General features: G+C 40.8%; 1 protein-coding gene and 1 long non-coding RNA gene across 2 annotated transcripts; one reads left to right on the forward strand and one right to left on the reverse strand.

Annotated features, from left to right (window-relative positions):
* Positions 1–12,422: 12,422 nt before the first annotated feature.
* On the reverse strand, positions 12,423–175,382 carry GADL1 (glutamate decarboxylase like 1). Its single transcript, XM_053668954.1, has 15 exons — positions 175,264–175,382; positions 146,746–146,918; positions 141,829–141,955; positions 139,493–139,583; positions 135,871–135,977; positions 135,027–135,142; positions 128,950–129,029; positions 128,773–128,827; positions 123,488–123,604; positions 118,639–118,703; positions 118,265–118,346; positions 87,617–87,816; positions 78,039–78,090; positions 63,775–63,864; positions 12,423–14,044 (listed from the first exon to the last, which is right to left on the reverse strand). Exons 1-15 carry the CDS (start codon positions 175,298–175,300, stop codon positions 13,871–13,873), a joined length of 1,566 nt encoding a protein of 521 aa, XP_053524929.1. The 5' UTR covers positions 175,301–175,382; the 3' UTR covers positions 12,423–13,870.
* Positions 110,113–118,639, forward strand: LOC128627999 (uncharacterized). The gene is made up of 4 exons (XR_008392304.1): positions 110,113–110,283; positions 111,729–111,783; positions 115,862–116,031; positions 118,560–118,639. It is a non-coding gene; the product is annotated as an uncharacterized LOC128627999 (long non-coding RNA).
* Positions 175,383–288,358: the final 112,976 nt, after the last annotated feature.

A 288,358-nucleotide genomic window follows, 5' to 3' on the forward strand; every position in this document is an offset into this window, starting at 1 on the left:
GGGCAAAAGAGGTCCTGACATAGCAGCTGGCTTCCCCTAAGGTGAGAGTATCAACAGAACCAGGGACTGACCGCGTGGGCATTTATTGCATAGTCTGAAAAGTCACATAATATCACTTCTCCCGTACTCTATTGGACCAAGCAATTTCAGGTGTCTCACATCCCTAGCCAGAGGATACAGTCTTCCACCTCCCAATGGGAGGAGTGACTACGAGTTTTGAGGTAATGCTTTAAAAGCCCCACAAATCCTTTACAGGGCATGGGTCTCTGTCCCTCATCTGTAAAATGGGACTACACTATTCCTGACACTCCTTTAGTAGACTTAAGTCTATGAAGCACTTTCTTTTAATTACCTTGATTTATTCATATCCATGTTGATATGACATTTTCTTCTTTTACATTATCAAATACTGTATTACATAAAGTTAGAAGAAAACAGAGAAAAAAGTTTCCATTTGAATAAACTTCCAATTCTTTTATATGTTTTTAGAGTTATTTTCTACATGTGTATGTTTATGTGTGGTGTCTTTGTGTTGATATGTGGTGTTTGGGTGTGTGTTTATGTGTGATGCTTGTGTGTGTGTGCTGTCTGTGTTCATCTGTGGTGTTTGTGTGTGGTGTGTATGTGGGATGCTGTATTTGTGAGTTTACTGATATCACCAAGTCACCATTTTGGAATCTTTTTCTCAGAACTAAACAAGTCGGACATTCTGGAATCTTATTTTAAAGAGGCATCAGTGGCCTCTACATAACAGTAAAATTTAATATTCTAATTCAATGGCAGTGGTTATTATCCTCAGGTTACAAATTCAGGTGTGCAAGAAATGTCACATGTCTAGGTTTTCTATAAATCTACTCAATTTTTATTCTGAACCTCTATCCTGCTGGGCTGGTGAGAAATTCAGCGCTTATTTTGGGAACCACCTTCCCAGTAACTCCTAAGGTTTTTACTGTTTTTCCAGGTTTTACACAGTGAGAAGGGGAAGGGGCTGGAGAGTTCTCAGCTCTCAGTGAAGCCTGATGCCCCCTGAGAGGCCCGTTATCCCACTTGCCAGGTTTGCTCAGGCCTCCCTCTCATCCACCACCTGCCTTGCTGGGGAGTTGGTATTATTCTTGGGAGAACCTGAGGGCCACAGGTCTAGTTTCATTTCCCAGTGCGCCATAGGCTACCCGCCATGCCCTCAGGTCTCTCCCTGCCTTAGAGAAGTCCGCAAGGGCCCCTCCTCTCCAGAGACCTCCTCAATTGCCACTTCTTTAAGTTCCAGGGATTCTCTGCCTCCCACCTTTTCCTTTGCCCAAGCTCTGTTCCTGCTCTTTTCTCAACAGATTTTGGTAGCTTATCACCTTGGACCCTGAATTATTAGCAACCAAATAACAAGTTCACTTAATCATTAAGCCTTCCCTGGAGAAGGAAGTATTTGCATTCCATCTTTCTAATGCTTGAGAGAAAGGGAAGAAGAACCAATTGATTATTTTCCCATAATAAGAGTGAATGCTCACATCCTGCCACAAAAGAATGCATCAGGCTTATTTATATGCATTGCATAGCCTCAAGTATAATAAAGGGAATCACACTTCCATCTGATAGTTTTCTTGAGTCTGTGTTCAACCATTTCCTAAATCTCCTAGGTCTGATGGGAGGACAGCTTCTTTCATGGCTGATAACACTGAAGAAATACCAAAAAGAACAAAATGGCAGACACAGAGCTTATTGTTGGGATAGGATAATGCAGGTCCATAATCCTTTATTTGCAATTTCAAATCAAAAAGCTAAAAAATATAAGTAAATATTCTCACTCATTTACTTTTTAAACCTGATATCAGACTATGTATAGTTGTTGCTTATCCCAATTAGGGTGAATATTTATGTTCTTTGGCAGAAATATTAATGTATTTAATTCTGGGGGTGCCACTACACCACACTGTAGGGTATCACAAAATATCCATCTTACTAGCTTTCTAAAAGTACCCCAAACATCTAGATTTCTAAGTCTATCTGACTATGGAGGTTTTGAATAGAATTTGGTATATATATATATATGTATACACACACACACACATACATATCAGTAAGTTTCTTGTTCATGCTATTCCTTCATACACCCGCTCAAGCTAGATCATGGGGAATCATCTAGTGTAACAATGATGGTTTCAAGGCAGGTTTGTGAAACCAGAAAAGAAGACAAGGCCTTTCTGAATTTCAAAAGCTTATGGTAGACTCAAAGCAAGGAGGAAGACATGTAGCATCAGAGCAAAGCTTAGTAGGTCCATGCCACTAAGTCTAGTCAAAATTCCCTGGTCAAAGGGAGATAAAGGGACAATGATGAAGAAAGATGTTTCTGGGGCTGGGACCAGTGTGCTGAAGACCTGGAGGAACCATGCAGATGGAAGGTGAGTCATAATCCAAAGAACACTGAGCTCTCATTAGAGTGGCACCTTAAATTGTCGGCCCACGGGTACAACGTGGATACTGAGTCAAAAACACTAGAGCTTCCAGGATCTACTCAAGTGAGCATTCCTTGTCTTCCGTGGCAAGGAATCACATCAACAGGTTCACACACTAGGCATCTGGTGAGAAGCTCTGCCCATAGAAGCTTATTGCCCTCTGAATTTCAACAGAAGGGGGCCCCAGTACCCCAAGAAGCTTTCCTCAGGCCTCATCTGTTGTGAATTAATCTAAGTCAAATCTGCCATCATAATTATCACACTCTGTTGGGAATCAGCAGCTTCCAGTGGTTAGGAGCTGGTTAAGGCTCCTGTTCTGCCCAACAACCTCATCAGCAGGTTTTACAGAAAGCAAGTTTCAGATGGCACAAAAGAAATCCCACCGATTGTTCTACGACCTGAGAAAAAATTCCAAATCTCTACATAGTGCTGTCACTATACTAAGAGACAAAGTCAGCAATATTCCAGAGGTGGAGGATGTAGCAATTCTGCAGATGAAATTCAGCAGGCAGAATCCTTCAAATCAGTACCCAGACACTGTTTTAGGAGCAGATGTCAAATACCATTCAGAAGGAAGCAGATTTCTGAGCCAAATGGATTCTTCTGTTCAAGTGAAGAGAGAAAAATGTTCATAACATTTCTAGCCTATTCATGTATCTTGAGCACCAGCAATTTCACCAATAAACACTATTTATTCAACCAGTATGGTAATAAAACATCTCCTGTTAATCAATAAAAATAGGTGAATACTTGAGTTAATAGATTCTACAGTGTGACTTTTGATTGTATATGAACTCATCAACCTCGGAATATGTTCTGAGATTGGGGCAGCCATCCATTGTAACCAACTGTATTACACTTACCATATACACACATGCATATTAAATGTCTATGCTAAAGTATGTAAAAGTGAAACAGACGCCAATTCACTACCTGAGGTCTTGTGTAGTAAGCCTCTTTCAACTGCCCAGGGTACTTGGGTGCCCTTCAAGGTGGAAGGTGGGGCACTGGATACCTGGAACAATAATGGTGGTGGTATTTAGCTGAAATTCTTTCAGTCGCTCAACCTCCACACTTGAACTTGTTTGGGACTGAATGGAATCAGCTGAAAATCTCTTCCAAACCAGGGAAGCAATATATTTTCTCCAGCTCTTCTGGGCAGGGGAACGTACTCTGCTTTGGGAATAGAACTGTATTCCCCGTGAACTACACTGAGTCACGATTCCCACCAGGTACGTCTCTGTCATTGGCACAAACAGTACAGAAAAAAAGCTGGTAACGCAGGCAACACCTGTGGGTCTGTTTCATGAGACGAGTGTTATGTGGACAGTGCAGATCCTGTGTTAGGAAATTATATCATTCACATACATGCATTGTATCAAGAAATTAAATCACTCGCAAGGCATAAATCTTCATTACAGATATTAAACATGATTTCTTGAAGGGCTAACCCTAAATTTAAACTCAAATAGTAACCATTCAAAATTTTAACTGTCAATAATACAGGGGTGATTAAATTACAGGCAGAGGATAATCACATAGACAAGTTATTATAGACTACTATGAGTGAGCTAATATTAAGTTGAAAAGAATCCTGGAAAGTATAAAAATTTTACCCTGTTTGAAAATATTTTATGTCTAACACATGTATCTATGATTGTTAACTTATCATTCTTGCATTGATCTCTGTTAAATTGTCTCCCATTTTCCATTTTTCAGCATTATGAATATTGCCACAATTAATATCTTTGTGTAAGTTGGTACTTGTACATTTTTTAAGACAGACAAGAAGTTGTGGATATTTTTATGGTTCTTGAATCACTGGCCAAATTCTTTCTCAGAAGGATTGTTTCTGTATTTATTCCCACCAACAATAACTGAGAACATGTACCTCACGGTGCACTCACCAGCTTTGCAAATTACCACTCTTGGTTAATTTAATATTCCATAATTATACATCATTATTGTTATTACTTGTATTTCCTTTGTTCATTAAAAGGTTAAATGTTCTCTCCACATATCTGTTTCAAAACTGTGGTTTTACTGCTGAGAATCATGTCATGTTCTTTACATGCTTATCTATTGCACCTAAATAATTTTATAAATAATATTTGCCCCTAACACTTTCCCAGCTTTTATTTGCCTTTAGTTCTTGTTAATGTGTACTTAATACATCCACATTTTAAAACAAAATTAAATCACCCTATTTCCTTATGAATTCTGTTCATATTCATAAAATAATTGTGTTTGCAAAGATCCAGTAAATATCCCATTCTATTTTCTTAAAGATTTTCTATGGCATTATTTTTTAAGACTTAATTATATATTCTCTCTACATGTATTCAGGTATATGGTGTGGGCTTGAGGAAGGTCATCTATCTGTTTTTTGTTTGGTAAACAGGTGCACCAATATCATTTAATGTGGGCAGGAGGGTGAGGGACTTTCTTCGTTTAGAATTGACTTGTGCTACTGCCTTAAGGACACAATCAATTTGTCCCTGAAATAGAAACTACTTCTGGACTGTTTGCTCCATTATCCAGATTTCTGCCAGATGATGTTACTTCTAGTTAATGTATATACTTTTCATTTCCAGATTTAAGAAATATGATAGCTCTTCGTGGCTGTTGTTTACTTGGCTTTTTTCATACATTTTTTTCAACCTAAGTTACTTTATTAGGAAAAAGATTAAAAGTTTGGCACATACATAGGCCTGTACCATATATTCAGAGGTAATAAATGTGTATCATCATGTTTAATTCAGAAATTAGCTTTTTTTGAAAAAGAAACCAAACATTACATGTCATTGCCATCTATGGAACTATACTTAGTTCCCAGTTCCTATGATTTTTCAGAGTCCACCCCTTTATGGCTTAAACGTGGATCCTTCCCACCTACACATGTAGCTACAATCTAGTGTTACCGTCTATGTTATATCCTTTTTACTTTATATAAATAGAACTCAGTATGTATTCTACTCCCCTCTTTTTGTTTTACTTAAGCTTATGCTCCTAGATCCATCTATGTAGATGTCTATCTAATTTATTCATATTAACTGCTAGGGAGTGTAAATCACATGCTAAAGTAATCAAACAAGGAGGCCATTAGACTAGATGGCGCCAAATGTCTAGGTTGTCTATTAGATCTAGAATGTGCTTGGCTCTTGTCATCCAGAGTAACTGTTGCTGTGTACATTTCCCTCCTTATTCAGAGTGCAAGAGTTATTTTGATGAAAAAGACAGAGAGAGATTTCAGAGGCAATTGCTCTTCAAATTAAGGAAGCCACCAGCACTCAGTCAAGCTCTTAGCGGGGTCCAAAGTCACCCAAACACACAGCTCCTATTCTTAATTCAGCACACTCTTTGATAAACATTCATTGGATCTTTCCTCATTTGGAAATAAGAACCAAAGACAATCCATGTAGATTGGACCAGATCCAAGGCTGGAAGCCATTCAGTTATTAGTAAACAACACTCAGCTAGAGGAGAACTACAGGTCAGCAACAGCAGAATGACTGCCGATCATTCGCTCCTAATGACCAGGCACCTGTTTGAAAATAGGAGTTAGCAAAGGAGCGACCCAGTTTTTCTTGTTTTTGTACGCAATGGCAATTTATCATTGTTAGCATATTTCAGTTTTCTGAGTTGTATTCCTTTCCTCTTGTTGGAAGTTACTTGCTTATCCAAAATCAGATTCACCCCCCTGCCTGCCAAACTAGCTCCCCTTCAATTTGCCCTGGTAATAGCAACCATTTTTCCATTTAGTCAGAATCAAAGACATCCACAAATACCTTCACTCAAAACAGTACATCCTGATTTGGCCCTTTAGAATAGTGCAATCCACATACACATCACATATGTTATGTTGCTGATTTGAAAAGATGAAACGCAAGCATCAGCTAGTATTCAGGTCGCTTACCTTTATAGCAACTTGATCTCATTTAGAAGTGAAATCTTCACAGCTCTAACTGCCAGGCTTTGAATACTGACTTAAACCTCCATCTCTGATATCTGGAATTTACTGTTTAGGTTTGGCCTCTCCTAGTGTTCAAGCCATGCTTTTCCCAAGGTATAGAGCATGCTGCTGCTGCTGGACCATTGCACTTGAGCTAAAATCTCCTACTCTCTTCCTGGCTTTAGAGAACTCACACCTGCTGCCAACACCTGGCTGGCATCTTCATCAAGCTGGCTCCATCCCTATAACCACTAGCCTCCAACCTATAAACCAACCTCCGTCTATCACCACACACACACACACACACAGGCCAGGAGAAGAGTCTTTACCTTAAATCTACATTTACAAGATCTTACAACACACACCAAAGCAGGGAGGTGACACAGTGCTACAGCATAAATATGCAGTTTTAAGCAGGTGAGTGGTTTTCCAGTGACTTAGCTAGCCACAGGAGGAATGGAACAGGCCCAAGTACCACATAATCTGATTAGGTGTAATCTCCAGGATCTGTTCTTTTTACCCTTCATTGCTCCCATCAGGAGAAGTGATGCAGAAATTCCTGCCCAGACTTTGTTTCGTGGCTACAACTATAATGGACATCACAGCCTGAAGACAGTGGAGAGTCCTAAACAGATCCTTACAATTTGCATAGCAGAACGGGAGGAACATGTGTGCTCTTATGTGGCAGACCAGCAAGTCTTTATAACACATATTTAAAACCTCTCTGGAAGTCATGCATCCGGGCCTCTCCCCTAAGGATGTGAGAAATACCAAAACTTACCCACAGGCTCCAGGAAAACAGTCATTAAAGACTATGTTGGGGCTGCTGGTCCTAGGATGAGAAAACTCCCCTCTACAAACATAAGTCCCAGAGGCCTTAGAGAAACATGTTTGGGTTCCTGAACACTCGATCTCATCATTCAGCTAAAATTTCAGTTCACGTGATGAGTTAGGTGTGCTTGGAAGACATTGTTTTAGATTCAGCACAGGTTCTTACAATTGGCTGTAGGGTCCTGTTACAAGAGCAGCAAGGGAAGGAGTCGGTAGGAGTCAAGCACCCATTTCTCATCCCCTCCCCACCCAGCCCAGTGCAAAGAGAAACTCCACCTGCAGATAGAGCCTCTGTGTTTTTATTAGGGCTCAATAAGCCTCTTGTCCCTTGGTCTCCAGCAGAATATGACCTACACAAAGAAACAGCAAAGCCTTCAAATAACAGAATAAAAATTGTTTGGAACTAACCATCCACAGGAGTCATAGTCTGAACTAAATGTGTCATACATTGTTATCAGCTACCAGTCAGAATTACAGAGTATTTTGAATATGACTCTACTCTAGGTAATGTTAGTGAAATGTTAACCAACCTACGACTTGTGATGACTTAAGGCAGTTATGGCTCTAGTCTTACCTTCTTGTGAGCAAATATTTAGAGATCAAAGTCAAACTACTCCAAAGATTTTTTTTCCTGTGACAAGTCAAATCAAAATTCATTTTTAAGGAGAAACACTTCTTTTTTTCTTCAGGGGCACATTTTCTAACCCGAACATTCAATACCATATTTTGTAGCTTATGTCTTCAAATTAAAGGTTACTTAGAGTTTTCTTTAAGACATGAGTTAGTTGTTTTACCTTTATGTATCCAAGTGTTTCCCTAAATAAAGAAGTTATCTCCAAAAACAAATTAATCTACCCTGCTGCCAACCTTCCTTATTTTCACAATTATTTATTCAGTGATGATTATGTGCTAAATCTCCCATGGATGTTGTATCTCAATTTTAAAAATACATGGAGAATATAATTTCAAAGGGCAATACATATATTTTAAGAAAACTATAGAGAACTTATATTAGTGCAGGGCCCCTTTGCATAGGTGCAGGGCAGGCAGAGAACCCATCTCTGAGGAATTGAGAGTCCGGCTGAAATATGAACAGTGAGCAGGTATTTAGTTGGGTGAGGGAGGAAATAGCATTCTAGAAAGAGGGAGTACTACGTCCCAAGGTTTTGACATGCGGGGTAAAGAGGCAGGGGGAGATCTGAAATAAGACTCATTTTTCTGACCCTCAGCAGGAGGGAGAGAACAGAACATAATCCTACGCTCTATGGGAGTTGTAAGGAGGCTGGGCCTTGGCAGCCACTTGCAGAATTTGATCTTCATCCTGACAATTGAAATCACTTGCCTCTGTATAGCTTACCTATCAGGCCTGAGATCACGTACATCAACATGATTTAACTGTTTGCTTCAGGAGATTCTCGTTCACAAAGTTAACACTGTAAATCAGTGAATAACTTTACTGTTTGCATTAGCAAGTTCCTGCCAACCAATTTATCCAGACAAACACTTGGCTCATCTCTCCTATCAAGATAAAAGAGTGCTCACCTGCAGAAACAGCTCGCTTATCACACAATTTACTAATCAGGGCCTGTGTCACGGTGCCCACCGATCCTCAACTATTACATGATGAACTGTGTCCCGGTCAGTTTGCCTCAAAAGACCTATCGTAAGCCCCCTGAGCACAGACCTGAGCCTGCAAGTGCCCTGCTCCAAGTTCGCCTTGTGAGACAGCATGAAGATTCTTTCAGGGCAATGCTCTCCCGAGCTCAGCAGGGCTCATTAGCATTGCTTGACCAGTAGGTTTTCTGATGGTCTTTTGCAAAGCTGGCAGTTGTCAATCCTGAGAGCAAAGAGAAAGTCCTTGAGAGTTTCTGAGGAAGTGAGAGATTGGATCAGTTCTGTGTTTTAATCTAATTGCAGTTTGGTGAGCGGAGTAGACAAAACCCAGAATCCTTCACATCACTGCATGGTGGCAGTAAGGAGGCTATTGCTATAGACCAGAGGAGAGGTGATAGCAGCTTAGAACTGGGACATGACGATGAAGATGGGCTGAGTGGTTGGACTGGAGATGTGTTTTGGAAGTAAATCCAACAAGGCCTACTAACAGATTAGACAGTGGGGGAGAGAAGGTAATAGAAGTGTCAAGCATAAGTTTTGGACTGTGCATTGTTAAACTAGATAGCAAATGACATCATTGACTGAGATGGAAGCATGGTTAAAGAAATGGGTTTGAAATCATATGTGGGGTTTGCAGTAGGAAAGCATGAGTTTGTTTTGGACAGGCTGTGTTTAAGGTGTCTTTGAGATACCCAAGTGGAAATGTCAGGTAAGCATTTGCAAATAGGTTGTGCAACTGTGAAAGGTCTGAGAAAGCAAGCAATGGTTAACTAGTCAGAAAATATTCTGACTTCCACTGTGGTCCCTGTTAAAATTTCTTAGTATTTCTGAATATTTCAACCCAAAGGCTCTTTATCCTGCTGCCCTCCAACTTCAATGACAAAAAGCCAACAAGAACATCTCTATATTCTGGTTTGGAAAAGGGGGTGTTGCAGTATGATATTGTTATTGTCCTCTGTGGCCAAGCTAGTTCTCAATTCTTTTCTTTGCTAAGTACCTGTGGGATGCCAGACATATTCAGATTGCTAGGATTAGTCCAAGTTGGCTCTTTCATCTCCATATAGTTATAGAAAAGAAGTTTAGCACTTAGGCTTCAGGGCAATGCAGATTTAGATTTCACTTTCAGATCCACCCCTCAGCAGTCTGACAACCTTGGAGAATCTTCTTACTAAACTATCTGAGCCTCAGGTTCCTCATTTGTAAAATGAGTATAATAACAACACCCACCTGATGAAGTTCTCGGAATAAAACCATGTAAATGTGTCAGCTGGCCTAGAACTTGGCATGAAGTATGGACTCAGTAAATGTTAGCTACTGTTACATTCATCCTCAGTTTTCTGCATCAGAGGATCCTCAAACTCACGGAAAGTGGCCATGAGAATTGTTACAGCCTCAGAATGACTGGGTTAAATAAACAGAAAATCTGTAGTCTTTTTCCACTTTTGGTCACTGTACTCACACTCTCCTTTTTTCTCCCATGGCATGGTCTTTTTATTTTAAGGGTATGGGTACCCAAGCTTTATTTGCTCAGTTGCATGCAGTTAAGGAGGAAGTGAAAAACAGGACTGAGAGGTCTCAATCTTCTTCACTTGTGACTAACCTGGGGTTTAGTCTAATTTAACCTGGGGTTTCCTTCGTGATGTTTGATGAGTTTTCTTCGAAGAGCTGGTCAAGAGTTCCCTTCACTGTATTGCTTCTATTAGACTGAATTCCCTAAAGCCAGGAGCTTCCTGAAAAGGGGGCTTTTTTTTATGTATCCAGTTGTATTAAGCAAGTTTCATCCAATTTTCCTTGAGTTAAACTGTACAGAACAAATCAAACCAGTTCTAAATGGTTGGAATGAATTTCCACAAGATCAAGGGCACTCAAATGGGATATGATCAGAGCAGACAGACATAAAATTGCCTCAAACTGTAATCATGTCAGTTGAAATGATATTAGATGAGTTGAGACCAATTTAAATGAAGAAGAATCAAACGGATCCTGAAGAGGTTAAAGTTAATCTAAATTTTTTGCATTCAAAATTAACTCTGAGCTAATGAGAGCAAGACCTTTCAAGTTGGATCAGTCTATCTCTCGATGGGGCAGTACTGGCCCTGCTCAGCTTGAACTGGACAGACTTGAACTAGGCTCCAAACAGTGAAAATGGAATCAAACTTTATCAGCCTACATTAATTGCTGAGCCATTGTCAGAGGGGAGGAGGGTTGAGGGGCTAGATGAAAGAAGGTGAAGGGATTCACAAAAAAGCATACATACATAACACATAGACACAGATGACAGTGTGGTGATGGCCAGAGGGAAAGGGGGGTGGGGTGGAGGTGGGCAAAGGGGGGGAAATGGGGACATTAAGAGACGTTGCTTGGGGCACTGGGTACACAATATGATGTGCAGATGATGAACTATACATTTATTGAGTTGTATCTTTTAAACCTGTACATTTTTTCAACTAATGTCACCCCAATAAACTCAATAAAAATAATAATAAAATAAAAAACTGTAAGTTGAATCACTCAGCACCTTCTTCAAACTTCCTAAAGTGTCGCCATTTAACTCTAAGTCCCCACCTGCAAAGCCCACCAGATATTTCTTTGTTTCCCTCTTACCCCATGGTTCCCTCTGCCTGAGCCAAGCTTACCTCATGTTGGTCCTTGAAGTATCATGATCGCAGCTCCTCAAGTCTTTAGCTCACCGCACCCTCCACCTGGAACACCCTTCCCCCAGACACCCACATGATTCTCCCCCTTACTTCCTTAGTCTCCATTCAAATGGTACCTTATGGAGAGACCTGCCTAACCCACTTTTCTCCAATAGCTCACCCACTCTCTCCTACTCTCTTTACTCTCTTTAATTTTTCTTCGAGACACTTATTATCACCTGACTCATTACACATTTACTTGTTGATTGGCTGCCCCAACTGGACTGAAAGCTCCGGAAGAGCCAGGACTTTTTCTGCTTTATTCACTGCATGTCCTCAGCTCCGAGATAACTGCCCAGAACACGGGAGCACAAGTATCCATGTGTTTAATGAGTGGGTGAGTTAAAATTAACCTTTTATCGAAAAGTTGTTCTTGTCCACTCAGTCAATACCTACTTGTGTTGTGTATCTTGACATTTTAAGAACAAAATGGAATTTTTAGACTACCTGGTAGCAGCTGTTTTGATTGATCAAGAACTTTTTTCTCTCAAAAAAGGCACAGCTGAAGCTGAGCTGTGGCTATTGAGTTTCCATGGCTTGCCTCGTAGAGGAAGAAAGATGAAACAACAGGCAAGTCCACACTTTGCTGCAACTGCTGTTTCCATTGAATCCAAGGTATTAACTCAAAATCTGCTTTCAACCGACTACTCTAAATGGCTAAAATGCCAACCGAGCCCAAATCACTTCTAAATTGTATTGATACAGTTTAGTAAAGAGGAAATGACAGGAAAAAAACAATACTAAGTATGTGCTAATGTTGCTTTTTATTTCATGAAACCCAAATGAATTCAAACATTACTTTCAGGAACATTTTATAAAGATATTAAAATAAAAGGCAATAAGAAATGCAAAACAAGTACACAAATACCTATCACCAGAAATTGAAGTAATTCTTTGACCAGTGGAGATATTAAAGAAACCACATACCCCAAAATGAAACTACAGAATAAAAGCAAAGAGTACATTATCTGATTTTTACTCTCCAAAATTTGAACAGCACAAGCCAGTGATGGATTATGAGAAGGATATCGAATGTACTAAGTCTAATATTTGAACACTTCAACCATTTGCCTTCTTAGTCAGAGTTCTAATTATATTCATAATTTCACGTAGTTGAACTCTGCAACCGCACCTCTAAATTGTGTTTGTCGTTTAGTCAAATAAGCTTCTTCCAGAATTCTAGGAGCAGGACAAGAGATAGAACTACTGTCACCTACCCCCAGGGGAAATGGAGGAGGTGTTTGAAAGGCCTTCCCAGATTCTCTGCTCAATGTGAATCACTTATTAGTCTACACCAATATTTCAAAGCTTAAGAAAGGGAATGTTGTATCATCGTGGACTTCATTCTGATTATTTTCAACAAGCAAAGTGCGAGCTAAGAAACGGCCCCCTCAAGCTCAAAGAGGTACATAAGTTAGAGACATATATGTCTAATATCTACGCTGAGCAGATGACACAGTGATCTTTGGACGTGAATTAAGATTATTGCTTTGATTTAAAGGACCATGCCACAAAGTGTTTGTCTTTTATCCTTATCTCTTAAGTAATCTAGAATAGATCATGGTTAATTTCAACTTTTGAGAATAAGCATTTACCCTGAATAAATCTTTATAAAGTAAGCATTGTGTGTAGCTTCTCTTTTGAACAGCAGCTTGGATATACTTCTGATGCATCTAAACATTTTTGCTCCCGATGCCACAGCTACATATATTTTCAAAGACTAGCTCAGGGACCACTGAAATATTAGATATGCCTTTGTTGGCAAAACATCAAAGTGACTATGCAGTCATTATAAAGTTTCACTAAACTACTAGTTCTCAGATCTTACCTTGCCTCAGGAGAACCTGGAGGGTTCCTTAAAACACAGGAAGAAGACTGGGTCCTACTGCCAGAGTTTCTGATTCAGGAGGTATGGGGCGGGGCTAAGGATCTGCATATTTAACAAGTTTCTCAGGTGAAGTGATGCTCACGCTGCTAGTCCAGGGACCTCACTTTAAGAAACTCTGCTTTAAACAATTAATTTATACATCATTTAGAGAGCAATGAAAGCTTAGATTCCAGGCACCACCTGGTACTTCTTAATCTCTTCAATTCTTTGTCCCAGGGACAATCTTTGAGAAATGCATCTTTCACTTCCTCTTTTATAGCAATTGTAATGCCCAAGCAGCTAGAGTCCTTAACACTATTCACTTAGCATTTTGGTTTTGCTGGGCCTGGATGGGGTATGTTTCCTATTTCTCACCAGAAGGGCTGGAATCCCCTAAGTGCCCCAGACTGGATCTGTTACCCTCTCTGGGACAGAACCCATGCCTCTGGGGGACCGAAAGCCATAGCTACATGTCTCTACCCAGCAGGTCTATCTCATCCAGGAGAAAGTCCATGTCTTCCTGGCTCACTTGAGGGCTGATCACAACCTGGCGGAAGAAGTTGACCTTCCCCCGGTGGGGCTGATAGCCCAGCATCAGGCTTCCCTTCTTCATCATTCTCTCCTTAATGGCTGGGGCCACCTGCATGGGTGGAGAGGATGGGCAGAGGTGAAAGACCGGAACACCAAGGCATCACAACTCATTTTACTCAGTCATCTGACGTTTACTGGGCCTCCGCTGGTGTGGGTCCCACTCTCATGTACACAACTAGATTGACATCAATAAAAATCTACTGAGACCTTATGACATAGGAGGACTGATGAAAGCTCTTTGAATATATGAATTCATTTACTCTTCACAATAACCCCATGGGGAGATACTACTACTTATATTTGCACTTATAGATGAGGAAGTGGAGGTGAGTAGATCACATGAATAGCCGAGGTCCCGTGCTCAGTAAATGAGAGAGTCAAGATTTAAAACCAGGCAGTCTCACCTAAGCCCCTACTCTGAAATCTAAACCATTCTGCAATGCTGCCTCATTAAAAACAAACCAGGTGTCCTCAGGGCTCACAGTCTCAAAGGTGTCAAATGCTGTCTGAACTAAAAAAAAAAAAAACACTCCAGTTCAGGCATCCTGAGAAAAAAAGAGTCATACATGGGGATAAAACCCACAAAATAACAGCCCTGCATTGATAGACTACCAAGATAAACACTAATAAATGTATTACGTGCAGGTCTATTTTGAAGACTGTTTATTAGTTTATTAATAGGACATATGTGAATATAAACACTCAAGTTACTAATAAGATTAGGAAGCCCGTACTTTAAACATTTCCAGCTAACATGAGAAGAATGGGCCTTGATAATCCATACACGCAAATTTCTCTAAAAGTTTCATATTTGAAGAAATTAGTCCACTTTAAGAACCACGGGAAAAATGAGTCCATTTTCAAATCAGCAGTATGACCACCCAAGAATGAGCTTATAACATGTAACATAGTGAAGTTCATTTCTGAAATGCCAACTTAAAAAAATTAAGAGTGAGCTCTTACTGGCTTGGAAATGCAAGCAAGGTTTTTCCATTTTCATTTTATTTTAATTCTAAAAGATTCTGAGCATATCCTCCTGAGTATGTGGAAGGGGAACATCATGAGTATCTGTTTTCATTTGCTCAGAAAGGTGAGACCCAGAAGGGAGAAAAGATATATAAATAATACTAGGCACCAAGTGTTTTATAATTGCTTAGGTGATAGGTATAAATGTCACTTCCCCCGAGCCCCTCTCCAAGTGTGACTATCCATACCTCTCTAGTCTTAAAACATACCTACATTTTGTCAGAAGAAATGCCAAACTATTTAATTTGACACTTGACATCATCTTGATCTATTTCAAAGCTGATGGAAAAATAGGTTTCTAGACCTCTGGAGACATGATGGGTTGGACTTAGCCACACAGCTTTCTCGATGGATGTTCAAGGATAATTTTAACTAAGCACATTATCCCTCATGTGCTAACCTTAGAACATAAATCTTGCAAAACATGGACTGCACTATGCCTACAACAGCAAAACAAACACCTATTAAGCACAATCACATTGGCATCCTAGCAAAATATTGGAGCTCTTTTAGTCTAACAGAACATGAAGAGAAACTGTTTTATGAGTGTAAAATAAAATAATTGTAGAGAACGATGAGGTCAGAGGTCAAGTTAGGGGAAAAAATGTGAACCATCATGTTCTATAACTACCTGGAAATGTGTCACAAGTTTTATTCCAAGCTTTTTAGATTAGAAAACCAGGATTAAATAAACAACATTGCCAGTCTTTTTGCAGAATTTAGTGACAAGTGTCCAGCAGATGCTGAAAAGTGGGGAGCTTGGTAGGTAACTCCGTATCTGTTGCAAACACTTGATTTTGAATGCTCCAAGCATCCGTTGAGTTTTCTTCCAAAGCGCTTTATGCAAGTATCACTCGTTATTAGGATTATAAAATCTAGTGAAATTAGATGTAAGCAAATGAAAGGTTATTGCAAAAAGAGAGTGCCTTTCATGAAAACTAAGTGGAATCCCTTGGAAAGGCTAGATAAAGGGGGGCTGCTAAACACCGCTGTAAGTCAGGTGTGGCAGGAGAACTGTAAATGCTTTATAAAAAAAATATTCAGAGTCCAGATGCCTTCTGTGCACAGATGACTCCACGGGTGTCGGTGCCCTCGTGCCACTTAGAGAAACCTGAGTTGGACATGACAGGTGATTTCTGAAGTGTATTTTCTGCAAGAACAGTGGAGAACCACTAATCATCAGATCTCTACTCAAGAAAAGCCTTGCTTGCTTTTCAAAAGCATGTGGAAATCTTCACTTCGTAGGGGAGGGTGGAGAAAAGCCTTTCCATTAGAAGGTGGAGGAATAAAGGCATGTGGAGGTGCTTTAAGTTAAAATGTCTAAGTGATGTACGTACCACATGCTTTTCTAGGACTATTTGCTTGAACTGACCAATCCTCACCTCCTTAGGTAGGAGGGTTTCTGGTGTGGGTGTGAATGGGTGTGTGTGCATGCACATATGTATGTGTACGTGCATGTATGTTCATGCACATGTGATTTAAACTTCTAACCCAACATTTGTTATTCACGGCTCTCAAAATCCTCGTTTTTGGTCAGAGAGCTGTGCAGCACTGTGGAGTGACTTAGGCTGCTAACTAAAGCACATTTCTTTCGGATTTAAAGAACAAGAGGCCTCTTGACATAAACTGAAGATACGGGAGAAAAACACAGTACTGCTCATGCTGCTCAGTATTAGGAAGATGTGCTTCACCAGGGACCAGTATCTGGCCAGGGAAATTCCAGACTATCCATTTTAGAGTTTACATATTTTGGTTCTGCAGATTGCTTTTTGGGAATAAAAATTCCCTTCTTTTTCTTCTCTCTCCTCTTCTAGTTACTCAGGGTAAAACTGGCTGTGGCCTACAGCCGATTTGAAATTTAAAACAGGCATGTTCTTGGCTCAGGTCTAATTTGCATTGTCTATTTCTGTTTGCTTTTCAATACCTCTATTCTTCCCCCAAATGATATTTTCATGCCTTATCTTTGGAAAGCATTAGAATTTTGATTCCAGCTCATCAACATGTCAGAGGCTTCCATGAGGCAATCTTCAAAATAAATCTGTTCAATTGCATTTCTTGTAAGCAAACCAGAAATATCTTCTGATGTGAGCAAGAAAGGTCAAAGTAAGATGGCCCCTCAATATTTCAGTACAAAGATATTTCTGATCTTCAAATTACTGTTGAGAGCATGGCATGAGAGTGTTCTTCCATGGGCAAAACAATGGCATAAGAACAAAACTTCTTGACCAAATTTTGTCACTGATGTTCAAAAATGATAAATAAATGACAATATCTACGTGACTTGGAGAACCGATTAAGTGAGGGTTTGACAACACCTCACATATTTTATGAATATAAAATTAATTTCTAGAGGTGACTACTCCTGGGCAAGAGGGGAAGGCCTTATTTGTCTATGAATACTTCATTGGGTAAAGAAAGCCATGAGCAACACCAAGGTTGATAATCACTAAAGCTCTGCCACAAATTAGACTGTGGTAGTAGTGCTGCTTGTTGTTAACAAATATTTTACCAGCCCCTTACAATTTGCAATCTGCCTTCACATGTCTGATCCCCATGAACTCAAATTAAAGCTTATTTGAACGGAACTCATGTTTCTGCAATCTAGGGATCCAGACCATTCTCATTAACTGCCAGTTCATCACCTTTGCACTTAAAAATACATCACCGTGGAGTGATAAAGCTCCAGGCACAACCCATTGCTGGGTAACCTGGATATTCTCTTTCACTGATCACAGCAGAGAAACAGCCCTAATCCCACAGGATGGAATCCTCATAGGGGAAAGAAAATATGCACAAACCAAATGTAAATATCCAAAGAGCATCCCTAAATGGAGCATGCATGGAGGAAAGCAATTTGGCAGGAGTGAGATTGCTTTCCGGCCCTCAATTATTTTACTGCTGGTTTTCCTTCAAATTGTAAATCAAGTTCTTTTCTCATGCCTCAGTGCACTGGTCCCTGCATCTTAAGTGGAGGGAGGTCTGGACATTTCTTTCTGGTTGCACAGGAACTTAATTGACATGTGTTCTGTAGGACTGCTGTTTCTGCCCCTTTAAATAATGTCCCAGCAATGATTTAGCCATTTAAACAGAATTTTGTTGTCACATCCCTGCAGGATGAAATAGCATTTGATATTTAAAAGTTGCTTAAACCCTAGGAAAAAAGATAAATGAAACAACTCTCTCATTCTGGCCAAGTATAGTAATTTGATAACAAATAACTGACCAGGTACCATAATCGCCTCTTTATGGAAATAAAATTGCAATGTCCATAAAATGACATCTCCTTCGAAAAAATGTGTTACATTCCTAATGTTAACAGCAATGCATTTTTTCAATATATAAAGTGTTTCTCAAACTGGGAGGAAGTTTCTTTTTTCTACTAAATTCCAGGTATACTTTTGAAATAAAATAAAAGTTACTCAATGAAAACAAATTACTAAATAAAAATAAAATGAAAAATACAAGCTCAAGTTTGTTCTTTTGTTTTAAAATTCAACAGTAAATTTACTGTGTTGTTAGAAATGTTTCTAATGGTAACTCTCGATTTCCATGCTTTTCTTACTGCACACTGGCATTGCCAAGTTCATGGGTCCACTTGGGGCTGGCGACCACACTTGAGCAGTGATGCTCTCTTGGAACTCTCTCAGCTCCTTGTTGTTGTACATCATTTCAGTCATGAATCGTCTTGTCACATCACACACTTATTTCTGCTTATTGGCATGTTCCTCATTCCATTTTGAGTGATGTTTTGTATCCCACCATGCCACCAAGCTGTAGTTTACCTAGACATTTTCTAGTTGTTAAATCTTGGAACTGCTTCGGTTATGATGGCATTTCAGTGAAACCATGGACCAGATCATGAAGCCTCCATGTCAGTTCTTCAAAGTCTAGTCCAGAGATTATGAGACTAAATGGTTCAAAATATCTGAGACTTTAGGATCTTCATACGACTCTTTCCACCCTTTGCTATGAAGGTGATATAGTCACATTTACCACCTGTAAATATGAGGTAGCACAGCATCCAGGGGGGGCTGAGAACATAAAGCCATATTTCAAGGAGGTGATCTTTGTGCAGAGATATGTGAGGGACAGTGACTACATAAGCTTCTTGTATGACTCTGGACAGAAATGCCATTCAGAGCTGCTAAAATATCCAAAGAGATCTGTGATTTGCTAAAATCTTCCCTAAACCATGAACCATGTTCCTTGAAATCCAGAGTTCAGAGCTATCATCTCGATTTCAGTTTAATTAATATACCAGTTTCTTAATCTTCCATTTTTCCAAGGAAGCAATGATTCTGTGAGGAATAGGGGGATAAAATAATAATAATTGGCAAATCTTGTGGGCAGATCATGGGGTGGGCAGGCAGAGGAAAAACTGAAGAGTAACTTATGAGAATTTTATTGTAATCAACGTTTTCTGAGATTATCTTACCTAACAGAGAGGTATATCAAATGCAAAAAATTATTTACAATAATTCTTCTATAGGAAAAGCCAATCAAAAGAGTGAATGAGTTGCTAATTTCTATATGCATTCACTAAAATTCATGCATATGTTCCTCTTCCATATTCTCTAAAACAGTGCTTCCAGCCATACCAAAGCTATTCATTGCAATACATGGTTAACCAAAATAAACACTGAGAAAGCAACAGAGTGGGGGCTAATGCAGCTGCTATACTTGAATGTTAGTTATGCTAGATCTGGGGTGGCAAACTTTCTTTTTCTGTAAAGCACCAAATAATAAATATTCTTGGCTTTGTAAGTCATACAGTCTCTGTTGCAAATACTTCAACTCAGCCATTATAGCACAGAAGCAGCCTTAGACAATCTACAAACAAATGAGCAGGACTATGTTCTAATAAAACTTTATTCAGGGAAAATGAAATTTAATATCATATGATTTTCACATGTCATAACATGTTAAACTGCTTTTGATTATTTTTAAACCACTTGAACTGTTACGACCATTCATGGCTTCCAGGCTGTCCATTGTACATAACTTACCAACTCCCTGGTTAAAATGGAAAAACATATTATGATATGTAAAATGTATCCTTTCAAAGAAAACAATACATAGAAAATTATGTTCATTTGGCTTCTTTCAGAAATTCTGCATTGAGCCAAGAAATGACAGAGTCTTTCTGACCCTCCTCCAGCAGAGCATGAAACCAGAGCCACAGATGGGTGAGCAGGGTCACCCCACGGCTTTCCTGCAACACTGCGATTCTCGAACAATCACAAAGCATAACTTGCTTTACACTTTCTTCCCCACTAATCTGGGCGCCAACTAAGCCCCATCCCCCATGTTAGCTTGGGGAAGGTTCTCCTGAGTAGAATATTAAAATCTAGCTCATGAAAGAGTTGGTGTGAAGTACTTACACTTTGCACCTGGCACCCCACCAAAACTGTTTCTGAGACTTGTAATAAGCTACATTACTCATTTCTCCATTAAGTTGCTTATTTTTTTGTAAAGTTGAGGGACATCTCAGACTTTATGAGGCCACATAGAGATATAATGTGAATCCAAGTGGGGCCAGAATTCAGGGTGTAAACAGACTCAAGAGCCAGAGCTTGAATGGAAGAATTACAGCCCAAGAGAACAATTAGTACCCTTAAGGTCCTCAGAGGACTGGAATGGGCTCCCCAGGTTCCTTCCTTCTGAGAAGGATGCTATGGTGGTCTAGGAATCGAAGACTTCTTTATCCTAGTGGGCTAAGGGGGCAGTCCACACAGGCTCAAGGCCAGTTAGCCCCTGAGAAAAGCTACCTTGGAGAGGGTGCCCAGTTCTGCAGACAGAGAAAATAGGACATCTGAGACAGGATGCAATTTCTTCATCTGTTCATTAATTTTCTCAGATATGCATCTCCATCAATAAAGCAATGCCATGCCCTTTCACTGAGCCAGTGACTGGAAGGTCAACAGAACAATCAAAAGGGATCACAAAGTCTAAACCTAGTTGTGCACATTTTCCTCTTAGCACCAATTTTTAAAGAAAGTATATTCTCCAGTGGAAAGGGGTATTTCACCAATTTCTGATTCTGAAAGAGCTCAACAATATGCCACATATAGGAACTTCCTAAAACATACATGAACATTTTTATCTTTGAACCAGTTTTCTGGGTTTCCTCTGACTGTAAATGACGAGCAGCTCTTCCGTTACACACGCAATGGGTTTTGAATTCAGCCAAACGAACAGACATCCTCCAGTTTGTAACCCCCGTCCCACCCCAGGGGTTGTTGGTTAAGGAGCAACCAGAAGAAGAAAACATTGCTTATGGTGTAGAGCAGTATAGTCCCAAGGAGAGAGTAATTTATTTACCCTTATATAAAAAGATTTGTGTGGCAATGGTTAGCTTTACCTCTTTAAAATGTAGTAAATGCGATCTCTTACTTGATTCAAAAGAAACAGTTGTTCCCTCACAGCACAGAAACCTTTCCTTTGTATTTCCGAATACATTTGAGTAATTTGTCTCTTGCCCCAAATGTGATGATATTCCATGTAGAATAGATGTTTGCCTTCCCAACACAATGTGCTTTTGTCGAAAACTGTTCTGAGTTCAGAGCCTGGAACAGCAATGAGACGGGCTGTGCCGGCTCACAGGGGGGAGAGATCAGCTCCCGCAGGGCAGCATGGAGCATGTGCACGGGTCCTACAGAGTTTGGCAATGCAAAGAGGGGGAAACTGTAGCCTCCTCAGCTCAGGTCCGGGTACCTTCTAAATCTCTATCTGCTTTTTCTCCCCTTCCTGATTTAGTCTGAGGTGAATGATCCCATTTTTCCGTCATCTCATCAAGTTACACATTTTCCTTTCGGAATAGGAATCGGTAAAGAATGCGGCCTTTTGTTGATAACTACTGGACAAGTGCAAAAGAGGCGGATATCCCATTGCTCTCTGCAAAAGGGATCACACTGGAATGCACTGCTTCTGGAGCAATTATCTGCTGATAAAGAACTTAGAATATTTTCTTAAAAATCGCAATTCAAGTGATATTACTGAATATGTTACTTCTCTTACTTTTTAAAGATTTTTGATCATAGAGCCTTAATAACCAAAGAGATACAAAAGTTTACAGCTGCTTTATTGAAAACAACAGAAAGGCCCTTCAACTAGTGAATGGATAAGTAAATGGTGGCATATCTCTACCATGGAACACTACTCAGCAATATGAGGGGGGACCCAAAAAAGCCTGGAATTATCTTCTGCAGGCAGGCCCCTTGTAGTACACACTTCTGCCGCTGGGTGAGTGTTCTAGGAACCCACCCGTATCAGTGTTCCAGCTGGTGGCATTGTGAGAGGCTGTGTTCAGCTTCAGTGAATTTGTTTGAAGACTCCACTCATTTGCTCATTTCATGATGGGTAATTTACAAGTGCACCTGCCAACACCGTGCTGAGTGGTCAGCAGTTTTTGACCAAAACCAGTATGATTCCCATGCCCCACCCTCTCTATTCACTCAAACTCTCCACAAGTGACTTTTTTTTTTGTTTTCCCAGATGAAAAAAGTCCTCAAAGGGAAACGTTTTGATGATGTGGAAGAGGTGAAACAAAGAACAGCAGACACACTAAAAGCCACCTGTACCAGCGAGTTCAAAAGCTGTTTTGAGCAGTGGGAAAAAAATGTCTCAATGGTTGTATTGCATCAAATGGAGAATACTTTGAAGGTCACTGAAGTGTAAATATGTAAGAATAAATATACATTTTTTGGAAAAAAAATCTGTTTTGGGGGGGGAGGGTTCTTTCTTCTTACCTGACTGGCTTCTTACTAAAGGCTACTTAACATATGATTCCATTTATTTGGCATTCTGGGAAGGGCAAAACAATGTGAAATTTTCTTTCATTATTTTTTCATATACGTTCTCAATCTCTTGCTCTTCTTCTCCTTCTGCCACCCCTATGATTCAGATGTTGGTAGGTTTAAAGTTGTCCCAGAGGTTCCTAAGCCTATCCTCATTTTTTAAATTCTTTTTTCTTTCTGCTGTTCTGATCAAATGCTTTTTCCTTCCTTGTGTTCCAAATCATTGGTTTGATTCTTGGCCTCATCCTCTACACTGTTGATTCCCTGTAGATTTTTCTTTATTTCACTTAGTGTGACCTTCATTTCTTCCTCTTTTGGGGGGGAAACTGTACTCAATGAGTTCTTTGAGCATCCTGATCACCAGTGTTTTGAACTCTGCATCCACTAGGTTGGTTATTTCCATTTGTTTAGTTTTTTTTTTTTCTGGAGTTTTATTCCATTCTTTCATTTGATCCCTATTTCTTAGTCTCCTCAATTTGGCAGCCTCCCTGTGTTTGTTTTTGTGTCTTAGGTAGAGCTGCTTTGACTCCCTGTCTCAGAAAAGGCACCCATCTGGAAGAACGTGGCTTCTGTAAATCCTTGGTCATTAGATTCACACACAGCTTGATTTTCTGACAGTTCTGGTTGTCATTTCTTTTGGGATACAGTTGTAACTCTCTCTGTGGTTACCAGAGGAGGTGAAGTATTTGTACCTATACCTCCATCTTGAATGGAGTATTAATTTCTTAAAATGAGTTTGTTCTTAATCAACTTACATTCATACCTGGTCTTCTATTACACGACTCCATTGTTATCTCTTGAGACATGAGCATTTCAAAGTGTTGTGAAAACATAAGTTGTAATTTATTGTTTCTCCCTAAAGCATCTTAATTGTATTTAAATAATTCTGAGAGGTTGTGAGTTAGCAGCTTTAGAAATTCAATCTTGTACCTCATGTATGCTACTTCTTTATTAATCTTCTGTATAAGTTCCAAGTTTTTTCCAACACTAACAAAGTAAACTTCTTTTCTCCTTTAAAAAGAAAGACAGTTGTTGATCATCCTGACAGTTTGGCTGGTGGCGGGATGGGAATGAGGCGAGAAGCTTTCCAGTGAAATATATCATGTGCAGTGATGTTTCCATTGTATGAAATATCTATGTGTTGTGTAATGTGTTGTGTTTGTAAGTAAGTGTAAGTACATGTCAGAATGCAGAAATATTTTATAAGTTAAAATTTACTTCTTTGGATACGTGAAAAGGTCATATACTGAAAAGGTCACTTGTCCCCATATTCATGAGCTTGTTCCAAAACTGGACAGTCTCCTTGTGTTGTTCAGCCACCTAAATTTTTATCAAAGGAACATTGATGAGCATGATTAGGTGTTTCCCAAATATGCCAGAAGATATAAATCACCAGGATTCAGGCCCCAAACCACAGCAACTTAATTTGAAGCTCAAGGAGATAGGCTTGCTGGTCTACATCCTTACCAGTCACCCTAAGTTTTTGTTATTGTGATGCAACTTTACAAACAGAAAGAATGACAGTCCCTTAACTAGGACTTTGGAAGGACTGATGGTGGGGTGGGAGGTGAGTGGCATTTTAGACAGGAAAAACAATTTCCAGGGAGGAGGGACATGGAGATTGTGACCCTCTCTTCTCAAATTGCCTATATTAATTTTACAGTAAAACAAACCAGTGACCTTCAAAGAAGACACTAGCCAACATTTCTGCTGATTATAAAACCTGATAAAGTGTTCAAAACACTCACCCATGGCTCAGGAAACAATAAACCTTTTTGTTTGGATGGCTCAAAGGTTCAATTTGCTTCTTTCAATATACAGGGTCTGGCACAAATAATGCCTTTTTTATTACAAAATCTTTTATTAAAAAATCATAAGCATGTAATTCTGTAACATAATATCACACTCAAGCACACCGTATGCCATTTTAGGTGAAATGTTCAAATTGCTGTCTATCTCATGCAAGATATTCATGTACCTTCCCAACCACACTCAAGGAACCTTTGCTTCTGTTGGATCCTTGTTTTCTGTTATTCCTTACCTGCCCAATTCTGCTCTTACTCCTTTACCCATTTCCCCCAACATCTGTCCTCCTATAATGCAGAAGTGACCTGCATTGGTATAAGCCTCCCAAGCTTTACTTATGTAAAATTGGTGCTCTATTGCCCATGAAATCATATGCAGATAAGACACTATTTCATCTTGGCAAAACATGGAGAAATAGGCTGTACTTTGACTGGACATACCTTTTCTCGAATATAGATTTTTAGCCTTATTTTCCTCCAAAAGATATCTCAAAATCCGGCATGCACAAAAAGACAAGTGCTCTAACTTAAAAGAACTGCCCTGTTTTACCCTTTCGGATGCAGAGAAGCAAAACCACAAAAACAAAGTTTCAAATCCCGGCAAGAAGAAAGAACACAGCTTCACATTTGGTGTTTACAACATAGAAATGCCAATGACAGCAATTCCAATAAACCTAATGCCGGCCATATATTCATGGCAGCTGAAATGAACAGTCATGAAAATAAACCAAACTGAACCGAAAGCTTTAGCTGAAGAATGGACACAATAAACATTTTACACACTCTATAAAACAAAAATTTAATGCTCAATTGTGTCATAGTCGCCATCTGAGCTCATAGTTCTTCAGTAACTGTTGTGGGCCAACTCCCAAATTTTAACCCAGGTTGGGAAATCCCTATATTGTTCCTTAATGTGACAGGTAATTGGAAATTTTCAGCTCTGGGCAGCACCCCCCTCTCTAGGGGCACGTGGAAAGGAGTCTAAGCGTTTTTGAGTTATTGCAATGACGTCAGGGTGCTATTCACATTTATGTCTGAAGGTCAAAGGTACCAAACATTTCGCAAGGCTTACAGTCATCCTGCCCAAGGGAGACTTCTGTTGCCCCAAAATGTCACCGTGCTCCTGTTGGAAAACACTAACCAGGATCCCCACGTGCTCAGAGAAACCTCCTGTACTTTGTTCTGACACTTTCGGATCTTTTCAGCATTTCTCATGAGTTATTACCCTTGCTTTGGTCCAGAAGGATTGACTAAATGTGTGGGTGAGCCAAGTAAATGGGATCCTCAGTGACAGACAGGACTGTGTTGTTGCTTCCCTTTGATCCTTTTTTGTTATTGTTTTACTTTTACTTCTCCACCTTCCCTGAGGTATGGCTGACCAATAGAAACGGTACACATGTACAGTGTACAATGTGATGTTTCGACAGGCGCACACATTGTGAAATGATTCCTCCAAGATTCTTAGCATATTCAGCGAGCATCTCTCAGTCTGAGAAGAGAACATGGGGCAATCCCAGGTTTCTGTCTAGGTCCTCTGGACAGTGGTCCAACATTTCTAAATGCCGCATCTGGCCAGTTTAGCAGGGACACAAGCTGGAGGCCCTTGAGGTGGTCCCAGCACGATGCCCACTGCAGTAGGTGCATCGGATTCCCTCGTTTTCAGCCTCCCAGGTGCCGCTCTCACAGCTCAGCCACACACTCTGAGAGAGAAGCATTCTAAAAAGAGTAAAAATCCTGATTCCTTTTCCCACAGGTTTTCTCAGGGTAACTTTCCAAAGAATCCTATTCCCTTCCACTCTTTTGGCAATGGGCAATTAGCAGCTGGAATTCTGTTTTTGGACTCATTCCATGCCAACAAGCCTCTCACAGCCCAGGAGACTCTTTGGAGCCTACACGCAAAACCCCAAAGGTGGCTCAGGCACAGGTGAGGGAGGTGGTCCTGGTGCTGGCGCAGCAATAATTTTAAGGTGCCGAAACTGCATACTAGGCTTGGGAGGCTTAGTTTCCTGAGTCGCAGAATTTGGGTTTTTATAGTAGATTCTGGGGCTCAGCAAAAAGGAAACGATCCCATGGTTTATGCTGCTCTGGCCTGAGAGGGCTTGCTCCACCCAGCCTGCCAAGGCATGTGCCTCAGTGAGGCCCACCAGCCCAGGCCCACCCTCCCGCCACTGCCTCCTGGCACCCACCGCCTTCATCCTTGCCTTGTTTATATTTTTTTTGCACTGGTTATTTTCTTTCAGGGCAAACTGAAGTTCAAATGGTCTTTCTTGCCCTTTGTGGGTTAAATACAGATTCTCATTGTCTACCTAACTGTTAGTTTGCATGCACGAAACCTACACCCACCTTTCCCTGTGGCTTTTCTTTAAACCCCTATTTACAGCAGTTTTCATGTCATTTCATATCGTTTCCCTGCTCTTCTTTATTTAGCTCCAGTGTACCCTAAAATGCCTGGTGTTGCAACCCCAGAGGCACAACCTGAGCTTTTAAAGCCACATATTTCATGTGGCTTGCTTCACTTTTTTTTTTACCCAAATCAAAGAGAGCTACCATGAGGATATTTAAAAATAATTATTGTTCCTGTATTACTCATAAAAATATTGAGAAAATGTTAAGCATCGAGTGTTCCTTGCTGAAATCTGTATAAACACTTGTAAAGAGTTTCTTTCTTTTTCTTTCCGTTTTTTAAATAATGAATACTGTTCATACTAAGATACAGTGTTTAGGTTCGCACATTTCAAGCAACTTAACAAAAGGAAATTATATATTCTTCCTTATATAATAAAGGATCCTGCAACGCTCTTTTACCTACCACCTAAAATTGGAAGCTGCCTTTTCCTCCAAGTCTTGGGGTCCCAATTGTGTTCCAGGGGCTACAGGCTACAGCTCACTGCAGAGCAGAGGGCGCTGCCCCGGGGTCAAAAGAGAGGCAAGGGAGGCGGGGCCTTTCTTGGCCTAAACCCAGCTGCACTTTACCTGTCCTTACACACTGCGGTTCGCCGTAGGAGTTTGACCAAAAGGGCTCTGCCATTTAGAAAGACCGTACTGAAATTAGATCGGCAATGTATTTAGTAGTATTGTTCAAGGTCTATCATTTTGGAATATCAGAAAAGCACTTTCCACATGGCCAGTCTAAAGGACGAGAGGGGCTCTGGTGGTCTGCCATTCTTGACCGAGCTAGAAAACCAGAGTCACAGAGAAGCAGGCTGCTTTGCTAAACTAATATGTTCAGTGTGATGACTCCACACACGCATATATTGTGAAACGGTTCCTCAAAGATTCTTGATGTGTTCAAAAAGTACAAGAGAAGAACATGGGTCAGCGTCAGCTTTCTCTCTAAGGTTTTAAGCTTCTTCTGGTGAAGAGTTAAGGATAAACCATGAATTGTCAAGTTATGTTCAAGTAGAGTAATAATAATAATAGATGTCCATTTTACAAACTGAACGGCAACTCTGCCATACCACTGTCCAACACAAGGGCTCTTTCACTTCTCGTGGGTGATCACTATTCCATTCCTGTGCTCCTCCACCAGGAAGGCCCCAGGGTTCCCACTTACCCACTGGTCATTTGAATGTGTTCCTTCTGTGACTCGCTTGCTCATGTGCTTTGCCAATTTTAAGTGATCATCTTTTTTTTTTTACTGATTTAGAAGGACCCTTTATGATTAAGAACATTATCTGATTGTTTTTTATGTTACAAGTTCTTCATCTGCTTTTAATTTTGTTTTTAGTTATTTCACGTACAGTTTTAATATTTACATAATCAGACCAATTAATTACATACATGTATTTTTTCAACATTGGTATTATACTGAGAAAGTGTTATCTACCCCAAGATTAAATAAACATTTGTTTCTTTCTGGTTTTATTTTGACACAAAACTTTTAATGCATTTGAATATTCTGTTTGTATCTGGCGTAGATTAGAGATACTCTCCCCATGGTCCACATTTAACCAGCAGTCTCAATGCCTTTGATGCAATGCACCTCTCTTTCCCCAGCAAGTATGGGGAACAGGTATGATTCCTATGAATACTTGGGCCTCACCCTTCTATCCTGTAAGGTTCATATGTCTATTCTTTGAGTAATCCAAGCTGATTTCTTTATTGTAGTCTAGAAAATATTAACGAGCTTGAGAGGGGAATTCCCTTATTAGCAGTCGTCCTGTTCAAAATGTTCTTACCTATTGGCACCCACTTATTCTCTTAGAAGGTATCTAGAAACACTGTGACAAGTTTTAAAAAACCTATTAATATGATTAGAATTATATTAAGCCTGTATTAATCAGGGAAAATTAATCTTCTCATCTCAAATTAATGGTGTTTTTCAGTTTCTAAATGAGGTGGCTTTTTAAAAAAAAATACAGCTGCTGTTTGACACTCCTCTCTCTTCTTTCAGAGAGAGGAGTGTCAAATACTATCCAATTCAGAATTGAATTGGATAGTATTTGTGGCAGGTTAATTAGCATTCAAATGCAGTGGACACCACGTGGCCTCCAGTGTGAGGTGAAGAGAGGTAGGGCGGTGTCCAACAGGTTTTCAGGAACACTCGCTTTTTGAGTCCAGTTGTCCTGAGCCCACCATGCTCTGGGATGAATCCCAGGCCACATGGAGAGGCCTCATGTGGGTGCTCTGGTTGGTAGTCCCAAAGGAGGTCCCAACCAAGGGCTGACATCAGCCAGCAAACATGTGAGTGAAGATGCACCGGGAAGATCTTGGTCCCGATCATTCCCAGACATGGCTTCGGATGTGCTCTCCCCACCGTACTGTCTGCATCTAACCCACAGTCCGTGAGCGGAACAAAATGGCTGTTCAAAGCTGCCACATTGGAAATAACTTGCAAAAGAGAAAATGTCACTGGAACGTTAGAGGTTTCAGTGGCCTTAAAACTTTACAGTTTTCTTCTATTGCTACTATTGTTTATTTAATTCTTGTTTACTTAATGCATTTTTTTTTTGCTGTTGTGGTGATGAACTTATTCTGACTAATAAGCTGCCTTCTGATATACATTTCAACTCTCTAGCTCCTAGTTGCTTCCTCTTTCTATAAGACAAAACCCTTTTTCAGATATTCAGTTTTATACATCTACTACAGAAAGTCTCCAAAAGTTTTTTTTTTATTTGATGTCCTTGGGTTTTACAGACACCCAATTACACAATCTAAAATGAACACATGTGGATCTTCCCCTCTTCAATATTTAAAGCTGATGTCTTTGTCTGGTCATCACATTCACTGGCTCTCCCAGAACAACATTAAATCACAGCACTACAGACAGAAGCTCCTAATTTGTTACTGAGTTTAATGAGAAGGCTCTTGGTGCTTAATAATATGCATATTCATCTTCCACATCACATAAGCAAACAAAAGCATAAACCCATGAGACAACCTCTGAGCCTTCACATTAATTTTGAAGGTCGTTCAACATGTGTACTTCAAAAAAAATGTGTGTGTTTTTCTTTCTTGCTCCATAATTTCAGATTCCTTTCTTGACTCACTTGCTCAGAGACAGATAGAAAGTGATGAAATTGCTTTTTAAAACTTGCTTTTGCTTAGCTTTTGAAATAATGAAGTTCTGCTGAATGGAGCACTAAAAATGGAAGCCGCGCAACAATGCCGTGCGCTCTGCTGGCCGGCTAATCCATCTCCTCAGACAGTTTTTCGAAGTCCAAAAATGCTCCTTAAATTAAGTTTTTCAACCTGTACGAGTGGATTATTGTGTGGCTTCTTGAAATAATCCTCTCAGCTTTTAGCACAGTGCTGACCCAGTTTGGGGAACTATCTTTAATATCTTGTTCTGCTTTGCTGACCTCGGGGCAGAATAGCCAGAAATATCTGCATTTAACAGACAACTTTCATCTTTGGGCTCACAAAAGGGTTCGCTTGCTTTAAAAAGGAAATTGAAACTTGTAGCGCAAGATGGCCTTTTGGGTGATTTTTACTTTCCATTTTAGAACCCCGACAAATACAAGGCAGAGATCTGGAATAGATGAAGTGCCTCAAAATAGTGCATAAATCAAAGCCGTTGACCAGACCTGCGTTTTACCTCTCTGCTGATTATTTGTCAAGTCATAGGCACTCGCCCCAGAAAGCAAAGCAGAAACACATGTGTGGCAGATGAGGTGAGGCTGGGTTGCCAGAACTAAACACAGAACAATAACCCACCCAGAGGAAGAGAGAGAGGGTGACGTGCTCACACAGACCAATAACTCCGAGATTTTATAACACACGCTGGTTACCTAAGTGCTAGTTAAGAGGATGGATGCCTTCTAGTGGGCAATGGGGGATTGATTGCAATGGCCTGTGGTAGATTCTGTTATTGTTCCCAATTATTCAAATGTGCTTCTTGTTGTAAGAGTGTGCGTCTGTGCCTCTGCCTGGTAACCTGCAGTGGCTCCCTATAGCAGGAGTGTCTGTCACCGTTCCATTGTCATGTGACCGATCTGAGAGTGAACTTGAAGAGCTGTTGTGTGTTTCTTCCGACCCTTTTCTGCTTTCCCTTCTCTGTGGGGGGTGCTGTGTCCCAGAGGCAGCTCCGCCTTCAGCCCAGGGGACAGGCCTGAAGACCAGAGGCAGGGCACAGCTGCTACTGACCCTCAGTAAACAGAAAATGTGATTAAAAAAAGTAAGCAAACCTTCATTATCATAAACCACTGAGACTGTGAGGGGAGAACAGGGCACTCGTTTGTCGCCATAGTATAACTAAGTAAAACCTAATTAATACGATACAAACTAAGGTGCATTCGGTTAGATCTGGGATGAGCTCAGCTTTAGAGCAACCTGGGGAACTCCTGTTAGTTCGCAAGCCTGACTTTAGTCTTCTGTGAGTTAGTGATGGAAGACTAAAGCCCTCAGCCCTCAGGATATCACGCACTTAGATTTTCATAGGCAAAGTCAAGGTGACAACTTGATGATATTAAACTATTAGTCAATGAGTATCTGTCGTCATAAAAGTGGCTTAGTCATACAGAGAGGTAGTATTGATCTCTAGCACAGGAACTGGCAAACATGTTCTTTAAAGGGCCAGATAGTAAGTATTTTAGACTTTGAAGGCCATACAATGTCTCTTGCAACTACTTGGGTTGTGAGTAAAACCACTATAGATAATAGAAAACATATGGGCATGGCTGTGTTCAATAAAACTTTATTTACAAAAACAGCCAATGAGCTGAACTTGGTCAGCAAGTGACTCCTGTGATAGCATAAGAAAACTTAAAAACATATACACACAAAAGAAAAAAAATCCTAAAAACATGCCTAATGATTTATAACCATGTTGATATTGTTTTAAGATTAAAAGTTACCCTGTAGACATTGAAGGGCATTGGATAATTTCTTGGTTTTCCCATATGCAAAATAGAGATAATAAAAGCCACTTCATAAGGTAGGAATAAATTAAGATGACATATAAAGTGCCGGTAAGAACAATTCTTGACATAATTGGCCACCCTTTTCTCTCTATAAATTAAATGCCACCAGAGAAAAATATGTCTAATTTTCTGCCTGATTTACCATTTTAAATTTACTTTCCGGTCCTCTTCTTGGAGTCCCAACATACTAATATATTGGTCCCTCCCTCTATTCTTTCCATTTACTCTTTGCCCAAATAAGACCGACATCATTAATGACCACTTAAAGTCTTTCCTGTTCATAAGATGGATTATCTGATGTGCCTCACATCTATCGTAGTTCCCTCATCAAAAAACCAAGGTAGGTATGAATACCTTCCTCCTGAAGTGGTATAAAAATAAAGATAGAAATATCCCTGTGCAAAATTTGTATATACGCTTAAGGGGACTTCTACTTTATTCACAGAGTAGAGGAGAATTTTAAGGCAAGCGAAATTCCTCTGAGTTGACAATATAGCCGTGTCCTTAAATGAACATGTAAAGAAGAGAGCAGAGAACAGAGAAGTGAGTGAGGGTTCACTTAACCCTAACATTAGAATGGTTCCAGTGGTGGGTGGAGACAGGAGCATTAGCACTGGGCCTTGGGCCACACTGTCCTGTGTTTCTGAAATGGGGAAAAATTGCTTTGGAATCATCTGGAGACACTTGTTAACATGACAGATTTTAGGACGTCCCTCATTGCAGATTTAGCATGCCTCCATTCTCTAAGAAGTTGGGTCTGGAAATAGAATATTTACCAAAGTTTTCTTACGATTCTGATATGAAGCCTTCAAGTAAGGGAACCACCTTGTTAAAGGAACACGAAGTTCGTGAGAGATGCAAACAGTCAGCGCCACTGGTACTTTCGTGAAGGCATAGGAAATAGCATCGGGGCGTATCCCGTCGGGCAATGAGGTGGCCAGGTGAGCTCACATTCCTTGCGAGGAGCTTCTTTCTCTTTCTACTCTGTACTTCCTTCTCAGCTGAAAACAGTATCTAATCCGGAGTCATCTGACTTTTCACACTCAAGACTCCAACACATAAAAATGAGGTATAATTTTAGGATGCAAGAAAAAAATGCCATTCAAATAATTGCTAATAAAATTGCCATCCATATATTTGGGAAAAAAAAGAGAATTGGATCTATCCCATGTACAAAAACCACTTACAATAAACTCTGTGTTGTATTTTGGTGCTCCTGAGGCCCAGCAATGCAGGGGAGTGAAAATAAAATAGTGTGAGTGTGAGTGTGAGCTTTAAAGGACAGCAGGGCACTAGGGGTACTAAAAACTCCCACAGTGGAAGGATGTAATTTAGGCCAGGAATCCTCCATTCTTCATCCTCACCGGCCCTTTCTGGTATCTTGTAAAATTACAGCAGCTATATAAGGACATCGCTACAACATGGCACCTTTCAGGTTCCTGCATTTTTCTCGTTGCCCCTCAGATGACTTTTATTATCAGAGGCCGGAGCTAAGCCTGGCACGTGAAGCATATTATCGGTTTGGATCGGGCTCTGTGCTGTTCATGTTGACAGGCAAATGATCACAAGTGGAACCAGGCCATTGTTCCCTCCCAGGGGTTTGAGCACCCAACTCATTAGGCTGTCGAAAAGTTTTTCCTTTGCCCTGGAGCTGCCTCCAGACCTCAGCATGTTATGAAAAAATTCAGTCTACTTGGCCACTGACAATAATATATTAGCTTCATATATAGCTGTCAAAATGAGGGCATGTTTAACTGTCTGAATAATCCAGCAGAAAGCAGAGGAGGGAGTGAGAAAACTGTGAAATTAAGTACAGTCTGAGACAAAACACACTTAATAATTCCAGTAAAGGATACATTTATGTCTATTCATACATCGCATTGGACAGCTTTACAGCATCCTCAAATCCAGTTTTTTTGAAAGACAATCTCCAGTATCTTTTGTGAATCAAATGCACTTTTTAATATTTTAAAACATTAATGTATCCTTTCCTTTGTAACAAGGACTCTGGACATGGCCATATCTAAGGGAACGTGGCCCAAGGATTTGCATATGGGGGCACAGGGTTTATACATTTCCACTGGCCTGTCATATTCTGTAATACTTTCTATTCATTACCCATCTGTCCACCCCACTCACTGAACTTGGGCTTCAGTGTCTGTCAGAACTGTGGCCTGTGGTTTGAACTGACGGTCTTCACCAGGAAGGTAAAATGAATTTGTTCCTGATTCACAGCACCAGCTGGTTCACTGGGGCCACTAATGATGGGTCTAGCAAAGCCTCCTGTCAATCACACACAAGTGCTTCCTGTCAAAACCACCCGTAAAATACTGACGAGTACGGCCTGCAAAATAAGTTTAACAATATGCAGACCTAATCACTCATTGCATAATGAAAGGTTCAGTCACTCTCGAAGCCAGAGAGAGGGAATTAGGTCAGTCACAGAGGGGTGGCTGGCTGTGCGTTCTCTCCTTCCAGGACCAAAGCAATGGCATAGAGACTATGGGTTGATTTGGAACACCATCTAGTGAAGGATTTGAGGAAGTGCATGAACACAGAAATACACCAAGTCGAATTCTGATTCAATGGATTAAACACTTTCTTTCAGACCATTTCAAATGGATCTGAAATAATGACAGTATTATTATATTTTTTTAAGTTAGGGCAAAACCAAAACAGAGTGATCAGTGTGTACCTACGTTCAGCAGATTGCATCGCCTGCTTCCTGGGACAGCCTGGCCAGGTTCCTCTCTCAGCACTTTCCCACTGACTGTAGGAAGGATGTCAGAAAGGGCCCGCGGAGCCAGCCCGATCAATAGGCAAGTTCTGCCCAAAAGCGAGCATCTGGGAAGGGCACCCAAGGCTCCGGGAAGAATGATACCAGGGCACCAGATTCTCAGACATGCATCTATCAGCCACGGTGATTTCACTTAAACAGTATACGTGTTGGAGGCCTTACTATCAAAAAGTTAAACGTTTTTCTGGAACTCAATAGCTTTTATTGTCAGAAAAACCAGTACCAACAGTACCTATTTCACGGTGTGCTGCCCAGGAAAAGCACTCGATAAATATGACGTTCAACAACTAGAGGCGGAGGCTAGAATTTTTAACCAGGGAAGAAGGTTGAATATAATTCAACCATTACACATTGAGTTATTCTGCACAAAACTGCGCCGTTCATTTCTCCCTTCCTTTGGAACATCTCAACTCCACATTTCAAAGTCAACTTCCCTCACCACATTGATCTATGTGCTCTTGGCATTGAATAAATGTTCTGTGGCTGTCTCTAAACTTCCCACAGTGGTGGGGGGAGGGAAAAGAAAGCAAAACCAGTAACAAAACCCCCAAGGTCAACATTGTGGTACTTTTGCTATAATCCACTATCAATAGTTTCTAAGGAATCTTCATTCATCTTAGTTTGACTTTCAGAAGAACCTCTCTTCCCCCTTCTTGCTGGCTTTGTCATTTCTAGCTATAGCTCAGGTTACACAGTGAGTAGGCCATTTGGGGCGTCACAGTTTCTGTGAGTAACTGAGTGTAGTAGTTACTCTACATGAAAGCAAGTGTCGCATTTGTGTTGCTCGTGTGGCTGGGTTCTCCTTTTTAGGGGGAGAAAGCAAGCCTCCCTCGGGTCTCCAAGCCTCAAAGAGAGGCCACGGGAAAGGCCTTCCATCATACCTTGGTCTTCCCTCTCCGATCAGGAGAAAAGAAGACCAGACAGAATGCTGGGCAGCCCCCTCTCTGTCTCCTTCTCACGCTTCCACTGCTTGACAAATGGCTAATTAATCATCACTGTCCGAATCCAGCCATGTACTGACTAATCCATGTTTATTTTTAAGACTAGGTAACTCAGGCACATTTCTTCAAGAAGCCACCATTTGAAACCAGTTGGACTTACTTTGAACTTAGAAAACAGAGGAGTTTTCGAACATTTTCACTGTTCTGTCCTTATAGTTATGTGTGGTCCTTTACCAGAGAGGGAGGGTTTTTCCCTTGCAATGAATTCTCAGTCTGTCGAGCAATAGCTGAAAAGCTCCTACAGGCAGGCGGGGTGCTGGGATGCTTCCACTCAGAGGTTTGGACTCCACAGCTCATCGTCACCTGCTCTCGCTCAGCACCTTATGCAAAGAAGCCACTGAGGCCCTCTAATGAGGGGAAAACACATCACCTCTCCGGGAGGGGCAAGAAAACAGGGAAACAGCTATGGTAAGAAACAATATGGGTTAAATATCATAACTGAAGAATGAAATGTGATGGAGATTTAAGACATGGTGTTGCTGTACAGCTAATCATCAGGGATAATGAGGAAAAATGCTCTGGGCAGGAGATTGTGTAGGTATAGGCAAGGATCCAGGGATTTTACTTTTACACGGTTAGTTGTGTGGTGTGTAGGCAACTCATTTTTAATCAGGCTAAGATACAGAAATTTGCACGTAACTCCCCCTCCCTCTCCTCCTCTTTCTTCTTCAAACCAAGAGCATTTTCATTTATCCCCACGTAACATCCCTCTTCCTCCTGCTATGACATGCTTTCACGAACAAGAAAGAAAGAGAGAGTTAAAATCACAACTAAAAGAGCAAATCACCGGGGATGCCGGTTCGCTCAGAGGAGTCCTGATTTATTTACATTCTTTCCTGGTGTAACTATTACTGGCATCCACTTCACTTTCAAAGGTGCCCTGAGTTGGGCAGTACATTTTCTGGCCACTAGACACATACAGACAGTCTACCTGATGGAGGCTACATAAGTGGCTGGAGCAGCACGAGAAGTGGGGGTGGCACGGGTGGGTCATCGAGTCATCAGCATCCCTGGCACCACAGGCACTGGGGGTCTCTGCTTAGGCTTCCAAAATGCCTGGTCTCCTGAGAGCCATGCAGTGTTCTAAAGGTGAGGCTGTAGGGAGTGCCACAGCAGCCACCACAAGGGGGCCATTTCTGTTTTCAAGTGATGGAAAAGCTTAGTGGATCAAAAACATATCTCCTCCTTCCTTCCCCCCGGTGCCAATTTTCTGCCACAATTGCTACAACTAATTGCCAATATTCACAACACACATACCCATCCATACAAGATGCACCTGCATGCATGTAATTTTTTGTGGTTTCACATTGCCTTTAAATTAGTATCTTCTTCAAACTAATTTATTTTCAGCTTGACTGTTTCACTTGTCTGACTTAGAGAGCTCATCTTTTAATTTGCAATGAACACCAGACCCTGGTAGATCCTATAATAAGTAAAACATTTTACATTTTACATATGTTTGGAAGACACAGGACGTCATCTGTACCACAAGATCAACATTTGTAGCAAATGTAAGAGGATGTGTGTTTTGGTGGAGAAAGAAGAGCTATTTCTTAGGCAAACTGAACATACCAAGCAAAACAGAAAAAAACGTACTCCAGATTTTGAATGGAGGTATCTGTGGAAAATAGGCCAATATGAAAACTTAAAGAGAAATTACTTGAGGGGTTATCTTCTCCCCTCCCCCAATCTACTTTTTTCTACTGTTGATCTGTGCTCTGAGAAACTCAGATTTCTGTTACACTGTCGCCCCCTAATGGTCTTACAATTTCACTGCTCACAGTTTTAGAGGAAAGCCCTTTGGAAACCTCTCCATAGGTTCTTGCCACAGCTTGCTTAGAGTAGGACAGAATGCCAAGGCTAAAACCTAGCTTTTTTTTTTTCACCTGCAACCAACTTTGCTTCCCTCTCTTTCCAACAAGTGAATGGCAAAGGGCAGTGAGGCCAAGGGTGAAAAATCAACAACTACAACAAGACCTGCCTGTGGCGGTCTGAATAACATAGGTGGAGGTTTGGAAATCAAACTCTGCATGTGGAAGGCTTCCCGACGCCTGCCCGCTGAAATCTCCTTCGTTACCACACTGGTTGGCGTCTCGCTCCACACACACGAAGGGACAGGACTGAGTTCTTCCTTGAGAAATGTGGGCAAAAGATGCAGCACCGGAATGGGCCTGCCTGTCAGGCTGTCTCAGGTCATTTCAGAGTTATTACCAAGGGGTTTTCAACGTGCACGGGGCCATATTCACACACTGAGGACCAGCCCAGGCTGGCACGAGACGAAGCTTACCTGACTTTCATTTCACACGTGCTGGGCCCAGCTCTGCCTCTCTGACTGTTCTAAGACGCTGTTTGAGCACAAAAGCCATATAAGCGGGGCACTTTGCAAGGCGGTATAGAAGTTTACGCCACAGCCAACCTCGGGTTTCCGATAAGGTCCTGCATCTAAATTACTCTAGTTACTGTAATTTATGATAGCCCCGGAGAGGAGGAAGACCTGGGACACTACTGGGCTCTTTAAAACACCAGAACCACTCAGACACCCAGTTTCAAAAATCGTAAGTAACTCCTTCTTTGTTAACCTCTTCCCCTGAAACATCTGATGGTAGCAGGAAAACAACTGTCAGCCCACAGTCCATGAAAGGATGGCAGTGGCGGAGGAGCTACTAAGAAACTCCCCCCATCTCTTAGCTCATGTGCTGGTGTCTAGAATGCGCCGGAGTCCAAAGATGTCTTTGTTCATGTTTGACAGACGTTAAAGACATGTGAAAACATGTGTCTACTCTATTTAACAGAGCAATTATTTCTTAAAGTCTCTGAAAACACGTGCTAAAATGCGTAGATGGAAACCACACTAGTGGACATGAATGACAACGCCCTGGTAGGACCCTCGAACTCAGCTGAGAACCGAGAACCCGCATTCTCACCAGTTGAGAAAACTCCATCAGCCACGCACACTTCAGTAGGAAATGTTAAGTATTTTCAGATTCCTACAGGAGAGCCACAATAGACATCTTCTTAAACCAACTTCTCTTTAAAAAGACCTGCCACCAACGATAGATAAATGCAATGTTTTCTCTTATTGGTGAGACAGTGATTTACTGCCTCTGTGATAGCAATCTGCTAAGCAACCTTGTGCAATAGCAACCACACTCTGAGGACTCGCTGGCGCCTGCAAACAAGTGGAAGGAAATCGCCTTCAGACCGTGAGTGGAGACAGTTCCAATTTACATGACGTGCTGTACACACAACATCATTTTTTCTCTGACATTTAGTCCTTTGATTTCGAAGCCCTTCTTCCAAGGAGGCTCTCTGAGTTCCAAATACATCTCTATACAGACCCGTGACAGGTTTGCGTACAGCATACACTTTGCTTACTTATCTTGCTTCATTGAGCAGTTTGGCTCATTGTTTATTTTTAAACTTTCTTATCTTTTAGGGAAAAGAGAGTAAAACAACACACACTTTCTCAGGAAGTCATGGTTCAATCTAAAAACAAGCCAAAGTACTTCTGATGAGGAAGGATGGTTTCTCCTAGAAGAACGATTCACAAGAAACCCTTTTCCCCCACCTACCACCACTGAGTTTATCCGACAAAATAAAAACCAACAGACTTTAAAGGGTAGCTCATTAGTCTTCCTCCTGGGGAGCACTTAAATTCACCCTCTGAACCCCATGTTTATTTACCTGAGGGATGCAGCTTCCAGGAGGTGACAGCTGACATTTGCGTAATAATTTGAGGAAAGCAATGTGAATTATTAGCCCAAATATGAACCGCGATAAAAAACAAACCATGAGAACCTCATTTGCCTCTAACCATTGACCCTGTAAGGACACATGTTCCTAGGCAACCTTTTGCTAATCCACAGACTGCAATTCAGCAGGCTAAGCTTCCTCGTACATTTTCATCCACTTCTGAGGCTCCTCACTCTGTGCCTTAATTTCAGTGGGCACCTCGAAAAGGGAACGAGGACCTTGACTGATCCGAGAAGAGAAAGCAATAGTTTAAAATGACATCACTCTTCTGTTAGAAACACACCAAAAGTCACAGCCCCCCACAGAACTTCCTGGGGGGGGGGGGCTTGAAGGCCACTTGTATCACCAATTTTATTCTCTATCCTCCACCCTCAAGTGGTAAATTCAAGTAGCGACACACAGGCTCTGGTGAAAAAGCTTCTGATTGATATGTGGCCTCCAGGTGAAAAGTCCCTTTTAATGAAAAGAGAACAGGAGGTACACTGGTTTGCATTTGAGGATGACCCCAGACTTTTTGTACTTCTTCCTGGGCGACAAGTCCAGTGTGGTGCCAGGAACAGACAGTCCACCGTTTATTTTTTATCAGGACATGCAAGACTTTGGGGGAACAAAGTACCCTTTTGTACAAATGATAAAATAGAAGTTATCAAGTAATATTATCTAACACGTTCCTTTAGGGAAGGGGCCTGGAGTGCGGTGTGACTGTGTTTTGAGAGTATCTCTAGCCACGACGATAAGCACTATAAAGCCTCAGACCTGCAGGGATACAGAGAGAGGTGGCTTGCTGGGAATTCCAGCGACAGACTGAACCTACAGGAATCTGGGAGCATCAAGGATGAAGTTCAGTGTCTGCAGCGAAGCTGACAGATGATAAAGACTGCATAATCTCAATGGCTAACTAGTTAAGCGTCACGGAGTAGAAGATATTTGACTGTAAATAAGCCAGGAATATGAAATTAAAAGGAAAAAAACCCTGCCTGTGAAATTATACTGCAGACATAAAATCTCAACTGCTTGAAAGCACCAGTATTTTAAAAGCCGTGGTTGATGGGGCAAATTAAGCAGTGAGATATTTACTATGTTTAACAGAGAAAAACTGGCAAATGCAGAAGATGTAATTACCCTGCATGTTTTTCTAAAAATGATTCTTAACTCTGTGCTATGAGGGAGCAATTCTGAAGGGCGCTGGTTTGTTTTTCTTTTCTTTTTTTCATTCCTTTCTAAATAAATAGTTTTTCATGTGCTTGAGACAAATTGAAAGGTTTTTATTTTCCAATAACTAATGAGATGGTCAAATATCAATTTAGCTCTTGGAAGACGATAACCACTATAAATAACTTTAAATTTCTGCATAGTGAAACTTTTAATAAGTCAAAAATTCCTCTAAGCTGGCACTAGAATAAATACGAAAATGATCAGTCACACATTAAAAAATGCCTTAGGCAAAGTTTACATGAGGATCACTCCTCCCCTTGGGGCAACCTTAGGCCTGTCTGAGGAGAGCTATCGCCGCTGCATTACTGTTACGATGGGAAGCTGTTAGGTGGTTTTGTTAGGGTGTGACAGTTGTAGGAAGTACATACTTGCCAAATGATGGTGATGCTGTAGTTATTTTATGTTTATCTGTATCCATACATTCATATAAATATATCTGTGTATGCACGTATGTATATGTGTACAGTATATTTATATGTTTCTCTATATCCCCCGTTAGATTATAAGCTCACTAAGAAAAGAGAGTCTTCCTAGAACACTGCCTGACATATTAAAAATGCTCAATAAATATCTATTAAATGAAGGAGTGAACAAAATAAAAGCATGAATGTCCAGGAACATATATTGTGATTGAAAATGATTTAAACATGTACCACAGTACTCTCTCTTTTCCTACAAAGAGAGTGAAAGTAAGCACCTGCATAGGTAACACTCATGTATATAAATAGGGCAAGTCAGCCTTAAATGGTCAATTCATTGGTGTGAGCCTGCCAGGAGTAGTGTGGAGGAGGGCTAGAGATCCTTTGGAGGAGAGCTCAGTCATCTAGCTGAGACTCTCCTAGTCCAGCGCACAGCAGCAAACACAGCCACAATCAACAAAGCTGCCTAGTTGAACCCCAGCTGACTGCAGGTGTGAGGGACAGCTCAGCCAAGATGAACAGAACCACCCAGATGACCTGTAAAGTCATGAGGAGTGATACAAATTCATTTTTTAAACTACTAGGTCTAGGGGTGGTTTCTTATGTGGCAATAGCTAACTGATACAGCATTACCAGGCCTACCACACAGACACCATGGCTTCGGTGCCAGACCACCACAATATTGCAATGAAATGAGTCACATGACATCTTCGGTTTCCCAGTACATATAAAACTTATGTTTAAACTATACTGTATTCTCTTAAATGTGCAAGAGCATTAGGTCTAAAAAACAATGTAAATACCTCGATTAAAAATATTTCATTGCTAAAAATAGCTAACCATCCTCTGAGCCCATTGGGAAAATCATGCCCATAGACTCTCTTGACTCAGGGTGGCCACGAACCTTCAACTTGTAAAAAACACAGTATCTGAAAAATGAAACAAAGTGAGGCACAATAAAATGAAGTCTGCCCGTAGTGTCCTACAAGTATATATAGTCCTTGGGAGTATGTCCAGAAAAGAGGACTAACATGGCCAGAGAACGTGTGGCTCTTACAAATCCGTGCCAAGCACACGTTTCAATTTTTCCCTTCAGCTTCCTTCAGTATTTCCAGGGTGGTTTTAACCACAATTCCTGGCTGACCTCAGGACTAAGGCTGAGAGCTTCTGATCTCAGCAGAAAGACTCTCCTTAGTTCACAGAACACCACGTGAACGGCATCTGCTTCCAAGATGCGATCTAAAAAGAAAATAAGAAATGGGCTCCTCGATCCTATCAAATCCCTCATTAAGTATGCAGCCTCAATCAAGAGCCAGACATGCAGGCAGGTCTCTTTTTAAATATAGCTTCTGAAATCAACCTACCCAGTCTGACATTTAAAAATCAGCTGATACAGGAAAGCAAGAATGGATTAGTTAGCAAAAACAGAAAAGTGAACAGATCAGAGGCTCAGGCATGAGAAGCCTCTAAACACCGTAAAGGCTCAGGAAAATCTGCACGGGAAGCGGAAAGGTAATTTAAAAAGAAACAAACGGGAAACCCATCAAATTCTTCTCTGTGATCAAGTATGACCTTGCTCACAGACCTGTGGCCACATCGAGCTACAGCTAATGCAAAGCCATCAGGGCACATTGCAAGGATAATTACTGGCCCATGTATAACTGTTTCCCTTTATTTCTGCCTTATTTGCATTTTGCTGATTTCCCAGGACTTAACCTCTCCTGCAGAGTATGCAAAAACATGGGATGGGGGCCTAGAACTCCAGTCATTCAAATATTTCTCCTAAATAATAGATCAGATTCAAAAAGTTAGGAGAACTCAAAGGAATTCTATCAGGCCTGCAAGTACAGTATCTTCCCACCTTCTGGATACCCAGCCTTCTTTCTTTCTTCTTTATTATATGAATACATCAGCACCAAAGATGCTCAAACTACCAGCAGGCCAGCAAAAACTGAGAAAAACATTCTGAGCTTAAGACGGGAAGCCCAGGCGCCCATAAATAATGACTGTAGATAACATATATTGAGTGACTCACTATGTACTGAGCACCCTGGTGTTCACCGATTATCTCAAATTTGTCTTCTCATAATTTCACAAGTCAGGTATGATTAAACCCATTTTATAGGTGAGGTCTGGAAAGATGCAATAACTTGTCCCCCAAAAAGTCTCATAGCTGGTTATTGGCAGAACCAACAGCAGAACTAAGTCTGGATGATACCGACAAACTCCCTTCACCACTACTTGAACCTCAAGCTTTGGCTCCATTGAACAATCTTCCCTTGTGAAAGTAATGCTTATATAACGTGTTACAATCTGACAAGTGTTACCCATTGCATCAGCCAAATGTTTCACCTTTCCCTGGATGGGGTTGCTGCAGCTCCCAGCGGAGCCTCTCCGAGGCTGAAGATTTTTCTCCAGGCCACTCCTTGCAGCTTCTCCCAGCTCTGCCTTTTGTCAGGTTGCTATTACCTACACTTTGCCTTTCATCCTTTTACCTCCCTTCCTTTTATCAGGAGCCATAGAGCCTAGACTTGGCAATTTCTGATCACATGGCTCTGCCAATAACTAACTAACTAACTGACTGACTAACACAAGATGCTGGGTAATAATAGAATCTACTTCACAGAGAAGAATAAAGAAGATTATATATATAGTAGCTTAGTACAGTGTAAGATAATATACTACTAAAAGCTTGAAAAGTGTTATTGGAAAATAAGTACAGGTCTTCTATGAACATACAAATTTGGTGGAGAGAGAAAGTTAAAGCTAGTCCTAGATTCTCATTACTGAGAAGAGGTCTCCACAGTGACTCCATTCAGGAGAACTCCATTGTATGTCTATCGTAAGTCTTCTTTATCTTTGTGTCTTTATAATTTATACTGTACTTTTTAAATAAACAGAATCCTATGCCATTCTTGCCATGAGGCGGTACTTTTTAAGACCTGGCCCAAATGTCACCCTGTTTATGAAGTCTTCCTTAAGATTCCTGTAGAAGACATTAGGAATTGATTCAGCATCAATCCGACCTCCTCCTTAATAAATACCCTCCCTATACATTTCCAAGACTCCCTTGCAGCTAAGGTGTCTGGTGTGATTGAGAATTAGCCAATTAGATGCACTTGCATAAGCCACAACTTTCAGAACTGACTTCAGTGAGAGAAGAGACATAATGATAGGAATCCGCTTTTGCCAGGCAGAGCACAGTGGAGGCAGCAGGTTCTAGTGCTGGCATCTCTTGTGGCAGATTCACAATTCAGCAGGCCACATAAGGCTGGGGCAGGAGCAGCAGCTCCCTAAGCCGTCCAATTCTGGGGCAGTGCTTTGAAATATCTGTCTTTTTAGTCCACCAATGATTAAATAAGTAATTACTGTAAATTCCTTTCTTCTTAAATTAGCCAGTATATTATACTCACTGCACTTGTTCCCCAAGCAATCACCTAGAAGAGGAATTCTTCTTGGCCTTCTTTCTGTGCTCATACTACTTTGTTCCTGCACATAATTCTTGTAACAATTGACTTTTTATTATAGTAACTTTCTGATATGTCTGTCTGTTCTTCAAATTGAAAGACACTTGATAGAAGATGTTGTGGAGTAATTTTCATCTTTGATTTTCCCTGTAGTACTTTGCATAATGCTTGGCACTAAGCATGTGCTAAATTGAAGAGAGACAGGTTCCTGGGCCAAAGACTGATTTGAGCTATCACTAGGTTTCATCATTCCATATCCTATCTCATGTTAAAGTATGCTTAAAGTGCTAGTTTAAAAAGTAACCACCTTCGTGGTAAATTAGGTAACTCTTCAGAAATAGTTATTCTTACTTTCTTGCTTCTATGGGATTAATACACTTCCCTGCTCCATTGATATTGACTTTGGCTACATAGCTTGACTGGGCTTGACTATAGTCTCCACTGTCTTTTAATGTTGGGTTTAGTTATGTAATATGCTTTGGCCAATCATATGTCAGCAGATGTGATATGATAGAGACCCCTGAAATGCTCTTGTGCACCTGGACTTGTGCTCTTGAGTTTCCGTCATTGCCATAAAAAGATGCCCCAGGTACTCTACTGCTTCAAGGAAGAGGATGAGAGACTGATGGAGTAGAGCCACCCGCTGCTGAGTCCAGCTGAAATTAGCCACTCATCTCCTTCTGTCCCTTCTCATCTGCAGATGCATGGGCAATAAATGCTTACTGTCTTATTTCGCTGAGATTTTGTGGTTGGGTGTTACATGGCATTATTGCAATAATTCATGTTCCTGGAAAGGCAAAAAAGAACACTCCATTTCAAACAAAGTTGGATGTATTAGAAAGAGAAGGTGTGTCTTGTGTTAATGTTTAATACTTTCCTCTAGCACAGCGCCTTCCCTTCACACCCATCTTCCTCATCTCCTGCATTTCCATTACAATATACATTGCTAGGACTCTAGCTACTTCTGACTTTACCCCTACTCTCCTTGTGCCTTATCAATAGATGCTACTCAAGAATTTTCTTTCCTCCATTAAGTCCTCTTCTCTCCTTTAAGCATCATTTTCAGGGACTCGTATTACTCTCTATGGAAACTCCCAAACTCTATCCCCAGTCTCAAAGTTTTCCTTAAGTCATAGGCACTAAGTTCTAGCTGCCAACAGACAGCTCTAGCTGGCAGTCCTCCAGTTGCCACCCCTCACATGGTGCTCCCCACACCACAGCCACTGGCTTCTTCAAACTTAGTCTTCCATTCCCTCTTTCTTTTTTTTGGCCATCTCCAGGTCCTCCATGTGCACAAATATTAGCACTAATAATTATCTTCCTCTCACCACACTACAAATTTAATAACTGCCAAATACACTGAAGGTAAATTAGATGCAGCTTTGATAAGCACTCAAGGGAGTATTTTAGGTTTGTGGAATTTGTAAGAACTACTATTTGAAATAATTTTGTAAAGGAAAGAATGACTTTGGTGATATGACTTTGTCCTCATGTATTGTTCTCCATTTTCAGAATTTTTACTACACATGCTTTTCTCAAATTAGGGGCAGGGCAGTGATTAACTGAAGATGAAGCCTCAGGTATACTAGTAAAAAATTGTGGAAATCAGGATTTTGGTGGAAAAAATCCTGGACATAGGGGAACAGAAGTAAGTCATTTCCACTACCAAGATTAAAGGCTGATATCTTGTAGTGTTCTATTCAAAAACCAATCACTAATAAAAATGTAAGCAATATTAACTCAGAAAAAAACAGAGATTAAAATTTATCATGTAGAACAAAGACCATAAAAATTTAGGGGCTTGATTTTTTTTCCATTCTAAAAGGATAATACAGTACAAGTTTTTATACAGGCATTTAACAAAACACTTCTGAATAGATGCTGGGTATAAATCTCATATTGGATGCCTTATTAATTGTTATACACAATTCCATCCTTCAAATCTGTCTGAATTTTTCTCTCACTGTATATTATTAACAGATCTGGATAATGAATAGCAATGAGAATTCTGGGCAAAGCCTTCAGAGAGAAGGCAGTGAGAGCCCATCAGAGCACCTTACCAAGTTGCTGACTTAAAATTGACTTGAAGAATATTTATTTGATGAATTCTAGCAAGGAATAATGACTGTTTACCAAGTCTATGTGGGGTTTACTGACAGAACAAGTGGCTAAGCCTTCTTCCAAGCAGTCAGTGTTAGGAACACACACACATTTTCACATTCCATTAAGCGCAGAATCTGGGGTTTTATATGTTTACTTTTACTGCATGATATATTTTAGCTCTTGCTCTAGCCATGTTTTTTCTGCAAATGGAAATTGGGTAAGCTTCCTTTCTGATTCTGTAGTTGACCCTTATTCTTTGCCCAAATAAGTATTTGAGTCTAGACCAAACTTCATCCATTTGAAAATATGGAGGCTTAGCAGATAGTGTGATATAAATGGTCTCTGGAATGAGATTTTCAGAGGTGTGTATGGCAGGGTGAGGGTGATCAGAGGGAAAATGATTCCACTAGACCAGCCTTAAGTCAAAAATTCTATTGAAACACTTATTCTATACTATAGCCACAATAGGGCACCTACCCTATTTGTGGGGCACCTACCCACACAGCAACTGGGGTAAAACCTAAGGGTAATATTTTTAAATGGCACAACACATCAATATGCTACATTTTACCATCATATATAATATGAAATTTATATGCATATATATATATATATATATATGTACCAGGTCTGTCCAGAAAGTATCCAGCATGCACTATGACAAATAGAGACATTTATTGAAGATACAAGATACAAGAAGCACTGTACATAGGAAAATGATGCCTCAATCCCCTTCAGAGTAGGCATCTTGGGACCTCACACAGTTCTCCCAGCATCTCTTTCACTGTTCCAAACACTTTGTAAAATCCTTTGTTGGAATCGCCATCAGCTGCCTCCCTAGCCCTGTTGTATTTTCCTGAATCTCATCAATGGTCTGAAATCTCTTCCCTTTCAAAGATGATTTTAGTTTTGGAAAAAGCCAGAAATTGCAGGGTGCCAAAACTGGGCTGTAGGAGGGCAGAGCTATCTGGGTGATTTGATGGTTTGTGAAAAAACCCTGCAGGAGATGTGATGCATGAGCGGGTGCATTGCCGTGATGAAGCTGCCAATCACCAGTTGCCCATAGCTACAGCTGTTTTAATCATATTGCATCTCTCAACCAATGAAGAACATTGAGGTATAGTACTGCTTGTTAACTGTTTGGTCTGGAGAGCTGTACTCGTGATGAACACCTTCCCAATCAAAAAACACAATTAACATGGTTTTGATCTTGCTGTGACTTTGCCAAGCCTTCATCAGCCATGAAGAACCAGGCAACTTCCACTGGGACAACTGGTTCTTCATTTCTGGATCATTGCTGTATACCCATGATTCATCTCCAGTTATAACCTTCCTGAGGAAATCTGGTTCATTGGTAGCAGTTTGAATCAATTCATTCACAGCTGCAGTATGATGTTCCTTCTGCTCTGGTGGCAGGAGTCATAGAATGAATTTTGCCACAACACATTTCATGCCAAGATCTGCAACAAAATCTCGGACACAGTAGTTTTTGGAATCCCCAGGTCAGCTTCTAGTTCTCGCACTGTCACTGATCTTTATGACTGCAATCCATACACATTCAACATTCTCAGGTGTTCTGCTTGTCGCCGGCCTTCCAGAACATGGATCACTTTCAACAGATTCTTGACCATCTTTGAAGCATTTGTGTCACACTTGTATTTGCACTGAACTTAGTGCATTGTCCCCAAAAGCCTTCTGATTCATCCAAATAGTTTCTGCAGAGGAATGTTCAGGCTTAATGCAAAATTTGATGCAAATTTGTTGCTCCACTCACTCAGTCATTTTGAATGTGACAGGCACACAGTGCACATGCTCAACTCAGTGACCCCACTGACTAGTACAGTGGAGTCATCACTGTTCACACATGCACATTCCAGTCCACTCTCCTTGACCACCAGGTGACATTGATGTTGCACAGACTGTTTTCATTATATTAACAATGGCTGGACTTTTTCCGGACAGACATCGTATGTGTGTGTAATATTTTGGGAAGATGGGGCCATAGAAGGAATGAGATTCTGAGAAAAAAGAAGCATCTAGAACTAAGTTACAAAGAAAAAGATGAGACCTTGAGCCCAGAGCTCTGGGAATCTGAAAGAAGCTGCAGAAGGAGACATAGCCCATGCCCTGACTGCCCCACTTAGGAACTTGTTATCTTATAGAGAAGGTGGCAGGAAGATGCTAAAACAGTGGAACAAAATGATTTAACAGCTTTTTATACGTGGCACTCTAACAGGCTGAAGAGAGAGTGATGGGCAGGAGGCAATGCTAGACGCAAGTAGATGGTTTGAGACAGTTCACGGCAGTGCTCTAGGTAAGAAAACACAAGTGAGGATGCACATGTAAAAGAGCTCCCCCTTCTACCAAGTACTTCCACATAAGGTTCCTTCAAAAGGCTATTTTCAAAGTTTTCGTGTGATTTTTCTGGATTGCCATTATTAGAAAGAATACACAACGCAAATCAGAGCTCTGTGATTCAACAAATTGACCTCTGAAATCAGAGATTACAAATTTAACAATATTCTATAAGCTTATAAACTTTTTTATTTAATATACTTTTTAGCCTCTGGTACCCATTAAAAATCAGTATATATATATATATAAATATGTGTATATACACACATTCAAATCATATATGCAGTTATATATGTGTGTGAATAAACATGTGTATTTTTATATATAAGTATACATATAAAATTTTAGTCAGATTTTGACCAGAAATTTTTTAATTATGTAACAATATTACTATACCTATAAAATGAAGATATGTGCAAGTATTAGAAAATACCTTTTCTGAAATGATGTAGAATATGGTTATCTATATTTAGAAAATATGGCTTTATAAATAAGTTCAATAATACAAAATACATTGACTTTTTTCTTTGTGAAAAAGTACCAAAATTTCATAGGGTATTTCTATTTAATTTTAAATTTCTGAATGAGGATACCAGACAATAAAATATTTTACTCAATATTAATTTTACAGTATAGAACAGAAAGTTTTAATATAACAACTATTGTATAGGAATATAAATTTATATTTAATACATAATTTTATATATTGTATTTATATTTAAGATGTTAATATTTATGTTTAATAAAATAAGTAGTAAAGTTATTATTTATTATTTAAACTATATCAAAACATTAATAAGAAATAAACTGCTTTAAGAAATTTTCAAAATTTAGTTCTCTTAAATGATAACTGAAAATATGAAGGGGAAAGAAATCTCTCACTGAGTTATAGTAAGAGGTTTTACACTCAAAGCATTTTCTTGTTATAACTGTGAGAAAATACACAGTAGAAACTCGCTTCGAAGATGTGGTTTGATAGATTCTGGTGATCAGAGTGCAACAAATCATAACTCAGCTCTGCAAAACTTTGGTTAGATTACATTACAGTGTGAGTGTAAGCAAAATAAAACTGCAGAACTACTATGCGATAAACTAAAAACCAAGTTGAGCTTTCTTTTATAAAAACCGAGGAGCAATTCAGTTTTAATTATGTATTTTATCTTTCCTGTTATCATTTGTAAAATCCCAGTCTCTAATTACAATCTCTCTAAGCCTGCTGACTTATAAAGTGTCTCTAATAAACTGTCCTTCATTAGAGAAATGACTCAACAAAAGTGTTGTACCACAAACACTCAGAAGAGTGTTGGCACATAGTAGATGCTCAATATGTATTTTTTGAATGAATGGGCAGATTCAAATGAGAATTCTGACTTCCTGAATGTCTTTTCATCCTCAAGCACTGTTGACTAATAGGGCAGACATGATTAGGTCCCAATTCACTAGCTACAATATTCTGGTTCACCCTAGTACAACCCGGACAATTGCCTCCACACAGGTTGTGGACTGAAAGACAGTCTCCATTCTGAACTAGGCAGGTGATACTGCAATTGACTAAAGCAAGCTCTGCTGCTCTGCTTACAGCATTTGAATTACCCTTCCCCCCCAAAAAAAGTGGGGTACTATCATTTCTAGGATGTCCTAGATGGGGGGCACTTTCGTAAGAAGTAGAGCATGATCACAGACTGACAGGATGAGAAGTCTGAACTAAAACCAAGAGAGGTTTGGCCATTTGAAGTCAAACTTCCACATTTTGACCTTTTACTTGTTGCCCTGCATTCTGAACTGGTGATGATCAGCCAACAGAACACAATTAGGCTGCAGTCTGCCACACCAACTCTGCTAGGTTTACACAAATCAGAGGTGGTGGTCTCTTCCACAGCAGAATTAGAGAGGCAATGAAAAGGTCCATGTCCCCTAAACTGTCTTCCTTACCTAGCTGCTCTCGTCCTGGGAACCCTCAACACAGATCACCACACATTAGATGTGATGGCTTTCAATCCTCCCTGCCCATCAAAACAGGCCGCACATCATAACCCCAGGGCTTCGCCCCAGACCAGTGGAATCACACTCTCGGGATGAGCAGTCACTTAAAACTTCCTTGGATGAATTAATGAGCAAAGAAGGTAGAAACGACCATGTCTCCAGGAAATCCCTATGTGCATGTAAGTTACCCAAAAGGTTAACATGTTAATGCATCCCTTTATTCATTGATTCACTCATTCAGGAACCATTAATTATGCATCTACTGTGTGACAGTAGCAAGGTGAGAAAATGCAAAGTAGTGAGAATATTAACAATCGCCCTCATTATTAAGCAGCACAGTTCCGGGGCTGGCTTCACGGGACTGCCGCCTGTGCAGGTGCGTGGGGCCCTGTGCTTAGAAGAGTCCCTTAGACATTTAGTGGAGCACTCTCCTGTCACCACTGAAATTCTTGATAACTTTGGACCACGGGGCTCTGCACTTTTATTTTGCACCAGGCTCCACACTAGCCAGGCTTGAAATATCGAAGCCCAAGTCTGGCTAAGCCCAGTGGGACACACTGGCCCACCTTCTTCATCTCCCCTCCATCAACAGGATCATTAATACAAAGGAGTGAATCTTTATGGATAACAGGGGCATTAGGGTAATTTTATCCCTGTGCTAAAATTCATCAGCTATTTCCTCTTATTGCCTGATCTTCTCTTCCATGCTTGCTGCCACCCACCCCCCACCTGACACACACACACACAAATGTTGCTTCTTATGGTAACTGCCAAGACAGGGTAGCAAAGCTGTCATAGGAGTACATGGAACAGGTACTCACATTCGAGTGTCTGGAAATGCTTCCTGGGCAAGCTGAGAGGTTGACAGCCTAATTTGAAGGTGGAGTCGGACACAAGAATACCCTATATAGGTTGAAAGCTGTACGTGGCTTAGAGAAGACAGGGCCATCTTCTTTAGGAAGGAAACAAATACATATCTTCGGTGCCTCTGGGGGGGGAAGTGCAGGCGAGGGAACCCATACTGAAGGCAGACGTGGAAGGACATGGAGCAAGACACCGGAGACCAAGGGAGCAATGGGAAGAAATGCAAGGAGGTGAAAGTACAAACATTCATCTCCATTATTAAACACTGATCAGGGCTGGCAACCTGTTTGATTTAATGCTCTGCTGTCACTGTCTTGAAATTCTTAATAATTCTTGAGAAAGGGCCCCACATCAGTACCCTGCAAAATGGCTTACATGCACTATCTTCTATACTCTGTGCAAATCCATAACAAATCACAGTGATTTAATGGATGAGACACAGGGTGGTGAGGTACTTTGCCAAAGTGATGTGCCCAGAAGAAGTGGTGAAGCCAGGAACCGAACCTGAACTTTTCTTATAAGAGAGTGTGCTTGAAGACAGTGGCAGGCTGGCTTTCCAAGTAAAGACAGGAGCAGGTGGCTCAGCTGGCCAGAGTTCAGGGGACAGGGCGAGGACTAGCTGGACACAGCCAGCAGCTGGGTGACCCTGAATCATGCAGTCCCTGAATGAGGATGGACTCTTCCCTTTAGGACAGAGGGAAACATGGAGCGACATGATCAAGGATGTATTTTAGGAAGTTTGTTATTGTAATAGTGGATGAGGTAATTTGGAGGAGAGCAAACAAAAAAAATATGAGAAAGACATTTGAGGCTCACAGAGCCCTTCAAACTTGAGGTAACAGGACGGATAATAATGAAACCTAATGCTTCATGAGTACTTACTCTGTACCTGATCCTCTACCTGGATTGTGCTATTCAATCCCCATCAAAACCCTCTAAAATAGGTACTTTTATTATCCCCACGTTATTGATAAAAAGAGGAGGCAAACAGAGTTTAAATAACTCTTTCATAGTTACACAGCCAGTGAACAGCAAAGGTGTTACTTATTTAAGTCCAGATCCAGAGATTTAGAGAAACTCTGATAAATATCTTAACAAGATGTCTTTTTTAAGTAAAAAAGTTCTGAAATATATATGAAAAAATTTAAAATATAATAGTAAAGAATGCTGTTTAAAAAACACCCAGAAGGATAGAGTTTTAGCAGCTCTAAGAATCAATTAGAAAGCAATTCCATTTGAAAACTTTTGGTCCTGGCACAAAACACAGAAACACAGATCAATAGAACAGATTGAAAAATCCAGAAATAGAATAAATAAAGTGTTTTTAAAAATATATAATGTAATAACACAAGCTTCTCATAATAAAAAATCTTAGGAGCAATTATTTAATAAATCAAATTATAATAACTGGCTAATAATTTAGGGACCCAATCAGGTTAGAGCTATGTCCTTACACTATACACAAAAATAACCCCCATATGGATTAAGGAGTTAAATAAAAAAAAAAAATTGAATTTACAGAAAACCAGCAGGAGATGGACTGGCATACTTATCAGATTTGTGAAAGCACAGTAACTTCAGCTTTGAAGCAGTGGAATAAATCATGAAGGAAAAAGCTGACAGATCTGAATACATAAAAAATTCAAAACTTTTGTACAATAAAAAAAAGAGCAAGACTGAAATAAAAAGGACATTATACTTAGGGCAATATTTGCATTCCACCTGACAAAAAGAGCTTTAAAACTCGAACTATCCTCATTCAAATTTATAAGGAAAACATCAGACCTCAAAATATAAATATGTAGGATATGGAAAAAATAATGAACACACAGAGGAGCACAACCAACAAAGAAAAAAAAATAAAAAGTTGTTCAGCTCGCCAACAATTAATACAAGTAAAGTAACCTTAAGATTTTTCACCTTTCTCAATAACATTTCCCCCCAACTGGCATCACCCAGCATTGCCACACTTGGATTGAAACCTGAATACTCATTCCTCACTGGCGGCCTTGGGAATGGATACAACCTTCTTAAAAATCAATAACATCCCACTACTTAGCCAGAGTCGGGCTGAAAACCACATTGGTTTTCATAATCGGTAATGACGTCCCGAACGCCTTATCCTCTGGAAGTAACGAAAGCACAGTGGATGTGAGCATGAAGATAGTCGCCCACTTTTGTCTGCAATGGTGAAATGCCAGACACGACAGGGGCGCCGAAAAGTAAGGGAATGACTTGATTACCCAACAACACAGACTAGTAGACAGGGGAAGACATTTTAAGGTTTTCTTTTCAGAAGTTGAATCCAAGGGGATGAAACCAGAAACAGAGGTAGCTTGAGGCGAAGCGATATTAAGAGAAAATCATGAAATATTCCCTTTAAGATTGTCAGAGCCCAAGTGTGTCCATCAGCTGAGGGGAGCACCGTGTCAGAGGTGAAAAATGAAAATGTGGGAAGGGGAGGGAGAGGGAAGGACAGAGAGGACAGAGGGGGAAGGGGAGGGAGAGAAGACAGTGGTGAGACCACAGTAGGGTGCAGCAGGCCCAGGCAGGTAAACACAAAAGATGCTGCTGTGGAGATGAGGGACATTCTCCTTCCGGAGTAAAGACAAAGAAAAGAGACAGAAACACGATTGGAGTGAAGACAAAGATCGATTTGATCCTCGAGAACTTCTTACTCAGGCAAATGTTTCTTAGTTTGACAGGGAATCCGGCAGCTCTGACACCAGTGGCGTTGTAATTCTGTAACATTTCATAACAGCATTTATTCGTCAGCATTTAGTGTGTCAATCCCCAGCTAGGACAGGAAAAATGAGCAAAAGTGCCACCAGGGGGCAGCTTTGGCACTGGGAAATGGACTGAGATCTGCAAAAACCACAAGTGCTTTCCTTCGGCACAGGGTTCGGTCTTTGTTGTGCAACAATAAATGCTGCATCCAGTCCAGAGCAATTGCCTTAATAGCTATGTTATGGGTATAAATTTTGCTCCATAAACTAAGGTGTGCAAGGACATGAAAGTATCTTATAACCTTTAAATAACATTAAATCCAACCTCAAGCCACTGTTCCCCTGAGGCCAGGTTAAGAGTCCGTCTGAGTCATTGTTATGGCTCTCCCAGCCCCAAAGCGCCTGGCGGAGGTTCTGGGAGTCTTGGCCAGCACTAACACTTAGGCCCAATATATGAAATGCTCATGATCCGAACCAACACGATCCCCTGATATGCCGTGACTGTGCCGTGTCCTTGCCTGTTAAGAATGGGCAGAGTCCCTTATCTGTAATATGCAAGCATGTGCACACACACACACACACACACATGTGTGTACATACAAACCTCCTTCTCTCAGCTCGTCTCCCCGCTGCCCTCAAACCCCTTGCCTCCCTCTCATCTTTGGCCAGCTGACGCTGTTAGGAAAACTGGGGAGACAGATGTCTTCAAGAGACATGCTCAGGAGAGGCACAGAGCCCAGAGGCCCTGTCTAATTCTAGGGATGAGAAAAGCAGAGAACACAAGAACGGAGTACTCCCCTATGTCCTAATGGTGTGGCCACATTTGCCACAGCATTAGAGTTCTTAAAATCTCCCTATTATAAGTCTGGCAGCACGGGATAGTGAGGGTTTTATTGAGGGGACCGAGCTAGATAACAAAGAACTCGGGCATCCCCTGCAGCTGGTAACAGGCCAGGGAATGACCATCATGGAGGAATAAGGACAAAAATGGGACACACTCTCATTTCCAGGAATGTCCTGTGGCACCTGAACAGAAACAGGTCATGGAGGACTGGAGAATTCAGGTCACCTGCAGATGTGGGTGACAAGGCCGGCTGGACTCCTGGCACGGAGCAAAGTGCACTGGGCTTGCGTCATAAACAGTAAACCCAAGGAGCAAACTGGCATTGGTGAAATGCAGACATTGTGGAACGCAGTTGTTTTCTTTGGCTTCAGTTCCTCAGTTTCCTTTGGTGCCATCTACAGTGGCCAGTGGACCACTCTGTCACCAGTGGGAGCAATAGCTGTGTCAGCTGCAGAAAGCCACACACATGACCTTCCTCTTTCTGAACCAGTCCTGTCCGGACCTCAGGCCCAGGAGCCCTGTGTCAGCCCACAGAGACACCTAGTTTCATTTTACCCAATTTTAATTTTCAATAGATACGCAGCTAGGCCAAGCTCAGAACTTCGTCCACAGTTTAAAAAAAAAAAAAAAGCCCAGCAGAAAAAAAGAGAAGGGAGTCTGTTAAAGTCGGGAGAGAACATTGAAAGAAAGAATAAAATAATTTTGTAATAAGGACATCTGTACTTATCTGCTTTTCCTGGGGCTTTGAAGTTGCTACCCACGACAATTTCTCTCTAAGTCCCTGAAAATGGTTAAAAACCAAAAAGCAATATAAAAAATAAATTAATTAATTAATTAATAACAACAACTCGGAATTTTTATGGTATGTGTCGAAATCATTGCTTAATAAAAGAAACTCATGAACGTTGCCGCTGTGCATGCAGATCTAACAAGAACACTACGGGAAACCTTCACTGGTTGACATTTTATACACCCAGTGCAGCAAAGCTCTCCAGAAAGACAATGACTGCACAACTGGGGAAGAGAGGTGAGCGTGAAAGCTGTAAAGCATTCAGAGTATCCCATGCCCTCGAGAAGAAGAGATGCCCCCGTTTCCTCTGCTGGTTTCTGAAGGAGGCCATGGGCGTCCCTACGTGGCTCCTGGACCCTTAAATGCAGAACGAGACAAGAAGAAACTGATTACAGCTATTAGAAGAGCTGACAAATTGTAGGTAATAGCACCTCTTACCTGAGACAATACTTAATACCATTTTCTCTCAGGTCTTAATAGTTTGAGGAAAGAGAATGACACCGTGTCTACAAGACAGGAAGTGCATTTGTTAAGCCTTTTCAAAATCTACATCCCAGCCACTATGAGAAGGAGAGCTGCTCAAGTCACATTTAGAAATATTTTACTTAAAAGGCACTTCTATATTAGATTTTCCTTAAATATAAATTTTAAAGATAGTGCCACTTTAAAAAAATGAGGGATGTCCCCTGGGAAACAGGAGTTTTGAAGAATATACTACAAAATCTGTATCACAGAGTTAAAAAGAAACTCATCTTTAAAAATTAGGAAAAAAAAAAAAACTGTTGCACTTTTAAAGAAATGGGTGTTTTTAGTTTGTAATCCCAAAATGAGGAGCCGGATACGCCAACGGCACAGATGGCGATGAAAAGGAAATCAGAATCAGAACCCTCAGAAATATACAGAGGCTCTCAAAATGTGTATGCGTCCCTATGCGCATGTGTGAGCACACACACAAACACACACATGCACGCACGCACCAGAAATAAATAGAGGGTAGCAAGGGGTGCTGGAGCCCCACCTACCATCCCAGGCAGTGCCTGCTCAGATGGCTTCCCTGAGGGGCTCCTCCAGGGGACCCTCCTTGGTTTATACAGTCTCATCCTCAACTGCTGTTAATCAGAAGCCTGCCAAGGAGAATACCACATTCTCTCCAAAGATATCTGGAATACCGTATCAAGTATATGCCAAGTAAGCAATAAAACGGCAAGCCTACCAATAGGTTCTAAGAGATTTATTCCTCTTCTACTGTTGAGGAGAGAGGAGCCTGTTATAAATGATAACCACTGGCCACAAATCTGCAAGTCAGTCAATAAAACATAAAGTTGAAATGACCAGGCATGAGTACAAAAAGAAAACTCGTTCATTACTTTTAAGAATGTGAATTTTCTTGGCATAATGTAGAATTGTTTATGAAATGTCAGCAAAAGAGGAAATCTTCTGCTTCATGCCATTGAGTAACAATGAGATGAAACAAACTGATGGAGTTTTCTATTCTATCCCTGGGTCTTAGTGCTTTCCAGTCCGTCTTTGCAATCTGTCCCCAGCTTCCTCGTCCTCTATCTCTGTCTGATCACTGGGGTGAAGGGGGTGAGGCTTCAGAAGAAACGAACACATGAACTTATTTTAGGAAGTCACTTTAGAGAGCAAAACATGACCCTGCCACAGTACTGGAAGCTTTTCGGGGAGCCCTGGGGGGCCTGTCAAAGGTCTCACCATAGACCAGCACGGGGAATGCCTCTCAATTCAAGATCAGTGCAGACAGCATGGGAACTTTAAGAAGGAGAGAGAAAGAGAGATGGGAAGAAAAGATAAATTATAATCATGTCTGGGAAAAACTCACAAGAGAAAATAGTTTGCTAACTCATTGATTGAACATTGTACAGTCATGATCCCCAAACAAAACGACCCCCTGTGATATAAGAAGAAATGGTTCAAAGATCTCTTATGAGTTGTTTAACCTTTTAAAATCCACCCCTATAAAAATTACTTTGTGTACTTTTAAAATGTATACACTATATATTGATGAAGTACCACACGTAGTAGGGTAAATTCACTCTTAGGAATATGCAGTCAAAAGCCTTTGTCTAGATAAGCACTGGAAAGAAGGGGGAGGGACCAAAGAACACGTATGAAGGACCCACGGACACGGACAACCGGGTGGGGATGAGCTGTGGGAGTGGGGGGTGGGCTGGATGAAGGAGGGCATAGCAGGGAAAACTGGGACAACTGTAATAAAACAAAAAATAATAATTTAAGGAAAAAGAAGCCTATGCCTTCTATAGGTCAGTTACCCTGTACTTTGGTTTACTATTATTATTATTTTCACAAAATAGTATACATTGATTGTGGAAAGTGAAGACATTAGAACTACAAAAGAAAGGAAAAACAATTCTATCTCTAATATATTTTGGTGCCTATTGACTACCTCTTATCTAAACATATATATAATATTTTATATGTATGAAAGGGGACCCCCCAAAAAACAGAATTAACTTCTGGAAGGAGAGCCCTTTCTAGTACAGGCTTCCTCCAGGAAGTGAGTGTTCTGGAAACCCATCTGTATCAGGGTACCAGCTGGCATTCTTGCGTTCAGCTTCAGTGAATTTTCTCTGAAGACTCTCTCAACACGTTTGTCCATTTCATGACGGGTGATTTACCAGTGCACCTGCCCACACCATGCTGCGTGTTCAGCAGTTTTTGACCAAAAAATACACAATCCCCATGCCCCCACTCCCTATTCACCCAGCCTCACCCTGAGTGACTTTTTTGTTTCCCTAGATGAGAAAAAGGCCTCACAGAGAAATATTTTGCCAGTGTGGAAGAGATGAAATAAACAAACAAAAAGCAGAAGCACTAAAAGGCATCAAAATCAATGGGTTCAAAAACTGTTTTGAGCAGTGGAAAAAAAGTCTTGATAGGTGTATTGCATCAAATGGAGCATAAATCTTTGAAGATGACTGAAGTTTAAACATGTAAGAATAAATACATAATTCTTAGAAATAAATTCTATTTTCTGACAGCCCTCCTCATATATAAGTATCTATATATAAACATAATTTTTCAAAATTATAATCAAACTATAGTGGCTGTTTTATAACTTATTTTAAATTAATAGTAAATTATGAATGTTATTTTGGAACAGAATTTTAATTGTCTACATATTTAAAATTTGAACAAAGTTATGTATTAAAATTTAACCTTTTCCCATGGTTGAATATGTAGATGCTTAAGTGTTTTGCTATTTTAAATAATGTCTAGGAACTTCTGAGTAGCTATTCAGCCCCCACAATTCTGTAATGATTTCAAAAGTATACATTTGTGTAAGTAGAAGCGCTAAAAGAAAATATATGCCAAATTAAGATATTTGATATGTTTTATAAAGTTGGTCTTCAGAAAGTTTGTACAGATTTATGTGCCCATTAACAGTTATAATGAGTCCCATAACATTCTTGCCAACAGTAGGAATTAACATTAAAACCAGTCATTTGCCAATTTGAAGAGCAGAAGCTATCCATCATCTAGTTCCTAACCAGGTTCCTAACTAGCAGGAAATCTGGTGAAACTCCTCTGGCCTGTTTTATCAGTTCAGGGGTTTCAATCATGGAAGCTACAGTAGACTGAGTGGAAGATACCCGAGTTGAGGCCTTTGGATGCCAGGCAAATGGGACTAGATTTTATCCTATGGACTAGTCATTCTCATGGGAATGGTCCTATAACTTTAGGGAGTATTTTGGAATTGTGGGCAGATGTCTTTGTTTCCCTGTGTTTGGGGATGGCTACTGGTGTTTTGCGAGTGAGGACCAGAGATGCTAGCTGCCCTGCAACGTGCAGAAGAGTCTTGAGCAACGAAGGACTGCCCCGTGCCTTGCACAACTTCCAAACACCCTACTGGAAATGCATGAGGAGAGAAGCCTGGTTACATTACCCAAGCCTGGAAACTAACTCTATTTTATATTCTAATGCAAAAAATTCTGTGCCCACTTTTAATAAATACTAAGTTTTCTGCTACCATGTAAACAAAGGGGAAAACGTTTTCTACAGAGCTCTACCAAGGGTTGCACACTATTTTAAAAAATTATATTGTTAATACCACACCATTTCTGTTATTTAGATATATTGTGATTCTAAGAGTATGTGTGAGAATCATATCCCTTCCTCATGTCATTTATGTAATGACATACATATCTTTATTATAAACTAACTTATTTCTCCTTCTTATTACATGCAAGGCCTTCTATTGCTTTTTGCAGTATTACAGGTAGGGAGGTCATAGTTTCTATTGGTTTCATATTAGGAAAGTAAGGGAAACATTAACAATATTTATTCTAAACAGTGGCCATTAGGTATCCAGGGTAGAAAACAGCTGCTGCAGAGAATAGGAAGCTATTCAGAGGCTTCCAGCAGAAGAGCGACATAATGAAGCAGAGCTGGAGGTGTTAATGTGCAGACAATAGGAAAACCAATGGGAAAAGGACATGGCAGGAGGCAGAGACCAGGAAAGAGGCCAATACAACCTGGGCAGGGAGCTAATGAAGACCTAGAATACTGCAATGCCTGAGTGAATCAGAAAGAAGAGCATTTTATGGAAGCCATCTTAAAAAAGAAAAGTCACTGAGACCCAGTGATGGAACACAGTGTCACAGAAAGACTGTCATAGTGACATTAGATTGCAGAATGATCGTGTTCTAAAAAATAGCCTCACACGTATGCACACACATACACAAGCACACATAATACACGCTCGAGTTTACACATTCTGAAATGCCACATTCATTACCAGATAATCCCTCTCCCTGCCTGCTGTCAAAGGGAAGACTTATCACACCATTGATTGTGAAATCTGACAGCTCAACCCGACACTAGGCTGAATCGAAGGGGCGATGCCTTATTCGGTTTATTTATTTGTTTGTGATTCTCCATCCAAGATAAACCCTGAAATAAATTTCAAGTGTGCTTTAAGTGCACTCCAGGTTATAAATCATACACTGCCTTCTCACACTACAGTAAGCATAAAACCACACAGATCAACAACAGATATGTGTACCACCCTTCCTTGCCAACTTCATCCACACACGCTGACACAAAGAGAAAGAATAAAAGGAAATAGAGAATCAGAGAAACAACAATAACTTGTCTGCAGTGTACACTTCCTAACCAGAAGCAACCATAAGAATTTAAATAGTATGATATTACTGTGGATGAGAAAACCATGGTTCTAAATGGCAGAAAAGCATTTTGAAATGAAGCGATAGGAAATCATAGATATTAACCATAAAAGGATCAATACTGGAAAATACTGGGGAATAGAAGAGAATGTCCTGATTTATAGTCAATTTTCAGTGACAAAGAACAGTGTACCCCAGGCTGAATTATCTGATTTTAGTTTCTATATCCATCCTCAATTTCAAATGTTCTGATCACAGATAATGTAAATATTTCTTTAAATAATGAGTGAGTCAAAAATATTTCCACATATGATGAGACTCCTTGGTTATCATGGTCCATGTTTGTGCAACAATACTGTCAGTAAAATGCAAGTATCACATTCTTAGTTTCTTTTCTTAACTGTTGAAATGTGAGAAAAATGGCCACCATTTCCTTTTCAACTCTAAGCAACCATTCCCCCACTCCACCAAAAAATGTCAGTTGCTTTCCATCAAAGTGGGTAATGTCCCTAGAAACATCACCATTCAATTCTCACATTGTTCAGTTCTTGTTTCTTCCGATGAGTCACTTACCACCTGAAATGTATTCTTTAGCACTTTCCTATTTGCAACGTGTGACAACACAAGACAAATCCCAAGGACCATGTTAACTGCCTAAACTAGGTAAGGAAGGGCTTGTCCACCGTGAGGCACAGATGACACCATTGCAGTCTCTCCCCATCTCTGCTGCCTGATCTCAGGTTTGACAAGAGGTGAATATGACCATATTGGGTGTATATCACACTACAGTGCAGGAGTCTTCATGAGACATAAATAAAAATGGCTTGAGGCTAAAAGGAGAGGCTGTAGGTGAGATTATAAGTGGCTGCAGTTTAATGGCCATGGTCTTCCCTCTTCCTTCTAACGAGGCACAAATTCCAAGCTCCTTGTCATGGAGGACGAGGACCTCATGACCTACCCTCTGCCTCTGCCCCTCTGTGCTCCCCTCTCAACTTCCACCACTGACCCTCTGCACCTGTGCGGTCTTCGAATCACACTGTCCTCTCTTAGGACTCGAGGTCAACATGCCATCAGTCTTCCTTGAATCCACTTCTTTACAGTTGTCCTCTGACTGACATCTACTTACTGTTCAAGGCTCAGCTCTAGTGTCTCACACTAGGATAGATACACTTTTCCTCTGTTGGCACGACAAACGGGGTTTATCTCCATGAAGGCACCTACTAGTCACCCTGTGATTAATCTCAACACTCATTTTTCTTTCTGAATATGAGCTTCCTATGGGCAGGGACCAAGTCTTTTTGGTGCTTATATCTCCAGTACCCAGCAGAGTGAGTGCTCAGTAAATGTTTGATGCTTGCCTGACTGGGAGGTTCTACCTTTTCTTCTCAAGGGCAGTGGAGAACCATTGACTGTAAACCACTGAAAATAGGGAGGGGTTTGCAAGGCAGAGTTTGTACTAACCAGAGTCAAGGAACTAGCTGTGCTTGAGAGGGAAGACACGAGGCATATAGGATTGACTAATTCCCTGGCACTGACTGCCATGAACTCTCACTCTACATGTCATGGCTACAAAATCCTCAGGGGAACTCCCAGTGGGTTTCACTTCAATATACTCTATGTCCATACAGCAGGGGAGACAGGTCAAGTAGTGTTGATGCAAACAACTTCATAGCCCTAGAAATTTGGGCTAGAGACAGGATTTCATTGGCTGGGCCATGTGAGGGGAGGTGCAGAGGAGACACAAGAAGTGTCTCAAGTCTGGGGTTTCTTGTCATTCCGGATTGTCAGCCCTCACCAGCTGTGTGTAGACACTTTCAAGAACATTTTGTTAGATAATCATTTAAAACCCACTGCTGACATCTCTTTTCTTTTTTATCACATAATCCCAACAGGCATAAGATGCAGGACCTTTGTTGGAAGGCACAGAGTGTCAAACTCACAAAGAGTACCAACTTTAAACCTTTAACCTTCTCTCCAAGTAAAAAGATGCAAACAGTCACGTAGTAGCAAAAATGAAAGAAGCAGTTCATCACATAACCTTAATCCTATTACCAGATCGCACTTTCTAAAGCATACTATAAATTAGAACTTCGAATAAATTCTATGACTATCTTGCACACAGCATAATTGTTTTGGATTTGTGTGCCAAGTATGCTAATTTGTTAAGTGTAAACAATGTTTACAACTGTTTGGTGTGTCATTAGTTTTTAATACACTAGGAACCAGCTCTATAGTTCTTTGAAATGTTTTTGCAAATACAGAATCATTTATAGGATCAAAAAGAAAAATACAATTTACTTATTACTTACCGAATTAAGTTTTGCCCAGAACTCAGGCCCTTCCTTCATTTCTCTGAGGCTTGGTGGAATGTACCAAAAGCAAATATTGGCATATTCAGGCTGAGGATTAAAAACATTTGAAAATTGTTTTGTTAACCTAAGATTAATCTTAAAATGCAATTAAAGTCTTAGCTAGTTTTTTAAAGAGTTATCATGTGTGTACTATGTTGATAACAAGTCAGAATTTGATAGAATAGACATCTATTCTGCCTTACTTATGATAATGTCCTTGGGACATTTTCTTCTCAGCTGGGTGCACCCAGATCAAGAATAACCATAAAGTCGGAAGCAGACTCAATCCAGTTCTTACTAGATTGATATGTATGCACATATATGCCCAGAGATGCCCTGGTTCCTCCCCTTAACCCTAATCTTTAGGTTACTTCTAACACCACCTTAACCTTCCAACAACTCCCTTTCTACTTAAGGTAGCCATAGTTGTCTTCTATCACCTGCTATACCTGACAAATGAAAAATCCCTGATTACCTGTAAGCGACACACTTGAGTTTCACTTAACTAGCTCTGTTATGACCTTAGCCAACACAGCTTTGGAGGGAAAAGGGCATCACCTGGACTCCCAACTCTCAAGTGTCACAATCAGTCTCAACTTCAGCAAGGACATAAATCAGCTAAGAGGCTTAGGACCTCAGAGTCTGATTAAATCCATCAAAGAAAAGACTGAAGCATCTCAGCTGAGTCTTAAGTGGGTAGCGCATGGTCTATGTTTGAGAAACTTTGATGTAAAGTGGTAATGGCCTAGTCCTCTTCTCCAGTAACCTGTTTTCCCTTCAGAGAGACACAATTTGGTTAAACATGGAATACCATTCCAGGACAGGCTTCAGTCCAGCCATTGTCATGTAGACGAGGATATCTTTTCCATCATACCCTTCACCCTCACTGGATAAAAACCTAGGGCGTGCCAAATGTAATCACAAGACTGGTACTCAATGATCAGGTGATTTGGGACATTATGTTGGGGGTTATAAATTATAAATACAGAACAGAGTTCAAAAAAGACTGTAAGATTCCAGTCAAGATGGCAGTATATGCAAATGTGACACTCAAATCCTCCCAAAACCACATCGAAATTACCACTAAACTACAGAACCTCCATTACTGAGAACCACCTAAAATCCAGCTGAACAAAAGACCTACAAATAAGGATATAAAGAAGAAGACACATTGAGGTGGGTAAGAAGGGTGCAGAGGTGAAAGTGGCTTGTCCCAAACCTGTGTGTTATAAATACAAGTCGAGAGGTATATCTTGGCTGTGGAGACCTCCTGTGAGGACCAAGGGGTCTGAGCTTCACACCAGGTGCCTCAGCCCATGGTTTCAGTGCTGTAACTTCTGGCTGTAAAAACCGGTAAGGATTGTGGCTGAGACTGAGGGCTTCGGGAGTCCCAGGCATTCATTCCTCTTAAAGGGCCCATACATGGGCTTACTGGGATTTACACACTCTGAGCTTAGTGCTGGGGCAATAACTGGAAAGGCACCAGGAATATAGGAGGAGGTACTGAATCATTTGGCAACAGGGTGAGAGCTGGGGGGCAGGTTGCCCACAGAGAGAAGTGCTTTCAGAGGCCATTGTTCCCTTTCTGAGTCCCCACCTCACATACCCAGTAGGCAGGTGCCACATCTGAGTCTCCATCAACCTGACTAACACTATTAGCCCCACCCTGGTGATTCCCTGAGATCCTGCCCCACCCAACTTGTGGCCCCACACAACTTGTAGACCCAACAAAGCTGTTTTCAGTGGATTTTCCATATGTAATTCTGTCTTGGCTCATGCTTCAGACTTTCCTAAAACCTTTCAAACAAGCATCATCTGGCCTCAGTGTGCCTTGTACCTCTTGCGAAGTCACTTCAGCCCTAGCACTAGTGGCAACTGGTCTTGGGCCACAGCTGGGTCTTTCCTGAGCACCTCCAAGCCCAGCACAGGTGCCAGCCACCTGCAGCTAGCTTTGTAGCTCATGCTGGGTGACCCTAGGCAGGACACAGGACATGGCTGACCTTGGCTTGCACCTCCAAAGAGGCCCCAGAGCCACCTGTAAAAGCAACACACTCAAGGGGTGGACTCTGGGCACCAGAGCCCCATTAAAGTAAATCACACTCCATGAGGAGAACCCTTGGACAGCTTTTCATTCCTGGTGGTTGCAGCCAGTCCTTACAGCCAATTGGCCTGGAAGTAAGTCCTTGAATGCCAGCAGCAACCAAGACTCTACTACAACAGGATGGTGTACACAGACCACATGGGAGATACACCCAGAGTGCCCAGCTCAGGTGAATGGGGAGGCTGTGCCACTGGACCCTATAGGACACCTTCTATATAAGGCCACTCTACCAAGGCCAGGAGACATAGCAACTCTACTTAATATACAGAAACCAACACAGGAAGGCTGCAAAAATGAGGAGACATAGAAATGTGTCCCAAATGAAAGAACAGAATAAAACTGCAGAAAAAGATCTAAACAAAATGCAGACAAACAATCTATAAGATGCAGAGTTTAAAACTCTGGTTATAAGGATGCTCAGTAAACTTAGGGGAAGAATAGATGAACTTAGTAAGAACATCAACAAAGAGATAAGAAGCATAAAAATGGAACTAAAACACATGAAAAAAAGAACCAGTCAGAAACGAAGATTGCAAAACTAAAAGGAAGACTACATTCCAGGGAAGCAACAGTAGGGTAGATGAAACAGAGGATCAAATCAGATTTGGAAGATAAGAAGCCACCCAATCAGAAAAGAAAAATAATCTAAAAGTAAGGAGAATATAAGGTGCTTCTGGGACAACCTCAAGCATACCACATTCACAACATGGGGGTGCCAGAAAAGAAGAGAGAGAGCAAGGCATTGAAAACCTATGTGAAAAAAATAATGACAGAAACCATCCTTAACCTGGTTTAGAAAATAGACATACAAGTTCAGGATGTGCAGAGAGTCCCACACAATATGAATGCAAAGAGGCCCACAACAAGACACACAATAATTAAAATACAAACAATTAAAGACAAAGAAAGAATTTTAAAAGCAGTGAGAGAAAAGCAGTCAGTTATTTACAAGGAAGACCTCAAAAATTTTTCAGCTGTTTCTCTACAGAAAATTTGCAGACCAAAAGTAATTTGGAAGAAATATTCAAAGTAATGAAAAGTAGGGACCTATAATCAAAATTACCCTACCCAGCAATGCTATCATTTAGAATTAAAAATCAGATAAAAAGCTTCCCAGGCAAGAAAAAGCCACAAGTTCATTACCACCAAACCAACATTATAAGAAATGTTAACGGGTCTTCTTTAAGATGGGAGGGAAATCAGGGAAATGTGTGAAAAAGGTGAAGGGATTAAGAAATACAAATTGGCAGTTACAGAATAGTCATGGGGATGTAAAGTACAACATAAGGTATATACTCAATAATATTGTAATAATGTATGATGCCAGATGTACTAGATATATGACTGTGATCACTTTGCAAGTTACATGTCTAATCATGGGGCCATATACCAAACACTAATATAATACCATATGTCAATTGTGATTGAAAAATAAAAAAAAATATTTAAAGTCAAAAATTTTTTTAATAATTTTTAAAAGACATCAATTATGAGGAAAGAACTGGGCAAGAGAGGTAATGAATATGTTCTGGCTGTCATTTTAATGAATCAGTGTTGAATCTACTTCAAACCAAGTGTTCATACTTGCCCTAAGATGCTCCCAGTTGGAAAATAACAGAACTTATTTCAAAGTAAAGAGGTCTGCACTCAGAGCTGGACAGAAGTGGACACCTCAATGCCTTGCCAGAAGGCCCTGATCCTAACTAAGCCTCACCACTTGCCTCAGTTGGACCAAAACAACCTGTTGACTGTTTTCAGCAGCACCCATCACCCTCATTTCTCTTATTTTCCCCATAGCATACAATCATTTGTAGCAGCAAGAGCTCCTCCTCCCTCCTCCATATTTCTTGCTTGGTTTTTCCTTAGGGATTGTGTCCAAAACAAACAGGCTGTGCAGTGAGAAGACAAATCTTAAAATTTTGGGAAATTTTTGAATTACTCATCAATGGGACTGACTTTAGGAGATTTCCAACCTACTCAGTTTCCTTCGGCACCCAGAGGGGCAGGGGCGGGGGGAGAAAGAAAAAGACCATCACACAGCTAACGCACTGCCACACAGTACTGCCTTTGCAAAACTCCACATACAGTAGTGGTACGAGAACCTACAAGCTGTCAATGTGAAGACAGAGCAAGGTACAATTCTGCAGCCTGCTCACTCTGGGACATTCTGCAGAAACTGCAGGGCTCCTAGAAAAAATCCTCTCAATTCCTGTTCTACAGAACCAGGCTCAAACATTTCTAAATGGGAACCTCAGCAAGATGAGCCTGCAAGACTATAAGAATCATTTCTACACTTAGAATTTTAGGCTCTACTGGACATGCTATAAAGTTGTCAGGACCTAAACTTGAGTAGGAGAAAGATATCATTCTTTTCATCCTAACACAGGCCTTTTTGCTTGGGGTGCTGATCCACAGTGACAGAAAAGGATTAGGATCCTGGAATACTCATCAGGTGTTGGAGCAAGGCCAAAGAAGAAAGAAGTGGCCATCACATGGAAACCCAAACAGGGCTTTTCATCCTTGTTCTGTGTGTGGCATTTTATTGCCTCAATACTTATTGCCAAGCCCAATGGTTGTTGCTAAGACCCATAGGACCTCTGGAAGCATGATAAGCACAACATAGTAGCTAGCTGCCCTCCCCAAAGTCAGAATGACAAGAACAAAAAGAATTGTCACGACAAACATGACTTCTTAACTACTGTTACCATCAAGCGTGTTGTCTGGGCAGCCCCAGAACTGTAAACAAGGCAAGGCAAGGAGAAGAGCTTAAGAAGAACTCCTGCACATATTTCTCTGCTTTTTGTTCTGGAGTTCAGGAGAGAAACCGAGGTTAGGTGGGTGTGCATAACAGGAGCAGATGCTATTGGTCTCGAACATCTGAGTCCACAAACATGAGTCTTTATTTTAGTTCTCAGTGCTGGAACAGACAGTCAAATATGACTTTAAACTCTGGCTGTGAATAATTAATTTAAAGGTGAAGTCTACAATTCCTTGAAATTTTGGCAACAGATTTTTCCTTGGAGCACTGAAAACATAAAGAACATGGAGGGTAAAGTTACAATAGAAACTCTGAGCAAACAGTCAAGAAATCGTCTGAATTTTGCTCTTCACTATTCTAGCATTTTTATATATATGCACAGGCATATTGCCCATAATTTCCAATAGTGTTTTTAGAAGAATTTATAAATTATCTTTGAGTTACCTGACGATCTTATTCATCTGTGTCTCCTTACTTCCTTTTGTTTGTGTCTTGGAATTTTAAGCAGAATGTGACTTTTCATTCGTAAAATAAAACAATGTTTAAAAACACAAAAATAAAAGATTATAAATCATGCCTACCAACTCAACACCTTGCTCACTGGATTCTCAGCACTGATAGTATTTTAAATTACTTTCATTTTTCTACCACACAGTGCATAGGTAATAACCAATGTTATAATAGTTATCAAGAGCCATTGGAGAGTTATGCTCCAGTTTCAGTATAAAGTTTCACAGTGTTTCAGAAGGAGGAAACAGTTATCATCTCATATCTTAAAATCAAAACTGGTACTCTACAAAGTTCTCATTTTAACTCACAAGTGAATGCCCAGAAACATTTCCAGCTCAAGAAGATAAGTTCTTGACCTGTTCATCTTTTCACCTCTGAAATGTATAACATGCTTATTGGATTTGACAAAAAAAACTACAAAATTTCAAAACATAGAGTAGTCCAAAATGCAGTGCTATATAATATAGAGTATTATGTAATTCAACTCAATTTCCACAAATATTGATCATGAAATCACTACAGTCTTTTAAAAAAATCTTTATTGCATTTTTTCTATTACCATTTAATTCCCTTCTACCCCTCTCTCCCTCCACAATCACCACACTGTGATCCACACCCATGAGTCCTTTTTCCACTTTTGCTCAATCCCTCCACCCACTAACTGCACCATCCCCAAGCTGTCATCAATAGTCTTTATACATCTACACAATTTATACTTGGATTTATGACTTATAATTGATTTGGTTTTTCTAGGATAGAATGTCGTGGCTTTCACAATTCTTTAGTCATTTAATATGAATAAATCTTTTTAAATCAATTAACTGTGGTTCATTAGAAAGTAGAAGAAAAATATAGTTATTGTCTGTCCCTAAATTCTAGAAATTCATGTCTTTATATCAACAAAGATTTTTTTCCCCAGGTAACAATTATTTCAATTATCAATATATCACCTCTTAGCTCCCAATTCACCCTTTCTTTGTGTCCTGCAATAATGGAGGTGGACTCTCTTAAGTATTTCTCCTTGCCATCTGCTCCAGGCTTAGACGTCATCAGCAGGGTGCTGGAGGGACACTGAGAAGGAAGAGGCATTTTCCTGGATCCGGTGTGCTCACCTCATGGGTCTCCTGCAGCACTTGGGATCCTTTTCAGAAGCACTGGTGACCAGCAGCAAGTTTCCCCCTGACAGCTCCCCACAACACTGCTTGTAGAAGTGCTCTAGCTGTGATTACTTTTTCCCAACCTTTTAGAATGGTACAACCTCAGTGCCATGACTTTTGAAAACTTGGGAAGCCCTTTTGACACATCATTTCATTGGAGGGAATCTGATGCCTCATTTGAAGGCACACCTCTACTGCAGTCATTTCTAAAATTGAATTGAAAAAAACATTCCTTTGAATACTCACAGAGAGCATATTTCAGTTTTCCTGTCTCATTACCTCTGTAGTTTGTATTATATATAGTGACTTTCTTCAAGAGGATCCAAAGCACTAAGTATTTTCAGAGTAGAACCGTTCACATGCCACTTAATTCCCTACATATATGAACACCTGACATCTTGGTATCTTAGGAACACATGTAGTCTATGTTCTCTAACCCTGTAAAATTGAGGAGGCATAAAAAGGAACCTAAGTGTCTAGACCAAAGAGATGATGGGGAAGGGTACAAAAAGGCAGTAGTAATGAAAGCATTCTCATAATCTTTAAAAATTCACAGAGAAGTAGAGAAGTGTCACTAAACAAAAGATGGAAAAATTTTATCCTGACTTCCAAAGAGAAAAAGTAGATATAGTTCAAGAAATAAAGCAAGTGTTTTGATGCCAAGTCCAGCAAGGGTCTAGGAGTAAATTATATGAGAGCCCATAGGGAAAGTCAATGGTCTTTAGCATGTAGTAGCTTCATTCTCTAGAACTGAGTGGTGTTAAAATAAATTCATCTCCTTTGTTTACAATGTCACTAGATCACAATAATAGTAATAAAACAAAGTAGTGGTGCATTTTTATATGTATAAATGCAGAATATAGCATGTAGATGAAACAATCATAAAAATGAAGAATGGAGAAAGGGGGAAGAGTAGAATTTAATTGACTTCAAGTTCACAAGTTTTAAATAGCTGATTAGATTAGTAAAAAAATGTCAAGTGCAGCACTAACTAGCCTCAGTTTTGGAGTCACATGGATATGGGTTTGAATTCCAGCTTCACCTGGTCTTTGCTTGGTAAGTGTCAAACTCTCTATGCTTCAATTTTCCAATCTGCAAAATGGAGATGGTATTATTTGCCACACAGAGTTGTTCTGATCAATTATTACCAATATGTAGTATACTATCTGCCATACAGCAGGAATTCTGTTAGTATAGTGACTATTGTTTGGGGCTATACTGGTAGAAAGAGATATCCTTTTCCATTGGATAAATAACCTCACTAAAATCTGTGAGACACATCACTATGTTAATTTCTACATACCATATTTGAATAGGAACATTAAGAAATTTTAGAGCATGTTCAAAGAGGGGCAACCAAAATGTTGATCTTAGTAAGTAAAATTGTATGTGTTCTGGATATTGGCAAAGACACTGGGATGAGAAACCTGACTTATACTTCTATATGCATATCACCAGGAACTCAGAGACTAGATGGCAGTAGGCATAGGAAGTTAAATTGCAGTGGAATGAGTATTACACAAGGAGAAATATCTGATAATCAAAGAAACATTTCTGGCAAAAGGAATAGTGCACACGTAGTGTTGTAGACTGCTCTGCCTGGTTTCAGGAATTGTATCTGGATCTCTTGTGGCTAAGGGTGAGGGACTACCTTTGGAATGCAAGCCACAGGAGACAAAGCCTGTCTCTGGTAGCAAACACTGCCTCAGTTTCCTCTCCCTGCTCCCAAAGCTTGGTCAGAAGTCAATGACAGGTAAGACCCCTCACAGCGGGAGACAACCTAAGCCAGCCTCCATCACTTGGGAGGCCTTCATGGAAGGACTTGGGGAGGCTGTAACAAAGAGCAATGGACTCTCGCCCCCCCTGCTTTGACAAAGCCCGAGTTCCCATGTTCTCTGGGAGAAGCACTTCCTGACTCTAATCCCCTTAAGCCTGAATACCTGTTGGGAGAGGTGCAGCTCCTTGCCTTGCTAGAGTGTGTCCTGAGGAAAAATCTGGCATCACAAAGACCTTCTGTTAAACCTGTGAAATCTGCTCTGCTAAGAGTGCTTTCATTCATATGTTAAGGGTTCCAGCAAGAAACCCTAAAACTCTGTTCCTGACAGACACTGACTCAGACTAAGCCCTCAGATTTCTTTGAAATGTTATCAACTGTTTGATCCTTGCCACCCTGTAATCCTGTGCATTAGAACCCAATAAATGCCCTGGAGGTGGGGGCTCGAGGCCTTTTTCCCCCGAGAAACTGGCCACTGCTCACTTCTTCTCAAACAGATCACGCACGTCATGTCTCAGCTATATTCATTCTCATCCGTGGCAACCAGGGGGACTTGCAAGAAAGTCACCCCACAACATAGAACTCTATGTATTTAGGAGGATAACAAATACTTGGAATGAATAGAGGACAGAGGCACAGAAGAGAGGTGAAATTTGAATTAAAAATGGGAGTCATTTCACAAAGGACTTCCTCTTATACAAAGCTTGGGAGTTTGGGTTTGATCCTGGAGGCAGCATGGAGACAATGGAGAGTTTCAACCTAGGGATCAGAGATCATTTCAGAAAGGCCCCAGTGGGGCTGCAGTGTGGAGATGGGCTGCAGAGGTCTAAGACTGTAAGTGGAAGATGAGTTAGGAGACGGTGCCTACCTGACAAGTAAGGGGAGGCAATGGCTTCAGGAGTGGAGAAGGTACTCAAGATACATTCAGGTGATGGGGAAGGGAGATAGTGAAGACAATATCAAGATTTTTGTTTGAATGAATCATATTTCTGTTTCCTACTTTTTTATTCTCACCTAAGGATACTTTCTCATTGCTTTTAGAGAGAGGAAGGGAGAGAGAAAAACCTAATGTGAGAAAGAAACATTGACTGCTTGCCAACCATACGTGCCTGGACCAGGGATCAAACTTTCAACCTGGGTATGTGCCCTGACTGGGAATCAAACACGCAACCTTTTGAGTACAGGACAATGCTCCAACCCATTGAGCCACACTGGCCAGGGCTGATGGATCATATTTCTGATGACCAAATAAAGAATGGGGAATTTTGGTAAGAAAAATGGCTACACACTCATACTTGGAAATGCTGAATTAGAGGTGTCTATGGGAGTCTAATTGAAAATTCTAGGACACATCTATATACAAAGGACCAGAAGTTAGGAGACAAGTCAAGAATGTCGACATTCTTGGGGCTATTTAAACAATGCTCTAGATATGGATAAGACATTCTAAGGATAGTATGTGAACACAATGAAGTGCTAAAAAAAAAAAAAAAAAAAGAAGAGACCTTCACATAAAGTCTGAGAAGAAAAAGTCATGTGAAAAGGAGAAAAACTGAAAAAGTCCAAGACGCCAAGACAGGAGAGAACTTAAAGAGCACTGGAGTGGATAATGGCATAAAATGCTGCAGAAGGCCAACAAGATGAAGATTAAAGATAATGTGTTGGATTTAGCAATTAAAGGTTGTTGTGATTGAATAAAACTATATAAAAAGACAACTATGTATTGCAACATGTTTGGTACATATTAGTAGTAGGATTCGATAAGTATTAGAATATGAATAAAGAAAGCTTCCTAAAGATGAATGAACTGTGAATTCTCTGACACAGGAAGTCTTCAGGCAAAAACTGACCCCCTGTTACAGGTACTACCAAGAGAGGTTCCCTGCATTGAGCAGAAAGTTAACTCAATGTCCTTGAAGAGCCTTTGTAACTCACAAAGTCTATGAAACCCAAATAACTCTGCCTAGCAGAGAACTCAGGAAAAGAAAAGCAAAAAAATTTTTTTGAATGATTAGGACTCTCCCAAGAGATCAAAATAAAATATGTGAATGAGAGAATAAGAATGAATATACCTCTAGGAAAACATCTATTATTAGATCTTAGATTGAACATAGGAAAACAGAGATATGATTTTTAGGTTTCTATGAATAATGCAGAATTCATTTGAAAGGATAACTTTCAATCATCTTTAAGCAGATAAGTGTTATTTTTGCACTTTTCAGGACAAGATATTCAAGTATTGGACACTCTGTTTTGTTTTGTTCACTTACTATTTTCAGTGTTGTACTTAACACTCTCATCGCTCTCTGCCTAACAGCAAAAATATATACACTTTCGACAGTTCCAGATACCTGTAGTCAACTGTGATCTGAAAATATTAAATGGAAAATTCCAGTAATAAGTTTTAAATTGCAAGCTCTTCTGCATAACACGATGAAATCTCATGCCATCCAGTTCAGCCTTGCCTAGGACATGAATCATTCCTGTGTCCAGCATCTCCATACTGTACACACCATCAGCCCATTAGTCACTCAGCAGCCACCTGAGTTATCAGATTTATTGTCATGGCATCACAGCACTTGTGTTCAAATGACCCTCATTTTACTTAAAAATGGACCCAAATGCAAGAGTAGTGATGCTGGCAATTCAGATATTCCAAAGAGAAGCCATAAAGTGCTCCCCTTCAGTGAAAAGGTGAAAGTTCTCCACTTAATAAGAAAAGAAAAAACATTGTATGTTGAGATTGCTAAAATCTATGCTAAGCACACATTTTCAATTCATGAAATTGTGAAAGAAAAAATATCATACTAGTTTGTTAAGATCACATTTACATAACTTTAATTGCAGTACTAATATATTGTTATAATTATTCTATTTTATTATTAGTTAGTGTTGTTAACTTCTTAATGTTTCTATGTGTAAATTAAACTTTATTACAGAGATGTGTATATATAGGAAAAAAATGTAGTACATATAGGCTTCAGTGCTATCCACAGTTTCAGGCATCCACTGAGGGATTTGGAACGTATGCCTGAATGATAAGCAGGGACTACTATATATATAATTATAGACTTTGAGTTTTCCTAAATGGAAACAATTACAGTTGTACAGACCTGAGCTCCAGATGATTCTTTGTATCTCTTCTCTTAACTACGCATCAGGGGTATATTTAATCAATCCAGTGAAAGCATTTGTTAACAAAAAGAGGCTAATCAACTTGACACTTATATGTAAAATTCAACATCTAAATTTACTTTATTTCTCCAAAGGGAATACAGAGAAAAGAGGCAAATTGCAGATCACCTACAAAAACCCTTATTAGTAGGAATTCTGGAGAACCACTGAGGAAGCCACCTTCACTGCTTCACTTCAAAGCAGTGAGAAGGACAAATACCCAGGACAGAAGGCTACCTGATAATTAAAACCCACCTCAACTTTCATAACCAAGATGTGAATGTTTACAGTTCCCTAAAGATGATGGTAAGTGGTTCCTCCCTCATTTTTAAGCTTTAGGAAGAATCTATAAATAACTTTTAAATCAGTTCACCTTTTTTTCTCACCACTTTGTTTTTATTAGCTCTATAAAAGACTTCGGTTCTGACATATGTAGCATTTTCCATTAGCACCATGGCTCCCATAGCCAGATAAAAGCAGAAGGCAATGAAAAGTTAAGAAAACAAAGAGGTAACTCAACCTCAAGAAAATAAAAATGGCCCCTCTCACGCAAGAGAATAAAAAATGTGATTCAAACTCAAAGTCAAGCCAATTGTACAGTTGTTTCGCACCTACATGCTTAAATGTCTTTAAAAGTATAGACATTTTCTTACATCATCATAATCATCAGCCATTATCATACTAAGAAAATTATCGACAATTCCCTGGTATTAGCCAATAATCAGTTCATATTAGAAATTCCCCCGTTTCAAATTTAATCTTTCCTATTGGCATGTTCAAAATAGGATTCTAACAGCTTCGTATGTTGCATTTGGTTGTTATACCTCTTTTATCTCTTTGAACCTAAAGTGATCATCACCACTTTCTCTATTTTTATTAATGCCACTGACCTGCTGATGAAACCAGGTCACCTGTCCTGTAGAATGTCCCACTTCTTGCCCCTTGGAAATGTTATCAGAAAGTCATTTAAATAGGGATTATTTTGCCCTCTTGGCAAGTTGCTTTATAGCCCCATTTTTTAGGAACTTTGAATTCCTTTGTAGATAGATAGTGGTGGCAGCCACAGTCAGAATTCTCTGGAGTGGGATTTCCAAAAGTTGTCTGAAGACCTGGACTATGGCAACAGTCTCCCATTTGTCTTGTATATTCGTTTCTTGTCCTCCCTACACCCCACCCCACCCCACATTCCTCTCTTCCCAAGACATCCAGCATAGTCTAAAAATGGAAGTCAGATTCCTATCTCCTTAAAACTTCTCTAATGATTACATTGGAACAAAAGCCTAAGGTTTAAGCAGGATCCACCTGACTCCACCTAATCTGGTCTCTACCCACCTCTCCAACATCCTTGCAACCTTCTTCTGCTCTCAAACACATAAAACTCTTTCAAGCTTTAAGCCTTTGCATTGTTTACAGATTCTACCTGGAATGCCTTTCCTTCAGACCACTGCACGGCATGCTGTTTACCTTCATTCAGGCCTCACCTCAAAGATAATCTCAGAGGGCTATGCCTGGAATACCCAAACCCAATAAACTATGCCCCACTCACACCTTGCTTTAGCTTTTCACCTTACTTCTTTCCATAATAGTACTCATCACATCTGCAACTGTCTTAATTACTTCTTTGCATACTAGATCATCTCTCTTGAATTCATTGGTTTTCCTAGGACTTCTCACTACCTGATATTTCCTATGTGTTAATTTGCATGTTTAGTGTCTGTCATGTTTCATTGGAATGTAAGCACCATGAGAGCAGGAAACTTCCCGGCCTTGTATTCCCAGTGCCTAGAACTGTGCCTGGGACATGGCAATTGTTCAATGAATCTTGATGACTAAATGAACTTCTAACAATAGCCAGATTGCTTGTATACCAGATAGTTCCAATCTCCAGATGATTTTTACATCAGGTTAAAAAGTGCTATTGAGTATATGTATTAGAAGATCTAAGAGAACCTCACACTTTATGTTTTTTAAAAATCAGAATACACCCTGGCTGGTGTAGCTCAATGGATTGAGTGCAGGCCTGTGAGCCAAAGGACTGCGGTTCATTTCCCAGTCAGGGCACATGCCTGGGTTGCAGGCCAGTCCCCAGCAGGGGACACATGAGAGGTAACCATACATTGACATTTCTCTCCCTCTCTCCTTCCCTTCCCCTCTAAAGATAAACAAATAAAATCTTTAAAAAAATAATAATACCTATTTAAAAAATCAGAATACTACTCATATTTTCTAACCTGTATTTGATGGGAGAAAAACAATATTGTCTATCTTTGTAACCATTTACTTCTTATGTCTAGCAAACAATTCTACAACAAAATGACTTATTTTCCCACTGCTCCAAAGCTAATATGCTCTCATTATTTTGTAAAAAGAGAACTCTATATGCATTATTATAGATTCACTTAATTGATTTTTCCCATGCAAGCACTGCAATAGCACAGCTGAATATTTGCAGTACAATCATTATGCAATTTATATATCAAGATAGAGAACATAATTTATTCAGTATTATCCTTGGTAGTTATTATTGAGCACTTTAATTTCCAATATGTAAAGGCAAGTGTGCTCTCTGAATTCAACAAAAGAAAAACACTCACTAATAGAGTAAATTAACATAATGGACTCTGTGAACTAAGCTAATTACTTGTGTCTAAGCCTGCAACACAGAAACTAATGACATGTAACAGATGAGAAAGTCACTACCTTCATCACTGTTGACTGACACAATCTCAAGCACAGTGCCGTACTCACTTCCATCAGTAACTTGAATCCTTCTCTTTTCTTGATTTCTTCTACCAGGTACCTAAAAAAAGAATCACACAATCATTTTTATCATCTGAAATCTAAAAACTCCATGAGCATGACTGGCAAATGACAAAGCTGTCATTCCCAAAGCAAAGACAAGGCTTAGAAATGCAAGGCTTAGCAATAAGGAAGGGCACAGGTATACGCATAGGTATGGGTTCTGACAGATACTCCTGAACCTACTGCAAAATTCTGGGACCTAGGTATAAAGATACATTTTTTGATGAGATGATGTCTATCTCACGTGTTAGCATCAGACTTTATCCCCATTGTGAAAGCCACACAAATTAGATTGGAGATATATATATATATATATAGGCCTGCTCAGATTCACATTCTAGATGGGTATTTAGTATAGGTACTTAAATTACCTAGCTGGCTTGGGGAGAAAGTTTCTGGTGTGTAGTCCTGCTTGTAATTTCATTCAAGATAAAGGAAGCACAGCATCATTTTTTCCAAGGCCAGGACTGAAGGAAGAAGAACTGATTACTGGTATCATGTTCAAGTATGTGGTTTGTAGCCATTGGTAAAATGTCTATGAACTCATTTTGAATGTCAGGGAAAAGAGAATGATCACTCCATAAGCAAATGATACAGATATACGAAATATGGAATATGATAGAGAAAAGACTAAAATGACATTGAGAATATAAAGTAAAGGAACAGTGGTACCTTTCCCCTGGGATTGATTACTGCCCACATAAAAAGAGAAGCCTTCTGAAATGGTTGGCCTTGAAAACTAGCAATTGACTATGAGCCTTGAAAACTTCATAACACTAGACTCAATATTTCAAATTTGGTGGTCAAATACAAGAAAATGATTGGGGTGCTGACAAAAATGTACTTGCTAAGGTATTTATTGTGATTTTATATGTAACAACAACAAAAGAAAACAGGAAGGGCAGGGAGGAACATTAAACCCAGGAATGAGGACTGGCTTTGAAAACTGTGGTCCAGTCATGTGGAATTATGGTATGACCATATGAAATATGATCATGTCACTAAGTTACATAGTCAATTAACATTTAAGGACAATACAAAAATGCACTTCTTTGGCCTCAATTCCCTTACCTGTAGAACTGAAATAACACAATCTACTTTTCCAGTCTCAAAAGGTTGTTGATAGTTTTTTGAAATTTACATTAAAAATTGTGAAGAATGGAAACTGTGAATAGGGGTCATCATTACTATTATGTTAATTTGCTAAAGGCTATTCTAGAATGTCAATGTAGAATATACCAGTTAACGGGACTCAATTCTTTTTTCCCCAAACTTGTTTATATAGCTTTTCACACATGGTTAAATATTGATGATTAGCATATAGGTTATATCATTTTTGAATTGTACAAAATCTTATAGAATTCTATCCTTATTGACTAAATAATATAGATCCTTCATTTTGAGCAATAATGTTGTGACCAGACCTCTCCCTCCCCCACACACATGCTCACCAAGAATTTGATGTTTTGCATACTCTTTTCCCTGAATATTTCTTCAGGAGATGCTCTGTAGCTACAAAGTTTTGAACCTTTAGCACACTGCCTAACTCACACACACACATACACACACACACACACATACACACACACAAAAACCTCTAGTGGTTAGTAAAAAATCAGAAGATGCTCATGTTCACTAATAATAAAAGAAGTGAAAATTAAAACATTATTGAACCACATTGCCCATGTGATAATAAAAACAAATTTTAAGAGAGACAACACTTAATGCTAGTGGAAATGTGAAAGAAAGCTGCTATAAATCTTTTCAAATGAATAACAGTCATATCTTCTGATGTAGCAAACCACTCTTGAGATGCTGATCAACCAGGAAAAAAATCATCACTAATACACACACACACACATCTACACATACATATATATACACATACATATGTATACACACATTATAGTATCTAAATCTGTATGTGCAATCCATACAAAATAACTAGAAACAAGATTAATGTCCAGAAATTGGCAAATCATAAAATATAATATATTACACCAACACAATGTAATACAAGGCAGCTATTTAAAGAAATGGATTAAAGAAATTTAAAGAAATTCACTGAGCCACACCAGCCTCTTCTAGGCTGGTGTGGCTCAGTGAATTGAGTGCCAGCCTGCAAACCAAAGGATTGCTGGTTTGATTCCCAGTCAGGGCACATGCCTGGGTTGTGGGCCCCCAGCAGCGGGTGAGAGAGAGGCAACCACACATTGATGTTTCTCTCCCTCTCTTCTTCCCTCTTTTCCCCTGTCTCTAAAAATAATTAAATAAAATATTTTTAAAAAATAAAAATAAAAATAATGGATTATGTCTACTTTGATCACACCACTTTGATTACACTACAGGGATTCTTATGATGTATTAGTAAGACATAAAAGCAAAATACTAAGAAATGTGGATAATATGATTCTACTTTTTAAGAAATTGTAAAAAAGAAAAGCAAAAGTAAGCCCCACCCACAATTATATATGATGACAAAGTAAAGGACAGAAAGATACAAATAAGTTGTTAATGTTTACCTAAAAAGGGAGGGAAAACGATGCGACAAGGGAGGTAGAAATTATTAACTCTTTTTATATTTCTTTGCAAAGTTTCCTAGACATGGCTACTTGTGGGATTTTGCAAAAGTACTTAATAAAAGGTAAAGTGTAAAGCACAAAACAAAACAGACATATACAATCTCTACCCAAGGACAGCTCGTGAACCAGTTTTTTCTTCACCTTTTCAGGCAGAAATGTACAGATAATCTGTTAACTCAAAAACTGACGCAATCCACAGTTCACCCAGAGGAGGCCTACACTAATCCTGGACTCCCTGAGGCTGCAAAAGAGCTTTGTACCTCCAGAAATGCTCGGTATGATTACAGCGGATTCTACTTGTGTAGCTAATGGACTTTGTGACTTAGCAAACTTCTCAGCCTCCCTGAGCCTGCCTCAGTTTCCTCATGCATGTAACGGAGATGGGAACAAGATTGGTCAAATCCTTCCCTAACAGATTACGATGGTATGAAACTTACACACACTACCTATAGTCTCAATTTAAAACATTTCTGTCAAATATGCTAAAACTGCTCCCAGGAGAAAGGCATCTTAAAGCAGAGCCAAACCATTTCGATTAGAGCTCTGCTTTCTGCTAACAACGTGGAGCTGGGTTTTGAGTCAGGGTCAAGGTCCCTACTCTAGTCACCCTTGGAGCCTATAAAGCCCAGTGTAACACTCCAACTGCATTGAGGGTGGAGGTGATTTGGGTGGAGACTTGCCATTATAACAATAATAAAAGGTTTACTCCAAAGTCCCCAAACCATGCTCTATGACATGCCACATCAATAGTTTTGCCACATAAAAAAGTTCTGCTGCGGCCCTGGCTGGTGTAGCTCAGTGGATTGAGCGCGGGCCTGGGATATAGACAATCGCGGTTCGATTCCCAGTCAGGGCACATGCCTGGGTTGTAGGCTGGTTCCCAGCAGGGGACGCATGAAAGGCAACCATACACTGATGTTTCTCTCCCTCTCTCCTTCCCTTCCCCTCTAAAGATAAATAAATAAAAATATTTTTAAAAAAAGTTCTGCTGCCAGATACATCTGAGCAATGGCTGGACATATCAGTTCGATTGCTCTTGTCTACAATTAGAAATACACTGGGCTTAATCTATAAGGCCATTTATCAAGCTGGTTACATGGTTCAATGCTGTAATCAAGAACGAGGCATTATCACTGCAGTCCGCCAAACGCTCAGCATTAGTGAATTCTCTCCTGTTGGACAAGACATCTGCCACAGCCCCATACATCACATCCTTGCACAACAGTGTCCCAAGAAGAGAAAGAAGGGGTGGAGCAGAAGTATTTTCTCTTCCTCTCTCTCTATTTACATAAGAATATTTTCCTCAGGTGCCTTCACAGAATTCTTTCTGTATCTCATTGACTGAAGCTGAGTCGTAGATCCAACCCTAAAGTAATTGTTGGCGATGGGGATTGGCTTGCACTGATGTTCCCAGCTAGAATTTTGCTACCTAAACAAAATCAAGGTTCTGTTGGCAAGGAAAAGGGAAAAAATGGCTGTTGGGTGAACAATGAACAGTGTCTGCATACTGGTGAAAGCTCAGTAAAAATATTTCTATATTACAAGCCCCCTCAGAGCCTTTAATGTGCTAATGAACACTGAACCTCCAAGAGACAAATAACAGAGTCATTAGCATTTCCCAAGCATATTTGACCATGAAAATATTTTTTGGAAGAACATTTATTACGATGTTCTGGAAGTCTATTATCCCACAGAGCATACTTTCAGAAATGCTAGTTTAGAAGTGCCTCTTCTATAGGGCACCTTACCCTTTAAAAAAATAATAAATGCTTAAATGCAATGAGTTTGGGGAGGGAATCAAAATAAGGTTTTGAGTCACTTCTGCCTACATTCACAGGAATGATTTATTCCTCACTTTTCAATATACGGAAACAGCCTAGAAATGAAATACATTTTTTAAAAACTATTCTTATCTGATGCCAGCCCCCAAAAAAGATGCACAATGAGTTTGGGGACCTAATGTAGGAATCAGAAGCCACTTCTACCAAAAAGCATCCAGGTAAACACATTCAGAAAGCAACAATAGCTTCATAAAATTCATCAGCATCCTTCTCACTAGGCTTAGCAAAATGAGAAAAGAGATTAAAAAATACATCAGCAAGAATTTCACCAAACCTACTGGGTAAAAAATATTACATTAAGGTTCTGGCTTGATTTTGAAGCATATATTAATGACAATCTTGCTCTAAAACACTTCCTGTTCCTTTGCGTAAAAATGCGCTTCTAGCATGAGATACCCTCAATTCTCTGATCTGCTGAGTTTAATATTTTAGCATTTCACTTGTCCTTTCTGGAAATAGTCTTTTGGGGCCCTTTCTCAGTTCACCAGCCACTTAGTCATCCTGGAGCACACTGGACCACATTTCTCTCCCAGTCTCATCTCCTCATTTGAAATTTTTCTGATGCATGGAGCCTCACAGAACTCCTGGGAGTTTTCTTCCACCTGCTTTCTGTATGCTGTGCATTTATTAAGACATATGGCATGGCTTGTGATTCACCACAAACACCTGCATGCTACACTCTACTGTAATTGTGATTTCTTTTTTAAATTACCAATATAAAAAAGAAAAAAGAAAACATTGGCCCTTCATAGGCTTCCGGGCTCTCTTCCTCGTTACCTAGAAAAACACACTAACACCAAACTGCATTGTGTAAACTATTCACTTTTTCCATGCAGACAACAATAAATCCCTCAGCATTCATGCAAGTCAGTGAAATAAATTCCACTGGAGAAATTACAGAGATTGTGTGTCAAGGGGATAGATAAATGATACATTGGAGACCTAACAAGAGCAGAACGGGAGCTCATGAACTGTCTGTTGTTGTTGAGAAGACTTACACACGTGACTCTTCCAGATTGGCTTTCAGAATCACCCCTTAGTGAACATCCATTAACCCGAGTGCCATAACAAAAGCCCAGAAGGTGCCCTCGGCAACAGGTTGACTTGGGTATTGTAAGGGATTTTTGACTTTCTGAGTCAGTATTCCAAGATGCACAATCCCCTGCCTTGTGCTGGAGATGGTGATTTTAAACCCCAGCTTTCTGGTTTCAATCAAATGGTGCTTTTGGTTCCCTATGCCACTGGTTTGCAAACAACCTGAGGAGAAAGCAAGCTGTTCGTCATTCGCATTTCTTCTGAGAAATGGGCTGTCATCAACCAGAATGGCGGGTCAAATGGAAGTTAGGAAAGCCTTCAAGATCTTCCAGGCAATACATTGCTTCCTTCTCGCTGGATTTCTGACAATTGATAAAATGGGAGTCATTGTCCTCTTGAAAATGCCGGTTCTTGCTTTCCCAGGGGAAGCGAGAGCGAACTATATGATAAGGCTGATGGCGGTTCATTGGTACAGCAAAATCCGGTCCTTAAATCTTAAAGGCAACATAAACACTTCAAAGCTAAGCTCTATTCTGATTCATGAACATGAAAACACTGCTTCTATGGGGTCAGTACCATTCTTACTGCAAGACTTCAGGGAAAAAGAGTTGTGCGGCTTTTCCAGTGTTTAAGAGACCTGACCTGGAGCCTAGGGAAATGGAAATCTTAGCTACTTTAGGTTGCTGACACTAAAGATGCATGTCAAATACTAACCCAATCCTCATTTGCGTGTTGAGTGTGCTGGAGCTCATATCTACTGAGGGATCTTTTACTTCTCGGAAACGAAAGTGCCAATCGGAAATTATAGAAATTATGCCAGATAGAGCCTCATACCACAAATGAGAATCGTTTTTATTATGTCATATCTAAAGCAAGTGCTCTAGGGTCAGTGGGTGTGGTGGAAAATGGTATTTTAACTCTCATCGGTCAGTGCTTTGAACTGATTATGCTGGCTCACATAATCAATGGCGGGCTAGAGCTAGAGCTAGGGCTAGACTGTGCTGGCTAGTGAGAGCTAATTATTAAATGTTCCAGGATTTTGTAACCCACCACTGTCGACAGCTCACAATTTTCCACGATGGGAATTTGCTTCGTGGACAACGGCAGATGTAACACATTAGGGCCTTTTCCTCCTGAGAGCCTGTTTGCAGGTGGCCCGCTGCACATGAGCTCCAGCAAACAGAGCAGCTCCCAGAATTGGGAAATTGTTCCTCTTTTCCTGAAGAGCAGGACCACAGAGCAATCAACCAATTTAAACGGAAATAAAATCACGCAAATAAAGGCCTTATGTTGCTATGTTAATACAATTCTTAATCCCAGAGAGGCTTTTCCCAAGTTTATAATTTTATATCCATGCCAAGTGGCATGCATTAAAAAGACTTAGCTTTTGCTTAGTATTGCAGGTGGGAAAGCAGGATGGCTTTTGCTCACCGCAGGAATAGAATGTTGGAGATTCAGAATGCGGAAAGTTCAAGGGAAAAACTTTTATGAGTGACAGCATGAAAGAGGAGGGATTATTTTTCAAATAATTAAATATAGGTCACAGAGCCTGCAACTATGCTCACTGAAATGTTAATTCCATTCAATTCGGCCAGACAAACCTTTACAAACAATAAGTGTTGTTGAATTGAATTGAAATGTTCACATTTATCCTCCGGATAATTTCTCTGCAAAATTTAGAAAATCTCCTTTGACTCTAAATTAAATTCCACCCTGAGATGAATGTTAACTTTATAATAAATACAATCATCAAATATTTATATCTAGCCTGCTTCAAGACGCCTGTTATTGAATTACTTAGCAGCTTAGATAAAATAATGCAGAGATTCTACCACACTTAAGTAGTATAAGAAAACACAGAAGAGTGAACAGATATTTCTGGACTGTCATTTTACTTTAATGAGCAACTATCAGTATTTGTAGTAGACTGTTCCATTACTTCACCAGTGGGTAGTTATCTCCCTATTTCTGATCCAGGCACTGAAGCCGTACTTGTAACAGAGGCACGGTGCTCACCTAGTTTCAGTATATATTCTATAGCAGGAACTGACGATCTCCCCAGTGAATTCCAAGGGAGGGCATACAGGGGCGCATGGCCAATGGGAGCGTCACCTTCCCCTGGCAACAGCAACCTATTCAGAGATGGATGCTTAACTTCACACGGAAATAATTTAAAATTTCCTCAGGATCGTTGAGTGAGGAGAACTCTCTCCTTTGACCTTGAATTTGAGCTTGGGAGGATCTATATCTCACACCCCTGGCAGCTACCTTCCTACATAAGAATAAACTAAACATGAAGGAGAGCAGACCTGATAGATGGAGAGAAATTGAGGCCTGCTGGTATTGTATAAGCCCCTAGAATAAGCCATTCCAGAAGTCATCACTATACTAGCTTATAAATAACCTGAGATAATAAATTATCTTCCTTAGTTTATAGTACCTTGAGTTAAGGTTTCTGTCAGTTACCACCACAAGTGTTAACCGATACAATATTCACAGAATTTTCAAACTACTTCTTAAAGCATAATCACCAGAACTGTTGACTTCTAATGGTCTTCTGAAAATGCCAAAGCCATCTCTTTACCACTCCTTATATCTGAGCCATTTGACAAGTAACTTTGCAGTTCTTGCAAAATGGCAGAGTGTACTTCCTGCCTTTTGACATTGAACTTGGCTATGTGATTTGCTTTGGCCACTGGAATGATAGTAAATATGACACAATCAAGAGGTTAACGTGGGCTTGCCTTATTGGGCTTCTGTCAGCCCCATTATAAGAACACTCTCTGGCTGGCCTGCTGATCCAAGAAAAATGAAAGAAATGTGCAGGGTGGACCCGGTCCCTTCCCTTCTTCCTTACAGCCACCAAACCCCACAGCCACCAAACTGAGATGAAACCACTCCAGCCAACTTGAAGACCTCTTAGAATAAATAACTGTTGTTATAAAATACATTTTCAGACAGTCTGAAGTAACGTTCAGAGCATCACTGTTGCAGTGTTGCACAGAGCACCCATACCATTCCCAGTATAGAAAAGAGAAATTGTTTTAAGTCTCTAAGGACACACTTAAGGTTTTACAAAAGAAGTGTGAACAGGGAGTGAAGAAGGAGAGATTATCCAAAGCAGAGATCACAAGCTCTGATGCCTATAGTGGCCAAATAGGTTTAAAAAAATTATATATATATATATACACACACACACACACACACACACATATATATATATATATATATATATATATATATAACTAAAGCTCATATAGCATGTAGTATATGCCAGGTACTGTTTTGAGTATTTATGAATAGCAATTCATTTAATTCTCATAACAATAATTATAGTTAGAGGCTGTTGCTTTCTCCATGTTACTGGGAAGAAACAGAGGTACAGAAAGGTTAAGAAACTTGCCCAAGACACACAGCTTATCAATGGTAGGGCAGCACCTCTACACTATAATAAAATAGGGTATGAGTTAAAAACAAACAGGAGGAAGTAGAAAGGCCATGGCTCCCCAGAGAGTCAGGCATCACATTCAGCAGCTTGTCACCATGTGGGATTGAGAGCATTCTGATCTTTCCATAGCAGCCCAAAAAATCTAGATTTTTAACAAATTTCTCTATTTTTAAATATTTTAAATATTCAAATATTTGATTTCTTAAACACCATGAAACTCTACAGTGTTCAAGCCAAGAAATGACATTTAAAACTAAATTTGGCCATGGCCTGGCCAGTGGCACCCACTGATCCAAGCTTAGGAGCAGAGTCCAGTTCAGGTGGCAAATGTCCGCAGTTATATATCAAGAGTGGTCTGGTGCACCATGTACCTTCCTTATCAAAAAGTAGCTTCACCAGTATTTTGTCTGCTTGGCATTTCAGTGTATTCCTTATTGGCTAAGACCCTGGAGGGCAGAGGGCGGGACTGCTTTGTTCGCAATTCCTAACACATAGTAGATACTGGAGAAATGGTTATCAGATAAAAGAATGAATGCATAAATGAAATAACATGTAGAGATCTTGCAAATGTTACTGTCACTGAGTCTATTACAGACATACATGGACACACACAAGTACCTAGACAAAGCAAGAGCACGATTCACTCTTTCTTCAAGGCCTAATGTGCCCAGGGCCTTCCAACTCATCCAGAACTTGAACGCATCTGGTCTCCTGCTACACTGGATAGACTTGTCTCCTGTGTCGTAGCTGACATCATAGAATTTGTCCTGCTGGAATAGGTAAGATGCTTTGGCAGAGTAGCATTTCTTAAGAAGATCCTTTTGGGAGAAGAAAAAAAAAAGGAAGATCAAACAATTGTCCATTTTTAAAATACACTTGATTTCAAAAACAAACACCAAGACTGAATCTGTACAATATTCTACAACTTTGTGCCAAAGGTGTTTGGTCTCATTCTACATCTGTCCTATTTCAGAAGCAATAGACATGTGTTCACTTGGAGATGCAGATTACCCATTGTGTTTCTTAAAAAAAACTCAGAGTTGAGAATGCTAAATCCGTTCTCAACAATTTTACTGATGAGTACTCAGAAGCTTTAAGACAATCATGTCATCATCTGTATGATATCAAGGTGGGCCAATGGCTCAAGATGAAATAAAATCTGTCTACAACTCACTCAAGGCTCCACAGTGGACAAAAGTCCCTAACATATTGTACATACTTTACGCAATTCATATGCAAAAATACTAGGCTTTTAAAACATTTTTGACTCATATCTGTATTGAAAAGGCAAGAAGTAACAATAACCCAGGGATCAAAAAACCTGAGGAAAGAGCTGTGGAAGAGCTAAACAAGTGCCAAAAAGTTTTAATGACCATAAAATATCAGCGAGAATTCCAAAGTGTTTTGCTGGGCTGGTCTCACATTGGTTTTACTTGCAACCAAATTCAATTTCCATTTACCGACTGGTTACTTCTTATCAAACAGTGTATGGCAATTCACCATGTTTATTGCCATTCTAGAGTCTTCATTTGACCTCAAATTATTAGAGTTTAAGCCATGTTGCCCTCAATGTCATTTGGTATCTACAAAGCCCCATATTTTCTAACCTGTCTCTTGAGCCCCCATAACTCCTTAATCATCTTCATTCCCCGAGAATGCCTACTAGAAACATCTGTCCACCCTCCTTTACCAAGTCATAACCAAACTACTCAATGTCCCTTAACCACTAGCTCATGCCCCATATGTATGTTTGCTCACGCCAATTGCTTGACCTTGTCTCTATTTTAAATAAACATGACACATTCCAAAGAACATAGGCAGTATATATATTCTGCAGTTTACTAACAGAATAGTCTTCCCTCTTTAATTAGGTCTGCCATTCCTTTGGATCCTATCTCAAGTTTTGCTTCCCCTTCAGCTTCTTTATTTTACCACCCCATTGGACTCACTTTCTCTTTTTATATTTGGCTGCATTTGTTGGCTTTACCCCTGCACTACCCCTACTCAATGAGCAGGCTGCATGTATTTTCTCCTCTCGTGGACAAGCCCATTCTTCAGAGCAGGAATCATTTCCCAGCCATGTCCACATCCACAGAGCTTAACACTGAATTGGACACAGAGGACCCTCACTAAGCAATTAGGGTGATAATGTCCCTCCACATATTCCAAACTTCTCTCACATTCCCCTGACATGCAGTATGGACAGACAAACACAGATATGTGAACTTCTTATTCGGTGCATCTTCCAACTCTTAATAATGTAAAACTACCACTCCTGTATAGGAAGCTGTAGAGAAACTCCCCAGGAATAATAGAGGTTCTACAAAACGATCCCTTCTGAACAGAGAATGTATAAGATGTTCTCATTTTACTAATCAACTTGTACTTGAAGAACAAAATCTCAGGGCATCCCATTCCAAACAAAAGCATGCATTTGCTATCTTAATAGAAATATTGACTTGTGTGGACACTAATCTGGATATAATGTGTTCTATTACCATAAAGCATGATTTTATACTATGTAAAAAATTATATACTAACTATAATCAAGGACCCCCAAATCCCACTCATCCATTATCCAAAATAAACCAAGTATAAAATAATAATTACACTAATATTAGCAAGCCTCCAGCCTGGCTTTCATGATTATTATTGGTAGACACTGGAGAAGAGGTGATTGCTCTGATCTGAATATTAAGGCAGAAAAAACTCCTTACTCTTCAAGCTACTTTGATTCTACCAGCAATCTCTCAACTCTGATCACAGCTGCCACCACTGCATCTCCCTACCCTCAATGTCAGGAAATTTGGTTACTGTTTCCATAGCAACTACAGCCTGACCATGCATCATAACATTAAAAGGCCACTGTACATATTTTAAAGACAAAGCCTACACACACACACACACACACACGTACTGGCATCATGATTATTAATTTACTTTCATCCACCATGAAAGATTCAAAAAAAGTCCCAAAGCAGATGAACTTTAAACGTCTTGGGCAAGTTTCAGTGACTTATGCTGGTGGCTGTAAGGGAGAAGAAGTCCATTCATTATCAGAAGACAAATTGCATCATCACAGGCAAATGCAGAAGAGCAGAGCCAAGAAAACATAGAACAGAGTGAGTGATTGTCCTGCAGTAGTGACACTGTTAGTTTCATTGCACTGAAAAGTCCTCCTGCCTTGGGTAGCTTTCCATAAAGAGCAGCTGGAGGCTTGGGATTTACCTTATTGAAAATAAATGAAAACTTTCCCCCCAAAGATTCTGCTTTGCATTTTAGTTTATATTCTTGTATTAAAATGGATGAGATGTGTTTTAAGATACAAATCAATAAAGGGAAGATCTCCAGAGAAAATAACAATTTTGGAATAAGAATAGTAAAATTTAACATTTTTATGTTTTAAGTGGAAATCACTTAATTTGTCACTGTACTATCAAAGAGAAGGCCAATGTTTATTCTGCTCAACTTCATACGCTTAACCCTAGCAGGGCAGTAAACAGTAGTTACACTAATTCCAGAGACAAGTGTTCAATGAGAATACCAATTGCTTTGTATTGTGATATCTCAAACAGTTTTCATGAGTAGTAGACAATATATGAGAACTTTCCAGTGGCAAGTGAAAGGAAATGCAATCAAAGTAGCTGAAGCAAAAAAAGGGGGGCATTTTTATAGGCTCATATTTTAAAAAATCCACATATATAAAATTTTCGGGCACATTTGGATCCAGGACTAAATCTGTAATTTGCCTTTTCCCTCTTGCCCTACTTTCTTCTGTATTGGCCTCATGCCTACAGGAGAAAACTGGTAAGAAGCCTATGAACCAGGGCTTCCAGTGGGGGCCTGTGAGGATGACAGGAGGTTCTGTTGGAGGGAAATGTGAAAGGAAAAAGAGACAGTCAGAGATGCTGATGCTGCTATCCAAGCAGCAAGTCATCATTGGCCTCCCAACCTCAGTCTCTCATCTGAACCTTCTGCTGCTTAAATCTAGCAGGAAGCCAATTAGTAAGGAAGACTAGGAAATGTGGCTTTTGGGAGTCAGGCCCCCTTCACAGCAAAGCAGAGGAAGGCTGAAGAATGAATTACACAGCAAAGAGAGCAAATGCCAAGCACACTGCAGGAGCACAGAAACCGTAACTTTCCTTTTCACTGTTGTGTTCCCAACACCTAACCTAGCACATGATAATATGGGCCAGAGCCAACATTTATCAAGTCTTTACTAGGTGTTAGGCACTGTATATGTATGAATTAATACAACTCAAACAGTATTCCTTTTGTTAACGTCACTGTAAGTGTTGAAAAACTGCAACACAGCGAAATTTGGTGAATGACCTAAGATCATGTAGCTGGTAAGCGGTAGGGCTGGGCTTCAAACCCAAGGCTGCATGAATCCAAGGTTTAAGCTCTTTACACATTACGTTCTACTCTCTCTATAGTGAGCTCTTAAATATACGTGGAAGAGAGTGCCCTATAAACACTCATTACAAGTTCTTAAAGATAGATTGGTAAAATGGGAAATGGCAGCAGAGAAGTCATCAAACTAAAGGTCAAAGCAACTAACATGCCATTTCAGGCCCTTAAGTTTGTTCCTGTGAATATGACCTCAGGTCTTACTAGTGGTACCATCTTGTCAATGAAGTATTTTGAGATTTTTCTAAGTAATTGTGACTCTCATGATATTTAAGGATATCACTAAAAAGACATAATACATCAGGAGGTTGTATATTCTCCTTGTCAAGATTAGTCAAGTTATCTTTGATTTCTACAGGCTAGATCAGATTCAACTTATCAAAAAAAAGCTACCAAAAACTTCCCATATTCTGTTCCCCTATCACTATTACTTACATGCAAGACACTATCTAAATTAAATGTCCTAGGAAATGGGCATATCGATCATCTTTGCACTAACTAATTCATTCCAAAATTATATACTGAGGACCTATTTTATAATAAGCAGTATGAGGCCAGGAGTTCAGGCCTACAACCCCAATGGAAGTCCCAAGCATCTAAGCTAACATTTGTTGATTGAATGCGCAAAACTAAATTTAGGCTGTGAATAGCAGAAAGGCTTGGTTGTAATGTAGGATACAAAAGCAAATTTTTAAAAAGATATACCTTCTGATATTTGCTTTATTTCTTGAGCAAACATTTTGAGAGCCTTAACATATGCCAAAAGCTATGGTAGGCACTGGTGCTATAGTGTCACTATCCTTAAGAAGTTTAAGAGGGAGACAGGCACAGAAAAACAGGCAATTAGAATAAAGTGCTAGAATGAGGGAAAGAATAAGATCCAAGGAGCACGAAGAAGGGTCCTCGTTCACTAATGCAGAGATGTTAGATAGGGCTCTTCAAAAGAAAGAATGTGTCACCTGAGAGCTGAAGTAGGAGATAAGGAGTAGCTGAGTAGTAGAAGGGAAGGTAAAATTAATTCAGTATCACTGGGGCTAATTAATGAAGTAGGGCATAGCTAGGAAGGCTGTAAAGGTAAAAAATAGCCAAGTCACCAAGGATATTAACAGCCACGTAAGAGTGATTGGTCATGGAATTTCTGCAGGTTCGTGTAGATATTACAACTTGAACTTCATTATTGTTCTGGCAGAATAAAGTGAGAATCAGCAGATGTGGACACAGCTTCTGATTTAGTCACTTGGTGTCAGAGCTCAAAGCAAGTCACTTACCATCTTGGGCTTCATTTTTCTCATTGACCTAATGGAGATAATACTTGTTCTACCTACTATACAGGAATACTGTGAAAACTTAGTGAAATAGTGTTAAGTGGGAACACCTCTCAGTTTTTGATCAAAATCCTTCCCATCAGCCTTCTCCCCTGCATATTCCTATACCCCTGACCCCCATGCCCGCAGCTGTCACCACCCATTTTTCCTTAGATTTACTTCTCTTCCCAGGCAAACTGCAGAATCGGGTGCCACCTCTAGGTTTCATCACTGTTTACAAAATAAGAATATTACACCACTCACCAACCTCTCCCTTTTTCATGGAAGGTATCCACAGAAATGGACCATGTTGACAGAATGTATTAAAACTATGACAAGAAATCTTAGAGCACAGGAAGAATTACCCATGGTCTTTATCCTCCAAGCAGAGCTAATCTTGACCTTATTTAGGCTATCCCATTCGATGGCCTTCTTAGATGCTGTGGGTCTTTCTAAGTCTCAGTATGGTTTGTATGGAAGACACAAAAAGCAGAGTATGAAATGAGAGTGCGCAAGGGCATGCAATAGGTGGACTGAGACTAGCGAGCCGTCAAATGACCACAAATGATGGTGAACTTGTCTAGTTGTCTTCAGTTTCCTTATTCAGACAGAGGAGAAAGGATATGTCGAGTGACTGCTGAGCAGCCAGTGTGGGGTGAAGGGAAGAGAGGAAGCAAATGACAATGATGCCAGTGTCATTTTCCCCAAAGTGCACAAATCAGACTGAACCATGGAAAAGGCCAGGGTATTAGCCTGGGTAGTGAATAGCCTGGAAAGAAAGGAACAGAGAGAAGTGGGAAAGGGAGGGAAGAAGAGGGGGGAGGGAGGGAAGAAGGAAGAGGAGGCAGGAAGGAAAGGAAGGAGGGAGGGAAAGAAGAAAGAACAAGAAAGGGAGGGAGAGAGAAAAACCTATGGGAAGGAAGGGAAGAAAGAAAATGAAGGAGGGAGGGAGGGAGGGAGGGAGGGAGGGAGGGAGGGAGGGAGGGAGGGAGGGAGGAAATGTCCAAAGCTGATTTTCTTTGGGTTTTTTGACACTTCCCTTTCCCCTTCCCTGTCATCCAGTCCTCAACGTTTTGGATTCTACCCCCTGTGCTTCTGCATTGCACCCTACAGAAGTGCCTCTGTAATCCAAAGTACACATTCTTTCACGCGTGGATTCTTTAGATCACTTTCATTTTTCTGATGGCATTTTTGACCCCTCTCTTATTTGTTGGTTTAATTTATTTCCTTCTGTTTTAGTTTTTTCATTCTCTGTCACAATAGAAAATTGTTAAAATCATCTGGTGTTATTTCCAGCTTGAGAGAAATGTTATTTTCCAGGAAGGGCCATGGTCTGTCTTAAACTCCACCAAATCTGCTGCACAGGCCTTCGCCTCTGCCATCCAAAAGGCTAGTTTCAGACACTGGTGCTCCATCGTGCTTCAGTGTCTGCAGGAGGTTCCCATCCTGACATTTAGGCTTCGATTACCAGTCCTGAATCATTTTTTGGGCAACTGATTCAGCTTCCTTTCCTATTCCATTCAAACATGTCCTGGTCATTGGTAACCACCCAGAGATCAGCCTCTGCCTACCTTTTCAATGAATTCTCCAACTCTCACTCCCCTCTTTCCCCTCATCATGGCTCATCTTCTGGAATTTGTTGGGTGCAGCAGTTTGCTGATATGCAAGGTGCTTGTGCTTAAACTTGTGAAGAACTGGTGAACAGTCTGCTCTGTCTCTTCAGCCACGCGGTGATGTATCAGAGCTTGTCATCCTGCCATTTCCTCATCTCTCTTTGTAAAAAGTTCACATCAGCTTCCCTTGTCTCGAAATACTGCCACTCTGTTAGCTGCCTTTGCACCCTTGCTCAATGGATGGCCTGATTCTAGCTGTTTCCAGAAAGTTTCTGGGTGCTATAGACTAGATTTTCAGGGAGGAAAAAGGTGATTTGTGCTCCTGCTTCATTTCAGTTCTTATACATAACACTTTTTAAATACACAGTACTCTGTGAGGTATGTTCCTTGAGGAAATATCATTTTACTCACAATGTTTTGAAAGGGAGGTTTTACATGATGTATATCTTGTATTTATCTTCCTCCTTTGGAATGTGAGTTATTTTTTTTATTATAAGTTACTTTTCACAGCTGCATTCAATCACTCCTTTCTTTAATGCATTTGAAGGTTTGTTTGGTTTTTAGATTTTATTTATTTATTTTTAGAGAGAAGGGAAGGGAAGGAGAAAGAGAGGTAGAGAAACATCAATGTGTGGTTGCCTCTCACATGCCCCCAACTGGGGGCCAGGCCTGCAACCTAGGCATGTGCCCCGACTGGGAATTGAACTAGGGACCCTTTAGTTTGCAGACCCACACTAAATCCACTGAACTATGCCAGCCAGGGCCATTTGAGGTACTTTTAAAATCACCACTTTTCCACTGTGTGTATTATTCTAGGTCAGCAAATAGATCCTACCAGTCCATGCCCCAGCTCAAGGTAGGAGTGTGGCACAAAGGGGCGCTGCACGAACCCTGGGCACAACTCTTCTGGTCCCACCCCTGGTAAATCCCCAGCTGAGGAAACTCCAGGCCTCTCCAGGCCGCAGCCTCTCCAGCTCACCACCCTTCTCCGTTTGCCTCCCTAGCTGCTCCTCTGCCTAGTGGCTCCACAGCCAATTTACAGCAAAAAAGGCAGGAAGAAAGAGTAATCCTTCAGCGCCTGCACATCAACAGAGACAATCAAGTACAGGTGAAAAGGAAGGAGGGGGCCTGGTTCATCGGGGGGTGCAGCCAGCAAGCCTGGGAACTCACTAGCCTTCTGGATGGGAGTTTCTGCATTACCATTACCCCTGTGACTACAGGGGCTGAAGGTTTGATCATCTGTGAAAAGCACTGACTACCCTGGACTATTTGAACACTTGGGATTAATGCAAATGCCCCACTTCTACTCTAGAATGCCTCCTGGGAGATTCCAGAAAGTTTTGTTGAGTTCTAGGTCTAGGACCTAACAGGGATGTTCAGACAACTAATAAAGTACTTTAGTGCTAAATCCTAGATCCTGTATTTTCTGAAGTGTAAATCTTCATTAAATACAACTAAGAGTTAGAATGAGCTGATTTAAAAATAAGAAAGCTAGGGTAAAAAACATTTTTAAGAAATGCACCTTACATTTCAGCAGCGATGGTACTTCCAGGAGAAAGCTAGGCTCAGTGTGTTAGAGAACATGTAAGGGCTTCTATATACACTCAAGAAACGTTTGATAGAGCAGAGAGCACTACAATGGCACATCACGCCCTACAAGCATTTAAAAATAGTGCATTGGGCTCCTCTCTCAGAACAGATGGACATCTTCTGATCTTCTCTAGGCAAATATCAACATAACATACTTTCTTCATTAGAGATATTGTGAAGCAGTATTTTTCCAACTTTGGCTATCAGGATGGATACTGTCACTATTTAAAAATACTTTTTAAAATCATTGTTTTAAAGATAAAATTTTTAAAAATAATTTTAAAATAGTGACAGTATCCACCCTAATATACGTGAAAGAGAAATAAAAGCTTAATGGAATAGTATCCATCATTAGTACTTGAATTGCATACTGACATTTTTTATTTCATTCTATTCTGATTATTCATTAAAAAAGAAAATGAAAAGCTGATATGATTTACAATTGACTATATAACTCAAGACCAATTAGGACTGTGGTTCTTAACCCTTGCCAATATTAGAATTATCTGAAGAGTTTAGAAAAAAAATACCAATGAAGAGATCTTACTAGACCAAAAAAAATCAGAATCCCTGGTGTGGGGTAAGGGCAACGCTTTTAAAGCTTCTGTGGTGATTCTAACATGCAGCCAGGATTGAAAGTCACTTCTCTAATGACTTCAACCTTACACTGAAAAATCCTGGTCTAGAAGTTTCAGTTAGCAGTGTGTTCATATTGAGATTAGAGAACTCCGAAGTGATGTGTTTTCACAAGAGCATATAGACCAAGGTGATTGATTATCTGACTTTCATTTGTGTGCTATTCGTGTCAAACTTGTATTTGTATGTGAATACAAGTGAAAAATGACTTTTTCCTATGCACCCAAGTAAAGAGAATATAAGTGGGCTATGGATAGTGCTAGAGTTTTAATCATCTATGAAACATGTCCAAAGATTGTGACATGGATGTGATGTGCAAAAAAAAAAAAACCCTTAATCTATTCAGTTAGTTTCCTGTGTTTTTTGTGATACAGATTAAAGCACTGTTTCAATATTTTATCATATCAACATAGAAATAAGTAAACTTTGCTTACTCAGCTCTAGTGGAAAGAACTGTAGTCTTTGCTCTTCCTGCATTACTTCCAAGTCTGAGCTCCCATGATTTTATCTTATTTATTTATTTATTTATTTACAACTTATTTTGTGCCAAAGGGATTTAAAGCAACTTACAAAAACAGAATATGGTAGGATTAAGATAGAAAAGGAGAAAGTAGGGAAAACAAGGAAGGAGAAAGGAGGAGAGATGAGGGAGGTGGGGAACGTGGGTGAGTTGGGGAAAGAAAAAGGAGAAAGAGAAGAGAAGATGAGATCAAGGTCAAGAGGAAAGTGTGATGGGGATATACAACAAATGGCTATGCCCAAGTGGCATGCTAGAAGGAGGGTGAAAGAGGAGAGATTATCTGCCGATTTCTTGGTACACCTGGTAATGTGTGCACATCAAACACATCCAGTGGTTATGTGCTGCTTCTGAGCTCTGAGTATTTACTGTATAATTGTCAACTACATCACTTGCCCTCATCATACCTCTATTTCATTCATCTGTAAATTGAAGATGATGGTACTGCATAGCAGCCCACCTCCTGAGGATAAATATTCGTGGCACCAGGTTTAAGTGAATGTCTGTAAGAAACATTTATTATCATTGAACATATTTCTTCAGTCTAGATGGCTTAGTTGCATCTCTTCAAGTAGGTGAACAGACATAAAGTGATGGTGTCTTTCAAACCGGACAAAATAGACACAGAGCAATGTGTTGTCTTGAACTGAGGCTAGAAGAGCCGGCCATTCTACAGCAGGGCACACTATTTAACAAAATGAGTCTATGTCTGCAGCTTATTGTGATGCTGTTAACAAGGGCCTGGTTTCTCTTCACATGGAGTTTTACACATCCAGCAGCAAGGCCGCTGGCCCGCACTTCTTGGAGTTTGAGCATCCTCCAGAGGTCTGTCCTCTGAGGCTTGGAATACAGCAAAGAGATGTAGTTTAGACTGGGGAAAAATGCTGTGCAGGGAGGCAATTTCTGAAGCCTAAGTTTCCTGCTCTTCTTTGTATAAATTCCTTTAAAGAGTTGTTGGAAATTGTCGCTATTACCGTAACCATGGGGAATCCTACTTAAAACTGGCCTTAAACAACAGTTCAGGATGAATCAGGAAACACTTGGTAAAACCCTTGAATAGAACACAACAGGTACTAGAGAAAAACATTTTTTTCAAAGGCTCCTAATAAAATGCAGAAATGTGCTAAAATGACAAAGGATTTTTCCACTATACGAATGGACATTTGTCCAGACAGAAGAATCTGTGCACTCACACGTGACTCACTCCTCAATTTTGACATAAAAAGGAAAAAATAAATTGTATTTACTAAGGGCCAACTACACAGCTGGCAATGCACTGCACAATTTTGAACATGATCTCGCTTAATGTCATAGTAGTTCTTCAAAATAGGAAGTGTCTCCTTTTTGCAAATATGGTAATTGTGGCTCAGAAAAGTTAAGCAAATGTCAAAGTCACACAGGGAAGTTGCAAGCAGAAGCAAAATTTGAACACAAGTCTTGCCAGGCTTCTCAGTCTATAGGTGTATTTACCCACTGAGAAATCATATTTAATCCCCGAATTTCCTGGTTTAAACTGTGGTCCCTGTGACTGGGGGAAGGCAAAGTCTCCCCTCTGGGTGTTCTAAAATATAAATGAGCAAAAGATTTATGTAAAGGGCCAGTTAGTAAATATTTTCAGCTTTGTAAGCCATACAATCTGTGACACACCAACCCAACTCTGTGGTTGAAGCACAAAAACAACCATATAGGATACTTAAATGGATGGGCATGGCTGTGTTCCAATAAAATTTTATTTACAAAAACAGATGTCAAGCTGGACTTAGGCCAATGGCCATACTTTGCAGACCCCTCCCTATTCTGAGACATACCTATGAGGAGACAAACTCTGTAATGCAACTATTTTCCAAAGCTCCAACTTTTATTAAGGCAAGCCTTTAATCCCTTCTGACAGTAAATATGTAGCTTCTAAAAGAGAACACTTAATTTGGAAAATAAAGTTGCCATGGTTTATTTTCCTTTTAATGGCATTTGGTGATCCAGAGTCATGCTGGTTTACACATTCTAATTTCCTTTTTTTCCCTCAACACCCCGGGAAGAAAAAAAACTATTCTGTGATAAAATTGGTTAAATCTGAGTTCACTTTCTGCTTTATGTTAAGGTTGTATTTTGTCTTTTGTAATGGGTCTTTGCTTAAATAATGTGGCAGAGAGGGCTATGAATTTTGAACTGGAAACTCATTAAATGCAAACAGCAAGTAGAAGCTACACATGGTCAAAAAACGGGAAAGGAAGGAGGGAAGGAAGGTTCTCTGGTGGGTTAGAAGCAGAGGGGGTGACTTCTAGGATCCTCTGGCTCAGCTGGTCTCTAGATAGAAGAATTATGATGAACTGTAATGTCCTGAAGGGGACATTGGACCAGTTATATTAACTTCAAATCCTGAGAGACAGTGAATGTTTCTACAGGATTTCTGTATACCCTTGAGCCACAATAGGAGAAATCAATAAGAAAAACCTACTGGCAAGGTCTGGGGACAGAACTGAGTCAAGAGGAGATTAACAGGTTGCCTTAATCAGCCTGGCTAGGTCTGTGGAAAAGAGTTAGAATTAGCAAAATAATTAGCAATAGAATTTCACTTTGTATTAGTTCTATGAGGATTAATCAGTCACATTTTACCTTTCTAAATCAACAGTTTCTATTCTTGTACATCATCGTGACTTTCAAATTCAGAGTTTTAGTTAGGAGATGTCATCTCCTACCTTTCATCTTGATTAAGGAACATAGGAGCTGCGTGTTTAAAGCATGAGTTGCAGAGTGAGCCCAACTTGTTCTGGATCCAAGTTCTACCCTTACTAGTTTTACAGCCTTGGGCATGGTATTTATGATTTCTGTACTCAGTTTCCTTGTCTTTACAGTGGGCAGAGTAATAGCCCCCACCTCATGGAATTGATACAGGTTTAAATGGGTTACTACATTTATCTGCTCATTCATCTGCCCATCACAATTGACAAGGCCTGTATGGGACATGAGAAGCATTAAGGAGCCTCTAGTTCAATGGAGATGACAGGCTAATGGTATTACCATAAAGGACTTTGTGATATAGGCTAAATAATTGCTGGGATAAAAAAGAGACCTCTAAAACAGCCAAGAAAGCAAGAAGACCCCCTAGGAAAGTTGATGCTTATGCAGAGTTTTCTGAGAGAAAAAGTAGGATTCAGGTAGGCATGAAAAGAATGTGCAGTTTTCCACACAGAGGGAACAACTATCTATAGAAACATGAATGTACTCTTATGTGATGTCCAAAGTGTTCCATATGCAGCCTGAGGTCACTTCCCAGACCCATCTCCCATCATTCTCCTTCCCAGTTGTAGGTATTTGGCACATGTCAATGCCTAGATACTGCCCTGTTCTACCCCCAGGCTGTACATCTCAATAACTGACTGTTCAGCACAAGCAACATGGGGTGAAGGCCTTATCCCTACTCCTGCCCCATACCCTATCACAAATATAGTCTTCAAACAAAACATTGCCCGGTGTAACCTCTAGAAACATACTGTGGATTGACAGACAGGTCCCAGTCCCAGAGTGACCTCAAATGAACCATAAATATCTTCTTTCTCCCCTGCTCTATAAGCATCCATGAAATTAGTGCAATAATGAAGGACAATATGTTTTCTCTATGATCTCATCTAGCCTGGCACCATGAATAACATTTTTGGTTCTAAATAATTATGATAACTTATTGAACATAAGTGAGAACCTTTCCCAAGAATGCCTAGAGCAATAGAGGCATTGGTAGTGGCGGGGGTGGAGGGGAATCCTCATAGAGGGAAAGTTAAACTCCATAGGCTCACATTAATTCATCATTGAACAGTAAAGCCAAGATTGGACTCTAGAATACATTTAAGACTCCTGGCTCCATGAATTTACCACTGATGACAGGTGAGTCATTTCCCCAATCACAATCTTTTCGAGTTAAGGAGACATTTGAAGAACTCCACTTCCCTGGAGATTTTCCTCTTGGACCTCAACTGAAGCCTTCAAGTAAAAGGGGCTCTATAAATTTAATAATCGGAATACAAAACCTGTGAGAATAACTAACCCTGTAGTTCTTGCTGTTGTGATCTCAGAGGCACAAACACATCTTTCCCTTTTATAGAAATTCCTGGTTCTTACTAGCTCTTAAGAAATGCTATGTATTTTATTGCATTTCACTACATCTCTGGCAAGTTGGTTATTGAAATGGCACAAAGATTCCGATAGTACTCTAAATGAATGCATGGGTATTTCTGTAATTGGATGTCAAGGGTTTAATCTGCACTATGGTGCTGTCTAAAACTGGTGAGAAAACAGAGAAAATATATGTCAAGATAAGGTCCAAAGGACATATAACAGTGACATGTGCTACCACATGACAAAAGCATAATGAAATGTAATGGAAAGAGAATAGCCTTATAAAAAAAGAAGCTATGAATTGCTTTCCGATAATTGCTGGAGCTAGAGATGGGTAAGATACAACCCACATTCCCTGCTCTTTTCAGTTTCTAGACCAGCTTTAAAACTCAGCCATCTATTAGTAAGTGGTCACAGCAGGAGATGGAAGACATTTATAGTGGATACACAACTTAGGGTTTGCCCAGTTCACAATGACCCCTTACTTCTCCTCTCAATCATACAGATGGTCACCTTACACCACTCTCCTATCCCATCCCCTTGGTCTCAGCTGATTGGACCACAGGTAGAGAAGACTCAGAATGTGGAATTAACACTGAAGGATATGAATTTAGCTTGTACAGGTTGCTTGCACAAAGATGCCATATTTTAATGCATATTTATACTACAAAATGCCATATTTTGCCCAACACATGAACTTAAAAACAAATACGATTGTAACGAATTTCAAAAATTATATCATTTGGGATGTACAAAAATTATGTTTCATTTTTCTGTAACATAAAAACTTATTATTTGGAACTAAATTTGTTTCTAATGCAAAATAGCTAATCTGGTCACTTCTAGAAAAATTGAGTGGTCTTTCAAAACATTTAGACATAAAACATTTTCCTCTGAGAGTTTGCTCTTTAACATTATTGTGACATTCACAAATGCCACTGAGATTTACCAAATAAAATACAAACACCTTATTAAATTTGAATTACACAAATATTTCATAAAACAAAAAAAATTAGTATAAGTAGTATCCTACCCAATATTCGGGGTATACTTACACTAAAATATTATATATTGTTCATCTGAAATGCAAATTAAATGGAGCCTCCTTCATTTTCATTTGTTAGATCTGCCAACCACGCACTGAATTTTGGGAGTGAAACCTGCTTCTCCAGAGTGTTCTCTGCTGTCCACAAGCAGAGTGACCACCTGCCCTAGTGCCGGCTCCTCTCTGGATGGTCTTTCCACCTTCCTGCTTCCCCCTGAAGACCTTCCATGGCTTCTGCCTGTCACACCGCGTGAGTCATGCTCCTTGTTGCCCCTACTTCCAGGCTCCCTCATATGTTCTTTTTCCGTCACTTTTGGATGATCTCCCTGCCAGCCACTCGGAAGCCCACAGGAAAGTGGGAGGATCTCTCAGGAGCCCTTATGTCTTGCTCTAACTCCCCTGCCATCTATCTAATTTCTGCTTTACCTTGTTAATGTGTGAGACAGAGGAGGAGAGAGCCTTCCCAACTCTCTGAGTCTCACCTAGAACTTGAACCAAGGGACAAAAAAATGCCCATATGTCCTACACTTATCAGGAAATTCTATTCTTTTTTGACCTCCCAGGGTGTGTGCACATCCATATGTAACATTACCTTCCTCTTCAAACACTTTTCTCCCCTCCCTAGTTCTGCAAAGAGTCTACTTGGAACAGAAAATGAAAACTAAAAATGGATTATGGATGATAAGATATCAAGAGTCACTGCTGAGTTTAAAAGGTAAAAATTTGTCACTCTTGATCTGTGGATTCATTCTGATAATTATCTGACTGTAATAAAACAAAACAGAATTTTGTAACATCTTAAGCATTCGGTAGACTAAAATACCTCCAATAAATCATTCTTGGCTCAGAGATGAAATCAAAACTGTCATTATAGATTAATTGGAAAATAATTAAAATAAGAACACTCCAAAACAAAATTTAAGGAGCTGAGGCAAAACTGGCCTCAATGTAAAATGGCATTCATATAGAACAAAATATTTAAAATGCAAGGGACAAAGAAAAACAATTAAATAAGTTTAATAAAGGTGTGACTTGAAAAATAAGTGTAGGAAGTGATTTCTAAGAAGATATATAAAATTAGAAAAAATACTTAAAATTTTTTATTTTAGGTAAAGGTATAAAATAAAAACAAAACAGTTAGGGGATGATATATATTCTCCTGATAGATTTGAAAATCTCAATGAAATATATTAAATATTTGAGAGGTTACAAGTTATCAAAATTGACTCAGGAAAATTCTTAATAGCTTAATAAAGATAGGAAAAATGAGCATTCCCTTAAGGAAGTATCTCCTCCAAAATTTCTGAGCAAGACTTTCATGGCTAATTTTTCTGGGCATTTCTAAAAACTGGTGAGCTGTATGCTATAGTAATTACTCTTTAGCAAAGATGAGTATTTAAAAGTGGCACTCAAAATAAAACATACACACACACACACACACACAAATGTGCTCACAGACACAAAGTAGCTCAATCACATGTATATAGAGAAAAAAATTGAAATATACAAATCCAACAATACATTAAAGCGACTTACTACAATGAAATCAGGTTAATCAGTAATGCAGAAAATCTATTAATACATATAATTTCATTCAAAAAGTCAAATAATAGAGCTACCTTATTAAATAATAAAAAGAAATATGGTAAAATTCAATACTCATTCCTAGATAATTTCTCAAGAGGATTTATAAAGAATACATATCATAAGGCAACTTTAATAAACTCACAAAAAAAGAAAGAAATGCCTTCTATTTACTATTATTACTGAGTATATTTTTAGAAATTCTATCAGGACATTATATTTGAAAATGATGTGAAGCTGAGATATTAGGAAGAAAACAAAATTACAGTTATATATGGATATAATTATATATTTAGAAAATACAAGAGAATAACTTTAAATCTTTCAGAATTTATAAGAAATCCAGTAAAATAGTTGGGTATACATATTTTACAATTGTTCTCTATACCAGAATTTGCAGTTAGAGGATTACAAAAGACTCTATACATAGTTGATATTAACACACATAACATTTTATAAATAACCCCAGCAAAACACACGTAGACTCTCTATGAGAAAAACATCCCAAGTCTATGGAACTGAAATATTTACAGGTAAAATAATACCATGCCTATGACTTTTTAACAAAGTACACGGGGAAGAGTAGGAAAGGACAGATGTGAAAGCACATTACACATGAATTGATTCTTATTAAAGGCCTGCCACGGGTGCACAGGACTTCATCTCTGCTCTTGCAGATGCTTGAGATTTTTCATAATAAACGGTTTAAAAGAACATTTATGGGAAATAAAAGATATATGAATAAATAGAGAGGTATGCCATGTTCCCAGCTGGGAAGGCTGATATAATAATACTAAGACAATACATTTTCTCAAACTAACTCATAGGTTTAATAGAACCCTCAGAAAAGCTCAGTAGGATGTTTCTGCCTTTTAAAAAAACTTTCCATAATTCATTTGGAATAATATGCAAATGAAAATAAATGATTTTGTTAAAAAGAGGGAATGAAGACTTGATATTTTGAAACTATAATAATTACCGCAATGTAATGATCCCTTGTCTGTACCTCCCAGTGGTTCATTTCTCTCTTGTGCGGGTCTACTATGCTTTTCATTACGTGCATTGTATGTGTTGTTACAATGGTTTTTGTTGTCTCCAGCAGGACCACTTCCAGTTCATCTCGTGCTTCATGACTAGAATTGATATGTGCCCAGTTTTGGCTTTTTAATAATCTGCTGTGCTCAGTGCTGCCCGTGGGGGAAAGCATGTGTTAATTTATCCACCTTTCATTCGACCTGCACATGTGTCAAACCTCTTATACATTAGATAAGTAAGACATGATGCCTGTCCTAAATGAACTCAAAGGATAGTAGGGGAAATAAGGCTCAAGGAATAATTCAATGTTTTAAAAAATGTGTTTTTACCTTAAACAGTCTCCCGCTGTCCCTCATTCATGTGTCAGCTTTGTGCAATATTGAACCTTGTCCAGTGCATCAAATGGGATAACATATGAAAGTCTGATTTTGTTTGAATATTTTTTTCTATAGTTAAATAGGTATTGTGTGTCACAAAAAGTTGTCAACAGAATAATAGAACCATGGCTGAATGAGATTTCTGAATACTACTATCTCCCAAATGAAAATGGCGACATTAGCAGGTTTAGCTTCCCATCTTTCCAATGAAGTCACTGATGACCTGAACAGTTACGATTATAAGAGGCATCTGGATGGAATGGGGGAAGAGGTATTGTGCCTTTTTAACATAAGAAAGGACTTCTTAAAACAAAAATGTAACTTCATGAATGCACACTTCTGAACTGGACTCAAGATGCCAGATTAACTGCTTCCATAATAATGGTGACCATCATTAAAGAAATGAATATTTTAAAAAAATTCTTTAAACCCAAGTGCTTCTGTTTCTTAGATTAAAATAAGGAGTAGGACTGAATAAAAAAGGAAAATACTGGCTATAGAAGAAAAACATACACTAATATATACATTAGCATATACATAGTATTAAATTAATATGCATCTCCCAAGAAATTTTTAAATAATGTGGTTAGTGGATTATAAGGAACTTTTATATTCCTCATTATGCTCCACTCTATGCTATTGTGGTCATATATTGCTTTAAAAATAAAAATACTGATAACTGAGATTTTAATAGTCAACTCTTCTATAACTAAGTTTTCTAGACCACCTTCTTCAGCACAATTGTTTTCTCATCTGATCCACATTCCTTGAACACTTGTTTTTTTACTTTCTTCCATAATTATACTAAAACTATATTCAATTATTTGCTTGAATGCTACTTCTCCTACTAGCCTTTAAATTCATATAGGGTAGAGGTCATATCTTACTCATCTAATGCACAGGAGGTTGGACATATCTGCAGGTTGAATGAGAGATGAATAATTTAACACATGCTTACCCCTATTGGCAGCACTGAACACAGCAGATTATTAAAAAGCCAAAACTGGGCACATATCAATTCTAGTCATGAAGCACAAGATGAACTGGAAGTGGTCCTGTTGGAGACAACAAAAACCATTGTAACAACACATACAATGCACGTAATGAAAAGCATAGTAGACCCGCACAAGAGAGAAATAAACCACTGGCAGCCACAGAAGAAGAATGGAGCTCAAGGAGTTAAGCCAGGGATGTTTCTACTCCAGGAAAATTTTCAGACTGAGGGAGGACAGCTAATAAAAGAGCCAGATGGTGAGAGGTGAGGGAGCAGAGATGGTGACCACTCTGTGCAGAAACGTGGTATATCACCATTATGTCTGCTCCCCAGCAGGCATTCCAATGGCTTCAGGAAACAGAGTTCGAAGGCATTCAGTGTTAGCAAGGGCAGTAAAGTAATGCTTTCTCTTGTTTAGGACCCCGAGGTGCCCACCCTTAGATAGATGTAAAGGTTGTATTCTGGAGATCCAGAAAAATTTTGAGTATTGGCCCTGGACTTCTAATTCACCCAGATGTCCAGAAGAATGAAAACAAAACCCTCTATGAAGAAAGATAAATTAAATGTTCAGTAAGCCATTAAAATAATAAGGCTAGCCAATATGAGAGCCATAAATCACAGACAAAAATAACAGGAATAGTACCAGAGGAAATCTACGTCTTAGAGTTAGCATAGGCAGATTATAAATCTATCTTTAGAATATTTATAGAGATAAAAGATGATCTTAAAAATGTCAACAAGAGCTTAAAGACATATATGTATATATATATATATATATATATATATATATATATATATATATATAAGACTTAGACATTGTAAAACTGGACAGACACAATACAGTAAGAATAAAAGAGAGGGTATTAACAGCAGGTTAGTATAGCTAATGAAAGAATAAGTGAATTTTAAGATAAGTCATAAAAAGTATTCACAATGAAGCATGGAAAGACAAAATTATGAAACATACAAAAAGAGTAAGAGAGAGAAAAAACAATGAGAAGTTCTGATATACATTTAATTGGGATGCTGCAGAGAGATAAAGGAGGCAGAGTCAATAATTAAATAATAGTTTTTAAAACTTATGAAACATTATCAATCCACAGACTCAAGAAGCCCAATGAAGTGAAGACAAGATAAATTAAACAAAACCCATATTTAAAACACTACAGATAAATAGCAGAAAATTAAGGCAAGTCTGAGAATCTTAAAAGAAGTCAGATAAGTAAGTCATTTGACCGTCAAAGGAGTGAGAGCTAAATAGCTAACTTTCTAACACAACTCTAGCATGCCTGCCCCCCAAAATTATAAAAGTTCTGAAAGAAAATTACTGACAGAATTCTAGCTTCAGATAAAATTAAGACATTTTTAAAGAAGCAAAGTTCAAGAGCATAGGCTACCTTTTCACTCATTATGAAATTGCTAAGTATGGTCTTCAAGAAGAAGGAAATTTATACTAGATGAAACCTCAGGGGTATAGCGAGCAATAAAGACATGTGCACAGACATACAGAAAGTTTTTGTAAAAGCAAAAAATTGGAAAAGCCCATCAACATAACATGGATAAACCAACTGTGACACACTTACATGGAATAGCATAAAAGAGTGGAAATGTACACTCATCAGATTGTTTCACAACCTAAATTAATCTTAGGGACAGAAGGTAAATTGGAGCCACAAGAACCAAGCCAAATGGAAAACAAATGGAATCATACAAATAGAATCATTTGTATGATTCTATTCACACAAATTTCAAATGGGCAAAAGTAAACTGTATTATTTGAGGATACATAACTGCAAAGCAAAACTAAAAAGAAAAGCAAGAAAGTCAGTAACAGGAAGGAATACATGAGGAATTTCTGGTTTCTTGTTCTTTGTTTTAATCTGAGTGGAATTACCTGATTATTCCTACTGTGATCATAAATTAAAGTTTTCATTTACATTTTATATGTATTTTATATTTTTTCTTATATTTTATAATAATTAATTGAAAAAAAGACCAACCTCTTGCAAACTCCCAAATAGTTCTCAGAATAAACTACCAGAGTAGAGACCGAATTTCTTCTGCAATTAATAAAACTCCCTAGATTACGATTTACCATTAGCATTCTCAGGGCCTATGGCAGGTATGAATGTAAATGTACATGTGTTTGCTGAAGGAGACCTATGCACCTTCCATATCAAAAAGATGGTGACTATTTTAGTTTTCTACTTTTCACTTAGTCCAAAAATAATTATTGTATGCCAGTAACAATTTCTGTACAAATTAGGGCGTAGGTACAATTATGAAAAGTCTATATAAAATAAATGCATATTTACCACCTCTGAGTTATCTGCAAAATTGGAATACTTCTCTTATTCACATAGACTGGTATTGACCCTGTGAATTACCGGGGAAGGAAAACCTAAAAAAATCTGACTCCCTGAAACATTTTGGCCTCGAAACAACAACGCTAGAAAGTGTAATTACGAGTGTCAGGTATGTTTTTAGATATCTTTCTTGGAAAATGACAAATATGACAACTAGAATTGTGCAAAGGGAAACAAACGCAATGTTTATTCCAAGAAGTCAAAAGGCTCCCAAGCATCATAACTGAAAGCAGAAATGGAAGAGAAAGCCTTGTTGCAGCAAGATAATAATAAAATAAGAGGCAAAAGAAACAAAAAGAGGGATGCTTAGAATGCCTTAAAAATGCTAAAACCAAAATTTGGCCTACCCATTGGGATGGGTATAGCATGCTCATTATGGCATGGCTTTTTCCCAGGCTTCCTTTTATAGGCTTACCCTCATGTTTCTCATCTTTTTAGATTTTAACTTACATAATTTTCCTATTATTTTGAGACCCTAATTCGTTTTGTTGCAAGATAGGTGAGAAAATATTCACTCTGTAAACAGAATCCTCTTTCTGGGATATTTTTCAATAGCTAATTTTTATCAAATTGGAGTTGACAAAAGGACACAAAGATGGAGTTTCATTCTTGCTTTTTGGTCATTTCTTAGAAAATCGGAAGTGTTCTGTGATGACTGGCAGGGAAGCACAGCTTGGGGCTCCACAGTGAAATGGGATGGCTGCTATGAAGAATGAATTTTTCACCTGCAAGAATAAACCAGTGAACAAAATAGTAACAGAAGCTTAGATACCTTGAACAGACCGACAGCTCCCAGAAAGGTGTGCGTGTATGAGGTGTGGGAGGGGGGAGACAAGATGAAAGATGGTGGAGGGATTAACCAGAGAACATTTGTGCACAACCCATGGACACAGACAACAACACGGGGACTGACTTAGGAACGGGGGAGGGGCGGCGGGGTGGAGACGGGAAAGGCAGAAAAAGTGGGAACCACTGTAATAGCATAAACAATAAAAATAAGTTAAAAACTGGAAAGAAACGAGTATCAGAGAGATTCACACACTCTTAGGGTTCTCCAGAAATAGAGAAGAAGAAGATATTAAATCTAATTCTGGGCAATACCCCAACTCATCTAAGTCAAACTGATTAAATGAATGTACCTTAATCGGTAGGACCAGGTGGCAGCCACCCAGAGGTCTGAAGGCACTCAGGGATGAAATTGGGAAATGGATGGCCAAGATGCTGCATCCGACATTACAAGCAGCCACAGCTAGCAACCTGGCACATTGTTTATGTCATTCTGTTTATTAGAAGGGGTCAAGAGAGGACCCAGGGAACCTTAGAAAAGCAAGTATTTCTTCCGCTTGTCCAGTCTCCAATAAAGACCAGCATCATCAGACACTAAAACAAAAATAACTCCCTAGGGGAAAGACAATATGGTCTCTGAGAAAGGAAAGTATGAGTCACTGATTTATTATTGGTCTCTGAGGCATGAAGATAAAAGGCCAAATGTTGGCACAGTGTAGAGTAAAGGCTTTTTTTAAAAGAGCCAAAGTGAAATGGGAGATGTGAGGAGGCAATGGATATATCAAGCCATATGGATAAAACAAATAATTCCTACACCAGTCAAAAACAAATGCTTCACCTACTAGTGAGAAGAGATCTTTTTGAGACTTGAAAGACATCTGCTTGCAATTATAATGAAACTGCTACTTCATACTGCAGGTAACAAATTTAAAATACATTAAAATTGGATGTTTTGGAAAAAGACGCAAAGGTCATTTCAGGAAATATTTTTATGGAGCATTACTCAAGTGTCAGGCTTTATACTAAACAGGTGGTCTACAGCAATGAGTAAGTCCCCTCTGCCCTTCGCTAGCACAGAATCTACTATACAGATGATTGAGAGCCACGGAATAGGTCCTGCATTGGAACTTGTGCCTGTTTGCGACAAATGATGACTATTTATTGAAATCAAGGAATATAATAATAATTATGCAATAACACACCCCTTGGTGCGATAGTTCACAAAGGATTTAATATGGGCATGGATCTGAAACAAAGTATAAACCCCCTTGCTAAAATTAATCACAATTTCAGTAACAGCAACTAAACCCTAAACTCTAACTTTATTTCGTTTAGTGGAAAAAAACATAACAGATTTCAAACATGTACCACTCAAACAGTAATTATTGTATCTCTTTACCTCATGCTGGAGGAAATAACAGGAATATTCATTATTGCTGAAAACACCATGTGAGGTTTTATTTAATGGGATGCATGCATATAAATGTGTGTATGCACAAATTTCCAACAGCCTTGTGAAAATAAAATTAGCTTTTGTTTATTACAATTTAAAAACAGGAATTAAAAAAAGGAAAGGTCTATTTGCTAACCATGAACTTGACCAGGTCTGCCAGTCTTATGGATGTCTCAACGTTATTGAAAAGTCTAAGGAAACTTTTCTCAGCCAAAGCAGTTAGTTATCAAGCACAAGAGAGTAATGCCCCATCTACAAGTCAAATGTTTCTTCTTCCTAATCAGTTTTAAACATGTATCTCCTTCCTTTTTTTTTTTTTTTGCTACATTAGTTAAGAAGCTGTCATTCAAAGAAATTTATGAGATCATGAGTATTCTCCAGCATGAAAAAAAAAAACATTTTGATGACAAGATTGTTTAGTACTTTCAAACCAAATAATGGCATTTCTATAGGAATTCCACGAGGAAAAACAGAGCTAGAAAAAGAAATCCACACAAAAGTAGAGACAGTTTATTATAGTTCTGGGATAAATCTTTTCTTGCACATTTTTAAATGGCATTAATAGTGGTCATTTGCAATATCAATTATCATCCTGAATAGAACTTTAAATGGGTTGAGAGCACATTTTTTTCAGGTGGGTATTGCAGTGAAATTTCTCTGCCTTCTACTGGGGGACCACATTGAAAAATGGCATTGGTCTCCTTTCTCTTCTTTTCTCTGCACTGCAGTGCCTGACTGCACCGTATTCAATTCAATAGTATTGAGTGAATTTCCTACTCTTCTACTTCCTGCTGCTCCTTCTCCTAAAGAAAAACTGGGGACTACATTCCTAGCTTTCTCTAGAATGAAGATGAAAGAAAAAGAATCGCAAGCTTAACTCTTTTTTTCCATCTTATTATTTGAAACCTAGGTAGCCCAGAATTGCGTGTCAATACCTCTATTCAAAGAAGATCCCTGAGAAGGAGGTAAAATATGTCAATAGATAAAAGTAGAAGAAAAGTATTTACAAGTGTGTCTGTAAGTGTGGGTGTGCAAATGACTAAATTAACAGAGCTAAATATCCCTGTGATATCAAAGGGGACCCTGTAACACACACACATACATTCATACTCTGTTAGGTAAAAAGTTATGCAACTTTCTAGAAGAAAAAGTTACACAAAGTTTCTAGAAGGAAAATTAGAAAACAAATATAAAAATAGTATTGTGAAAGATGATCAGAGCTCTCCTACTTCCAGGAATTTATTCCAAGGAAATAATAAAGAATGTACACACTCAGCCTCAAAGATACCAGTTGAATCCATAATAGCCAAAAATTAAAACAATCTAATTGGGGTGGTCAAGTTAATTATAGTATATCAAAATTATAGACTACTATGTAGGTATTAAAAATGTATACAATGAACATTGACGTGGAACAGTGCTCAGTTTTGTTCAACAGGAAAAGCATGTCAAAAGCAAAATATGTTACCAGTTTTCTTTGGATTAGATATGTGTACATATGGATATACTTACATTATATATATATGTATATATGTATACATATATATATATATATATGAAAATATGTTGAAGGCTTTTTTCAGTTATGTATTCTATATCTCCCTTTCTTGATCTTTCTCCATATCTAAATTTTCTGATTTGCCTATAATAAACATGCATTACATCTGAAATAAACCTATAAAAATGGACATAATTTTAAAAATTCATAGTATCAACAGTCTCTTTTTATTAAAAATTCCATTAAATAGTCTGTAGCTGATAGATTGTAGGGGACCGGTTTGTCTTGGCCTGGCAAATGTGACTCAGCTCTGTATGGAAAACCTACAGAAGCGAAGTGGTGGGCAGGAGCCAGACCTTCAAACTGAGTTTTCCCGTGGGAATCAGGCCCAGAAAATACTTACAGACTGTCATGGCTTGCTCTTGCTAAAACTCCCTCGCCCTGGTCTAAAGCAACAAATGTGTATTGTCTATCCTCAAGGTGACTTCCAAAGCCTGTGTGAGCTCTCCCAAGGACAGAGCTAATGAGCTCATTACCAACCCCCTCTGCATGCTATTTTTATTTCCTTGATTGTACCTAGAATGTAGATAATAATGCTCTGTGTGATAGATAATAAATCCTTCTTTGATGTAAGACTCAAGGAAAACAATAAAAGCCTGTCTAGGCAAGGGTCGGGGCGCTCCTCTCTTGAGGGAGTGGCTGAGGCACCATAGGCACTCTCCCCTAGTCGTGCCTGTTCCCTTTTTCCACACAGGACTGTTGTCACCTGTGCATCATTCTCATCATCAACCACAACAGGCGGACTCTGCTGGACAAGTTCTGCAACAATAGATAGGCTAAACAAGAAGTCCTTGTGGATTAATATTGGACGATAATGGTTGGTACAAATGGAGAGGAATAATCCATACTCAAAAAGTCATCTGATTAGCAGGGTTCATGTTCTCATATATCTGCTAGGTTTCCTGAAACTAAAAGTCTTTCTAATAAACTCTAAAAATCAAAATGCCAATATTGAGATTTCCCTATACCCATGCAACTCATCCTAAGAATATATTGCCTTTTATTTTAGATCAAAGCATCAAAGTTGTCACAGACCCAAAACAGCCATGTCAATTCAATATCTACATCTGAACTCAACATATTTATAATCAAAATTTTTTTAAATCCCTGATTTGCTTTTTATCTCTATGATGCAAAGAGGGTTAGTGATAATACATTTCAAGAGCAACAGTTTTGCTTTGTTTCTAAAGCAGTCTTCTTTACTAACATGGGAAATTAAAAATGCAGAACACCACCAGCTAGTCAGTCAAGAAAGCAGCACTGTGAATGTTAGGGCTTTGTGGATACAAATTAGGGAATTAGTTTTTCCCTTAACAGGAGCATATTTACTAAGTAATTTGCTTTCTTTAACTGGAGTCATCCTCTTCCATTAACTGGAGAAGTAAATCCAAATTAAAATCACTGTTCATCAGTTACTGCTGGGGACATGCTCAAGCCTGTGTAAGGGCCTAGGCAATAAAGCTCATCAAACGTAATTTTAATCATTGTTTAATCAGAGCTCTCAAAAGGAATAATTTGGGGTAGGGGAGAAATGGGAAACTCTTAGTTACTGCTGGCATGAAGGCAGTTATTTCTGAGGACTACTGATTTATTTACTCATGAAGTTTTTCAACAAATTTTTATTTGTTCCTTGTTCAATAAAAACGCAGTAAATACAGTGATGAATATCATACCCTCATCAGCTTACATTCTAGAGGGAGGGAAAATTGGTACATGAGAAGTCATAATTAAAAATCATGGTGACTACTTCAGAGGAAGGGAACAGGGTCAGAGAACAAATAATGGGGAGATTCCAGTTTACCTTGGGGAGCCTGGGAACCCTTAAGAAAGAACATTTAGGCTTTGCCACAAAGGATAACAGGCATTCATGCTCATAATACTCTTCTCTCAACTGTGTTAGCATCTCTCTTCCCTGATCTTCCTACTACCTCCTTAGCCATTCCAACTCTTCACTGTGAGTTCTTCTTCTATCCAATCTTTAGCCTCTGATACTCTTCAGGGCTAAGTTCTATGTCCTCCACTTTTCTGACTCCAAAGTTCCTCCTAAGGCAATCTATCCCACTCCTATGATCTCCAAGATCATCTACATGTCAATAATTCCCTAATATACTCCTCCAGCCTACAACTATTTTTCTAACTTTGGATCCATGTGTCAACTGCTTACATGACATCTTCATTTGAATATCACACAGGAATCTCAAATTTAACAGAGCCAGTGCTAAAATCAAGATATCTCACTTTCAGATCTTCTCACCCTTTAGCAATTCCCATCTCCCTAAATAGAAACACAGACTCCATTGCTATATCATTAATCAGAAAGCCAACAATGACACTTGCTTCTTTCGCATCTCTCACTCACAAATGGTAATTCAGCCCTGTCTTATTGATAGCCAAAATATATCTTAAATTTCACCACATTATTCCATTCTTCCATTATCAATTCTTCCTTAGATACTGCAAGCCTTTATTCATTCTTGTATTCACTCCTGACCACCTTCCAATTCATTGTTTTAAATGAACATCTTTTCAGATTACTTCCTAGTTTTAAAATACTTCCATTGTTTTGCCCTGGCTGGATTGAGTGCGGGCCAGCAAACCAAGGGGTTGCCAGTTTGACTCCCAGTTGGAGGACAAGCCTGTGTTGCAGGCCAGGGTGTGAGAGGCAACTACACATCAATATTTCTCTCCCTTTCTTTCTCCTTCCCTTACCCTCTCTCTAAAAATGAATAAATTAAATCTTTTAAAAAAGGTTCCATTGTTTTGAAGATTAAGTCTAAAATCATGAAAATGGTTTCTAAGATCATGCATGTTTTATCCACTGCCTAATCTTTTCGTCCTATCCCCCATGCCAGTCTTAGCATCATCCCCTGTGCTTCAACAACAATGGACTTCTCTTAGTACCTAAAATTGAAAAGGACCTTTCTCTTTTGGACTTTGAGCATGTTATTTTTTCCATTTGGGGCATTTCAGATCTTCCTACTATGTGTTCTCAAAGTAGCATGCTAATCTCCATATCAGATAAAAGTGTATTTGGCTGCAAGTAACAGATTACCCTATGGAAGTAGTTTCAGCAATAAAGACATTTAATTATCTCATATCACAAAAAGTCTGAAAATAGGCACCTCCATAGTTAATGCAACATTGCAGAATTGTTATCCAAGACCAAGACTTTTCCCCTTTCTAGTCTGCCATTCTGTGCATGCTCACTTTTCATTCAGGGTCATTCACTGTCTATGGTTACAAGGTCAGAGAACTTCAGGCATCATGTTGTTGAAAGGGTCAGGCTTAATCGAAACTTTCTCCCATCTTGCACAATAGATATCTGACATTGGCCACAATGGCCGGCCATCAGACTGACCTTCCTGCACCTGGAAACGGCCTGGCCCTTTACCTAACCCACTACCCTGACTCACATCCTGAAACCCTGTGGCAACAGTCCAGAAGAACAAGAAACTGACCCCTCCCTTATTCCCCCACAACTCCAGGCATTTTCTTCTAAAAGCCCCATTCTTGCCTCCCTCTGCTGCTTCGTTCTGCTTGGACTCAGCCCACCCGTCCTGCAGCTCCGAGTCAAGGCATTTGGATCAGATCATCCAGCTCCACCCATCTCTGTCTCTGGTGAATTTCTAACAGTTGTGACACAAGCACTATCAAGGTAGGAGAGGAGGAAGGGTACTCTCCTCTTGTGTGTATCACCTCTCACAAAATGTAGCACTTTTCTTAAAAGCCCCCACCACATTCCCCCTATATCATATTGGCCGTGTCAGTGTCCTATGGTGACTCTTGACTACAAGGGACACTGGTGAGATGAGTTTTGGGAGACAGAAGGGAAAGAGTTTGGAATGGCTACAGAATCAACAGTGTCTGACACCTTCTCCAGAGTACTTACCAAAATAATAATTAAAGAATTAAATAGGCATATTTTGTTCACTCTCTCCTCTGTGAGAGTACACACTTTCAACTATGGGGGACATGTCTGCTTTATGAGCTCAGAATCAGCACAGTGCCCGGCCCATACAGGAAATCAGTTAGTGTTGGTAGAATGAATGGATACATGAATATAAAGGACAACAGAGGCAGAAAACATGTACAAAGGAGAGAGAAAACTGCCAACACAAAGCTTTTTAAGCTGATTGTCATATCTCATTATCTCAGGTTCTAACTCTCCATTCCGGTTAATTTGAAAACAGTCTTTCATCCAAAAAAAAAATGCAACTTTTGAAAGTGCTCGATTCTTTACACAATGAATGCAATTTTTCTAACCTCTTAATTCTTGCCAGGTGACTAGACATGGGCATAATTGTTTTTATTGAGATCCAGGAATAAATTCTTTTTTAAAAAATACAATTTTAACCTCTGCTATTAGTCCTAGATGATCCAGAAAATTTTAAATTGCTTCAAGCACATAACTGTAAATCAATTCTTGGCTAAATCACTCAAATAGCATTCAAAAAGAAAAATGCATAGGAGCTAGAAAATTATTTAAGAAATTAGTCCTAAATTTTTTGGTCTAAATTTTCCACTCCGGAGAGCAGCACACCAACAGATAAGAATGCCATTCAGATTAGCTCATTAGGGAGAAAGCTGATAGAAAACGCCTGGTACATAAAAGGATGCTTGAGATATTTCTGTCTTTATAACAAGACCCAAGGAAAACCTGGGTTTACTCCCAAACTCTATCATGTCTTAAATATGTAACTATGTTTCAAGTTGAGTAAGTTCTTTTGTTTACAAATAATACAATAATCTCAAACTATCTTTTTAGTTATAACATGCCATTATCACCCTACCACTTAAAAACTTAAATGAAAAATAGTACATTGGAATGGAATACAGTCCGTTGATGGTAGCCAGCCTAATAAAACATTAAGGGATAGTTTCCTATTCCCAACAGTGTCTCTATCTACAGATGCAGAATCCGTTCTTAGTTTTTGATGGCTGTTCTATCTGGTCATCCCAAAACACAAAGGGCACCGACATACAAATACAGTACCACAACTTTTTTTTCTATAAAGGGAGGTGTAACTATCTCCACATGCAACATTAGGTTTCAAATTCTAAATACGGTTTTCATTTGAAATAAAATTCCTTAAAAAGAGAAAATGACTTGAGCATTGGCAAAGGGAGTCCCCTCAGGGAAAAATGTAAACAGATGGCTGAGAAAAATCACCCACATGCTGCACACAGATCTTGAGGAGGCATTTCTAAGAATGAAGTGGCACTTCCCAGCCTGGGCACCTTCCCACGAGGATCCTTATTTAACCCACGGAAAACAAGGCTTTATACCTCTAGCCAAGAAGCAGCTCAGTGACTCCTTTCCCACTCATCTCCCAGTAATTCAGACTCCTTTTCCATTCTCCCCAATATTCTGCACGAAGCTGATTACCAACCACTTGAGACAGACGAGCCTCTAATAAATCAGTGTTTGATGATCAGCCCTGAACTAACATCTTCCCATATAATCGGGCTGTTAAGTCCCAGCTACGCATATTAAGCATTCAATTTAATGTATGACACACATCTGTTCCACTTTCTTAGCGAGCAGAAGTTTCAAGATAACTTAAATCCCAGACCTAATCAAGGAGAAAAAAATCTTGGCAGTGTTTAAAACTGATTTTTAAAATATAATCCAAATGACAGTGAGAGAAACCATTTTGCAGTAATGAGATTACATAATGCCTAGATCAAGTCTACAAAACTACCTGAGCAGGAGCACTAGCTCTCTCATCTGAGCCTGTTTTTCTTCCCTTTTGATGCCATCCACATTTACCAATGACCTTCACCTGTATCTGGCCCAAAGCACCAAAATATAAGCAAAAATAAATTTTCCGCGAGCCCTGTAATTTAAACCCTCCCAATGCCCAAAGGCCATAAAAGAAAAAACTCACAGATTTGTCTTTCACGAGGAGAGCGCAGCACTGAATTCCTGCCATCAGCATCTTGTGGGGGTTCCAGGCCACAGAATCAGCTCTGTTGTATAAAACATGGCAAAGGACAGAGTAGTGAGGGGACCCATTAGTTTCTACTGGAGAAAAGAAATTCTACCATCAGCAGCACGCACTCCGTTCTCACACCCAAGGTAGTGCTCAACGGGATTCCTCGTTTGAGTACTCTAGGGAGTTTTGGAGTTTGGGCTTCTTTTTCTTCTTCAAGTAAAGCTTTTTTTTTTTTGTCCATTTTCAGAATGTTACTTAAGTGGACAAAGTCCAAAAAGGTCCCCATGCCTAAATGAGAGACAATGCGTCTGGGGAGCTACATTTACCTGTGGATGCCATGCAGAAGCCTGCGGTGCTTCCTGGACATCAAAGCTGAGCCACCCCAAGAAGCCTGTTGAGAAAGTTATGTAAGCAAGACAATGTTATTCCTATGTGATTTGTGCACCTGCCAACCATCCTAGAAAACCCTGAGCTACCACCTCACTCTACCTTGCTATTTTGTTTCAAGCTGATGTTAACCAGTTTGTATCCCAGGAAAATTTGATCACTGGTTCCACTCAGGCAAGCAGAGCCTCTCATCACAACAGACAGCTCCCATTAACCCTTAGGATTTAAATCCACACATCCCAAAGAAATTGCTATATTAACCTGTTGAGTTGCATGTGGTCGAAAGGTTTAAAAGACACAGTCTATCCCGTCTCAAATCTCATAATCTAAAACAGACAATATCCTTACAATGCCAAGATTCTACCATACACAAGGTACCGATGCTGCATGAGTCAGGGGCTAAGGACTGGCATTCTGTAGAATCAATGTGGCATGTGCTTGAATATGTGGATAAAAGGGAATATAGGAATTCATAGCCACCTAGCTTTAGCACGGTGGACATGGATCCTGTTACTGAAAAATTAGATCTTTTCAGCCAAATAACTTTCAAATATATTTGCAAGTCAAAAAAAGAGTGAGATTAGGGAAAGAAAACCTGGGACTTAACAGAGCTATTCACTGGAGAGGTAAATACAAGCAGAGGAGAGGGAATGGAGAATAAGGAGACAGAGGAAACCCCACAGTCAGGAAGTCTAGAAAGGAGGGAAGAAGAATCAATATGAGGAATAAGATAGTCTGGTTCTCGAAACTGAGCAATCTTCTGAGTTTAATCTGCAGGGCAGTGAAGGGCGGCTACAGTGAGGAAAAATGAGGGGACCGTCCTAGGCGCTGCTGAATGCTCTCCAAGGCTATTTACCCTGCACAACATTGCATTGAGAATGGAATTATTGTCACTTCGATTTTTTAATAGAAAAAAACTAATGTTCAGAAGTTGCAGGTAAGCTCTCCAAGGTCTCACAGGTAATAAAAACCAGGTCTTTTTGACAATAGCATCATCGCTTAGGGAAAGTAAACAGTTGGCCGAATGGTACAGTGCGGTATGGTTAATTGAGGGTCATGAAAGTACTATAGGCAGGAGGCGAGTTAAGAGACTGCCTAGGATGTAGGCTATCCTATTTTAGGCTGTAGAATTTAAAAAGATAAGGAACCCCTAATATCACATAGAAAGAGGTGGTAAGATTCTGTGTACCATTGAGGTGGAAAGTGAAAGAAATGAGATGTCTCCATGATCCTCAGAGTACTACAAAATCTGAGCCCTTTGCTGAATAATAAGGCATGGCCTTAAATCGCACTTTAAAACAGCTCTCTTATTCAGGGATGAAACTCCACAGTGAGTGTGTCGCCTAAGATGCACAATTTAAGAAGGCACACACTCCCAGAGTTCAGCTCTTGCAGGGCGGTCAGAGTGTATCCCTCTTCAGTCTGAGTCCCAGGAACCTCACTGTGTCTCCTTAGTTCCAACCCTGCTTCCATGGACTAGAGTCCCCAACAACCCCATGGGGTTCCAAAGGTTTGCGAACTGAAGGTAGTGTGCATGCAAATCCCACAGACTTTCAATTACAGAGTTAATGACTTGGGGCTGTCTGTCAAGTCCCCTTCCTGCTGCACTCTCTCCCCCCCTGCCATTCCCAATGGACTATGTCCAAATTAAGGCTGAGATACAGAAGCAACTGCCTTCAGCAACTCAGAAATCTTTACCCTGGCTTACTGAGGATCTCCAGTTCTGGATTTTGAGATCTTGACCTTCACAAACATTAAGGTGACTTACATGTAATGTTCTCTTACTTCTATTACCCACCCCAACCACTAAATTGCCTACTTTTCTCAAGCCTTTCATCCCCAACTTCATTAAGAACCTACCAGTGACAATGAGGGACAATAAGATTCAGACACACCCATTTGCTCTCTTACTTTTTCCACCTGCCTCACATGCTATACTCACACTCCTTCATGTCTCCTGCACTACTTTCTGCTTCCTCTGCTACCTCCCCACCCAAAGTAAATGATATTCCCCCAGTCTTAGTGAGCTGAATTGAAGTTTTCAAATCACATGCATTCTTTCAAGGCTTTAGTTCACTGGTTTACAGGACAGTTGGGCAGGTTAGGAACAGCTGACCCACAAACTTATTCCTCAGAAAAGCTGAAAGGAGAAAAACAATGTATGTCCTACTTCTATTTTCTTCACTTTCTAAATTCTGATGCCAAAATTTGCAAAAGCATCAAACAAATCACCTAAGTGATGGAGGAGCTTGGTTTTCCATCTCAGTAAAGACCATCATATATGTTAGGCGCCACATTTACCATTTTACTTACTTTTTTCCCTTTAATTGCTTAGGTAGTAAAGGAACGGTAGAACTAATCCTGAAAGGAAGGTGGAGGCAGGGGTAAAAATGACATCCAGCAGCATGTGCAGGCCATGAATTTAAACGCAAGGTTTACTCCCACTCTGACACTAGGGAGTGAGGACTAAGGAGGTGAGAGACTTTGGGAGACTCTGCTGGGAGCGGAGGCTTCGCAGCAGCCACAGTCTCTGCTTGGGAGAAGAGCTGAACCAGCCCTGACATCCTGTTTGGAGGCAGACACTAGAATAATAATGCGCTCTCACAGAAGAATAACGGAACTGGAGGCAAAAAATGTCAACAAAACTAGAGTTTTCCTTATTCAGTAGTTAAAAATGCATTGCAATTAACCAAATTTAAGACACCATCAAATGTAGAAGTCACTATGTTTGACCACTAACAAAGAAAAAAATGATATCAGCATACCAATTGCAGACATATTAAAAATTTTAAGTGTGTCTTAGAATTAATAAATTGTGGTTCATATGCAGGGCAACTTTGTTTTTTTGTAAACCCAGGGGAATAAGCAGTCAGAATTACATTTTTTTCAAAAAAGCAAATACCAGTTTTTAATAATTTAAAGTATCTTTAAAATATTACTTAGACTATTTCCAAAAGGTCAAAGTAATTATGGCAATTATGTTCATTTTTAACCTTTAAAATTAATAAACTGTCCCTAGAATAAAAAGGTAGAATAGCTACATGTTTCCATATGGAATTTTATCAACAGATTCAATGCCTGCAATATTGAAGAGCAGATGAATACTGTCTCCATGTTAGAGCTAATTTCTTTAATAGGTCGGATAAACTGTTGTCCAATTTAATCCAATACTATAGGCATTCATTATGGGAATAATTTGTGTGGCTTACATTTTTCCTTATAGGAGTGTTTCCTTCCAAAATTCAACCTAGAGGTTGACTAGAGATTTTTATAAAACCTAGAGAGGTTGTTATTCATACTCACAAATCATCATTCTCTCTAAGCCCCATAAATCTCTTAATATCATTTCCAATTCAGAAACTGCTGTAGCTACTATTTTATATAAACTCTATAATCCATAGTTGATGTTGCTTATGAGAGTAGAATTTTCTAGTATAAATGCTAATGTATTTTATTTTTCCCCCTTATTTCCTCTGTTATAGAAGAACTCACTTCATATTTTCTTCTAGGACATAATGTATTATTATGTTTCTAAGTTTATAAGAATCAGGAAGTTATAAGTTGAAATATAAACAGATACAAGTATTACAATTCCATTTAAAGAAGTCACAAATAACCTCCCTGAAATATTGCCATTGGCGTACTAATAGAGCCTATAACTCTGGTGAATTTATATTAATGCTGCTTTTACCATACATTAGCATACTTTTAATGAAAGTCTGGAGTTGCTAAAAAGAAAAAAAAACTCTCCATATCATACCTAGATGCTTTACTTTGAAAGCATAAAGTCAACTATAAAATCATTTGTATGTATATTCTCCAAATGCTCAGTAACCTTCCACTGCACAAATCAAAAATATCGTCCTTCCCTTTCTGTCTGATAAGGAGGCTATGAGCCATTCACTCACCAAAGGAAGATCCCCTCAAGTTCCATCAACATGTTCAGCTGTCCCTTCTACTGGGTTGAATCAAACTAATTACCTCCCAACGTCACACACACACAGAAGAAAACCAAAATGCTCAACAAGCTTTTACAACTGGCTGAGCTCAACCTTTTAACATTAGATAAACAGAATTTTAAAAGTTACCTTTAATGAAGGAAAAATTATTATAAACAACCCCAGGATGTACACAATTAATTAGAAAAAAACAACAACTCTTTACGTTAAAAAATTGTGAAAAATATGTTATCGCCGTCCTTCTCTGGTAATTATCTATAACAGATCTATATAAAACCTGCTTTAATTAGAGCATGAAATTACATAGTTTAGCATTTTGCATTTTCTGCCTGGTTGGTGTCATATGATTTTTAAGCTAGAAAATACTTTATGGACCACGTCAGCCATTTCTCTCTTTACGAATGAAACCAAAGCCCAAAGGGCTGAGGTCACAGTGAAAAGCAGGCCAACTTGAATCTAAAAAGCAAAGTCTTTTGGCTCCGTAGTCCAAATGTGTCCCCCACATCATGCTGCCTCAATGACAGTAGATTCAAGGGACCAAGGAAAATGGTGCATGAGAGGAGAGGAAATAAAATGCAATCTAGGAACCTGAAAATTTATATCGTCTTAGAATATTCTTCTTTATACCTTACCAAAAGGACATTGTTATTTCCCCTAATTAGAAATTTATATAAAAGTCATTGGGGATTTCACATCCAGTCTCTGAGGATTACAAGATCAGAAAGTTGAACAGATGTGTACATACAGGTGAATGGCAGCTAGATCAGGTGAAAGTTGAACAGATGTGTACACACAGGTTGAACAGACGTGTACCTACAGGTGAACTTACATCCACATGAAGCCAGAGGCCGTGCTTCTCGCAGACATCGGCTATTTCATCCAGAGGGTCAAACGCGCCCAGCACAGTTGTACCGGAGGTGGCACAGACAAGAAAGGGTGCTGCTCCCTGTGAGAAGGACCCACACATAAGAACTGTCACCATCGCCTCTAAATTTGTCCTGTAATAGGTCGGTAACTTATAAAGGTTGTACTATATCCAGACATTCATTTGGTTTCTTTGGAGATAATCATTAATTCAGTGAATGTTTCTATACTTTTCTACTCTATGGTTGTATATTATAAATAGGTTAGGGAAACTAAGAAAACATTATGACAATACTAGCCCTTGCTCCCAACTCAATAATTTTCATCTCCTTTTCTTTCTATAGTATTTTCTGCTCTTAGTTTTCCCAAATAGAAAGTAAACTCATCTCTATCGGTGAACTGGCATCGGTGTGATTCCTAGCTTCTTGGGGAGAGTCACTGGGCCTGCAGAGTGAGTGCCAAGGCTGTTACCCTTCCCCAACATGAAAAGGAGTGTTTGGAAGACAAGCAGCTCCAGGGACAAAACACGCAGGCCTGTATGTCTGTCTCCCAGTGAAGCAAGTGCAGTTATAAAACAAAAAATGTGCTCAGGTACAAATTTGGCATCAGAGGACATAAGGCAATCTCACTGGGATACATCCTCCAAACCAGGTGCTCAACAGAGAGATTTTTATGATGCGCTAGTAGAGAGAGCCTGCCTGACTCCTTCCATGATTATTCTTCATAAGGCTGATGGCTGCATCTTGCAGAGGGAACAGGTGCCAGAGGGAGATGGAGAAAAGGGGACATGGAAGACATGTGCAGACAGGAATGGTAATTCCAGTCAAGCTAGCCAGCCTCTTGGCCCCAACATGGGGCCAATTCATGACAACTACTATATTTTTTGGACTATAAGACACACTGACCCCAAATTTTGGAGGAAAAGGGGGGTGCATCTTATAGTCCAAATGTAGCTTACCTGGCTTGCTGTGTGTGGGGGGGAGGCACAGCATTGGAGAGGGGTCACAGGTTTTTAAATATTTTACCACATTTTTTGCTTCAACCTTTTTTCCCCTATTTTTCTCCCCTAAAACCCAGGTGCATCTTATGGTCTGGTGCATCTTATAGTCCTAAAACACAGTAGATAGAGGAGATTCGGAGGGGCTGTTTCTGATAGATCCATGCCCCGCCCCTGCCCCGCCCCTGCCAGCAGAGATGTTTTGCGGGATTGGAAGTGCCTCAGAGGGAAAATTTTCAGACAAAGCTGGTGGTGGCGAGGGTTGGGGTAGGGAAGCAACAGGAAGCTGAAGATTCTAGAGCACCTAAGGAATAAGTGACAAGAACATTTACTGCCCATTAAATTCATTTTTACCTCCATTTAGGATGGAGTCATTTTTTTCCCCTCAGTTTTATCTGGAAGTGCAGTTGTTCTTACAAAATACCTGTATGTCCCATTTACTGTAAGTGGTTGTGTCCTCTGACCCAGACTCACTCCAACTTCGCTGACCATGGACAGAAATATCATCTCTGAGTGGGAAGAAGGGCAGAGCTAGGGCACTTGGTGCCCATCTCAAAATTGAGATGCATCAGAATCAAACTGATGGTGCTCAATGAATCCATGTGACACTCAGGCGGAGGGTTGTGACAGTTGTAATCTAGGCCACCCAAACATCTCAGAGTGGGGCCAGTAGGTGACAGAGTCCCAGGGAGCCACGGGCTTTGAGAATTATTTCCTGCACTTCACTCCCAACAGATCATATCTGTATCATGTCAGTAACCTAAAGAAAATGGGACCAGATTTATGTCAATCATTAAAAGCAATAGAATGAGTCATTTACTAAAACCACTTAGTGACTTTAGCAGCTGAGTTTTTCCTCATAAACTATACAACATCCTGCCAGTGGTGAGAAAACACCTTTGCAAGCTATTATAACTTATTAACGACTTTCTCACCTTTTTTAAAAAAAACAATCTAGCTAGAAGCATCAGTCCTGAAATTAAATTTCTGCCATCTGGATTTAACCTTCCAGATTTTTTCCTTTCACACATCTCATGCGATTCGTAAGAAAATTCAGTGGAAACAGAATTGATGGTGGGCTCACAATAAGCAGTCTTCCCGAAGGACATTTGTCATTTCAAAAGTCACCCAGGAAAATTCTCTCAAATATGCAGCAGTTAGACCGGTTTTATCTCTTCACAAGCACTTCAGAACCTCGGATGCCTCTGTGGTTTTCACCACCAAGGAAAGGTCGCTGCTCAACAGATTTTAAATGGATTGTGGCTGGCCAGGGAATTGAATCCCAGCAGGAAAAAAAAAAGTGGATTCACCATTTCCTACATCTGAAGCAATTCAAGTTAAAAGCTTGAAACAGAGCAACCAGGTCTGGAGCTACTGGGAAAAAAAAATAAACTAGTTCATCAGGTATCATCATTTCAGAATGGATTCAAGGTTTGTCCTTGGTGAATCCAGGCTACAGTTTTAACTGACTTGAAAGAAGACTGAGGAAACATGCCAACACTCACCCCACTGCCCTATTTTTAAATGTGCCTAAAGCAATTTTGCTTTTCAAAAACTTCTCTTTACAGGTTCTCAACTTCAGAATGTGCCAGCTTCATGTACTTCATATGTTAAAACAAGCCAACATTTACATAATAAAAATAATAATGACTGCAGTGGGATAAAATAAAACCCATCAAATACGCTAGAACACGAGTTCTTAATGACACCAAACAAAAAGAAAAAATAGACTTCACTCTCATTAGGGGATGCCAGGCAACTAACTCACTACCTGAAAATTAGTAAATAAGGGGGAAGAAGAAAACATCTATTCTGCTTCCCCTGTGAAAACTCTTTCTTTAGGAAACCAAATTGGGGGGTTGGGGGGGGGAGGCCCTCTTCTTTAGAGCAGCATGCCTGCCAATCAGTGCCTGAGGAATGGGACAACAATGAGAACATCACTTAATAAAACACTGGGTCTAGACAACCATCATCCGGGCAGGACAACCCGGGAGGTGACAGACTCATGCAGAGTCCTGTCACCGGTGACCTGGTTATCCCAGAAGCCACCAACCTGTGGCACCACAGAAGGAAACCCAAGACGTCTGCTGATGGAAGGACAAAATCTGCCCATGAATAACTCCTTGCAAAAATTCCATCTGAATTTTACCCAGTCTCAAGATCTAACTGCCAAATTGCAAGAAATATAAGAGAACAGATGGGTAGCACAGAGGAGGGGAGCACTTAGAGTCTCAAATTCGTGATGTCATCTACAAATGCATAATGTGGAAAACTACCAGGATAAAAGGCGTGGTTTCTTCAACAGATCAATTGCAGGAGTTAAAAAAAAAAAGGCGGGGGAAGCTATAGATTAAACAAGACTTACAGGATGAATCAACCAGGGCAACACATAGACCTTTCATGAATCCTTATTCAAACAAACAATTTTTTTAAAAAAGGAATGGGAGAAATTCTAATACAGAGGACATGTTTGATGATATCAAGAAATCATTTCTTATAATGGTATTAATTATTTAAAAAGAGAGACTGTATCTCTTTTGTAGACATACTGAAATGTTTCTACATCAAATGACACAATATGTGGGATTTGCTTCATACTAATCAAATGGTGGTGGGAGGGGAGAGGCAGAGATGAAACAAGAAGAGCGTGAGCTAATGACTTTTGCAATTAATTAATGGTATATGAATGCTCACTGTATTACTTTCATATTTACTTGAAATTTTCGTAATGAAAATTTCCAAATTCAAGAGAGAAAGGAGGGAGGGAAGGGGAGGGAAGGGAAGGGAAGGGAAGGGAAGGGAAGGGAAGGGAAGGGAAGGAAGGGAAGGGAAGGGAAGGGAAGGGAAGGGAAGGGAAGGGAAGGGAAGGAAGGAAATAGTAAAAAAGAGAGGAAGGGGGAGAGGAATGAGTGAATCATATAAACCATACAAAAAGCACAATCAATATTCCCCACCAACAAGCATTAATGACATTAAGAAAGTTCTTTTCGATAGCAATTTCTGTAGAAAAAGATAAAACTAGATTTTTAAAAACAGAAAACTATAATTTGATATCTGTAGTTCACAGCAGAACAAACAGGCGTGTTTCTAGAATTGTGCCCAAGTCAAAGCAATCTGGTCATCTCCGCCACCAGACAACTTCAAATCCACTTGTCATTGGAATGTTAAAAAACAAAAACAAATGCAGATCTAAGGACACACCTGAGGCCAATACAGCCACAATAAAGGCAAAAATTGCAAGCACAAAATTTTAAACCAAATACAATAATCTAGGATGCTCTTTTATTTAAAACATTAAAATACAAATAGTAAAATAACAGACATATAATATTGAAACTTAAAAAAAATTAAAATAAAAGAACCCATCTTTGTTAGAGTATGAAATCCTATGAAGGGAGAGGCAGTGAATCACAGCTCCGAGGCTGGGCTTTTCATTTTCAGCAGTTGCACCTGACTTTGTGGCTACCTGTTGGAAAGTTACGGGAAAAGGGTCTGAAGCTCCGTGGGCAATGAGGACTGTGGTGGGACGGGAACCAAGCAGTGAAGAAGCAGGAACACCTAAGCCAGCAGGCTTTTGGTCCAAGAAGCCAGATGATTGGCACCAACACAGAGACACGCCCAAAAAGCAGGTGCTGGGGCCAGCCCTAGCCAGAGTGTAGCAGGTGACCACTTCTGTGCCTTGCTTTCCCCAGCAACGGACCTATGTCAGGTTAATACATCCTGGCAGCTAAGAAAGAGAGAACATTCTGCCAGAGCTGAAATACTAGCCCCAGACCAAGTACAGGATGATGGTGATGAATGGGCTTTGGGTGGAAGCAACCTGAGAGGAGAGGCTGATCAACAAATCAGGAAGCATTCTGCATGGGAGCAGAGAGAATGGGTTGGACCTGCAGAATTCTCAGAGTCAAAGTTTTGTAGGAATGTGGTCGCAGGGGTCCTACTGGAGAGGCCGGCTTTGCTTTTTAAGGGTAATTCTAGGCAAGAATTCTGAATATGGTGATGTCAGGGTTTCATAGGCTCTGGCCACCAAGGATGAGAACGTGTAAGAAGCTCCACAGAACGTGAAGAGCCAAGCCCCGGGAAACAGAGCACCTGTACAGAAGTTGCCCTGCTTGAAGTCTGCTGTGCCCCCTTCTCTGTCCCTCACATGGAAATGGGTCTGACTGCTTGCACTCCCTCCCTGGGAATCTCCCCCTCACATCCAGAGACACGCATACCTTCCTTTTCCTTCTTTTTTCTCTCTCCCCTCTCACCTGTTTTCTGGCTTGCCAGATTTGCTTCTCCAGTTCCTCAGGTATCATTTTACCTCTAGGAGACACAGATTTGAGACTTTCAGTTATGTTTAGCTGTGAGCACGCTTTGGCACTGCTTTTTTTAAAGTATGAAGTTCCCCCTCCACCCACCAGGCTTCCGGATCCTGTCCCCATTACCTTCCATCTGTTTCCACAAAGCAAATATTCTCAGTACCAATCCCAAGGAAGGAGGCTGCCTTCTTCATGGAGTAGTGACACTAAATTAAAAGGGACAAGAGGGAGGAGAGAGACATGAATACGCAGCAGGAAAAACTAGTGCTTATTATCTAAATGAATATAAATCATATGGCTGAGCCCAATCTTTAAAATATTATTGCATAAAAGAAAGAAGTAATTCAGCTGAGCCCCTTAGCACAGTAGTTGAGAACATTGACTTTGGTTGGAGTCAGAAACACCAGGACTTACTTCCAAGTTTTCCCTTGGAAGTAAGCTATGGAAAGTTGAACAAATAATGTACACTCCCTGGTCCTCAGTTTGCTAATGTACAAAGTGGGCATGTCAGTGCCTATGCCTTCTTTACCATAGAATTAAATGCATAAATATATGGCCCTGGCCAGTGTGGTTTAGTTGGTCGGAGTGTTGTCCCATAGACCAAAAGGGTGCAGGTTCAATTCCCAGTCAGAGCACATGCCTGGGTTGCAGGTTTGGTCACTGGTTGGGGCACATGCAAGAAGCAGCAATCAGTGTTTCTCTCTCACATTGGTCTCTCCCTCTCTCTCCCTGCATCTCTCTCTAAAATCAATGAGCATGTCATTTGGTGAGTATAAAAAAAGTGGGTTAATATATGCAAAGGGCTTAGCACAGAGCCTGGCATATGGAACAAACTTGGTAGTGGAGGCTATTGTTTTCCATCCCAGTGAGAAAATTTCCCTTCATGCTACTAATAAGACTTAGTAAAACCCTCTCAGGAGTGAGCAAGACTTTCAAAAGTTATAATCACAAATCACATGAGAATTTCATTATTTTCAAAAGCAAACAATGGGTTATAAATGCTGGTTTGACACTTGACTGATCTTGTTTAATATGGAATGTAAGACTGAAATTAAACACACAGGAATGTGGCTTAAAATCTTAAGTAATAATAATTCATAGACACATTATGTTATGCAGCCCTGGCACCAAGGAGGCTAATGGCTCTGGAATTAGGTCTCATCTATTTCTTATTGGAAAAAGTAGTAAATGCTTCAGATTGTTGGGCCTTTTTACCCTACTACATAGAGCCTATAAAATAATTAACAATCAAACATTGGAGATGTCAGTCTTTGTACATTAGTGTGGACAGGTGGTCAATTAATTCTTTTTCATGCCAGAAAAATGAAGGTGCTAAAGGACATTATTGTACAAAAAAACCCTTAGTAATTTAATTCGTAGGTATGAATACATTAAAAAAGTAGTCATGCCTTCACACTTAACTTGATGTATTCCCTCAAATGTGGTAATTTTTTTTTCTTTTGTCAAGAGAGGTTATTGGAAGCCTTCTCTTTTTTTAACTCTGTAAAAATAACGGTGGACCTAACACCATCAGGAAAAATGAAGGCATCTCAAATAATTAATTTCCAAATATCAAATAGAACCCATCCAAAATGCTTGGAGGATGCATTCGTTTCAGGCTGTTGCAAGGACACGTGCATACTGAGGGGTCGTGATGTACACAAAAATGCAGCTCATTCCTTGCCATGTCAGCTCACCACAGCTAAGGTAATAGTAAGGCCAGTTATTTCTCACCAGAGATCCAGGCTCAAGCCACCAAATGGCTGTGGGTTTCATAATAATAAATAGTACCCTACCCCACTGACAACTGCCAGTAAGAAAAATGACATTGCTTTTTCCGTAAAGATAGCAAAATAGCTTCAACCAATAGGTCTGAAAAATAAAACACTGGTAATCAGAGTGAGAATAGCTTCAGTGGGGGCATCTTTGGGTACCTGGGGGCAAATGTCAATCTCAAATGCAGAGGAACAGATTAAAAACAGTCTGCAAAACTGAAGTCCGAACATCTGAAAGCATCCGAGGAAGAAAAGAACTCCGGAAGGGGAAAAAGGAAATAAAAAGAGGGCCAGGCTTCAGATGTGCTGGGTAGTTGCAGGGACGGGGAAACCTAGAAGGCTGGGGTTCAGAAGTAACAGATGCGTGTTGAAACAAACCGTGGCTGCCCCCATCACCGGCAGAAGAGAAGTCAGCCATCTGAAGCCCCAATCCCAATCTCCCCCTGGGTTCATTTGTCTACAGAAGATGTAAAAATCTCAGCGGGTACTCATTTCTACAAAGTTAAAACAGCAAGTGCCCACATGAAAGACAGATTGCACTCAAGTTTTCCTTTCCGGTTCCAGCCAGGATTTTCTTTCTGTGACCTTGGCTTTCTCAATGAAGCACTGCTTCCCCCTCCTGTGGATGGTGTTCCAGATGCTTAGACTCTTTCTAGTGCTGCTTAGTTTGATGCTCAGATTAGCTCTGGATGGTGTGGAGAGCAAGGTATGTGCATCTTCTATGTTAGGGAATGAAGAAAAACAGTATTTCTCCAAGAGCACACAGCCGGTTCAAGTCCTCCAGCAGCTGAGCCATTGGCCAGGTGGACTACTCTGTGCTAGGCATGAAATCCTAAAATCACCTGTTTGCCTGTGAAGAACACCTGCAATGACATTCAAACCCAGGTCAGTCTTGCCCGGAAAGGAAGGCCAAGGAATAGGGTGAGTAAATGAGGCACCTCAGGTGCAAAATCTAAGGCAGCACATGTACCCTCGCAGCTCACTCGCCTCACCTCACCTCACCTCGGCCTCCCACCTGCTGGAGGGGAGCTAGCACAATTGATCGCTGGCCTGGGAGCAAAAAGAGTTTCTTTTCTCCCCTCACTATTTAGTGGCAAATGAATGCTACTTCATGTTGATTCTCCAAATGATTTGCATTACAAACCTAGGATTTCTGTAAATGTAAGGAATTCATATGTAACTGCTAATCAAGCCTCACATTATTATTGTTATTACTTTTCCCCCCAAACCCCCTTCTCTTTGGTTCCTGTGTATCCTGGAGAGCCTACTTTGGATATGTTGACAGTGTAGGGGGTATGTGTCATGAATTATAGTCAGAACCTGAAATATGAAAACTGCCTTAAGTGGTGGGTGGCTACATATATTCTGCATTTCATGGTCCAAGGCAGAGATGAAGTAATTATCCTGGTCAATCTGGGGCAGAATAAACACTGGGAAAGTGAGACCACCTTAGTGAGCAATACAAGAAAATATCCACGTGGCCATGTGCCTACATCTGAAAAAAAACAAGGGAAGAATAGCAAAAAGATTAACATTAGGGTTCCAAACCATTTAGGAAACACGGCCTTCTTTAATTCTTTATGTTTAACTAAATAATGAATTGGTTTGTTGTAACAAATGGTGAAGGGGGTCATAAAATATGGATTAAAATAATGCAAATACTATGATCGGAGTCTCTTTGGCAGAACAGGGAAAGGAATGAGCTACACAGTGGAGTCTGGATGGCTAGGGTGAAAATACATAGTCAAGGCTGCAGTGTGCTTGAAGTTATGACATTTTTCTGTGCAATTCACATTAGTGTGTCAAAATTGATGTTTGTTATCCCTCACCCCCAGGGTGATGGTATTGGTTTAGATTAGGTGCTGATGGTGAGACCCTCACAAGATTAGTGTCTTATAAGAAGAGGAAGACAGAGATTTTACTCCATCCACAAGCACGGACAGAGGAAAGGCCACGTGAGGAGCATGCAGTGGTCTACAAGTCAGGAAGTGGGCTCTCACGAAACCCTGAATCAGCAACTTGTTCTTGGACTTCCCAGCCTCTAGAACTGTGAGAAATAAATGCCTGCTGTTCAAGCCACCTCACCCATGATATCATGTTATGCCAGCCGAAGCAGACTAAAACACACATCTAGCTCTTGCATTTATGGCTTCACCTTCTGCTGGCCTGTTAGCCAAGGCATGCATTTTGCCTCTTTTTGCATCCATATCTCCCCCAGAGATTAAACAAACAAACAAAAAAATACTTAGTTCTGGTTTCATAACTGTGTGAGGTTTCAATTTAGTCCCACTCCCAATTTTCCAGCCTTTTATGGAATTTCTTACCCCTTTCCAGGGCAATTGTTCTAGCGAGTTTCAAATCAAATGAAGAAGGAAAAAGACCTTTGCAAGGTGAAAGCACTGAGCTGATACAAGGGATCCTATTTAACCAGCTTACCTAAGCATGGAAGTAGGAATTCAAATGCAGGAAGGATTTTGCATTTCTGATATGCTAGGGTTCCTCAGACTGAAATACCAAGAGTTGGAATCCAGGGGGTGAAACTCGACTCCATGACACTCCCAAATAATCAAGTATTTTTCCCAGATGTCCATATTCCCAAATACTCTTCTCTTGCTATAGAAACAATGTCTCATGAAGAAGGGCCTTCGGATGACTTAGTAAAGAATCTCAGACTACAAGATATTCCTAGATGCCTCCCACCGCTCAATGCCCATTTTGCACTTAGCACTGAACTAACCAGAGTAAAGGTCAGAGAGGAAAGGAGGAAAATGTGGGGGTGGTCAGGTGTTCTTGAACTGTAGACCTCTGTGTTCAATTGGTCTTTATACAATAATTATGTAGCCTTTGCTCTTGAGGGATAATAACAGATACAGGAAAGCACAACTGGAAATAACAGAGAATTTTCTGATTTTACTAGTCTTGCATGTTTGACAGGAGACCTAGGATGATTGCAGAAGGTACAGAAGCTACATTCTTCCTGCCAGGGGTGTGGGGAAGAGGCTTCAGTGAAATGGAGAGAGGCACACACTGGAATCACACAAAAATAGAAAAGGAAAAAATAATCTCTTCTAGATAAGGCAGCAAGTAAATCATTGCACCTATTCTGTCCACATAAGTGTAGCTAGATTATTCTTCTCCCCCTTAATAATAATAGCTAATATCTTTGTCTACCTTGTATGTGCTAGATGCTACTTTACATGTATTAATTCATTCAGTCTTTCCAACAACTCACTAATTGGTGATGAACAAGCTCATGTGGCCATTGGGTTGCTTTAATGGCCCAAATTGTTCACCGTTCTGTGTCCATACCCTTTGCCAGATGACTTTGTAACAAATCTCCTTAAGAGGTAGAGCATTTTCTTAATTCTTGGATCAGGGTTCCTTGACGTGACTTAGTTTGCCAAGAAAATAAGGGAGAAATGACAAGGTTCCAGTTGTGAGCCTAGAACTCCAGCATACCAGTATGCTTCCATGCTGTTTTTTCCCTGCACCACTGCCACAAGAACACACCTAGACCAGCCTGCTGGAGGGTGAAAGACCATGGAGCAGAGAAGACTCAGTAGAGTCATCCAAGCTAAGGCACCCCTGGATGAGCCATTGGCCAGCCAACCTCCAGACAGGTAAGGGAGCCCAGCAAGAGTAGCTATACTGCCTAGCTTATCCCAAGACTTATAAACAATAATATATATGGTTCTATGCCACTCAGTTTTGGGATAATGTATTGCATACTAGGGCCAACTGCTGTGCTCAGTTTTGCAATTAGGAAACTAAGACTCAGAGGAGTCAATCGACTTACCCAAGGTCATTCAGATGGTAAGTAGTGAAGACAGGAAATGAATCCAAGCAGCCTAGTTCAAAGCCAATGCACCTACCAGACCCCCTTTCCTTAAGTGGAGAGTAAAATGAGTTAGGAGATTGTGGCAACATGTGTGTGTGTGTGTGTGTGTGTGTGTGTGTGTGTGTGTGTGTGTATGAGAAAGACAGAGGGAAAGAGAGAGTAGTTTATTATTACTGAATATGTCCTTTTCTTCTTGAAGAGTCCTTGTGTTAGTCATTCAAAGCAATCAATTTTCTAAGAAAATGTGAGTAGATGGCATAGCTGAGATCAGTATCGATCACCCAAGTTCTAATAAATGAGATATTCAAAGAGGAGGTTCACAGAAAGAGATAGCACTTTGAAAGAAAACATTCCCTTTTCCTAGAGAAAATATATAGACTATAAATTTTAAATAAAGGTGATGTACAAAATTGGGTGGCTAATATCAAGCCCATCAGAATTTCTTTTGGAATGAAATATGATGTTCTACTTAGGCATATTAGTCACACACAGAGAGGAGAAAAGCACACCAGGAATCCACAAACAAACAAGCCCTCTTACATAATGCATGCTCGGAAAATTTATACCTGCTATCAAACATAATTTTTTACCTCTGCAGACGTGAAAAGGATTAATCTTGGCAACCCGGAAAGCCCCTTTTCCTTAATATCTGGACAATATTTGTATCTAGCTAAATTCATGGCATACATATTGGACACTGAGCCACCTGCAAAGACAAAATGGAAATGGCATATTTATAGCATGAAGTTATAGCTCTCTAAGTGCTGACTACAGTGGAAAGCACAAATGGCTGTGGCTACACTGTTCTCATGACAAATCGCTATGGAAGTCATCTATGCACCACGCCACCTACCCCATTACTCTTGCACACTTCCTACTCCCTACTTCCTGTGGTTTCCCATCTCTGCAAAGCAGGAAGTGTTGGTATGTTCTCTTACTCCAGAATTTTTCCCAACTCAAAGTTTCAATCTATGAGCTCTGTACCCAAGTCTCTGTAGTTAATAATATTCATTTTGTCTGTCACTTGAGTGATAAAATGACAATCCATGCTCATCACTGCTTCCCCCTAAAAATAATTGGTGGACAAATAAAATATGATTTAGGAAGCTTTACAGGTAAAATTGATCTAAAAACCTAAAAACTTTATTATAGCCCTTCCAAATTCCCAACAGCAGGTACATTCATCTGTGTTAATTATAAAACCTAAATTGTAGATAGCTCATTTGTTTAGCATTCATGTCATTAATTTTGCATTTATATGAAATATTATCACTCTGGAAAATGGCACAAGCCAAAGTCTCCCTCGGTGGCATTATTAATTTTCAACTTTTTGTAATGTATAAATCTGCAAGGAGTTGTTTCTCATTTAACACATGGATACATTTTTGGACACTTGTGAATGGAAGGGAGATGGCAATAACTAATTGTACTTACCTGGGTTAAATATTCCATCCCCTTCTTTCCAGCCAATAAATTCAATCATTTTCTTCAGAACCGCTTCTTCCACTAACAGAAACACTGGGGACACCTCATATGTATAACTGGATAGATATAAAAAATACTTCACTTCTATGACTAGAGTCAAACCATCCCTTTGGTGTCCCACGAAATGCACAAAGAGTTTTATTAAACCAAGTGGCTGTCGAAGTGTAGGTAGAGTCTTTGGAAATGTGTCCATTGGAAATAGAGAAATACACACTCAGTGATAGTGCTAGTTGTGCTTATTTAAATGGAGGTGGCCTTAGGGAGTGCAAGCTACTGCGGCAGTCTTAATTTACAGAAAAGCTTCAGGTCCATCAGGAGAGATGAAAGCAGTGCATCTGGATTCTTTGCATTAGTCATGAGCAGTAACCATTTCACTCTTTAGATGATGCTTTGGATGCTGGCTGAAGGAAAACCATTGTCATGGTAACCAGGTCTTATTAGGTTACTTCTGTGTACAGTAACAATCAGCTCGAGATATTCTACATGGAAATGATCCATCCTGGAGGAGAGATTCCTCCACCACACTCCTGTGTTTGTACAAATGGGAAGTAGTCTGTGGGACATGCCTTATCATGGGATCCTTTTACTGCAAAGCACTACCCAAGCCCCCTGTCAATGAGAAACGTGTTGCTTCAGGCTGGAAGGTTGTAGTCAGAGAGCACTGCTAATCTAACCTCTTGAGGAATTTCCTCAGCTGCAGGGAGGCACCTTTCCCAAGGTCGAACCCTTTCCTGCAGTGGCCTACACCTGACAACTGATCCAGCTGGAGGTGCAGATGTTTGTCCACGTGAGTCCAACGCTAGACCAACCTACCAGGCCACTGAAGTTCCACAGACTCCCTGCGGTCAGCCTCAATCGTCACATAGTCCAAAGGAGAGCTTGACTCCCATTTCTGACCATGTCTGTTTCCTTTCTCTCCTGTCACCCATGTTGAGCCTAAGGGTATTCCTCTATAAACGTCTCGCTCACAGATTCCATATAGGGCAGCTACTCAGGGAACCCTACCTGGGGCAGTAACCACGCCCAGGTTTGTAGTGTCTGAGTCTCTTCTTTCTCCAAATAACTTGAGGGTGACTATCTACAACCTCCTTTAACTACTAAGTGAAAACATCAAATTGTATATATGTGTGTGTGTGTGTGTATATATATATACACACATTCAATATATATATACACACACACACACACCATATATATATATATATATATATATATATATATATATACCTAAATATGTAAACTAAGCAGATACATTTAGACTTATAGTCACAGAATTTAATGTGATATTTTAGCCTCTGGAAGGAAAAACTTTGGGAAGGGGAAAAATAAAACACCTACTATGTATCGCCTTCCTATGTGTCACTGTCTGAGCAGTCTAAGTTCTATTTTTCAACTGTGTTAGGAAACTGGTTTACTAATATCAAAACTATTTTAAAAAGAATGCATGTTTCTATGTACCTACGCATGTAAGTGAAATAATCATTCACTTTCTTGTAAGAAAAACAAATTAGTATTAAACCTATCTTTAAAAACTAGCTCAACTGTCCACCTGGGAATAAGCCTGGAGGTGGAGGAGAGGGCGACATGGAATGATCTCGTGGCTTGGTCACATTTTGAGTGGATGATTCAGCTGAACAGCAACTTAGTATTTCAAAACCCTCTAGATTTCAGCTAAAAGAACTCGGATGAGACATTAGAAAACCCAGGACACACAAGGAAAGGCTCAAAGAGGTGTGCACTTCTACCACCTCTCCTGACTCACCTACCACTTTAATGCTTCTACCCATTGTAACCCATTGTCCCGCATCACTCCACCAAAAACTGAAATCACCAGAGGCACCCACGTTGCTAATCCAGGGGTCATGTCTTAGTCTTTGTCTTAGTTAAACACTCAGCAACACGTGACTCTGAACACACTCTCCTCCATGGCTCCCACACTTTCCCACTCCATCTCCTTCTCTCCCCTTTGCAGGCTGACCTTCCTCCTTCCTCCTCACCATGGAACAGCAGATGTCCTCAAGGCCCAGTCCTAAACCCTCCTCTCTCCTCATTCAATATGCTGTCCCACAGGCTGTATTTCTCCATCTTCTGCTTTGCTTTTATTTCTAAAGCATCTCCATCCTTCTTATTAAAATTATTTAAATGATTTGTTAAACACACCCACAGAAAATCGGATTGAATTGATCTGGTTTAAGACCTGGGCTTCATTTTTTTTTTTAAAGTTCCCAGGTTTAACCTAATGAGCATAAAGGGTTGAGAATTATTGACTTAAGGAAGCTCATTCTTGACCGCTGTTTCAATTCCCATCATTCACCAGTAACTCCTAAATTTCTTCTTTTCGTATAGATATCAGTATGTCAATCTCATATATCTCTCATTTTGGTAGTATATATACTCTTGGATATCTCAAAGTCACTGCAAACTTAAATGCTCACAAGTGAAAATTGAATTCTTGCTCTTGCTTTTTTCACCCTATACTTGAAAGTGTATCTCCTCTTCCAATGCTTATCTCAGTGAATGACATGACCATCAACCAAGCTATGAAAGCCAGAAATGCAGGCGTCATCTCATAAACCTCCTTCATTTCTTCATTTCCAAGATCCAGTATATTGTTCAGTCCTGTCTGTTTTATCTTCTGAACACAATATTTTTTGTCTCTGTTCCTACCACTATTCATCTAAGTCTGAGCTATTATCATCTCTCACCTGACTAAGGTAGTGCCTTCTTACTTGGTCCTGTCCAATCCTCTCTCCGTATTTCCAGTGATAGTTTCAATAAGAAAATGGCACCTAATAATTTAGGAAACTTCAATGGCTTTCCATGGTACTTAGAATAACTCACACACATGCCCCTCTGGGTCCTACAGGCCTGGCTCCAATCTCTCTCTTCAATCTTATCTTTCATTACATTCTCCATAGTTCTCTCAGCTACACCCACAGCGACCTTTCAGTTTATAGCATGCATTATGTTGTCTCTTGCCACAGGGCCTTTGAATGTGCTGTTCCTTCTGTTTAGAACTCACCTCTCCTGTGTTCTTACCATTAACTTTTACTCACCCTTCAGCTCTTAGCTATAACTTCCTCTGAGAAGACTTCCTAGAGCTCCCAACTGGGGAAAATTGTCCCACTTACATTTATAGAATCATGCACCTCTCCTTCACACAAGAATCATAATTTTATATTAATTTATGTGCATAATTTGACTAATTTGCATGGAGCTCTCTAGATCACTAGATATTTTGCTTCATGAAGGCAAAATCAAGACTTGTTTTTGCTCAAAGTATCCGTCAGTACTTAGCCCAGACATGGTTTTTCATGCCAGAATAAGTTGAATGTGGCTTACTCAATGTTCTCACCTGTTAAGTGGAGAAAACACCTGCCCGACCCTGTCACAGTACCAGTGTCAAATCAAACAGCTCTTCAACTGCTACTGTTGTAAGACTATTCCACTATTTGTGATGACACTGTACGAATGAAACCATTAACTAGAAATTAATGAAATAAAATTGCATCTACTTAGAAAACATCTCTAATCCATGTTTGGTGTAAAGTTCCAGTGTAATGATACTTACACACTTGGATTTAATGCTTCTGTCATAAATCGGGCCACCAAGGAGTAATAATCAAGTCCAGCATACAACTGGTTGAAAAATCTTGGGTGGTCTGTAAATTCAAAGAGTATTTATTTACACAGCAATAAAAAAAGAAGAACTATCATTACCATATAGCAATTAACATTCATAAATCTTTCGGATAATAAAAGGAGCTGGACACAAAGAGTATATGTTGCATAATTCCACTTATATGACATTTAGTACCAGGGAGAGCTGATCTATGGAGATGGAAGGTGGAATTCTGGGTAACTTTGGGAAGGAGATGCTGATTACAACGGGTCTTGAGGAGCCTCTAGAGTGTCGAGAATGGTCTGTATCTCTATCTGAGTGGTGGTTACTTATATACGCATACGTACAAATTCATCAATCTGAGAATTTAAGATTTATCCATTGTACTGAATGCAAATTATATCTCAATTTTTAAAAACATTTAAAACTTAATCATGCACAAAGGAAACAAGTGCTATAGACCCATCTCCTTGACCTTTCTACTGAACAATAATGTGTTTCTGAGCAAAACTTGAGCAATCATTTATGAGCATTGGTTTGTCCACTTCCTTTCTTTCTACAACCCGGACCCAGACCAAAACCCTCAAGCTATGGGTTATTTGAACACTGTGTCTACATGTACCAAGTGTCAAAGCCTGCTACCTTTATCCGCTGAAAATACTGATACTAACTTCTCTCAATTTGCATATATTTCACTCACTAACAGGGTTCATTTCAGGCTACTGGCAATGAGTGGCCTTTTTCATTTACAGATTGGACCATTCTCTTACTGCAACTGGCATTATGTAGATGGAGTAGGACGTGACTCATTATGCAGCTGACATAAACTTTCTAATTCAACTCTTTTCAAAGGCAAGTTGCCTTTAAGACTCAGACAACTTCAGTTCCAGCGTTCTATTTTTTCCCCTCCTATAAAAGGTTCCATAAAGGTCCCTGGTTGGACACAGTGTGAATATTCACCCTGAACACCAGGCTAACTGGCTTGACATTCTGAGCCATAGGAAGCCCAGCATGACCAAGACAAAGATGCAGGATGTCTATTTCCAACTCTGAGTATCTGGGAACCATTTCAGCGAGTGACCTCTCATTACAACTTCCAGCTTTTAGTCTGAGCTTATTTTCCTTTCAGCTAGGGGTTCATGAAAAATAAAGTATTGAAAGAAAATGTCTTTTTTTAAATAAAACATGAAAAATTTTCCCTAATCTGGCAAAAGAAACCAGACATTACTACAAGTAATTGTAATAAGATTTTTTTAGTTCTGTGTTAATTTATGATTGATTTCCATGGTAACATTATGGCAAATATCCAGTAAACTGGAAAATCTATGGCATAAATGGCATTCTACATTTCTGACGTGCACTGTAATAATAAGATATGTATCTCTGCTTTTGAAATGCTAAGTGGATTTTGGAAATACTTTCCCAAAGGGATATAAACCAATTATTTTTAGCCAAGACTTTATTATGTTCCTTCCACTCAATTTTGTTCAGTGTCAGGATTCACACAGCACAATGCCTGTACAGTCTTGAGACTAGATTCCCTTTACATCACACTGAGAAATTCATATTTTGGAAAGTTATTCGCCTACTTTTACAACCTTTTCCCTGGGTATATATTAACAGTAGGTTGGAATAGATTCAGCACAAAACTGGTATCATGTTACTGCATTTATAAAGATCACAGTTGTTAAGCTTTATTGTGAAGCTATCACAGCATAAACTTACTATGTACAGTATTCATTTTATACCTTCATAAACTTTTTTTTCTTTTTGGTCCTGCTAGAGTTGATAAAATAATTTGCAATTACCAAATGCCCAAAGTTAATACATATCTTCCAAATAAATCTATTTCTATTTATATTAAAGACATACTCTTGAACATTTTTTTGCATCTTTTGTGGCCATCAAGATTTAAAATCCCTTACAAATTCCACAATCAAAATATCATTGCCAGTTTGGACCAATATAAGGAATGGTAAGTGGCAGTAATGATATATGGCCTTGATTATAAGTGGATGATGAAGATTGCTAAGGAGTGAATAACATTTATATATGACCACTAACACCAACAATTTTGCTATCAATTTATTTTTGGCCTCTACAACAAACCTGTGATAAGGATTAATGGACCATTTAAAAAATATCAGAACCGCTACATTTTGATCCAGGTTTCTCATCCCATAAACACTGTCCTATTCATCTTTACCACCAGGTAAATACATGCTTAAGAACAAACATTTAAGAACTTGTTAGAGGTACAGATCGAGGAAATAACAAATTCGTACTGGTTTTGACACTGTAGCGTATGACATCCCGGCAGAGTTCCAACAGCCTGTGGTGTGGCTCCCCCGTGTCTCTCATCTCCAAATCAAGAAGTTGTTTCAGTTGTTCAGGAGGCTGCCATTCACAAACCTGGAGGGTTAGCAATGGAACAGCTCACTGAGCACCCATGAGAGCCAAATACTGAACAAATGTTAGAAGTTTCCAGACAAGTGAGAGAGACAGATTTAGATGTGCAACCATAGTTGAGCAGGAAAAGAACTCTAACAGTAACACAGAAGCCAATGGAACAAACGAGTGGCTTCACCTTAGATTCGGAAAGCCAAACATTCCCCGGAGGAAATGATATCTAGTTTGTTACAGAAAAGAGGAGCAGAGTGAACCAAGCAAAACTTAGGGGATGGGGTACTACTGCAAGGGACATTCTAGGTGAAAGTAATAGAGGTAACAAAGGCTGGAAAAACTATAGAGGAGCTCATGGCACAAGGGAAGAAGGAAGCAAGTTTAATGTGGCCAGAAGATGCCGTTTGAGGAAGGAAGAGGCAAGAATTGAGGTTGGAATAGCATCCTTGCCTGATAGTCTACTATCAACCTAGAATGCTCATTCCTCTGCTCAAATATCTCCAGTGGGTCCCCATATTCTTCCAAGTAAAGCCAAAGTCCATACCATGACCTAAAATGCCCCTGTACAATCTGCTTCCTCCCAGCAGTGTTTCCTTTCTGTCCTCATCCAGCACTACCTGCCTCCTGGGTGATTCAGCTACACCTCCCTGGCCCCCTTGATGTTCTTAAATGCACCAGGCAAGCTCCCACCTTAGCTTCTTTGCTCCAGTCGGGCCCTCTCCCTGGAATGTTCCTCCTCCAAATATCCTTAGAGCTAACTCCCTCACTGCTCTCACCGTTCTTCTCGAATGTCACCTTCTCAGGGATAGCAGTCCTGATGCTCTTATTAAAAGCCACACGCTGCCCAGTACCCTATCTCTGTCAATCTCCCCTAACTTTTCTGCTTTTCATTCTCTATTAGCACTGAACACCTTCCAACGTTTATTTTGTCCTACATCATCTCAACGAGAACACAGACATTGGTCTGTTTGTTTACTGGTCCCAAAAAACTAACACAGATCTTGCCACCTAAGGGGATGTTCAGTAAAGCTGTGATGAATGAATAAATAAGTGAATGAATAAAGGCATAAAGAAATAAGCAAGACTCATGACAGGCTTTATGTGGCATGTTGCAGAGTTTGAACTTGGCACCAGGAAAGCCATTGGAATGTTTGGAAGAGGGGAATGATATGATCATATTTGTGTTTTAGACAATAGCTTTCACTCTTATATGGAGATTCCATGTAAAATTGGAAATAAAGGTTACTGTAATAAATCAGTCAAGAGATGATTGGTAGGCTGGATGAGAATAGATATTGTATGAATGAAGTATTTCTAGAGATATTTAAAATGCAGAATCAATAGAATTTGGAAATCAATTTCACAGTTAGAATGAGTTATCTGCTTGCATACATGGGTTGGCAGTGGTTCAGGGTGGGTTGAGAATGACGAGTTTTGAGGACATGTAGCCTAAAGATTCTCAGGACCTCCAAAAGTAGTGTGGCCATTGGCCTGAAGTTCCTGTGAAAAATGAGGGAGAGAGGTTCAGGCATACACTGCGATAATCTAACATGGTTGACATGGCTTAGAGAGAACCTACTACAAAGAGGAAAACATGTAGGATCTCACCTGAACAATACCAACACCTAAGAAATGGGCAAAGGGAGAGGAGCTCACGTGTGAGGTGGAGGGCACACTGAAAAGGCAGGGAGAAGCCTAAAAGAGGTTCATGCTATTAAGGACAAAAGGAATTTTCCTCACTGTCAAATCCAAGTGAGAAGCTTTATCCAAATTAGATCAAGATTGAGAAGCGCTGAGTTATTGACAAGGAGGTGTTCTTGGCAAGGAGCAGTTTAACTTAGAGGTAGGAGTGGAGGCCAGATTGCTGGGAAATGAGGATGTAGGAGGTGAGGAAACGGAGGGAGCGAGGGAGGGACAGAGACAATCTTTACAAAGTTTGGCTGCAGAAGGGAGGAGAGAGACAGGGGAGCAGTCAGGAAGTGAGAAGCCTCCACAGTGGGAGGTTGGGGAAAACAAAAGGAAATACCACGTTGACCAAGAGGTATGGAACTAAACTCTGATGTTAGGTCTACAATAGACAGAAGGAAAACAAAAGTAACTGAAACAATGAAAAGGAATAACTACTGATTCACACAACATGAGTGAATCTCAAATACATTTTGCTGAGAGAAACTAGCAAGAATCCAAGTGCTACTGGTGATATGATTCCAAGTATCTGATGTTCTGGAAAAGACAAAAACCACAGGGATAGAAAGCAGATCGAAGGCCGCCAGGGTCTAGAGTGGGGGGGGGGGGGTGACTGCAGCAGGGCAAGAAGAATATTAGGGGCGGTGATGAAACTGTTCTATTGTATATCTTGATTGTGGTGACCATTACATGATTTCTCAAAAATCATAAGCAGTACACTGAAAAGAGCAAGTTTTACTGAATGTAAATTATAATTCTTTTTTAAAGGCACTGAGAAAGCTTTTCTACCACAGAGGGTACTAGAAGTAATCATCTCATGAAGTGTGGAGATGTATAAGGAGGTCACCTTATTTTTTTACTTTTTAAAGTACATGTACGAGGTTGACATTGGTTAATAAAATGATATAGGTTTCAAGTGCACAACTCTATGTTACATTGCACTGTGTGCATCACCCACAGTCAAATCTTCCATCACCATGTATTTGACCCTTTATTTACCTTTTACTAATGCCCACCCCCTCACCTTTTAATGGTACCCTGTCGGATGTCTGACAAAGTAGGCTAAGTTGTAGCATAGAAACTTCACCATCTCCCCCCTTTAGATTTCCATCCACATTCACACGGATAACCTACGCATCTATTATACTGTGGTTGACTTGTGGTTTTTTAATGGATAACTTAGGATCATAAGCCTCCCCTTCTCATTTTATCTCCCATTGGTTCCTCATGTAAATACTTCTTTACAGGCAAAAAGACCCCCTTACTACATTAAATGTATCTTGTTCTTTCACAGCTCTCTTTTGGTATTTATCTCCCTGCTTTCTTCAACACAGAGGCTGACTTCTCTCTGTCCATCAAAATCTCACTTAACCTTGACATTCCACATCAAAGCTCAAAGTGCCCACTCCTTCGTGAAATCCCCAAAATCAGCCCCAGTCACCCAGCATTTATCACATTCTTACTGGGACCCCCTATTTGCTTTCCAAATGAAAACTTACTCTTCTAATTAGATTATCAGTTCAGTTCAAACCTGAGCCTTTATCTTATTTTTCTTATATACCCCAGGGCCAAATATAATGTCATACCCATAGATAACACTCAGTTAATATTTAATGACTGAATAAAGGCCAATTTTTTTAAAAATCTCACCAGAATGGCAGTGTGTGCCAAAGTAAAGCAGATGCAAAATATTTCACAAGTACAGATAAGAAAATAGGCAACTATAAATATATAATCAGAAAATATCTGCGATTTTTGCCTTTAACATAACTATTCAAAGTTCACTGGTCACATTGATCTATTTTTGTATTAGTTTTCCCAAATGCATGTGATCAAATATTCAGAATAAATTCTGCTTCACATTCAAAATTTTTTCTTAAATGACATTTATTTCTGACTAACAGAATTGGTATAAAAGTCTCTCGTCTTTGTTGATCCATTTGTTGGTAATCCATTCCCATATAAAAGGTGGTCAATGTAAGAAAGGGTAATCTAGGGATTTAAAGAGATGTATACAGTAGTTAAAGGCACAGACTCTGAGGCCAGGCTGCCTGGATTTGGGGACCAGCTCTGATGCTCACTGGCATGTGATCTCAGGCAAAGTACTTGACCTCTTTGTGTCTCACTTTTTTCATCATCTCTAAACTGGAGTTAACAAATAGCACAGTCATACCTCGGTACTCCTCGGCTTCAAAACTCATCGAACCCTATACTCGTCACATTTTGACAAGAAAAAAACACATCAGCACTCAGTGCTTGCTCACCTCTCATCTAGCCTGCTAAACCCTGTAGGAGTCACGATGCCACCCTGCAAGCAAGATCCTTCATCATTTGGTACTCGTCAGTTTCAGAACTCATCATGAGTTCTGTAATGAGTTAACAACAAGTTAGCAAGAAAAGCACCAAGGTACCACTGTATCTCCCTCTTGGGGCTTTTTAAGGATTAAATACACAAATACATATGGAGGAGTCCTTAGAACATCTGGTGCATCTTAAGTATGCTTTAGAGTAGATGTTATTAGCAGTAGTTCCCAGATCATTTTGAATCTGACTTTGAGCCTCAGTTTGAAACCTAGAACCAGTCATTACTACCAGTCAGAAGTCAGACTTGAAAACCCAAGCATTCCAACCTAAGCTCAGACAAGTTCCTGATAAAGACCCTCAGATAAATTAAATTTTTTCACACCTTTTATAACTACATATTAGCTATATAAAGAATGTGCAGCAAAAAAATGGAGAGCAAAGTGTGTTTTAGAGAGTGTATTAATCAGACCATTAAGTTATTTATAGTCTATATTATTATCTGGGGCAGAAAGCTTCGTGGACTTATATGCATAAGTGCTGGAGTCCTAGCCAATCTCCCCCCAAATAATGGCTGTTAAGAGTTAGCCCTTCCAGGAAAGCAGATACGGGAGTGGAAGGGGTTGGGCAGGAACAAGTGCAAACATTAGTATCTGGGCAGCCCCCTGAAACAAAAGTACAGAAGATATTAAAAGTGTGTGCTTTCCATTTCTCTTACATCTAGCCATCCAGATTTGGGGAAAAGAAGAGAAAAACACACAAAAAACAATCCTTCCCATTCCTAGGGCTTCTTACAGGCTTTTTTCTTTTACCTTCTCATTGACATCTGTAGCCTTCAAAACCACCTCTTCCATTATTAGCCTCCAGGCCTCTTCAACAAATTTCTCTCTTGCTTTTGTATCTGTTGTGGGACCATTCAGTATGACCCCATCCATGAGAACAGTGCTCTTCTTAGTTGGAACCATATCTTGTTGACCAATATTTCCTGGAAGTACACAAACAAATTATGTTTGAGAGATAACCTAATTAGACCACAGCAAAACACAGGGTAAAAAAATGAATCACCATCCCAGCTTCAAATGGCAGGCTTTATTTTAATATTGGGTTGGCCAAAACCTTCATTTGTTTTTTTCTGTAAGATGGTTCGAGTAGCACTTGGTTGTCTTTAATTTCATTTGAAACAATTTTGTTAGATCATATTGCAACAGCTGTCATATCAGCAGGCATCTTAAAAAAGTTATCAAAATTGGAGAATTTTACTATAGCCATTTTACTATTGAAGATGAAAGAAAACATGCAACATTTTTGGCATAATGCTTTGTTACTTCAAGAAAGGTTAAAGCACAACTGAAACAAAAAATAATAATTTGTGCAGTGTACGGACAAGGTGTTATGACTGATCGAACATGTCAAACGTGGTTTGCGAAGTTTCATGCTAGAGATTTCTAGCTGGATGATGCTCCAAGGTCCATAGACCAGTTGAAGTTGACAGAGATCAGATCAAGACATTAATGGAGAACAACCAATGTTATACCATACAGGAGATAACCAACATAATCAAAATATCCAAATCAATAAAGTTATTGGTGAAAATGAAAATTGTGCCTTTTATTTAACAGAAAAACCATCCTGGCTTTTTGCCCAACCCAATACATTCGCACCATTGAAGCTGACAGTTTCTTATATGGTGGCCAACTGTAGAGTTAGGGAAAGAAACTTCTATGTTCCATTCCTACCACATCTTGTTTAGCATCGGGGAGTTTGATGGAGCTCAAAACTGTATTCTCACTCTTGCAAATACCTTTCAATCATATGTACAAAAGATCTGTGTCTATTTCATGAACACACCCTTTCTTGTAATTTTTAAAGGATTGTCATATGCTTCCTTTTAATAAGTTACTCCCAGAGAAGAAATAACAATACCAAAATGTTGCTTTTCTTGACTTTAGATTTTTAAGCTCACATTTATAAGGCCCTCTCTATTACAGACAGTGCTTGGTCCCTGAAAGCCCCTCCTTACGTCTCCTCACCATTTCCCATTGAAAAGGGATAAAAGAAAATGTGCACCATGGTCGTTTGTGTGAAGCCACATTTAACGCCTTTACACTTCTCAAACTTGCAGCTGGGGCAGAGGCAGAAAAATGGAACAGGAGATTTTTAGAATGGCATAATGGCCAGTCAATGACTAACGGTTAAAAAAAAGTCAGCATGGAAGTTTATATCTGAGAATAAAATAATTTTGGTCACTTAATCCAGATACTCAACCAATATATGATACAAGCTTTGATTATTTTTTTTCTGATGAGTATCTCTCTCCTCCTTATAATGTTCATGTTCACTTAGTTGTGGAAATTACAGAAATAATTTTGAAAGTATTTTTCAGCATTGCATCTAGCACAGTGCCTTGTGTATACTTTCTAAAATTACCTTAAACATGCTGATGATCTAACTATATTTTAAATATCTTTACACTTACTGAGAGCTCTAACAGTATTACTATTTATTATGCTTTGAGTCCATATTCTCCTCAACATTAAATGCTTTGATTAAATTCTGTGGTTTATAAACCCTTCAACTCTGTTGCTGGCAAACTCATATGGTATCCTCAGAGGAAGATGAACATATCACAGGAACATTCCTCAACTTGGGAAAGATGGAATCTGCTGCAAGCAATCTTTTACCCTCACACCGAAGGGTAAACCATCCAGAGCCCCAAAGTTGAATTTTAGTTCCAGCCTTCACTATCACTTATCTTTCACTTGAAAGGATGTATTTAACATGGTTTAGGATGAAATGCTGAAGCAATGGAATTGTACTTTTAGACAGAAATGCTCTACACCTAAAGGCACTTTTCTCCCCCCAATTTTTAGGTCCTAAAAATAAACTGGAAAAGAGGGCAATTATTCAGGGAACCCTGGTTATGTCAGTAGTCAGTGCTATTACTAATCACCCAGAAAAAGTTAGGGTTTTTTCTTCTTCCCTCATTAGTAGGATTTCAGGGTTTTATTGCCCAGGGAATAGCAGCTGCTCTGTAGCCTTCTCAGATCAGAGTCTCTCTCTTTCTCTCTCTCTCTCCCTGCCTCTCTCTCTCACACACAGAGCAAAAAATGTCAAACACCCACTTTCAACCAGAATAGCAATGCAATTGGAATTAAAATCATCTCTGTGTCCACAGCAATCAATTAAAGAAGTGCCCATAAATCATATCTGGAAGAAAATACTATAATAATTGGGTATAGATTATTCCTCTTTTCTTGATAGATATGTTTTATTTCTACTGCCAGACATGATCACATGACTCTTCCTCCCCCTGCATTTCCCAAATTAGAAAAGACCCTCTGGAGATTGTATAGTAGGTCAAGCTGTGATCTTTGGGGATGCATTCTCAGGACTTCCAATCTAACTGCTAGAGTTACAGTAGTTAAAAATAAAGTCTTTCAGTTGAAAGAATTATCCATGTTGCCAGCATATGACTGCTCTTCATTACACTCTCCCCTGACACCATCAAATGCTCAATGCAAACCACCATCAAATGCTTAGATTAGTGGAGCAGCCTCCCAACCGACCTCCCAGTCTCCATCCATACCCTCCATGCCATGTAGACTACTCTCAAGACAGTAGTTCCTATGTTCCTTCGAAAGGGTAAGTCATATCACATGGTGGCTATTCTACTTAAACTATCAAATGGCCACTTAGCTCATTAAACCAGCAGTCCAGGCCCTTATAATGACCTCAAAGGCCCTAAATGAATCCCTTTCCCTATTATCTCTTGGACCTCAAACCTCTTATCTTATTACTGTCCTCTAAGCTCTCACCACTTTTGCTTCTTTCATCTTCTGTGACTCTTTCCTTAAACATCAGCTTCTGAGCAAGTCCTAACTTGTTAACCCTACTAAAAACTGCAACCACTTCCATGGTTGGTATGGCTCAGTGGATTGAATGCTTGCCTGTGAACCCCCATTTCGACTCCCAGTCAGGGCATACTCTGAATGATGTTTCTCTTTCTCCCTTCCTTCCCCTCTATTAAATAAGTCTACCAGCCAGTGACAATGCTCCCCTCCTCTTTGATGTCATTGCAAGTTACTGGACCTTACTAAGCAGATATAGGGATCTTTGCTAGGAGTAGGGCAGATAAAGAACCCAATTCATGGGTGAGAGAAGAAAGTAGAAACTGAAAGAAGAACTTAGGAGGTGGGGTCAAGTAGTCAAAACAGAGTTTATGGTCTCTGGATTATCAAAGGACACCTAAATGAGATTCTCTCACTTTCCTCTCTCCCCATTCATTTTACTGCTGCTACTCTTTCTTATTTTGTAATTACTTGACTTCTAAGAGTCAGTCCATCCCCAAATCTCACTCCATGAACCACAATTCCATATGTGAAAATCAGTCAACCCCTAAACACTTTGACTTCTAAATTTCTACCAGTTCCTCCACTCCATATCTTCCAGAACTCTATATAACCATAACTTTTGTTTTATTCCAAGAGGTGTAAAGCTCCCTCTTGTTTAACAAATAATGAATTCAGCTTCAAATATTGTTTCAAATATTGAGAGTCAGCATCTTCCTTTGACATAAATTAAATGGATTAATACAGATAAATACTTAAAATAGTGCCTGGTACACAGTGGGCACTCAATAAATGTTATTAATATTAACTATATAACAATTACCTAGTTCTAGAAGGCAATCAATATTTATTAAATACATAAATGCATAAGAGCAAAGTGACATTTGCATGTGATAGTAAGTTACAACAGTAGAAAGGGAGATCTCCTGAGAGTTGTCAAATGACCAAGGTAATGAACTCCAGCGCAAGTGGTGGGTTATCCAGTGGAAGAGTTGGAAGAGGGGCTGCAGTCATAGGGAATGCCCATGTGAAGAGGACAGAACTTCCTGCCACAATGTTCGGGACACAAGATGACAGTCAAGCAGGTCAGCCCACACTGGGAGGGCGCAGTTCAGCAGCTGGCCTTAGGGGGCACTCAATACCCCTCTGAGAACTGACTGGTTGGCTATAAAATTTTCTTGAAGGTCATCTTATCTAACCCTTCCATACAACCCATGGTCTCTGATCCTGGTATAATACAACCTTTCTGTACCTCAGTCTCCTTGTCTATTAAACAAGAGATGATCCAAGGAAAAACATGGCTGGCTGCCAGAAAACTCTGGGAAAGACTAACTAAGTTCCAGATTCCTATATTGCTACCCAAAAGATTTTGTTCTAGGCTGCAGCCCAGAATCTCAAATCTGAGCAAGCACTCTAACATACACTAATAGTACGGAAATACAGGGTGGGCAAAGTAGGTTTATAGTTGTGAGTATGTGAAACAGACTTTATTCGTGTATTTTTATTTATTAATTATTGTACTATTTCCTATACAAAGAACTACAAACCTACTGTGGCCCCACCCTGTATACCAGCATGCAGGTGGGTTTAGGAATAACTGTTCTGGGTGACTCTAAGGTCAAGTTAACATGTTTCATATGTAAACAATGGAGACATTGGAGGTTAAGGCTTAGCATTATAGAAAAACTTGAGGTATCAGAGAAGACTGCTGAAGGAGCAGACTTGTCTTCTCTTCGATTATCTGCAGTAATAAGTAATAATAATAACTTTAGCACTTCATCACTTCTTAAAGTAGTAACTCCACTGACAGTTGGAATGGTCACAAAGCTTCTTACAGTGATTTCATTTTGTGTCATTTCCACAACCTCGTAAATGGGTGGACAAAGCCAGTCTCATTTCTCTTCCATGGGACTCTAATCCAAACATGCAGAGTTTTACCAACTCTCGCGTAAATTCCCCCCCCCCTTTTTCTTTCCAGTTAAAACTACTCCAATTTGTTCAATGGTTTCTGATGCCCATGGTCAATGTCTGAGTCAGTTTATTTTTATCTTAAAAAATGAGGCACTGCACAAAACTGCAGGTGTGGTCTCACCTGCTCTAAATCCCTATTTCTTGTGCTGTGGTCACCATATTCCATTAGAAAGGCTTCTATTAGCACCCTGGTTGACTCCAAAGCTTAAGCTATGAAACCAGACAGATCCTGGCCCAAATTCTAACTGCTGCTGTGACCTTATCCATGTTATTTAATTTTCATGTGATCCAGATTTCTTATCTGGGAAATGAGAAAAATAGCTATGTCTTTGGCATTGAGTCATTGGGACGATTGAATGTGGCAATGAATGCACGCAAAATGCCAGGAACACTGCAAAAAACACAGTAAGTGGTAACTATTAATGTGACTCAGTCTATATGAACTCTCTTTTGGCACCGGAATTACAGTGTTGGCTCAGGTAAAGATGAGAATTAATTACCTTAGGTCTTTGTGAGAAAATCTGCCAGTAAGAGCCAAGCTTCCCATCCAAGGCTCTTATTGTTAAGAGCAAACTAACAATAAGAACATAATTCTTGATTTCAAAGGATAGAAATGAGGAACAATGGATCAAAAAATGAGTCCAGGCATCTGGTTGGGAAAAGGCACTTTTTAGAAAAGTTGTGCCAAAGAGATTGGGGACCCAGGGAATTTTACATGTCAGGACCTAGAGAACCTAATAGGACCGTCCAAGATAGACATGAGAAGCAGAGCCCAGGAAAGAGGATTTTTAATTAACAAGTTAATTAGGCTCTGTCCAGTATGACTCAGTTGGTTGGAGCCATAGCCCCATAACTGAAGGACTGTGGGTTTGATTCTTGGTCAGGGCACATACCTAAGTTGCAGGTTTGATCCCTGGTCTGGGTGCATTTGATCCCTAGTCCAGGCATGTACAGAAGGGAACCAATCAATGTTTCTCTCTCACATCAGTATTTCTCTCTCTCTTTTCATCCCTCTCTTTTTTAAAAAAAAATTATTTATTTATTTATCTTTAGAGGGAAAGAGAAGGAGAGAGAGAGAGAAACATCAATGTATGGTTGCCTTTCATGCATCACCTGCTGGGAACTGGCCTGCAAGGAACTGGCCTGCAACCCAGGCATGTGCCCTGACTGGGAATCGAACCGCAATTGTCTGGTTCGCAGGTCCTCGCTCAATCCACTGAGCTACACCAGCCAGGGCTTTTCATCCCTCTCTTAAAGCAATGAAAATATGTCCTCAAGTGAGGAGAAAAATAAAAAATAAGTTAATAAGAACCTACTGTGTGCCAAGCCTAAGAACACAGAAAAATACACAGCATAGAGTGTCTGTTCTCAAATTGCTAAAAGCTTAAAAAGAGAATATTTAGGGAGCCAGGGGGAAAGGAAAATAGAGCTAGAAAAAAAAAGCTGAAGAGACATTACCCTGTTCTGGATTTTTCTGAGACAGACGTCTCTTCTAAGCTCAAAAGAATAGATACCTAATTTAGTTGAGGTACCATATTGTCTGACTGGTATTGTCTGACTCATATATTGTTTGCAAGCCTTTTACCACTTCACACTTGTCAGAATGGCCATCATAAACAAAGCAACAAACAAGTGCTAGTGAGGATGTGGAGAAAAGGGGACCCTAGTACACTGTTGGTGGGAATGCAGACTGGTGCAGCCACTGTGGGATACAGTACAGAATTTCCTCAGAAAACTAAAAATGGAACTGCCTTTTGACCCAGCAATTCCACTGCTGGGATTATGACCTAAGAACCCTGAAATAGCAATTCAAAAAAACCTATGCACCCCAATGTTCCTAGCAGTGTTATTTACAATAGCCAAGAGCTGGAAACAACATAAGTGCCCATCAGTATGTGAATGGATCAAAAAACTGTGGTACATTTACACAAGGGACTATTACATGGCAGAAAGAGAGAAGGAGCTTCTGCCATTTGTTACAGCATGAATGGAACTAGAGAGCATTATGCTAAGTGAAATAAGCCAGGCAGTGAAAGACAAATACCATATGATCTCACCTATAAGTGGACCCTAGCCAACAGAACAAATAAGCAAGCAAAATACAACCAGAGACAATGGAAATAAAGAACAAACTGATAGTAACCAGAATGAAGGGGTGAGGAGCATAATGAGGTAAAGAAGAAGAAGGGTCAAGGAACATGTATAAATGACCCATGGACAAAGACAACAGTCAGGGAAGGATTGAATGTGAGAAGTGGGGGGCAGGTAGGGCAAGGGAGAGTGATGGGGAAAAATGGGTACAATTATAATTGAATGGCAATAAAATTTTTTTAAAAAACAGCTACCCCCAAAAAATATTAGTGCTAAAATTCCTTTATAATACAAACACAAGTACCTAGATATAAATAAATAAATATTAAATATTAAGTTAAAAACTTTCACATGCATTTAAGCCATTTTTGTTATCTTGAAAACTATATGCCAGTAAGAGAATAATTATGGACAACCTACAAGAAGGATGACTACAGTAAATAAACAAATAATTAAGAAATAGCAATGATACAAGACAGTAGCCACAGCAGCTATACAATTTGGGTAACAGGAACAAATGCAGGGATTTAATTCCTGAATGTAAATCTGTGACGTGGTAGAGTCACAGAACCTACTTAGAGACTGAAGAATTTTCACAGTGAAACCCAAAAATATGAAGTCACAGGCACAAATGGCAAAACTTTACTCCCAGATTCACTCAGCTGGAGATGGGTACCCAAATGCCAAGATAAAAAGAAATTTAAAAATTTAAATAACTTGTTTAGTGTCATTCTTGAGGTCAGAGTCTCTCCTTAGTTGAAACCCACAGTGTCAATATGTCTTCTATTGATACTTTCCGAAGTAATTATCAAATGCCTGCTCTGTGCCCCACATTGGATAGGGCACCATGAGGACTCAAAGATGAATCAGACACATGGATGGTGACTTCAAAATCCAAAAAAGGAAAATGAGATGAGAATACCATCCAGAATGTATAAGGTACGACACTTGAGGTCAGACAAAACACACTAGAATCCCTGAGAAAGGCCTCTGAATGTGAGAAGCAGAAAGTCCTCTTGGATTAGATGATATGTGGGATAGCCCTTTATTCAACCATTCGGCAAGTATTTATTTAGTATATATTAATTTTAAAACACTATATGAAGCATTGGAGGCTGAGCAATGAACCAAAAAACCACAAATTTATATTAATTTGGGTTGGATGGGAGATATAGTTAGTAAAAAGGCAAACAGATAAATAACTAAAGTAATTGTAGACTCTAATAAATACTCTAAAGAAAACAGCCTGAGTGACCTGATAGAATAAAGGCAAGAAGTTATTTTAGAATCTGGTCTGGAGAAAGCTTTTCTGAAGAAGAGATATTTGAATTGAGATGTGAAAGAGGAACCTGATATAGAAAAACACATAAAAATAGTCCAGGCAGAAGAAACAGAAAACACAAATAATCAATAAATTGGCCTCTTAAAGAAATAGCAATCAGCGTGGGTCACATAGAGCAAGGAGAAAGAAGGAATAACATGTGATTTGGAAAGATAGACAGGGAGCAGGTCAGATAAAATATTTTATTCTAAGAGCAACAGAGAGCCTCTTAAGGGTTTTAAACAGAGAACTAACATGATCTGGTTTAAATTTATAAAAGACCACTCTGGCACCTTGATGGGCTGTCAGAGTACAGATGTGGAAATAAGGAGATTGCTTAGCAGGCTACTGTAGAAGTCCAGGCAACAGATATGGCAGCTTTGACCAGGAAGGTAGCAGTGGACATGTAGCAAAGTGGGAGACATTTTGGTAGTAAAGCCATGAGGACTTGCTGCTGAAGTGGATGTGGGGGGTCAAGAAAACAAAAGAATCTAAGGTGGCTTTTAGGTTTGGGGTCTGAGACACCAGGAAAATGGGGGGGGGCCTATACTAATGTGGGAACCACTGGAAAAGGGATAGTTGGGTAAGTGGATGGTGAGGAGGGGGCAGAAAATCAAAATTTTTCACTGGGTATAGAAAATGGTTATGATGGAGTTGAAACAAAAGTCATGGCAAAGGATATTCATGACAAAAAGATGAGCAAGATAAACTAGGGAGAAAAATGTACGTGGGTGTCTGTGTCCAGGAAACGTCAAGAACTGCTCTGCATCCAAGGGCCCAGGCCTGTAAATGCGAAACGTGACTCTTGAGGAGCTGGCGTGGTGACTGATATTGCAGGAATTTGATAGAGACTGAGAAATTTAGATGGTCCTTGATAGGCAACAGGAAGCCACTGAGAACTGATGGGATAGACAAGTGCTTCAGAAAGATGCAGGGGGTACTGGCATAGAAATGAGATAGGAAATCAGGAATTGGAAGTGGAGGGATTTGATGGCAGGAGTCCAGGCCAGGGAGAGAAAAGACATGAACCAGATAAAAGATAAGATAGTAGGTTTACATTTATTTTCATGTCTCCCCCATAACAGTATTACTGCAAACTTGAAGCCAGAAATTATGTGTCTTTCTAATGAGCCTTGTCCATCAATAGGATAGCTTTTTTATCCTCCAGTAACTCGCCTTCTAAAATGATCTTTAGATGAGAAGGTGACAGAATGAGATAGGAAAAAATCATTCTGTGCTTCCATGCATTGGCTCCTCCCATGCAAAGCATGAATGAAAATATAACATTTCTGGGAAGTGACATGTTCCCATCACTCAGGGTTTTATTTTATGAGGCCCTGTGTGTTAGCATCTGGAATGCCAGTCAAATGATTCAGATTCTGCTGAAACACCAAGGCACCCACCTCAACAAAAGAGCGGGGTCCAGAAACATAATCTATTCTCAAAGAGCACAAGTCCCTTAGAAGGGAGTCTCTGAAACAGCCAAAAAAAAAAAAGCAACTGTCAGTGCCCTGTCAATGGCCAATAAATGCATGGTACACCATAAATCCTGTTTACTTATTTTTAATTTTAAAAATATTTTCCTTTCACTGAGTACCAGGCCAGGAACTGGGTGACCCGATATTCTCAGGGGAGTAGGTTTTCCAGAGACATCCACTCCTATTGCTTGAATAAGCATTACTTGACAAGCTGTGTATGCAGCTGTGGTATGTCTGAGCTTGTCATATTGATAGACAGCTCTTGAAACCACCCACACACACCACCCTAACCGTAAACCTTATGAATTTTTCTGATGGGTACAACTTCAGTTTGCAAAGGCTTGGATGCAGTTGGGCTCCAGGAGAAAGCTGGATTTGACCTATCTGGTTGGCAAATGTCAGCTCAGCCTGGAGAACTTGATATGCTTTCCTTTGGCTCAGAGGTAGCTACTACTCCAAGGTGCAATGTGTTCCCCAGGAGCTGTACTCATTGTGTCTTTCTTCTCCTTCACTAGGCACTGCCAGTTCCTATTGGAATTTTCATGCTCTGCCATCTTGGCTCCGTGTCATCTCTGATGCTTCACTTTGTTTCTTGTCCACATATATTTGTAAAACATCGGATTTTACTTGTTGCTTTATCAGTGACTCCTGTGTTTTCCAAGATTTAATACTGAGTAGGTACGATGCCTGTTTTTAGTTTGCTGGTTTTCTTGGGGCAGTTTTGACCTAACCAGCATTGAACTTGAACCATGCCCTTCCCCCAGAACGCTATCTTGGGTAGCACTTTCGGTGAAGGTTACTGCCTTTTATGGGTATCTCCAAGTCCCAAGTATTCCAGATCTCCAGAGTTGCCTGGGCTCTTGTCTTTTCCCAAGGCCTCATTATTTTGCTCTTCCTCCAAGTCTGTGAGTTCTCCAAAATTCTTTCAATAAACTTCCCCTTTTATTGATTTGGTGAAACTAGAGAACCACAGTCTGAATAACTTGGCTTCTTCAGCTATTTCAATTAAGGAAAGTTAAAACCAACCTGACACACTTTACTAAGTATGTTCTCTGGATCCTCAGAGTTCCCCACATATGTGTACTGTTCTCCAAAACTGGAAGATCACCCAGTTACTGTCAGAAAATAAATATGGTGTTTTCTTCTTTCTTGTTTTAAAAAACTTTCCATTTAAATATAAGTCTGAATGTTTGAGGTCCATGGGTAGAGTACTATATTAGCAAAAAAAAAAAAAGTCTAGAACAATACTGCCAAAAATAAATATAAAACAAGCCATTTTTGTGATTTTATCTTTTCTAGAAGTACGAAAAGCTTAAAGGAAACAAAAATACAAAGTCACTTAGAAAACAATAACAACAGTTAACATTTATTAGATACTTACAATGGATCAGATACTGAGCTAGGCACATTATATGAATTACCTTATATAATCCTCATAATAACCCTTGGATGAGAATACCTTTATTAACTTCATTGTGCAGATCTCACTGAGGCCAGAGAGGTGAAGAGAATTGCCCAAGTCACATAGCTCATAAGTGGCAGAGCCAGATGTCAAAGCCAAACAGCCTAAGTCCATATATCATGTTGGTTATTAGTTCTTTTTACCTTTTTCACACAAAAGCAAACAAGAAGATACTGCTTCTTGTGCCTCAGCAACGACACTAAACTATTTGAACACATATTTTGTACTCTTTAAGCAATAAGCAATTATCTTGAAACTATGCACTAAATTGCAATGTGCTACAATTTAATATATAGTTTTAAAACCAATTTGCTCAAGTGTTGACTTCAGGGTTTTAAATGTATTCCACTTAACCAGCAATTTATATGAAAATTCAAATAAATGCTATAAATGGTTGCTTCATTTACATGATTTGTTGATTAATGCTGATATGGGCTCATCTGGGCCCAGGGTTCTGTTTCCTAGCCTAGACCTTGGGAAGATCACCTTCCAGGTGAGGGAGGGCAATTACTCTGAGCTCCTTCATGCCTCAACCCACAGACTGTGACATTCACATTCGGCCATCCTCAAATGCAGAAAACTGTACTCATCAGAACTGTTTTGTGAAGTTTGTTAAATGTAATTGGAAAAAACATACCAAGAAGCTGCTTGCAATGGCAGTAAGATGCATCTTTAAGAAGAAAATAGATGGTCTACACTTCCAAGGAGGCAGGACTCTGTTACTTGCAGGGCAAATGCATTGCTGAGTGGGGTATACAAACTTGGCGTCAGAGGGAAATTGCTCAGTGATGTAGATTTTCCTTCTCATCCTTTACACTACACAGAATTAGCCTTACCTCCATATAAAATCAGAGCAAATATTCTAAAAACTTTCACCTGGGAGCCACCAGAGTCACATAAACTGCATTATATATTGTGCCTGGACATGGCTGATGCAGAGGTTCTGGAAGATGCCCACACATCTCATTGCTGCTCTGGTGCCGATAAATGAAGTGGTCATGGAACACCACATAAACTGATCATAAAGACATTGCCAATGGTTATGCCACAGCTGAGACCAACGGAAGCATGGGTTCGCTTCCAACTGGAATGTGTGCCAAGGTTGCATTTGCCAATTTTGTGTAGAATCCTGGGCTTTTAGAGTTTGACAAGCATTTAGAGATAATTGAGCAATGTCTTCATTTTTAATTTGAAAGAACTGAGATTTAGAGGCACACCCATTGTTTGACAGATCTTGGTACAGGTCTGTCTGATCCTTGCCAGGCTGTCCACACTTTTCTCATAAGTGTGTAGAACCAACTGCACATAATAGCAGCTAGCATTTATTCAGCATTTACTATGTGCCAAGTTTTTAGTAAGTCCTTCATTAACAGTAGCACATTTATCCCACATAAAAACAATGAGAAGACACAAACAACTAAAACTTACTCTGGTTAGGTTAAGCAGACAAATACTTCACTGGGAGGGTGCATCAGTCATCTAGAGTTGTATAACAAATAACCATAAAACTTCATAGTTCAAAGCAACTATGATGTATTATTTCTCGTGATGCTGTGGCTTGGTTGGGTAATTCTGCTGGTCTGATCTAGGTTCACTCACACAATTGCATCAGCTTGGGTGTTGCTGAGAGGTGAACTTAGCTGGGAAGAATAAAACGGCTGAACCTCCCTCTCCACATGGGTTCTTATTATCAAAAAGATTAGATTGTCTTCCATGTAAAATGATAGCAGATTCAAAACCAGTGAAGGCAAAAGTTACAAAGTCTCATGAGGCCTAGGACTGGAAGTCTCACGACATCACTTCTGGCACACTCTGTTGATTAAAGCAAGTCAGAAGGACAACTGAATCCAAAGGAAAAAGAGCTCACATCCTGACTACAGAAAGCAATGTCACATTAGAAAGTGGTATGACTACTAGGTGGAAGAAATTTGAAGGCACTTTTTCAATCTATAAAAACCTACCCTCTGACCACAAATTATTGATATTCCTCCCTTCCACAAAATATGCTCTATGACCTTCCAAAATCTTATGCCATCATAGAAACAGACCTGAAGTCCAGGATATCATGATTTGTATCATGTCTACAGACAGATAAGACTATGTAGTTGTAGCTGTTTGTGTTCTAGGGACCCATCGACTGAAACACAAGTTATTAGACACCATCTACAACATACAAAACATACAATAGTGAGAACGACAGGCTTCCATAGACACTCTTAAGGGGGAAAAAAAAAGGAGGTACAGGTCACTGGCCCATAGCAGTTCTGAAATCTAGCCAGGCACATACAGCAAACATGGTGAATGAGGTCTGAGTTTGGCCTCTGGGGTAGTTTTCTAACCCATTATTCTCTGTGGTTCTTGGTTCCTTACTCTGGCAGAAGCAGAGCAGCGGCCCAGCCTCTCTGACAGTCTTTGAAGTCAGATACAGTGATGGGTACCAGCAGGCCTGCCAGTGCATTCCAGCTTGTCCTCACTCTCTTTGCCTTTCATCAGGACATTTGGCTCTGGACCCCTGGAGATGGCACTTACACAGAGAAACAGCTTTTTTCTCCAGCTCCTTTCACAGTCACACAGTGACAGCTGTACATACCTGCATTCCCAGATTCCCCTATAAGATCCCAGAGTCCAACTTGTCTATTACTGTCAGTGCTCCAGAAGGGTGGGTTAGTGACTTTTCTCTGATTTCCAATTCCTCCTTATGGAGCATGTCTTCCTCCCACAACTGTGTAATAGGTTTCATTCCTGTAATAACTTTCTTACTCCACAGTGTTCCTTACATAAAATATGTTATCGTGTTTGATCTTCACCACAATTTTACAAGTTATATACATCCCCATTGTATAGATGAAGACACTGAGACTCAGTGAAACTTAGTAACTTTCTCACAGCTACACAGATAAAAGATGTAAAAGTTCATATTTGAACTCAGGTCTATCTGATGGCTGGTCCTGTACATATAGGATAGGGGAAGGATAAAAGATAGGGGAAGTTGGTGTACTAGCACACTGGTTCCTGAAAAAAATATTTTAAAAAATTATGAATGATAGCATTTGACTATTTCTATGGTATAAAGACTCCCACCAGGCTAATGAGCTGGTATGAGGTAGCTTCAGTATACCACAAGATAGGGAGCTAAGAAAACAAAAGGTCTTCAATAAGGAAACATACTAATAGTTAACAAAAACAGGGAAGAGCAGTTCTTCAGGTATTCCATCCTTGTGCAAACCATCTGATTTCTAAGTGTTAGCACCTTCACTTCTTTGCCTGTGGCCTTCCTATTTTGGCCAAACTTGCTCTGCCCACTTACATGGCAAACCCAAAGCTCTGAAAAATTAATACCTGTACCTTAGCATCCCTCAACCAATAACTGATAGAAATTAACATATAAACATCCAGCACTGCTGTCCTTTTTTGAGATAACTTGAGATGTGTAATACCCTGAGTTACCCAGCAGAATTAAGCTTTAGTTACCCACAGTACTTTACAATGTATACTCTATTGGTCTCCCTGGGACCACCTTCCAAAGTTACTACTTATATTCAAATCCTTGACTCAAGGTCTGCTTCTAGAAAACCCCAACTGAAACACATGGCTACCATTTTTGCATGTTTATGGACCAGACTGACACTATACGAGGTGCTTATATCACATGTTTTTGCACAAATCTTCATGAAACATCTTGTGAGACAAGAATCAAACCGAATTCTACAAATATGGAAATGAGAATCAGAGAGGCTAACTAAGTTGATGAAGGTCATAAAGCTGGTATAGTAAACAGCAAAATTGATATTCAAACTATGATTGATGCAACATCTCTTTCCAGTAAACCACGCATACTCTTTCACCAAAGAAATTGGACTAACACACATGAGACAATAGAATAACAATTAACTACTAAGGTGACATATTGTATTGAACACTTCTTGGCAAAACCGTCATCATATGTATGTTCCACAATTACTCTCTACAATGCTCTTTTGTTGTGCCATCGACTTGAAAAATAAGGCCACTGACAATATTAGGAAATGGAACTTTTCATAGATTTTCCTTCTCCTGTATCACTGCTTCACACAAATTAGGTGCTGAAATAAAACTGAGCTGATGGTACAGCCAAATACAGCATGATGAAAATACATATGATAGAAATATGTTCCTTGAATATATTTTTTGGCTCACATAGCACCTGAAACAACAGATGTGTCATAAAATAACAACTAAGTCTCTGTTGATTTCGAAAGTTGATAGAAAGCATTAGGAGATCAAACAACACAGCATACGAGTGCTGAATTAAATAAGCTAAGAAACTCAAATGAAGGGAGGACTTAATAATATATTTAATAGGCAAAAATTAGAGTGTGGAAATTTAAGATTTGTCAAGGCTGCAGCTAAATCTCCAAAACAGATTTTAATATTTAATGATGGCTTGCTGACAACAAATAATTTAGATACAATTGCAGTTGCTCTGCAAAATTTCCCCTTAAAGCTCCTGAATTCTGAAATTTTTAAACACCTAAGGCATCTCAGATGCTGGTGGAAACAAACAAGCAACAAATTCAACTCTGATTTAAGCAGTATTTTGCAGGGTTGACTTCTTACTTTTAATTATCTGCTCCGACAATATGCATAGAAAGAACATTCTGGAATTTGGGGTAGGGAATTTTAGCCTGACTCTAGCCCCCACATCGTTCGGTAAGGAGTACTTTAACCTCTCTGGTTAAAAAGGCTCTCAGTGAAATGATGCTCTACAAGATGACTCACCACTCTGTCAATAATTCTACTGCTAACACCAGTTTTTCAATTAAATTCCCATCCATGTAATTAACATAAATCACCTTCCAGCATTTCTGCAAGTGGTCCTCAGCATTGCAGTGCACAGCTGTGAATCCCTATGTTTCGGAACCTCCACAGTGCTTGCTCAGGGGAGGAAGTGATGGACGAGATTAGTAGTTGGTCGTTGGACCCACTGTGCGTACCTACTTCAGGCACAGCAAAGCTAAGCTAATGCAAAAGCCTGTCTGTACCATCTTTGCTTAACCAGAGTTTGTAGGCATGAATTAATGAAGGAACACTTCAGCTTCAAATTACAATAGGACTGATTGACATCTGACACCCGTGGCTTTTCCCTCTTTAAAAAACAGAGAACTTTCCCAGAAGCCTTACTTACCCCAGAGCAGGTCCTCAGCAGGTCTAAGGCCCAGCTTGGTGCATATTTATCTCTGGGAATTACGCTGCTCAACAACAGGGCCTGTGTCAGTGGAGGCGGCTGAAGCAACAGTTTTCATTTGTTTCAAGGCTACTATTGTGGCACCATTACCTTTATGACACTCACATATGCTGGCAAAATATAGTATCTTGATTTTGGTCTCTAATTAATATTGTCTTCCCCTGAGTACCCATTGCTGGAAAACGGTAACAAAAGTTACTTTATTTAGTCCAACCTACTTAAAAATTAGTCAGATATAATAAATTAAACAGTTCCTTAAGACAATGCTCAGTTTCATGGGGTAAAAGTGCTTGATCCTTCACATTTCTACTCCTTCCTCTCCTAATTCTCTTCTTAATAACTTCTAGTTATGTGGGGAGAAAAGTGTGTCTTACTCAACCTTAAGATGGAGAACAGTGGTTGTGTCCTTGAAACAGTGTGGTGTCTGTCCCCTGGCCCCTTTGTCTGGGCAACCTCACTTGTCTGCATCTTTACTCCTTTCCCACCAGGCAGGCATGGCTGAGGCATATTCATGAACTCTTTCATCTTAGTCAGATACTGGGCGTTCTTGCTGGCTGAGGTGGCCTCACCCTGGCTGTGGGCGACGGTATGCCCTGGGCTTATGCCACATCCTTAATCAGCTTCCCAATAGAAAATAGATCATTCCCATCCCCTGGTTTCTGCCTTCATCCTCAGCAGAGAGGGATTCTGGGAGCATCAAGGGTGCTCAATTTTGCTACCTTCCTCTGAGGACAAGAGGGACTTTCTGAGTCACCTCACCTCTTCAGGAGCTAAATGCAGCCCCTCCTTCTCCATCCAAGTTCAGTCAGCCAGAACTCTGGGATTGTGCCTTCTAGGCTCAGTACATCATGTTGAAGGGAAAATAATAGAATTTAGAAAGTCCTACCTTGAGGCAATAGCCTGGCTTGTAAAACTGTTGTTTTGTTTTGAAACTCCTGTTTTGGCCACTGGAATCTAAACGGTAATTGTCTTTCCCTTTGCATTCTGCCAGTCAAGATAATAGCCTCTCTCAGGCATACCACTCTGGCAAAGAAGAACAAAGTACTCAAAATAGTGGGAAAGTACAGTAATATAGTTTTTTGAAATATAACATGCACGGAACTGCTCTAAAACTGGATTGTGGTGAGGGATGCATAATTCTATAAATTTACTAAAAACTGAATAGCACATTCAAACAGGTAGATTTTATGATGTATAAATCACACCTCAATAAAACTCTTAAAAGTCATGTACGGTGTGAAAAAGAGGAAAAGCACAGTTGCCCAGTGTGCTGTAAGCTGTACTATGGACATCACAGTGGTGCTGCTGATGGGAGCAGTGGAAACAGAACAAGTAAGGAGAGAAGATGCAGTTATTGTCCTCTCTGTGAGAATGAGCTCAATCATACTCCCAGTGAGAAGAAGGCCAGAATTTTGCTTTAAACTGGAACTTTGTCTACATGCGCATCTCTTGAGCAATAAAAGGTTACCCATGTGTTCAAATCATGAACAGGAACTGTAATTAATCACATATATGTTTACACCAAAATATTTTTTACTTACGCACACTCTACATGATGTCTTTTCATCTGACCATTGCAAATATCCAGAACATACACAAGAACACAATGAATGTAAGATAAATAAGTAGAAAAATGTCAGTATAACAGATACTCATAAACTCTTTTCATATAAACCATTTCATACCTCATTCAGAGGCAGTCTACCTTACTTCATGTACAATTTCAACCTCTTGTGGGATAAAAGCCAAAAGACCAAGAAGGTGAGACAATAACCAAGTTTGTTACAAGTAATAAATTGGAGGAAGTGTGGCAAAGGATGATTAAAGATGCTACCATGATTTATAAGAGAAAAGAAAATATAGTTGGCACAGGAGACTGTGATGAGGGGAACATGCAGTGGAAAGAAAGATGCAAGAATTCAAGAACAGCAGTTTGACATCATTCAATGAAGGGACCAACAGCTGGGCACATATCACCTCTTGAGGAATGTTATAACGTTATTCAGTGCTCACAGTGACAATGCCAAGACATTCAAAAGAGGATTGAACTTTTTCAAGAAGGCAAGTACATTTTTAAGTTATTTTATAAGTAATTTCTATCCTTAAAAGTCTTTTTTGTTTGATTATTTGTTTGTTAATTTTAAATTGGTTGTTCTTTTTTGTTGTGGTAAAAAAAAAAACCCATATAACATAAAATTCACCATAGCAATCATTTTTTATTTTATAGGTCACTATGTTAAATATATTCACATTGTTGCAAAACAGATCTCCAGGACTTTTTCCACTTGCAGAACTGAAACTCTTTATCCCTGAAATACCTACCCTTTCCTTCCTTGTCTCCCAGCCTCTGATAACCACCCTCCTACCTTCTGTTTCCATGAATTGGACTACTCTAGGTAACTCATAAGTGGAATCAAAATACTTGTGTTTCTGATTGGCTTATTTCATTTAGCATAATGTCTTCAAGGTTCATACATGTTGTAGCATGTGATCGTCTGTATTCCTATTTTTTTAAGGCTAAATAATGTGTCATTGTGTTTATATACCACATTTTGTTTATCCATTCAATGACTGGTGGAACTTGGGTTGCTTTCACCTCTTGGCTGTCATAAATGGTGCTGCCATGAATGTGGGTGTGCATGTCTCACTGAGACCCTGTTCTCAGTTCTTTTGGATGTTTATCCAAAGGTGAGATTATTGAATCATATAATAGTTTAATTTTTCAATTAAACTATTTTTTGAGGAATCTCCATGCCATTTTTTATAGAAGTTGCATTATTTTAGAATCCTAAGACATTGTACAAGAGTTCTGACTTCACATCATCCTTAATATCTGTTATTTTCTGTTCTGGGAGGGGATTTTTGTTTAATTTTTTAAAAAAAATTTATTATTGTTTAATTATAGTTGTCCCCATTTTCCCTCATTATTCTCTCCTGCCCCACCTTACTCCTACCTCCCCCATTCAATCTCCACCCCTCATCAGTTGCCTTTGTCCATGGGTCCTTTATACATGTTCCTTGACTTGACCCTTCCCCTTCCTTTTCCTATTATCCCCTTCCCTCCTCCCCTCTGTTCACTGTCAGTGTGTTCTTTACCTCCATGTCTCTGGTTCTGTTTTGTTTGTTTGTTTGTTTGTTTGTTTTGTTGATTAGGTTCCACTTAGAGGTGAGATCATATGGTATTTGTCTTTTACCATCTGGCTTATTTCACTTAGCATAATGCTCTCCAGTTCCATCCATACTGTCTCCAAAGGTCCCAGGGGCTTCTCCTTTCTTTCTGCTGTGTAGCATTCCATTGTGTAAATGTACCAGTTTTTTGATCCACTCATTTACTGATGGGCACTTAGGCTGTTTCCAGGACTTGGTTATCATATAGTAACCATCCCAATGGGTGTGAGGAGGTATCTAATTGTGGTTCTGATTTGTATTTCTCTAATGATTAGTGATGTTGAATATCTTTTTATATACATGTTAGTCATTTGTATATATTTGAAGAAAAGTCTGTTCAAGTCTTTTGCCTGCTTTTTAATTGGGTTATTTGATTTTCATAGCTGAGTTGTAGTTCTTTATAGATTCTGGATATTAACTCTTATAGATGGATATATATATATTTCATATATATATATATATATATATATATATATATATATATATATAGTTCTTATTCTGGATATAACTTCTTGCATATCAGATATAAGACATGCAAACATTTTATCCCATTTCATAGGTTGCCTTTTGACTTTGTTGGTTGTATCCTCTGATGCATAACAGTCTTTAAGTTTGATGTATTCTCATTGCTCGATTTTTGCTTTTGTTGCCTAATGTTCCTTATGCCACATCCAAGAAACATCTGTCAAATCAAATTTCATAAAGATTTCCTGTTTTCTTCTAGAAATTTCATAGTTTGGGGTTTAAAATTTAGGTCTTTAATCTGTTTTACATTATTATTTGTGTAATGTGCAAAAAAGGACCCAACTTCATTCTTTTACATGGGAATATCCAGTTTTCTCAATACCATTTGTGAAAGAGACTATACTTTCCCTATTGAGTGACTTTATCACACTTGGTGGAAATCATTTGACCATATACATGAAGGTTAATCTATTGGCTCTCTACCCTATTGCATTGGTCTCTCTGTCTGATTTTATGCCAGTGCCACACTGTTTTGGTTATTGTAGCCCTATAATATGTTTTAAAATCAGACAGCGCGAGTCTTCCAAATATGTTCTTTTTAAAAATTGTTTTGGCTACCTGGGTTCCCTTGAGATTCTGGATAAATTTTAGAATAAAATTGTTCTATTTCCCTGAAAGCAGCCTACTGTTTTCCCAACAGCAATTTGAACAAGTGCAATTTGGCCAAGATGACCATTTGTCAAAAAACAAATATTTCTTGTCATGGGATTTCCAAGGATTGGTAGTCCTCATGCACATCTGGGCATACTTTAACTCTGTATTTGCCTTAAAGCATTAATACTTTTCTAGCATTGTAGAGTTCTCCCGTATTTTTGGTTTCTATATCTGTAATTAATTTTAGCCCATTATTTTCCTCTCTATCTTGCTTGTGATTTTAAAAATGTTGAAATAACTTGAGTATTCAGCAATAGGGGTCAATACAAACACATTTAGATTCCAATGTAAGGGTTCGTTTGAATAATAGAAATGACATTCATGCCCGTGTAAGATGATAAAAAACCAAACCAGATAAATACAGCTAGAAAGCCTGGCCTAAATTGAATGAGAAAAACATTTAAACCAAACAAAACCCCATCCCAACCTTCTCCTCCACCAAGTTAATTTATTTTTTCTGTAAGAGTAATGCTGACTCACTACAGAAAATACAGACATGAAGAATTTAAGGAAAAAGCCATTATGCACCCAATCATGCATAATTACTTTTAATCCCCAAGTGTAAATTCCTTCAGCTCCAGTTCTGTAAGTATAAATGAATTACTATTTTTCAATGAAATGGACTGTTACTGTATAAACTATCCTGCAACCTACTATAATTTAAGTAACCCAGAATTTATATTTTTCAAACTGAACCATATCTTTAAACATTTATTGCACTCCAACTAGTAAGAGTAGAGAAAAATAGTCACCTGAAAATTAATTAAGAGACCAAAAGTAAAATAGAAGAAAATATTTAAAAATTCTGAAAACAGATCTTAAAAAGGGCTCAGAATATTAAGTTTCCAAAATTTCCCCATAACACTCCTAAATTACTAGTATTTGAACTAATTGGCAGATGAGAGTATCGATTTTCAACCAACTCATTATAATGCTTAATGAAGTTACTGTAGGAAATGAGATGAATATAAGAATCTCAGTGATTTACTGTCTAATAATAAAAAGCCTAATAGATAAAATGGTTTCATGGTTGTTTCTAGAATTTAAAGATAAGACTAAGAAATGTACTTAGACAAGTGGAAGGGCTGGATGCTATCCAGTGAGGTTCAAAAGAAGGCAATCTTCAAGAAATGTTGAACCAAGAGCACAAAAGCAGCAAAATTCAGTTTGTGGAGGATTCTATAGGTCAAGTGGCCCAGATTCTTTAACAAATAAATTATAAGAATAAAAAAAGGACAGGAGGGTAAATCTATATATTCTTGAAAATCACAACTTTTTAAAATAGGTAACACTAAATTATTATGTCTAGAAATGCATACTTAGGTAGTTAAACTATAAAAAATGCAAGTAAATAAATACTCCCCAAACCAAGCTATAATTGGAATGGGGCACCTAGGACGTGTGCCCCCAGGATGAGGGCAAAATGATGACTCTTCATCTGGGGGGTGCTCCATATAATCAATCCTTCATAACCCGAAAAGAAGTATAATGGATACAAAACAAAACCACCCATCATAGAACTTCAGTCTCAGGAATTGTCTGAAATTCAAAGGGAAGGAAAAGCAGAAATGGGGAGAGAAAGGGGCTGTGTGAGAATCCATGAGTGTCAGGGGGGAATTCTATTTCTAAGATAGTTTTCTTTCCAGCATTTTTCCTTTTCCGTATCTATTCTACTACAATGGGACAGCATGGGGTGCCATCCTTAAATCAAGAGACTGGCACTTCTAGAGAAGTATAGCAATGCTGGATAACGGGGAAGGGATAACAGTGTCTGTGAGGGGAAAAAAACCTCAAAAATGGGGCAGGGATTACCTTCAAGATCAAAAGGAGTTTCCCACATGGAAGGGAATGGTGGTGTTACTGGCAATGCTGGGGAGAGAACCCTGGGATAGCCTCTTCTCAGACAGAACATGGAAGAAGCTGTGAGAAATTAGAAAGAAAACATGATTGTGGTGTTCCTGGAGATGGCATAAAAGAAACATTAAAATTCCTGCCCAGTACAGGTTCCGACAGAAGTAAGGCCTGCTTGAGTGTGGTTGGTAGGGTAATAGTATGTATGTAATACTTTATAGTTTTAATTTGAACATTTCACCTAAAATGCCATATGGTGTGCTTGAGTGTGGTATTGTTATGTTACAGAATGACATGCCTATGATTTTGTAATAAAAGATGTTATAATAAAAAGGGGCATTATTTGTGCCAGACTCCTATACTAACCTTATATATTTATATATAAGGTTAACAGTTACTTTTTTAAATATATTTTATTGATTATGTCATTACAGTTCTATTTCCCCCCTTCATTCCCCTCCACCCTGCACATCTCTCCCCCACCATTCCCCCCCTTCAATTTATGACCACGTCTCTCAAGTTCTTTAGATTCTATATTTCCCATACTATTCTTGCCCTCTCCCCCTATTTTCTACCTACCATCTATGCTACTTATTTTCTGTACCTTCTCCCCCCTTCTCCTCCTCCCACTCCCCTGTGGCTAACCCTCCATGTGATCTTCATTTCTGTGATTCTGCTCCTCATCTAGCTGTCCTCTTAGTTTGTTTTTGTTTTAGGTGTGGTTGTTAATAACTGTGAGTTTGCTGTCCTTTCACTGTTCATCTTTTTTATCTTTTTTCTTAGGTAAGACCCTTTAACATTTCATATAATAAGGGCTTGGTGATGATGAACTCCTTGAATTTGATCTTATCTAAGAAGCACTTTATCTGTCCTTCCATTCTAAATGAAAGCTTTGCTGGATAGAGCAATCTTGGATGTAGGTCTTTGGTTTTCATGATATGGAATACCTCTTTCCAGCCCCTTCTTGCCTGTAAGGTCTCTTTTGAGAAATCTGCTGACAGTCTGATGGGAACTCCTTTGTAGGTGACTGTCCCCTTATCTCTTGCTGCTTCTAGAATTCTCTCCTTCATTTTAATCTTGGCTAATGTAATGATGATGTGCCTTGGTGTGTTTCTTCTTGGGTTCAACTTCTTTGGGACTCTCTGAGCTTCCTGGATTTCCTGGAAGTCTATTTCCTTTGCCAGATTGGGGAAATTCTCCTTTATTATTTGTTCAAATAAATTTTCCACTCGTGGGTGTTCCTCTTCCCCTTCCCCTTCTGGTACCCCTATAATTTGGATGTTGGAATGTTCAAAGATGTCCTGGAGGTTCCTAAGCCTCTCCTCATTTTGTTGAATTCTTGTTTCTTCATCCTTTTCTGTTTGGTCATTTTTTTCCTCTTTCTGGCCCACTCCTTTGATTTGAGTCCTAGTTTCCTTTCCATTACTATTGGTTTCTTGTGCACTTCCACTCATTTCAATTAGTTTAGCCTTCATATGTTCCTCTAATTTGTGACTAAAATCAACCAGTTCTGTGAGCATCCTGATCACCAGTGTTTTCAACTGTGCATCTGAGAGTTTGGCTATTTCTTCATCACTTAGATTTATGGGCTCTGGGGCTCTGAGTTTTTCTTGAGTCATGTTTTGATCTGTTCGTGCCTGTTACGTATGAGGAGGTGTTCACCAGGGCGGGGCCACCCAGGTCACTGGTTTGTGACACTGTATGTGGGGGCGGGGTCAGAGAGGAACAATGGTGGTCCCCTCTGCCACTTTCCACTACTGGGGCCTGCACAGTCTCTCTCACTGCTTCGCTCCTTCACCGGTTTATCTGCGCTCGAATGTGTGACTGTGGTCAGCCCTCAGTGAGTCCACCGCCTTGCGCCCTCAATGGGTCTGCCCGCTACTCCACACCTGGGATCCGCCTACGGCTGCCGGCACCCTGGGTTGTGTGCCTGGGTTGCGCGCCCCAGTTGGTCCAATGGATCTTTCCTGCCTGACCCCACTCTGCTGCTGGTTTGGCTGAAGGGTTCGTTGTTGTCAGACTTCCGTGTAGTTCAATTTTCTGTGTTTTGGCTGCATTTTTATTGCTAAAACTTTGTTGTTTTTAAACTTGGTTGTGTGAGAAGATGCAATGCTTCCACCTATGCCTCCATCTTGGCGGAAGTGGTCGGTTAAGTTACTTACTTATTCACATATTAACTCCCAAGAATGGTGATTAAAGAAAAAGGAAGAAACCACCCTACTTTGTTCTGGAGCTACTTCTGCAAACAAAGAAAGGATACTCAACAGTAGCCACCTTGAAGCACCTCAAAAGCATATACAAAACAATTAGGAGACACAAATTAGTTATTCCAATTACCTTATTAACCTCTGCATCCAATTTTCAGAATATAGTAAATTTATTTATGGGAGCCTACTACCTGCCAGATAGTACATTATGATGCTGTATATTATTCCTAATCCTCACAATAATTTGAAACAGTGGATGTTTTCATCCCTACTTTACAGGTGAAGAAACTGAGACTGGCAGAGGATAGATTATACATCCAGAGAACCCAGTAGGAGGACGCTCTAGGCAGCAGAACGCTGTGCATTCTTCCCTTCCATTTGTCCCCACAGGTGCCCACAGAGCAGAGCTGTGGTCCTCAGTGGCTCTGCCTCCTCCTAAAATGAACTCATCTCTAGTGACCTAAGAAAAACGTGACCACTGGTAAACCTGCTCTGAAAGAAGGGCTATTAGAGAAAGTGTGTGGTGGAACATCCTGCCCTTTGCCTTTGGCCTCAGAAAGGCCAAACTGCCTTTCATTCTCAGCACTCAGGGGGTTGCTGCCCCAGGGACACAGCGGAGGTCCCTATCCTGGCACCATCCAGGCCTGCCATTAGGAGGAGCCTTTAAACACTGACCATCTTTCCTCCCACCTTTCCCACCCAAAAGGAAGAGGAAAGAACACTGCTGTCACTTCAGTGAGCTTAGAGCCACTCTTCAGGGTCCTCTCAGTGTTTTTCCTGTGGCCCCAGCACGGGCAGGTGAAGGACGCCGCTGAAGGTGACCTGCGGACATTAGCACTATAGCGCAGCAGGAGTTAGGTGTTCGGTGTGTGGGCTCTGGACTCAGAGCACCTGGGTTACATGTTCAGAGCTAACAGTCGCCCCCTCAGAGACTTTGTTTTCTTTAAAAAATTAAAAGAGTAGACAATAATAGTTCCCCTCCCACTGACTTGTTAGAGATGGGCGGTTAGGGAGAGTCGGGAGACCGGCTGAAGCTCAGCGGAGCAGAGAGCGGTGTTGAACAGATGTTGCCACCGCCATCCTAAGTGAGGGATGCTCCGTGGGCAGTGAATTGGGCCTGCACTGGGCTTCAGTGAAGTGATAATAAAAAAGACTAAATAAAAATTGGAAAAGTTAGAGGGAGAAAGAAAACTGAAAGATAAAAATGGGGCAAAAAAATTGTGCAGACATTTTGTTCCTGAATGTCATGATATTAATTTTAGTATAATATACAGGGCATAAAAAACAGTATGTAAAAGTCAGCTTTTCAACACCATAAAAAAAAAGACTCCCTCTATTAAAACTTGAAATTTGCTTCTAGTTTAATTGTTTCGACAAGCATCAAAGCCGAATAAAATGAAAACAATGGCTTTGCCCACCAATTTATGTGGATGCTTTATGTTATTATTTCAAACCACAAAGAAAAATATTAAGAGTGCAAAGAATTATTTATTTTGGTGGATTTAAAATCTAAATCTGGCGTCATTAATTGCCTAAACTTTTCTTGGATGTACTGCAGCAAGACCATAAACTGTATCCAAGCATAAGGGGCAGAAGCAACATTCTTTAGCTGCAACAGAACTCCCTGTGACATGCTACCACCTCTATGTGAAGTCTGTAACAGATATTCTATATTAGAGTTCAGCATATCATTTAACATACTCATCAAATGCCACCTTGCATGGTCTTTTCACCTATACGTAGGAATCTACTAAGTCTGCTATATATATATATATATATATATATATATATAAAGAAGTCTGACATATATATTTATTTATGTACAAAAGATATACATATACATATATATATATATCTATCTTTTAAGATGTCATAGCAAACATTTGGCACAATTAGGGGTTATTAGACATGTTATTGACTTATCATCTGCTCAAGAATAGCAGCAGCGAAAGCCTTCCAGTAGCTCCTGGAATTCAGATTTAAGGTTACATTTCCCACTTCATTATTCATATAGGGCAACTATTGAAGTCCTCAAAAACTACAGACATGCCTGGCAACAAGGACACTTACTTGCTTTAGGAAGAACAGATACTTTAAAACACAAGTGTGTACTAGAGTTCTAATGGGTATGTGACTTTAAAACAGAAATTAAGATGAAAAACGAAGCAAACAAAACTGCAGGTAATTAGATATAACTAATCTGCCCATTCTTGCCTCAAATAAGGAAGCCTGACACGTTATTAGGAACTTTTTAAATCAACAATCTAATCTATGCTTCTCTATCACCTCTCAAATAGCCAGATGTGTGCTGACTCTAAGAACACATAAGTAATAGTTTTACAATTAGCTTCAGTAGTTGAAAGTGCCAGTACTTTATGCCCTGTAATGAAAACAGTAACAATGCAACTTGCAAAAGAATAGTTTTAAAGGGAATCCAGGGCACTTATGGTGGGAACACTCCTTGGGACTATAAAAGGAACAAATGAACTGTTTCTTGAACCACCATGGTTCTTGCCTTGCCAACTCCCGCACAGATTCCCTGCCGTGCAAACCACAGATGCGCAGGGAAGCCAAGCCAGAGCACCTGACCCCCAACACACCTGTTGAGCCCAATCCCCCAGAGTGTCAATATTCCTTGAGCTGTGTTCAGTACAGTCTGAAAGAGCTACTGATGTAAAAGAGGAGTTATTCTTAGAGGGGCACTCCTCCCCAAAGATCAACAACGACCTAGTAAGTAAAAATGCTTGGAGTTGTTAAAAATAACAACTATCCAAGCAGGGGTTCTTAAACGGAGGTACACACAGGCACTGGAGGGGTCAGCTTGAAATCTTCGGCAAACATCCAAACGTGTACTATAGGTGCATTTGAATGGGAAAGGGGTTGGGGGTATCCCATCTATCACACGTTCGAAGGAATCTGAGACCCTCACAAAAGCTAGTGACCATTATTTTACAGCAGGTCTAAGGACGCCTGAGTTATAAAGTCAGTTTGAGGAGTTCCGCTGTCGTCATCCCTTCTTTAAACAAATAACGTTCCACTTCCCCACCTCCCAACTTCAATCCGCAGTTGTACATTAGGCCATCACTCACTCTGTAAGATCAAGGTGGCCTCTTTAAACGCCTGTTTGTAAAATTGTGGGTGGAGGTGGGAGGAGCAAAGGAATGCTGGGCTCGCCCCAGAGCAGAAGCAAAGTCATCTTTCTTTCAGGGAAGTTGCTTCCACTGTGTCTAAGAATACCCGCCGCGGGGCACCAATCAGCAAAACCCTAACAGGTGTTTTAACAAACACAGAGCGCGTCTGTTTGTTTCTAGAGCGATTTTCCGTTCTTCATATAACTTGTTTAATTCTTAAAAAAATAACCTTAAAAGATGCACAAAAGGGTGCAAAAACCCATGAAGGGGACTTCCTACCCATCCCAGCCGCTTTACAGGGAAATAACTTGTCCCCAGGTCAACCAGTAGCCGGGAAATTAAATCCGCATTGGGGGAGGTTAAAGACTAAAGACGCGGCCTCGCCGGGAGAGTGGTTACCGTCAACTGGGCACTCAGGGTCCGAGTCGCTGCTCATCGCTGCTCCCCGACTCCGGGCTGCCCCCTGGGCGCGGCTCCTGTAGTCTAGGCAGCGGCTGCGGTTGCTGAGGCAGCGCCCCCCTCCGGGACCCGCAGGTGAACCTGGCAGCCGCCACTGCAAGGGGAGGGGCCGGGACGCGCGCTGGGTGCTGCTTTCACCTTGCCAAGCGAAGTTCCAGTGCCAGCCTCTTGAGGACCGCAGCTCTCTATTAATACTTGGCATGAAACTGGCTGCGTGCCACTGACTTGACCCAGGGCCGGGTAATTTGCCTGGGTAGGAATAGGTAGGAAATGCGCGGGGCGGGGCGGGGCGGGGGTGGGGGAGGGGAAGCAGGTGAGGGAGCCTCCGCCTGTGACCTTCCCAGCATCCAGGGGGGTTTTTTGTTTGTTTGTTTGTTTGTTTGTTTTTTGGAGTAAGTGCCTCGCAGGGGCTGATCTACCCTCATAAGCCCTAAGCTGAATATAATGCCTGCCCAGGGAATCTCTGTTAGGGTATCTGAGGTGAACAGGATCCGCTACCTATTCATTCAGTACTGCCTTGACATTTAAGAGTTCTACAAGCCAATTCCTTTTCCAGATTTGCCTCTGCATAATTCCAAGTCTGGAGAAGGGAAAGGGGTAAGCACCGTGTTGCCTGGAAGTAATAAGCAAAAGAGGTGGTGAATTAGAAAGGTGACATATGTGCTTGGAATTTAGACTAAAATTGTCTCAACACTGTTTTCCAGCAAGCCAGGGGAAATTGGGTGTTAGCCATGGTCCTATTGTAAATTTAAATGTAATTAGTGAATGCTGCTTTTTTGTCATTCCTCCAACAAGCCTTATGTTTAAAGTTAAACTCCCTTAGGAGCTTTGAACTCAGCTGTTGATACAATGGGAGCGATCAGCTAATGCCACCTCAAAGCACATTTATGACAACTGCATTAGGGAACTGCGTGTGTAATCCAGATCCTTCAACAGGCTGGGAGGAAAATCCTGGTTTACTTGTGCACACAGCCTGGCCTCATTCCTTAGCAAGCGACTTAGTTCCTCTGGCAGCATCATTAAAAGCCCTACCAGTGGCAACAGTACAGACTTGTCCTCCCAAATCAGAACTCATTGTTCCGAATATGCCTACAACTGCAGCTATTAAAATATTAACATTAAGACCCCACAGATAGGTTTTATGAAGTTCCTGAGCCCCCTCCCCATCTACTCTTTCTTATCCAGTTTCACCTGATAAAGGACTGAGATCTGTCTAGTGATGAAAGCATAAATAAGAATGTCAGGAGTTAATCTTTGGTAACTCTCTTTAAAAATACCATTTTTTTTTCATTTTGTTTCTATTTTTTTAGCACTATAACAAGGGAATCCTTTCAGCTCCAGATCAGAACAGTGACTAATGTGAGCTCTGGTAAATTATATATCTCCCTGTGTGAGACTAATAACCAGGGCCAGCTGGGACCAAAGTGTATTGCAGAAATGACAAGGAATGACACTCCTGCTCCCTCCCCTCCCTACCCCAACCAGGAGAAATGCCATTCAAAATTTCTTGGATTGAAAACCAAAAACTGTTCTACAAGCTCACCTCTCACTGGCTTATCTCAACTTCCATATTTATTCCTAAACAAAGGCATTCTGTTATATTCTTTCTTGCTTTTATTCTTCAATTATTGAGCACTTCCCCTGGGTACTTACTAAGAATTTAAAGTAAAAATTTCCCTCCAAATACCTTAGTGTAGTTGAGAGATACAGGATGAGAGCCAGCTAACCTTTCTTAGATATTTTTTGCTCCATGAAATGCATGGGGCATTGATGATCCACAGTTGAGGGAATGGCTAATTCTTTTTGAAGGATTAAGAAATGTTTTCAACCAGAAGTGACAATCTCCACTAATGATAGTTCCTATCATTTTTAACAATGTATTGTCAACTAAGCCCTCTGCCAACTGCTTTTCATACATTTCCTCCTAGAATCCTTATCATAAGAATTATTAGTCTCCTCTTTTTATAGACGGACAAACAGAGGCTCATTTTAAGTGAACTGTCTGCAGACACGGAGGTGAGGAGTTTCAGACGCACGACTGGAGTGCAGCTGTCTATAAGCATAAACCCTGTACCTAATTTCTATCCTGGATAACACAGACTAGCAAAGATACTTTCCACAATCTGTACTCAGAGCTTTTCACCAAAAACCTTTCAGAAAAATAGGTCCTTGGAGAGTACAAATATTTGGAAAATGAACTCAAGTTTATAATATTGATAGGGCTGAGGAAATGAGGTAGAATACCAACAGTCTAGGCAGAGGGACCAACATGGGCAAAGTGTTAGCATCTGGTCCAGCATTGATAATTGGGTAAATGCTTCTTGGAAGGGGTGAAGTGGGATCTGGGAATGTCCAGAGATAAGGGAAGGGAAGGGAACAGGTCCCAGGTTGTGAAAGACCTGCAGACCACGTTTAGAAGCTTAGACTTTCTCTCATAGGCAGTGAAGAACCAATGAAGGGTTTTAATCTGGGGACCGATGGAGAGAGGCAGTAGCATTTGGAAGACAGTCAGAGGCAGGGGTGGCCACTGGGTGCAACCAGAGCCGAAGATACCAGTCTCGATAATCAAGGTGAGAGATGACAATTGCTGCCACCAGGACAGGGAAAGTAAGGACTGGGAGGAGGGACAGATAGGTGATACAAATGGGGGTGTGTGTAAAAGCTGAGTGTGGGTAGGGGCCCCTGACTGCCTTTTCCATTGCTGAAGCCACCACTCAGAACAGCATTAGGCATGGACCAGACGCTGAATACAGAGTTGTTAAATGAACACATCAACAGGATTCGGGTCGTGACCAGACTCAGAAATGGCAGGAGAATGGCTAATGAGGTGTCCCTTCTCTTAGCGTTTTCTACATCTTTCTAATCAGTAGACTCATCTAGGGCAGTTACTAAAAATACAGATTTTTAGCACTTTCTCTCCAATTCCTAGGTCTTAGGTGGAAACCTGAAGTCTATTTTTTAATAAGCACAAATGATTAGTCATGAGAAACTAGTGATTAATTTGGAAAATCCTGCTATATTGATTAAAAAGTTATATCCAAGAGGAAGGAGGGGGTTGTGTCAGTGAAGTACATGATGGTACTGGACTTCTGCATTCCTTCTCCTATGTTGTTTAGAGATACACCTCGGCGCTCATAACTGTATACCAGGGGACTCACACCATGGTTACCTATGTCATTTCAAGAAAGGCATGTCTATGTTGTAAGCAGTGTGACTGCCCCCCACTCACTATTAGGACCTCTGGATAAATCCACTAAGCTGTCTAGAAATCCCACCGTGGGCTCACGCCTTAGGTCTGATCAGAAAACACGAGGCAGTTCCTCTGGAATGTTACTTCTTGGAGTGTGACTGGCAGACCATGGCTGGTCTGGGAAGTGTGCATAACTAATCAACAAAAAGTTAAACACAGAAAATGAGAAAGTCATTTGGAACCTCTGCTAGAGACACATGGACACCGTGGACCTGGTGACTATTGTGGGGGGCTGTTCTGTGCATTGTAGCACATGGAGCAGCATCCCTGGCATCTACCCACTAGGTGCCAGCAGCATCCTCCTGCCAGTTTTGACAACCAGAAACGTCTCCAGACATTGACCACTGTCCCCATAGACAAGATGTTTCAGGTTGAGAACCACTGCTTTACAGTAACCTGACAGACAGATTTTGTCTGTGGTATCTAATAATAGAAAAATACGATTGGGCTTGCATTATGCCTGTCTTTTTATTTCACTTTTCTCATAATTTGTTATTATCATATTTTACAATTCATTTATGACTGGGTTTTAAAAAAATGTCCTTCCCCAGATAGCTTAAAACACACTGCTATAGAAGGTCACTATTAAAACACAGAGTGGTCCCTAGAAGAAAGGGTACAACTTTGGGCTATCCTAAATAAACCATTCTGCCATGATAACCACACATTATGAGGTGACTTATTAAGAAATTAACTAGTTCCTATTTTTTATGTTTTTTGGTTTTGCTTCTGTAGTGCACCATGGGAAAATTGAGAACACTCCCACCATTGCTACCAACAACAACAACAAAAAGCAAAAGCAAAAGCAGCCACAACTAGGTTCTCCATCCTCCAGCAAGAGAGAGTAAGCGGTTCTCTCGCCTTTCCCAGGACAGATGAGAATTTGCTGCAGAAGGGGTGGGCCAGCACAGTGGCAGAAAGGCCTCGGTCTAGGACACAACCTGCCCAGACACTGGCTGAATGTGGCCTACAAAGAGGTTTTATTTGACTTCACATTGATTTTTTAAATTTAATTACCAAACTATTTCTCATAAAAATCCCATTCCCAGCATCTGTCAAAGAATCAGAATCTCTTGGCCACAGCGGGCCTGCCTTCCTGCATGGTGTCCATCAGCTGAAACTGAGAAGCAGCCCTGGCCCTTCATCCTCTTCCTCAGTCTCCTGGCACAGCCCACTTTCTGGTACGTGCCAGCATGTGATTGGTGGTGCCTGATCTAGACCAACAAGCAACTAGTCTACTTATCTGGAGAAACAAAGAAGACAGAGAATGTGACCTTTGAGAGTAGAAGGAGATGGGGCCAGGGACTCCCCAAGCCTGGAGGAGGGCAGGTCAGAGTTTCAGATGGTTGCGGTAACTGGGTCCTGGCCCGGGTCCTGGGCCATGGAGATAGGCAGGCTTCAAAAGGGGCTGGCAGTGTAGGCGTCCCTATGAGTGGGTGTAGATGGCCTACTCTGGACAGTCCTGACTCTTCCATTGGAAGCTGACCTCCAATTATTTTATTTTGCCAGATCAGCAATGCCCCCATGAGCTATATTGAGGACCATCTCCCATCACCAATTTTGTAGTTTTCTAAGACATAAGAACCCCATGCTAGAAAATGCCTAAAAAACCTGGCAAGTGAGTGCTGGGGCCAAATTGAATAGACCTTAGGAAATAAGTAACTGTGACATTGATTGCACTCTGAGTGCCAGGGAGCAATTGCCTTCTGTTAGAGAAACGCTTAGTATCTACCATCTGCAGGCTCTGAGTCTACAAAGACAGATAAGGCGAATCAGTGGTCTTTGCTCTACGGTGCTTCTAGCTGAGGGATGGAGACAGATGTGTACAAAGATAATTAGGACACATTGTGTGACTGCTATTGCAGAGCGGCATTTCAACTCCTGAAGCAGCCAAAGCACAAGTAACTTAGTCCCTGCTTGGAGAAACTGGGGCTTCCCAGAGAAGACAGCATTCCACTGGGCTTGCAAAATGAGGTTGCGTTTATCAAATGAAGAAAAGAAAAAATGGCCATCAGAAGTTTCCAATGGCAAAAACAGAGGGGTGAGAATCTAAGAATCAAGATGGGGTGAAGTAAAGTGTTCAAGTCAAGGTGTTCAGACGTGAGCCTGTGGGTTCAATATGGACTCAACAGAGATATGATACCATTGATTTTGTTTCTTTGGAAGTCAAGCCTACCCACATATTACAGTTAGACTAAGCAAGAGGGACTGCAGACAGTCTAGTTCTGAGGCCATTTGCAAACCTGAACTGAGTAAGGCAGTCGCAGGGCATTTTCTAGAAAGTTCAAGACTTGCATATAATGTGGAGGTGAGATAGGAGTGGAAGATGACTCAACTTTCTAACTTCAGAGATCGAGTAGATAATAAAACTATCTGCAGAAATTAAAAAATAAAGAGCTAAAAGTATGCTTGGGGAGGATACATAAATGAGTTGCTTGGAATAAGTGTGAAATAACTGTGAGTCCTTTGAGTAGATGTATCGAAAGATGCTTAAAAATAAGGTGCTAGAGTCTCAAAGTGAATGAGAACGAGGTCCTAGCTGAGAGATTTCACAAATGACCGCTGAGGCCACATGAAAGGCTGACATCGCCAGAAACAGAGAAAAGAATATCTAGGACAGAACCTTAGAGAGTCCCTGAATTTAAGGAGCAAACAGAATAGAACCCAGCAATAAGAGAAAGAAAAGACCACTGGAGAAATGCAAAGGTAAAGACTGGAGCAACAGAAGCTGAGAAGGAGGGAAGAATCGAGAAGTGGTCAGCCCCGCTGTGCTCTGCAGAGGACATGACATATGGGACCGTGCTTTTAAGAGGCCATCAGACTTGGTTAGAGCCACATCAAGGAGATGATGGTGACTAGGCCCCGAATGTGCAGGCAGAGGAGTGACCAGAGGGTCTGTGGAAATAAAGATGGCAGAAGTGTACTATTACTTTTAAAAGTTTGAAGTGAAAGCTAAGGAGAGAGCTGGGCTAGAGGCATAAGGTCACCTATGGTTGTGTTGTTTCAGCTTTGTCTTTTTTTGGGAGGGCAGGGGATGTCTTAGACATATTTGTCGGTACAGGGAAGGACCTGGCAAAAAGAGACAGGCTGGCGACATAGAAGAGGGGATTCTGGGTGGGTCATGCTCCAGATGAGGCTGTTGGCTGGGAGTGAGGGGAAGACCACAGCCATGTTTGGAGGAGTGATGGCAGAGGAGTGATGGCGAGCAGGGAGAGCCCCCGTGGGATGCTTAAGCTCCAGCAGGCTAACCAGTACTCACCAAGTCAGAATCTCTGAGAGATGGAGCCCAGAACATGAATTTTAGGCCAGTGCCCCTGGGCACCACCATGTGGAAAAGGCTCTGAAGTATCTGAAACCAAATTGTCTGAGTTCGGTTCTCATCATGCCACCAACCAGGAATGTGATCTTGGGAAATGTATTCAATCTCTCTGCGCCTCATTTCCTCTTCTGAAAAATGGGAATGATAGTGCCCACTTCAAAGGGGTACTGGTGAGGAGTCTCTGAGTTCGCACATGCAAAGCACAACAACCTAGAACATTGGAAATGCAAAAGAAATGTGGACATTTATTGGTTTTTATTTCATGCCTTCTGTCACGACAGTTTACAGTTTGCTCACAAGTCACCTGGAGTACTTGTTCAAATACCTAATTCCACTGCTGCAACTCCAGAGGTTCTGATGAAGTTGGTGTGAAGCAGGGCCCCAAAATCGGCATTTTAGACCAGTACCTCCTCTTCCCAGGTAATTCTGGTGCAGAATGGGCACAAGGACAGAACTTCCAGAGTCATCGTTCTGTAGAATTAAGCTCACCAGGTGTGCTGTGGCTTGGTGGCCTCAATTCCAGAGATTCTGTTTCAGTGGGTCCCAGGGAAGGCCGCATCTGCCAACTAGGGTTTAATAAGCATCCTGGGGTCAGGGCAGGAAGGGCTCTCCCCTGCTCCCCGTGGCCACACCTTCAAACACTACGTTCCCCATGAGACATCCCCTCAAGTCACCTCCCGGGCCATCATCACTCCTCCAAACATGGCCATGATCTTCCCCTCACTCCCAGCCCTGCCCACACTTGGGAGGATCAAGATGGAGGAGAAGCCTGGGCTCTCACAAGGATATGCAGTGAGAAGAAAAGGGCTGCCCATCATGAAGGTTTTGAAAACAAAGTTTGCTTTTAAAAACCCCGGACTCTCAAACTATTTTCACCCAAATTAGTCATCTTTCTGCCTCAACTGCTACTGATGTTTTCTTGGGATGGGGGAGCACTTTGAAAGGAAATACATGGGTACACGCAGGAACCAACTTTCGGAGTGTAAAGCAGTTTTGGGGGGTGTACTTATAGCACAGCCCCTACTGTGTATGCTGGCTTTGCACCTGACACAAAAAACAACTATAAGAAATGAAAACAGGCTCAGCGACACAAACTGTGTCTTCCAGTTGGGTAGTGGTTCTGCAATTTCAACTTGAATACTCAGCATACGGGATGATTATTTATTTTCTTAAATAAAGGCAATAGGAAAATGATTGGAGGTGAAATTAAATTCCTCCTGGCAACTCCATGTGAAGAAGGATAATTGAAAAGGAGAAGCCTGGTGTCAGGCCTCCTGTGTGCAATGCAAATGAGGTTTACTTGCTCAGTTCTTTTCTGGGCTACTTTTAGTTAACTTACTGTGAGAGCTGGCTTTCAGGTTGTTTCTGGGTGACATGGGGTGTTCCTGGGGGCCCCTGCTGAGGAAAACCAGTGGCCTACAGGGTTAATGCAACCCAGAGCAGATACACAGACTGATAATTATTTATCAGAGTTCTCTGTATTTTTAATTAACAACACTTTAGCTTTGCTGCTTAAAGGGTTTCCACAGTCATTGACCTGAGATTACAAATGGGCGGTCTGAAGGCACAGCTGGCCCAGAGAGGTGTTCTCTTTGGCCTTCATTAGTGTTTTTAAATTTTCTAAATAATTGCCAGGGTTTTTTTACTTAAAAAAAAAGTAAGAGAGAGAGTTCACATTAAACTCACATTTCAAGGCTTAAAAGAATATGCAGCCATGACCCATTTTCCTAAAGGATTCAGTGAGTAGCCCAGTACCCGGGGCCCCCCTCATGTAGGAAATGCATTCTCTGAATGAACTCCTCTGTGTCTGTTTGCTCATCTGAAAAACAGGAAGAGTAATCATGCCTGTCTTACAACATTGCGATGAGCAAAGGAGCTGATATATGAAAAACACTAGTGCCCAGCAAGTAACTGTCATGGTGACCAGCCAGCCCAGTTTATGAAAATTCCCACCAGGCCCTCACATGCATTTGCATTTGTGATCTTTACTACAGCCATGCAAATGAGGGTAGATACAGAAACTTCTGGAAAGCAAAGGAAACTGAAGGGAGCTAGTACCTTCCTGGCCCCGGGGAACTTAAGACCTCAGGTGGAGCAAGACTCATCTGCAGAGGAAATGTATAGGCCAAATTGGCAATGCATTTTGGCCTACACTTTGTAGGTCTGTAGGTCTGTAGTCCTCAGAACATTTTCCTTGTTAAACATTGTAGAATGAGTTTGACGCTTCGGGACTTTCCCTTTTGCTTATTCTCCATCTCTTCTCCTGTGGTTGTAAGTAGTAAAAATCCTTAGAAAACCTCAAACAAGTTTTGGATGTGTTTAAGAGAAAGTAAATAAAAGGTTCAAGACAATATTGTGTCCCTGAAAACTCTGTGAGCACGGCTGTGTAGCATGGATAGCAGAGGAGGAGGTTGGGCCCGAGGAGAGGCCAGGCCCACGCAGAAGAAGGCCTGGTGGAAGAGGTGTGTTCCAGCAGCTGTGGCTCTCAGTTCTCACCAGGATCAGCCTATCTGACTGTGTTGGGTATTTCCCAACTATTTTCCCCTCTCCACCCCTCTGCACCCTGCTCTACGCCTGGGGGAGGGTGACCTGTAAGGACTGTCTCATTGGCTTACCACCTGCTGGTATACAGCTGGATTCAGCCAGTGAGGGACTTTGGTGGGAGATCAGAGGGCAGACTGAGTTTCCTGTACTCCCTCTCTGTAGGTTTGCTGCAGGTTGGATATGTCTCCCACCCCCACCAACAACCCACGTGACTTGCCACCTGGCTGGCTCCCAGCAGCTATTCTTTCTGAGTTCAGTAACTGCCCTCCTGCTTTGCCTCTTCCGGCAGGTCAAGGATGATGTAGGATCCCCGCTTCTGCCAACCCAAGGATATGACACCACCCTTCATTGGTTTCCCTAAGGCCTTCTGTTACCACAGAGAACAATCTCTTTATTAAACTCTCAGTTGTTCCCATGAGAATGTGGCATTGGTTTCTTGCCAGAATCCTGGCTGGTAAACTTGTCTACCTTATCATACCCATTCCCACTTATATCTTGTTTTTGTTTAAGAACCGGCCTTTCAAATTTTTCTGAACCATGTCCTTTTGGGTAAGTTATGGGATTTGATTCCATCACTATCTGTTAAGCAATGCTTGGTCATAAGGGGTCAATGAAATAATGTGTTAATTAAATATTTGATGTCAGTGGTAAAACTTTAAAAAGTAATATTATTACTCTGAGCTTTTATCTACCATTACCTTGAAACAATAAGAAAAAAAATGCTGTATCAATGGAAGAATGGGTAAAGAAGATGTGATGTTATGTTATATATATATATGGAGATATATATATGATAAGATGTATACCATATATTTTATGATAAGGTTCAATATATATATATGATAAGATATATATAAATATATATATACACAATAGAATATTATTCAGCCATAAAAATAGAATGAAATGTTGCCATTTACAACAACATAGATGGACCTTGATGGAATTATGGCAAGTGAAATAAGTCAGACAGAAAAAGATAAGTACCAGTTGATCTCATTTATATGTGGAATCTAAAACAATAAAAAATAAATCAACAAACAAAAATAACCCAAGTTCATGATACAGAGAACAGCCTGGTGGTTGCCTGAGGCCCCAGGTTGGGGGCAGGTGAAATGGGCAAGGGGGGCCAGGAGGAGCATGTTCTAGGTATTAAGTGAATGTCATCAGGATGTCATATGCAGTGTGCTGGCTATAATTCACAATATTGTATTGCATGGTTGGGGGTGGCTGGAAGGGTAGATCTTGGCGTTTTTCAACACAAGAAAAATTTTTCTGTACCTATGTATAGTGACAGATGTCAGGGCGACTGTTGTGGAGAATACTTTGCAATATTACAAATGCTTCATTATTATGTTTCATACCTGAAACTACATAATATTTTGTCTATTTTACCTCAATAAAAAGAAGACAAAACAACATTTCAGTGGAAATGCTTCTCTCACTGCTCCGGGCCACAAGGACTCTCCCTGCCCTCCCTGACAGCCTCCCCTTCCTCCAATCATGGAGCTCACGGATCTGGGTTTTCAAGTGTATAGAGAGTTTCTACATAATTCAAAGTGCAGGGAAGTCTACTCTGAAGGAGAGAATGAACTTGCTAGTAAAGGAGCAGAGCTGCATTGTTCACGGCAGCAGCCACAGGCCACATGTAGCTAATGAGCATGAAACGTGGCTATTCAGACCTGAGACACATCACCAAGCTTCGCCCTATCTACCTAACTCTCAGCTTCAGAACAGTCGGCCGCAGCTTGCACTCTGTAAAATCATGAATCACAGAAGGACAAGAACAGTCACAGTATTTAATGAGGAGGCAGAAATGCAAGGGAGGCAAGAGCTAATAACATGCTAAGGTAAGAAAGTAAACATGTCAAGGGTAAAGAAACCCGATGGGAAGGTGGGAAGCTCTGAAAATTATGGCTGAGAAAGAGCATAGTAATTAAATCAAACTTAGTCAACCTATCTAATTATTGTGACATATAGAACGTGTCTCATGCCCAGAATTATTTTTAAAAATTTAAGTTGTACATGTTGTAAATTAGTCTTAAATGAGTTGGTCGGATCGCACAATTGAGAGCTCTTATAATTCAAAGAAGGTGAACCTGAGGATGAGGGTGATGAAGGGACAAAATTACACAGAGTCAGGACAAATTATGATCCAGATCTTTGAACTCTTGATTGTTTCTTTTTTTTCCCCTTGAGTAGATTAAGACAAACAAAGAGCCAGGCACAGGCATACATCGACAGAACCTCAAAGTTCTGGAAAACCAGTCAGGCTCATCCTTTAAAGTTCTCAGGCTCAGCTCCAACCGGAAAGACTCATGTACCAGGAGGATCTTCCTCTTTTATTTATTTGTTTGTTTGTTTGTTTTATTTATTTTTGCCCATCCCCAGGCCTCCAAAGTCTTCCTTTCGCACTTGAACTTTGGCTTTTCTCTGTGCTTTCCCATGATTGCTGAATCTACAATCACGAAAAATTTAAAAACATGCAGATCAATACATCTCTTGCCAGTCTCAGAGCTGTCGGGATGTGATCATTTGATTAAGGACCATCTACCCACTAGCCCCTAAGCTCCTCGTGGGCCAGCCTCATGTAGGCTCCCAGTCGCCACTGTTCATAGGCCCCAGCAGCTATGGGTGAAGATCTGGGCTTTCTCTGAGCACTTACTGGAAGAATGGGGAACCCTACCTTCACAGAGGAAAATAAGTCACCAGACAGGGCTTTCTCACTTTCCTCAACAGCCTCCAAATTTGTCTAAAACTTTCCCCAGCCTTTCTCTCCCCCTTCCTGTTATAGTACAGGGACATTGGCCTGAGCTCTGGCTAATGCCTGCTCTATTTTTTGCTACCACATCCTCAAGTAGCTGTCTCCTCCCTGGAGGTAATCTATGCAGGCACACGTCCACTTCCATGTCATTTTTCCAGCTCATATTGATTATAAGCACATACACATTCATTTATACACATGCATGCATACATATAAAAGTGCCTTTAAAATATACCAAAATGGCATGTATTATTCATCCCTTTCTGCATTTTATTTTTCTTCTTCAACCATAACTCATGAAAATATCTCCACAAAAAACTCTCATTCCTTCTGAAGGCTGCACAATATTCCAGGGTGTAAATGTTCCAAATCACTCACATGTTCCCCGGATAGTTAAATGGGCAGTAGGAATAATGCCATACAAACACCTGAGCACACACGTCCTTGTGCACTGATGCTTTCATTTCCCTGAGATGGATTCCAGAGGTGGGGTTTCTGGTTTGAAGACTGCACATATTTTTAATTTCCATCAATGTGCACAGTGGTTTCTAAAATGGCTGTGACACTTCATATCCCCACGAAGCAGGAATATTCTCTCCCTTTTAAAGTTCAAGAAGCTAAAGTGCAGAGAAGGCCAGCAATGTGCTCCAGCTCATCAATGGCAGAACTGAAAACCAAAGTGCACCTGCCAGGCTTCCAAAGCAGCGCCTTTTCACCTCAATACTCCACCTTCCAAAGCAACCAGCACCTGTCCATCAGCAACCAGGTACGTGCATTTCCGGGAGAAGAGCTGGCTTTTCCTTCATCTCCTGCGAACTCAGCAGTTCTCTCCCCACAGCCAACTGGGCCACAGCTTCTGGGCCTGTACTATTTACAACACATAACAGCCCTCTCACGACATATAATGATGTACAATTTGTAAGAGTAATGATACTCCAGGTGCAGAAAGGACTCCTAAGGCCTGATGTTGCTATATATTATCTGAGAGGTCACAGAAGATTACTAGTACAATGTGCAATGAGAAACATGGGGACCCTTCTATCCATTAAACACATTACCCAAGTAGGTACTCTGGGAAAGAGAGGCAGGTACTGGGGTCCGTTTTGTTGGCACCTCTCTACTCTTTTCGTTATTCGTTTTTTGTAAATAACTAACAAACAGGCCATACACTTAGTCCTGCTTACCAGATTTTTAAGAGGGAGAGGATGAACGAAGCATTAATTTTAAGAACAAACTGAAGCAACTTTCTAGAGTAGCTGTTGTCAGCGCAGTTCATCTTGGAAATCCAATTAAGCCTCCGAACATGTACACTGGAGAAGGTTAGCTATAATAATTCAAACAGCATCAGTGTAACAACATCCTCTCCAGATAAATTTGAGAGAAGAGAAACAAATTTGGACCACAGGGGGAAAAATCAGCATGAAGTCTGAATGCTTTCACACTGTACAGGAAAGAAGTTCCGCCTATTTGTGAGTTCCGGCAGGAGAGACATAAATAATATCATTTCACTTTCTCTTCACAAAAAAATATAATGGAGAGTGGTCAGGTTGACATGGGAATGGTCAACTAAGGCCAAAGCATAGAATTCAACAGGTCATTTGTACACATGACTCACAGGATAGGAATTTCTGGTCTCTGTGGCAGACAGGAAACTTGTAGAAAAAATTAAAAGCAGAAAATATTAGAGTGACCCAGTTCATCATTACGGAGCAGTACCTTATAATCCCTCTTTTGTTTTGCATTTAATAACTGTTGTAATCATTGGAGTGAATGCTTTAATTTGAATTTTAAAACATGCAGAAAGTGGAGATTGGGGAAAACAAAATACAGAATCTGTCCTTGTTTTTTGAATCTGTGGGTACGTCTTTTTCAGTTAGTTCCATATTTGTCTCAGTTTATGCCACTACTTGTGTAGCTTTCTACGTGATATTGATAACAAATATTTTTATAGCATCCTCGACTTTTTTAAGAGCAGTCTCTTTACAACTTCCCAATGGGGCAGACAAAGTAGGTGTAATTACCCCCCATCTGCAAGTGTACAGATCCATTAAGCCACAGAAACAGACTCACTTGACCAGGAATAGCCTCAAGAAGGACCTAAGCCTCCAGATACCTAGTCCAGGCACACTTTGTACAAACAGCACCTTAGAATCAAAATAGGTGTGTATTGTGTTCTGCGTGAAATACCCAAATTCTAAGATGACCACACAACAATCAGCAGTGCTATTTGGGAAGGATCGTGAAGCCATCAGTGCCCTGATGGGTTGGTAAGGTCCACCACAGGTGAGGAGAGGGGCATTTTAATACATGTGCTGTGTGCTTCTCAATTCTGTAAGCTCCGGGTCCTTTGACCATAATTGTTACTTGCACGCAGTTTCATCAACCCAATCGCATGGTCACTTCGTGAACCATCTCCTGTTTGTTTTTTTGGTTTTTTGCTTTTTTATGATCTGTCTACAACCTTCTCTTCTTCTATCTTCCTTAGTTTTTGTTCCTGCACCCTTGTTCTTTCACTCCAGAAGTGCCCCCAATTCCCCGACCACTTTCTTACCAATCTGCCTACTCCTCGAATGTTTTCTTTTTGCAAATTCTTATCAACCTAACAAGGTTTTATTGCATTTAATTTTTAAATTTTTTATGTTTTTTTTATTTTATTGTGGTTTTTTTTGCAGTACCATTTAACTCCCTTCTTCTCCCAGCCCCACCCCACCCCGAAATCACCACACTGCTGTCCATGTCCATGAGTTCTTTTTCCTTTTTGCTCAACCCTTCCACACCCTAAGGGTAGGAGGGAGGTGCAGGGGTCCATGATTCTTCTAAGATACTAAACTGTTTGGGTCCTCTAACTTGAGCAACTCTATTTGAATATTTCCTACTGTTCAAAGCAACCAGCCTGTGTTTAAGCCTGAGCCCTGCTGAAGTGAACATCTCCACACAAAAATCTAAGTGCCACTAAAAATATTTGATGCACAATCTCAGTCCATCTGTGCTGATTTTGAAGCCATTTCCTCCTCATTGATCAGCAGACTGTCATGCTTCCCATCATTATGTGAATGGCGTCCCTGGGGTTGTGCAATGTGGCAGTTCTGTTGGTCAGCATTCCTTCGCATTCCCTTCATAGGTTATTTCAAACCTTCAGAACTGGCCTCAAGTTATATAATAAATACCCAGCTCCCACACCCATTAAAAAAGATGACTTTGTAATTCACGAATAATTTGAAATCATGACGTAAGGTAGACCTCACACTCTCAACCCTCAGCCTAAAGAATGTTCTACCTCCACTTCTTTCCTTCTCTCCTGCCTTCTCTCCTCCAGGCATGGGCCATCTATTCTGCAGCCATTCTCTCCTCCTGGCAAAACTCAACAGATCACCTCTCCTCTGACATACCCTGCTACACAAATCAATTCCATTCTTTCCTAAATCTTACACATCTCCCTCTCTATTGGCCCCTTCCCCTTGACTTACAAACATGTTCAAGTTTATCATGCTCAAAAACAAAACAGAACAGAACCCTTGTGTAGCAGATACTATGAGCATGCCACCCATATATCCTCAACTCCTTCCATACCAGGGTGCACCAGCATGACTTCAAACCGCTGTGATAGCTGCATATTTTGCCTGAGGGCTTCCTGGGCCACCTGAGCCCATCTCCTTTTATTCAGCAAGCTGAAAATTTCCAAGGAATGAATGACCTCTGGAGCAGCCTTCTACCCGTGATTAATGGTCATTGGAATATGAATAGCCCAGCTCCCTAATCCATCAAGTGGGATAAACTTTAAAGCATTTGCTTAATACTTTTAACCAAGTGTTCTCCAGTAGGATCAAACTCTAATTGTAACTTGTTTAAAAATGCAGTCTTTTTAAATGCTCCCTTCTTTCCCTATCTCACTTTAGTATTTCTCTAGAGGTGTGTCTAGGGATTCCTTCCCAAATAAGCTACTTGCACTTGAATCCATGTTTCAAAGTCAGCTTCCGGCAAAACCCCAACCCAGACACCATCCCTGGACCCCCAGTCCACATCTAGTCACTTCACACCAATTCACTCCCTCACTGCCAATGTTTCTGAGAGATATTCAAGTCATGAAGAAACTGAGTTTTACTAGTAGTGAGACAGGATAGTAAGAGGCTAGAAAAATTCCCTGGCAAGCAGAATAAGGAAACTGAGACAGCTGAACAAATGGCTGAGCAATTAACAGCCAGATACAGAAGGTCACCTCCACAGAGATACCATCTAGGCCTCCAGTGTATTTCAGCTCCAGGCTTTGAAAAGCAGCAAAATGAGGTGGGCGATGCCAGACCAACTGCAGTGACTAAAGAGCCCCTGCCCTGTTGCTGACCCATCAGTGGAGAGCAAGACCCTAGAAGAGCACACCTGGAAAGCTGATGAACGTACTACTGAAACCCTCCCCTTGTGACCTCCCCTAAGAAGACTCCCTGCGTGAGAGAGAAAAAAGCCTGTTTTCCCTCTTGGAAGCCGCCTGAGCCATTTCCTTCCCTTTCTTCTTCCCCCACGTCCTTCCCCACAGGCACACGCCTCCTAAACTCTAAGGCAAGGGAAGCTCACAGCTTGTCCCAGGCTAAACTCCTGAACCTGTTCCCAAGGCCCCCTTTTCTGTGACTTCACAGGGAGCTAAGGCAGCTCAGCCTAGGCTCTCCTGTCGCTTCTTCTATGCTGAGCTCTTCTCATTACACTGTCCCCGACTTTAATAAATGTACCTTCACGGTCACCTGGACTTCCGTTGTGAAATCTTTCCTGCAGAGAGTCAAGAACCCACACGCACTACTGGCCAGCCCTGGGTAGACAGGCTCAGGGTCACGCCCCCTGTCCAGTAGGTAACAGTAGCACAAAAAACCCAAAATAAAAAAAAAAAAATGAGGGTTTTCTTCTTGTCAGGAAATGATACGTTTGGAGCTATGGGTGCCCGGACTGCAGTGGCAGCTCACAAGGCCATCAGGGACCCAAGCTCCTTCTGCCTTTTTACTCAGTCACCCATCCCATGTCCCAGGAACCTTGTGGTCCCCAAATGACTGAATCCCCCCGCTATCACCTCCAAATTTGAGGAAGAAAAAATAGAGACGGATGGGCAGGAAACAGCCTTTTCATCAAGGAACTTTCCCCAAAGCACCATCAAACCAACTTCTTACATTTTATTTGGCCAGAATTTTGACCACATTTAACTTCAAAGGAAACTGAAAAAAGTTGTTGTTTTTTTTTAAATCTGGACTTTCATGTCTTCCAACAACACTGATGTTCTCTTACAAAAATAAAAAAATGGACGTTGGGTAGGAAAACAGCTGTCTCTCCTGTAGGGAACCATACAACCAGTGACAGTTTCTCAGCCGCTATCATCTGATTTCCAGCACTCTATTAAAAATCTCTCTAAACAATTACTGTCTACCTCTTATAAACAACAGACAATTATCTGTCCATTTCTTATCGACTTCCCTGATTTTTCATTGACTCCCCCTGTCCTATCTACCATGTCTGCACACATTTCCCTGTACTGAATTGAATTTAAAGATTTTTATCAAACCTCTCATCTCTCCACGGTCAACTGTTCTGTGCTAAAGCTGGTTAGGAAGGAATGGAGAACAAATATAAAATAGAACGGTGAGGAGGATTATGGCACACTCTGCCCAGATGGGCTCAGATCTCTTTTTACACATCTTTATTTATTCAGCAGGTGTGCACACACACACCCACGCCCACCTTGTGACACCGACTGCCTTCACCTCCGGGAGTTTTATTGCTGAGGACTCCTCGTGACCTACCGGAGCCCACGCTGCCTGCATGAACAGAGCTGGCAGAGCTAGACAGCAGCCTCTGCATGCAAGAGCAGAAAAGCTCCAGCCCCCTGCCTCAGGAAGGGACAGCTGTGACATGTGACACATAATCTAAGCTCCCTACAGGGGAAGGCTAGTGTCACCCTCTGTGGGGCTTCTTAGAAGATCACAGCTCTGCTTGGCTTCCTCCCCTTCCCGGTGCTGCTTCCTCACTTCCTTCCTTCCCTGGGAGCACTGCCTTAATAAATCACCTGCACACTTCTGGGGAAATCAATGGTAAGACAATTGGGTAATAAATATTCGTTGGACAGAAGAAGCTAGGTGAAACCAAACAAGTCTTTCAGAACGTGTTGCTGCATTAAGAAAGCCTTTGAGATTTCTGTATTACCTTTCTAAAAATTAGAATGTCATTTCTGGAAAGTAATATTTTGCTATAGTTCATGAAGTCTAAGAAATCTAATAGCCATATTCACTCAAACACATAGTTTTTCTAACACTCATAAACCACAGACAAAATCCAGTAAGTAATTTTAACACAAAAACCATGTGTTAGGTACTAGCGTTCCTAATTTTATTATTTACAAGAATTATTTATTGATGTTACAGAAGTTTTATAAGCATTTTCTGAGACATCTCTTTGGAAATAGAGGAAGATGTAGATGTTTGTACTTTATAAACTCACCCTTTATTTTCTGGAGAAGAAGAAACAAATGGTGTTGAATTCTACAAAAACTCTTCTCTCTCCCATGTGACAGTGCCAGTTGTCCATACGTCACCTCTCAGCCCCAAAGCCATCCTTTTTGCCTGCGCCATGATAAGGGGCCTGTTTGGTAGCCCTCTGACAGCCAGGATGATGTTAAGCCCTGTCAGCAGAGGGTACCAAGAGAACACCAGAGGTGGAATGGGTTTCCTCTTCCTGGTTGTGCCGTGCCCCTTGTTGCCCTAGTTCTATTCCTGCAACGTGGGAGGCTTTGTGTGGCAGGGCCCCCCACAACTACTGAGCAGTGGGGGCCACCTGATCGCACTGGAGTTGAGCATCATTTCTAAGGGCAGCGAGTGAGGTCCCCGGGCACCAGCTCTTTTGCTGGCAATTTCCTGATGATGGTTTCTTCCCAGTGAGTGAACAGCATCCCACCACAATTTTAGGGAGCACACCAGAACCCTTCCAGCAAATTCACCAGTTGTCCCAGCTGGCTTTCCAGGAAATCAGGGGCACCTACTCCTCACCCCCCCCCTTGGAAGCTTTCTGGTAAGTTTCCTTGCCAACCTACAAGGTGGGTTTTCTGCCTGTCAGCCTCAGCCTCACCCTGCTGATGGTGGACACCACCACACAGCCAACTTGTCCAGCCAGTGGGCTTCAACCACACCCTTGCCAGCAAGGTCCGAATCCAGCCATGGAAAGAATACCCCTCTCCCAAGTTTTTTCCTTCCATGGGTAGGTACACTTCCTCAGCCCTAGGGTATCCTTAGGAGGGCTTTTCCCCCTCCTCTTAGGTAATTCCCTTTTACTCTATTCCCCTGTTAATATTTTTATATTAAACTTTCCTACTTCTGTCTTCTGATAGAATCCTAACTTACAGAGGGACAAAGGAGTGCAAAAATACCTATTCTTAAACTTTGAAACTTCTCTAAATGCATGCGTTCTCTGAAGGTTTTATTTTTTTAAGTGTATTTAAATAGGTTGTGCCCTTTAATTCTCTTTTTCTAAAGGTACTCTTGCATTCTTTCAATGGTTTTCAATTTGAGGCAAAATAATAATAAGTTGCCAGCCCCAAGAGTGACAGGTTAGATTTTTTTTATATTAACCATATAGCTATATGGCCATAGAGCTACGTATGGCTGAAATGAAAAGTTCTGAGCCATCACCCTTGGAATCTCTACCTAGTGCTCAGCACTTCACATGCGAACACCCTGCTGAGTTCTCAGCGGGGCTCTGCGAGGTCAGCAGCATCACTGCTGTCTCGGGGGGAAGGAAACTGAGACACAGAAATATGAAGTAACTTGTCCAGTGCCACGCAGCTGGCATGTGTGCCCACTGAGACCTAAACCCATATGTGTGGATCCAAGGCCCTTTCCCTGTTTCCCATGACATTTTATGTAGACACAAGATAAAACTTTTCGGATCTTTATTAATTAGTTACTTCATTCTTTTTCCAACATCAGTTGGAGGCCTGCTAAGTTTCAGGTACTATCCCTCATGCTAGGTTAAAAAAAAATAAAGAGCCCTTGATTTTAGGAGTTTTTATTTTAAAAACACTTTTCTCGCCCCAGCTGGTGTAGCTCAGTGGATTGAGCACGGGCCTGTGAGGCAAAGGGTTGCCAATTTGATTCCCAGTCAGGACACATGCCTGGGTTGCAGGCCAGGTCCCCAGTGAGGGGCGCATGAGAGGCAACCACACATTGGTGTTTCTCTCCCACTCTTTCTCCTTCCCTTCCTCTCTCTCTAAATATAAATAAATAAAATATTTTTTAAAAAAACACTTTCCTCAACTGCATGACTTTAGCCATTCAGTGCACACTGCCCCTTTAAAGAGCCTTAAATATCCAGCAAGCCCGTGCCCGGAGTGGCACTTTCCCAAAGGTGCTGTGGGCCACCTCCTGCCCACACGCTTTGCAACACTCTCTGTTTGATTTGCCTCATTTTTCTGCTCCCTGTGCCTCAGAACTCAGTCTCAGCCTCATCCTTTGAATGCTGGTCCATTTGGGTTGCTTACTCCTCAGCCTTCAGCTCTTCTTCATCCTGGCTTCTAAGACCAATCTCTAGATGGGTGTTCAGTGTCCCGCGTTCCAGGGCCCGCCACCACCAGTCCTGCGCCTGCCTTCCCAGTCAAACAGGAGCATCAGTGTTCTCAAGTGGGAAGATGTCTGTTTCCGCAGACTTGGGAGTAGCTCCTTTCTACCTAGGCGTATACGCAGGGCAATGCCGTTATAGAGGCAGCTCTTTGCAGATGCCCTTCCTTTGTTAAATGTGTCTTTTCTTCCCCATAAGACCCCTCACTCCAGTTACCTTGGATTGTTTTACTCACCTCCCATCTTCACCTTTAGTATCAACTCTTCCCAAAACTCTCCCTGTCTACCCCAACTGTGCTCCCCGGCTGCACTGGACTGTTGGGGATGATTCTTTGCAGCTCCCCACGGGAGCCAGGCACGTCTGGAGTGGGGGGGTCTGTGTTATATCAGTGGGTACCCCATGGCCCAGTGCTGTGCTGCATGGTGAGCACTTAATGAATATTTGGGGAAGGAGAATGGGAGAAAGGGAGGGAAGAAGATAGAAAAAATAAGGTAGGAATGGAGGAATGAAGGGGGGAGGAAATATATTCTCTTTTGCCCATTGAAAATGGCATTATATCATCCTAGTTGAGTTATGTTTCTCATCTGACATTCAGAATATCTCCAAAAACACTGTTTTAGGGGGCTCCTGGCTGAGCCTTGCTTCCAGAAAGTGACCTCACTCAGAACGGGAAAGGAATGCGTCCACCACCATAGACACCACAATAGAAAGGCATCCAACGACAATTAACATTTAGTGAATTTCTGTTATGTACCTGGCCCCATGCTAAGCATCCTCTGTGCATTATCCCATTAATCACCACAATTACCTCATGAGTAGCTATTATTGCTGTTTCCATATAAGGAAACTGAAGCTTTGAGAGGTGAGGGACTCGCCAAGGTCACACAGCTCTGCTTGTAAACAGCAGCGCTGGGAAACTAACTCAGGCCGTTAGACCCCATGCCAAACAGCTAACCATCACTCAACGCTGCATCTCTAAGGAAGCTCTGCACCTTCTCACGCCCAGAGGAACACAGGATAGCAGCATGACTCCTAAAGAGGGAGATCTACCAACTTTGATCACTGGAAGGTATTTTAAACTCCCCATAACCAAAATGAGTCAACATGTGACAACATTTCCTCCCAGAACCAAAGTAAAAGTCACCCTAGGATGAAATCTGCCTGCTGATTTGGTTTGGGGTGGGAGGGGGGACAAAAAGGGAGGAAGAAGTAAATGGGATAATTTTGCACAATTCCCCACCAGCTTGAAGTGAAAAATAATAAAATGGCCTTTGCATGCAATTGGGAGGCACCAAATAGACTATTATAAAGAAAACACCGTAATAGTGAGATTTGGGGGCAGAATCGATTCCCCAACAACCTGGAGAGATTATTGTCTCAGGTCATGATGCATGTCCTCCATTACACAAGTCCCCCTCACACTAAGTGGGGAAAAAACATGAGATGGAGAAGGCGCTTTCAAGAGGAGAGTGAATGAATTTTGAACAGCAATGAAACAAGCTTCACAAGAGCTGGTTTCAAAATTAAATGGCTGGTATGATGTTCACTTTGACTCCTGGTGCATCAAAATGTAAAATGCTATTCTTCATGCATTTCCACAGCTCATTTCTCTATAATATGCACAAGCATGTTACCTCGGAAGGAAATAACACACCAAGGGAGGTGGGCTGCCTGGGGAGCTATCACAGGGGAGTCTCTGTAACTTGCTTAAAATTATTCAAAGATCAATGCAGAGAGATGTGTCCTGTGTCCCTCCTCTAAGATTTGTCTGGAATCTCCTGGAGAGGCAAGGATGAGAGTTTCCAGCTTTAAGTCCTCAGCTTCAGAAACTCTCCGCCTTGATTCTGCACATATCAAACTCTGAAGTGATTCCCTCTCAGAGTGACTGGTCATTTGTTGGCTGCAGGTAGTAGGACAACACAAAGTACTTACTCCCAGCCCCTTGTTGACAGGACAGAAACCATTCATGGTGCACTATTTGCTGACATGGCCCCAATCCTTTACCCCTTGCTTTGCTGTGGCTTTGTAGCTCCTCCCATCAGGAGCTAAAGTTTATTGTACCTCCTTTTGACTTTTGGGTCTGGCTTTACCAATAAAATGTAGTAGAAGAGCCACTGTGCTGAGGCTGAGCCTGGGCCTCAAGCACCTTGCACTTTTCCATTCACTTTCTGGGCCCCTGGCTCCATCATGTGAGTAAGACCAAGCGGAGCTGCTGGTGCACAGAAGACCATGTAGACTCAAGCAAAATGAGCCCAGTTGTCACAGTTAAATAAGCCTCAGAGACATGAGAATGCCCAGCCAAGATCCGTGAACCTACCCAGCTGGCCTGCAGTTAATCACAGGAGCATGAAGGAGCCCTGACAAGACCAGAACTATCAGCTAAGCCTTACCTGAATTGTTGACCCACAGAATCATGAATTAAATGAATGACTTCTGTTTTAAGCCTCTAAGATTGGCGGCTTTTAAAATGCACAATAGGTAACTGACATACCTTCTCAGAATTAATTCTGTTATTGGTGGGAAGCCTGATAAATGTCCCTCCCCCACACTAAGACTTGGGAGTGTTCAGGCTACAGGCCAGCTGAATGATGATGGGCTCAAATTCTCTGGCTCCAGAGCTAAAACTGGAGCTTCTACAGAACAGAGCTCCGAATGCTGTAGATCATGTCCAGATACGAAACGTAAGTCATAAGCATGGTATCTAAACACCAGATACCAATGACTATTCCAGAGGGCAATGGGGCTCATGAGTGGGAAACAGGCAAAAGGTGAAAGACCAGGAAAGGGGGGGCTCTTCGGCAATTGCTTCCTGTGCTGGTTGTTTGTCCCATGAGCACAAACAATGCTTGGCTTGCTCACTAGCATTTGGCACAGAGGAAGGGCTCAAGAATATTTGCAGAGTAAGTAGGTAGCCTGACAACTCACACATGTGACTTTTCTGCATCTGCTGCTCAGTAGACAACAAGCACGGGGCTTCCTTCCTAGAGGGGCTATGCCTACATGATTCTAGAATCCACTACTTAGGAAAAAAAGAAATATTTATGTAGTACTTTCTGTGGGTTAGTACTATTCTAATCACTTAAGAAATAATAATTCAGCCCCGGCTGGTGTGGCTCAGTGGATTGAGTGCCAGCCTGCAAACCGAAGGATCTCCAGTTCAATTCCTCGTCAGGGCACAGGCCTGGGTTGCGGCCCAGGTCCCCAGTAGGGGGCGCATGAGATGCAACCACACAATGATATTTCTCTCCCTCTCTCCCCTTTTCTCTAAAAATAAATAAATAAAATCTTTTAAAAAAGAAATAATAATTCACTTAATTCTCTTAACAGCCATATGAGGGAGGCATAAACTTTATATATATTTTCCCCATGATGAGCTGAAGCATAGAACATTATACAGTTTGCCCAAGGACATGCAGTTGATAAGTGGCCGAACCAGCGGTCTAGCTCTTGAGTCTGTATGCTGACATTTCCTAATGCTGCCTGTTTGAAGAAAATTACACCTAACACAGTGGCCTTATAGAGTGCTCAGATTAGCCCACTTCTATAGATGAACACATTTTGGCCCAAGCAACTCACATGACTTTCTCAAAACCACACACTTAATGGCAGAGTCTGGACCAGAACACATAGCTCCTGACAGATAGTTTGGCATTATTTCCTCTACACCACACTGATAAAGGGAAAAGCTATTTCATGGACACCTTTATTTCCAAAGGGGTTCAGAGTGTTGAGACATCTTGAACTTTGCATATTAAACCCAAGCAGGAGTGGCAACCAATACAAAGAGTGGTCAGGAGAAGAAAGGAAAAACATGAATGAAATGAGTGATAGATTTCGCAGTCCACAGATACCGAAGTTAAGTCGTAACGGAACACGGGTCCCACTCACAGACAAATCCCCCAGGGATTCCTGAAGCCTCAAGGACTAAGGTTTCCGTGTAGCATGTGTGTGGAAGAGTCTGGTGCACCAGTGTGAGCTTCTCAAATGTCAGTACGTCTATGAATCACCTGGGCATCGTCTTAAAAATTAAGAGGCTCTAGGTGGGGCTGGAGATTTTGCACGTCTCACAAGCTCCCAGTTGCTGCCAGTGCTGCTTCACTGTGGACCACACTTTAAGTAGCAAGGATCTAGAACCCTTAACCAAGTTCCTCAAATCAGAGGCCACAATACAAGGTCACAATGCAAACTGCACTCAAGAACGGGCGACAACCTGAAAGTATACCCTATATTGTGGTCAGAGGTCATTCAGAGACCTAAGTGCATGCGGTATATAAATATTAATATTAATATGCACACATATAAATGTAGGTCAGGTTTTCAAAAAGGAAAAACACCCTTAAAGTCTGCTAATGTTACATAAGGAAAAAACAAAACAATTAGGCACCATGTGCCCGGGGATGTAATGGAGTAGGAAGCACCTAACACCATCTGTGGGGTATTTTTGACAAAAATCGTAGTTGAATCGTTTGTTTCCAGGAACTTTTTGATTTCTTCCTTGATCTCATTATTAACCCATTCATTGTTTAACAGCATGCTATTCGATCTCCATGTGTTTGAATGTTTTTTTGAGTTTTTTCCTTGAGGTTGGTTTCTAGTCTCAAGCCCTTGTGGTCTGAGAAAATACTTGAATCAAAGCAAACCTCTGAATCTAACTACCAGTTTAGAGGAAATGTGGAGGAACAAAGGAACCTATTAAATACCCATGAGGTCCAAAAAAAGTCAATAGGTGAGGAAAAAAATGGCCTGATTTCCTCAACAAAATTTACATAAAGGGAAAACAATGGAAATACACTGGCCAAATGTAATTTAAGAACATTGTTAGAATTCTGATTCAAACACATCTTAAAAAGAAAAAAATTTATGAGATTATCTAGAAATCTATTATTGCCAGATACTTGATGGTATTAAAGAATTATCATGTTTTAATTATAAATTGGTTTTGTAGTTATTTTTTATTGTAGTTTTTTTTTAAAGCAAACGAACGTGGTTTGGGACATATGTACTGTATATACGACGATCTGCTATCATTCAAAGCAATCCAGTGCTGGCTGGCGGAGGACTGTAGGGGCCTCCATGGAAACAGAGTGGCCACGGGAATGAACCTGGAAGCTGGTGAGGTGAATGGGGTCGGTGGGGGGCATATTAGAATAGTTTCTCTGTGCTTCTATAGGTTTAAATTTTTCCAGTTCAAGGTCATAAGTAAATACTTAAGCAAAGAAAGAGAAAGAGAAGTGAGGGAGAGAAGAAGGGAGGGAAGAAGGGAAAAGAAGGAAGAAAGAAGAAGTGGAGGAAAACAGAAGAAAAGAGGCGGAGGAAGAGAGGGAGGGAGGGAAATAAGGGTTCAGAGAGCACAGCCTTTCATCCAATTACTCTTTAAAGCAGATTCAGCACAATTGTGACTCCAATTTTAATACAGGTTAGATTCCAAGAGACTTGATTGAAACGGTAAAGGTTAAATGAAGGAGGAGAAGGAGGGGGAAGAGGAGAAGGAAAAGAAAGGGAGGGAGGAAGGGGGGAAGGGAGGGAAGAAGGGAGGGAGGGAGGGAGGGAGGGAGGGAGGGAGGGAGGGAGGGAGGGAAGGAGGGAGGGAGGGAGGGAGGGAGGGAGGGAGGGAGGGAAATAGAAAAGAAAAGAATGGGAAGGAAAAGCTGCGACCAGCCCCTGCTAAGGGCAGTTTGCTCAGACTCTCCCCTTTTTGCTATGGCTCCTTGAGAGGCCTGTCAGCAACCCCGCAGATATAAGGCCTCTGGATTCAGCAGAGCATTTGCCAAAGTCTCCCCTGATTTCTTAAAAGCAGATAGAAATTGTGGCTCAGATGATAGCCTGGCAAGGTGGATTTGGGACTGGTTAAACGTTCATCCCCCAGAGGACGGCTTAGGAGCCACATCAAGCTGGGGGCAGGGAAGGCTGAGGACGCCAGTTCAACATGCTATTATTTCTGAATGATAGATGAAGAGGCACCAGGTGTGTTGGTCAAAATGACAGGGACAGAAGGTCCAAAGGACTATCTCTGAATACCTTTGATGATAGAATTATTATCTAAAGGTATCTCAGAATCTGTAACAGAAGCCAGGGTTACAAGGCTGACATTTAATAGTGTTCATTATTAGACAGTCAATCAAGACAATTAAAATGAGGAAAAGGCAAAAGCATTGTGGGCAACACAAAAGTATGTGGTGAACAGCACCCACAGACAAACCACACTCAAGGGCACTTGTAAGATACAGATGGATGGGACCCTTCCCTGAATTCAGGCATCATCCTCTCCGGGTCTGAAAAGCATTGGCTTAAAGATTTTCTCTTACTGTAAAGTCTGTATGATCAATAATGTAAGTAGCTGCCAAAGCTAATTTGATCTGCTAATTTGATTTGAGGGTGCATTAAAACAATTACTTTTCCAGAAAAGAGGAGGGAATGAAAACAACCACTGCATTTACCATTTAGTAAGCATTTCCGAAGGTGAGGCGTTGTGACAGGTATTTCACACACATTGGGTCACTGAATAGCCATGTGGTCCTTTCTAGGTGAGTGCTAATGACCTTGGCTCCTACATGGGGGGAGGCTGGGGTCCAGACTGGCTCAATGAGTCTGCCGGAGTTGCACAGCCGGTAAGCATCAAAGCTGGGATGCAGACAGAACCCCTCGGTGCTTAGTACCACAGACACTTGTCCTCAGGCTGTCCGGGTTAGTTCTGGTTGCTATGCTTTAGGAGAGCGTGAGCAAATTTTAGCCTGTGTCCAAAATACAGCATCGCTTGGCCAGGCCAGTAAGAAGACAAGCGCAGGATATGAGCAGAGGACCAGGCAATTTAGCCTGTCACAGGGGATGCTTAGAAAATGTTTGCTGTAAGACTGACAGCAACTTAAAAAAAAAAAAAAAAAGAGTTTCATAGTATCATCCGTTCTGCTTATCTACTGCTACATAAGAAACCACCCCCAAAACTCTGGCTTGAAACAACAGTCATTTATGACTGTTCTCTCTCCTGCTTCTGGGAGTTGACTGAGCGTTGCTGAGTGACTGTCACTCAGGATCACTCAGGTCGTTGCAGGCTGTGGTGGGAGAGGCTGGAATAGTCTCAGAACTTGGCTGGCTGGCTGGGGCTGAGTTGGGAAGACGCAGAGACCTGGGCTCCTCAGGCAACCCCCTCTCTCTCAGCAGATGGGCAATATGATTCATGGTTACAGCTTAAAACCTCTCTGGAGCAACATGATAACTGGACTATGAATCTGTTATCGTTTACTCCTTCATGTTCACTTTCCTGGACGGAAGATGATGCTGTTGTAGGAATAGTGGGGAAAAAATAAATGAAGCCCCACACTGAAAGAGTAACCTAATGGTTCAAAGAACAGATGTAGACAGAGACCCAAACTTCCATTCCTGCTCTGAATGACAGAATTTTGTAGTTGGAAGTGGCCTTAGAAATGATCGAAACCAAATTCTCTTCTGTTAGTTGACTGATGCCACCGAGGAATATTTACATGTCTCCCGGTCATTTCTTCCTCTGACACAGTATTTCCTTCATGTACACAGAAGAAAAAAATGGGAAAAATAGAGTTTCAGCTTGCAGAATATTATTTACGAATCCCTGCCATAAAATAATTGCTGTATCACTTGCCCCTCTTGCACCTGGCAGGGAGGATGAAACACCCTGGGTCAGGAACTCTGTGCTGTTTCCCCAGCAACATCTTCACTAGACCTGGAACCTTACTGCAGGTCTCCTTCTGATTTTCCTTTAGCCCAGAACCTATTAGAGTTCAGAGCGCATGGCTGATGCTAAAGGCATATTTGATGAATGAATACATGCACTTAAGCTCTAAAATTGTGCATAGTAGTCAAAAAAATAAGCCCTTTTGAAAAGGAAAGTTGCTTTATCTGAAAAATATGAATATAGTTGAATTCCTAGATTTCTGTTATGAAAAATGCACAGTAATTTTGCTAGAAATACTTCTGAACAAGCAATTAATTGAATGGCCTCCTGATACCCCAGAGATATTCACTGATATCATTCCATTTAGGAAGATGGGCATTTCAGTTTTATTCGCTGGACAGCCAAAACTCCTAGGGACAGCTTTATAATTGACCTCCCTTTAAGCTTCTTAGATCTTTGCCTCTTAAAGTGAGGTCCCTGGACCAGTGGCCTCAGCATCACTGTTACCTGGGAGCTAAAATTACAGAGTTGAGGCTCAACCCCAGGGTTTGAACCTACATTTTAACATGAGCTCCAGGTGGTTAGTGTGCAAGGTCATGTTTGAGAAACGCTGCTGTAGACCCCTCCAGCAGGCCAAGACTGTGAGTGCAAGGCATCATCCCATTTTTCAGGTCATAGCTCCCGTGTCCCTTGTCAAAGAACCTGCTATGTGTACCCACTTAAACACTCAAGGACAAACACACAGTAAAACCCACTTCAAGAAGCCATCAGAATATTTCCTTAATTATTAGGTCAAACCATATGAAATCTCTGGTACTCGGCAATTTCATAACAAAAATGTCCATTTTCTACATTTTAGTATTATATTTACCACTTAGTGGGTGCTTTGTGTTGCTGCTTTGGCAAGGTTTATTCTAACCTACAAAATCCTCTATGAGGTAGGCATGAACTCCATTCCATAGCTGAGTAAGTTAAAGACTGGAAAGCTGGTCTTTCCAAGGTTACACATCCAGGAATGGAAAAGGTCAGGTCCATGCCCAACCCTAACCCCGAGACCCAGCCTTTCTCAAGATGGGACCCTCAGACCATCTCATGAGAAGTCTGTTAAATGCGTATTCCTAAGTGCTAGCCTAGAGACAGTGAATTTCAAAGCCTAGACATAGTGAATCTCAGTATCTGGTGCTGGAATCTAGGAATCTGCATTTCAGTAGTTCCCCTGGGAACTGGGCTTGTTTTATTCACGAACAAATTGAATCTTGCTATTTTCATAGGCTGCCTCCTTTCCAATCAGGGGACGGAGGCCATTGGCATAAACCTCTAACTCACCCTGGGGCAGAGTGGCCACACATCCAAGTTCCCCAGGACAGTCCTGGTTTACAAACATTTCATGATACTAAGAGCTCCTCCTTTGACTCTGGTTTGGATGCTAAATTACAGGCCCACCCTGTGTCAGGGAAGAAACTCAGCTGGGTTTCTCCAAGAAAGCATCAGAGGCTCTATTCCCATTGGGCAGCTCCCTGGGGCTTGTCAGTGAACTGAGCATGTCAGAATCAACCCCTGGCCTCATCCTGCAGCAACAGGGTGGAAGTGGCAGGCAAGATGCCAGTTGTACCTAAGGCATTCACACACGGATGCACCTGCTGGCATCCCCCGAAAACCCCTATTAGAAACCTTTGAGCAGTTTTGCCCTGTTCTCTACTGGGAAAACTGTCTCTTTTCCATGTCTCATCCTCCGTGCCACTGGGATAGCCTTACCTAAGATGCCTTCTCCATGACTGAATCAGTTAGGTCCCCACTAGGCTACAAGGGCTGGTAAGGTCTGGCTCTTCTCTGGGTCTGCGTGACACAGAGCGAGGCACTGAGTGAAATCCCGACATATGCATGGTGACCGTCTAAATGAACAAATAAGTGTGGTCATCAGATTATTGCTCCAGGAGCAGATTTTGACAAATTGGGGAGAAAGGGGAACATGAAAACTAGTAGGCAGAGGAAGTAATTATATTAAGGCCCTGAGGGAGCTCAGAAAAGAAAGAAGCCTATAGGATACAGAAAAATAAACTTATCTTTAAAGAATATGTTACCTTCATCTTCAAATAATATGTTCAATATATTCTCCTTGAATTTCTAAACATCTTTGTAGATAAAGTGCCTCTAAATTTAAAACCACTGGCCTAATTAAAACTATACTACAAAACATCCAAAAAATCTGCAAACAAAAAGAAAATAGTGTTTGTTATACCTTTTTCAGATTAACATTTTGGCCATTATTTTAAATTTACAGGGATTTTGTCTGCAAATATGGCTGGGGGTTGAAGAAATGCAACTTCTATATTGCTTTAAAAAATGTTTGTTTCCTGTGTGCTAGTTAATTTTACATGTTAACTTGACTGGGCCATGAGGTGCACAGACATGTGGCCAAACTTTATTCTGGATGTATAAGTGAGGGTGTTCCTAGCTAAGTTTAACATGTGAATCAGTAGACTGGGCAAAGCAGATTGCCCTCCCTAATGTGGGTGGGCCCCATCCAATCAGTTGAAGACCTGACTAGAACAAAGAAACTAAGTAAGACAGAACTCCCCCTGCCTGACTGGGTTGTGATGTCCATCTTCTCCTGCCCTCAGACTGGAATGTACATGATGGTTCTTAGGCCTTTGCACATGCTCTGGAACTACACAACTGGCTGCTTTGGTATATATAAGCTGATCTAGGGACTTTTCAGCCTCCATATTCACAGGAGCTAAGGGCTTTATTACAAGAAATTGGCTTATGGGGTTACAGTTGTTGTCAAGCAATGTGGAGACCTGGGAAGCCAGTGGTGCAGTAGTTCGGTCCAAGCATGAAGGCTTGAGAATACATATATTGTTGCATATCTGTTTCTTCACAGATCCGGGGCAGGATTCAGTTACTATTATTCAGCCTTTTCCTCTGTATGTTCAGCCAATCACTATATTATCCACTCATCCACAAAATATTTTAGTGGTCAAATAAATGAGAAAAACACTAGTTAAGGCCAAAAAAATTTTGAATCAAAATCTTTAAGAAGATCGCATGCAAATGTGCCCCAAGGAGAGTGATCTCACCTGTAGTTTCCCTTAAATGTTTTTTAACCACGTATTTCCCATCCCTCCACCACCTTCTTTTCATTCTTGCAAGACTAAAATTATAAGAAACACACTGGGGAAAAGCTGTACCCAATCCATCGAAGTGGCCAGTTTTGATCATAATGAAGCCAGTTGCAGGTAGAGCTTCTGAAGTGCTTTCTGTGGATGTATCAGAGGACCTCCATGGCTTTGTCCATTTGAATGCAAAAGATCATGTACACATCCATTGATCCTGCTTTTGTCATTGTAAAACAAGATACTGTCTCTTGCTACAGAATCTGCTTCATTTGAAACTGAAGACCAATATAAAGAATAATGACTAAGATTCCTGGCTCTGATGCTTACTAGCTGTGTGACCTCAGGTGAATTGACAATTTTTCTATGCCTCACTTCCCTATCTGCAAAATGGAGATGATAATAGTTATCATGAGGACTAAAGGAACTAATATACATAGGGTTTTAATGTAAAGTTGTATGTCTAACAGGGTAGCTACTAGTCACATGTGGCTATTTCCATTAACATTCAATAAAATTAAAATTCAGTTTCTTGGTTGCACTAATCACATTTCAAGTGCTTGAAAGCTATGTGTGACTGGTGGCTACCATATTGAACAGGATAGAAGAGACATTTCCATTGCCACAGAAAGTTGCAGAACTTGAGCATTTAGCAAGTGCTGGAAAAAAAAAGTTAGTTTTTATTTTCTGAGGCACAACTAAGTTCAGGTTCACTGACCAGATCCCTAACTCTTCAGTCAGATCTCCCTCTAGAAGACAAATATAAATTGTAGGTTCCCAATCATTCTTTGCCCTCTCTTCTCTTTATCATTCCTTCTTTCTTTTCTTCCTTTCTCCCTTCCTCCTTTTCTCCCTCCCTCCCTTCCTTTCCTTTCTTCCTTTGCTTCATTTTCCTTCCCTCTTTCCCTTTCTCCGTGCCTCTTCCTCTCAAACAGAAGGATCACAAGAGAGTTTCCTGGTTTTTTATCATAATAATTTGATACCTGAATCTTTGCTATTTTTATCCCCTAGTAAAATATCCTGCCTTTCCCAGTTTAGCCTTCCAAGTTTACTATTCCAATGTCACTATTGCATTCGAACACTAGGGCTCATGTTACTTTCATACTGCCCTGTGAAGAGGCCCTGATTTTGTGAGTCACGGAGTTGAGCCTTTCTTTGCAGCAACTTCATCCTTTCCCTTTATTAAAATAGAAGATTTTGACATATGTGAATATGTACCTACTAAATTATTTGTAGTAGCAAATGTCACTGTAATGAGAGCAACCAAACACTGTCTCCATGCACTGCTGCCTGGGCCTCAGAGAAAGAGGCTGGAGGAACTTTCTGTTGAGGACTCATTGTAATAAGATGTGACCATCAGTCCTCTCTAAAAGGATCATAATGGATATTGATTCTTAGTTTTGGAGTTCGGCTCATTAAAATACCAAACAGAATTCTATGGGGAATGAGCTGTATTGATTGCTTCATTTTGTTTTATGGGTTTATTTCCTATGTAACATGTAATTGTATTTTATACTTGCTATAATATGCAAGGATTAAAGACCTAATTTGGCTAAACAAGCATTGGCTTATAAATTATGAAACATTCTCTCACATCAGACTCCTGGATCATTAAACAAATTTTAGTGAATTCTATCTTTGTAGATTGTTTTGTATTGGAGGGGGATAAAAGAGTGGGGAAGAAACTTTTCTTCCCTCCTGTCACTTTTTAACTTTCTGAGCAGTTAAGCCACTAGTAATGACTTTAGGGATTTCAGACAAGGCTGTTAAATTTTTGCTGAGGTCTATTAAGCTGTCTTTTCTCTCAAATTATTTGCTTCTAAAATCTTGAAATGAGTTGCATGCAGTGCTATTGTGGCAAAACACGAATTTTGGAAATATTTAGACTTATTTAAACTCTGCCTCTCCTTCCTCACTTCAGAAGATAGATTGTACACTTGATTCTGCACTTCATCACCCTAATGTACCTGGGTCAATGAGAAATGAGCAGATATGATGCAAGTAACAGCTTGAAAAATACATGCATCATTGGGCTTGCTGTCTTTTTCCTTTGTCACGGCCCTGAAAAGAACACGCTGATATTAGTGACCTGCTCCCAGGAAAAGAGGGAGCAACACCTGGAGCAGGGCCGCCACCAGCTGAGATCAACTCACTCTTAGCTAACTAATTTGTGAACTAAATAAGTGATCATTGCTGTGTGGTACCAGGATTTGTAGCAGTTAACTGATATACCCTATCAAGCTTCTTTTACCCATTACTTTCTTCCATGGTCAAAGGGGATGGCTCTCTATCAGCATTGCCCTTAGATATGAAGACACAGACAACAATAAAGAGATCTATTAGTATGCTAAATGGATATGTATATATCCACTGGCAAAACAATTCTTTCTATCAGCAGGAGTCAAGTTTGTTAAGAACAAATTTGTGGTTTCTAAGGAGTAACTGCCTGGACGACTAAGAACATAGCTTTTATACCATGGAACATGAATAGGGAATAATATTTCTATAACAGCATAGCCCATTATAAAGTGGGATGCTAGATAGAAGAAGGATATGAAGAACTTAGATGCAAGGGATCTTTAAGGGTCCAGCTGAGTCCAAAAAAGAAGAATGAAGAGAATAAGATTTATAGTCTCTTTTTCTTTTGCTTTGTTTAAACCAAAGTGTCTACAACTCTCATAGGGAATCCAAGAATCTACCCCTTAATGGTAGATTCAGAGTGGCTGAGGAAGTTATCAAGATAGGTGGGCTTCGGGACAGCCTCATGAAACCAACCTTCTTCATTGACAGGTGGTAAAAACAGGAGATGGGTCTGTGCTCCATCCTAGGAAGTCCTTGTACTTCACACAAGGAGGTATGTACTGAGAGAGCTAAAAGCAAAAAAGAGACCAGGGAACTGGAAAAGTCATGCAAGGAGATAAGGATGTCAGGACTAGATTCCAAAGCTCAGTAATGAGACTATGACTTAGTCAAAGAAAAAGGGATCTTCTCTGGATTGATGAGTGTTAATCATTATGTCTCCAAGTCCCTGTCATATTTTATATTGCCCAAGGTAGAAGCATTTCACAGAAAGATCTTTGCATCTAGAGGTGACACTAAGGCATTCTGGGTAATAAATAGCAAATATAAAGAATCTTTCTTGAGAAGAAAGATTCCACAAGACCAAGAGCTAAAAAGTGTCAGGTGAGATTGAGTCTTGACAAATGTCTGATAAAATGTTTCAGAAAAAAATGAGTGTTCTTCCATGAAACAGCATCGATAGTGTCTCAATAGCTAGTTAACCATAATAATTAAAAAGAGGGGCACACCCATGAAGACAAAGAAAATGAGAAAGACAATTTTAGAAGAAGATGGAAAAGGAGACAAGTGAAAAGTAACAAGGCAGAAAAGAGACACAAAATGCTAAAGATCTACAGAGAAGGATGCTAGTAATATGCAAATAGATTCAGACTGTGGAACCCGGAAACACTCAGAAACTGGAGCTACCAGGGGAAAGGTAGGGTAAAGAAGCAGAAAGACTTGTATAAAGTTTATATAAGGAATACTTAGACCCCAGATCCCTTCTCCTACACCCATAACCACTGAATGACAATTATTCTCCTACCCAGGAAAGAGATGGAAGTGTTTCAGGGTTTTTTAAGAAATTGAACAAGGGTAGCTCTAGTTCCTGTAAGGTGAAAATTATATTGAAAACAGAGAACTAAGGGAACATCTATCTAAGTCACAGATCCCCATCTTCCTTCCTCTACTTGCTCACTGGATGGTACAACACAGGCTCATAAACATTAGGCAGGTAACTAAAAAAAATATTTCCTGTAAGCACAAACTGGTATAAAAGAAAGATCCACAGATTTCCCCAGGAAATGATCAGCTTATACCCTAATTTGTCTTCAGTGAGACACAAACTTTAGACAAGTCTTATACATGCAGACCATCCAATCATCTTTTTAGTACTTCATATAAAATATGATTAGATATCTAAAAATCACCTGATATGTATAATCATATCAATCAAGCTCTCAACATCAAAGACTGAGACTGGAATAAGCTGCATGTAACAATTAGCCAGAAAGAACAGTGCCTTAAGTATAAGAAGAATTAATATCATTTTTATGTAAAAGAAGTCTGAAAGTAAGCATTCTATCATGGGATACAGGCTCCTTCTGACAATAACAGAAAGATATTTCATCATGCTAGTACCTAGCTTCTGACCTCAACTAACCTCACAGTCCAAAATGGCTTCTGGAGCTCCAGACATTATGGTCAGTCCTAAGCAGTGGGGACGCAAAGGGCAAAAGGGGCAAAGAGCAAACATCTCAGCTGAGTTGACTCTTTTTAGGCATCTTCTCTAGAAGCCCTCCAAAGCACTTCTCCTGACCTTTTATTGGCCAGAACATATTCAGACATCTAGCTACACAGGAGGCAAATAAATGTCTTTCATCAGGGTACATAGCTCTCATGAATAAACTTGTTCTATGGAAGAAGAATACTGTGAATTTCTGCTAGCCAATTAACAATCACACACACACACACAATGAATAAAGCAATTAAAAAGAAACAGGGTCATATGCTGAGAGCAGAAGAAAACCTCAAAAAATAATATTTTCAGGAAGTTAGAAGATTTTTCACCCATAAGTCAAGAACATATTTCTATATAAAAGAAATAAATAAGAGCTGCTTGAAATTTAAAGTACAATAGCCACAAAAATAATGAAGGAGTGAATTGAAAGATATAATTGAAGAAATCTCACATAAAAGCAAAAAGTTTAACAAATAGAACAATAGAAAAGGTTAGAAATAAGATAGTCAGTCCAGAGAGCTTAATATCCCAGTAAAAATTACTTAAGAAAGAGCTATCAGAGAAAATTAAAGTTAAAAATAATAATTAGGCCCTGGCTGGTATAGCTCAGTGGATTGAGTGCAGGCTGCAAAGTGAAGTGTCGCGGGTTTGATTCCCAGTCAGGGTACATGCCTAGGTTGTGGGCCAGGTCCCCAGTGGGGGCCATGTGAGAGGCAACCACACATTGATATTTCTCCCTCCCTTCCCCTCTCTCTAAAAATAAATAATTAAAATATTTTAAAATAATAATAATAACAATTAGAAGTATTCTCTCCTCTGACAAATATGTTTCCTTTGAAAGTGCTCACTGAATGTCCAGTAAAATAAATGAAAAAAGTTCATACAAGTTACATTATCATTAAATATGAGAACACCAGAAAGGCAAGCTAAAATTTCTAGGAAGAAAAACTCTCAAAGGAATACTAGAAGAGGAAATACAAAATCCATAGGAAAAGTGTTTAATACAAGCTGAGAAAAAATTATACTCAACCTAGAATTTTATACTCAGCCAAACTATCAATCAAATGTGAGGACTGAATATTTCTTTTCAGATATGAAGTGATAAAATGTTTACTTCCTATGAACTCTTTCCCAGAAAACTGTTAGAATGTGTTCTCTATTGAAAAGAGTGAACTAAATTGGATTGATTGGAGTGAACTAAAACAGGGAAAAATATGAGACTGGAGAAACACAAGATCCAACACAGAGGGTAAGTAAAGGAACTTCTCGGGATAATAATTAGGGAGGTCTCTGGCCATCAGCTTTGCAACAGACCTAGAGAGCAACCAGTCCAGACTGTGGGAGGATAATGGAGTGTTCCGGGATAAAGGAAATTAAGCAAAGACACTAGAACTGATGAACATGGGCCTCCTGAGAGAGCCTTTTTAACTCATTCTCAGAAAACATTAGTTCACACTATAGGATGCTTTGCAAGCAACGAAATGAGAACAGCTAGGATTTCCTTAAAAAAAAAAACCTGAAATTTTGTATAAGAAGAATATATAATTTAGAATAAAAGAATAAATCACAGTTAACCTGTTAATAATATTTGTGCTATGATAATATAAAATATAAATTTAACCAGAAATTGTAATACAGCCTTATTAGGGAGATGTGTGAGGGAAGTTTAGAAAATAAAAGGGAAAGATACAATTAATGAAGTTAAAAATAGCAATTTAAGCATATGATTTAGAAAACCAGAGGTAAGTATGAAGAGAAAGAGCAAAAAGGAATTAAGATCAGTTGCCTCTGGAGAATGGGACTCCTGGATAGAAAGTAAAGTAGCTTACTGCTATTTTTTATAATAAACATTGTGGTGGCACTATTTGGCTTTTAGAACTATGACACCTATTATTATGATAAAAAACTAATCATGTAGGCAAAAACAAACAAAATAAATTGACAACTTCTGGGCATCACTTCAAAAGATTTGGAAAAAAGCACAGCTTCGGCATTCTTATCCTCGGACCCCACATGCATTCCTATTCAGCTAACTCAGAAAACCTTTGTGAAAGCAGAAAAATACCCAAGAAAATATTTCTACTAATCCAGGAGCAAAGCTGCTTCATCATAAGGTGATCTGTCAAGACGTTATCACAAAGTAAGGCTAGTAACAGAGTAAGATATTCTGACTTGGAAGATAAGAACTAGGGAAGACATTAACAGCGTTTAATGTCAAGAAAGTCTTGCCAGGATGAATAAAGTGTCAAAGGAGTAGAGAAAGGAAAAGGGGAACTAAATGATATACTAAATATACACAACATGAATCAATTAAAAACAAATGCTATCTTGCCCTAGCCGGTGTGGCTCATTTGGCTGGAGCGTCCTCTGGTAACTGAAAGCTGCGGGCTCCATCCCCAGTCAGGGCACATACTTGGGTTGTGGGTTCGCTCCCCAGTCCAGGTGTGGGTATGTGCGGCCTCAAGTCCAGATGCATAACATCCCTGGTCTGGATGTGTATGGGAGACAACCCATTGGTGCTTCTCTCTCACATCAATGTTTCTCTTTCTCTCTTCCTCTCTCTCTCTAAAGGCAATGAAAAAAATGTCCTGAGGTGAGAGTTTTTTAAAAAGCACTATATTGAGTGAAAGAAGCTAGACACAAAACTATATATTATATTTCTTCATTTTGTTTCTGTTCTTTATACATATGTGATTTGTATACTCTTACAGTATATTTTCCAGTTTGAACAATTCTGGAGGGTCATTCTTATCATACTTGTGGAATATAATACTTCTACCTAAAATATACTCATACATTTGGAGGTCATTAACGTTTGTTGAAAACTTATTATGCTATAGTTACTTTAAACAGGGCACAGCAGAAATAACACCTGCCTGAGTGTGGTTGGTAGAGTAATAATATGGGTGTAATAATTTATAGTTTTAATTTGAACATTTCACCTAAAATGTCATATGGTGTGTGCTTGAATGTGACATTGTTAGGTCACAGGATTTCATGCTTATGATTTTGTAATAAAAGGTTTTGTAGTTAAAAAAAGGAGGTTATTTGTGCCGGACCCTGTATATATCATCATCTTAATACTGAGAGTAACAATGAATTGGTTAGCATTGTTCTAAATAAAACATTAGAAAAATTGAGGCTCCAAGAGGTGAAATAATTTTGCCAAAGACTCAAATCTATTTGGTTGCAAGGTCCTTGATCTTTTAACAGAATCATGTTGTGGATAATTCTGTTATTTTATTTTAAGAGGCATCTCTAAGAGGACATGTATTACTTGGAGCTGCATGCAAAGCATTTTCAGGAAAGGCAGTTAAAGCTCTTCTCTCCCAGAAGTCTGGAGGATATGGCATTGCTTTGGCTTCTGCCATCCTTCACTCTTCTGCATAATTATGTGCCCTGGTGCTTTGAGAAGTTCCCTCCTAGAAATTAACTTCATCCATGATACAGAAACATTTGTCTTTCCTGGAGGGAAACTAAATGAGAAAACAGAAATGAACTGATCAGTGATGAAGAGAAGCCAAAAATTAACAAAACTTGAAAGTGAGGGTTCAAACCACTGGATGCATTCGATGAATTATGTAGGGTTTTCCTAATGAGTTGCACCAGGATTTGACTCTGGCCAAGGAAAGTAAGGAAAATCTTGGTGGTTTATTTAAGAGACTGTTTAAATTTACTTGATCAGGGGTTGAGACTCCAGAGGTGATGTAATGTGACTTGCCCAGAATGGCTCCTCTTTCTAGAGTAAAAAGTAAAAGGAGAGGTAAGCAATCTTCCATTCTCATCACAAAACAGTGCCTCCCTCTGATTCTTTTAGAAATCTCTTTCAGTTGGATAAATGGCAGAATACAGAAGCTGCCCTCTTCCCAGCCAGCTTCATTTTTTCAAAGCATCAAAACGAAGCCTCCAGAAGGGAGTGCTGTAGCAGATAGCTGCAAACAATTACTTCTTAAAAACAGAACTGAAAAACAGACTAATTAATTTACAAAGTTCAGGGTATGCCAAGAGTGCAATAAAAATCTATCCCACTTAGTGTCCACTCAAGTTTCAGCAAAGCAGAGCATTTGCAAAGTGTTGTAAATTAAATTATAAGGCAAAACTATGGTGCACAATTCTCAGGTACTCAAATACATGTAAAGAGACAATTTAACTAAAACCATTCTTTATGCAACAAATTCTTTAAATTCTAACTGATAAGCATCTATATAGCCCTTGTTACTAGGACTATACCTACAAAATTCTTAACTTGGATTGTTTGGGTGGTTGTGACCAGGGTGGTGTCAGTGGATGTGGTGAGGAGGTTAGACTCCTGATCCACTTTGGAGGTTGAAACAATGCGATTTTCTGACAAATTAATACAAGTTACGAAAAAAAGAGAGGCATCTAGGGTGGCTCTCAGAGGTTTTGACTTTGAGCGAATGGAAGATGGAATTACTATTCATTGAGATAAATAATTCTACAGTGCAGCAAATTTGTGAGGACGGGAAAGTTCAGTTTGAAAATGCCAAGTTTGAAATACTCACTGGACTTGTAAGTAAAGTACTGTAGCAGGCAGTTGAAAATATATGAAGGAAGTGGTAGGGGAAAGACCTAATATTTATTGTGCACCTGCTTCTTTGTAGGACTTCATATTCATTACCTCCATAAATATCTGTGGTTAGATATTTTACCTCTGTTTTGTTTGAGATTGCTTAGTAGATAAATTCTGAATATCAAAGACTTTGAATAACTTCGTCAAGGTCAGGCAGCTGGTAGATGGGGAAGCTAGAATCCAAAACCAGCTTGTCTGATCCCAAACCAAAGTCCATTCCTTTTTTACTAAGCCATGCTTCCCCAAGCAAATGTCCTTTGTAGCTGTCTATAATTTGAGACATGAGTATTTCAGCTACTCTCATTAATTAAAATATAGGTTGCATGCACTAGAGATCCCAAATAACAGTGGTTAAACGCAACCACTGACGCTATTTCTCTTTTTATGTAATATTGGAAATGGGTGGTACAGAACTGTTGTGGCAGCTCAGCTATAGGACGTCATGGGGGGCCCAGGCTCCCGCTGTCTTCTTGCTCTACCGCCCCCATGACATTGCCTTTATCTAACTGGACCAAAATAGCTACTGTCACGTCCATGATCCAAAAAGCAGGATGGAAGAAGAGAAAAAGAGAGACCTAATCTGAAAATTGAACACATCATTTCTATTCATATGCTATTGGTCCAAACTTAGTCATCTAGTAACATCTAGTTGCAAGACAGGCTGGGAAATAATATCTTTATTTTGAATAACCAACCAAATGTCAATCTAAAAAAGTCAGAACTTCTAATACTTGGAGAAAAAACAGGAGCATAGGGATCAGAGGACATCAAGCTTATCTGCTCTATAAGTTGGGCTAAATCTCTTCTTAATGTCCTTAATGAATGCTATGGAACAAGTTCATTTTATGTAAATTTGAATTTTTAAATATTATTAAAACCTCAATGTTCACATAAAATGTAAGAAACCATGATATTTAAAAATGGTGGGAAAATAGACATATATGTACATCTTTTCTGGTTCCTAGCACAGAGCTCTGAAAGCCCTCATAATTTCTCGAGTAGCAAAAGCCTTACAGCACCTTTTGTTGTAATATTTGGTCTTTGATTCAGGTTCCTGACACAGAGCTCCTAAATACTGTAGAATTTCCTGGGTGATAAGAGAGTCTTGTTCTAGTGAGGTGAATCTTGGTGGCTTCTAGAGAGCAACAGGGTGGAAGCTGGTCACCAGAAAGACCAAGCCATGATGAGACGTTTGGAATTTTCATCCCTGACCCTCATGTTCCCAGAAGGGGAAAGGGCCTGGAGATAAAATTAATAATTGATCATGCCTAACTGATGAAGCCTCTGTAAGAACTCCAAAAGTATGAGGCCTGGAGAGCTTCTGGGTTGGCTGAACATGTTTTTATACTTTTACTATATATCCATGCATTATTCTTTTAGAATACATATGCTCATGTATAAAGAATATTGTGCTGTTTTGTTATTACATCTGTATGTCTTTGCTGTTACATACTCTCAAATGCCACAGGGAAAATATAATGGATATATTAATATTTTCTCTCAACATAAAGTTTCTGTGATATATTCACCTGGTTCATTTAGCTTTAGTTCTGTAAAACAGAGTCCATATACTTCTTCTGGAAAGGATTAAATAGCCACCAACGATCCAAATATTCTAGACTTTGTAGTTCATACAAGTATCTGTCACAACTACTAACCTCAGCTGTTGTCATATGGAAGCAGCCATGAATATGGAAATAAGTGTACATGGCTATGCTCCAATAAAATTTTATTTGTAAAACATGGTGGGCCAAATATGGACCACAGGTCACAGCAGTCAAACCCTGTTATACAGTATTTCATATATAGTATTTTTTTTACTTTAAATATATTTTTTTATTTTATTGATTATGCCATTACATTTGTTCTATTCCCCCCCTCCGTTCCCCTCCACCCTGCACACCCCTCCCCCACCATTCCCCCCTTTAGTTCCTGAACACGTGTCTCAAGTTCTTTAGATTCTGTATTTCCCCTATTCTTACCCTCCCCCTATCTATTTTCTATCTACTATCTATGCTACTTATTTTCTGTACCTTTTCCCCCCTTCTCCATCTCCCACTCCCCCATTGCTAACCCTCCACGTGATCTTCATTTCTATGGTTCACTCCTGATCTAGCTGTCCTCTTAATTTGCTTTTGTTCATATATAGTATTTTATTAAAGGAACATACATCAATTAATTTTTTCCATTTTAGTATCTCTCAAAATATCATAAATTTGTTACTACCAATTTTTCTCTCAATCAAGCAATGCTTCAGTAATGAATCTCGTAAGTGTTCCCTGTGTACCTGTGTTGATAAATCCTCCAGATCAGCGCTTCTATAACCTTTCATGTGCCTCTAATGCACCTGAGGCTCTTGTTAAAATTTACAGTCAGAAGAACTCTGGGAAGATCTGAGATTCTACTGGCCTAACAAGCTCCCAGGTGATACCGATGCTCCGGTCCAGGAACCACTTTTTTTACGGCATGGCTAGACTACAGAAGTGAAATTGCTCAAAGTTATTAGACGTTATCAAATTGCTCTTCAAAGCAGTTGAACCAGTTTACACTCCCAGCAGCAGCACATGCCACATCTCATTTCCATACATTCTTCGCAACAGTTTCAAATATCAGATTTTATATGTCAGCAATTTGAAGGTTACAAAACTGTACCCTGTTTAAATGTGCTTTTCTCCAATAACTGTAGGTTGAACATCTTTTCATATCTGGTATTGCACCTTTGAATACCTCTCATTCACTTATTAGGGGGGGTTCTTACTGATTCACATAAACACTTCTAAAAGTTACAAATTAATCTTTTTCCTGTTATATCTTTTGGAAATATTTTCTCCCAGTCTGTGTTTCTCATTCTGTATTTCATTTAGTATACAGGGTATCTTAATTTTAACATGCTATAATTAAACTTTTCCTTTTCTTTGTGTTTTAGAATTTTGAGAATTCCTTCCTATGTTCCAAAGCCATAAAGATATTCTGTAAATATTTTTTCCCATGTAGCATTTGATTTGTCTTGAATTGGCTTTTTTGACTGATGTGAAGTCAGGAACTAATTTTATATTTTTTAATGGAAAACCAGTTCTCCCAACACTATTTACTGAACAGCCCATGCTCTCTTCACTGATTTGTCATGTTTTTCTTATCACTTACCAAATTCATACACACATATATATGTGTTTTTGAGCATGTGTACAGACTCTATTTTGGATTACTATCCCTCTGCACTCCACTATCACACTGTCTTATTTATTACAGCTTTATAAATCTTGATTATCTAACAGGGTGCCTTGTTCTGCTTCAAAATTGTCTTAATTATTTTAGGTGTTCACTTTTTAGCTTTTTCATTATTAACTAGCATATTTTGCCATGTACAATGCACTGTTTTTGCCCAAATTTTTCAGGGAAAAATAAGAATGCAAATTATATATAGGGAGTACTAATTCTGTATCTATATAAATGCTTTTAACTCTTTCATTTATGCTTATTCATTAAAAGCGCAACTCTAGAAAGCAACAACCATATTCATATGCAAAATAATACACTGGAACACAATAATCAGCTTTGTTTCTAAATATAAATAAACAAATAATTGAATTTCAAAAATTAAAACACAAATTCTTTTTCCTGAAAGTTTGGGCCAAAAACATGGGTGTGCATTATACACAGCAAAATATGGTATACTACAAACAGACAAGTTCACATAAGGATAGCTCCAAATACATTTATAGACTGAATAGACCTGTAAAATCAGCATGCAGATGATGAAAAACTTGTGCTGGCATCCCCAACGCCCCTGTCCAGAAATCGAGTACCACTTTCCTTTTCCTTTTTTACACTGCAGCCCAACTCATTTTATAGATGAGAAAACTGAGGTCCAGAGAGGTGATGTTTCCTATAAATCAAGCAGGACAATTTTTCTGTGTGTAACTGCATTAACCACACACCTTGCACCTGTCATAAAACTATGACATTTAATAACAACCCTGTTAAATTGCTTTATTGATAAAGAACATTGTGTCAGCAGATCTTGGTTTCCTACTGGGATTCTTTCCTTAAATTTTGCATCATTTCATTAGAAAATATTGCATTTATGGTTGAGAAAGCTTAGTCAAATCACTGCTAAGTATTTGAATGGTTGAAACCATTTCAAAAGGCAGGTAAAAAGAATATCAGCCACTTAACTTTCAGGAAAACCTCAGAAAATACAATTTAGGTTACAAAGAAAAGAAATTCTCAGGGGCTTCATTTCAGTAACTGTACCTGGTATTAATGATCTGCCTAGGCATTGTTTGAACACGCTCCATCAATATGTTATGCAAACAACACCCCAGCCAACAGCTCACAGAGGGCTTTCACACACACTGCACTTAAGACAAAAAGTCATGCTTAATTTATGGCCGAGGACATAACTGACGTGAGTCATAAATAAAGTCTTGCTCTGAGGGGTCAGCATTTGAAGAAGAATGTTGCTACCCTGGAAGTACTCAAGGGCATAAGCTAGTTCTTATTCTGGTCTGAACCTAGGCTGGGATCTTACATAGATGGATGGCCAATGTTTGTGGGAAGGAAGGGAGGGAAAGAGGGAGGAAAGAATTACATAACTTCACAAAGGACACAGAGGCTTCTTAAAGTTGTTCTCATTGCTTTCATTCTTTCATTTCTCTTATGTCACTAAGATGGTTAAACGTGAGGGTAAGAAAGAATCTCATGAGAGAAATTTGAATAATGACCTTCTCCATGAAAAAAAAAATTGAAGACCATAGATACAAAATTACTGGACTCAAGCTACATATTTTCTGGTAAAGACTTTATAAATAAATAAAATTTATGGATGTTTCTCACATTTGTATAATATCTTCTCAAAACAACATTCATTGTAAGAATGTGTTCAGACTTCCAGAAGATTTCCAAACTTATTCTCTTTAAAACTAAAACTATAAGGCTTTGCTTTGTAACTCTATACATCAAGTTCCCCAAAAATGGGGAAATACTGGGTTGGCCAAAAAAATTTATTTGTTTTTTCTGTAAGATGGCTCTAGTAGTGCTTAGTTGCCTTTAACTTCATTCAAAACAATTTTGTTAGACTATATTGTGACAGCTGTCATATCAGCATGCATTTTTTTCAAAAACTTACCAAAATTGGTGAATTTTGCGCAGCCATTTTAATATTGAAGATGGAAGAAAAATAAACATTTTAAGCATAATATGCTTTATTTCAAGAAATAAAGCATAGTATGGCTTTACTTCAAGAAAAGTAAAAATGAAACTGAAACGTGAAGAAAAATTTGTGCCGTGTATGGAGAAGGTGCTGTGACTGACCGCGTGTGTCAAAAGTGGTTTGTGAAGTTTTGTGCTGGAGATTTCTCTCTGGGTAATGAAACACCCAGTCGAGCAGACTAGTCAAAGTTGATAGCAATCAAATGGAGACATTAATTGAGAAAAATCAACATTATACCCCATGGGAGATAACCGACATATTCAAAATACCCAAATCGATAAAGTTACTGGTGAAAATGAAAAGTGTGTCTTATTTTCTGGAAAAAAAAAACTGAATGGACTTCTTGATCAACACAGTAAAATCCATAGGTGACCCACCCCTAAAGTGCTCCTTAGACATTCCTGCCAAGGTACCCTATTCTTATCTTTTTGTGACCCTAAAAATCTTCCCATTTTGATTTTAACTGGTTGGGAAGAGGAAAGACTCCCTCTTCCCTGACTCAAAGGACCACAGTTTGTATTCCATACAAATACTTAAAATGCAAAAATATCCCTGGAAGAGAAAAAACAAAAGCTGTTGACTTAGATTCACACTAAGGGGTAAATAGTTTATCAGATCTCTTCCAGAGAGTAGGTTCTAATAGCTACGGACTCCATGGAGAGAAAAAAGCACTGCGGAAAAGCAAAACAAATGTTGCCCAGTTTACATTTTTGCCTGAGGCTGCCCTGCCTCTGAATTCAGGGCGGTCTCCGCCAGATCGGTTCACAGGGACTTACTCTGAGCACTCACAACTCCAGCACCAGTCTCATTTCTCCGCTACCTGAGCCTCACCTTCTCCTCCACCAGCCCACTTTGCACACCTAGAAGTCACTCCATCCGATGCATTGTTGGTTTAGTCCTTGTCTATCTCAGTGAAGCTATTCTCTGGATGGGATAAAACACTAAATGAGACTCTTGTTAAATAACTGCATCCAGGTGACTAGTAAAGGACTCAGGTTTTCTCCAAAGGCAGCATTACTGGCCACTTTACTGGTAGTGAGTAGGCTCCGAGATGGTATCGCAGCAGGGGGTCCTGGTGGACTGGTTTCTCAGAATCAACGCCCCTGAGGGACTGAGGGGAGCAGAGTGGGACAAGGAGAGAAGCTGAACTGTAATGCAGTTGCAGCAAAGGTCTTGGCCAATCCAACAGGGGGCTCTAGAGCTGAGGTGGCCCTTCAGAGTTGTCCTGAATTAAGGCAGAACTGCCTTGATTATAACCCAGCTTCAATCACCCATTGAATGGGATCTGAGCCTGAAAAGGTGACAATCTTGGACAGATCTTGGGTAAGGCAGTACTCTGCCTCTGAGGACAAGTCCCAAAGAGGCCTATCAGCTGAGGGTCATCAGCCATTGGCCCCCCCAACAGCTGGAGAAATAAGCGCTTCTGTCCTAGAGGGGGATCTTAGTGGGGTACCATGGTACCCACTATAATAAGTCACTGCCTTTTAAGCACACTCTTTGAACCAGGGCTCAGAGAAATTAAAAAGTATTCATTATTTTGTTAGAAACTTTACCAAGATCTGTTATTTTCAGAAAGTTACATCACCCTCAGCACTGCTGTCTCCACTTTTTGAGTTGCCAGTTCAATACACCTGGATCAATCTGCACTTGCAGTCATCACACCGACAGTAACTTGGGACCTGCCGGCCTCACCGTCAGTGTGGCCAGACACATAGTTTAAGATGTTTAAAATGCATATTATCGTAAACTACTTTTCTATTGTTTCTTCTTCATATTTCAGTTAAAACTATGTGCATAAGTAATAATATTCATATACATTTCGTTTCAAATTAGTAAAGGAAGCTTTACAAAATTTTTTATATGAAAAAGAGAGAATTAGATCTGGAAAAGTAATTTAGAATGGTAACTCACCCTCCAGTAGTTCTCAACCCTGGCTGTCCATTAAAATCATCGAGGAAGCTGTAAAGCATCCTGATGTCCAGGTCATACTGCAGACCAATTACATCAGAACCTCTGGAGGTAAAAGCAGGCATCACTGTTCTTTAAACTCACCAGGGAAATGCAATGTACAGACAAGGCTGAAAAATCTGTACTCTGGTGCAGTAGTTCCCAAACTGGTGTGTGTTTCACCATCACCTAGAGAGCTGGTTCAACCAGACTGCCGGGCACCAGCCCCAGAGGTTCTGATTCAGCAGCTCTGGGATGGTGCTGATCATCTGTACTTGGGACTATACTTGGAGAAACAGGGCTCTGGAGAGTCTGTCTGCCTGATCAGAGTCCCCCACCACACTGAGCAACTGCCACCTTTGTTCCTGGTCCCACTACCCCTTCAAACATCTCTAAACATCTTGGAAATGTTTTCCCTTTATCAACCTTTGGAAAGACCCTTTCCCCTCTCTTCCCTCAGGGCTATTTCCAAATCCTGCATGTTTCCTCACCCCTGAGCAGTGAGCAGCAACCATCAGGTCAGATCACCTCTAACTTCTCCCATGATCTGTTCATCTCCTTTTGTCTTGAATTTTTTGGTCATTACAGGCATGATTCTACAGATTACTGGACTGGAGACACTCCATTGAAACAGCAAAAGTGATTGTTCCTATTACACATTTCAATTCCAACATCCACGCTGTTGGAAAGCAAATGCGCTCACCTATGTCTTTACCCACTTGCTGCTTTGCATCTCAAGATGGGCCAGGCACAGCTGTTCTTCTCCACTACACAGCGTTTGCAGCCAGGATCTAGAAATGCATTGCATTCATTATGACTCAAATCAGGCAACATCAGCAAATCTCACAAAGATGGGCAGCAGTGACTTGGCTAAAGTCCTTTCTTAGTTCTCCCTGAAATCAGGGTTCAGTCAGGCCCCAATATACAATTTATCTGTCTGCAAGTTCAAATTCAACCAACCACAAATCAAATATATGTAATTATATATAAAATGGTATGTTGTTATTGACATGTACTATATAGTTAGGCCTAGGATGGCTGTACCTGTACTGAGCATATACAGACTTTTTTCTTGTCACTATTTCCTAAACAATACAGCATAACAAATATTCACATAGCATTTACATTATACTAGGTACATAAGTAATCTGGAGATGAGTTAAAGTATGAGGGAGGGATGTGCCCAGTTTATATGCCAATATTATGTAACGTTATATGAGAAATTTGAGCATTGCAGACTTTGGTACCCAAGAGGGTCCTGCATGTACCACTCCGGATGCTAGGCAGGACCAGATTTCACAGGAAGGGTTTAAAGAAGCTCTGTTAACCCCTGCCTTCCTGCAGTGCTTTTAATGGGGACAGAGAGCTTTCCAAACCTCATATTAAAGACTCTTGGACTCTCAACTCCAAACACTAAATCTGAAAAGACAATTTGAAGATTCACATAAAAATTAACTTTCCCTTTTAAAAGAGCCTCAAGAAAAACGAGACCAAAAAGCCCTCATTTTCTCTAGTAAAAGAAAAATATTCACACAATTTTTCAGTTGGGCTGAGATTAATAACTCATAATCTGAAGCTATTGGCTTCTACTGAAGTGAGTATCGAGATTTATTGACCTGCGGAGTAAATATTAACGGAGGTGAAACTGAGGTTAATAACAAACCTCAAGGGATAATACATCTTTATATTTGCTGAAATAAAAAGTCAGCCCACATATTGCTCATACATACATTCAGAAACCTCTTTAACCAGAAAGCTCTGGAAATCTCTCTGCCATGACAGATTGCTTAAATATATGGCCAAATTTCCATTTGTATTAACATTCACGGGGCACTGAGGCAGCCTGAAAAGCAAAATTTCCTCTGAGGACCATCAGCAGCCAATCAAAGGGCAACCACTTACTTCCACACGAGATCTAATTGGAAGAGTTTAACCAGCATCCCATTCTCTTCTATCTCACTGAAATGGGCAGTGTTGCTCAGACCCAGGCAAATACTCTACTACCTAATAAGCCCATCTTTCCCCCATATACAAAATAAAAAGATTCTAAATTCCTAACTTCAGACACATCCAAATAAACATATTCACTGTCAACAATAAATTTCATAAAGTAATGTTCGTTAGTAAGATATTTTTTTAAATAGGAAATATAATTTTCCTTGAATAAAGGAAGAGATTTCTGGGCTATGATGCCAGAGGGCCACGTTGGAATTCTGGCTCACCCACTAATTTGCTCTGAGACATTAGGCAAGTCACTGAGCTACCCTGTGCCTCTGTTTCTCACCTGTAAAATAAAGATAACAACAGTACCTACTTCACAACATTGTTGTGAAGGTTAAATGAGTTAATACATGTAAAGTACTTTAAAGTGTGTCCAGAGCATAGTAAGGAATACCAAAGTTCTAAAGGCAAGGGAACTTTAAGATCATTTGGCCCAGAAATCTCAAACCTTTGTGGGAATCTAATCTTGCTTGGCCTGACCCATGGACTATTAAGTGTTGTTACTATTGATATTTATTTACATTTAAATTTAGTTGCAATTCGGGACAATTCCATGTAAAATAATAGATGTTCATAAGAAAATCATTTTAGAAAAAATTTCAGAAGACACTTGCATACTGGACTCATAGCAAACCATCAAGTGATGCTAAGGGGCAGCTGCCTGCTGCAGAAAGTACATGCTCTCCATTTGCCATAGTCCCCACCACTCTCTGTTACTCCCCATCCTGAAGGCTGAGTGTCGACTAACTGGTATTATTCCATTAACACTGTTGCTTTTAGTAGAATGTAAAAGAAAGATTTATCCACATACCCATGTCCTTTTGAAAATGAGAGGGAAAAGAAGAGCCACATGTTCCAAGAAAAATTGTAAGCCACACATACTTTTTTAGAACATAAAGATTTCTGGGTTTGATAAGCCAATAAAGTGTGTCTGTAACAAAAGAATTCAATGTAAGCTGCCATTAGGAAAACAAACCATGAGAAAAACCATGACTGGGCTGTGGAAAGGATGCTAAGGAAAAGCTTGACGATCTATAAGAGAGACTGAAATCTCAACACATTGTTTTTGGGAGTGTGAAGAAAACACTAAGTGTCATAGACTAAGTACACTTTGCCATGGATGTCACCTGTCCTGCCCAGGTAGGTGTCTGTGTTTCTGACCCCTGACCTAAGCCAACCTTATCATTGCATAGATGAAGAACCAAAGCCAGAGAAGTTCAGAGATTTGATGTATTTTAGCATACTGGCTGGCGGAGGGTGTAAAACTACAACCTGGGTCTCTCGGCTCCACTCCATACCCTTTCTACCATTCAAAATATATACGAGTGGCTTTTTTGAGCACGTTTTTTCCACTGCTCAAAACAGGTTTTGAACTCATCAATTCTGATGCCTTTTAGTGCTTCTGCCATTTTTTGTTTCACCTCTTCCACATCAGCAAACTGTTTCCCTTTGAGGACTTCTTTCACCTGGGGGCCAAATGGGGAGAATAGGGAGGGTGGGGCAAGGGGGTCATGCCAGTCTTGGTCAAAAACTGCTGAACACTCAGCATAGTGTGGGCAGGTGAGCTTGCAAATCACCCATTATGAAATGAGCAAACACGTTAAAAATATCTTCAAAAATATTTCACTGAAGCCAAACACAGCCTCTCACAACAACACCATCTGGGTGCACTGATACAGATGGCTCCCTAGAGCACTCAACACAAGTGACCACCCTCCATAAGATAATTCCGGGTTTTTTGGTTCCCCCTCATATGATGGCGGCCCCATAAAACTGTAACTGAGCTGAAAAATTCCTAATGCCTAGTGACGTCATAGCCATCCTGACATCATACCTGTCTTGCTGTCCTAGGGTCACAGCTCTCAGAAAGTCATAGCACAAAGCATTACTCACATATTTGGGGGGGGGTGCTGGTGTAAACAAACCTACCACACTGCCAGTTGTATAAAAGTAGAGCAAACACAATTACATGCCATACATGATACTTGATGATAATAATAAATAACTGTTATTGGGTAAATGTACTCGTAAAAAAAAAAGTTTCCCGTAAACAGTGTGCCTCATACATTTTGTATTTACTGGGTCTCCTGACTGCATCATTTCCCCGTGTTTGATTTACTCTCGTGCTGTTTTACAAGTTTATGTAGCCTAAGTGTGCAATGTTCATAAAGCATACAGTAATGTACAGTAATGCCCTAGGCCTTCACATTCACTCACCTTTGCCCATTGACTCATCCAGAGCAACTTCCAATCCTGCAAGCTCCGTTCACGGTGAGTGCCCTCTACAGGTGTACCATATTTTACCTTTTATACTTATTTTCACTGTATCTTTCCTATGTTTAGGTATACATAGAGTCACCATCGTGTTACAACTGCTCACAGTGTTCAGTACAGTAACATGCTGCACAGGTTTGGAGCCTAGAAGCAATAGCCTCTATCGTCCAGCCTCGGTGTGTAGTAGGCTGTACCATCTAGGCTTCTGTAAGTACATCTGTGATGTTCACACAAAGACAAATTCACTGACAGACACATTTCCAGAAGGCATCCCTCTGTTAACTGGCACATGACTGTGTGTGATACACACACACACATCACTGTTTGTTTCTCTGGAGAACCTGACTAACAACACCCTCTTCTCTATCCCTCCTACCACTGCTCTGATCAAGGCCCTCATCACCTCCTGACTCACTTATTCCCTCTGACGTAGCTTGGGGCTTGCAGAGAATTCTAAAATTCTCATCTGCTGTGTCATTCTGACTAACATCCTATGTTACAGTTTCCCAGGAGTATTTCTAGCTCCTGTCCCTCCTAGCTCTCCCTGATCTGCCTACAAGTTCAGCTGTTTTCTCTCTTATCTCTAGTCCACATTTACCATGCTGCCACTTAGCTGTTTTCTCCTCGGTGCTCCAACCCCTCTGCCCAAAATACCCATCTCCCTGTTCTTTCTCCCCCTTCCCACTGGGCTAATTCCTGCTCGTCCTGAAAGTCTCATGATGCCCCAGTTCTTCTAAAGACTCAACTAGTGCCTCTGAGAGAGGGATTAACTGTCCCTCTTTAATGCTTCCTTCACACTTTTCACACTCGCTGCATTGCTTTCTAACTACCTACTAATGCGTCTTTCTCCACTAGAATATATAAATTCTTTCAGAGCAGGGACCTGGCCTAATTTATGTTTTTATTCCTATAACCTAGCAGTTTCAACGTAATAAGGAGACCTCAGTGAATTTTGGTTGAATGTGTGAACAGTTGAAATCAATCAATCTCTCTCTCTCTTCTCCACCCCCTGAGGGATTAAGGGATTGCTACTGAAAGATCTAACTTCTATCCCATCTAATTCCCCCAGCTGAACTATTACACATGCCTGCCCAGAAAAGAGAGGGATTTAAAGAGCTGAATAAAGGATAAGTTGGAAGAGCAAAGAATATTGGAGAGTGACAGGTTATTTGCAGAAGAAAAATCCAAAACAAAAGAGTTACTCAATGTGTAGGTGATGGCAGAAAGGGGAAACATTGACATTTAGTGACAAGTTTGATCAACTAGTCAGGTAGGTGCTACATGCTTTAAGCATTTAAATTCATTTAATATCCTGAAAGTCCAAATGAGGCAACTAGAGGTCAGAGAGCATAAATAATATCCCTAAACAGCTGGTAAAAGAGGGAATCTGAACCGAGGTCAGTGTGATTCCAACACCAATGTCCTTTCTGTCCCATCGTGCAGCTCCTGAAGCTGTAGATGAAAAGTGTTGCTCTTGTCTTCCATTCTTCCTGGGGCAGAGGGAAGAGAATAAAAAGGTGGAGTCACCATCTCCTGGCTATTATAATGATTTAATAATATCAAACACTTAAAATGTAGTTTGCACTGTTTTCAGTGCTCTGTACACACTCATTTAATCCATGGCACACTCCCGGGAGGGAGACCCTATTGTCATCCTCCCCATTTTATGGATGAGCAAACAGAGGCATGCAGACTTTGCCAATGTGCCCAAAGCCATGCAGATAGTAAGTGGCAGACACAGGATTCAAAGCCAGGCAAATGCCATATCATCTCACTTACATGTGGAATCTAACGAACAAAATAGCCTGAGACAACATAGAAACAGTGATGTAGGTGCATGAAACAGACACACAGCTGTTAGAGGGGGAAAGGATTGGGGAGTTAGATGAAAGAAGGTGAAGGGATTGAGCCAAAAAATTATATATGAGGTCTATCCAGAAGATAGCCAGCCACGTGATAAGAAAAAGAGGCATTTATTGAAGAAGATATAAGAAACATTGTACACAGGACAATGATGCCTCAGTCCCCTTCAAAGTAGGCACCTCACACAGTTCTCCCAGCTGCCATCAGCTGCCCCATTGTATTTTCTTGAATCTCATCATTGGTCTGAAATCTCTTCCCTTTTGAAGGCGATTTTAGTTTGGGGAAAACCCAGAAGTCACAGGGCACCAAATCTGGGCTGTAGGAGTGCTGAGTCACCTGGGTGGTATGATGCTTCACCAAAAAACTCTGCACAACATGTGATTCATGAGCAGGGGCATTGTCATGACAAAGCTGTCAGTCAACAGTTGCCCATAGCTGTGGCCTTTTGAATCATCTGAACAGTTGCCACAGTGGAATGTTCCAGCTTAATGCAAAATTTGATGCAGACTTGTTGCTCTACTTGCTCAGTCATTTTGCATGAAATGGCCACACAGTAGACATGCTCAGTCAACAGCAGCTACTGCCCCCACTGACTAGGTACAGTGAAGTCATCATTGTTCATGCATGCTCATTCCAGTCCACTCTCCTTGGCTGCCAGGTTACACTGATGTCGCACAAACCATTCTCGTTATATTAACAATGGCTGAGTTTTTCCCAGGCAGACCTCATATATTATAAATATTATACATTATATATATATCACACAGACACGACAACAGTGTGGTGATAGCCAGAAGGAAAGGAAAAGAAGCATGGGGAGTTGATGGAAGTGGGCAAAGGAGAAAAATGGAGATGGAAAGAGACTTTTTTTGTGGCGATGGGCACATGATGCAGTGGGCAGATGATGTTTTGTTGAGTTGTGTACAAAATCTGTATGGTTTCCTGAGCCAATGTCACACCAATAAATATAAAACTTAGTGTAATGTCATTTAAAAATTAAATAAAAATGAAAAACCGGCAATGTGGCCGTGAATTGATAATGCCTTTGGCTATTCTGCCTCCAATTGTCCCCATGTGGAACACAGAAAGACCAACAGAGTCTGAAATAAAAAAAAACTTCCAGAATGTATAGATTTTTCCTAATCACTCCACAGGTTTCCACTCCAACTTCATGAAGAGAACAGTAGAGGTTTATATCACTACTCCATTACACAGGTGACATTCACAAGACCTTCAACTTGTGGCTAAATTGGATCCTGGAAGAAGGCTGTATGTCATACTACAATGATGTAAGCTCCTATCTCCTACGGGTAAATAGGATAAGATTTTCTTTCTAGAAAACCATTAGTTCCATTAAAATACCAAAATAATGGCAATAATGCATGAAAGCAACACAATATAAGCTTTTGTAAGCATTACCAATGTTAATGGTAATGTTAATTACCAAAGTTTGGTCTCTGCATATACTAGTTTTGTTGAAGTTAAAATATGAATCAATGAAATTTGACTTGAAGATAAATTATTTCTCCTGGCAGATTTCCCTATGGCACACACAGGCATATGTCACTGCTTTGGGCATCTTAGACTTGAATTCACAATTAGAGTAATCTGTCTAGCAAATGTGATTGCAATTCAGTGTGAATGAATGGAAAATTTTTGCACAGTAAAATCTGGGAGAAAGACAGTTTCCACGATGTCATCTTTAAATGACCTCTTGCTCTTCTATTTCAATCAGCCTGTGGACAATGACCTCCACCTGATCTGTCAAGGTTGCTAGTCATTCTAGTCATTCTTGACTGCTCTCTTGGTTTCAGTATATTGGTGTTCAGTCCTATGCTACTAAAAATTCATCATCTTTATTGATGTAACACCATTGTCTTAGAATTTAAATAAATCTGGAAATTATTTGCATGTTGATTGCATACTTAAAGAGTTCTCTGCTGAATTAAAATGTTTTATTGAACAAAGCCTCTTGTTGTTCTTCTTTAGAAAACATTTTTCTAAAGCTCCAGAATCCTCAGGAGGAGGAAGGAAATGACCATTGATAAAGTAAAGCTTCACTGACAAGAATAATTCTTCCCTAGTTTCAAAGGCTTTCCCAACAAGTGGTATATGAATCTGACAGTTTGAAAATTGAAACAGCTAACTCTGCTTGGAGTGTCAGCGGTACAAGATAAAACCAAAGATGACACAGATAAACCAGAAAAGCCTTCCTTGAAACAATCAAAAAACCCCAGCACTCTCTCTTCTTCTCCTTGTCTTTCCCTATCCACCCCTCCCATTGACCACTCGTATGTCATTTAGAATTGAACTCCACTTGCACTATCTCTTTAGAACAATTTCTCAAATTTTAATATGCACAAAAATCAACTGAAGATATTTTTGAACTTCAAGTTCTGATTTAATAGGTCTGGTGGGAGCTAAAACTCTGCAGTTTTTAACAGGTGATGTTGATGCTACTGGTCCAGGGACCACACTTTGAGCAGCAAGGCTTTTCCAGTAAACGTCACAACCCGTCATGTGGATTCTGTGATTCGGGATTGAATGTTAGAGATCACTCCAGGGAGGGTGGTTTTAATGCCTTTGATGTGAATGAATGGATGGAACATGCTGGAGGCTGTGAGTTGAGTGATCCTGCCCTCAACAATCAGCAGGAGGTTGGGTATATATGGAAGGAAACTGAGTTACAGATTCTTGGGAAGGGAGATCCAGGAGACCTTCTGGTCATGGTCTGCACAATGAATTGAAGCAGAAGAAACTGGCTGAGAATGTTTCCAATAGCTTCCTTCTTTCCATCAACAGCACTGAAAGAATGTGGAGGTCCAGCCAGGTCCCCCTTCCAAACCCCAGATGTCTTGCTGCTCATTCACTCCTGAGAAGCAGTGAGTCCCTGGCCCCAAAATCCCCCCGGGGCTTTGGGCAGTGTCACCAGCATGGAAACAGCACAGAACATCAGCATTCACTGCCTCCTTTGCTCTTTCTCATCCTCTAGGAAGCTCCCTCCCACTGTGCCCAGCCAGGTGAGGCGAGCCTTCTGCAGGCCCACACTGCATCCCTGCTTCGCCTGTCACAGCACTGATCCCACTGCATTATAACCACCTGTCTTCTCACCTCTCTCTCCCTCTTAAATCCTGAGCTCCCTGAGGGCACGGGCTGCTCCTGACTGTCTGCTCTGTAGCAGAATGTCTAGACTTTAGTGGGCACTGATCACTAGTATTTGGTTCAGTAAATAAATGAGACTTTGAGCAAGGCACTTCTCCAAATTCTTTTTTTTTCCAGAGATAAATTAGAATATGATCCAGAGTAACTTAAGCCTGCAGCTGTATTTCTGTAGCTGCCCACCTGGCTTCCTTTTACCTGTGACTTCTGTGTTACAACACTGGGTTTTAATGCTTGCTCTTTACCCTCAAGACTCTACTTAACCTATTGTGGTTCACACTGGGCTCTCAGATTCAATGCAGATCTTATTCCTGAATTAGAAGCGCCACCAAACCCAGGCAATGACAACAGAAAATCTTCTACCTTTTCTATCTGTCTTCCTGAAGCTCTTTGCTCAGGTGGTACTTAGATTGCCTCAAGGAGTAAAGGCTCTTCTAAGGAAGCAGGGGAAGGTGAGGAAGTTGGAACCTTCCTTGGCAGTGGCACAAGTACTCTGGTCCCTGAGCTTCCTCAGTTGGAACAACCTTGCAGGCAACATGGCGATGTTTGTAAACACCCAGGCTTCACTGGTAACTCCAATGTCCCAACTCACTGCTATACAATCCTAAGCAGGAGCTCATGGCTGCCTGTAGTTTTCACTGTGTTCAGTCAGTGGCAAGAGCAAGAGTCAGTGGCAAGGCTAGGCAGATATGCAGCAGCCTCTGTATGCAGAACCACCAGGTAGTCAGGGACGATATCGTCAAGTCATATATGTTGTAATTAGGCGTGGGGCACAGTGACCTTTCAGATGGCCAATGGTTCACCCTCCCATTTACAGGCCTTCCTCATGCTCATCCTCTTGTCTCAATGAGCAGGAGTCAGAATGGTGCTTTCTCAGGTATCCCAAGTGTCATCACATGAATGAACTCATCCTGCACATAATCCTGTTTCATGGGAAAAGCTACTGTGTCATATCAAAGGATATACAAACATACCCCTGGAGCCCCTAAGTGCGCCAACCTGTTCTTTAAATGGAGCATAAAATATTATACTTTCACTTTGATATACTTATGTGAGTCCATTATGGATGATTTATTCATCAAGGATGGCGCTGGCATTTCAATGGCTGCGTTTGCATTTTGGTTCATGATCACAATGGTGCCGACGTGTGCGTCTTTGATTATTGCAGGTTAATGACAAGAGTAGAGACCAACTGTATGCAAATGCTAAGTAATTCCTTCTTGCCAAGTGAAGGTCCGAGAACATCACGATTTCTAAAAATTAGGGTTTTGCAGAGGTCCTCTTACAAGACTGGTGGAAAGTTGGTGGTCTTCCATGAGGCATCCTGTAGCACAGGCTGTGTGAGACGTGAGACTACCTGTGCTTTTGCACAGTCACATAATTTATCTCGAAATGGCAATTTAGTTTCAGCAAAACAGCATCATCCATCACATTGAACTGATGTTGTCAATTTGATTTTAATGGCCTTATACTTCAAAAATTTAATTCGTAATTTGTCTTGATTTCATGCCTTTTTAAGAAATGTAAGCATAGGAAATTTATTGAAACTCTTTTAGTTTAAAACATTTCAGTAGAGTTATAATAAAAACGACTGAAGCCAACGTTGAAAACTAAGAAACCTTTCCCCTCTTAAGAAAGAATTCGTATCAGTCAAGGCTGAGAAACAATGCATGCCCTCTTTAGAGATGTTAACCCCTCGTTCCAAGTAAATTCTCAAAGCAGCATGAAGAGGCACACAGCTGTCTTCGGCTGAGGGCATCGTCCGTAGGGGACTCTGCTGGAGTCTCTCCCAGATCCATTTTATTCGGCCAGAACACCTGTCCCCCAGCTGCTGTGAATCATGGCTGCTAATGGCTCTGAGCTGCCTCCTTCTCTGGACAAATTGCCCACAGACAAGAGAGAGCACACATGAGAAACTGCCTCCCACTCCCTGCTGGGGACAACTCACAGCCACCGACTAGCTGCCTTGGGGGCACTAGAACAAACAGATCTGCAACCAGTTAACCATCTGGATCCATAGTGACCACTTCTCTCTATTTGGTCGAAGCAACTTGGTCTCCGAGTACGGAAAATGGAGTTCTGATTGCCAACCCCATTGTATAATGTACCATTTCATGAAGTTTATAGGATTACTTTTATATTGCTTGTCATTCAGTAGCCTTTCTCCTCACCCTAGATCTAAAGAAATAAATATCAATAAAACCATAAGCTAATTCTAGAAAAAGGATATAAAAAGAAACTTATGCAATTTAAAAGTGTGTTAAAAACAACAACAGCAATAGTGACCAGCTATTAGAACTTACTATATTTCAATTACCATACAAAGAACTTTATAATTATTATCTTATGGAACTGCCACAACTTTCCCGTGAGGTGAGTATTATCTCTATTCCACAAATGAGTGAACTGAGATCCGGAGGGATTAAGTAAGGAGTCTAAAACATGACTAGTAATGACCTCAGGGCTTTTTAGTACTATGACTTCATCATTTATAGGACAGATCATGTCCTGTGAATTTTGAAATTGTTTGTTTATTGCTTTTAGCAGGGATTCCACATGGCCCAGCATTACCTAGAGTCAATAGCCTGTGAATCAAATTCTCATTTCGGATAGTACTTCCTTGTTACCTTGGCAAATTATTTAAAGTTTTCCCTCTGTTTCTCTAGTTGTAGATAGGATTACTACATTTATAATGTGTATCCTTCAATAGAATGTCAATGTGCTTAAAATAAAAACACACCTACAATAATAAAACAGTAGCTATAGAAGTTCAGGTATGGGTACATTAGGATTCATTCTACAATTCTGCCTGTTTTGTGTGTATTTGGAAATACCCATAATTTACATAATTTACATAATTATGGGAAATACCCATAATTTACACAAAGATGTAGATTATCTTCTCAACCAATGTATGGTTCCTTTATAATAGGAAAAGTATAGATGTGTCTGCCACATACACCTATCTGAATACAACCTGAAATTTAATTTAAAAAAAAAAAGAACAGTCCATCTATCAGCAAAACTGCATTTGGGTATGAGATGCAGAAATCCTATTAGATTGGCTTAAATAAGTTTAAGTTAATTTTTTTCCTGTTATAAGGAGTCTGGAGGTAAGCAGGCCAGGCCTGTGCAGCAGGTCCCTGAAATCTTCCGCATCCCAGTATCTTTCCATCTTTCTTTTTACCGTCCTGGGCATTTGGCTTTCATCCTAATGCTCATGCAATGGCTCCTGCACCACCAGGCAGCTGTGTGTAGTGCAAGCAGGAGGAAGGGACAGAAGCCAGAGTTGTTCCGTAGTGTTGACTGACTTAGGAAGGCAAGTCCTCCTCAGGGATTCCTGCCTCTAGCTCATGTACTGAGACTGTAAAACCTGAACACCCCCGTACAAGAGAGACTGGAAGTTTGACTATTTCACTACCCAGTGTTCTAGCAGCATCTCCAACTACAGTGTTTTATCAGCTATCAGAATAAATCATGTCTTAGTTTGCTTGGGATAGACCTGGTTTACACTCGGTAATATAAACATGATCATTCACAGGGTCCGTGTTTCAGCCTCAAGCGTCTCTGTTTGGGTGATAAATTATATTGTTAACCTTTCTATAATGGAGAATGGCAAAAAAAAAAAGTGCTGAGCAAACCAATCTCTAGTATCTGTTGTACTTCAGTAACCAAAATAATTGAAAATCAATGTAAATCTTAATTTATAGTCTTTCATGAAAACACCAAAGGAGTGTATATTAATAACACAAGCTAAACTTCTCTCAGCTTTCCTTTCCCATTTCTCTAGCTGTCAATACCTTTGACATGCATGGCTGATGCCCTAAAGCGCCCCTTCTCTTTCGTTCTCGGGCCGAACACACTCTCTTTCTACCCCAGTCTGTGCAGCCCCACTCCTGCCCTCTGCCATCCCCCCTGCCAGGCCCAGTCTTTAAGCTGTCAGTGCACTCAGCCTCCCCGCCACTTGTTTCACTTTTCTTTGTGCCTCAACTCCAAGTCGGAGTAAGCAGGACCTGTTGCATCTTCCCCATCCTCCCTCAAGGAAGAAGCAGTTGCCACAGTTGCTATTGACAACCCTCTTATAACAGGGCGAGAGTCTGAAACGGCAGGAAAGAGAGCCCAGAGATGGTGCTGGTACCCCGAGCGGCCTGCCCTGAAGCCCGCCCTACCTGGGGAGTCCCGGAATTGTGAGATCACACATCCTGTTCCAGCCTGAGTCAAGTTTCTCCGACACCTTCACAAATATTGTGACGACCGAGTCCCAGGATAGAATCTTCTACCCTTTGATGGCAGTAGAAGGGAGAAGAAAGTGTCTCAAATCTGTAAGTTAATATTTTTTATTCCTGTTACCTACAACTTAATATATTTTTCTTTTATTCTTTCAAAAAGTGCACAATAGGAAACCACAATTATAACTGGTTTTTGTTTGGTTTTAATGTTTTGGGGGCAATGTCCATTCAAGAAATTTGAAAAAGAAAGGAAATATGTTTGATGTCCTTTAAAAAGGAGACACCAGTCATTCTGTGCTACACCATTTTCAAATCGAAGATGGTGCCTCACGAAGCTGGTGCCGATGGGGGAAAACAGTTTTCTAATGGGGAAAATCCCAACTTGTGTGTTTACATGATGGAAAGGTATCATGGGGACATGCAGGCCCATGGGAAAGGGAAAAGCAGAGCAGAATGACTCAAGTGTTCATTTGGCTTCGGGAGAAAGAAGCTTTGGTGAGAGGATCCTTTGAAGGTCAAATACCCAGCAGGCACTGTAGCAGCTACAGTCCTCTGAGAGATTGACGGCCATCCCTCTGATGAAGCAAAATAATGGAAGGAAGAGGATTTAGTACCCTAACAGGAGCATGAGGGATAGGCCTAAATGGCAAACCCTCATGACAAACTGACCTCTTTTACCATGGGCAGTCCTTCAAAAGCCATGGTGGCACGGAGACAGAGGGTCAGCCTTGCAAAATGCACCAGCAAAAAATCATTGCAAACTTAGAAAATACAATCAAAGGCAGGTCAGGAAGGAATAAATCACAGTGAGTGTTCTGCAAAGACCATCTAAATCTCTATCTGGTAGTGTGTTTCTTTCAATCTTGTTCCCTAGTGTAATGATCTTTGATGCTAAAAACAAATGCAGTAAAGTCTATTTAGATCCCCATGCTAAATTTTTCTTTTTTCTTTTTATTTATTTTTTGGGAGGACTAAATAAGCACCACTGATGGAACCTTCTTCCTTGCCTGACCTGTATGTCATTTATATATTCCAATAGAGAGCTTAGCTATTAAAGCTGTACTACAACCATAAACCAATGCTTATTTCCCCAGTGATCCTAGGTTGACATGTTGGCATAGAACCTGCCCCATAAATCAAACACTATCCAAAGAAACAGCCATTCTCAAAAGGACAAAGGAAGGGAGGAGAGGAGATTAGGAAAGTTAGTTGTGGGACATGGGGACTAGAAGAGAGTTAAGAACAAGGAGAAAAAGGTCAATGGAGGACAGAGGAGGGAACTATTCCAGAAAGTAGAAGGATTTTTTTTGTACTAACCCGAGGATGCTGAGAAGATAAATAAAATACACACGACCTGCTCTGAGTTCTCTGCTCAGGAAAACAGATACCATGTAAACATAGCATTCTATTTATTGTGCTTCTCACAGGGCACATGAAAAGGGTACTTAGTCATCTCATAGCTGAACAATGCTCCATTATCAAAATGAAACTAGACTTAAACTGCTAAATAACTCCATTCACCCAAAGCATTTGTATATATGGCAAAGCTGTTTAAACTGGTGGATATAATTTTCATGGGATTATTATGTTAATTATTTCACATTTGTTATGTGTGGCAGTGGGATGGTGAATGCAGAAAAGAAAGCACTGAAATTCTATGGCGTAGCCCAGTGATCCAGAATGAAACACTATTTTTCATTTATTGAACAGCAACAATGGGGTCAGCACTGGACACAAATTTATATACCATTCATGACTAACTGTCTTGTAATCTAAATAGGCAGAAACAACCCTTCCCAGGAGAGAAGAGCAGATGTCAACCAACGACATACCAGAAAGTCTTCTCTTCTTCCCACGATGTTATTTACACAAAGCCCACCTTGGTGCCTATCCTCTAAGAAGACGTGAAATCAGCTGTCTTCAGACCACCAGTCCTCATATATCATTCTCTGCCTCCCAACTAAACTGGAAAAGATTAAACATTTTATACTAATAACTAGAGAGAACTCTTGGTAAATGTGCAGGAAGTCACTAGAAATGCTGGCCCAGTGATGTGCAGATATCAGCTGAAGACAATCAAGGCTCCTGCTCAATGTCAAGGGGATTCCTATGACATGTGCTTCTTGTGTGATTCTCCTTCCTTGTCCCAGCACTCTCAGAGAAGCAGACTCTCCTCCAGAGGAATTCTGCCGAGGTCAGAGTCACTTCCAATTGGATAGGGTTTTCATTTGTATTGTCTGCGTGTGATATATGTGTGTAATATCAGTTGGTCTCTGTATATGTTGCTAACAGGAGGTCAGGCACAATTCTCAATATGGCTGGCTCAGAGTTCCTAAATCAACAAATGAGTATAAAGGCCAAAGAAGTAATAGAAGGTCGGGGTGAAAATTTTAGTTCATTGAATACCGCTTACCTACTTTGTGCTAACATAGTAAAAGAATCAAATGGGTTTGCTCCCCAGAAGAATCTCAGTCTTGAGAGGAGACCAACACATCAACCTATGTTGTGGGCGAGAATGAAAAGGTAACTAAGACACAGTGAATATTAAAGATGCATTGGACACTGTTCACTTCAGTTCAGTTACACAATAGTGGTATGAGGCATACACTAATTTCCCATGACACAGATGGTAAAACCTGGGGCTCAAGGGGATAAGTCCCATATCCAGGTCTACTCTGCTGGTAACTAGTGGGACCCGATCACACCCACTTAGTTGAAAACGATCTCTTAAGACATGAGGAATGGGGAAGGCATGGAGGGAGGTGTAATGTCAGAAGAAGGGAGGATCCAGACAAGGAATCCTGTGTCTCAGTCTCTCTTTCAACACCTCTGTCTGTTCCCCTGCTATCCCCCTGCCCCACTGAATCCTGGGAAAGAAGGGAGGAGATGATTAAAAAACAAAAGAAACCCTGGGGATGTTTGGAGAGCCAACAGCCCTGGGAGGACTCTAATGAGATGACAATATCCCGGCATGGAAAGAAGTAACTGAACTGTCTGAGGGTATGTCAGAGTAAGGGGGGCGCTCCCCAACATTTTAACTGATTCACAGTAAGTAACATAAGTAACATGTATTGTATAACAACTCAGTATATGTGTACATGTATATAAATAAAACCAAACATTCATAAAAGAATATCTATTGGTCAGGGTTCTCCAGAGAAGCAGAACTAATAGAGTATGTCTATGTCTGTGTGTATAAAATCTGTGGAGTGGGCTGGGAGGCTGGAGACGCAGGGAAGAGCTGATGTTGTAATTAGAATCTGAAAACTGTCTCCTGGAAGATTTCCCTCTTCTTAAGATGAGGTCAGTCTTTTTCTTTAGCCTTTTAAACTGATTGGATGAGGTCTATCCAAAATATGGGGGATAATGTGCTTCAGTCAAAATCTACTGATTTAAGCATTAATCTCATCTAAAAAGTACCTTCAGGGCAACATCCAGACAATTTTGACCAGATATCTGGGCACTTTGGTCTAGCCAAGTTGACACATAAAATTAACCATCGCAGTTCTCTTAACTATATGGGATATGCTCTGATATGATCCTTTCAATTCTATTTTACCTTTTAAAGTTATTTTTCATGCTGGTTGTAAAACACTAGATTGATTTCATGGTTTGCCCAGGGAATGCCACCTGGATATAGAGCCTCACGGACTTTCCTACGTGATGTCATGGGACAGCAGGAGCACCAAAAATGCCTTGCACGCCTAAGAGGTACAGTGGAGTGGCTTTCAGAAGCCCATGGTAGAGTGGCAGAATGTGTCCCCTGGGGCTGACAGTTGCATGGATGTAGTTCCAAACATTGATAGACTTGAAAAGGTCCTATGCTGAAGAAGAAGGAAAGACAAAAGTGACCACCATGCACTGATGACTGCAGATTTAGACCGAACAAGAAACCTCAGTGGCTACAACACAGGAAGATGATGCTCTCAAGGGCAGCATGCCTGGATGTTGCCCTGATAGCAAACACACCATAGCAGCTCCCAAGTCAGACAATTCTATAGGGAGGACAACAATGTGCTGCAGTGGCTGAGCTTTAGTCCCATCACCCAGTGGAATGAGCACTTGATAGAGACGTTGTTCCATTGTATATTATTGCATAAAAAGCTACCCTCAACTAGTGGCCTAAAGGAACCCCAATCATTTCACCTTTGCCCCACACTCTTCTAGAAGTTGGCTGGGCTCAGCCAGGTAGGTGGTTTTCATTCAGGTTTCCCAGGTAATTGTAGGAAAATGGTGGCCACAGCAAGAGTCACCTGAAGATGGGCCACTCACATGGCTTGTGCCTGGACCGGATGACTCTAACAGCTGCAGAACCTCCAGCATCTCCATCTCCATGTGGTCGCTCCAGCACAGAAGCTTCACAGCAGCTGCAGTGTGAGAGCCACGCAGGAGCTGTTCTGCTTCTCGGACTTGGGCTCAGAAGTCACCAGGTATGACTTCTGCTAGTCTCCAATAGTTGAGGCAGTCACACAAGCCTGCCCAGTGCCACAGGGAGGAATTGAAGACTCCAGCTCTTGGTGAAGGGAGAGCAAGTCCTGATATTGCAGATGGAACCAGAAACATTGCTGCAACCATTTTTAGCAGATAAATTCTGTTCAGACTCACTTAAAAGACAATAAATAACTCTCTCTCAAATCTGAATTTGTGCGCTGAAATTTATATATACATACTAGTAACCACTTGAGCGTGGCTCTATCTTCACACAAGGGCTGAGAACCATGGATGCAGAGCATTGTCCTCCCTTTGTCGCTGAGTAAACTAAAGCACAAATGGGATCAGTGACTCGCACAGGGTCCCACAGCCAGATGGCAGAGCAAGGCAGATCCTAGGTCTCTGGGCCCCAGCTTGATTCTCTGTCTGGACTCTTTGCCACCAGTTTTCCCACTGGCCTTCACATGCTTTTCTTGAGCAGAGCTGAGTGGGCAAGGACTCGTGGGGTCCCTGCTCTTACAAAGGCCACACTGCATCCAGACCCAGAATGGAAGGAAACACCACAATGAGGAGGCAAGGACTTCCCCCAACAATGATGTGTGAAACATGACAGGTGCCCGTCCACCAGAACACACCCCACCCACAACAACTGCTCCCACGGCACCGGTGTGTTCCATCTGGATATTGCCTTTGCCTCCTCTCTGAACCAAGTTAAGAAGACACTCTCCTCTGTTCAAACCCAATAGCACAGCCCAAGCATTCTATCTTCGGCCTAAGAAACTTCTAGCTTAAAATCCATTTGTTCTAGAGGAAAATAAAATGCCATTTTATACTTGTTAGCAGAAAAGAATGTTGACGTTACTTCTTAAATATTTATCGTAAGTGAAATCACTTCTGCTGAGGAAAAATGATGAGTTGATAGAAACTGAATCATGATCAAGACAGCTTAAATTTCTCTCAATAAAACAATTTTTTAAGGAAGGGCAAAGCGTTTAGCAGAATAGGTTTCCAGTAAATTTGTATTAACAGTCATCACGCTTCTGTACTTAAGGCTCATCCAGCCTGTTGTTATGGAAATACAGGATATGGTCCCCAGTGCAATAGTGTGATTTCACTGCAAGATTAACCAAGAGGGCAGTAAAAAACTCTATTTAAAATATAGCACTTTGGTAATTTACTAGGTACGAGAAAGAAAAACAGGAAGGAAAGTATATGGGTGACTGTCATTTCCAAAGCTTTGGTTCCAGTGGGGAAATTCTCTTTGACTGCCTCTCCCTTCTGGATGAGGATTTAACTCAACACTACAGACTTCGGAGCATCCCAGCCTATGAGAGCTGGGAAGAGTCTTAGAGAAGATTGTATCCAAATGCTTCATGTTATAGGTGATAATGCTGAGGCTCTGGGAGGAACAGTAACTTCCTCAGCCGAAGCTGGTGGAGTGAGAGCCAGAACCCAGGACCCCTGATTCCAATGGTGTGTTGTCCACTCATTTAAACCTCTTAGAAACATTTTAGAAAAAAACATGAACCACAGTCAGAAACCAGAGACTCGCAGATGTAGAAGGGATGTTCATACACATCTGTTCTTTGCCTCTCCTGCTTCCACCCCCCTCTTCTGGAAACAGGCTCTCTTTTTATTAGATCTCTGGCTCCCCCATGTTCATCCATAAGGTTAGATAGGGTTATTCTACTGGCCACTGCAGCGGGTGACCCAGGAAAAGCCAGTCACCACAGCGAAACCAATTCCACTGTAATTGGTTCAGAGATGGCGAATCACCCAATCTGAACCAATGAAAAATAATCAGATTCCTTTTTTTTTAACTTGAGAAAGTCTTTTATTCTCTTCTTATTTTTCCTCTTTCAACCTGAAGAGGGGAAAATATTCAGCTTGATGCCACGGCTACAATCTTCCTAAAACTTGGATATTGAGCATAAGGGTACTGTATCTGGAAGCAGAACCAACAGCTGAGAGAAGCCATAGATAGACAAGAGACAGTGTTGGAAACTGACAATAATCGTGTACATTTGAGGTACATGAGCCAGCCAAATCCCCTGAGTCAGTCAAGCAGGGAGTTTATCTGGAAAGTAGTCTCAGAAAACACCAGTGGAGGAGTGTGAAGAGGAGGCAGGGAAGGAAGAGAGCCGGTCAAGATCAAGAGTGTGCTATCAAGCAAGTAACCACTGTGGCCACTGCAGCTTAGTCCTCGGGGAAACTCTAGTATAAACAGCACAGGACCCTGCCCCACTCCCCCAACCCCCACCAAGAGTTAACTCACCTAAGCGTCAGGGGACCTGGGTGTTTCTACACCAACACTCACAGGTCTTGTTTGAGGGATATGCATTAGTTTCTGGGCACTTCTGGCCTGCTCCGCATGTGGGCAGAGCAAGCTCAGGTGGCCAGAGAAACCCTCAGGAAAGAGATTCGAATGGTGATGCTGGGAGGTCGGAAGTTGGACTGACACATATTGAGATGGAAGAGGCCAAAGCAACACAGGTGGGGCTCTGAGGACGCTTCCTGCACTGCCTTGTGCAGTTCTCCATCCTCCTTCTTGCCCCACAGCTGAGTGAAGAGGATTCCACGGCCTTCGAGGAGGGCTGTGGGACTTAAGGAGCCTGGATCCTGACACAATCACTCGGAAGGCTGCTGACCGGCCAGGAACACCCAATTGGACTTTACATCAGCAAGGAATAAACAGTTGTTCTGAGCCACCACCATTTGGAGACCATGAGGGCAGTTAGCCTTCCTGACTAATACAGGGAGAAAGTAGATGTTAACACAGCAAACCGTCTTCGTGACTTAAATCCTGGGATCAGTGGGTGAGAGATGATGCAGCAGGATCACTGTCTTGTTCATAAAAATTGGTGAGATGCCAGGTGAAAAGCCCTTGAGGCTACAGAGGCATGACAGGCAGGCAGACCTGAGAAGAAGCATCTGATTTATATGCAAAAAAAAAAAAAAAAAAAAAGCCCTGGCTCAGAAATGCAGGGGGTTGTTGAGTTTTATCCTTTGGCTGTGTTGTGACAGCTTTCTCTCCAAGAGGGGAACAGACCTGATTAATTCTGTTAGGTACTGTTCTTAAGGTGCAACAGACCCATCTAAGACTGCAGAATAAAACTCCCCAGGTGGCAGAGAGCAGCCCTGCATTTGTACCTGAGCTTTAAGCATGGTGACAAGGAAGAAACGCACTCTTGTCTATGGCTCCTGCTCAAACAAGAAGTCAGCCTCATCGTTCTGCCCCTGTGGGTGGGGCCAGGGTGACAAGAGTGTCAGGAACTCCAAGAAGGAAGAGTCAGTCCCATGGGGACGACTGTGGGGAAGGACTGATCTCACACCAGGACAGGACACCAGCCTTCACCACCGAGGCCATTAGCATTTCTCACCTGCACAACACCTGCCACACACAACACAACACTGCAAGCCCATTTTACCTTCATGTGAGCTCTGAGAGGTGACATCACCAGTGTTTTCTGGATGAGAAAAGTGAGCTTTGGGGAGGTGCAAGGTCAAAATCCAGGGAGTGCCTGAGCCTCCAGACACTGGAAACCATGCGCATCCCCTCCCACCACTCTTCCCCCCTCTGAGCTCACCTCTGCACGGTGCACAAACAGAAGAAGCTGAAAGCACTGGGAACGTGGCGGGCTGGCAACCTTAAACTAAAACACCTATTTATCTTAATTTTCTAAGTACTTATCTACACATTTCATTTCTCTAAATAGTTCATTAAATTAATTTATATAAACAGCTACCTAACTATTTTCTCCCAATAACTGTGTGGTATAAAGCATTGTCTAAAAAAACACTCTGCTGAAGGAATAAATGAATGTACTACATGTGTTTTGATGTCCTCTTCATGTACTGACAAAGGGTCTTCTGCCGTTCTCATATTCAACAGGTAAGATTTCTTCTTTTTGATCTCTTCACTTTTTCGCCACTGATCTGTCCCTCCATCACGCGCTGTGCCTTCTCCTCCCTAACAGGCATGACGGCAACAATACACAGCTTTGCAAAACTCTGTCCCAGCAGCTGTCACCCTCGGAAACCCCACCCCCTCCTTCATTGTGTACGGTCCCCTTCCTCCGTGGTAGCCCCCTATTCATCCTTGATAAAAATGACCAACATGTTGTAAAACTACAATTCACAAAGCCATCTCCCCAAGGTTAAGTCATTGGATTTTCACAGGAATCCAGAGAGGAAGGCAAGACAGGCATCACTCCCTCCTGTTTCAAATGAGAAGACTGAGGTTCCGAGGAGTCGAGTGGTTTGCTCAGGGGTCAGGCAACTGACAGCGGGGGAAACACACAACTCACATTTTGTTTGTTTGGTTTTTATTTTTATTAAATTTACTGGGGTGGCCATGGTTCATACGATGATATAGGCTTCAAGGGTCCATTTCTGTATGTTGCACTGTGTGCCCACCACATGTTTTCTCGTCAAGCTCCATGCTCCTTACACCAGATGACGCTCCATCCCCTTCCGAGGCAGCCTGCCAAGAGCCCACAGCCCACCTACCCCCAGGCACCAGCTCTGCCACCTTCAGTATCCACAGCAGTGAGTGCAGGCGCACCATGGGGAGCCACCTCGACATCCCACTTCCACGCAGCAAGACTGTCAGAGACGGGGTGGGGGGGAATGGGTGGGGCGGATCGATGGCCAGAGAGGGGCCTGTGGGGATGGGACTGCTCAGACAAACATGGCGGGAGCTTCTGCAGCTGTTCACAGTTCCCTCCAGAGGGCAGAGAAAAGGTCCAAAAGGGCTTTGGGGTCAGGCACGTGAGCACTGGATCCCAGCTCAGCTGCTTCTATCACCTTCAGTTAAGTTTAACCTCTCTGAATCTCCTAAATAGGGACAAGAATATTAACGTGACAGTGTATTTTTAGCATTGGCCAAGATGGCTTAATAAAGTGTTAGGCTAAGACCTCAATAATGAAAGCTATCATTGATATTTATAAGTTAGATATGGTCATTATGTGTATACATAATAGATGACATAGACATATGATATAAAATGTACGTATAACATACAATAAAAAGGTAAGACAATTGTGTCCTACACATAAGTCGTGGAAGGACAAGGAAACAAAAAGCTACCTACGGAAACTTTACAGAGAGTTACTATTTTCTGTACCACCACACAAGTATCCGGTATTGGTCCTGATTCGTTCCCCCCCCCCATAATTTTTTGTAAATAATGGGATGGGACCTGGCAGCACCGTTCGTGTGTGGTGGAAGCTGAGGAGCGTGCACAGGTGCCGTGATGCACCGGCCAATGCCCTTCAGTCTGACTGTGACTGCAAAACAGTGTTGGGGGAAATCCTGGATTTGTTCTCTAATGAAGCAGCTCCAGCAAGTCCTCACGGCACATTGGTCACTTAGCACTAGTCAGAAGTAAGAGCCTCATTAGGGTGGCATCCCAGGCTAAAGAGTGTGGTGAGTTGTTCTGGGCAGAGACGAGTCAGGGGTGCACCGGAGCACCTAGACCTGCATCACTCTGGGAAAGCCTGGATTGCACTAACATTTTAGCCCTGGCCACTGTGACTCAGTGGATTGAGTGCCCACCTGTGAACCCGAGGGTCATCGATTTGATTCCCAGTCAGGGCACATGCCTAGGTTGCAGGCCAAGTCCCTAGTAGGACGGGTGGGAGAGGTAACCACATACTGATGTTTCTCTCCCTTTCTTTCTCCCTCCCTTCCCCTCTCTCTAAAAATAAATAAATACAATCTTAATAAAAATAAAATCTTAACCCTGAAAAGGGTCCTGACAGTTTTCATCTTGCAGCCAGGGTTCTTGAAGTTGAGATGTTTCAGCAACAAGAATCACAGTATTTAAGACGGACTAGGTGGGAAAAATAAATTCTGTGTTCACATCGAGTTTGCTATACAAACATTAGAGATTTAATTTTGATAGCTAAGGAAAAAACCCTGCTGGAAAATGAGAAAAATTGTTACTTTTGGAATCTAAATTATCCTCGCAGAAATGTTCATTAATTAATTAAAATGACAAACATAACGTCTTGTAAATTTATTTTTATAAATAGAAATCCTATGGGCTTGGAGGAAAAAGTGGAGAATTCCTTCATTCATTCTGTAATACTTCCTGCCCTACCCCTTCCAGATGCTGAGCTAAGTTTGGAGAATAGAGAACAAGATCAAATTCACATCCTCAACCAGTGTACAGGCCAGTGAGGGAGCCGGACGTGCCTGAAGTGCAGTGGGTGTGGGTTGAAACAGCGGCAGATTCTGTTTTCCCAGATGGTTAAAGCAACATCTCCCATCTCACACGCTCTCCTAAAACCTCACACTCCCCCGTCCAGCAGTGAGGCCTAATTCCCATGCACTTAAACCTGGGCAGACTGGTGACTCACTTCAAGCCAAGAGGACGCAGCAACAGTGGCCCAGTGTGACTTCCCAGGCGAAGTCCCAAACAGCAGTGTAGCCACTGCTTTTTCCTCTGGAATCCTCACTCTCAAAGCCTCTAGCTGTCCTGTGCAAGTATTCTGATGGCCCTGAGGATATTATACTGCAAGGAAGCCAGGCCAGACCATACAGAGAGGCCCATGGAGAGCCTCTGAGGCCACGTGAAAAGAGAGAGCTGCTTGGCCAGCTGACAGAGGGCCCAACGCTCCTCCTCCTGCTGTTCCAGAGGCAGCCACCATTTAACTGCAAGTCCGGGAGGACCCTAAACTGGAAGCACCCCATGGAGCGTTCCAGAAGTCCTGAGCAGCAGAAGCCATGAGAAAAAATGAAATGGCTGCGGCTGCTCTGCGGCCCTGAGGTTTGTGGTGATTTGTCACACTGCAGTTGTCACTAGAACAGGGACCCTTGAAGCAGAAGCCCGTTTGCTTGGCTCACCAGTCTTTCCCCTGCAGTGGGCACAGCACCCAGCACACGGCATCCCAGAAGTGTGTGCTGAACTTCGTTGAGGAGAGGTAAGTGTTGGGCACATCAGTAACATAAAGAATGATTAATGACACTGATGACATAGGAAATGTTGCCTAGAGGAGGTGACAAGCGAATCCCAAGGGATGAAGCAATATTTCCAAACAAACAAGGAGTGGGAAAGGAACACCAGGTAGAAGGGAGAGCAAAGGCAAAGACACAATGGTATAGAACAGCTGGGTGGCTTTGGGGCAGCATGAATGACTGAATAGACCTAAACGAGGGAACATAAAGATAAATGATGGGGAACGTGGCTGGAGAGACAAACCAGCCACGGGGTGGGGTCAAACCAGGAGAGCCGTACATGCCCGGTGGGTCCCAAAGACATGAAGGAGGGACGTTACATTTCCACCACCCCCATCACCCCCCCACACACACCTCCAGGTTCCCAAACAGAAGGCTTTCTCAGGCCAGTCAGGCCTCTCACCCATGGCTTCCACTGTTTCTATGTCTGTGCTGGAGACACGAGTCTCTTCTTGACTGTGGGTCCCTGAGCAGGCGAGAACTCTGAAGTGGCTCAGCTGTGACATAGCTAAAGACTTCATGGGGCTGCACGCAAGGCTTTTCCAGAAATGGACACAAATCCCTTCACCCCTTGAGCCTCCAGCCTTTCTGCGGCTCTGGAGAAACTGCCCCCTCTCAGAGACACAGATGGGACACATCTGTGGACTCAGATGGGACACAGGGACACATTGGCATCTAAGCTCTTCACTCCCCCCCCCCCCCAGTTTTCCAGGGGTTTTTTTTTCCCCCTCTAAGTCCAGAGATTCCTTATTTAATCTGGCAAAGGATGGCCTGAATCCGGACCTGGTCTTTCAGATGTGTTGTTTTTGTTCCTGGGCCTTAACTTTTGCAAATTAAAGGCCACAAATGAACTCCTTTGCTACCTGTGTCGTGCAGTGACATCACTAAGAATATTGGTCAGAACGGACTGCATTATTCCTTGGGAACAGGTATCCCAACACTCGGCGGTTTCACAAAGCAAACTTCTATCAATATTTCTGCCCACCCAACATGGACGCCACTCTGCTCACCGGGTCACGAGACGCCCAGCGCAGACACGATCCCCATCCCAAACTGCACTTCTGCAGCTGTCCTGTCAGGATGCAGAGAAGAGGTTAAACTGAGCACGGGCTTTTACAGCTCCAGCCCAGAAGAGCCACATGTCATCACAGGGGCTGAAGAGCAAAGCCTGCTACAGAGGTGACAGGAAAATACAGAGGGGGAGAAAAAACCTTAGCCAATTTTCTCAGTCTGCTCAGGCTGCTGTAACAAAACGCTGCAGACTGAGGGGCTTAAACGTTTCACAAAAACTTATTTTCTCAAAGTTCTGGAGGTTGGAAGTCCAAGATCAAGGTGCCAGAATGGATTCTCTTCCTGGCCTGTAGATGGCCCGCTGGCCAGCTTCTCACTGTGTTCTAGCGTGACCCTTCATGTGTGTCTCCATGGTGGGAGAGCCAGAGAGCTCTGGTGTCTCTTCTTACAGGGGTACTGCTCCTGTCGGGTCAGGGCCCTACCCTTACTATCTCATGTGGCCTTAATGGCCCTCTTACTCCACATACAGCCACCTTTGGGGTTAGGGCTTCAGCACATGGCTGGGGGCCAGGGTCAGGAGCACACTCTGAGTCCACCATGGCCACCACCTTTGAGAAGGATAAATATGAAGCTAGAGCCACGACTCTACCTCTAAGAAAAGATTCAGCTGCGATTAAAAGGGAACCATAGAACAATACCCTTGGCTGTAAAAACTCTGTTTTCTAGGAAATGTGTAGTAAATTCTCTGTGTGGTTTTTAAAATAGAATTTACCATCTAGCGAATTATTTTTTTAAAAGGTTTTCACCCAGGTGATTAATCAACAAAGTCTGAACTAAGAAAAAAAGAATTCAGTTCCTCTCTTTTTTGTACGTAAGTTATAGTTTTCATTCAATATAAAGGTATAAGGATCACATTGCTTTATTATAAGAATTTATGTTTTCCTATCTGGAGTATAAACCCATACTTTCAAATAATCATCACTCAGAATACACCATTAAATGGATCAGAAGAGGAGGTTCTAATAGTTTGTAAACTGATAAAACAGAACTGAAAATAAATTTTCTGCAGGGATATTATTCTTGTGTTAGGTCATTGTTCTCTCAAACAATGGTTTTGAGATGCCTATTATGATTTGCTAGCTCTGTTTTTGCAAAAGTTTACAACAAACCTAAATCAAATAAAAGTGCTTCTATTCTAAACATGATGTGAGATATAGTTTGTATCTCGACAAGTCCTGGTCAGTATATCCAACTACTAAAAAAGAAGCAGTAAAAGGAAAGGGGGAGGGGGAGGGAGAGAGCGAACAGGAGGGGGAAAGAGACAGACCATGTCTATGGCCTTCCAAACTTTCATACCTTTTTTGCCTTAAGCACCTCAATTTGAACACAGGCTATGACACAGCTGGTGCTCAGTAACAGCACTCTCTGGGCACTTTTGCAAACTAGCAGGTCTACCTAAGAGAAGCCAATTTATATGAAATAGTTTGCATGGAAGCTTTTATCTCATCTGAGGGGAGCAAGAGTAGGTTCAATCCCAAGCAACTGGCCGAAGAGATGGGGAAGACAGAGACAGAAGGTGGTTCCCTCCCAGCCTGGCTTCACGGACCATGGAGTCACTGAGAAAGGAACTTTCTTACTATCCATGAATTCCTGTTGATCCAGCATTTAAGATCTACTCTCTTCAAAGTATTTTTCTCTTGGCTTCTCCTCACACGGGGAAAAATGACATGTCAGGGTAGTGAGACAAGGAACATATCATTGCAACAACAAGAGCTTTCTTGGGTCTCTCTCCTTCTCCTAACCCACCCTTCTCTCCAAGAAGTAAGCCCTGTAGAAAGGACCCTGCCTGCAGGGAAAGGTCTGAGAGTGTCCAAGGGTTCTGCCGATGACTGGATGTCTATGTTCAAATTAGAGAAAAAGGACAAAAACGCATTTGGCTCCTTGTCTTTATCTCACAACTCTGAAATCTAACTCTACAGCAGTAACACTGATATTCTTGACCTTTGTGTGAAAATATTAATTGCCAGTCCTTATGTACTGTTTAAAATGTACCAGACTCTATTCCAAATGGTTACATGTATTGATTCATTTAATTATCATAAAACCCTACAAGGTACATGGTAGGCCTTACCAAGATGTCCACATCCTAATCCCTGAAACCTGTGAATATGTTTGATTACACGTCAGAAGGGGAATTCAGAAATCAAGATTTCAAATCAACTGACCTTAAATAAGATGATCTCAGATGATGCAGGTGGGCCCAGAGGATTCACAAGGGTCCTTTTAAAAAGGAAGAGGGAGGTAGAAGAGCATTGCAGATCGAAGCAACAGGAGATAGCCTTGACCAGCTGCTACTGGCTTGGAAAATGGAGGAGAGGACCCATGAACCAAGGAATACCTCTAGAAGCTGGAAAAGAAAGTGAGTTCTCCCATAGAGTGAGCCTCCAGAAGCCTCAGCTTGAGTTTGGCTCAGGGAGGCCAATTTCAGACTTCTGACCTTCAGAACTATAGGATAACCAATGCATTTTGCTTTAACCACCGAGTTTGTGGTAATTTGTTACGGCAGTAGGAAACTAATATAAGGTGGGTACTATTATTATCCCGACTAACTGGATGGAACTGAGACAGGGAAATCTTAAAGTGACCCACCTAGGGTCACACCCAGGCCGACTGCTTCCAGAGTCAACCTCCTTGATCAGTCTCCAGTGCTTTTCTCAATTGGATTAGGAATGGGTGGGAAGAAGGATGCAATTAATTATTACCTTTATAAATCTCCTCAGGGGCAAGAAGATAATCATGAATATTGTATAAATACAACTCTGGGCATTTGGCATGTGTTGTCCCATTTGATTCAACAACAGCCCCATGGAGCAGACACAATTACTACTCCCATTTAGCACATGAGAAAACTGAGTTCTACAGAAATGAAGTAACTTATCCAAAACTACAGGATTACTAAGTGGTGACGGTAGGAGTTGTGTGTTGCAGACTAACAGGCTAACTGTACCTGGACATCTACTGGTAAACTTAAACAATATACTTTCACAAGAATTCCAAGATACACAGACACATGCCATACTTCAGGGTCCACAACAAAATGTCATGTGGACTGCAGAAGCAAGAGAGGTGTTTTCAGCTCTTCTACATGGATGCGGCCCTCCCTACAGGTCACATACTAATCACAATGTGGCCAGGAGGCCATGGGTGTCTGGAAGGAGTAAAAAGGTGGCCACTCCAACCTGGTTTGTCATTATACACGAGACATCCCCAGAGGTTTTCAGAAATACCTAGGGCAGGGAGCTAAGCCTGTGGGGACAAGTGGGTGCACAATCAACAAAAACAGTAGGCAGTACCTGTACTTCAACTCTAGCCATAGCTGGTGAGTTCAGGAAAAGACACATTTTAACCACTGAGCTGTCACTGTGCTGTTTACAACCACAAATCTCAGCAACATACAACAACAATAAGCACTTGATCTCTCACTCGCGTGCCTGGAGTTGGGCTCATCCAGGATGGGCCCTTGGGCTTGGCCCCAGGCCATGGGTTGGATCCCACTCTGCCTCACATATCTCTGTCTGTGACCAACAGGCTACCCAAGACATGTCTTTTTCATGATAATCATAGATGTGCAACAAGGACAAGAAGCACATGCCTCAAGGACCAGGCTTGGAACTTGCATGTTATAACCTTTACTTTCTTTGGTCATATCAAGTCACATGGCCAAGGCCAACACTGCTGGGAAAGGAAAGTACATTCTTCCCATGGAGGTAGCAGGAGAGGTAGGGCGTAGCTGCCAACCAAGAAGTGAACCTGCCACAAGCACTGCAAATCAAAGCCCACAAGCAGAAAGAGATCCCTTAAAATGAAGTCTGCAGACACTCTTGCATGACAAACACTGAGGCTCTCGCTTCTGCCCCATACAAACCGATGACCTGTGCTGTCAGAGAATGTGCAATACAGCAGTCCTTGCCCTCAGCTTTCAACACACGTGGACGTCTGCTGGACCTCTTGGACATCCTGTGCTCTGATGACACAACGCCCCCGAGTTCTCAGCTGGCACAGAGTCCACTCACAGGGACAGAAACCCCACATGGAAATGGTGCTTTTCTAATGCAGTCTGCAAGCTTGCCGTGTGGGGTGCCTTCCAGCTACACCACAGCTGGGCGCAGACCGGCCAAGTGTCCTCCCGCCTGCACAATGGCCAGCTCACTGCAAACTCACCACTTGGGGAAAAACTGCTGAGGTGTGCTGAGCTCAATTGAAAAATAGGAAAATACATTTTCAATTAACATCTCTCTTACTGAAGACTGGACAAAATAGCACACAAAAGGTGAAACCCTAAACTGTGTAGTTACCATAATAAGAACGTGACTTACAAATGTTTACAAGGGGCAGAAAGAAAGAGATTTTGATCTTTGCTTTGAGAAAAGATAAAAAACAGGTGACAATGTTGCAAGCTGTTAAGACATTAATGACCTATAGTTAGAAAGTATGTTATCAAATATAAAATGATGAATTTTCTAGTTGGTTATACCACAGGAATCTGGGCCTCCTTTCCTGACTCCCAGGAACATCATTTGGGGAAAGAATTGGAATTCCTCAAGCAAGTGAAAAATGTAGCTCCTGCAATTTTACACGGCTCTCATTTTTTTTTCTATTCATGCACTTACTTTTACTTTCAAAATTAAAAATAAATAAATAAAAATAACAGTAGGTTTTGCCCTGGGATTTTATTAGAAGGAAGGATATCTCTAATTTTCTACTAATTAGTTCTATTACTGACTGTGCTCTGCATCCATCGAATTTCTGCTCAGGAGGATATAATGAAAGAGAACATGCTTTGGAGTCAGATGAACCCTGTGCAAGTCCTTGGCCTCAATTTTGTTTTCTGAGAATTGAGATATTGATGCTTGACTCAATTCAAGAAGTTATTTTGAATATTGACAGTTAAATACCAAAAAGCCATATCACACTGGGAAAATTTTAGTCTTGAGTGAGGTATTACAAAATTTTGCTCTCTCCTTTATGCCTATTCTGCAAGGCAGACCCTGAATGAGAGCTCACACCTCAACAATTTCCCTCCTCGTATTAATGACGAGATTGATGCTAATCTGCAAATCCTCTGTGTTACCATCCTTAGCCAATGCCCAGGCAGCCATTCTTCCTGCAGGGACTCAACAATGCTGTCCATGGTCACAAACAAAAGGAAAGAGAGCTGAGGCGGGGGTGGGGAGGGAGCCACACACTGGCTCTTAAATGCTTCCTTGCAAGGATAACACACATCACTTATACTCACGGCACATTGGTCAAAACTGGCCACAGGAGCCAGATTCCCTGCCATGGAACTAGGAAATATGAAGAAGCAAACAGATATTTGCCTACCAGTAAATATCTCTGCCACACAGCGTTTAAAGCACATCAAATCGAATCTGTGCTCACCCTGAGCACATGCAACTTTATGTAGGGCATTCATGTCTCTGGGTAAGTTGAACAGACAGACACGCTCTAATGCCCTCCCAGGCCCTAATATGATCATCCTTTTCTGAGCTCAACAACAGCAAGATTGATATTAGAGTTCGGGGGAAATTTTTGATTATTAAGAATATACACAAAAGATAAAGTATAGTTCACTGGGCTGAGATTAAGGGAGAAAGCCTAGAAATCTAGAGCCTGGAAAATAAAAGTCAACAGGATGCAAAGAAGGAAAGAAATATTAAATGATACCAAATTTTAAGAAAAATCTCCAGCACTGTTATGAACTGGGACCTTCCAAGACATGTCCATACCATAGATATATTTTGTTTCAGCTACACAAAGTTTTTTAAAAAAATGTTGTAATTAAGTGCCGACATTTTAAAATTGGGACTTGTATTTTAAAATTCAGATTTTTCTGCTTTTTCTGCAATGGCTGGAAACCATTAGCTAGAGGTGAGGGGCCACTGCTCCATTCACCCCAATCTCTACCCAGCCCCCTTCACCCATCTGTAGGACCTGCTGACCCCTAGGAAGTGTTCGGATTTGCAATTTCTTGTCTAAATGCCTGTTTGTCCAAGTTCTTCCCAGCTGTGTGAGCAATCATACTGTGAAATAGACAGAGCTTATTTCAAAGAAGAATCTCAAGCAGGCATCCCCAAGCACCACTACAGGGCAGCACAGTCCTCTTGCAAAGCAACGTAACAAGGTATCCAGGACTTTCCAAATGTCCGCACTCCTTGATCCTATCATTTCACCCTGGAAACTCCATCTTAAAGAAACATTTCCTACAGTGCTCCAAGCAAAAGTTCATCATGACTCCATTTATAATGGAAAACAGTTGGAAGCCACTAGGAAGTTAATGCTAAAATCTTTAGGTAGCTATACTATTTATACTCTGGGTTCTAATGCACAGATACAAGGCAGAAGTTAATTGAGGGTCATTCTACTAAACTACAGGACTGTACTCTGCAAAAATGTTAATTCATACCAATCAAAAGACAGCTAAGGATCCCATTAAGATTACAGGACACCAAGGAGACATGCCTATTAAATCCAATGCGTTATCTTTGATAGAGTCCAGTTTGGAAAAATACTGCTATATAAAGACATTAGTTGAAGCAACTGACAAAATCTGAGTAAGAACTTTTAAGATAATTCTATTGTATCAGTGTTGAATACCCTAAATGTGATCATTGTGTTGTGACAATGTGAGCATGTGTCCAGCAGGTACTCCTGAAATAGTTAAGAATAAAAGAGCATAAAGTCTTTGACTCAATCTCAAACGATTCCAAAAAATCCAACATTAGTAACATTGTATGTGCAACACAGATAGAGATAATGTAAAAGTGGCAAAATAGTAACAGTTGGTAGATTTGAGAAAAGGATAAATGAGTATTGTACTATTCTTGTAGCTTATAGTTTTCAAATTAGAAGTTAAGGAAAAATGTTTATCTGGAAAATGCTTATGACACAGTGTCAAATAAAAAATTAAGCAACATAATCATGAATCCAGTGTGATCTTAACTAAGTTACAAAAATCTCTCCAATATAGAAAATAAGACTGGAAAGAAAATACTGAAACATTAGCAATGCCGAAATTTGGTGGGTGCACCGGACTGAGAATGCTTTTATACTTCCATTTTATTATATATTTCCTTCACATTTTAAATAACTATCTATCACTTTTATAATGAAAAAGTATTTTTTAAAAAAAGAACCACAAAACACCATAGGAAAAAAACCAAGTCATTTTATTCTACCTCCCAACTTGGAGCCTAAAGACAAAATCCAGAGCAATGACAGAGGAATGGGGTCAAGCTCTTGGCTATAAGGGCACAAAAGACTGTGTTTCAGGGGCTGCCAAGTGACCTTTAGTGAACACCTGTCTGAGACGGAAAAATCATAGCAGTCTAGGTGAAGGACTGAATGTATAATTTACTCTAGTAGCAGTGTGGCCTCTGGGTATATCCCCACATTTAAGATTTATGGCCAAGCTGCGGAGTATTTCTGAATTTGGCTGATTCTTCATGAACTTGGACTTCAGATTCACATGCTACAAAATAGTTAAACTCAACTTCAGAACATAGGCCGAAAGAGTCAGGCCTAACCGATGCAAGCCTCTTTCATCAAAGGTGAGGCCGGCATCCTCTCGGTTCCCAGGAGGGATCCTGGCCTAAGACACCCCAGCAACTCTTCCTCACCTCCGTTCCACTTCTTCTAACTGAGCTTACCCTTCTGTCTCTATTCTCTGGCTCCTGTTCTCAAAACCCACATCCTCCCCCGACCTCTCCTGGAACAAGAGGCCACCTCCTCACTCTTGTGCACCTGAAACAACTTGGCACCTTTATCAGTCTTCTTCCCTCCGCTGGCTTTGGTAGAAGCATCCAGTAAAAGCCTTCCTTTCCTTCCTCCAGCTCTGAGAGCTCTCTCCACCCACCCGTGCCTCTCACACACATCCATTACTCTGCATCGCTGGGACCACATCGGACCACTCTGGAATCGCAGCCCAGCTCCTCCCACCAACAGAGGCTGACATTTCTGACCATTCTCAAGGCAGCCCTCACTGAGCCAAGAGCTTCCATTCAGACCTAAGACCTCTGTCTTGGCAAAGCCTAGTTTCCAGCTTGCCTACACCAGAAAAAATAGCTATCTACATCGCCACATTCCCTCCAGAAGACCAGAGCCCTTTTCTCATCTCCAGTTTGGGGCATTCCAGTGGTGGTTTCAATGATTCTTAGCAGCCCTCTGATGAGTAGACCATCCTGGCACTGCCTTTAAGCCCTCATCCCGCTCACATGGCAGGAATATAAGCTCCAGTCATCCTAGAAGCTCCCCACTCTCCAGAGTGATGCAAAAGAACTGGGCTCCTACATGATGCCAAGGCACTGAGTTAAAAGCCTGGAGTAAGATCAGCTGAGAACAAATCCTGCCTCTGCCACTTACCAGCTCCGAGACGTTATGTAAGCTATCCAACCCACCCTCCCTGTGTCTAAAGTTTTTACATTTGTACAGTCATGGAATAAATAATATCTACCTCATGCAGTTACTGAGAGGATTAAATGACTTAAAATATCTAAAATGCAAAGATCAGTGCCTGGCATATAACAAGTGCTGTTTAAGAGTTTTTATGACTATTCATGGCTCTGTACTGATGGCGGCCATTGTCCTGGGGCACACGCCCCACGAGACCCAAATGCTGCATCACTCCCCTGACATGTCTGGGGTTTGGGGACCCTTGGAGAAGCAAGGAGCTCCTGTGCCTGAGGTCCAGTCCCCTGGAAGACACTGTCAGTCTTCTCAGCCATAGTCGCACCACCTCCTTGAGAACTTCTGGGGAGCTGGACATGCTCTTGGTCCTGGTAGCCTCTGTGGGCCTTGCTATTTCTCTGAAGACCTGTCCCTTTTCTTTTCACCTTCAAGACATATAGCCCACTCTTCTCAGTGGGTTGAAAACCCCAAAACATGAGCCTCTTGTGGATGCCACCCTCAAAATTATCACAAAGCCTCGTGCTCTATAAAATGGGTGAACATAGATGAGCTAAATACTCTTTCTTGCTGTCTCCATATCCACTTCCCAACCTCTGGCTTCAGAAGCTGCCCTGCAGGACTTTCACTGATGAGCTCCTCTGCCTCTGGGTTGCAGTAAGTCAAAGGGACATGAGGGTGAAGGTCAGCAGGAGGTCAGAGGACAAGAGAAAGGAGAACTTGGACTGTTTATTCCCCTGGCTTCTCCCTGGCTCCGATACAGCAGTTGGCTCCGATACAGCAGTTGGCTCCATTTCTCAACAAGAGGTCACAGCCCTTGTGAGCTGCCCTTGCCTGCAGCTACATCTCATTCCCGTACTGATCGTCGTTGCTTCCCTGGCCCTTTTAGACAAAGAGGTGGTAATAGCTTCCCCTCCCTTGTTGGTCACCCTTCATGCCCACACCTTCATGATAAACCCAGAACTAAAAGCCCTTCAGTCATCCTTTCTGAGCATGCGTGATGAGTCACTGATTAATACTAAAGGGAAAGCACAGGGAAAAAAATGCATTCATATTTAAATAAATTAGTGGCCACAGTAACTACCAGGCATTTTGCTCTTTCTGTATTCCAATCCGGTGGACACTATTAGTATTTCTTTTTTACAGGTGTGAAAACTGAGGTTCATATAGGTTAAGAAAACTTAAAATAATGAATGCAAACTTTGATTTGCATCCAAATCTAACCTGACTCCAAGGTCTATAGTTTTAACTGTGGCACTACTATGTACGAGTATATTTTCTGCATGTATCAGCAGTTGGGTGATGTCTTAGTGTGCCCAGCTCCTGTAACAAGATACCACAGATTGAATAACTTATAAATAACAAATTCATTTCTCACAGTTCTGGAGGCTGGAAGTCCAACATCAAGGAACAAGCATGGTCAAGTATAAGAATCCTCTTCCTGGTGCACAGTCATTGATTTTCTCTCTGTTCTCACATGGTGAAAGGGGCTAAGGATCTCTCTGGAGCCTCTTTTATAAAAGCACCAATCCCATTCATGAACATTCTATCCTCCCAAAGGCCCCATCTCCTAACGTATCATCTTTAGGAGTTAGGGTTTCAACACACAGATTTTGGGGGATACATTCAGACCACAGAGGTGGATTCCTCAACAGGCTTAGAGCCAGTTCATGCTCTCTACTCATAACCATTCCCACCCAACCCATGTCATAATATAAATTATTGGCTGTTGCCTTTCTCAAGATAAAGCAAAATGCCCATGTCCATGGCTACGAAGTTTCTGCCCTTATACAGAGGCAATCAAAGTCATCAACTCCCACTCACAACCCCTTCATGTCTGTTCTTTACCTGTACCCACAGATCACTAAGAAGACAGAAGCACTTATAGGGGATCTTCCTCCTCTTTCCATCACCACACCTACCACACTACACTGCCTGCCTTCCCTCCTGGTTCCCCTGTCCCTTTGTCACATTTTCTATATCATCAGTTGACTCCCTCCAGTGGACCTTTTCTATCAGCAAACAACATGCTCCAGTATCTCCAGCTTTAAGACATACACCTGTCTACAGTGGCTCTATTTTTAGCACCCCCTAATTTTTGTGAGCCCACTTTAATTTTATGAATGGTAGTGCTCTTCACAGGACTATTTGTACCTCCTTCTTGCCAAATGCAACAGTCACTCTTTTGTTCTCACCTTACCTCACTCTGTTCAGTAGAACTGGCCACTCACTCCTTCTTGGGCTACTCCTATCTCCTGGTTTTCTATGAGGACATTATGTTCCCCCGGGTTCTCTCCAATGTCACTGGTTTCTTTGCTCACTCTTCATCAGTTGCTTGACTTCTAAATGTTGGAAGGCATTGCTGGGGCTCAGCTCCAGGCCACGTGCTAGTCTCTCTCTATGTTCTCTGTGATCTGACTGATGGGCATGCCAAGGGCTCCCAAATTGATATTTTCACTCCAGTTTCTTCTGTTAGTGCCAAACTCATAGAGACAACTGCTTCTCTGGCATCTTGGATGTCTAAAGGGCATTAGAATTTTGAGATGGCTATTCAGAACTGTTACAATTTTTCTTCTCTTTCTCTCTCACACACATACTCACATATAAACCCTCTTTTAATACAGGTTCTCTCCATTTCAGTCAATGCCATAGTTCCTTTCCTGAAATCTAGAAATCCTCCCTGGTTTCTTCCTCTTTTTATCCCCTACCCTCCAAACTTGAAAACCAACAAAAAAATATTCCATTAGCTTTGCCTTCAAACAACTCTTCGTACTTATTGGCTTCTCCATCCACTGCCACCACACTGGTTCTAACTACTATGGTCTCTTTGCTGTACTGTTGTAATAGCCCCTAGTAGACATCCCTCCATCCACTTCCTATGCAATCCATCCTCCACACACAGCCACAGCTACCTTCTTAGAATATAAATTATATCATGTCACCCACTACATCAGACCTTCTAGCAGCTTCCTAGTGCACTTATAATGATATCCAATACTTTGCATGGCCAACGACTACCTGGATGACCTCCTAATTTCTCCAATCCCATCTCCTGTCTGTCTTCTTATTGCTCACTATGCTCTAGCCCCTCTGCCTCTATCTCTGTTTCTTAAGCACAACAAATCTTTTCCTGCCTTCATCCTGGGTGTGCCTTCTGCCTGGACCTCTGTCTCCAGATCTTCACTCGGCTGGCTTCTTATTACTCTGCTTCAGTTTGAGTCATCTCCTCATTGAGATGTTCCTGGTTTTCTAATCTCAATGAACAGTCTTTCCTCGAGTTGCTCCCAGTATATCAACCTATTTTACTTTCCTTGAAGGACTTATCACCACAGAATTTTCTCTTGCTCATTTTCACATATATTGGCATTTGCCCATCAGAATGAAAGCTTCATGAGGATGAGAAACTTATCAATCTATCCACCATTACACCCTCAGCCCCTGGTGCAGAACATGGTACAGAGCAGGACATCAAACCCTGGATGAGTGAATGAGCAAGTGAGTCTCTGATGACTGAAAACTCAAAACTAGAGAGCTCTGGAAGAGAGACAGTGTCAGAAGAAAAGTAGATTTGACAATCATATTCCAGTCCTTCTGGTCAGCTTGCTGAATTTGTGAGAGTTTAGCTTCACGGTTTAGGGGAGAAAATATACGACGATGCTTTCCTGCAGAAGGGCTTTGTCTTTGTGCAGAATTTGAGCTCCCTAGCTCAAATTAGCTCCCTAGATGGCTGCTCACAGACTCCTGCCGATACCAGGTCTACTGGTCAGCCTCTCCTGCAGTGGCGACTCACCTGCGGGTACCTGGTGGAGATGGGCCAGGTCTGAGACATCGGAAGTGGTGCCGTACTGCATTCACAAGTGAGAAAGTAGTCACTTGTTTCTCGTTAACCTGTTTCAATGGCACTTCCTGTTCCTGTAAAGTTTGCAGTGTCACCAAATGGAATATAAATTTAATTTAAAAACATCTGTTTAAAAATGCTAACATGTGGACACAGGGTATGATTTAAAAGAGAGCACTGGGCTTGGTTCTAGCCTTGGTTGTGTGGCAAATCCTTTATAGTCCTTGGCCCTTGAATCAAAGGACAATCTCTTGACAGATTTACTTGGGGGGAAGAAAGGAGGCTCTCTGTAATGGAGGAATTTCAGAACTGGAATCATGGGTGAAACAGGAGATACACTTCTGGTTTGGAGGCAGAATATCTTATAACCCTCCTTAAGTAACAACCACTCATGGAGTACGAGTATGTGAAAAATGGTGAGATTCCTAAGAACATTATTATTATTACTTCTAAGAGATTTTTAAAACTGTCTATAACCATTGTATTCTACACGCTTTGAAAGCTATATACTAATTATGCGACTTAGGAAAGTTATTGAAACTTCTTGTGACTCAGTTTTGTTGTAGTGGTTGGTTTGTTTGTTTTGGCTTATTTTCCTTATAAAAGGGGGCTAGTAATATCACTCCAGAGAAATATTTCTACCGTTAGAAATGTGGAAAGGGTAAAAGACCATTACTACCACTCTAATAGGTCAAGAGAAATGATCAGACTGAAATGCATGGAGAAATAGATACTAAAAAATGGAAAGAGTATCTAAGATATATAAAATAATATCCAGCGGTCTAACATGCATGTAAGTGGAGTCTCAGGAGGTGAGGAGAGTGAACGAAGCCACAGAAATATTTGAAGAGATAAAGGCTCATAATTTTCCGAAACTGACAAAAGACATCAAACTATACACGAAAAGCTGAGAGAACCCTCAAGAATGTAAAAACAAAACTCCACCTGAGAACTTCATAGTCACACTGCTGGAAACCAGCGATAGAGAAAATCTTGCAAGCAGTCAGGAACAAAAGACAAATTACATAAAGGAGGGGAAAGGATACTTATTATAGACTTTTAATCAGAAAAAGTGAAGCAAAGAGGGTACCAGACTGGCAGCTTTCAAAGGGCAAAAGGTAAAAGAAACTGTCAGAATTCTGTATCCATTTTGCTTCCACTCATCCCCTCAGCCAACAGCAGGTGGTGCCTTTATTGTGCATTCGAGCCCAGGGCTGCGAGATCCTAGCTAAGCTTCTGCTTTACAGATCCAAAGCCCACCAAGACTACTCACTCGTTCAGTGGCACCAAGCTCAGTGAAGAGGAGCATCTTCTGATCAGCACAGCAGTCCTCAGCCTTGACATTCACCCCGGAATCACCTGCAGAGCTTCTAAACATTAGGCACACCCAGGCCCTACACCTGAGATTCTGATTCAATTGTTCTGGGATGTGTCCTTGGCATTTTTTTCCCCTTAATTTAGCAAGAAAATCATAGTGAAAAGCTGGATGGCCTGCAACCTATTGTTTAAGTAGCATTCTTTCCTCTCGTAAGACAGACATAATTTTAAATGCCAACATTATGTTTTATGTTCAATATTGTGTCACAGTTCCCTAACTGTTTTTGAAAGTGGTAGCCAGAACTGTCTTTGCCAAGACTTACTGTCACTGTTGGATGCACCTTGGTGGCACCTGGAGAGTTTTGAAATATTCTGATGCCTGAATCCCCACAGACTCTGATTTCCTTGGACTAGGTAACAGCCTGGACATCTGGCTTTTATAAGCTCCACTGCTCTTGAGATTTTTAGAAGGTCTAAGTTCCTGGTAGGGGACTGAGAAATTCTGGCCCACCGGAAGTTGTCACAGAAAGCCAACAGGAACAGCTGGAATCCGATGGACCCCAGGTTTCTCTGGTCTGCGGATGTTGCCCCCCCATTTGCTCAACCACCACTTTCTTTTCCTGAAAGAGCATCCTTGAGCATCCTCCAGCCCACCGATGTCCCACTGGCTACCTGCTTGCTGCCAAGAGCTGCTCCTTACAGAGACCTCACAGGTATGCCCCTGCTCTCTCATGTCCGGCCACCAAATGGAAACCTCATTACATCAAAGTTGAAGGGGTTGTCAGAAAATGAATGGCTGCTGCTGTCTGGGTGTATTCTCGGCCACTGGTGCAGGCCCATGGGGAGCGTGGAATCCAGAGCCTTGCTGCAAGTCTGTCGGAATACTCAGCGGCTGTCACTGCTCTAGGAAAGACTGCCACCTGATTGCCGAGCTGTGCAGCCTGCCTCCCAGATACTCTCCTGGTTCAGCAGGAAGGTACTTCTCACGGCCTAAATCCTTTGTCTTCAGCATTAGTGTTGCCTCCTTTGCTTAATTAAGCAGCCTCATTACTAGGATCATTCCATTCAGTCATGAGGAGGATTTAATGGGTGCTCAAAATCGAATGCCAAGTTCTACTGATTTCTGTAAATCCAATTTCTGTTCTCTTATACTCCTGCTTCTGGGGCTGACGGCACAGCCACGGTGCTGCTCGCCCTTGTTTTTCCCTTAGTGCCTATTTCTTCTCCTTCAGAACGTTCAGAGTTTCTCAAAGAAGCCTCCCAAAATATGTATTGTGTTTCTAGGGGCAGATTTCCAGAAATGAAATTTTAGAATCACAGGGTTATATAACTTTTGTTTTAGAAGGTATTGCTGGAATGCATCTCCATCATGAAAACTCAGGTGGACAATTTTACCCACGTTCTTCCTATTAATTGCTGTTACCCCTCTTTTAGTTACTTTCTCCATCTGATGGATGTGAAAGGATATCTCTGTGTTACTTTTATTTTTATTGCACTCACTACTAGTTTAATTTGAGAATATTATTTCATACAGTCAGCATGTGGGTTATATATTAATCATTGATGCACACATTTGGCATTTTATTCTGATGAATTTTTTACTGTTAATTTGTAAGAACTCTTTGCATATTATAGATATTACCCCCTGACTGCCATCTTCATTACAGTTGTTTTTTTCCCAGATCAATCTTTTTAATTGAATTTGTTTACAGACCCTTCATTCTTGACTTGATTTCCACCCCAAAGCATTAAGCATTAGTCAAAATGTGTAGGGAATTGCAACTAAATAAATCAGAGTCAAAAGAATTACTGAACAGCTCACTCTTAGCAGCTTCTAGACACAATGGGTAAGGAAATCAGAGAGAAACCAAGGCCATCCTGTGTGGAGACAAGACTATTGGGCAGTTGGTTAGCGGGCAGAGAGAAGTAAAAGTCTCTCTCAAATATCTGAATAACTGTCATGTGGAAGGAGGATCACATTAATTTGCAATGATCACAAGTGATAGAACTACATCAAAGAAGAATTATAAGTAGGCAGAATTGGGCTTAATATAAAGAAGAAATGTCCTAATTGTCATGGTGGCCCCAGAATTAAGTGGTTGCTTGTAATTTAGTGTCCCATGGGATTTCTGGAGATAGTCAACATAGAGAATTTCTAGGAGAAGATTTCATGGACAAATTTCTATCATTCAGAAAAACAAAAACCAATGGAAGTATTTCAAAGAAATCTGTATTTCAAAGATTATCTGTATTGCATACAGATAATTTGGTGATCACAAACCATTGGAAGGACGAGAAAAATTTAAGGCAGGAAGCAGGCATTAGCATTCAGCTTCACAGCTACAATAAAGTAAGCCAGAGAAAAGAAAATATTATAAAGAAAATCATGTGGAAGAGGAAATACATTAATAATAGTTAGTGAATAAAAATCCATATAGTTGAAACCCATGTTACCCAATGGTCAGCTGTACAGTTCACAGACTCCTAACCTCTGAAGTACAGAAGGGAGAAGAACAAACAACATCTAGTGTAGGGTTCAGGCATCAGTTTCAGGGAAAGACAGAGGGGTGTACTTGATGCCGCGTGACCTGCTTAAAATTTCAAGAAGTGGGACTCCACAACCCTCTGCTCATGCCTTCCTGCTGATATTGCTTTTAAAAGACTGCTTTGTAACTACCACCATCATGGCACTCTTGGGTCTTCTCTACTCTGCCTTTGCAGAGTATGAGCAACATTCTACTCTCTCGCTCTTATGCATTCTATGCAAATTATACTGAGGTAGATGTCATTTCACTGAAGGTGACCATCTGTGTGACTGCTAATAAGAACACAAGCCTATTACTTAATTCAGTTAACCTGTATTAGGAGTGCCTTCTGTGACCGTTAGAGTATTTAAGGCCCAAGAGAACCAGATGATCACTGATGGCGTAGGCACAACCATGCACAGCAGTGCTTCTCCTACTGCCGCAGAATCACCACAGGGGCCTCTGGATAGCAGGGAAATGAGGAACAGGGGCCTTCTTCCTTGCATCAATTACATCACCATAAGTGGGTAGGTCTCCCATTTCTATACCTAATTTCAGGACCAATTCTACAAGGTCACATAATAAAGATTGAGGAATAGACTCATAGAAAGGGGAAACATACAAGGGCGGGTCGGCAGTACAAAAATTCATACTATACTCATCAGTCATTATCCCATTGAAAGGCATGTCAGGGCCAGTGAGCAGTCAGGAGGGGCACCTCTCAGACCTCACCTCAAGAAAGATGTGCCACTCAGAGTGCAGTTCCCCAACAGCCTCCCCTGGTGGGACCTCTGGGATCCACAGGAAGGCCACACTCCCCTCCAGCAGCTCTCAGCCTGTGACTGAGCATCCTACAGTTATGAGGGCCTGGCCATTTTTCTCAGTGTCGGTAGGGGGACTCCACTGGGGTCACACTCAGTGCTGGCCCTCTGCATTGGGCCGGCCAAAACCATCTCAGAGCTGCGCTGGGGACATGGGAGCAACCTTTTTGTCCACGTATGTGAGAGATTCCCTGGGGTTCCTGCCTATGAATGAAATTTCTGGATGGAAAGGAATCCCTTCACGTGACTTCCAAAGAAGTGACATTACATGTTGCCCCATTAATTCCAGCATTGCAATTTCAAACCTGTAGTATAGCACAGAGTTAATAAGGACCCAATTATAAAGGAATGGATAGCTTCTAAAGCAAGCTGTCCCTTTAAAAACCAGTCTGCCACCACTACTCAGAAAATATAAATATGACAAACTCTATAAAGATTATTCATCAAGCACATAAGTCAAAGACAACTGAACTTGTGTTCAGTTTGAAAGATGCTGACAGACTCCTGTTAAAAGGAAAACATTCTAAAAAGCAGCCGAAATCGCCAATAATAATGACACTGCATTCTTTTGAGAAGATCATACAAACTACACAGATAACTCCATTTCATCCTGATGCAAACCTCACGGGGTTTTCCTCTTTGTGAGCCTCTACGAGGCTCTTTATTCCACTGGTGAGTACAATGCACCTGCCTGACCTGTCAGGTCCACACTGAGGTCTGAAGTCTTTCCCTCCTGATTCCTGTCCCCTTATCTTCCACGGACATTATCTCCAATAAACTTCTTGCCATTGTAACTGGTCTCCAGTATGCTTTCTGGACGGCCCAGGTGAATACAGCCATGGCCTCCACTGAACACAATGTGCGCTTCGTAGCAACGGAAGCAGCCCTTCCTCTCCTGCTGCCCATTTTCCCATTGCTAGAGTTGGGGGACAGAAAATAAAGAGTGCTGCCTGCCAAGCAGTCTGGATTCAGGGTGTGAAATACACGAGTTGTCTGAGAAATCTGGCTGCTCTGGTACTGAGGGAAATGTGTCTCTTGAGATGTTGGAAGGCCCTGGTCCCATAGGAAGCCAGTCTTAGATGTAGCTTCTTCCGCTAAGTGAAAGGAATTTGGATAGTCGGTGACTAGTTGCCCAGGTAACCAAGGGTAACTCCCAGGGTGATTTAAAGATACTTTGGCTCACTATACAGGGCACAAATGACACTGCTCATTTTCTTCATACATCACGGTGGTCCTTTAGAACAGGAGTTAATTAGACAAACCTGGATTCTATAGCTCTCAATTCCTAATTTGGAACAGAGCTACACATGCATTTCCTGTGCTTAAAAACTTCCAATTAAAAAGCAGTCCCAGCTGGAGACACACTAGCACATGCACACCACTCTCTGCTCCATTCAGTAAACAAGGTTTGCTTGTGAATCACAACAGAAGTCAAGTTTTGCAAGGATTTCTTTACCTCCCTTTCCCCTCCAACATGCACCTCAACGTCCTTCCACCCTCCCGCTATATAACCATTCTCCTTTCTCCCTCTCACTCTATTTGTACCTACTGATGCCAAGATGAAAGAATTAGCACAGTCCCTTGTTTTGAGCAGTTGATTTAGTTCAAGGATCAGAGTGAGGTTCACATACCGTCATACGCATACCTGTTTTAGGTAGGGTGGGAAAAACTGAGACTCAAGTTAAATTGTACTAACCAAAGTTATAGCCTCTTTTCTAGCAAGAGAATCCAGTACTTGGGTATTTAGTTTGGGTACCTCTGCCCCTCCCCCAACGTCTAAGCACACAGCTGCCATCATGAGACAGAGAAACATGATGGCACGTAGGCCAGTGTACGTCACAGGGACAGTCTAAAGTCCTATTTGGCCCACAGTACATAAACGACAGCCAGAGATGTGTATGGTCCAACACTCCCACTTTCAGATGGGGATCCTGAGGTGCTGTGACCTACTCAGAGGAGCACAACTAGTTGTGGCTTATCAGAAACAGGGCCCAGCTCTCAGGCCCCTGATGTGGGGCTCTCTCCTCCATGTCTCGTTGCTCCTCGAACATTTAGTGTTTTTCTGTCTCACTTGCTCCGAATGCTTCTGTGTAATTCTCACCAGGGACAAACATAAACAAAGTGGCCCTTCTTTCCTCTGTACTCACAGCAGGGATGTGGCACAGTCAGCAGACATCGTATGAATGGTCAACAGCATGACAGTTTTCTTTCTACCTGCAGGTCTTTTTCTTATATTTCGACCATACAATCCCTGTAATCCACATGGATTGCTTTCTCCAGAAAGGGAAGAAGCATGATTTATAAAGTTGATGAGGGGCATTGAAATCTTAGGCTTGAATAAACAAGAATTAGGAGTGACATACAATTATTCCTCTCATTGAATCAGTTCCTCTATAGTTATTACATGTGGTTGTTTGAATTATTGGCCCCTTTATATTATCTCATCCTGACTCCTCACCCTTCTCCACATATGGAAGCTCTGTTTTGTCATTTTCGCCAAGCTGCAACCACATTTCCCAGGAAGCTCTTCTCTGTCAGGTCCCAGATTAAGTTTGCCACAAGAAACATTTCTGCACATTTTGGCACAGAGAAGTAGAGCAGCGGCCATTTTTCACATTGTGAAGGGGACTGGGCAGTGTTACAGGCCCTTCAATGGCCCCTGACCTGTAGACATGCAGCTGCAGCAGGCCTAGCGCTCCTCCAGCAACTGCTGGAAATCCTCCTCCGCCTTTTACAGCTTCTGAGCCAGGGGTGTGAGTAGCTTGCTACACGCACACCAGGAAGATACCAGCTTCTCCTGCACGTCACCCATGCCTTCATCTTTGGAGACGGGTGGAGTCCACTGTGGGTTCCAGTTGGTCCTCACTCTCACTCACTTTATATCTTTCTTTCCCTTCTGCTGGCCCTGGTAACCTCAGGCCCAACATCAGACATGAGACAACAGCCTCATACTGACTTCTTCCCCAGCTCCCACAGTTGCATAAGGCCTAGTCCCTATAATAAATCCCTTACTTTATCTCATCATAGCCGTTCTGCCTCTCTAAGCAAACTAAATGATATGCCATTGACCTTGCAGTTACCCTACCTCTACTGACTCAATAAACTTCCTCCTCTCTTGACTTTGGATCTAGCTGGGGGCTTGCCTTGATGTGGCACAAGTAGGGGCTTGCCCTGTGGACTTGCCCTCTTGCAGCTCTGCTAACACCGTGAGAAGGGCTCTGGCCAGCTCCTGATCCCAGGAGGAAAGTGAGGTTGATCGACACACAGCCACTTCAGCCGCTGTAGTCTGAAGCAAAACAGCCCAGCCAACACCAGGTGCCTGGTGCAAAGTAGAACTGTCCATTTCAGCCCAGCCTAGGCCAGCCAAATACCCTCTGACCTGCAAAGGCATGAATCATAATAAGTACACGTGTTATTAAAGCCACGGAGTTGAGAGGTGCTTTGTTACACAGCAATAACTAACCAAGATGCTGTCACAAAACTTTTATGTCAGAAAATGGATTCTAGACATCTCTGACTTTTGCCTAACCATACTGTTATGTGTTTTCAGCAGTAGCCCATTTTTAAAAATCCTATTCTTTCCATTTTGTTTTATAATGTAGTTGTGAAACACACAAATATTGGAGATAGTTTGGGTTTGAATTTTTGCTCAAATACTTACAACTTACATGAGAAATTGCTTATTTAACCTATATAAGCCTCTGTTTCCTCATCTATGGAATGGGGATGTTACATAATTGGTTATCTAATGTGGGAAATTTAAAGTGAGGCAAAGTTCTTAATACAGCAACTATATAGTATGTGCTCCGTAATCATTAGCTCTCAGTGTGTGTGTTCCCTAAGTATACTGTCCCCAAGCATTTTTGTTACTTAATATTGTCATTCACTCGCCATCCACCAAGTGCTGAAGAGCCTTTTAACAATACTGTGTAACAAGCATCCGTAATGCACTCAGGAAATACATAGATGAACACGACTCAGACTGTGCCCTTAACGATTCCTATCACCTTTGCTGTATTTCAGCTACTCCCCAAATAACTACATCGCTTCTGAAAGGCAGTATTTCCATCCTGTGATGGTAACTGACGCTACAGTAGTCAACAAGAAATGCATTTTATGATTCTATAAACCATTTAAGGGGGTGACCAGAAAGATAAAATGTTTAGTAATTTTAGGGAACTGCATGTTCTCTTCAGCTAAATTACCATTCTCATCACTATCATCTTTATTTTATTTCAAGTCTTTCAACTATTATGTAGCATAATTATAGTATTTCCATTCACCTTCATATTTGTGGCTTATATTTTACCAAAATTGTACATTTTTCTTTTTGAGTATATGATCTAAAACACAACCCTAAATTCTCAAGTTATATTTTTATATATACATATCTGGACATTTTTTTTTCTGAAAGGAACCTCATTAGTCTTATTCTTTATAAAATGAGATTAACTCTTTGATGCGCATAAATTTATGTTACTGACCTCATTTTAGGCTAATAATTGCAACATTTATAACATGCTTACTAGCGCATGATATAAATTCACTCATTTATTATAATAACACTACCTAAGGAGGGTTTTTAAAAAAAACTGCCATTTAGTGGATGAGGAAGTGCAGGCAGGGAGACTAAGTGGCCTTCCCAAGGTCACACTGTCTGTCCAGAGCACGGGCAGGATCCAAGCTGACCCCAGATTCCAGGCTCTTCACCCCCAAATGCTACCAACCCTCTCATCTGCTCTCTGAGGCAAGGAGACTATGTATACAGAACATATCGATGCTCCATGCAAATCCCCCCCAACTAAACACTCCTCAGAATGATTGCTTTATTCTTCTGAACCCTTAACCTTGAGTGGTGCTCTCTGTTGTCTTTAAGCATAATTTCCACTTAATAAATGTCCTCTTTTTGTTATAGAAATTTCATTAATTTGAGTATCTCTTGGGCCTGACAGAAATGATTATTGCATTCAGGAAATTGAAGCGAAATGGGTTATCACTATGGAGTCAAGTAGAACAGGGTGGGGGCGGGGGGAACAGGGAAGGCAAAGAGAGATAAGTGCGAAGGGAGGTGGGAAAGGGGAATGAGGAACTGAGGAGTCCTGGTGCGCGCGGGTGTCTCAGTTCCTGCCCTCCCTTCTGTTGTCAAATAACTACCAGAAGGCTCCAGGGGCGAATGCTAAACTGACAATGTGGAGGTCCCACCGGGGACTGCAGATTTCCCCCACAACTGTCCCATCAAGGAAAAATGAAGGAGGGGCAGCAGCCACTGGAAATGGAGGTGAGATGAAGGAATGCGTCCTGCATTTTTTAACTTGAGGCTCCCAGACATTTCCCTTTGCTCTGGTTATTCCTGGGGAGCCAGAGAGAAACAGCAAATGAAAAGCATCCTTCAAACAAGCCCAGGAAGGAAGCCTAGTGGCAGGACTTCAAAGGCCCTGAGTCTTTGAAAGGCCCATTTCTAGCCTCCTGCAGACGGTGTGTTCCTGTGAAGCATGGGAATTATAAGGAATAATTCCTCCTTATTCACAGGGTGACTTTCTGTGAGCCTACTTCCTGACACAGGTCTCTCTCGCTGGCGATGATCATTTCCCTCACTCGGGCCACAAGAATCAGCTTCATTTCCATCCCATCATTTGAAACAATTATTACTTCCGTCCTGGCTTTTTGCCTAACTGTTCCTCCCTAGTGCTCACAATACCTAAATGCTACTGATGCAATGACTTGACTCACAACTACAACTCAAAATTCAAAGATACAAACCCCAATGGTCTCCTAGCTGGCCTCCTCCTATTTCCTCCCTCTCCCTCCCATCCATTATTGGTCCAGCAAACCAAAGTGTCCTTTTGAAAACATAAATAATGTTATGTCACCCATTATCCTTGCTGAAATAGACGTAGGCCAAAATAATCCACATGGCCTATAAACAAAGGTGAGGAAGATCCTTGCCCACCTCTCCACTATTGACTGGCCACCTCCTTGATCTCTATTTTTCCACCACACCCACCTTTCTGTTTCCCCAAGGCACCATGTTACTTCTACCCAAGGACCTTTGTATATGCCCAATGTTAGTCTAGAACTCTGTCCATAACCCCCATTCACGGGTTAATTCTTATGTATCTCTCAGGTCTCTGAGCTAGACAGTGTCCATTTGCCCTCAGATCTACTCTCCACCTCCATCTCCCTATTCTCTGCCCCATGAGACTAATCTATATGGACTATATTAATGGTCTCTTTTGCCCTCTGGCCTCTGGAAGAACATTGAAGGGAGAAAAGAGAGTGAAGTCAGGGCATTTATTTTCCTGCATCTCAGTTTGCAAAGGTCAACTCTTTGCAATGGTCAAGGGTACAGTATTAGTCAGCAATTGCTATGTGACAACCAAAAATCTCAGCAGCATCCAATAATAAGGATCCATTTCTCAAGTATCTTCTTTTTTTTTTGTGTGTGGAGATGGCGGCACTGCTGATTTAGGCTTCTGTAATGATAGTTCTTAATATTCTGGAATTCGTGATTTGGCATCTTGAAAGCATGGGCCAGTAGCTAACGCTGTCTACACCCATCCCATCCCTGTGATTTTTGCATATTGCACAGACATCGTATTACAAACCCTCTAATCACAAACCCCAACATATTTTCATTCTCATTACCCAATACAGTACCTGGCATATTGGAAATTCCTCAATAAATGGATAAAATGGGAAGCCTGCATTAGATGTAATCTAGAGACCCAATATAAACAGTGGAACAATCAGAGGGGCTGTTCTATTCTTCAGATGGAAGAACTCTGAAATGGCATTGTTTTCCTCAGAAGGCAGAGGTGACTGTGAATGACGCTCTATAAAAGTGTCAATTTCTTGCCGAAAGTAGCCAACTGCATGTGTACAAAACAGCCCTAACACTACCAAAGTCTGACCCAAGAAGCGGTTACCAAGTCTTCAAAGATATCTAGAATGCTTTGTGATGCTCAACAGATTCTAACCAACTCACTGAGAAGTGCAATGAAATAAAACGGAGACGTCCAATTAGCTGGCATTCCTTGGCTTGTAGCCACACCGCTCCAGTTTTTACTTGAATTGCCACATTGCCTTTTCCTCTTCCATGGTGAAATCTCCCTCCACCTCCCCCTTACAAGGGCATTTTGATTATGTGTAAGGCCCACCTGATAATCCATAATCATCTTCCACTTCAAAATCCTTCACTTAATCACACTAATTTGGCAAAGCCCCTTTTGGTATAAAGTGACATTCATAGGCTTCGGGGATTGGAATGGTGACACTCTGGAGTAAAGTGGAGGAAAGGAAGGCATTAGTGAGCCTACCACAGGCTCAGGTTACAGCAGTGCTGGAGTAATAAACCCGCTCTTGAAAAATATGAGAATCATCAGAAACGATAGTCTTCTTACTCCCAAACGTCACTATATTTCACATACCATTCATTTATGTGAGGAGGAGAAAGAGGAAGCAGAAAAAGAGAGAAAGGAGAAAACAATTACAGAGCCCTCATAAATAAATAAGTGAACTGTTAGTGACCGTGTCTGGTATTTAGATGTTTTGCTCAGGTGGAACCACAAACTAGAGTTTATTTCTCTCTCTAGTGGAGTCACTGTCATAAACGTGTGCAGGCACATGATTGCATACCTGGACAGCACACACACACAGAGCTTCCAAGAAGGAACTCTGCTTTTCTTTTTATTCTAGGGGGCACAGCTCTCCCCACCACCCCCCTATTAAAAGGTAGAACTCAACCACGTCAAGTCACCCTTTTCTTTCTCTCTAAAGAGACGCCACATCATTGGTCTCTAAAGAGACGCTACCCACCACTGCCCATCTGCTTCAATGACAAATCTACAGGGACAGTCAGCCCAAGTCCGTCACACAGCTATCTCCATTTAGCCATAACATAATGAGAGGAAGGAGAGAGCACACAGTCTCCCATTTGGAACTTTTCAAACACTTTGAAACAGCTCCTTGGGACAAGGTGAACCAAAAGAAACTTTACGGCACACAGAGGCATTATAAAACAAAAGCAGGAAGGAAATTGTGCAGTATGTGTAGTAAAAAGGCCATGCAGATGCCTTTCTGTGTCCAGAGAGTAACAGAAATGATGTACTCAGAAGAAAAGCATAACTTGCAACTAATAAAACAAGATTTTGTGTAGATAGAAGAATTTCATTGTATGCATAGTTAACATACGTGGCTACAGATTTAAGGAGAGAACATTAGAGACAACAAAATTATCATCATAGTCTGGGAAATCCCACCATCCTAGGTCATAAATGAATATGTCCTAGGATGAAGTCCCACTAAGCAGACCCAGAGACAAGAACTGGATGCATGTAGCATATGAAGTGATCCCACGAAGCACTGGAAGGGGAGTGGGAAGTAGGAAAACAGAGAAAATAAATGCATTGACGAGCAGGATATTCCTGACAGCAAATGGGTCTCAGTCCTTCAAGTTTCCTCTGGGAGATTGGGCAAAGACATCACGAGACATGAAGTAGTTGGAGTATTTTCCCCGACACTCATCCATAGTTGGTAGAGGGCCACCCCGAGGGTAATGAAATCTTCTAGCCTCCCCAATACAGGCTGAGCTTGCTCCAGCCATCAGAGAAAGCCCACAGGCTAGGAGTTGCAGATAACTGTAGAAAAAGTGATCCTGTACACAAAAAAGGAGGTGCCAGAATTATGAATTGTGAGGGGACTGGCCGTGGCCACCCCACAGTTAGTGAGAGACAAAAAATGTCAATCTACTGTGACCTCAGTCTCTCTTCATGTGTGGCTCTTATCACATGAATGGCACAGCACGCTGAGTGTCAACCTAATATTTCAGGTACATATTTTCCATAAATGCAGAAATACCCACTTTACCTGCTGCTCAACCAAAGAAACAGCTAACTGTCCCAACACTTGGCATTTGGTGAGACCTTTCATACTCAAACCTTTAAGAAAGCTTCGGTTGCTTCAGCCTCCCTCCTCCAAGGAACTTGGTGAAAGGAAGGAGAAAGCCTGATCACAGGTAGTGGATGACAGGAAATGCTGCTGTTTTACTGTCATTGTTTCAAACAGATCGGTAAAAGAGATCTGAGGCGTTGCTTCTGTTATTCTGCGGACCAACAGAAAGAGCATCATTTTCAATGCAAAAAGCGGGGACGGATGGGGTTGGGGGAGGGAATGGTAGGGGGGAAATGGAGATAACTGTACCTGAACAACAATTTAAAAAAAGGTGGAACAAAATAAAAAATATATAATTTTAAAATCTCAGAACTAATAATATAACTAGCTATATAACACTTGATACTTCATCTTTTTTTTTTTTCATTCCTATCATAACCCTTTCCTTCTATGGTTGTTTACCTTATTATGGAACTTCATAAGCCTGAATCTATCCAAGGCTAACATAGCTCTGGCATAATGTAGGCACTCAATGCATTGTGACTCTTGCTTTCCAAATTGGATTTGCTGGATAAACTAACATCATCAACATGTTGTCTCATGTCTTAAAAGTCAGAGCAAATCTGGTTTAGGTACCAGACATACTGCCTTCAAAATGTTCCCAAGATGGAACCAGTACTGTAACTTCCCTTGTGCTAAGAAACACTTCGTATGTCTGGGACTGGACTCTGGGTTTCAAGGTTGTCTCAAGTCAGGAAACAGCTGAAAGCAGGACTGCTTCTCATCTGCCACGAATAACATATGCTAAAGGCACCTGATGTGAAACTAGCCAGGCAAAGCAGATCTACTGAACAGTCTGAACTTGACTGGACACAAGTGCAAAATTATTTTTTTTCTCAGCCTTTCCCTTTGACCATTATCTCGATTAAATCTCCTTTCCTACTGCTAATCATGTGCAGACTTTACACTTTTCAATTGTTCAGTCATTTAAAAAGTCCAACTACTTTAAATCTAGAACTACATAATCAATTTAGGGAGAAAAAAAAAGTAGGAGATAGAATCATAAAGGAAGGGCAGTTGCAATAAAACTATCTTGTGCTCCAGCCCTCTTCCCAGCCTCTGAGGTTTTTTTGTCTGGCACTGAAAGGGATCTTGGTGGAGGAGGAAACAGGAAGAGATTCAGATCAGTGTGGCTGACACGAGCGAGGGTGGGTCCTTCCTGCCTGAATGAAGCCTGTGATAATGGTTCGGGGCTGAACGCTGAGCCATCCTACTTCCCTTCTGCCCAATCCGCCTCAAAATCCAAAATCTGGATTTCAATCGCCTGCCACGCCTCTCTACTTGGGTGTTTCATAAAAACCTAGATAAATAGAAAACTAAATCCTCTCATGCTGATTTTCCATTTTTGTCACCCTGTCACTGTTTCGCTAGTTACATAAGCTAGAAACCACAGGATCATTTTTTTTTCTTACCTATTCTAAGTCCCTTTCACATTGCTAACACCTAATAGCTTCTTGCTACCAGGGGAGTTTTATCTGGCCAATATTCCTTGACGAATAGCAGGAAAACAATTCAGCCATACTCATGGTCAACTCCTATCTTCCCATCACATCAAAGGTCGAAGTGCTGTGGCGGCCCTCTCCCTCCATCCTGCAATCTCTAGTTCTCTTTTTCTGCCTCCTCAAAAGAACACAAGACAGCAAAAGCAACAAATGTGCTACAGACAGACATCCAAGTGCACATCACAGTCACAGAGCACCCTGTGGGCGACAGAACACACACAGCCTCCCTACTGGGCCAGTGACTCACGACTTCAATAATTCTCCCTCGCCCTGTTCCAGTTTCCCACTATTATACCATTAGTGAGAAAACATAAGTAGAAAGGATGGCTGGGAACATGGTTCAGGGCAGAAAAACAATTTAGGTAGGTTGCCATTTTAATTTTCACTTTTAAAATTTGCATTTAGTAAAAGTCAATTTTTTGGACAATACATACTTCTGTGAGTTCTGACAAATGCCTAGCGTTGCATAACCATCGCCACAATCAAGGCCCAGAACAGCTTCATCACCCACACATACTGCATCTCCCCTTTCTGCCCAGGCCCGCCCCTCACTGAGACCTGGGCGACTGTTATTTGCTCTCTGAGTCTGTGGTTTGATCTCTTCTAGAATGTCATATAAATGAGATTCTACACGGCCTTTTGCAGGCTTTTTACATTAAGCATAACACAGCAGGTCCTTGAATAACGTTTTGTTCAAAGTCCTTTCGTTATAACACTGATAAGATGACACAGGAATTTAACTCTACTGCCATCAGTTAGCCTTCGGTAAAACTGGTTGTGTGATAAGTAGGTTTGCTGCTGTTCCAAAAACCTATTAACGACAGGATGTTAACTGAGGACTTACTGTACATTTAGGATTCATCCACCTTGTTGCTTCTATCAATAGTGTGTTCCCTTCCACTGCCGAGCAGGACTCCATTGTTATCATTAAAATGTGGTTTGTTTTCCAGTTTGGGCAATTATGAGTAAAACTTCTACAATCATTCACACATAGGTTTGGGGGGGGGCATAGCTAATATATGATGAGGCAAGTATAATTTAACTTACAGTCAAACTGCTCTCTGGAGGGGCTCCACCACTTATCCCTAGGAGAAATGTGTAGGAATTCCATTGGTCCAGCATCCTTAACAGCACTTGATACTTGATGCAGTCAGTCCTTTGTCTTTAATTTTAGAGATTCAGATAAGTGTATGGTGATATCTCATTGTGATTTTAATGATCATTTCTTTCATGACAAGTGACATGAAATGTGTTCTCATGTGTACTATGGTCTGAAAGTTTGTCCCCAAACTTTCCCCGAAGATGAAGACATTAGGAGGTGAGAGCTTTGAGAGGTGCTTAATGGGATTAATGCTTTTATAAAGAGGTTCCCCTCCAGGAGGTGAGGACACAGCAAGAAGGTGCTGAGTATGAACCAGGAAGCGGGCCTTTGGGAAAATACGACTGTGCTGGTCCTTTAATCTTGGACTTTCTGGCCTCCAGAACTAAGGAGAAAGATAAATAAATAAATATCTGTTGTTTATAAGCTGCCCAGCATGTGGTGTTTTGTTACAGCAGCCTGAACAGACTAAGACTTGGCCAAACATGTATCTTCTTTGGTGGAATACCTAACTGAATTGCACGCACATTTTAAATCTGGGTTGTCTTCCAGGCTGTGGCTTTTCATTCTCTTAACAGTGTTTTTTATAGGGAAAAATATTTTAACTCTTAGGAAGTCCAGCTTGTCTTTTTTCCTCTTACAGATTGTGATTTGGTAGTATAGCTGAGACCTTTTGGCCTAAGTTAAAACCACAGAGATTTTCTCCTGTATTATTTTTCTCTAAAAGTTTCATGGTTTTACATTTTCTATTTAGGTCAGTTTACATTTAGGTCTATGATCCACTTCATTTTAATTTTTGTATAAGGCACGAGTCTCTAGTCTGACGTTCTGTTTGCATATGGATGTCCACTTGGTCCAGCATCATTTGTTGAAAGGCCACCTTTTCTTCATTAAATTATCTTTTCGCCTTTGGAAAAGCCAGTTGGCTATATTTGTGTGAGTGGATTTTATTTTTGGACCCTCTTTTTATTCCACTGACCTGTGCATCTGGGTTTCCTCTGATACCACCTTCTCTTCATTACCATGACTTTATAATGTGTGTTGAAACCAGGTGCTATGGTTCCTCCAACTTTCTTCTTTTTTTTCAAAATTTTTGTAGCTGTTCTAGTTCTTTTTTTTTGCTTTACCGTATAAATTTTAAAATTTACTCTGGCTACATCTCTTTGAATTATTTGTTGTGCAGTTGTTCTGGGGATTAAAATATACATGAAACATTTTTCACAGTCAATTTGGTATTAGTATTTTACACCTTCTATAAAACAGAGAATCCTCACACAGACATAGGTCACCTGACCCTCCTTTTACGTGATAGTTGTCACAGGTACATCGGCATGTGGAAAATCAACCAGATAATGTTATAGTATTTGCTTTCAACGGTGTCTTAAGGAGAGAAAAAAATAGTCTATCACATATCCCTGGATTTTACTATTTTTGTTACTCTTTTTTTATTCTGGAAGTTCCCAGTTTTCCTCTGTACCATCACCTTTTCGTCTGAAGAGCTTCCTCCAGCATTTCTATGAAGTCTGCTGGCAACACAGTCTTTATTTTTCCTTTATGTGGAAACACCTTTCTTTTATCTCCACTTTAAAGGACACTGTCACTGGGTGTGTAATTAGAGTTGACAGTCCTTCCTTCATCACTTTAAAGGTGTTTCACCACCTTCTCTCCTCCATGGTTTCTGATGAAACATCCACAGTCCTTCAAACAGTGTGGGTAGTTGGAGTTTTTTTCTGATTTGGGGCTACCTACCCTTCTCATATATAAGTGTACCGTACATTTGTGTCTTTCATTCAATTCAGGAAGTTGTCAGACAGAATTTCTTCAAGTTTTTATCCCATGTTCTAGTACTTCAGTAACATGAATGGTAGACCATGTGATGGTGTTGCCCCACAGCAGCCTGAGGCCCTGATCATTTTTAAAAACCTTTTATCTCGGTTATCTAAATTTGATCACTTGTATTTTTTTGTCTTTAGGTTCATTGTCTCTTTCATCTCTCATCTCCACTCTTACTAATCTCATCTAGCCAATTTTTTTTTATTTATCTTTAGAGGGGAAGGGAAGGAGAGAAAGAGAGAAATATCAATGTACGGTTGCCTCTCGTGTGTCCCCTGCTGGGAACTGGCCTGCAACCCAGGCATGTGCCCTGACCCGGAATCCAACAGCGATCCTCTGGTTGGCAGGCCCACGCTCAATCCACTGAGCTACACCAGCCAGGGCCCAATTTTTTATTCTAAATACTTTATTTCTAATTTCTCAACTCTATATTTGGTTCTTTTTTTAGTTTCTTATTTGTGCTGAGATCTTTTACTTTCCATTCATTTCAGGAGACTTGTCCTCATTAAGCTTGTCTTTACCTCATTAAGCATGGTTATAATAAGCTTTAAAGTATGACTGATAACCCTAACTTCCAAATAATTTCATGTTTTCACATTCAATTTTTTTTTATTTGGCAAATCTTTCTGGCTCTTCTTTGTTGAATAATTTTGGATTAGCTCATCTCTCTCTGGACATTTTGAATGTTATCTTGAGAGACTATGGGCCTTACCAGTATCTTTAGGAGACTGTTGGCAGGAAAGTATTACTCTTTTTGAGCAATCACCTCGGTCAAGTATAGTCCACAGGTGCAGTCTCATCTTCTGTGGATGGTGGTGTCAATATCAGCCGAGTTTCCAAAGCCTTCATTGTATTGTTTGGGTCTGACTCACTCTTATATCACTTAGGAATTGATCTGGGACTTGGGCAGGGATTTATATTGTTTTCCAGTTTTCAAATCCTCTGCCATCTGGGCAGGGGCATCTGTTCCACCCATGTACTTCTTGAGAATGAACCTAGGACTAATGTCAGTTCACACACAGAATTAGGATATTCCCTTTTCCAGCACTTTCCTGGCAGGAATCTCCCATAGTCTTCATCCCCAAGGGGCCCCTTTTGAGCCAGGAAAACATGCTTCATTTCTTACATTGCATAATTTATGAGTAATTAGATACCAAAAGAGGAAACATTTGTAGTGGCTTCTGTGGGTAATGTGGGAGACTACTCTGAACGCTGATGAGCTTTGGCTTAATGGTAGAGCGCTTGCTAAGAAAGTTGAAAACTAATGGTGCTTGTAACATTAAGTCCAATATTAATGAAAGGCCAGTAGATTTTCTCCAGATTCCCTAGGCACCAATAAACTTTCCAGAAATGAATATGCATAACAGTGACCTAGCTGACATCTATTCAATGTGAAGGGAAAGGAAAAAATGCAAGATCACAGTGTTATTAAGTACTTTTAAAAAATAAAATTAAAACCAGTAGTTAGTTAAGAAGACAATACAGAAAATGTATACGTCCACATACAGTCTTTGGAGGATTTTTTGGAGGATTTTTATATTAGGAGAAAAAGCAGAAACAACCTAAAAGTTTAATTTTAGGAAAATATTTAATTATGGTGTATCCACTCAAAAGATTAATGTGCAGCCAATAAAAAATAACGCTTAAAAGAGGTTTCACTGGCATAGCAAAGTCTATGTTTTCTAATATAAAGTGAAAAGATATGTACGTGTGTATACATATAATACATTCCCACACATACATATATGATACACACATGTATGGGTGTTTGCCACAAACGTGCTTTACAAAACCTACTCTGGGGAATAATTGGCAGCTGAACTTGTCCGTTCTGCTGAGGTGTTACAAAACACAAAAGTTAAGTGTAGATAGCCAAGGACAAATTATGAAATGAGTCACTGAAGCTCTTAGTGAATAACTGAGATTGACTATCATGGAATAAATAGCAACCTAGAATCAGTGAAATCTCCTAGAGTGAGCAATGTCTGTGGGATCACATTGCCCAGTGGCTCTGAGAGCTCAAGAAAACAGACGAGAGGGCTGGGTAATTCCATTTTACACCAGGGAGAGCAATTTAACTGTGTGCCCGATTAGCGCTGAGCATACTGCTCAAACCCAACGCAGAAAATCATAGTGATATTTGAGCCCTGGAGAGATATCCCTTTCCCTGTCTTCACTGTAAAATGACAAGCGAGAGGAAACGTGGGGAAGGAAATAGGATAAAAAAGTGGTACTAAAATTAGGTTGGAACATGTCCACCAAGATGCGAACAAATCAACAAGTGGTAATGTATTCATAGAATGGATTGCTACTTAGCAATAAAAAGAACAAACTACTGATACGCACAGCAATGTGGATGAGCCCCAAGCACATTATGATGAGCAAAAGGAGCCAGACATAAAAGACTATCTAGAGTGTGGCCCCCAAGTTAACATATGATGACAGGAAGTCAATCATTGGTTCCCTGAAACAGGGGCAGGGGGAGTTGACTGCGAAGGATCACAAGAAAACGTGCTGGTGTAATGGAAACGCTGTATGTTTCCATTGAGGTGGTGGTTTCATCAGTTGTAGAGGAGGCACATTTTTACCTTTACCTTCTCGGGGCTTTTTGCCTGGACCTGAGAATTAAACTGAGATCGGAGGTATTCGCAGGAGAAAAGCACACACATTTGTATGTTTTCCATGACACAGAAGCCCTCATAAGAAAAAAGACCCCCACAAGGGCAGAACCTGTAGGCTTTTCTGGTAGGCTGAGCAGAGGGCAATGGTGGAAAAATAACAAAACTATGTGGGGAGGCTAAAGAAAAAAAGATAATTTTAATACCGACTGCACAGAATTCCCTAGGTCTCAACTGCTTGTCCTTGGTGATAAGAGTGTTACTTTCCTCTGGTACAGGAAAAACATCTTTCACATGGAAATTTCATCTCCTGCTTTTAAGGAAAGGAAAGATGATCAATTTTTCTTGCATTTGCTATTGTTTGTGTGCCTTTAATTCAAAATTGTCCTTATGTCAAAGCATGTTGGAAGCGGCATATTTCACCACGCTTTAGTGTGTGTGAATATTTGTCAAAATTCACTGCATTACTTATTTGAAGCAGGTGCATTTCATTCTATGTACACTAATACCTCATTAAAATGTATTAGAGGTTTTTAAATAGACTGGTAGCACAAAACCCAAGAACAGTTCTCACAGATTAAATAGATAGAATTAGGATGTTCTCTTAAAGAGTATTTTATTTGTAAGCATTTCCATCCCGTGAAGATCCGAGTGAAGTTGCTTAAGATGGCTGCTCTTGACCCTGATTGCACATCAAGACTATCTGGACATCTTTTTAAAATTCTGATGTAATTGTCCTGGGGCAAAGCCTGGGCATGGAAATTTCCCAAGGCTCCCAAAGTGATTCCAGCGTGTGGCCAGGGTGGAAGAGCACTGCAGTCCTCGGATTCCCCTTCTCCGGCCCAGGTTCCTCTGGCACAGAGGACAGGGCGCTGTGCTGAGCGTCTTACCCTCCAGGTGTCCCAAGTGTTTCCTCAAGTCAGGGAGGCCCTTAACCTCAAACCTCAGGGTCGGATGAGGCGGAGTCCTGGGCATCCTACCCCAGTAGAAGGTTCTGACAGGAAAAAAAATCATTCTAACATGTTCATCTGAATCATGAAATTAATTAGCTCGACTCAGGTGGTCCTGAAAAGCAGTCATTTCAACTCTGTTATTTGAAGGCTAGCAAATTCATTGGTTCATCCTTCCACAGAAGGCTTATTAGGTGATTAGGTCCAGAGAAATCATGTATTTTATCTCCTCGAAATGAGGGAGAAGGGTGAAGTATATCAAGACAAATAGCCCTGCCTGGCGTAGCTCAGTGGATTGAGCACGGGCCTGTGAACCAAAGGATCGAGGTTTGATTCCCACTCAGGGCACATGCCTGGGTTGCAGACCAGTTCCCAGCATGGGACTCACGAGAGGCAAGCATACATTGATATTTCTCTACCTCTCTCCTTCCCTTCCCCTCTAAAGATAAATAAATAAAATCTTTAAAAAAAAAAAAGACAGATGTAAAGATGCAAAACTCCAGAGTCTTTTGCTGGCCCTCTAAATGAAGGGAGGAGCTATTACACACTGAGAACTGCTGGTTGCCAAACACTTTTATACATATTAACTGGTTCAGTCCACACTGAATGTCCTGTACCAGGGGTATGATTTTGCCACTTGGTGATACAGCTGCTGAGGCTCAGAGAAGTCACTTACTCTGCCCAAGGTCTCACAGTAGGTGGCAGAGCCATGTCCTGAGAATTCACTTTCTCTAAAACCTGTGTGTGCTCTTGCCACTCTAATCAATTTCCACTTGAAAACTGATTATAATAGAAGTAGCAGTGATGATAATAAGAGTTTTATATGGGCTAGAATCAGATCTAAGATAATATCTTTTTCTAGACCTACAATTATACTTAGATACAGGTTTATAAAAGGCCACTTAATCTTCAGGACAACTCTAAGAGGTAGATACAATTATTAACCTTATTGAATATGCTACAACTGAAATACAAAGAGGTTAAACAATATTTTAAGGACACAAAGCTACCGAAGATAGGAGTTATTTAATGATAATTCCCTCCTAAAAAGCGCTCTGTCTCACAATGTCAGCCAGAAGAAAGATAAGAGAATTCTGCTAACCTTGCTTTCACTGTCAATATTTAATACAACTATGATTTTAAAATACTGCTCTTTCCTTCAAATTCTGCCAACTTGTAATACAGTCCATTTCGACTTGAGCAATTATGGTGTATGGGAAAGGGCTCGTTATGGCAAACTCTGATTTGCAAGATCAATGTGAATATTATTACCTATCATTTTGAGAATCATAGATTAGCATGTTGGAAAAATACTTCTGACAGCTCCTGCCGCAAGAAAGCAGCGCATTGCGTCCGACATGGTGAAAAGGGGCTGAAGAAAGCGGGGCTGAGAGCGAGGACTGTCAGCTGGAATTGACTGTGGGAAAACGGCACCTGCCTCCTTGATCAAATTCACTGCCAAGTAGCAGCCCACACACCAGGGCTTCACATTTCATCGACACAAGCGAGTTCAGACCTCGATAATCCCTGCAGGGTGAATGCAGGCGTGGGAGGGTGAACTGGGTGCCTCGAACAGCATCAGCACAGCCGTCGGCTGGGTTTTCACAGAGGAACTTTCCTTCCTAAGTGTGCAATGGTGGGTGGGAGAGAACTGCAGAATATCCACCAGACTGGTAGCATTTTCACGTGAATGCGTTTATGTGCATATAGAGTCAGGGTACTGTTTCATATAAGCAGGAATTATTCCCATATCAGACAGATGGTTTAAATGACAGCTAAGGAAGTTTACCAATTTAAACTTTTGTTGGTATTAACAAACCATTTGGAACCAAAGTTAAGAGTCACCCACATTTGTTTCGTTGTTACGCACTTACTTTCAAATCCAAACCCGGACTCCATTTCAGCCTGAGGGTGTGGCCTCAGGGCCCCGCCCCTCCCTGCCCCATTCCCTGGTCACCGCCCCCAGCTGGGCTGGGTATCTTCAGGAAAGTCCAGCAGCACAGGTGACTCTCGCCCTCACCCTGTCCCCTAACTAGCAGTGCCAGCAGGCAAGATCTGGCAGGGGACACCCCTCTGTGCCAACAGAGCCCGTCTGGGACCCCACCACCACCACCACCACCCACCGCTGTCACACCCCCAGAGGGATTCTACACTTCTGGAGTCCACCCACTTCTCTAGGTGGAATTCATCTGTAGAGTGCTTTTTCCCATCGAAACACAGACCAAATGTAAGTCCCGTTTCTCTCATCTCTGCTTTCATCCTCACTTTCTCAAATTCCACATTTTCTGACTCTCAATAACATCATGGGGAGATTCCCGGAGTATTTAGTCAACTTTCATTATTGAAACTGGTCAGGACCAGTTTTAATTTCAATCTTGTGAGCACTTCAATGCTCTCCGCTGACACCACGCCCAGCAGGCTCGTGGCTGAAGGCAGAGGGTACATTTGTTGGGGGGGGGGGTGCTTAACACACCCCACTCCCTGCCTCCTGGTTCCACATCTTCTGAGGCTGAACAGAAAAAGGCAGGGGGAGAACAAACGTTATCATTTCCCTGGTCACGGAGAGCCACCTCGTCTTGTTGGCCACGGCTGCCTCTCTGGCCTTCACCTTCTGGCCCACAAGACCTCAAGACACTGGCTCAGACCTCCAAGGGCTCCTAAGCACAGAGGCAGGTCTGCCACAGAGCCGCGAGGTTCCTCCCTACCCCTAGTTTTCTGAAGTAGGATTCCAGCTCTATCTCCCCCCTTCAGCCCCAAGGTTTTTGCCCAGGTGCCCTCCCATGACCTCCGGTGTTAGGACCCCCTCTGCTCGAAAGCATCCCTCTGGGTAATGTATCAGAAGGGCAGCATAAACTCAGCCACCTTGTACAGCATCCCCTTAGCCCATGGGTTCGTCTTTGCAAAAAAAATGGAAAAGCTGCAGTCAGCTCCCCTGCCCCGCTCCCTCTGCCTCCTGACTCTGTCCCTCTGCTCAGTGCGCACAGGGCTAATCAGCAGGGCTACTGCCCAAGCAGATATTCAACCTGAGAAGAAAAAGGCCCTTTTTTTGGCAGAGCAGATACCTACACAGATACCAACTGTTCTCAAGAACTCCACAAGTTCCTTGCTTCAGGTTGAAAAACAAGACCCTTCTTCTCTCCTCTGGGAGGGTGGGGGGCGACCTCTCACTCCCCTCAATGATCTCTCCACAATGCTGACAACGTCCTTCTTCCTCCTCCAGTCTTCTCATTATAGAGACACGAGGGGCAGTGGAGTGGGGCTACTAACAGGTGGGGACAGAGAGGCTTCCGTACATTCTGGTAAGTCCTGGGTTGGAAGTGTTGAACCTCCCATTAAAATGACATTTCAGACAAAGGACGAATTATTTTTAGTACAAGCATGTCCTCAGTATTGTATGGGACATTCTTATGTAATAAATAATTTTTAGTATAAGTATGTCCTGTGCAGTATTTAGGATATACTCACCCTAAAAGTTACTGGTTACCTGAAATTGAAATGGAACTGAATGGTCTGTACCTTTATTTGCTGATTCTGGCAGACCTAGCTGGGTCCCACGTCAGCTCTGCTCACAATGTGGGTTACCCTGTTTCCGGTTTTTGTCCATAGGCAACATTCTGGGACGAATAAAAAGATGCTATCAGCAACCTCTCACACGTGGTTTTATTTCCAATTTTCCTTCTTCATGGCTGCAGAGCCACTCTGTCCCCTCTTGGCTGTGCTCCATTGTGTCCCCAAAGTCCCGCACAGATGCCTTGAGACTCTGCCCTGCACCGGGGGAGGGCCAGGCCCACCATCCTCCTCAGGAATTGCACGGCTGCTCTGCCCGTGAACACGTCCAGGCTGACAGACCCTCCAGCGCTTCCAGGAGATGCAAAGCTACTGGTTTTGCTCCTTGGATTCTGTAAAGGAAGAAAAACTTCCTTCTACTCTCCTAGGTTGTGTGGCTGGGCCTGAGAATTAAAGGGACATGAGACTAACAAGAGAAAAGCATACAAATTGATTTAATGTTTTTACAGGTACAGGGGCCTCTTCAGAAAGAGAGTAAAGACTTGAATGAGCCATTAGGCCCAAAAGCTTGTAATATCTTTTAATTCAAAGAATGATAAATGAGGGGATGCAATAAGATAATCAGTGTCTTGGGCTGTGGGCAATAAATTGTAGGACAGTGACTAGGATATATTTGTAGAAAATTAATGGAGGATAGGGTTATTTTAGTAGGTTTGCTTGCGCAGGTTCATGTCAGCCTCTTCCCAAGGGGTAAGAACGTTCTTTTCTTCCTGGGGTAGGCAGGGCACCTTTCTCATGGGAAATTTTGGGACCTGCTTTTAGGTACAAAGGGAGAGGTCAGAGGGTCCTTCCTTCATCCGCTGTCTCTCAAGTGCCGTTAGTTTAAAATGCTCAATATTCCAAACAGGCATATTTTGGGGTGCCGTGATCTGATCCTCTTCAGTTTACATAAAGCCTTGGAAATCTTCCACCCCTTACATGGACATTCGCAACCACGTTATGAGTGTTCTGCCTACACAAGGTTGATTTCTCCAGCTCCCGTGGGCCATATAAAAGCCTGATTAACCAAGAGCAATCTGACAGTAGGCCCTAAAGAAGGCCCAGAGCAGGAGTTTGGCTGCCATCACTACGCAGTGGACAGAGTGGGCAGGTCCATGCACCTGATACGCAGCATGGACCATATACTCTTTGGCCTTAGTGCCTCGAATTCAGATCTGCTTGGACCAAAATCCTGTCTCTCCTCCTGCCGATTAGTGTAGCGGATGCTCTCAGCGCTCCACCCTCATCCCCTTGGGCCCCTTTTACTGTTTCCAGATGTCCCTCTCCCAGCTTCTGTTTGAGCTGGCTCTGGACGGTCTGCTGTCAGACGTGTGACTGATTTTGGATGACCGCTCACCACTCCTGGAGTTGTTTTACCCAAACAGAAGTACAGCAGAAATGCCAGTTCCCACCCCACCCAGAGCTATAGGACGCTTGACCAGGGACTGATGGGTGAGGAGACTGGAAGCTCAGCTCTCTTTCCTCCTGGAGGGACAACTCTGAAGTGTCATTCACAGGCCGAGATCCCCTGGACACTGAGACCGAAGCTGCCCTCTGTGGGTCTCTGCCATTACTGCAACCTGCTCTGCTTTCTCCCTTTCCCTGCCCTTCTCCTCCACTGCCCTCCTTGTCCTCCTCACAGGACTTCCTTAACAAATGACCTGCTCGTGAATGCTCATCTCGGGGTGTGCTTCTTCAGAAGGAGCCCAGTCTAGGACAATCCCTTCTGCCCAGGAGACAGGGTGATACAGAGGAGACAAGCATACTGGAGGAGGCCATAGCCCCTTCTTATGCATTTCTATCATGATTCTCCATTCACGTGCTCAAGCTCCCTCTCACTGTTGTTAAATTAAACCATTCAGAATAAAAGCCCTAAAAAATAAGCTAAAAAGCTTTCTTTGGGGGAGTGGGGGTGACATGGATAGGTTTTTTTTTTAAAGAAAGGGCATTTTAATATACTTACAGAAACTATACTAATTAGCTCTAGAAGGAAACGCAAGAGTTTCAAAGTCATGATTTTGGCAGAAGAATTGAAATACTTGGAATGAACATTAAAATTGTAATCTTCCGGAGTAGTTAGATAATTGAGTAAGTATGTTGGGGAGAAAAGAATCACTTTCTAATTACTAGAAAACTTCTAAGAATTCCATGCCATACTGACTAAGCACTTTTATGAAAAATTCCAACTGAAATCAGAAATACAGGCAATGAAGATTTATTTTTTGCGTTTGATTTTTTACTTAAGAGGATCATTCTCAGACAACCGAGACAGCTACATCTGCAAGGAGCTTTTATGTGCCCAAGATTACGTTGGAATCTACTCAGAGGGCACTGCAGGAGGGGGGGGGGCAGCCCCTTCCCACTGCCTCTGGTGAGTGAG

Source organism: Artibeus jamaicensis, unplaced genomic scaffold (genome assembly GCF_021234435.1).
Source record: "Artibeus jamaicensis isolate MK-2021 breed Jamaican fruit bat unplaced genomic scaffold, CSHL_Jam_final contig_519, whole genome shotgun sequence".
NCBI classification, from domain to species: Eukaryota; Metazoa; Chordata; class Mammalia; order Chiroptera; family Phyllostomidae; genus Artibeus; species Artibeus jamaicensis.

Coding starts and splice junctions, on each gene's coding strand:
- GADL1 (XM_053668954.1), bottom strand. CDS start 175,300: ATGAGCAGCGACTCGGACCCTGAGTGCCCAGTTGACG. Junction 135,978..139,492: donor GAAGCATTAAATCCAAGTGT/GTAAGTATCATT, acceptor ATATCTATCCAG/TTATACATATGAGGTGTCCC. Junction 78,091..87,616: donor CGTGCTCTTGCTTTGTCTAG/GTACTTGTGTGT, acceptor TTCTTTTTTTAG/GTACCTGGTAGAAGAAATCA.